At 44.0% G+C, this 288,358-nt stretch overlaps 1 protein-coding gene across 1 annotated transcript; it reads right to left on the bottom strand.

The window, feature by feature from the left end:
- Positions 1-12,164: 12,164 nt before the first annotated feature.
- On the bottom strand, positions 12,165-220,033 carry SPPL3 (signal peptide peptidase like 3). The gene is made up of 11 exons (XM_069215057.1): positions 219,696-220,033; positions 106,541-106,618; positions 75,915-76,003; positions 72,750-72,869; positions 70,974-71,052; positions 70,688-70,800; positions 45,792-45,898; positions 29,264-29,427; positions 28,918-29,108; positions 13,657-13,766; positions 12,165-12,844 (listed from the first exon to the last, which is right to left on the bottom strand). The coding sequence occupies exons 1-11, from the start codon at positions 219,728-219,730 to the stop codon at positions 12,773-12,775; spliced, it is 1,158 nt and encodes a 385-aa protein (XP_069071158.1). The 5' UTR covers positions 219,731-220,033; the 3' UTR covers positions 12,165-12,772.
- Between the last annotated feature and the right edge of the window lie 68,325 nt (positions 220,034-288,358).

Here is a 288,358-nt window from a genome sequence, read left to right on the forward strand (position 1 = left end):
TGATGAGGAGTACTGGTGTTTTCACTTTGTTTGTGCAGAAATACTTTACACGTTGCCTCCAAGATTAACCTGACTGCTCGTGCCAAGCTACCAAGGGTGTGAGCAGGGGTTAGCTTAACTGTGTGACTCCCTTACCCTGACTAGTCTGAGGGGTCCCTACTTGGACAGGGTGCAAACCACTGCCAACTAGAGACCCCATTTCTAACTGATGTAAAGGCCAAACCAGAGAGGTTAGCAGACAATGTCTTGACCTTGGCTTCTAAGTCAGCTATGTGTTTGGAATGGCAATAGTGAACACATCTTTTCCATTTATCAGCATAAGAGGCCCGAGTAGTAGGCCTGCATCCCTCTTTGAGAATGCCCATACACTGTTGTGGGAGATTGATGTAACCAAATTCTAGGATTTCAGGAGCCAGATCGCAAGGTTGAGGGATCTAAGGTCCGGTTTTCTGATTTCTCCATGGTTTTGCGTAAGAAGGTCCTGCCTGTTGGGTAGTGTTTTGTGGGGAACTACTGAGCTCACAGCGTGTGGTGAACCATGGTTATCATGCCCTTGTGGAAGCCAGGATTAGGGTGAGAGAGGTCTGTTAAAGTTTGTGAACTACAAACAGAAGCAGTGTGGAAAGTAGAAAAGTATAAGCAAATATCCCTGACCAACATATCCATAATGCAATGCACTTGGATTGTGGAAACCTGGAGGGGTTGTTTGGGCATTTTCTGCTGTGGCAAAGGTCTGTGTGGTCTTCCTCGAAACTGGAAGTATTGGAGGAGGACTTGTGAATAGAGTTCCCACTCATGGAATAGTTGTGGCCACCTGCTGAGGAGATCCGCAAATCCATTCTCCACTCCTGGTAGGTACTCCAGTAATAAGGTGAATGTTCTGTCAGAAAGACCACCTCCAAATGGTCAGGCCAAGCTAGAAAGCTTAGGGGATCTGGTGCCCCCTTGCTTTTGGAGATAATACAGGTCTGTCATGTTGTCCGTCTTGACGAGGAATACCTTGCCAATCAGGTGGGGAAGGAAGGCTTTCAGCACTAGGTATACAGCTAGTAGCTCTAGGTGATATGTGTGGAGATGTTGCTGATTTGGTGTCCAGTGGCCCTGGACAGTTAGACCTGCAGATACACTCCCCAACCCATTGTTATGGTCCTCTGCAGAAATGGGACTAGGAAAGGCCATCCTTTTAACAGGTTGTTGGTGTTCCACCATTGCAGGATGGCAAGCTGGACTAACACTAGATCTTCCCACTAACCCTTCCCTTGAATCTATTGGTGCGCTAAGCACTCCTGCAACTGGTGAATGATTAGTCTGGCATGAAGTTCTATTGCGATGCACAAAGCCATCATAACGAGGAGGTGCATGACTGTCCTCTCTTCTGCCGACATGGCTGAAATTGGGGAATGAGTGTCTGGAATGATGGCATCCTTGCAGTATTCAGGTAGGCTATTCCAGGTCCTGAGTTGAGGATTGCCCCTAGGTAAGGTTGAAAATGGAAGGTTGGAGGTGGGAATTTAAGGCGTTGTCAATTCTAATTTGTGAAGTAGGTTTATGGTGACCAGTGTGTTGGTGACATTTGTGTCCAGTCGCACTTTTGATGAGCCAGTCTTCTAGGAATAGTAAGACATGTATGCTCTGTCTGCACAGGTGAGCAGCTACTGCCGTGAGACATTTGGTAAAGTCCCTGGGTGCGTTAGTTACCCTGAAGGGGAGCACTTTGAACTGGTCTTGCTGCCCGTTTATTACAAACCTATACTGTTGAAGTGTGGGATGAATAGGACTATATGAGCAGGCATCCTCGAGGTAGAGTGCGGCTTTGAAGTCGCCTCGTTGTAATAATGGGATAACATCTTGAAGACCAACCATATCAAAGTGCTCTGAGAATCTACTCGTTAAGGGGTCTGAAATCCAATTTTAGTCTTGGGGAACCTGTTTGGGCAAGTTGTTAAGTCCAAAGCCTCTTCAAAAGACAGCTGCCTTTTGAAAGGTTGAGCACCAGTCTGTGGAGGTCGAGCAATTATCCGGCCCGTGTCTGGACAGATTATTGTAGGTTTCTGTCGAGTGCCGATTTCCCCCTGCAGTCTTTGAAGCAGGGGTTCAACAGACCCAAATCCATGGACGGTTTTGCTGGGTACAGATGCTTAGGGCTCCGCCACCAACGTTTTGGGCTCCGAAGATCTCGGCACAGATGGGGCAGTTTTCAGTGTAGACAATGGCCTGTGTTTCAATGCTTAAGTTTTCAGCTCCGAAGCAGGGATGGTTGGCTCTGAAGCAGGCAGCTTCAATAGCTTCCTTGAAGTTACGCTAGGGCTGGATGTTCTCAAAGGCAACGGTCAGTGCCGACCATGCCCAAAGGTAGTGGTAGCCTGGCAATCTGTTTGGATCGCCCTTGAATTGGTAGTTGACCATTTGTGATGGTCTGTTTGGGTCGATAGTGAGGTGGTGGGGCACAGTACTCACGGCTGGTTGAGCAGGAGGTAGATCTTGCATCTCAAGTTGGGAGCCGGAGCATGTCGCCAGGGGGAGAAGGTCCGCTCGTCTGCAGTCGACGCCTGTGCACGATGTTCTTCTTGAATGTCCTCTGGGCTGAACAGGTCTTGTGTATTGGCCAGAGCACTTTTAATGCGCAAATACATATATATAAAAAAACAAACTGTACAAAACCCAATTAGAAATGAATATTTTGTAAGCTTATTTACAGACTCTGAGCAATAATTTTGCTTCAGAAAAAAATTGCCAATGGGACAGAGAGAAAAAATAGCAGTATTGACCAGTACTCCAGTACTGATATTACTCCTTTAAGAAAGAACATTCTTCCACATTTGACAGATTTAGGTTCCTGCGCAGAACACAACTGCTTCCTTCTATTTCCTGGAGCAGAGGATGGGTTGCTTATGACTTTAATGAGGAATTCCTTGGCAGAACACTAGGATTACAAGTAACGTTACCGTCTCCTCAATTGGACCTTCGTTAATAGCCATAAGCAGTGAATAAGACAGCATGCTCGTCCTTTAACAAAGGTGGGGGAGGGTGAAGTGTAGAAGAGTTGTAGGTTTCTGCCTTGCATATCTCGCCAAAAGCATATCCTTCAACAAAGCAGTGGGCAAGGACTCATCGCTCGTGCAATGAGCCCTTGTCTCAGGATGAAGTTTTGTTAGCTTTTTTGAGAACAGAAGAATACAAGAAACTCCATCTTGAAATCAACAAATTAGTTAAACGGGTAATGTAATAAGAGGCTAAGAAGAAAGATGTTTTCTAAGGTCTTAAGTGATGTCCAAGTAACATTTTGAACATTCTTCTAGTGTCCCCTGGTGAAGGAGGATTCTGAATGAACAAAGGGCAAGTCATGGTATTATCATGGAACTCTGACACCACATTCGGGAGACAATAATTGTGTTCTCATCTCATCAGTTGTTCTTATGGCAGACTGTGTTCGATTCATGACAGCACAATGTAGTAAAAGTCTTCCAGCCGTAATAGATTCTTACGATGTTTATTGGTAATTTCAGGAAAATACAGCCCCAACATCTCAGACCATGAACCTTCCTTCTCTCCCTGCTTCTCGTCCAACAACCGTTCACCCCCACGCGCTTACATTCCTCTCTTCATAACATTCGTATCCACAACATTCTTACATTCCTAAGCATGAGGCCGCACACGCTATAAGCGCAAGGCCACACGTACAATACAACACATCTCCCCCCTTATAACAATGCAAATGAAAAAAATAAGCAATTGTATTATACCCCAACCATTTTCAAACAGAAAACAAAGAGAAGAAAAGAGATAAAAATATAAGATACTAGAATATAACATACTAATAATGCAAATATGCAGACATAACTGAAATAATCCAGAAAATGTTTAAATGTCACATTGATAATCATTCAACATTTTAGATAATTCAGAAAATATCTAAATGTCACATTGGTAATCATTCAACATTTTAGACCTCACTCTCACATATTTACTAACATCATTACCAGACTTTGCTTTTCTATCTGATTCCCCACCTTGAACTCGGCCAGTGGACACTTGTAAATTTTTGTTCTCTTGCGGTATCCCCTTTTCACTCAACCCTTGAGTATCTTGCGCACTCTGGTCTTCCATTACATCGTTTAACCAAAACTTGTTTTTTTTCCATATCAATATTTTCCCTCTTTTCCATGTCAATACCACCCCTATAAGGCGCAATTCTGCTAACATGCCATACACCTTTCCATCACTAAGTAGAACTGAATTGCACAAAACTTTTTCTACACGTAATGGTGGATAAAATCTTCCTGCTCCCTTTCTCTTAAACCCAGGTATTTTGACTCTAACCCAGTCACCTACCTATATCTCTACTGTTTTGCATTTATGTTTCCTGTCATACACAGCTTTAGCATTTTTCTGTTTTGCACTTATTTCTTTTAACCACTTCTAAAGACCAATCACTTCTTCTTGATTTTGCCATCCAACCAACATTATCCTTACCTAAAGGAATCCTTCCCCTCATAATTTCGAACGGACTACTACCTGTGATGTTACTAGGCGTTATTCTATAAGACCACAATGTCTTCCATACCTCTCTTTCCCATGATAACTTTGCATTGTTGGCTAATTGAATAGCATTCTTTAACACCCTGTTAAAACGTTCCACTCCACCATTTCCTGCAGGACAATATACTGAAGTAGTTTTGTGCACAATACCGTTCCTTTTCAAATAGTCCTTAAATTTCCCAGACAAGAATTGAGGACCATTATCAGTTAAGATAACCTTTGGCAATCCTTCTCTGATAAACACCTTATCCAAAAATTCCACTATGCCTGAAGCATCCATTTTTGTTGAAATCATTATCTATGGCCATTTCGCGAAATGATCCATTAACACTAAAATGAATTTTGCTTCACCATCATCATAAATTGGTCCAGTAACATCTAAACCAATTCTGTCCCATGGCATATCCGGACAAGATAACGGACATAAAGGAGGATTAAAGGTCAACACATTTTTTTCCCCGATTCATTACATAAAGCACACACTCTCACTTTCCTCTCAACAGCAACATCTATTCCGGGCGACCAGTATAGCTGTTTTACTCTGCTCTTCATTTTAGAAATACCTAAATGACCTTCATGACAAATAACAATTTGTCTCTAAGACATTCCGGTGCCACCAGTTTACCATTGCGTAATACCACATTGTCCTCCACAGACAATTCCTGTCTTAATTCCTAAAATATACGTAAACTACCATCCAAAATGTTTTTATTAGGCCAACCTTCTACAATCATTGAAAGTACTCTAGACAATACACTATCCTCCTTTGTTGCAGTTATCCATTCTTCATTTGAAATACCCTGAATTCCTTCTAAAATTTCAGCAACACAATCCTCCATCAACTCATCATCTTCTTCATTGCAAGGTGTTTCTAGGTTTTGCAAAGGAAAACGGCTTAAAAAATCTGCAGTTACATTCTTTACCCCTGGAACATATCGCACATCATACTTATAATCTATACGTTTTATGGACAATCTTGCTATCCGTGGAGATGCTTTAAACAATCCACTAGTTTTAAGTACATTAATAAGCGGTTTGTGATCACTACACAAAATTACTTTCATGCCCCAGATAAACTGCCTGAAGTGTTCCAAACCCCAGACGCACGCTAAATTTTCCCGCTCAATAAATGAATATCTCATTTCAATCTCTCTTAATGAGCGTGATGCAAATGCAATCACATTTTCATTTCCACATACATCCACTTGCCTAAGCACAGCTCCAAGCCCCTTATTGCTTGCATCTGTTGTAACAATAGTCTGTAAGTTATGATCAAAACCTTGTAACGCTGGTGCCTTTTTAATATTCTGCTTGATCATATCAAACGCAGCTTGGCACTCATTCGACCATTCAAACATCACCTTGTTTTTTAACAATTGTCTGATGGGATACGTCTTACTGGCAAAGCTTTTTTACATACTTGGCGTAAAATTCTGCCAAACCTAAAAATGCTCTCACTTCATCTTTGTTGGTAGGAATTGGTGCTTTTTTTATTGCTTCTACCAATTCAGATTTTGGTTCTACCCCCTTCACACTTATTTCATGTCCTAGATATGTAACCTTATTTTTCGCAACATTACACTTAGCCATATCGGCCGTAAGCCCCTTAACCGCAATTATATCTAACACTTTTTCCAATGTAGAATCCTGCTCCTTCCTTGTTTTCCCCCATGACCAAAATGTCATCCTGGAAAAACAACCTCTTGTAATCCTTGAAATAATTTGAACATAAGCCTCTGGAACATTGCAGATGCCAATCCAAATGGTGCCCTAGTAAACTGATAGAAACCAAAAGGTGTGACAAATGCAGTAAGTCTACGGCTTTCTGGATGTAACACAACCTGATGGTAAGCTGAGGTTAGATCAATCGTGGTGAACCAATTCATTCCTTTCGTACGTGCAATCATTTAATTAATTCTTGGTACCGGAAATTGATCTACCATAATGTTCTTATTTAAATCTCCCAGGTCAACACATAACCTCAACTTACCATTGGCTTTCCTTACCACAACCAAAGGCGAAATCCAATCCGAAGATTCCACTTGTTCAATAACACCTGCCTGCACTAATTTATCCAGCTCTTTGTACACCTCATCTCTGATACTCAAAGGTATGTTCCTAGCTTTGTGTGTAACTGGTACAGCATCAGGTTTCAAAACTATCTTGTGTTGGAAATCCGTGAGTTTACCGATACCTCCAGCAAACACCAAGGGATATTTATCTTTGATAGTATTTGTATCCAAACATTCCTCTTGCACAACAGACACTGGTTCAGAACTAGACGGATTAAGAATAATACCAAGCTTGCCTTGGTCCCACCATCCCAATACCGATGGCCCAGACTTTGACACATACAATTTACATTCAGCCTCTGTTTTTAAACATACAACACACAGTTCTATACCCTACTAGGTCTATAGGTTCTCCAGTAAAACTTCTTGGAAAAATACCCGAAGGTACTAGCTTGTTCCCCAACTTCGCTTCTAATTCATCTTTCCACACCGCTAAGCTGACAATAGTGTATGGGGAACCAGAATCAGCAACCACACTAACAATAATTCCCTCTATGGATAAATTACATTTTGTTTTTTTTTCCTTGACAATGGATTTGGTTTCTCATCCCATTGATCTCTCACATTAAATACACACATTTCAATTTTCATCCGCAGACGTAGATGAATCTGAAGGAGTCTTTCTCCAACAACTTAATGAATTTCTTTTTCTTCTTCCTACATACTCTTCCGAAATGTCCAAGAAAGCCACATTCTGAACATTTCTGGTTCCGCGCTGGACATTTCTTGTCATTAGCACAGTGACCTATAAATCCACATCTATAACACTTAATCATGGAATTGTCACTTTTAGCCTCAGTTTTCTTTAATTGTCCCTTGACCAGGTTATCTCTTGACTTGGGAGTTTCCCGCTCAAAATTTGAAGTTTTCCTTCCACTTTTAACTTTATTAATTTGTTCAATAGCTTCCTTCTCTCCTTCCTTTTCAGAAAGTACTGCTTTAGCACACCTTCCAGTTAGCTCTGCTTTCCTTACAATTTCCACCACCTCAGATAATGGTGCTTCTCCCTTTGCCCATAAACAGTCTTGTATAGAAGAATTGGCCACATGCATGACAATTTGATCTCTGATCACTTCATCGTGTAGTGTACCGAATCTACAGGTCAAAGCTAATTTTTTTAAAGCAGATACATATTCCTCAATGGATTCTTCTTTCAGTTGTTTTCTATGATATAATTTATATCTGTCAATACCAACACATACTGTGGGTGTATAATATCTGTCCAAATCTTCCAAAGCGTTAGAAAAAACATCACCTTGGCCATCTGGACGTTTTTTTTTTTCCAATGCGATTATACATTTTTAAACCTTGTGGACCCAAACAATGTAAGAGGATTTTCTTTTTCTTAGTAGGTGTGAACTCATTCTCTTCATCACAAGTAGCAAGGTAATTTAAGAAATATTCTTTCCATTCTTGCCACTTGCTTGTATTGTCACCTAGAAGGGGTTGAAATGGCTGAGGTAGATTTAATGAACCATTTGAAGCCATGGTAGTAAAACAAAAAATTAGTAGTGCAGAATAATCCACAAAACCACACAGTATCACTTTATAGAGCCGTTGAATATGGCATTGACTTCTCAATATGGCCACCAAATTAGCCACATAGGTTCAAGGTTAACGCTCTAGCAGTGCGATGGAGAAACGTGCACCGTAGTGCTAAACAGTGTGGTATGAGCGCATTAGAAGTCAAGCAATAGCAGCTGCAATTGTACGCGCTCCCACACGACTCCGACGCTCTGGTAACCGAGCAACAGCAACTGCGTATGTACGCGCTCCTAAATGGCATCGGCAACCATGGCAACAGGTTAAAACAGAAGTTTTAACCTTGTAGAGGATGTAGATAGAGAAGAAAAGGACAAAAAAAAAAAAAAAAAACGCTTGGTGAGCTTCCTGCAGGCAGCTGGAAACCAAGGAGGTCGCACGTCGAAGGTAAATCCCTTCTCCTGAAATGTAAATCGCAGGTTCATTGAAATACTGCTAAAGGTCGTAAACGACATTGTGGCTGATTGAAATGATTTCCCGCTCGTCGCCAAAATTGTAGTAAAAGTCTTCCAGCCGTAATAGATTCTTACGATGTTTATTGGTAATTTCAGGAAAATACAGCCCCAACATCTCCGACCATGAACCTTCCTTCTCTCCCCGCTTCTCGTCCAACAACCGTTCACCCCCACGCGCTTACATTCCACTCTTCATAACATTCGTATCCACAACATTCTTACATTCCTAAGCGCGAGGCCGCACACGCTATAAGCGCGAGGCCACACGCACAATACAACACACAAGTCTTGGATTTCACTAATTCTATGTGCCATGAAGATCACTAGCGGGAGAGCAGTTTTCCACATTTAACGCTGCAAAGAGGCTTTGTGAATAAGCACCCAGAGTAGCAATAGTGCTGACAATTTTTAAGAAAAAATAAATTAAAAACGGCCAATTTAAGAGTGTAGAAAGGCTTGCAAAAATATTCCTTAATTACAGTGAAGATTTTGATTTTCTTATTTTGCCAAACTACCTATTCTAACTGTTTTTATGTAGCTATGTAAAGTACTGTCATCACGCACTTGGGCGGGACCATTCAGTGGTTATGAGTATTCACGAAGATCCCCTAGAGGGGAATATAGCTAAGCACTAAATTATTAAATTAATAATTAGTTAGATTGCCGCCCAAGGCGTGACCAGGCTGGCATATACTATTTCAAACTAATCCTCATGTCTGCAATGAAGTCAGTAAGCTTGCAATGGCACAGTTAACACGCTCCGTTTTGCCAATATTTTATCTCAGGCTGGCCGAAGTACAATCACTCTTACACACTCCGCACTGGCCAGGATTAAACGGACCCAGACACACAATGTGTTGCTTTAGTGTTATCAGTGTGGCAATGGAAAATTATTAAACAGCACACTCACCTTGGCTTGCTCCAATAAGACAGTTGGATGTGGCATTAAAATCAAATTCACTCTGCTTCCTGTAATGCAATGAGGACGGCAGTTGCATACTGGCACACTCCCTGTTAGTTTGGTCTTTAAATGCCATTTTCACACAGGCTTACATATCGTACCCCCTTGATCTGGTCTTGCCCACAGTTGCATATTACAAAAACCCCTGAATTACAGAGCTACATCGTGTTCAGCGCTGAAGGGCAGAGGGCTCCATGTCATAATTAATAGGAAATAGCAATATATCAACCAGTCTGGTTAAGCATTTACTACATCAACGTCTCAAACTGTGGGTCATGAGTCGATTTTTGTTGGGTCCCAAAAGTCTTGGTATAAGTAATCAGATTTTTGAGCCCCTAGGGCTAGGGGCTTTTCTGTTACAATACAATAAAATAAAATACGAGCATAGTTTGCTTCTGACCTCGGTTTGCGAAGAAGCTGAAATCAAGCTGCCTTGAGAGATAATAACTGGATATTTCGCTCCTTGTCAAATTTGCACTATCTGCTTTTCTGTCTTTGCAGATGAATAGCCTTGGCCTGAGTGTGGGGCTACAGTTTGCAGTGTCTTGGTCTTGTCAGCACCACGCGGTGCAGCTGGGGACAAGGCTACAAAGCACAAAAAACACTTTCAGAGATTATTGATCTACAAAATCCAAAAAGCACATGCCGCATTGTTGGTCCAGGGCAGCAATATCTGTGTATCATCTCCCGAAGGAGCTCGATTTCAGCTTGTGCTAAAACAGGAGGCAGAAGGAAACTAACTGTAAAGAGAGGAGGGTCCCAAAAGTTTGTTGTTCTAAAAATTGGTTTGTGGTTTGGGAAGCACTGTGCTAAAGAAACGTGCTTGCTATTACTGCTTGCTGCAAATCCTTTACCCACAGTTTCCCTTCCTATGGAAATTCTATCCAATTATTATCGTTCCGCACTGTGCCACTGGTTATTAGCAGGCGCCGCAACAGGGTCAAGGGCTGGTGCATGTTTGCAAATGTGCAGGCTTTTCCTCCGAGGTAGATGCTGTTCCAGTGTGGCACAAGTACATTTTCCATGAAAGGCCTTCAAGCAGCCCACACTTCTTCAGCCTATCTATGCCATGAAATGGCAGCCAGTGCATACTGGATGTCAGAAGGAGCAGGGTGGGGGCAGGCAGCATAATATGGTTTGATGTCTGCGCCACCACACAGCAGGGACTGACTACATTCAGCCTTTACATTCTCTTGCTCCCGCCAAGGTTCCCTTCTTATCAAGAGCCGTCCCCACACTTGGGTACTAATTGTGTGACATGACATGATTCTATTTTGCTAATAAATCAGGGAGCATGGCATTTTAGAAGCTTCATTGTAGATACACTGGGCACAGCCACAGAAAATATTGAGAACCCAATTACAGACAGCAAAACATCTCACTGCTTCACTGTTTAAATGTCACCAAAACAGGAAGGCAGCCCACAGCCATCATTACTATAGCTGCAAGTACACACCAACGTGGGTGAGAAACCATTCGTAGTCCTGCGAACACTGAAATAATTACAACAGTAGGGACCAAGTCAGGTTGGTGCTTGTTTTAAAAGGAAAGAGGTTAAACTGAACGAAGAAATACATCACACAAAAAATAACAGAATGCCAAGAAATACAAAACAGAAAAAATGTATTTACAAGTAGTACATTACTATGATCAGGGAGCAGAAGGAGAACAGCAGCTAACAGGCATGCAATAGTCCATGAAAACTACTTTAAAAACCCACCAGGGACCAGTCTGGAAAAATAAAAATAAAAAAAGAAACCATGGTGGTTAAACGTTGTCTTCTTCCCTAGCTTTGCTACATTGATCAGAACCAAATACAGTCACTAAAGTTCATGAGCACATCAGTACAAACGAAGACTACATTGCTTCAAACTCGGGGTTCAGTGGAGGTGGGTGGATTGCAGCATGTCCAATTATTCATATAGAAGGAAAGCCATATTACAACGCTAGACATGCTAAGAATTACAGCAAGCCCTGTCTGCTACACAGCATGATCTCACCAGCTTTCCACCTGTGCGTCTGCATATATATTGGGATACACAACTTCAGGGAGTTAAATGCGTGTTTCGATTTCAAGAAATATGACTGCTCGTGAGTGGCGGAACTGGGAGCAAGGGTGAGGTCATTCACAAATGAAATCAAAACATGTATGTTAATACCTCGCAGTCATGAATTCCATTTATTTAACACGGGGCGCGTAGAGCTAATAAGACAGATAAAATGAGCCAGAAAGAATGTACATATTCAGACAAACTGAAAGACTGTGACTTGTTTACAATGAAGATTTTGCTTTCGGCTGCTTGGTGGCAGAGCGGACGCACACAGTATGTGCTCCCTCTACAGATCAGACGTACACCCTCTTTAGAGCCAATGTACAACATACGTCATCCAAACAAACATGTACATCCTGTGTGAAAAGAAATGAAATCTATGTGGTGTCATTTACGCTCCTCCGTGTTAAATAAATATATATATTTATATTATAGATATAAAATACATATTTATATATATATATAAAATCTCACAACAGTCCTGCCCTAGTTCACTTGAAATACAACATCTGAGTGGAAATGTTAATTTGTGACAACAAATTCATGTGTGAAAGGGCAAGAACTCACTCAGTGCCTGCAGGTTTTTTGTGTGTTTTTTTGTGTTTTTTTGTTGTTAAGAGTCACCTCACACCACAGGAATTTTGGGGGGGCTCCGAAGAGAGGATGGCGGAAGGGATGCGGTAGCGAGGAGCTCGTGAGATTTGATTCTGCCCACTTCCTGCAGATGGGATTCTGGTCCCAGAGTTCTTGAGGTTGCTGCAGAAGATTTGTTCTTCGTAATTCCGTTGGTTTTCTTTCTCCCTCATCGGTTTTAGTGTTAACAAGGTCCATAAGTTTTTTAACTCTCCTCTGGATTTCCCATGCCCTCCCGTGGTTAGAAGTCTGAGGGAAGGGTGAGAAGGAACGTCGCCACTGTAAGAGTTCCACAGATCTGGGAAGAGGAGGAGCCGGAAGTGCATTTCCAGAATCAGCTTTTTTTTTCCTAAAACAGTTAATTTATACCAGATCCCATGACCCGATCTCAATCCAAGTACCAAGTCAGCATTGGAGGGGAAGAAAACACGGGAGGAGAAAGGGGCCTGGGTGCACAACCCGCCACTGCATTCAACTCCATTGGTGCGCGTTGCGTGCCTTCATCCGTCCTTCCTCCCATCATACCTCCAGGAAACGGGAGCTGTTGCTCTTGGTGTGGAAAGGTTCAGACCACATGCGGCGTAAATCACCCTAAAAACACAGACAAAAGTTTGTGCATTGGATTAAAGAGGTAGTATAAGCTTAAATTTGCTCTAGACGAGTTTATCAATGGAGAATGCATCAAAATATTAACCCATAGCGCATTCCAAATTGTTTATTATTCATCATAAATACACATGAAATAATGTTGTATTTAAAGGCTGATCTACATATTGTTTCCAAGCTTAAACTTTCACTCATGCACTGGGATATTAAACCAAGAAAACACTTGTTTGCATGCATTAAAATTCCAAGAGGGAGTGATAAACAATAAAATGTATTCTGCAAATGTTAAGCTGTCATTGCCTATAGGAGTGGGATGCTGATCTACCAAGGCCTCCAAATGCCCGCAGATAGTGAGGCAGAAGACCGCTGAAGGTTGAGTGAGTCTGGGCAAACCCCTTCATCTCATTTGGCTGAAATTATAAATGTGTAAATCGCTTACATTTTTTTGTAATTTATAGAAAAAACCGTCATTGGACTGCACCATCCATGACCAACCATATCTGCCAATGACCTCTGTAATCATTCCTCTAGCTATGATCTAGTCTAACACCTTACTGCATTCACAGTTTCTGGGAGAAATGTTGCCTTTAAATGTAAGTAGATCTTAAAAACTGTTTTAACAGTAGGGCAGGAATCTTTCATACCAGCAATTACATACCTCTGACAAAAGATATGACTAACAGGTAATTTGCTCCAAAGATGCACGCAATCTACTTTTGCATTCAGAGTAACAAAGTGTGTCACATGATTGTAGCAAACTCACAAATGCTGATAAATGAATGTGCATGAGATCTCACCTTTAAGTAAGCCATGGTAAGGAGTGGGAGTAGGGTGAATGGTACCAGATAGAGAAGGGCCGGCTGTGCAGCCCTATGGATGCGAGATGCCACGGTTGCAGTAAGGAGTCCTGCCAGGAAGAAACAGAATACGCTGAAACTAAGTTCATTGGTTACCTTAACTCTTCATGAAGAAGCAATAGTTTCTTCAGGAAATAGGACATAGATATACATTGTTTGCTTTTCGGTGTGCGTACTTTATCTGTAACTAGACAATATACAAAGCATCCTACCAAAATAATACAATCATACGTAACAGTTAAGTCATGAGCTGCAGTCTCCTCTGAGGCACTGGAGTTAGAGGATGAACGAGGGAATGTAAAAAGGTACAAAACACAAAGCAAAACGTGTTAGCCTTTAAAGGAAGATACCCAACACTGGCAGCTCTCAAATTGCCCTTAGTTTTGAATATCCATATTCAAACGGAGGATCTTAATAGCTTAACAGCTGTATGTACAACAAAGAATTTAGTAGCAAATGAACCTTATTAGGAGCTATTTAACTCCGAGTCAATTAGCAGACACGCCTAAACTCTGGAAGAATCACGACCTTCTTGGAACTAAAAGATTGTTTACACTTAATAAAGAATAAGCTACTAGGGAGGAGGCAAGGTCATGCAAATCTTTGAAAGACACCATCTCTAAAGACGAAACTTATAGCTAAATAACCTTCTCCAGTACCGATGTACAACAGATCCACAGACTTTTGAACAGTATCCTAAGAAGGTGGGATCACCAAAATGTTAACTACACTTTTTGTTCCACTACAGATTTTACTTGTATAATATTTACTACTATGGTGCCTAGCAACGAGGCCACGTAGTTTATGGGTGGATTTCAAGCAACAAAAACTCCTTTTCTGATAATCATTTGAACTTAACTTTTTTATATCCTTTTTCCGACATTAACCTACATTCAATCGACACTTTTCAGTTTGTGGCTTTAATCTGCATTGCTCTTTGCATTGAAATTATTAAATTTAGCTTAGCAGTCGTGCTAATCTCATTTAACAACCACTTAGTAATGTCAGATTTGCATCCTGGAACAAGCAACCAACACTTACAATGTTAATCCTACAAAGTTGCTCCTTTAAAAGTTGGAGTAGCCATAACCACCGGTTTATGGTCACATAAGCATCTACCGAGACCATCAAAGATCTCTACTAAACGTAGTTTTACGCCTCCTATATCACAATGCCTCTCACTTACAATCCCTAACAAAGACATGTCCTTAAAGATGCAAGAACAGAAAAGGACAGTGTTTGTTGTAATATCAGACAGGCTGTGCTAATCAGAAATTAAACTGGCTGGCCAGAACAGTTTAATATGCATTAATAAAGCTGTGAATCTTCAAACTGATTATGCCTCCAACCAACTGTGCCTCAACTACGAGAAAGGTATCCGAAAAGATGTGTATGCAAATTCAAATAAATAAACACCGCCACCAATATAACATTATGTCCCAGGCCGCACTTATGTTTGGGGTGGTTATCGAGAGCCGCAGCGTGGGCCTCTTCGGGCATTTCCTTCACAGTAGGGCTCCACATGTCGCCATGGACACTCGCGGGCCCAGTGGTGGCACTCTGCTCTACTGACTAGTACCCACCACTGCGGAACCAGCCCATGGAAGCCTCATCTCAGCACAGCAAAGTATTATTACCACAGTATCATAATCCTGCAGCCCACACCTGCATGCTGCACTTCCTGATCATGTAAGTAAGCAGAGATAGTGGGAAAAAGCAGTATTCAAGTATCCCAAACCAGTTCATCTATGTGGCGCTACTTGCAGACTAAGGATGAGGGTACGTGGACAGGAAGCCAGAGCATTTTGTGCTCTTGCATGAGAAACGGGTAGATTGGTGGCATGCACTACACGCAAAAATAGTGCCTTAAAACGAGGATATCTCCCATTCATGCATTTGCTGGGGGTTCCTGGTGGTGAGATTTGCAAAAACATTATCTACTCCTCGATGTTCTGCCAACAGGTAGATTTGATAGAATATGGTCCAGTGGCACTGTGAACATGTGGGCAGTGACGGGTGCAATTTCTGCAGGCAGTACATAGCAGTAGTGCTAATTCACAAAGGTAACATGACGGTAATCAGCCTGCAGCAAGAAAGCCCCACGTTTTAACTGCTGCTAGACGTTTCAGGATATTGATTTAGAGGGGACTTTGCTACTTGGACGAAAGCCTTTGGAATGTGAGGTCTAACGTGTGAGCTCCCCAAGCCAGAAGGGAAGTACCCGTGCTGATGGTCACTTGCAGCTATGGGTCAAGAAATTATCTGGCCAGGTTCTTTGCAGTCCACCATTGCAGTTTGTGCTGAACACCGGGGACCACGAACACTAGACCCTCCTGATCTTCAGTTGCTCGTGCCAAGTGTCTGGATAGACACGAGTCAAACCATTATTCATAGCATTAACGTAAACTCACTCACTTTTAGGGGTTGACACATCTAGAAAAGGGGAATTGATTAGCACGTGCAAGGCCTTGACTTTGGGAAGGGACAGGCTTGGACTGATACTGCATTCATTGTCGCTCCTAGGAAAACTGGCGTTTGAAGGGGACAAGGGTGTGATTTTTTTTTTTTTTTCATTGATGATGGATCCTAACAGAGGGAGTTATACTGGTCTGCTGAGTGTGAGCATGGTAATGAACTGGACTTCCCCCATTTACCAGCAGGTGTCCAGGGATGGAAAACCATTAACGTGGCTGCACCTCAAGTGCGCTACCACAGCTGCTAGACACTTGATGAAGATCCTTGGCAGAACTCTGAATTGGTAACATATTCCACTCACCATATACCTCACACCTGCTAGTGGTAAGCAAGATGGATTTAACAAATGAATCCTTAGGATCGAGGACTGACATCTAATCCCTTTGAAATTATGTGATGCACCAATTTTGTGCTCCAAGATCAAGGACTGACTACAAAGTTCTGTCTATATTTAAAATGAGAAAGTATATCAGCATACTCCTTTGCCTTTCTGACTGGCCAGTACATTTCTAAGGCTCCTTTTTTAATTAAGGCCTCAACTTCCTCAAACTGAAGCCTTCGAAGCCGTAAAGGGTCAGGAGTCATTATGCATACTTGTGGTAATATATCTGGTAGGTGCGGCAGGGCCGACTTTAGGCACGTGGTAATGATTTTGGTGGGGCGGGCATTATGTTTGAAAATAAACTATCCAGCAATTTTCACACAACTAAAAATGTCAAGATAACTGGTGAATAATGTTCCAACTGGCAAGAGATCGGAATTTTGTCTAGTGGCAGTTTTCACTCATCAAGTAGCGTGGTGGGTTAATGTGCCTGCTGCATAGAACGTGTACCCTGCAGGTCGCAGAACTGACAGTGAGTGAACTATGAGTAGCGCTGTAAAAACATGAAATGCAAGTCGGAGAGAAGTTATGGAGCGATGAGGTGCACTGCTGAGTGGTAGTGAGGGAATTCATGGAGGTCATTTGGGGGTGGGGGTACCAAAAAAAAAGTGTCACACTAGGCGCCACCGGTGCGAAAGCCAGCCCTGTGGTGGGGGTGAAGAGAGGGTGCAGGGAGATCTATAGCAGCAACCATGGATATTATTACAAAGCACACACTTTTCCAAGGTTATAGTATACTAGGACACTGAGGCAGGCAGACCCTAGAATCACTACGGTCATGGGTTGGTGGCAGAATGAAAATGTCACTTACCCAGTGTACATCTGTTCGTGGCATCAGTCGCAGTAGATTCGCATGTTCTGCAATAGCTCGCCATCTGGTGTTGGGCCGGAGTGTTACAAGTTGTTTTTCTTCGAAGAAGTCTTTCGAGTCACGGGACCGAGTGACTCCTCCTTTTGTCTCCATTGCGCATGGGCGTCGACTCTATCCTCGATTGTTTTTCCCCGCAGAGGGTGAGGTAGGAGTTGAATTGTAGTAATAGTGCCCATGCAATGGAGTGACTAAGTATGCACCTATTTAAGGTTGAGATGATACATATATAAATAATTGAAGGTAACTTCTAAACTGCTACAGGCTCCCGGGGAGGCGGGTGGGCACATGCGAATCTACTGCGACTGATGCCACGAACAGATGTACACTGGGTAAGTGACATTTTCAGTTCGATGGCATCTGTCGCTGTAGATACGCATGTTCTGCATAGACTAGTAAGCAGTTATTTCCCCAAAAGCGGTGGATCAGCCTGTAGGAGTGGAAGTAGTCTGAAATAATGTCCTTAATACGGCTTGACCTACTGTGGCTTGTTGTGCGGATAACACGTCTACACAGTAGTGCTTGGTGAATGTGTGAGGCGTAGACCATGTGGCTGCCTTACATATTTCTTGCATTGGGATGTTTCCTAGAAAGGCCATGGTAGCACCTTTCTTTCTGGTTGAGTGTGCCCTTGGTGTAATGGGCAGCTGTCGTTTAGCTTTAAGGTAGCAGATTTGGATGCATTTAACTATCCATCTGGCTATACCTTGTTTTGAAATTGGGTTTCCTGCGTGAGGTTTTTGAAATGCAATAAAGAGTTGTTTAGTCTTTCTGATGTTTTTTGTTCTGTCAATGTAATACATTAATGCTCTTTTGACATCTAATGTATGTAGTGCCCTTTCAGCTACGGTATCTGGCTGTGGAAAGAACACTGGAAGTTCCACTGTTTGATTTAGATGGAACGGTGAAATAACCTTTGGCAAAAATTTAGGATTGGTTCTTAGGACGACTTTATTTTTGTGTAGTTGTATAAAAGGTTCCAGTATAGTAAACGCCTGAATCTCGCTTACTCTTCTTAGGGAAGTAATGGCGATGAGAAATGCCACCTTCCAGGTTAGGAACTGTATGTCGCAGGAGTGCATGGGTTCAAAAGGTGGACCCATAAGTCTAGTTAGGACAACATTTAGGTTCCATGAAGGAACAGGTGGTGTTCTTGGTGGTATAATTCTCCTAAGGCCCTCCATGAATGCTTTAATGACTGGTATCCTATATAGGGAAGTTGAATAGGTAGTTTGCAGGTATGCAGATATTGCTGCAAGGTGAATCTTAATGGAAGAGAAAGCTAGGTTAGATTTTTGTAAGTGAAGCAAGTAACCCACTACCTGTTCTGGAGTTGTGTGTAATGGTTGTATTTGATTAATATGGCAGTAGCAAACAAACCTCTTCCATTTACTTGCATAGCAGTGCCTGGTGGATGGCCTTCTGGCTTGTTTTATGACTTCCATACATTCTTGGGTAAGTTGTAAGTGCCCGAATTCTAGGATTTCAGGAGCCAGATTGCTAGATTCAGCGATGCTGGATCTGGGTGTCTGATCTTTTGGTTGTGCTGTGTCAACAGATCTGGCCTGTTGGGCAATTTGATGCAGGGTACCACTGATAGGTCTAGCAGCGTTGTGTACCAGGGTTGCCTTGCCCAAGTTGGTGCTATCAATATGAGTTTGAGTTTGCTTTGACTGAGTTTGTTTACCAGGTAAGGAAGGAGAGGGAGAGGAGGAAAAGCGTAAGCAAATATCCCTGACCAGTTCATCCATAGGGCATTGCCTTGGGATTGTTTGTGTGGGTATCTGGATGCGAAGTTTTGGCATTTTGCGTTCTCCCTTGTCGCAAACAAGTCTATCTGAGGTGTTCCCCAGAGTTTGAAATAAGTGTTCAGAATTTGGGGGTGAATTTCCCATTCGTGGACCTGTTGGTGATCTCGAGAGAGATTGTCTGCGAGTTGATTTTGTATCCCTGGTATAAACTGTGCAATTAGGCGAATTTGGTTGTGAATTGCCCAATGCCAAATTTTTTGTGCTAGCAGGCTTAACTGCGTGGAGTGCGTCCCCCCCTGCTTGTTTAGATAATACATTGTTGTCATGTTGTCTGTTTTGACGAGAATGTATTTGTGAACTATTATTGGTTGGAAAGCTTTTAGTGCTTGAAAAACTGCTAGAAGTTCTAGGTGATTGATATGCAGTTTTGTTTGATGTACGTTCCATTGTCCTTGTATGCTGTGTTGATCGAGGTGTGCTCCCCACCCTGTCATGGAAGCATCTGTTATTACGTATTGTGGCACTGGGTCTTGGAAAGGCCGCCCCTTGTTTAAATTTATGTTGTTCCACCACAGAAGCGAGAGGTAAGTTTGGCGGTCTATTAACACCAGATCTAGAAGGTGACCCTGTGCTTGAGACCACTGTGATGCTAGGCATTGTTGTAAGGGCCTCATGTGCAGTCTTGCGTTTGGGACAATGGCTATGCATGATGACATCATGCCTAGGAGTTGTAATACCATCTTTGCTTGTATCTTTTGTGTTGGATACATGCGTTGTATGATGGTGTTGAAATTTTGAATTCTTTGTGGACTTGGAGTGGCTACTCCTTTTGATGTGTCTATTATGGCTCCCAGGTATTGTTGTACCTTGCGTGGCAGAATTTTGGATTTTGTGAAATTGACGGTGAACCCTAGTTTGAAGAGGGTTTGTATGATATGATTTGTGTGATTTGAGCACTCTATTAACGAATGGGCCTTGATTAGCCAGTCGTCTAGATATGGGAACACATGTATCTGCTGCCTTCTTATGTGTGCTGCGACTACCGCTAGACATTTGGTAAAGACTCTTGGTGCGGTTGTTAATCCGAAAGGCAGTACCTTGAATTGGTAATGTATTCCTTTGAATACAAACCTTAGGTATTTCCTGTGCGATGGGTGTATTGGTATATGGAAATAAGCATCCTTGAGGTCTAAAGTTGCCATGTAGTCGTGCAGCTTTAGCAATGGCAATACTTCTTGTAGTGTGACCATGTGGAAGTGGTCTGACTTGATGAAAGTGTTCACTACTCTGAGGTCTAGGATTGGTCTCAGTGTTTTGTCCTTCTTTGGTATCAGAAAGTACAGTGAGTAAACTCCTGTGTTTATTTGTGTGTTTGGCACTAATTCGATTGCATTCTTTTGCAATAGTGCCTGCACTTCTATCTCCAGGAGATTGGAATGGTGTGTTGTTAAATTTTGTGCTTTTGGTGGTATGTTTGGAGGGAATTGTAGAAATTCTATGCAATAACCATGTTGGATAATTGCTAGAACCCAAGTGTCTGTAGTGATTTTCTCCCATGCTCTGTAATAATGACCTATTCGTCCCCCCACTGGTGTTGTGTGGAGGGGGTGAGTGACATGTGAGTCACTGTTTAGTAGTAGGGGTTTTGGGGCTTTGGAATCTTCCTCTATTTCTAGGGAATTGCCCTCCTCTATATTGTCCCCGAAAACCTCCTCTATACTGTCCTTGGTAACTGGACGGTGTGGCTTGTGAGGTGCTGGCTTGTGTGCTTTGACCCCGAAACCCCCCTTGAAAGGGCGTTTTACGGAATGAGCTGTAATTCCCTCTGCTCTGCGGGGAGTAGAGTGCGCCCATGGCTTTGGCAGTGTCCGTATCTTTTTTGAGTTTCTCAATCGCTGTGTCCACTTCTGGACCGAACAGTTCTTTTTCATTAAAAGGCATATTGAGAACTGCTTGTTGAATCTCTGGTTTAAATCCAGACGTTCGGAGCCATGCATGCCTTCTGATAGTTACAGATGTATTAATTGTCCGTGCAGCTGTATCTGCAGCGTCCATGGAGGAGCGGATCTGGTTGTTGGAGATGGCCTGTCCCTCCTCAACCACTTGTTTTGCCCTATTTTGTAAGTCCTTGGGCAGATGTTCAATGAGATGTTGCATCTCGTCCCAGTGGGCTCTGTCATAGCGCGCAAGTAGTGCCTGGGAGTTCGCGATGCGCCACTGGTTTGCAGCTTGTGCTGCGACTCTTTTACCAGCTGCATCAAACTTGCGGCTTTCTTTATCTGGGGGTGGTGCATCTCCAGATGTGTGAGAGTTGGCCCTTTTCCTAGCTGCTCCTACAACGACAGAGTCTGGTGGCAGCTGTGTAGTGATGAAAACCGGGTCCGTAGGAGGCGGCTTATACTTTTTTTCTACCCTTGGTGTGATTGCCCTACTTTTAACCGGCTCCTTAAAGATGTCTTTTGCGTGGCGGAGCATACCAGGGAGCATAGGCAGGCTTTGGTATGAGCTGTGGGTGGAGGAGAGTGTGTTGAATAAGAAATCATCCTCAACCTGTTCTGAGTGGAGGCTTACGTGGTGAAATTGTGCTGCTCTAGCCACCACTTGAGAGTACGCGGTGCTGTCTTCTGGTGGAGATGGCTTCGCAGGGTATGCCTCCGGACTGTTATCTGACACTGGGGCGTCGTATAGGTCCCATGCGTCCTGATCTTGGTCACCCTGGCTCATGGTGGTGTGAGCTGGGGAGTGTGATGGAGTTTGTGCTGGTGAAACGTCAATCACGGGCGGAGGTGAGGGTGGTGGTGTAACTCTTTTCACCACTTTTGGTTGTGGTGTCTGTTCCGTCTGGAACTCCAACCTTCTCTTTCTCCTAATGGGGGGAAGGGTGCTTATTTTTCCTGTCCCCTGCTGTATGAAGATACGCTTTTGCGTATGGTCCACATCAGTTGCTTGCAGCTCTTCCTCAAACCTATGCTTCTGCATTTGGGAGGTTAGCGAGTGCTCTTCTGTATAAGAGCCTGAAGCTGGGTCGCTTGCAGTTTGTTTCGGCATCGAAACCCTGTCTGCGTGTTTTTTCGGCTCCGAGGTGACTCTTTTCTTTTTCGGGGCCGAAACCTCTCGGCGTCGATCTGTTTCGGTGCCGCTGTCTCGGCGTCGAGCCGTGTCGGCACCGGCATCTCGGTGTCGAGGCTTGTCTCCAGCACTTTCTCGGTCCCGAGAAGGCTGCGTGCCGGTGTCTCGACCGGAGTCGGACGATCTCGGCACTGTTTGGGCCTTTTTCGGTGCCGATGGTCGGTCACCGAATTTATGGGTCGAGCCATGGCCTGGTGGCAGTGGCGTCCCCTGGGCCTTGTAAATGTGTCTCTGTGTGGTTTTCGACGTCTTACTCACGGTTTGTGTATCGTCGAATCCTTCGGAGTCGGAGTCTTGGATCGAGAAGGTACCTTCCTCTTCCTGTTCCTCGAACTCCCGTTGGGCTGTCGGTGCGGACGCCATCTGAAGTCTTCTGGCTCGACGGTCTCGGAGTGTTTTTCGGGACCGGAACGCACGACAGGCCTCGCAGGTGTCTTCGCTGTGCTCAGGTGACAGGCACAGGTTGCAGACCAAGTGTTGGTCTGTGTAGGGGTATTTATTGTGGCATTTGGGGCAGAAACGAAACGGGGTCCGTTCCATCGGCGTTCTTCAGCACGCGGTCGGGCCGACCAGGCCCCGACGGAGGATCGAAAAAACTACCCCGAAGGGCACCGGAGCTCTTCGATCTTCGATGCGGTGTTGAATGTAAGTACGCCGATCCCGAACGCAACAATACCGACGAAAATCTTCCGAAATTAGCTAATTGTCCGTTCCGAAACTCGGAGCGACAGGAACACGTCCGAACCCGATGGCGGAAAAAAAACAATCGAGGATAGAGTCGACGCCCATGCGCAATGGAGACAAAAGGAGGAGTCACTCGGTCCCGTGACTCGAAAGACTTCTTCGAAGAAAAACAACTTGTAACACTCCGGCCCAACACCAGATGGCGAGCTATTGCAGAACATGCGTATCTACAGCGACAGATGCCATCGAACAAGCCTTTACACCTTTGGCAACCAATCTCTCATTTCCATGAAATGCTCCCTATACGTGCTGCTCCTTTTTGGCTTGCTGACTTCCTTGAAAGGATAGTTATGGAGGCTAGTACTGTGGTCTTGGAGTGCTGGAGGCTGTTTAGGCACCTGCGCGAATCAGTGGCCAACTAAACCTTTCATGGTTTGGCTTTGCAATGCAGCCATCACTTAGGTTGTGTCGATGCCTTTAAGTTTGTTTGAACATCATGTCCACTTGAGGGCTGAACAGATGCTCCAAATCAAACGAGTAACCAATGAGGTGTTCTATCTTAGGTCAAAACAGAGAAACACTTAAGACGTGGCATTGGAGCAGGTGTTAACTGGTATTAAAGGGTGGTAAGACAATATCCACTGTATCTAAATCACATAGAATATTTGTGTTAGATGTAATATTTCTATCCTCAATTTCACTGCCTCTTTTCCAGTAAGGGTTAGGGAAACGCTTCAGCAGCTCTTCTATTTCAACTCTCTTCAATGTGAGGTACATCTCCACAGTCTTGCATAATGTTCTTCTTCCCACTGTGCACAACCAGGAGAATGGTGGTACAGATCTCTTGATAGCGAATGTGCTAGATGCACTCTAGCTTCGGAGATGTACTGTGTACATTAACGGGCTTGGAGCCCACTTATTGTTTACCATTCGTTGGCTTTGTTGTCACTCTTTCTTAACTCCTAATTGGCCTGCGCAGGCCAATCATCACTTCTGTTCCTTTCAGTGGAGCATGGACCAAGCACAGATTGATTCAACTCAATTAGTACCCATCTGCTGCTAGTGCTGTGATTCAGGTACTATTTTCTCTTCCCACTCCCCAAATTCCTTTCCCCTTACCATCCTTATCTACTTTGTTATTGCTGCTGCCTCTCCCTCATCCACTGTGTTGCTTTCTCCCCTCCTGCTTCTTCTCCCATCCTCCTCCCCTGTGCCTTCCTCTTGTTGCTTTCCCCCAGCTTTTTTTCCATGCTGCAAAGCAGTGCAGCTGCTGTGCAAAATGACATTAAAAAAAGCATTATGACGCACTCAATGCTGGCTGTCATCGTGCTTTTTTTTTGGTTAACTTAAAAAACACTGACAAAGCCAACAGAACCCACATTGGTGATATCTATTGGCTTTGCCAAAGCTTGTTTCTCTACCTTGGGTGCACCCAAACAAGACTTAACAGGTTCCTTAAAATGGTGTTTGGTTTTAAGCATAGCAATTTAAGAGAATGTTTAAACTAGGAAGTCATCTTCTTCTACATTCATATCTATTATATGAACCTACACTGCTCTGGCAGCAAAATTGGAACAAGGCCTTTACATGATATGGCTAACGATGCGCCACCCTGAAGATCCATTCTGTAATCCTGCCATGCACCTTCCTTGTAATCAGGAGCATTTACGTTTTTGATCGGCTAGCAATGTGTTGGGTTTTGGTCTCAAACTGCATCTACATCTGGTGACAACTATGGATGAGGGGCAGGCACCAATGTCTTTTTAGAATGGGGAAGCCCTACATTCTGAAACTGCCTCCTCAAGGTCAGTTTCCTCTTCTTTGTGAGACTTTCAGTTGAAGAAAGGAGTTGTCTACTACGTGGGGGATCAACGTGGATTGTGCATTGCATGGAATATTGTTATTCAGGGTCTTCTGTAAGAGGTGTCAGTGTGATGGGTACCAAAAGAGTGATTGACTTTAAAACCTGTTTTGGAATCAGAGACTCATCATCATCTTGGCTCCTGGCTGCTAGTTTTGGAGTGTTACCAACATCGTTTAAGTCTTTTAGTTAAGAACAGTCTCATCATTGTGGGTCGTGCCGATGGCCAATTATTTTTCAGGGCTGTTTCCGCTGTAAAAGGCATGATGCTTTGGATACCGCTCCTTGGCATGGAGCAAATGCTTTGCTCAAGGGCGAACCCCAAAAAGGGGTTCCTTGAAGGGGCATTGGTGTGTCTTTTTTTGTGTCTAGAGTGGAAATTCAAGAGGTTGCCTTCATCGTGGCTGTGGGTTTCAGGGAGGGCCCTGCAGACTGTTCCCCTGAGTTGGAGTCATGCATTTCATACAAGTAGAGCTCTGTATGGCTTTCAGATGACTCTACCATGTCAGCATCTACACATGTAATGACTTTGGCAAGTGTTGCTAATAGGGCCTAGTATTGCAATACTGCTGCATTTCAGTGTTATGTTACCAGTTTTAGTCTTGCTGGTCCTGGATGGTCTTTTCAAATCGAAAGGCATTACAGGTTGAAGACACTTCAGGACCTCAGTAAACAGGTTGCGGATCCAATGTTGGCACGACTACAAGAAATCCGGATTACAGGAAGGGCAGAATTTAGGTGCGTTCTCCATGCCCCTCTGTGCCAAAAGGGCCATGATTGTGAAACCTTCAGTTGATCACTGTAAAAGTAATTGACAATTGTGGGATGTACTCTGCAATTTTGCCCTTTGAGCGGTGATCTTCTCCAGCAGTGGCTTATTTCTGTACTTTCCAAACCCAATGAGAAAAATCTGTAACTTGTAATGTTACAAGCTCATTACTAGATGATAGCAGTGTGTAACATGTGATCTACAGTTACACATGCTGTAAACATTTATCTAATGTGGAGATATTAAAAACGTGCCCTGGAACTAGTTCTCGCATATCTATGTTGGGACTCACCTGTGTTAAGGAATACCTTCTCAGGTAAAGGTTTACCTTAATATACCTATACGATTGGAGGAAACGTTACTTATAGTCCTAGTTCTGCACTGTAGGAATCTTCATTGAATCACCAGAATAACTCACCACTGCTAGCGCTGACCACGGGGCACGTTTCACAGATGTATTGTCTATTGAATTATAAACACAGGGTGCTAGTACCCATATAATCAGCAGCACCCTTTTGAAGACTATTGGGGGCCTTACATTTGGGACAATGTACATACAAGCCATAGGGCATAGAAGAGTGATTTGCTTGGTTGTGGATTTTGGAAAGGAGATGATACACCTGAGCACAATAAGAGACTCTACAAAGGAGTGTGATCTGTTTGAGGAGTGAGTCATTTGCCTGGGTTATGTAAGTGTAAGTCACCCTTTGGCTGGGAGTGGAAATTAAATTGTGCAGGTTGATTTTCAGGTCCAACCTGTGGAATGGATTGGCTGTGTGTAATGAAGTCTTGTTTCACTTTCAACAGACTGTTCGCTTATAGCAACAAATCATCCAGGTAAGGACAGAAGATTCTCTTTTTTCGTAGAAAGGCTGCCACGACGTGAGAGATTACTTCAGCCCGAACTGCAGGATTCTGTACTTACTGACAGTGACTGTACCCTACAACAAATCAAGAATGTTCTGTGGTGAGTCGCTCTGCGTATGTAAAAGTACACATCTTGAAGATCTGTTGTGCACATAGGTTCTTGCCTTAGATGCAGGAAAATCTGGTGTAAATTTAATCGAGCATCTGGCAATTCCCTTCCTTGATAAACCTGTTTGTGAACCAAAGTACTAATATTGGTCTGCATTGCCTCTATGAACCCATCTTTTGGGCAAGGAAATATCTGGAGTGTACTCCTTGGACTTTGTGCTGGAATGGTACCAGCTCTATTGCACGTTCTGTTTGCAGAGTACACATTGTTTCTCAGGATAAATATCTGGTGCTTAGACAACAGTTTTGGAGGAGCTTGCAAGGGAATGGTTTTGAAACAGACAGGGCCATATAAGATACCACAAATATAAAGATTGCCACAAATCTGTATGTTGTGATTGATGTGCACCCTTCCAGATGCAAAGATACTGTGCCCCACTGGAGTACAAAACTGGGGAGAAAAGAGGAGCATTGCTTGCTGCCTCTGGGAGTGGACAGTTTTGGAGTTGTAGTATTATTGTGATTATAAACGACAGGGCCAAAGGGGATTGAACCCTCCGTTGAAAATATCTCCAACCTGTAGTAGTGCTGGAAAAGTGTTATCCTTTCCACTGGTTTTAACGTGGTGAAATGCAGCCATGAAGTTCCTCTGTTGCAAACCCAATAACAGCAACCAGTAGCAACTAATTTCACTGAGTCAATCTCAACATAGTGCTCATTATTTTTTCATTAGGCGTGGTACTGCAGCCTTTATGTTAATATGTGCAAGGAAGTTCTCATTTGAGATATTCAAAACGACTGGCACACAATGAAAGGAGTGGCTGTGAAACTGCATTTGGGTGCAAGTCTCTAAAATGACCGCAACAGTCGATTGTAGGGTCTCTAGAGGTATATTCAGTTTTGTAGTTCCTCTGGTCAAGACATCATGAAACATTGATATAGCAACAAGGGAGACAGGCAGAGTGGGTGCCGCTGGTGATGTAAGAGTATAAAAGGAGTAAGTCATCAGTATCTGTATAAGGTGTTCTAAAACTTGTGCCTTTTAAGTATACCTAGCATAAATGCTCTGCTCCCGGATGAAGTTGGAGGTCAAGGTAGATAAGAGGAGCTGTCCCCACACCTTCTTGTAGGTGAAACTGAAGTAGACTGCAACACCATCTTGGGTTGACAAATGTAAAGGATGTAAAGGATCTTGCCAAGGATGCTCAAATGAAATATGTTTTAATGGCCTCAATAGTAACGGACGACGATCCACAGTGATGGGTGTACAAGTTGCATGAGGCGGTCTCCAAATCCTTTTTAGAGCAATTCTCCTCTGTGGCACTGGCAAAAGTGATAAAGTGAAGAATGTTTGCATCACAGCTTGCTGAGACGATGGTTGCCTCAGCGAATGTACGTATGTAGTCAAGGCCACAGAAGCGATTTCTATTAAGTGACACCATCACATGTGTCGACAGGGACATCATCGATCCTTGACGTTGTGGAAGACTTCAATGAGACAATGTGACGTTTTCTTGACAGATTGATGAAGGTCTTGTTCACATTGACCAGAGATTTATTTTCGATGGTGAAGGGTACAATGCTGATGGTAAGCAATTTCTTGCCTTTGACATCAAACCCTTAGATAGTAGATGTCTTGCCTCCGAAACGTGGTCTCTATGATGCTGATATGTAGTTGATGTCAAGCCAGCCTTTGAGAGAGACTGGACATTGATCTGAACAAGGTTGATAATAGTTATGTCTGACTATTTTCCCCATTTGATTTTTTGTCTTTCGATCCCTCCCTACGGGAATCCTTTTCAGATGCCAACTTCTCAGATGGTGGATGAGAGGATGCTCTTTACAGTTTCTTATTTTTATCCTTCTCTACCTAAGGAGTTAGCCTATATTTTGGAAAATTTTTTCCTTTAATAGCCTTTTAAAATGTAATGCTCATCATATGGAGACTAGAACTCTTTGTTTATAATTCAATGACAATACATCTATGAAAATTGCTCCCTGGTCCACGCAAGCAGAGAGGAATTATTGTAAACTTTGTGACTTCAATGCAGCTCCTACAATGCAGAATGGGATTATAAAAAAACTATTTATAGCTCAATTTTATGGCATTCACAGAATAAAGAAGCTACTAATCTGGTCAGATGATATAGACATAGGAGATAAACAGATAGATCAGATTTATTGGCATATCACGATTTGCTGCATCAATGGACAGAACGTTCACCGTAGTAACGTCCCAGTAGCTCGGAAGAGCAGTGTTAGACAACACAAGAGGATAACTAAGTAAATCGCACTGCCACCACTTACCTACAAAGTATCCGATCAAAGTGCAATGGAAGTAGGACACCTTCTGCATGCGTCCAGAGGCATTAGCAGTTCCTTGTGGGTCACTGGTGGCTTGTTTCTTGTAGTTATCGTAGCGCAGGACAAAACAGAGCAGCAGGCCTGGCATCACAATGTCCCCGATTCCCAACATGGAGAAATGACTTCCTGTCGAACTAAATTCAAATAGGTTACTAACTCAGCCCAACAATCATCACACCTCAGCCCTACCTCGGTCATAGGACAGTTCAACTATTCTGTATATATTATGTAAAATACATCAAATGAAATCAACATACTCCTGTGTAATCACAAACTCTACAGCACTTACCTTGGAAATACCAGTTTGCCAGGGAGTGAAAGGCGGGGAACATCACGGCCAACGTTTGGTCCCAGGTGTAGCTTCCTGGAGAGCACATCCAGCGGGTTATCAGCCGGCTGCGTTGCCACTTTAACCATTACGTTACTGTTAAAGATGTATGCAGAAAAAAAAACCTGGAAGGCAGGATTGGAAATGTGAGATCCCCAGGGCCAGACATAGGATAGTGTTTCATAATCAAAGCACCAACTTGTCTTCTGTTCTGAGGGGTACTATATGCCACTAACATTCAGCCACATCACCACTCATCGCACAAAAATCTGCCATTGCAGTTTTTTTTACTCATACCTTAATTTATCACAAAATCACTTCCCAAACCACCAATCTGCCTGTCTTTCACTTTCATAGCCATCCTTCAGCAATCAAGCTCAAGCCGGCTTCACTTTGAAACCTAAATCCAACATAACATTTGTTTATGATTTACCGATGCCCTTCCAATCAGTCTACGCACTACCCATGAGCCACCTTTAAATTACCGGGCCAACCTCCTCTGGCTCTGCACCACTATTAATGCTACTGCTTCACTGCTATTTCAGCTTCTAGCCTGGCTACCCTCACTATTGCAGTTTCCCAACTCCCCTGCATCTTGAACACAACACAGAAAGAACCTGTTTCTTACCCAGTGTTGTGCACAATTAATGATGAACAATTAAATTCTATATCAGGACCGGAGGCGAGGATTATGCAGATCTTTCTTCACTTTTTATTATAGAGCAAGTTCAAAGTTAAACAAAGAATAAACAAAAAAACTACAAGTTCCATGAAGCCGCCGCCGCCATGGTAACCAGTGTCCAATGAGGATCCTTTCCCAATGCCGGTATAAATATCCCCTCTTTCTTCACTGCTTCAAGCCAGATAAGTGCCTTTCTGCCTCCCAGTTATTACGCGTATATCTTTTAACATTGTGTGTTTGCTTAAAACACGTTTCTCCTTAGCGTTACTCTGTGGTAGCAACAAGCGTTGCTACGAGCGTGTCTCCGGCACGGGAGGCGTTCCGCTCGAGTGCTTTTCTTTTGTCTTGGAGACACGTCGGGCCCGACAGAGGGCGCGCGCTTGTATTTCAACGTGCGTTGAGCGCTCGTGTGTTTTTTCAAACACTCGGCGCTCGGTTTTTTCAATTTCCTTTTGGGCATTTGTTTTCTAATTTTGTTCCCTACCCTGTGACACCAATTTTGGTACGAATTACCCCCTTTGGGAAGAATTTTTCTCAGCTTTTGCTTCCTATTTATTCTGACGGAGGGATAGGGAATACCCTTTGTATAATTTTTATAGGGTGTTCTCTGTCACATTAATTTGTTTGAACCTCAGGATGCAGTCCTCTCAGGACCATGAGCCTTTTGCTAACATGTCTCCAGGTGAGGGACCCTCTCACCGTACCCTCCCCCCTGGGGTGGACGCACTGTTCTCGCAGGCTATATCTCACACCCTGGCCCCTCTTAAAGCAAGCGTGGCTAAGCTCACAGAACTGGTGTCTAAAGGGACGGGCATGTTTGGCGTGACGGGAGCGGAGGGTGGAAACTCTACCTTATCGGCCCCCAAGAAACCACGCAAGCGCGACGTGGGGCACCTGGAAGATATTGAATTTTTGTCAAATACCTTATCCAAGAGTGCACGCGCGCATAAGCGTTTACCCTCCCGGGAGGGTCTGCTACCCGGTGCAAATGGTGACATGTTTCACCACCTATGGAACCCTGATATTGGGTCACCTAAAGGCATCACTGGAGGCTCAGACGATGATTCCTCATCTTTGGATGATGACTCAGGTCGCCCTTGGCGCCCCGGAGCTACCATACCAGATCCTTCTGATCAGGGAGATTCTGACTCTGATATGTTTGAACCGGGTGATATTTACCATCCGCGTTCCTCGGAGTGCCGTCCAGACCACAAGGTGGCTGAATATGTCGCCAGTAAAATTAGACAACCTCTTGACAAAGAGGTGCATGCACGTTTACGGGCAGAATGCCCATGCCCGTCTTTGTCGGATAAAGTCACTTTCACGCCTGATATAGACCCCAAAATGTGTACCTTTTTTGCCAAGTACACTAAAGAACCCAAGAAGGGAATTGACCGATCCTGGAGGGCATGCCAGGATAAACTCCTCGATGTGTTGGGACCCCTCACACAGATAATTCAATTGGCGGAACGTGCCAAGCAATCAAACACACCCCTTCAGACAGACATTGTAGCCGGATGGGCCCAGAGAGCTGTCTGTCTCCTGGGCAACGCAAACTGCGCCATTTCGGCTGAAAGGCGCAGGTCTTTGCTCATCAAAATAGACCCCAAATTAGGGGAGCTCTCTAACTCGGAGGCAGGGGCTATTGCCCAAGGCAATTTATTTGGTGACCCTTTTGTAAAAGAATTGGGAAAATTAGTTGCTACTTTTTCGGCTCTCGAGAAGGCCCAATCATCCATCAAAAAGATCTTCCCCAATAAGGTTTTTGGCGGGGCCGGACGAGGCAGGGGTTTGCTCTTCCGGCCGCCACTACCAGCAAGGCCCCGGCTCCTTCCGGAACAACGGTTGGCGAGATGGCCGACAGGGAACTTTCTTCCCCAACAGAAGCAGGGGGAAAGGCAGAACTAACAGGAATGCACGAGGAGCATCTAATGCCCCAGGAGAACCTTCTGGTAAGGCTTATCCCTTTTTCCCCTCAAAACTTCGGAGGGAGATTAAGTTTTTGCAGGAACAATTGGAATTGCATCACCTCCGACGCCTGGGTTCTGCAGACTGTTTCAGGTTTTCAGATAGAATTCTGGGGTACCCCATCCCAGGAGAAACTACCCGCGCCCATAGTATTTTCAGCAGCGGACTCCGAGCTCATAAACTTAGAAGTTCAGGCTCTCCTTCACACGGATGCCATATCCTTCGCGTATCTTCATCTTAGAGGTTTCGTAAGCAACATCTTCTTGGTAGAAAAGAAGGACAAGGGTTTTCGGCATGTTATCAATCTCCGTGCATTCAACGAATGGGTAGTTTACAGGCATTTCAAAATGGAGGGTATTCATATGCTCCGCGACCTCCTCTTACAAGGGGACTGGATGGTTCGTCTAGATCTCAAGGACGCATATCTCATCGTCCCTATTTTTCCTCCCCATCGCACATTCCTGCAATTCCTCTGGAACGATCAAGTATTCGAATTCACCACTCTCCCCTTCGGTCTCTCTTCAGCACCATGGTGCTTTACCAAACTCCTCAAACCAGTGATGGAAGTACTGCGGTTATAAGGCATACGTCTCATCTATCTGGACGATCTTCTAATGGATCAATCCAGGTCTCAACTCTTATCCAATATGAACACAACTATTGCTCTTTTGCAGGATCTGGGGTTCGTGATCAACCAACAAAAGTCGGAACTTACTCCGGCCCAATCGTTGGTCTTCCTGGGTTTCCTCATAGATTCCCGGTCAGCATCCCTCAGTCTTCCGACCCCAAAGATATCCAAGATAAAGAAGGAACTGAGGAAGGTCCTTTGGCGCGACAGGATTTCGCTACGTCAGTTAGCCAGAGTAGTCGGCCTGCTTTCCTCCTCAATTCAGGCCATTTTTCCAGGCCCCCTACACTACAGAGCCCTTCAACGTCTGAAGGCTTTTCACCTTTGTCTGGGGGTGACGTATTCCAAACTAATCTCCCCATCTCAGGAGGCAAGGACGGAATTACATTGGTGGCTGGACCACATGGAAGACAGGAATGGCAGGGCCATTTTCGGGGCCGCCCCGGACCTGGTGATAGAATCGGACGCCAGGGGTGGGGAGCACAATGCGGGGACATCTCGTTTGGGGGACGCTGGACCCCGCAGGAACTCACCATGCATATCAATTGTCTGGAACTCCTGGCGGGATCTTTTGCGATCAGATCTCATGTGTAGTGCTACTATGGATGGACAATGTGTCTGCGATGCAGTACATAAATCGTTGGGGGGGGGGGGGGGGAGGACACGATCAAGGGCCCTAGCGGAGCTAGCAAAGGACTTTTGGCATTTTTGCCTACAGCATCAGATCTGTCACGGCAGAGTATCTTCCGGGGTCCCAGAATACCTGGGCAGATTGGAATTCCCGGTTTCTCACGGATTCCAGCGACTGGCAACTACATCAATCAATTTTTCAGGCGATCATGGCTCGTTGGGGTCCTTGCTCAGTGGACCTTTTTGCGTCCAGGTGGAATGCTCATCTACCCCTATACTTCAGCTGGCGCCCGGATCCGGGAGCTGCGGCAGTAGATGCGTTTCTCCAGAACTGGAGGCAACTTCAAGGGTATGCTTTTCCCCCCTTCCTTCTTATCCCACGGGTTGCAGCCCAGGTTCGCCGTCAAGAAGCAACAGTGGTCCTGATAACCCCCTGGTGGAGGTCTCAGGCGTGGTTCCCGACTCTGCTGGAACTCTCTTGCGAGTGTCCTATTCGTCTCCCGGTCTTTCCCTCGATTCTCCGGGACCCGTCAGGTTTTTCTCACCCCCTGGTCCTTCAGGGCCATCTAACTCTCATGGCTTGGAAGATTTCAGGTCTCGTTGGCAAGACGGCCGACTTTCGAAAGAAGCTAAAAAGTTCATTGCACAGGCCTGGGCCCCTGGAACATGCAAACGATATAGATCCACGTGGAATAGATGGTCTCGTTGGTGTGTGGGCAAGCACTGCGATCCCATGGGGGCCAGTATTACCGAAATCATCAATTTCCTTGCAGAATTAGCGGAGTCCGGCCTGGCTTATTGTACGATCAATTCTTTTCGATCAGCTATTTCAGCGGGTCATCCCCCCTCTTAATAACCGCCCGATCGGCCAACATCCTTGGATATGTAAACTTCTTAAGGGTATTAGACTCTCCAGACCTCCACAACCTAGATATGCAGAGCTCTGGGATGTAAACATAGTTCTTAATCTTTTATCCTCGTGGCAGGATAATCAGCATCTGTCAAGGAAAGAGTTGTCAGCCAAACTAGCCATGCTTTTGTGCCTCATCTCATGTAAACGGGTGTCAGATATCAGAGCCCTAGATATATTGGCTCGAGTGTTTACTCCAGAAGGAGTCACTTTTACTATTTCAAGGAGAACGAAGAATAATACCAGGTCAGTATCCTATCCGGCTTTTCCTAATTCCCCAAAATTATGCGTGGTTAGATGTCTCAAAGTCTATGAAGAAGTGACAGTGGAACTTAGACCTCCAGGTGAAAATCAATTGTTGATTTCCCTAAAGAAACCGTTTAAGGCAGTTTCTTCTCCTTCCATTGCCAGGTGGGTCAGATGGATTTTATCCGAAGCAGGTATCAATATTCAGGTGTTTGGCGCTCACTCTACTCGGGGGCCATGGCTTCAAAAGCCATTCAGGTGGGGGGTAGATTAGAGGACATCATGCATGCGGCTGAGTGGTCTTCTGAATCTACTTTTAAAAGGTTTTATTTTAAACCAATTCATGAAGCAGCCTCATTGGTGGTGGGTAAGCTTTGAACTTGCAGAATCCTCGCCTCCGGTCCTGATATAGAATGCGAAATTTCCTAGCTATCGTGAAGGAAAGTTTCAATTCTATTAAGGACACGGAGGCGAGGATTATCCCACCCATTACTACTCAAGTTTTTTCCCCACCCGAACACTTGTAACTTCGTATTACGGTGGTATGCTTGCATTTATCCTCCTATTTATTGGTTTTCCTTGATCAAATTTCTAGTTAACATAAGCTGAGTTAGTTGCTATTATAACTGTATTTTCCGATTCAAGTATCTACGACTTGTATGAACTAGTCAATCTTGTGACTTGGATACGACATAGTCTTATCATTTTAGTTTCTAATTACAATTTTTTTCGTAGGATCCGAAACTACATTCAATTGAGTCTTCTAGGATTCCTTCTGCAGTGAAGTCGAGGAAGTATGACACAATCGGGGATATTTATACCGGCCTTGGGAAAGGATCCTCATTGGACACTGGTTACCATTGCAGCGGCTTCATGGAACTTGTCGTTTTTTTGTTTATTCTTTGTTTAACTTTGAACTTGCTCTATAATAAAAAGTGAAGAAAGATCTGCATAATCCTCGCCTCCGTGTCCTTAATAGAATTGAAACTTTCCTTCACGATAGCTAGGAAATTTCGCATCATGGCAGTTTGTCATGTTGTTGACCACATGCTTTGCACTATGCTGCCATCTGGTGGCGGGTTTGAAATATTACAAACTGTTCACTTCAAGAATTCTATTTTGGTAACTAGAATTTCTCAAGAGCACATAGTGGAAACAACAATGCATAAGCATTATGTCAGCTTACTTTCTATTTATCCACATCAGATTAGTTGTGTCTGTTTGCATACAAATTAACCATGAACTTTTTCTATGTAAAACCACCACAGAAAGGGGTCAAGGTACTCAATCATTACATCATATAGCATTACTGTTTCATTGAGTGAACATACACGGTCAGATAAATCCACCCACTAAGATTCCTGCAAATGTAATTCATCACATGAGAATACCTTCAGAATTATATGCCAGTGTGATACAACCATTCCCACATGTGTAGGATACAAGGAGAGCCGAAATAAGCAATAAACATGCCAAGTAGCTTATTTCAACACATGAACTGGGCTGATGTTCATAATTCATGTTACTTCCTTGACAGTCAAAAATATGAGCACTATTATGAGTATCTATATGAACAACTGATTCATTAAGATGTACACTACAAAATAGCACCATATTCTGAGTGTAGAGTCCCATGACTAAGCTCGAGCTGTCAGAAGATATTGGCCCCTGGTCATAAGTTAATTTACCATCGAGTCTGATCAAAAGAAATATACTATGTTTCTAATCGTGGTAAATTGCACGACCGTTATGAAACATTAATCACAGTCCACTGGCCTCTCCTAGTTCCTCATACCAGTCCACAGACTTCTCCAACTGGTGTTCTAAAGGGTCAGTGACCCCCTCCTCCCAAACTTCTTTCATGCCTGGCTGCTGAAAATAATGCTCTGGCAACAATCTGGCACCTGTGGGCACTGTCGACATCTGTATTGTGCGATGACTTTCCGGCTCTGGATCGTTTGGAATCAGAATGGAGCTGGCGGCGCTAGGAGTGTCAACGTTGTGACGTGTGTCAGTGAGGGTTGCGCAAGTACGGCTGGCGCTGGTCCAGATCTATGAGACCCCATCAGAGCCCAGGCCGAAGCCGTGAGCGTGGTACCCGATGGGGCCTCTTCTGACACCACAGGGCCCAAATGTACTCCCAGAGGGGTCGGCCCGCTCGAGTAAATGCTGCATGGCCTTGCATAAGCCTTTCATCTGAGCAGGAGTCACTCCGGCTCTCGGAAATGGAGGAAGCACAGAGTCTGACAAGGCATCACTTTTGTGGAGCCATGCCTGCAACGCCGATGTTCTGAACTAGTCCTGTCAGCCAACGGATAAGGCAAAGCTGAAGTCCATTTAGACTTCTTCTTATGCCACTATCTTGAATGCCCAGAGGGCCTTGAGTGGGAAGGAGAGGACTTGGGGCTCCTGGAGAGGTCTCGCAACCTTCTCCTTCACCGGGATCGTAACCTCCTAAGAGTCGCACCAGATGGTGTCGACTGTCAGGTAGCAGGCAGCTTTAGGGACTGCTCCCTCAAAGCCTTCCACACCATGGCCTGGCAGATCGAGCATGACTTCAAATTGTGGTTGTGCTTGAGATACCAAAGGCAGCCAAAGTGAGGGTCCGTAACCGACATAGCACGGTGACAGGAGCTACATGGCTCAAATCATACCTTCCTAGTTGTCATCTCGACACACTTTACAGAAAAATACTCAACATAACGTCGAAAAAAGCTTGTAAAAAAATAATAATACAACAAAAAAAAACATTGCGGTAGCTTTCTTTGGATCTGCGCTGACGTGTAATGAAAAGAACTGACGCCAGAGCGCCTGGATGGCACCTTTATAGGTGACACCAACACCACATCCAGTGCCAACAACGCCGACGTCACGTGGAACCAAACGGAGCATCCAACGGCTCAAGCAAAAGTTTCCAGATCCAGTCTGACACCTGGGAAATTCAAAGGTAAGGAATCTGCAGCTAGAAGTCTCTATCAGATCGACAACACAGTAAAGTTTTTCAAATGTATGAGCGCATGAACAGGTTGCTGCTTTGCCAATATATTGAAGTGGAAAATTGCCAAGGAAAGATATGCTGGTACATTTTTAGGTATTGCTGAGACAATGCATGCACTGTCTCTTGTAAGACCTTATCTTATCTTAAAGCTTAGAGGCTGTCCATTGCTTACAACAGGTTGGGGATTCATCGTCACTCTCTTGCTTGCTTCTTATTGACCAACTTCCTTAGGCTTCCTTCCTCTTGATGTGTTTGTCCTTTCAATGCACATTTTTTCCAGGCGCTACTTTTTTTTTGCACTGCGAGGTCTCACATGTACTTCTCTCCTCCTTCCACCCTTCTCCAAAGTTGCTTCTGCTAGCTGATGCAATGCACAGTGGAGGGTCTGAGAAGTGGCCTTCACACCAGGAAATCCTGCAGAACCGAGTGGCAAAGTGGTCCTCTGGGGTAATGATGGCCAGCACTGGAATACCCCTGGCCAAGGACATACTGCAAGTCCTAAATGTGAAAGAATGAGCATGAAGGCCCTAAGGAGGAACGTTTTTGGCAGAGACACTGTACATCTTTATGCAAAGAATGAGCCGTCTAGATAAGGTCTGTCCCTATACCGTCTTTTTCTTAGCACCAGAGAACCCCATAAAAATTGGTCATCCTTTAGGTGCTTTTGTGTTTGTTTGCTGTAAAAGCTATAGGACTTTGTGAGATCCAACCGGTGAATCGGCTCTTCCTAAGAGTTATGTGGCAGGGCGAAGGAATCAGGGAATGTGATGGACTGCCCCCACATGGAAAAGTGACATCACATTTGGCAGAAAAGAGTCCCATGTTTGAAGCATCACTCTGCCTGGAAACAAAGTGGTATAGGATGGTGGCATCAACAACAGTTGCAGTTTACTGACAGTACGCACATGTAAGCCCAATGATGAAGACAATTTTAGGACCAGTTACCTAAAAGCGAAGCTATGCATAGACTTTTAAGGAATGCATATCAGAAAGGTAAGAAATAAATTAAGGTCCCAATGCAGCATAACAAAAGGTGCAGGTGGAGACCATACGCAAGCCCATATTACAACTAGTGACTTAAATAAAGAAGGCTGATCCAGCAAACATAGAATTGCTGAAAGGGCTGACAAATAATCTTTAATAGTGCCCATGGCAAGACCATGCAGCGCAAAAGACAATACAGACAAGAGAACATCTGAAGGTTTAGGCTACAGCAAATAAACCAAACAGTTCTCATATAAGGCCATTAACTTTACTATTCTTCATTAATACAATGACTTTACTGATAGGAGGCAAACAGCCAAGATGACATCCAGTCCTCCTTTGGCCGATCAAATCCACTCAGCAGGTTCCACTCATTCTCCATGCAACAGGGTGGGGAGCCCGGCCCTGATACTGGGAAAGTGGCTAGGTAGTCTAAGCTGGGAACTGACTGCCTCAGGAGGTCAGTGTACCAAACCCTTGCAGCCCAGTCTGTAGGTAGGAAAATTAGCTGAACACAGTCCTCTTTGACCAGCGTTAAAATCTGAGGAAACAAGCTCAGAGATAGGAATCGCAAGGTACGTAAAACGTGTCTGCTAGGGAACACTGGGGTGGTAACTCTAGAGTGTAAAGAGATCGACTGAGCATTCTCTGAGATGGCAAAAAGATCTACCCAAGTCATGTCTTACTGAATCAATAAACCCAGAACCATCTCCAGATGCAAGCCCTGCTAGCGGTTAGCTGGATGGCAGCTACTGAGCTTATCTGCTCTGACATTTAGGTATCCCACCAGATACGAGGGCCAAGAAAGTCTATTGCAGTTTCTACCAGTGCCTTCTGGCACAGCGCACATGACCCCACACAGGTGTGTTGTTGATCAGCACTCGCAACATGATTCCCTCCCTCATACCACCAACACTTCCCCGACCCAAGTGGACGCATTCATCACCACTTTGAGCTCCAGAAAGGGTAGGGAGAACAGCCTACTGCAAATTTGGTTGCAATTCTTCATCCAAAACTGGAGGTCCAAGCAGCCTTGTTCGACACAGATGTATTACAGCAGAGCCCACAAGTGACAACGGGTATGGTGCACCAGCAGAATACAGGAGGCCAGAAAACCAAGGAGCCTCAGAACTATCTGGGCCAGGACTTGGAACCAATCCAGAAACAAAGGGATAGTATCATGAATGTTCGGACCTGTGAACTTCGGACAGTGAAAAAGACTTAAGACCACATTTTCCAGAACAGCACTACACAGGAAAACCTCTGCATGTTCGAAGGTGGTACTGCGACTTGTTGATGGGGGAACCCTAAGGAATATAGGCGCATGGTAGGCATCTGTAGGTGTCCACAACTGACTGTGACAAACTACTCTTCAACAGGAATGGGAATACATGCACTCCCAGCCAGAAAAGATGTGCCAGGACCACTACAATCAGCTTTGTAAACGTGCTGGGGACTTTAGTGAGGCAGAAGGGTAGGACAGTGCACTGAAAGTGGTCCTAACCTCCCACGATGTGGAGAAGCCACTGTGGGACTGCAGGACGGGTACGTAAGTGCGTGTCCTGCAGTTCCAAGGACACAATCCAATCCCCAGGATCCAAGGTGGTGAGACACAAGACCAGAGTCAGAATCTTGAACTTGTCTTGCCGAAGGAAGGTGTTCAAGAAACAAAGGTCCAAATTAGTAGCACCCGCTGCTCTCTCATTCCAGGGGTCTCCATTGCCCAGCAATGACAGAACCTCTTTGGCAAGGGTGGGGGCATGTTCTGCTGAAGTCTGAGTGAAAACCACGAGGATTGTGGGAGAGGTGGATGGAAAGATAAGGCCTACCCAAGACTGAATCTTTAGGAAGAACCGTAGAAACGATAACCAAGTCACATCTCCTGACACATTCCATAACCGTTTTTAATCGCACCCCTTGTACTCACTAAATAAAGAGAAAATCTTTGGATTACAGTGAGGCAGTTTTATTCCACACATCCAGAATTCAAAATCTGTTCTCCCTCACCTCTCCGCTGAGATCATCTTGGTAATAATATCTTACCAGGGTAGGGCTAAGGTTCCTATGATGAAGCACGTCACGGTTGTTTGGCGAAGGCTTCTCTGTCCAGATTTTACAGTAGCGTCGTTAGGCCACTGGCACTCTTCATGTAGACTGTGCTCATCTCATTACCATAATGCTGGTGTGTTTTATTGTTTGGAGAAGGTATAATAGGATTTTTTTCCTCTTTCTCTATCCTGGTTATAGTGAAGTGAATCTACAGCACTACAGCTACGAACCAATGGTTGAAGGGTAACATTTCCTATGTGTAGCATGTGCTGCATTAGAACCACATGATCTATATATTCTTTAAAGCAGTTGCAAGCAAGCAGATTAAACAAATGTTTGGCACAAAGTTCTTCAAACTGAGTGGCCAATCAAGGACTCCCCACGGTTCTGTATTTTACACAATTGTTGTTTGCTACACGTGTGTGGTGATGACCATGTGGCAGCTGCACAGATGTCTGCAATGGAACAATTTCATACGAAAACCATACTAGCTGCCTTCTTGCGAGGCGAATGCACTCAATGTACTACATGTAATGTATGCTTAGCCTTATAACTTGTGGATACATCCGTGGCACAACAAAGGCACGTGTGGTGGGGGGCCCCAAGCGCCAGGGGCCCCCCTCAGCTCAGTATCCTGGCATGAGAGCTCCTGCGTGAGTTTGAAGGAGGAGCTCTGCATTTACTCTGCAGGAGGGGCCTCTTCAAGTTTTGTTACGCCAGGGGGATACATCAAACAAGCCATCTAGCAAACCCCTCTTAGAAATAAGGTTTTCCACATGATGTTTTGCAAAGTAGTGGTTTAATTTAGTTATTGTTTTATCAATATGGTACATGAACGCTCTCTTGACATCAAGTGTTAGTAAGGCCCTCTCTGCCACAGTCTCTTGTTGCTAGAAGCTGGGCATAACCACTGTTTGTTTAAAACAGAATGGGGGAACCACCTTTGGAAGAAATGTGGGGTTTGTTCTCAAAAACATTACCCATGTGAACCGGAATTAAACAATTCACCTGCCCTCCTCAGAAAGGTGACAGCAACCAGGAAAGCGACCAAGACAAGAACAGCAGTGTCAGAACGGTGTAATGGTTCAAAATCAGACTATATATCTAACCAGACTTATGGCTACTCAGCCACATGGTTAGATATATAGTCTGATTTTAAGCTGGAAGTGCTCTTGGAGTAATAACTATTTAAGGCCCTCCATGATACATTGACCCAGGTATTTAAAAAAGTGATAAATGACCTAGATTCTGCAACTGAGTGGTCATTGCAGCTAAATGTAAAACAATAAAAAAATATGTCTATCTTGCTTTCTGCAAATACAATCATCAGCAGATAATGTCTTGGACAGCTACTTTAAGAGGACCTATGTGTTGTCCCAAACTGTAGCGACCGAATATTTCCACTATGCAGCATGGTATGCAGGCTTTCTTGGCTTGTGTGGCTCGCAAAGGATTTGCATTCATTGCTCAGGGAGTTTAAGATAAACTCCAAGATTTCAGGCGTGAAGTTGCTGGATTCTGCAGCCTGAGGTCCAGATGTATGAGCTGCTCTGATGCCGAGTCAGGAGAGCCTCAGCAGCAGTTTCTTGTGAGGATGAACTGACACTTTTCGCAGTCATAAGTACTAAGGTCATCTTGTCCACGTTGGTGGCAACAGAATGAGGGTCATAAATATGTAGGCCAATATTCATGGCCAACTCACCTATTGTATATTGCCCCTCGGCTGTAAGTATCTGGTGGCAAGGTTTTGGCTTTTTATGTGAGGTTAAAAGAGGGACTGATTAAGTGGGCCTCATATGCAAAAGTACTGCTGAAGCACTTGGGACTTCATATCCCATACATGGACTTGTTGATGTGGCATGCTTATCAAGCCCACAAAATCTTTGTCCACCTCTGGTAAATGCTCTACTAGAAGCAGAAAGTGATTCCAAATTGTGCAATACCAAATAAACTGAGCTAGCTGTGACAGCAGGGAGGAATGAGTCCTCCCTTACTTCAGTATGTAATACATCGCTGCCAAGTTGTTGGTCTTTATCATGTCTATCTGGCCTCAAATTAAAGAGTACACTGCTCCAAGTGCTAACTGGGACTGCGGTGAGCGCCAGGTATGTGACGTGATAATCCGGGTTTTGTCCAGAACAGTAATGTGCTTGAAATGAGTGGGAGATTCGGGGTGATAATCGCTCGCAGTTTAGGGTACAGAGAATATCTGCTCAGTACCTCATTTTGGTGTTCCACCAGAGAAGAGCGCACTGGATTCTGGGCCTATCAACACCACACCTTTCCACGGGCCCTCAATGTGTGACTACTGCCTCCTGCAGGCACTCACAGGAGAGAGCACTGGATTCCAGGCTCTACCAACAATACATCTTTCCATTCACCCTAATTTGTCACCACTGCCTCTAGTAGACACTACTGCGGTGCATGCATCTGCAATCTAGCATACGGCACTATTGCTTAACATGAAGCGTCTCTCATGTCTGCATGTCAGCTAACGTCAGACAGGAACTCTTCTCTGGAAAGTTTTCCAGATCTTGTCCAGTGCCTGGGAAAATTCCAACAGTGAATAATAGAACCAAATTGTGATGAATCTACAGTTAGAAGACATCAGAAAAAAAATTACTTACCTGTAATAAACTGTTTGCAGCTTATAGAGCTGTAGATGTGCTCTACTTAAAGGATTTGGTAGGTGAATGCTATTAATTTTAATAATTACCTAAAAAATGTGTCCTGGTGAAGAAACTTAACAGTGCTGTAATACAGCATCGCCCCAATTACATCACTGGCTGGCAAGGACACGGCAAACATCTGATTTGAGAGTACATGAGGGTTCTTTTGTCATCTTAATTCAGTCAAGACTCGGGGGATGAGTATGCTTGGTCCTTTTTGCTCAAAGTCTGTGTTCTGATCACCCCTCTTTCTACAGCATAGGTTTTAAAACCTCAAGTGGAGTCTTGATACCTTTGCAGTTTTGTTTTAACGTCAACATAATTTTTAGGTCAGACACGTCATACTAGTAGTATGAATCCTCCACCCTGAAGGAACCACTGAAGAACTAAGAGACCTTGTCAGCTTCAAATCTCCTTACACAGCCTGGGAGCAACATAGTCTGGATCTTTCAACTCCAAAGCAGCTTAGTAGGCCCATCAATGGTTTTGAATGGTCTATTTACAATTGATTTAGTAATAAGTTGAACAGCTTTGTTTGCCGTGATATTCAGGACACATTACAGATACCAGACCCAACCATACACCATACACCACTGAACCCGCTTCCCCGGACATCACCCTCAACAACTGGACCCACATCAACACGGAAGAAACCAAATCCATCATGAACTCTATCCACTCCGGCGCCCCTTCGGACCCCTGCCCGCACTTCATCTTTAACAAAGCCGACGACATCATCGCCCCGCACCTCCAGACCGTCATCAACTCTTCTTTTTCTTCTGCTACCTTCCCCGAATGCTGGAAGCACGCTGAAGTCAACGCCCTACTAAAGAAACCTACGGCTGACCCAAGCGACCTGAAAAACTTCCGCCCCATCTCTCTTCTACCTTTCCCAGCCAAGGTAATAGAAAAGACCGTCAACAAACAGCTGACCACCTTCCTGGAAGACAACAACCTGCTCGACCCTTCACAAACCGGATTCCGAACCAACCACAGCACGGAAACCGCCCTCATCTCAGTCACAGACGACATCAGAACCCTGATGGACAACGGTGAAACAGTCGCCCTCATTCTCCTCGACCTCTCGGCTGCCTTTGACACCGTCTGTCACCGCACCCTAATCACCCGCCTACGCTCCACCGGGATCCAAGGCCAGGCCCTGGACTGGATCGCCTCCTTCCTCGCTAACCGCTCCCAAAGAGTTTACCTCCCTCCGTTTCGCTCAGAACCCACCAAGATCATCTGCGGCGTACCTCAAGGCTCATCGCTCAGCCCGACACTCTTCAATGTCTACATGAGCCCCCTCGCCGACATCGTACGCAAGCACGACATCATCATCACCTCCTACGCCGACGACACCCAACTTGTACTCTCCCTCACCAAGGACCCCGCCAGCGCCAAGACCAACCTACAAGAGGGTATTAAGGACGTCGCAGATTGGATGAGGCTCAGCCGCCTAAAGCTGAACTCTGAAAAAACGGAAGTCCTCATCCTCGGCAACACCCCGTCCGCCTGGGACGACTCCTGGTGGCCCACGGCCCTCGGCACCGCACCGACCCCCGCAGACCACGCCCGCAACCTCGGCTTCATCTTGGACCCTCTTCTCACCATGACCAAGCAAGTCAACGCCGTGTCCTCCGCCTGCTTCCTCACTCTCCGCATGCTCCGCAAGATCTTCCGCTGGATCCCCGCCGACACCAGAAAAACCGTGACCCACGCCCTTGTCACGAGTCGCCTGGACTACGGCAACACCCTCTACGCCGGGACCACCGCCAAACTCCAAAACCGCCTGCAACGCATCCAAAACGCCTCGGCCCGCCTCATCCTCGACGTACCCCGCAACAGCCACATCTCCGCACACCTGAGACACCTGCATTGGCTCCCAGTCAGCAAAAGGATCACCTTCCGTCTTCTCACCCACGCACACAAAGCCCTCCACAACAAGGGACCGGAATACCTCAACAGACGCCTCAGCTTCTACGTCCCCACCCGCCACCTCCGCTCCGCTGGCCTCGCACTTGCTGCCGTCCCTCGCACCCGCCGCTCCACGGCGGGTGGGAGATCTTTCTCCTTCCTGGCGGCCAAGACCTGGAACTCCCTCCCCACCAGCCTCAGGACCACCCAGGACCACTCCGCTTTCCGGAGACTCCTAAAGACTTGGCTGTTCGAGCAGCGATAACCCCCCCTTTTTTTCCCCCCTAGCGCCTTGAGACCCGCACGGGTGAGTAGCGCGCTTTATAAATGTTAATGATTTGATTTGATTTGATTACACACAATACTGAACGTATGGTGCCAACTTGAGATGACATGGACTTAAAATAGCAAATGTTCCATCCCCAACCTCGCTAAAAGAATAATTCTCATGCGACTGGAATGCACACGCAGTAGTCAACAGTGGATGGTGGTCGACATGGTCTGTTCTCTGCATCAGTGCATGAAGTGCTGCTTCAAAGACTGAGCCCCCAACTTTAGCTAAAAACTCGATGGCAGAAAGAAAAAATTATCAACTCTGGTGCCTGGGTACTGATGCTTTCAGCTATGTGACCAGTTACAACACCTCATTTTAATTTCTGAAGTGAACTGATAATATTTTGAACTCCACACCAAAAGGTAGGATAGTGCACAGCATATGATCTACGCATGCAAACGTCATACATTTCACATATGAAAAAACATGCTTTATGCAACAAAGAGAGGAATGGGCAGCAAAAGAGAGATCACTTACCCAAAAGACATCATAAATAAGCAAACCGGAAAGCAGGAGACAGGATACTTTGAGGCTTGGTAACCTCACAAAGGCGATCATGGCAACACACAGACCCATGGCAAGAGCTGTAAAACAAGAAGGTCCACTGTAAGTGACAGTTAACGTAACCCCGAAATGAACACAATACAAACTAACTCCTGAAACGTGTGTTTTGGGGAAGGGGGGAGATAGAGAAAAAAGTGTTTCTGTTTAAATGAGGTTTAGACACTTTCCATTGAATTTTTTTTTTTTTATTTGCTCGCAAATTTTGACTCCACAGACGAATATGCACAAAAGTTAATCTACCAATCCAGTCAGCAAAGAGCTGGCATGCTAAGCATTGTTCACATTTTGATTTCCATCTGAAGTTTTGCAGAGTGCAAAAATCGCTGAGCGAATGTACACAAAACCTGGCAAGAAAGCAGATCTTTACTCCAAAATCATGCTTTTAAAATTTGGTGGTGTTGAGATATTTGTGTTTAAAAAGGTGCAGGTAGGATATAAAGGCTTAACACTTCTGTGAATCTTGTTAGCTAAAAAGCCATTTGTTAAGTTGCTTATCTCTTTGGCACAATTTTACGCATATGCTTCACATACTTAGTACGTTCAAACTACCACTGATATCCTCTAATTTATATAAATCCATATGGTGGACGTAGTTAAAAAGGGGGAGGGCAAAAAAGGGTTAATTTGCTAATATGTTTGGAATTGTGTGGCGAGTCTGCACCAAGTGGAAGCTAGGAAGAATACAGGGCCACATGTACATATGTTAGAAATTTCCATTTCCTAATTCCAATTCCACGCGAATCGCAATTAGGAAATCGCAATTCCAAATGCACAAAACACCAATGAGTTTCTTTTGCGATTATCCGTGGCTCGCAAATCGCCCTACCTCATGAACTTTAATAAGGTAGATCTAAATTTGCGACCCACTGGGAATCACAAATCACTGCTAGGGTTAGCAGACCACCATTGCCCGGTTGCTTTTAAATAAAGCATTTTTTTTTTTTTTTTTTTAAATAAAACGCAGTCCATTTTCCTTACAGCATGCATTTTGAAAGAAAAAAGAAAGTTTAAGTTTCAATTTTTAAGATCGGGCAGTGGTCTGTGGAACAACTGCCTGCTCTTAAATATTTTCCCAACCATTTTCAAAGGGGAAGAGGTTTTTACTTCCCAAACTGTTTTTTTCCCGTCGCAAATGGGCTGATTCACAGGGCCCATTTGCGGCTGGGAAAAAAAGCTTTGTACATGTGGGTCCAAGTTTTCTATTGGTGTGTTCAGTTAAAGGCAATTCATAACAAGCATTGACAAAACCAACAGATTTCGCCTTTGCAAAGTCAACTGGCTTTGTCAATGTGTTTTCTTTTTTTACATGCTGCACAGCAGTTGAGCTTCTGTGCATCATGGCTTAAAGTCAAAATAAAAATAAAGCTCTATGACGTGGCCAGCATTGACTGAGTCATAGTGCTTTAAAAAAAAAAAAGAAAAAAAAGTTGAGCCATGTTGCACAGACGCTCAACTAGTATGTCAATGTTTTTCACATGTTGCAAAGCCAAAAGATTCTGAATAGGTAAAACCTATGGGCTTTGCCAATGCTTGTTTTTGGCTGGTACAATTGTAGTGAATTACTCCGAAGTTTGATCTTTCGTGACTGTGGTCAGTGACACTAACCTTGCTTGGCTCCTTACTGAAGGCTCTACTCCGAGTACAGTCAGATGGTTGAATTGTGCTGATGGTGGTCAGTTCCATCCGATATTGCAACCAGGAGGCGGGGTTTGAAAACCACGTCTATGTCAACTCGAGAGAACCACGGGTTTATGGAGGCGCAGCCCCTCAGGACTAGCCCCTTTGTACATCCGATCTTGGGCAGTTTACTGAACTCAGGAAGAAGCACCTCACGTTCTTCATACCAAGCACATAGTTTGTCTCAATGCCACAGTTGTCCAGTGCTTGGAGGCCCCTTCTCTCAACAAAACCAAGAAACCTCCAGTGCTAGACACCAGCAGCAGATTGAGGCAAACTCTGATCTATCCACGTCATTTACGATGACAACGGTCACTCGGTGCATGCACTCACCGAGCTCGCACTTGTGTTGGGTCAAGGTCTTTAGACATTTACACAGCAGCGATCGCAGTGTGTGCAACATGGCTGTAAATGAAGGCAGTAATAGCGCTACGACGAGGTCAACGCTGACACATCGTGTCGAGCAGACTTGAACCTCGTTCACAGTTCCGGCACTTCTTGCGAGGGGTGAGGGAAGGAGACTCTGAGCTCCTGGAACAACACAAGATCACACATGCTATGGGAGGCAGGCGGCAAGCATAACTGCCCAGCACGTAACTGCTACTGGAGAGCCCACAACAGATGAGAGGCAACACGAGGGAGGGTGGGCTGCATCGTTGATAACCGGTGCATAGGTAAAGCGCTCCGAGTCGATTTTGCTCTAGAAAAAATAAAAGAGCCCCAAGCCCCTAAAATAAAGACAAAGCACAGGAAAGGCCGGGGGAGGCTGGGAGTTCAAGTCAGCCAGTGGCTGAAATAGGATTTACTGCCTTACACTGTAGCAGGAAGAGCCAAATGTGAACGACAAATGAACAGGCCGATGGACGAAGGCGGCAAAACCCTGATCCCTCCACAAATGTCTCTAGGTTACAGTTTAAAAAATCTTAGGTTTGTTTACATGTTCTAGGTTTTTTTATCAGCTTATAACTGTGAAGGGGTGTTGGGCTCCCCAGCACCAAACACCCCGCCCCCAAAATAGCTTTTTACAAACCAGGCAGTGGCAGCTTCTTCAGAAATAATTTCCGAAGCGGAAATTCAGAAACTAGGTACCGCGAAGAATGGGTTAATGGTCCTCGCAAAGGACTCTACAACCTAGGATTCAAATAAGCCACCTATGACGCTACCAATCACACCAGCTTCACTGCCGGCATGAGACAGGTGAACTGTTCATGCCCGCCGCGTACCTCCTTGTTGCAGTGGACATCAATACTTCGTCCACGGTACTGGCAAACAAAGTCGTTCTGGTGCAAGCATTTTTAAAATGAAATTTCGGAAAGAAAAAAAAAAAAAAGTATCCCTCGTGTTTAGAAATTATTTTTTTGTTTCTACTGTAACATGCAGCACACGTCACGGTAACAAGAGTGACAGCAGACAGTTCCATGGGGCCTGCTGTACTTTCACTAGTGCTCGGGGCATACCTCTGTGATGGAAGGAATGGTCTGGACCATATGGACCTCATCAGCCACTTTGGGGAAGAAGGTTATGCAGGTGCGAAGATCGAATGCAGTTCAGATGCTGAAGGGATGTAACTGCACGGCACGAAATGTCAGGGGTCTTGGTATCCCAGCCAAACAGGACAGGACAGAAGCCTACTTCAAGTGTAGACAACTGCCAGTAGCATCCCTTCAAGAAACATCTTACTGGGGTAGAGGAAGGCGGGTTACAGAGCAGAGGGCAGGACGAGGCCCCCACCTACTCTGCTTACTCAAGAGAAGCAATAATACGGATAACCACGGACCTCAACGCCAGATATGATACTAGAGGGCACCGAACCACCAACCACAGGGGGCATATGCACACCCAACTGTAACCAAATATTAACTGAACTGCGTACCCTCGAAATCAGCAAACACACGGTATGCGGCGCCTGTGTCCAGGACAGAGTTTGTACAGACAGAACCCGCCCCCTGCAAGGACTGCAATGGAGGACTCCCTCGCTTAATTGCATGAGCTAGCAAGAGTGCTTGATTTGAGCCGGTGGTTTCCGGTGTGGGCATAGGAACTTATTTTTGTGGGCCGGAAGTTATTTTTCTGCCTCAAGCATTTACTTCGAGCAAAAGCCACATATGGGAAAGATAGAGGAAGAGAACAACGAAAACGCGTCATCATGTGAGAAAGCTGCAAGAGTGAGCTGAAGCGGCAGGAGTGGCTGTAAATGGATTAAAGAGGACCGTGATGGCTTCAGGATTACGCTGCCTCAGTAGTACGTGTTCGCACATTTAATTGCAGCAGCCTCGTGCTCAAGAGGAGAGCTTTGGGCACCGGCACGTTTTTATTTACAAATTAAGCCCTGGGTAGCAGTGTAAGCTCCTAGACAAATGATGGGAAACGCATCCCAGGAGCAGTGAATACTCCTACTTCTTACCGAACAATATGCACACCAGAATAGACAAGTCGAGCACAGATGAACTGCGGCTTAAAATAATGGCAACAGCCAAATAGCCGAGCACTGAACCGGACCATGAGCCATGAATACTGACTGAGTGAGGCAGAAACACTTCCCGCCGAACCCACACGGCCTTAGCGACTGCGACAGACTGAGGAACCGAGCACTACTTACACAATAGCAACACGTGGACTATTTAAAGGCGTATCACCAGGGCCCTGCATTAAAACTAGGCGTGGCATTAAACACTCAGAAGGGGACTTATCACACCGGGAAATGCCATCGGACAAGCAGAGGACTATTCCAATCAACCACATCTGCACCGCACCCTGCTGGAGATAAAGCCAGACACGCCCCTCTACTGAAACCTTCAAGAAGTGTAGGCTACAAACAAATACACAAACATGCTGAGGGCTGCAGGTGACGCCCAGGGTTGTCTATATGCACAAATACTTGGACAGCAGTCAATTCTCAAGAGGAAATAAATGCTATCTTTAGCAACAGGAGCTACCAGAATCAAGTATGCACATGCTTTGGCTCTAGTCCTATACCAAGCATAATCCAAGAACAAAAAGATGCAAAGGAGGAGCCTCTGTTCCCATGAGAACAAGAAACAACCACTCACCAGTTCGGCGAAGGGAAGACACCAGAGTCAGGTGGCCTACCACGTGACCTGGAAGTAAAACGCAGCAGGGCTGAGGCGGCTAGCGGGTGTCTCTGGCAGTGAGTAACAGAGGAGACCTCATGCAGGCACGAAAAGCAGTAACAGTACGACTACCAAGGCAAGGCGGGGCTCCTTTGGACACTGGGTCACACCACCTACTGGTAGGTCTAAGCCTGGACTAAAGGGTCCAAAGGAAGGTCACAGCAAGCTTGTCACATCACGTTGGCCTGAACCTTTTGGACTGCTTACTAGAACGGGAGCAGGTTTGCTGAGGTGGATCGAAGTGATACCCCCTCCCAGCTGGACAGGGCTTGTACTGTACGTGCAATACCTGAGCAGCTCGCAGGCAGGGCCACAAAAAGGGTTGCCTAGTCTCAACCATTTTATTTGTGATTTCCGCTGAACCACTGGCTGGCATTGTCAGAGGACCACACTGGAAAAATCAGCTGTCAGGTTGGCAACATGCAGTATCTATCCCTTTAAACAGATGACACATTATCATATCCACGCAATGTCTGGGCTGGACCTTTACTTGGGCAAATCATGTATTCTTCCAATCAGAGTCACAAAACTAACAAGTTCCCATAGGTTGGGAAGAGTACAAATATACCACGAGGAGGACAGACTAGGAAGGGGGGAGGATCTCTGAAGAGCGCTCATACGACTGTCACTGGCATTTTGGTAAAAACGACCACTCTCCATGGGTATAATCGCCATTGCCAAAATAGTACCCCCAGAACACAGGCAAACCTTTGAGGCAATACCAATAAACAAATCGTGCATACTTCAAGGACTTAAACACTTGTCTGAATTGATGCGGCACAGACAGATAAAAGTGCCCAGTGCCAGGCTGATGGGCATTACTTTCACAAGGCAATTATGGGTGGTGAATAAAAACAAAAAGTGACCACCTTGCATCTGGGGTTAATAAAAATGGCCAGATGCAGTCGACAGATATCTATTAACACTGAACATGTGTGGCATTCACCGGACACTCGGCTATGGGGTCTCCTGAGATTTTGCCACGATCCGTTCTTGAGTTTCGGACAACAGGAATAGTCGCCCATGTGTAGCAGTGAGAGAAACACACAGCAGTGGGACCGGCCAGTTTATGGCTCGAGCACTGATAAAGGCCTCGTGGATAACTTGGGGAGAGGAAAGAATTCGCCACCCAAGACAAACACTGTAGCTCATATTGACATTTGGGCACAGTGGGCATGCACTAACGATACTGTACTCTAGATAGTAACACAAAATAATAAGTGGAAAGAAAAACTAGGCAGAAATCTTTACACACTGAATGAGCTAATAGTGTAAAAAAACCTGCGTGTTAAGTTATCGCAGTTTCGCTACCTTCGACAGCCCTACCTCCAAAAAGCAAAGTAGAACATACCCACGGACGATGAGCAAGTGCCTTAAATGCAACAAACCGCTTACGAACCTCTATCACATGCTGCGGTATTGAGCAGTGATAACAGTACTAGCAATCCATAATATCCCACTCACTCAAATGACCAGTAAAATGATGGAACTTACTTCAGCAGCATGCCAGAGAAAGGCAAAAGTCATCAGAAAATTAATTCATCTAATACTCACGCCGGCCGACGGAAACATACCCATGAAGAACCCATCACTTACCCTCGGTAACGCTTTTTCTGGTAGATACGTTACCGCAGATTTCTCACCTTTAGAATACTCTCCAAGTGGCAAACTGAATCCGGATATTTACATAGCAATTCTCCCATAAGGCGGCATTGTGAAGTTCCATACTGGACTCAATGCTCCCTGTGGGTGACAGAGCATCGCCTCAAATGAGCACAGTCCCTGCACGCCTAATAAGGAAAATGTCACTTACACAGTGTACATCTGTTCGTGGCATTAGTCGCTGCAGATTCACATGCTGTGCACATCCCGCCATCTGGTGTTGGGCTCGGAGTGTTACAAGTTGTTTTTCTTTGAAGAAGTCTTTTCGAGTCACGAGACCGAGGGACTCCTCCCATTTCAACTCCATTGCGCATGGGCGTGGACTCCATCTTAGATTGTTTTCCCCGCAAAGGGTGAGGTAGGAGTTGTGTATGCTAGTAATAGTGCCCATGCAATGGAGTGAATGCGTCTGTACATAATGAAGTTTAAAGTAATATATTTACAAATGTACAAATGTTTAAGATCTACTTCTGAACGGCTACAGGCTCCCGGGGAGGAGGGTGGGCGCAGGTGAATCTGCAGCGACTAATGCCACGAACAGATGTACACTGGGTAAGTGACATTTTCCATTCGATGGCATGTGTAGCTGCAGATACACATGCTGTGCATAGACTAATAAGCAGTTATCTCCCCAAAAGCGGTGGTTCAGCCTGTAGGAGTTGAAGTAGTTTGAAATAATGTTCTTAGTACAGCTTGACCTACTGTTGCTTGTTGTACAGTTAACACATCTACACAGTAGTGCTTGGTAAATGTATGAGGCGTAGACCATGTTGCTGCCTTACATATTTCGTTCATTGGAATATTTCCTAGAAAGGCCATGGTAGCACCTTTCTTTCTGGTTGAGTGTGCCTTTGGTGTAATAGGCAGTTCTATTTTAGCTTTAAGATAGCATGTTTGAATGCACTTAACTATCCATCTAGCAATGCCTTGTTTCAAAAATTGGATTTCCTGTATGAGGTTTTTGAAAGGCGATAAATAGTTGTTTTGTCTTTCGAATTAGTTTTGTTCTGTCAATGTAGTACATTAGTGCTCTTTTGATGTCTAATGTATGTAGTGCTCTTTCAGCTACAGAATCTGGCTGTGGGAAGAACACTGGTAATTCTACCGTTTGATTCAAGTGGAACGGTGAGATTACTTTTGGTAAAAATTTAGGATTGGTCCGTAGAACAACTTTATTTTTGTGTATTTGAATAAATGGTTCTTGAATGGTAAATGCTTGAATTTCACTCCCTCTTCTTAGAGATATGATGGCAATTAAAAATGCAACTTTCCACGTTAAGTATTGCATTTCACAAGAGTGCATGGGCTCAAAAGGTGGACCCATGAGTCGTGTTAAGACAATGTTGAGGTTCCATGAAGGAACCGGTGGTGTTCTTGGTGGTATAATTCTCTTTAGGCCTTCCATAAACGCTTTTATGACTGGTATCCTAAATAATGAAGTTGAGTGCGTAATTTGCAGGTAAGCTGAAATTGCCGTAAGATGTATTTTAATAGAAGAGAAAGCTAGTTTAGATTTCTGCAAATGTAGTAAGTATCCTACTATCTCTTTTGCAGATGCGTGTAAAGGTTGAATTTGATTATTATGGCAGTAATAAATCTTTTCCACTTATTTGCATAACAGTGTCTAGTGGTAGGTTTTCTAGCCTGTTTTATGACCTCCATACATTCCTGTGTGAGGTCTAAATGCTCGAATTCTAGGATTTCAGGAGCCAAATTGCTAGATTCAGCGATGCTGGATTTGGATGTCTGATCTGTTGTTTGTGTTCTGTTAACAGATCTGGTCTGTTTGGCAGTTTGATATGAGGTACTACTGAAAGGTCTAGTAGTGTTGTGTACCAAGGTTGCCTTGCCCATGTTAGTGCTATTAGTATGAGTTTGAGTTTGTTTTGACTCAACTTGTTTACTAGATATGGAAGAAGTGGGAGAGGGGGAAAAGCGTACGCAAATATCCCTGACCAGTTCATCCATAGTGCATTGCCCTGAGACTGATGTTGTGGGTACCTGGATGCGAAGTTTTGGCATTTTGAGTTTTCTTTTGTTGCAAATAGATCTATTTGTGGCGTTCCCCACATTCTGAAGTAAGTGTTCAGTATTTGGGGGTGAATTTCCCATTCGTGGATCTGTTGGTGATCCCGAGAGAGATTGTCTGCGAACTGATTCTGAATCCCTGGAATAAATTGTGCTATTAGGCGAATGTGGTTGTGAATCGCCCAATGCCATATTTTTTGTGTTAGGAGACACAACTGTGTCGAGTGTGTTCCTCCCGGTTTGTTTAGGTAATACATTGTTGTCATGTTGTCTGTTTTGACAAGAGTGTATTTGTGGGTTATTATGGGTTGAAATGCTTTCAGAGCTAGAAATACCGCTAACAGTTCTAAGTGGTTTATATGAAACTGTTTTTGCTGAATGTTCCATTGTCCTTGGATGCTGTGCTGATTGAGGTGTGCTCCCCACCCTGTCATGGATGCATCTGTTGTTATTACGTATTGTGGCACTGGGTCTTGAAAAGGCCGCCCTTGGTTTAAATTTATACTGTTCCACCATTGAAGCGAGATGTATGTTTGGCGGTCTATCAACACCAGATCTAGAAGTTGACCCTGTGCCTGCGACCACTGTGATGCTAGGCACTGTTGTAAGGGCCGCATGTGCAACCTTGCGTTTGGGACAATGGCTATGCATGAGGACATCATGCCTAGGAGTTTCATTACTAATTTGACCTGTATCTTTTGGTTTGGATACATGGCTTGTATGACATTTTGGAATGTTTGGACTCTTTGTGGACTTGGAGTGGCAATTCCTTTTACTGTGTTGATTGTTGCTCCTAGGTATTGCTGTGTTTGACAAGGCAGAAGGTGTGACTGAGTAATTGATTGAGAAACCTAGTTTGTGTAGGGTTTCTGTGACGTAATTTGTGTGTTGTGAACACTGTTTTTGCGTGTTGGTTTTGATTAACCAATCGTCTAGGTACGGGAACACATGTATTTGCTGCCTTCTGATATGTGCAGCTACTACTGCTAGACATTTTGTAAAAAAACTCTTGGCGCAGTTGTTATTCCGAATGGCAACACTTTGAATTGGTAATGTATCCCTTGGAATACAAACCTTAGGTACTTTCCTGTGTGAAGGATGTATTGGTATATGGGAATATGCATCCTTTAGATCCAGTGTTGTCATGTAGTCTTGTTGTTTGAGCAGTGGGATTACTTCTTGTAATGTAACCATGTGAAAATGGTCTGATTTGATGTATGTATTTAATATTCTGAGATCTAGTATAGGTCTTAGAGTTTTGTCTTTTTTGGGTATCAGAAAGTACAGTGAGTTAACTCCTGTGTTTAGTTCTTGTTTTGGTACTAATTCTATTGCTTCTTTTTGGAGTAATGCTTGAACTTCTAATCCTAGAAGATTTATATGTTGTTTCGACATACTGTGTGTTTTCAGTGGGACTGTTGGAGGGAATTCGCGAAATTCTATGCAATAACCATGCTGGATAATTGCTAGTACCCAAGTATCTGTTGTTATCTCCTCCCAATGTTTGTAAAATTGGCTTAATCTCCCCCCCACAGGTGTTATGTGATGGGGATGTGTGACTTGTGAGTCACTGCTTATTTTGAGGACTTTTGGGGCTTTGGAATTTTCCTCTACTTCTTTGGAATTGTCCCCCTCTATATTGTCCCCGAAAACTTCCCCGCTGATATTGGCTTTGGTAAGTGGGCCTTGTTTGTGATGTTGTGGTTTCTGTAGGTTGTCCTCGAAACCCTCCCCTAAAAGGTGTTTTGCGAAAGGTGCCTCTGCTCTGCGGGGAGTAGAGTGCGCCCATGGCTTTTGCCATATCAGTGTCTTTCTTGAGTTTTTCAATAGCAGTGTCGACTTCCGGCCCAAACAACTGCTGTTCATTAAATGGCATATTTAGCACGGCTTGTTGAATTTCCGGCTTGAAACCTGACGTGCGGAGCCATGCGTGCCTTCTTATTGTTATTGCAGTATTCACTGTCCTTGCAGCCGTATCTGCTGCATCCATTGAAGACCGTATCTGATTATTAGAGATACTTTGTCCTTCTTCCACCACCTGTTGTGCTCTTTTTTGGAACTCTTTGGGTAAGTGTTCTCTCAAATGTTGCATCTCATCCCAGTGAGCTCTGTCATATCTTGCCAAAAGCGCTTGTGAATTAGCAATGCGCCATTGGTTTGCTGCTTGTGCTGCAACCCTTTTGCCTGCAGCATCAAATTTGCGACTCTCTTTGTCTGGAGGTGGTGCGTCTCCCGAGGTATGAGAGTTTGCTCTCTTACGAGCTGCCCGACAACTACTGAGTCTGGAGTTAACTGGGTTGTAATATAAACAGGATCTGTTGGCGGTGGCTTGTACTTTTTCTCCACCCTTGGAGTTATGGCTCGGCCTTTAACAGGATCCTGAAAGATTTGTTTTGAATGTTTTAGCATTCCTGGGAGCATAGGTAGTCTTTGGTACTGGCTATGAGTGGAGGTTAGTGTGTTAAACAAGAAGTCATCCTCAATTGGTTCTGAATGCAAGGTGACGTTATGGAAAGCAGCTGCCCTTGCGATCACCTGTGTGTAAGATGTACTGTCCTCAGGAGGGGACGGCCTGGTAGGGTACGAGTCTGGGCTGTTGTCCGATACTGGAGCATCGTAAAGGTCCCATGCATCGGGATCATCTTGACTCATGGCAGTATGAGTCGGGGAGTGCATCAGTGGAGGAGTTGCTACTGGTGATGTGTGCACTGATGGTGGTGGAGAAGGTGGTGGAGTTGTTTTCTTTGCCACCTTTGCCTGTGGCTCCTTGTCCTTTTCGTTAAAGGCAATTTTTCTTTTCGTTTTAATTGGAGGAAGAGTGGTTATCTTCCCTGTGTCTTGATGAATGTGGAGCCTCCTTTGAGTATAGTCTGGCTCTACAGCTTGAAGTTCCTCTCCAAATCTATGTTTTTTCATTTGTGAGGTTAATCCTTGTTCCTCTGTATAGGAACTTGTTTTCGGCTCCGAGGCTGGATGTTTCGGAACCGAAACTTTTTCGGAGGTCTTTTTATGCTCCGAAGAAACCTTTGTAATTTTCGGCGTGGTGGTGTCTCAGTGCCGAATTTGTTCGGTGCCACTGTCACGGTGCCGAAATTTCTCAGAGCCGATGTCTCGGGTCCGAGATTGCTGTGTGGTGGTATCTCGACCGGAGTCGGATGACTTCGACACCAGCGTGCCCTTTTTCGGTGCCTTGGCTCGGTCACCGCTTTTTTGGGTTAAGCCATGGCCTGTTGGCAGTGGCGTCCCCTGGGCTCTTGTTTACTTCTCGTGAGTCTTATGTTTCGACGTCTTACTCACGGTTTTCGGCATTTCTTCGGCCTCGAGCTCTTCAGAGTCCGATTCGGGGATAGAGAAAGCTTCCTCTTCTTCCTCAAAACGCTCTTGTTCTGTTGGCGTCGACGCCATCTGCAGTCTTCTGGCTCCTCGGTCTCTTAACGTCTTTCTGGACCGAAACGCTCGACAGGCTTCACAAGTATCTTCCTTGTGCTCTGGGGACAAGCACAAGTTACAGACCAGATGCTGATCCGTATACGGATACTTGTTATGGCATTTTGGACAGAAGCGGAATGGGGTCCGTTCCATCAGCCTTGAATTCACACGTGGCCGGGCCGACCAGGCCCCGACAGGGGGATCGAAAAAACCCCGAAGGGCCACCGGAACTCTTCTAAATTCGGTGTCGATCTGTTGTAACTAACCCGATACCGAACGCAAACAATACCGACGATTTTTCGGAGATTCTAACTAACTTTCAGACCCGAAACACGGAGCGAAAAGGAACACGTCCGAACCTGATGGCGGAAAAAAAAACAAATCGAAGATGGAGTCGACGCCCAAGCGCAATGGAGTCGAAATGGGAGGAGTCCCTCGGTCTCGTGACTCGAAAAGACTTCTTCGAAGAAAAACAACTTGTAACACTCCGAGCCCAACACCAGATGGCGGGATGTGCACAGCATGTGTATCTGCAGCTACACATGCCATCGAACAGTATGTTTCTTACCAAACTTCTTCCAAGCCTTTGGACACAGCATAACCAAAAAAAAATCGAGTGCGCAGATGTCCAATTTGGGACCTTTTTTAGATGACAAAAAAGGTGACCACTCCACAGAACAGGAAGGTGAGAGGATAGTGAGGAATCTGCGGCTATAACACCAGAAAAAAAGCAGTACAGAAGGTAAATAACTTGTTCTTATGATGAAAACATTTAACTGCAGGATCCTCACTTTTAGGATAATAATAATAATTAAAAAAAACAAGTACCCTCCGAATGTGATGAGCCTGTAGAGAAGCCCAGACCAAACATTCCTGCTGTGTCAAACCAGTAAAATGCCCTTCCAAGTGAACCTGGTTCTCAAGGCAATAGTGCATTTGTGAAGATTTGCACAGGCACCTATGTAGTGGCCTGAGTGATTTCTGCGTGCCAATCCAGTGGTAGCTACTTTGGTCCAGGTGGAATAAGCCCCCAACCCTTCCAGAGGTTGCTTCTTTGCCAATGCTAAGCAGGTCTTAATGCTCAGCACTAACCACTGACAGAGTCCATTTCTTCACTACCTTGACTTTCTCCACTCCCAAGAGTCCTATAAAGTGATGATTGTCCACCTGAGTTTCTTATGCGATCAATATAAAAGCTCAGAGCTCTCTTGGAACCTCTCCTCTTTTGAGGGGCGAAGAGGAGCAAAGAATGCTTGCAGGATGATGGATTGGCCAGTATGCAAAGGTGTCAACGTTCAGTAAGAAAGTCCCCATGGTGCTCAACACCAGTTTGTCAGGGCAGAAGGTGGTGTAGAACAGCTGTACAGACAGAGCCTGGAGCTCACTCATGCAACAAGCAGAAATGATTGCAATGAGAAAGACTAACATGTGTATGAAACATAGTAAAGCATCATAATAGGTGAATTAGACATGTACTGTTGATTCAGCAAAAGCAAAAAGATTGAAAGGGCCACCAAGTAACCTATAAGAGCACCCACTGCAAAATCTTGGTGGCCTATGTACAAAAACAGTAATACCAGTTGGCTTGTAAGGGTTCAGTGTTACGGACTCCACACCAGGTCACAAATTTGTGCCAGCCTCCAATGTAGACTGAATTTGTAGACCGATGTCTGGATGCGAGAATTACATCCACAATCTCAGCTGGCAGACTGAACACACTCAACTGCAGCTGCTTGATCCTCCTGCATGGAGGTGCTGATTGTGCATGTTTGGTTGCAGAACCCCGTCCTACTGCTGGGACAGAAGATCCTCTCCTGCTCCTAGTGATCCGCCCAATGTCTGCCTGATCACAGCCTCAAAGGACTGGGTGACTGCTGCAGTGGTAGGGTCTAGTGATGCCTGTACGCCTGCTCCCTGGAGAAGTCGCAAATGTGCCTGGACTGGTGAGGAAACTACCAGATGTGGTAGAAAGGCCCAAGGAACGTGCTATTGCTCTGCTCTCCGACCACCGTTTAAGGGCAGAATCAGTCTTTCAGCCAAAGTGGAAAGATACATCAAAAAGCATGCTCATCAGAGACGTCCTTAGAAAAGCCAGTGGATCACATCAAGATGTGGCGGTGGAGCACACTCTAATGCCCATCGCACGCCCACGATTGCGGAGATACACATGAAGGGCCCTTCCCCATTGCAGAGACAGGCGATCATCCTGAACGGGAGCCAGACAGAAGGCAAATTGTAGGCACTCTGGATGTCACACTCTTCTGACCCAGTCCAGGGCTTTTAAGACTACGCTGGCCCTGTCTGTTGACTTTTGGCAGAACTAGAGACAGTGGTGGGAACATGTACAGAATACCAGTGAAGCACTGCAGAGGGAATGCATCTCTCAATGACTGCTTTGGAGGAAACTTCAATACACAGAAGCATCAACACTGGACATTCCATGGTAGCAAACAGATCTAGCCACAGTGCACCTGAGAGACAGAGAAAGCCCTGTGCCACAATGGGATGGTGATGCCCCTTATGGTCAGCCAGTCAACATCTTTTCAGCTTGTATGCTCTGGCATTCAGGGACTCGTTTAGGTGGCAGGCTACCAAAAGACTGTCTACTCATCCAGGTACCTCGAGAAATGGAGAGCCTCCTGGCACAGGATCAAGAACCCCACCCCAACCTCCTTACTACAGTACCACATAGCAGTAGTGTAGTCTGACGTGTAACCAGCACCTTACCTAGGAAGGGTTTAGGGTTGGGTGGATGCCTGAAGCTCCAAAAGGTTGATGTGAAACAGGCGCTCCTCTGGAGACCAGAAGCCCCTGAGCTCCATGTTCCACATTTGATTTTCCCCCCAAACCAGTAATGATGAATTCCATTACAACTGTGACATCAGGGTGGAGAAGGGAGACTTGCCTGATAATTGTCAGGTTGGTGCTCATCTGCCAAATGAGGTCCTGATCCACTTCTTGCGAGATCTGGCTCAGAGGTAGCTCCATTGCTGGGCCCACTGAAATCTTAGGTTTCATAGCAGGTCCAGCATATGCCATCTGGTGTGTGGGAATAAGAGGATGCACAAGGCCAGGAAACCAAGATGCCTCAGAACTCTCCTAACCAACATCCAGGACTGAGCCAGAAAACTCAATCATATCCTGATTGTTCCAGACTCACTGAAGTGATGGAAAGGCTTTGAGCACTTCGACGTCCAGGATAGCACCTATGAAGGAAATCCCCTGCGTATGTTTCAGGTGGGACTTTGGTTTGTTCATGGAAAACCACAAGGAGTTCAAGCACCTGGCCACTGTCCGAAGGTAGTCTGACTGACTGCAGCAAGGCCTCGTTGACCAGCCAGTCATCAAGGTATAGAAAGAGATCTATTCCAGACCTGCAAAAATGGGCTGCGACAACTGCCATTAGTTTCATAAAACACGATGGGAGGAGATAAGACCAAGGAGAAGAACGCTTGTGGGACTGCAAAGGTGGTATATGAAAATGCGTCCTGCAATCATAGGGACACAATACAGTCTTCTAGAACCAAGAATCACAGCAGAAACAATCTGAGATAGAGTATTTTTCATTTCTCCTTCAGTGGCTAGAAGTCCAGTGTCAGCCTGTGGCATCCGTCCTTCGGTATAAGGATGTAGTGCAAATGGCAGACCTCAAACCTCTCAGTCTAGTATCCTCTCAATGGCGATTTCTGGCCAACAGGTGATTGCCTTTTTAAATTAAGAAAGACATGGTATGGAGAAAAACGTTGTGGTGGGGAATGAGAGTAACACAAGGACGAGATGAAATGACAGGCAGGGTAACTTGTCTGATGATGGATTTTCAGCTGGGAGGGAAATACCATATTGTTCCCCCAACCAAATGATTTTGGGCCCGAGGGGTCAAATAAGGGACTAGGGAACTGCTGCCACAGAGTAATATGATTTGGAAGATTGCTACCCCTACTGGAGTGAATGGCCTCGACCGGCAGCTCAACTTATGTCCCAAAAGTGCGAAGCTTGAAGTAGCACCTGCAGGGAAGATGGATGCTGAAATAGCTCCTAAACATTCTATACTGCTAGTTAAAGTGCCAGTCTGGGGATAATAACCCCAAAGGCTCTAGCTGTGAAGCAACTATCTCTGAATCGCTTGAGCACAGAGAAACCCTGCTCTCTGAACCTGTCCAGAACCTGTCCAGATCCTTTGAAGAGCATGTCCTTAGCGATGCTTTGGCATCCCCTGAAAGACCCGTTTCGCACAGTCAAACTGGTCTTATAAGCACTATACTTGTGCCAAAACTTTGATGCATCCGGTCTTGGATAATCTGGGCCAGTGAGTTCCTCAGGTGCTCCAGAACAGCCAGCAATAATTTGCTGGCCCTGCCTCATTCAGCATGGGTGTACCTGCCCAGAAACGCACATTTGGAGTGCAAAGCCAATCTAGCCGAGGAAAACATCTTCTGGTGAAAGACATCAATACATCTAGACTACCTCTCTGAGGGGTTCAAAGGGAAAGCATTTAGAATGACTTCACGTATAGATGCCTGTATCACAGGGCTTTCAGGAGTTGGGTGTCATTAAAACAGATCTTGGGCCACCAGGGGCTGGCTTGTTCCACAAACTAGCTAACCAGAGGAGCTAATCATGGCTTAGAACAAATGGCCATGAGTGCTAACAATGCCTCAGATTAAGCTGAACCTGATTGAATTTCCAATGAATACATTTGCTTTAGTTTCCAGAGTAAGCAATTGCCAATCTTTTTCTCTTCTCACTACTACTGTGAAAGGGACAATTTCTTCTGCTGGAGTAGCAGGTGGCTAGCCCTTCTCTGGTAAGGATTATAGCCCACTTGCGTTTTAGAAGTGTAAATACAGCCCTCAGGGGAGGGAAGGAGTGTGAAGAATCATGTATGCCCTGGACTACATCGATGTTAGAGCCATCTGAAGCGTCAGATACCACTGGCATCGAGGAAGAGGTGGAGGCAGAAGGTCTGCATATACAATCACTAGCTTTGCCTTAGTTATTTTATGGCATAAAATGGACCTGGGCATGACTTAACACTGGTTTGAGGTTGAATGCAAGAACAGCAACTGGACCGGATACTGGCACCGCTGGCTTCAGACCTGGCAATGAAAGAGCTGGCATGGACTCAGGGGCCAGAGTGTATGTCTGGACAACATTCAGCAGGAGTCTGGGAAAATGCCCTGAGGGGGCAGTTGTAGTCTGAGGAGGGTTTCACCAGCGGAAACCCAACAGGTGGCCGTTGCAGCTCTGTGGGGACTAATGCAGCCAGAGGGCACCGGTAGAGTCTGGGAAATTTGTAGCATGGCATCCTGAAGGCTGCTATGTATTGTGGGGTCAATGGCAACCTGGGTGGGGATATGAGGAAGGGATCAATTTGGTATTTTTTCCAATGTGTGGGAATGAGACTGAGGCGCTGGACCATCCCCGTGAGAGGGAACAGGGCTGCGACGTGAAGCGGTACCTGCTTCCAATGAGACCTCTTATTATGTTTGGCAACATAAAGGTTCATCTCTCACTCCCAAAGTACATTCAGATGCACAAGGGTGCACTCATCATAAGACTGAGTGGTGAGCAGAGCCCAGGCACCATAAACACACCATGTGGGTCGGTGGTCGACATCTGCTTCCTGCAGTCATGGCATGACTTGAACCCTGTTGTTTCTGGGACATTATCTTCCCTGACACACTGTCTGTGAATAATTATTTGGAGTCTTCGGAAAACTGACAAAGTGGGAGCAGAGTTCTGGGTCTGCTTTAAGTACGTGGAAAGAAAGGAACATATGGCAGCATGTAGGGCTGGCACTTATATGCAGGTTCCAATCCATCACTTCAGGGTTGGTATGAAGTCAACACAGAGCCAAACAGCACGACCTACCAGTGTGCACGGAGCAATGCAAACAATTTTTTGTTTTGTGTGTGTTAATCACAGGATTTAGTCTGGCCTTTGGAATTTGTCTAAAAATAAGTAAAATTCAGTTAGAAGTATACATCAGAAATGGCCACCACTAAAGAAAATGCCATCAACCCCGCAGCTGGCAATGGTGGGGTAGCAGTTTCCCTTAAAGAGGTTGGACAGGGCGTTGCTGGTGAAGGGAAACTCTTGTGCTCAACCCTAACTGCACCAAGTAGGATTCCCTTTTCTTTGTTAGGGCAAGAGTTCTGCTCACAATTGAATCAAACTGCACCTTTGGGATTTGGAAGCATCTTAGTGGTGTAGCAAAACACTTATTACATACCATGGTGGGTGTATACACATATCTTCAGGGCTTACAGATCCAAACTTTACAGGCGTTAATAAAGCCTACCGAGTGAAACCTACTCAGTTTCACCAACAACACACAAAGGAAGTGCCAACAGGCACGTCTAACAAATGCTGCGAGCTGTACAATGCATACAGCCCTGTATCTCATACACAATAGACCAGTGCCCCTCAATTATTAATGCACAGGCTTTTCAAACTGATCGTAATATTGTGGTCTATCATGCAAGGCCTTAAAAAGGTAATAGGAAGCCTCCCCAGACATCCTGGAGACTCTAAAGGTAGCCAAGACTTTGTGGATTCCCCAGGAGGGGACCAAGACAGTAGCCAAAATACAGCCAAATTTTGTTTTTTTTTTGGGGGGGGGGGGGGGGGGGGGGGGGGGGGGGGGGGGAATGGGGAAAAAGTGCTGCAGAAGAAAGCGTCTTTTTTCCCCCTTGCAAACGGCATCAACAAAATATTTGTGGTGCTAAAATCACCATCTTCCCAGCTTTTATGATCACGCAAATGTGAATCACAAAACCACATTTTTCAACCCGGTTTTTGAATTTTACATGGAAATAGCCCATTTTTCCTATTTTTTGTGCTTTCAACCAGTCAGTGGTAAAAATGGGTGTGAAATCAATAGTGGATCCCGTAAAGCTATACATTTCTGAAAAGTAAGACAAAATTATGAATTCAGCAAGGGATCAATTGTGTGGATCCTTCAAGGTTTTCCTATAGAAAGTAACAGTTTAAATAAAAAAATATTTAAATTGAGTTGAAAAAAAGCAGCCATGCGTGTCTACGTTTTTCAGCACAAACTTCTAACTATGGCAAATTTTCAAAAGCAATATACTGTTACATCCCGCCTGACCCCTCTGTTTTCGGAGCAATATAGGGCTTGTAGGTATCAATGAGAACCAGAGGTACCCAGAGCCAATAACTGAGCTGCACCTTGCAGTAGTATTTCACTGTGTACCAGGTATACAGCAATTCATTTGGTAAAATATAAAGAGCGAAAAATAGCTATCAAGGAAACCTATGTATTTCCAAAATGGGCACAAGATATGGAGTTTGGAAGCAGTAGTTATTTGCACATCTCTGAATTTGGGGGTAGCCATAGTAGTGTGGGAATTAGAAGGCGTTGCTCAAAATGACTTCTTTCTTACACAATGTCTTACATTTGAAAGGCGCAAATGCAGAGAAAGACAACTGGTAATAACACTTGTTATACTATTCTGTGTTCCCCTGTCTCCAGATAAAAATGGTACCTCATTTGTGTGGGTAGGCCTAGTGCCCGCGACGGGAAACGGGCCAAAACGCAATGTGGACACACAACATTTTTCCACAAAAATTTACCACTTTTTGTGCCTAGTTGTGGATTTTGGGCTCTAGCTTAACCAACACATAGCGAAACCTAGCAAACCTGTACATTGTTTATAACTAGACACCTCAGGAAATCCAGGATGGGGTGACTTGTGTAGCTCTCACCAGGTTCTGTTACCCAGAATCACTTGTTAACCTCAAAATTTGTCTAAAAAGACATTTTCATCACATTTCTGTGATGGGAAGTTCTGGAATCTGAACGAGGGGCCACAAAGTACCTACCACCCAGCTTTCCCAGAGGTCTCCCGATAAAAATGCAACCTCACTTGTGTGGCTGGGCCAAGTGCCCATGACTGGGTAGGACCCCAAAGTATTGTGGAGACATCAAAATTATGTATCACAAAATGACTTGTTTTTGCAAGCGGGGCAGCCCCGTTTTTGGTTCTGGGTTCGGCAACCATGTAAGCAAACCTACCAAACCCAGGTATTTCTGAAAACTAGACACCCGTGGGAGTCCAAGGAGGTGGGGCTTGCATAGATCCCCCAACATTTTCTTACCAGAATCCCCTGCAAACCTCAAATTTAGCTAAAATTTCACATTTTCCTCACTTTGTTTTTGGGCTTACTGCACCAGTACACATTTTCTACCACCCAGCGTTCCTCTCGGTCCCTCGATAAAAATGATATCTCACTTGTCTAGCTGGGGGCCAACGGCCTCTGACACTGAAGGCACAAAACATGTAGAATTTGAGAGGGAACCAAAGAGGGTTTAAAATGGCAGTTTCTTTATTCATGTGTTTGAAGGCTGACTTCTTCCGGCACTCTCACTAGTGGGGCAGAATTTTTTATCGGTACATATGGGGAATATTGGGAGTAAGCCAAGCTCTCTTGGCCCATATTGGTGGGAGGCAGAAAGACTTACCTCCTTTCAGTTGGGGTGGGTGGCATAACCATGCCCATGGTGGTGGGCAGCCCCGCCCCCTTTTTTGTTGTTGTAATTCACTGGAGTCTAGTGGGCTGCCTAAACCCTTCGGGGGGTGGGGGACGAGAGGGGTGCAGGTCAGGAGTAATTACCCCATTTGTCCCAGAAAGACTTTGTCCCCATTCATTTGCAGTGGGGGTAGGGCAGGCAGATAGAGGGTAATAACCCCCATCTGCATCAATGCAGAGAAAGTGTGTGTGTGTGTGTGTGGGGGGGGGGGGGGGGGGGGGGAGACTTTGTCCCCATTCATTTGTGGTGGGGGTATGGCAGGCAGATAGAGGGTAATAGCCCCCATCTGCATCAATGCAGAGAAATTGAAATGAGCCGATCGGCTCACTTCATTTTTTGTTTTCAGAGAAAGGACGATTGGCGCATGGGGCACACTGATTGTCATTTCCCTGACAACCAACAATGGCATCGGGAGGTGGGGAAGCTTTTTCCCCACCTCCTGAGGCTGTTTTTAGCAGCTGGGAATCACTCTGTGCCCGCACCAGAGGGATTTCCTGGCTCGTGTGCGAGGATGGCTGGGGGATGTCCAACGCACACAAGCACTATAATGTCCGACGGCTCCCAGCTGGCCGACACACAGAAAAGGTTAAGGTAACCTACATAAGAAAACTCAGCGTTGCCTAATAACTACAGAAATCCTTTGGCAAATGTGACAAGCTCTGCCCTGAAAGCAGAAATAATGGCACACTTATCTTGCAAAAGGAGCAAATACTAATGCACCATCTACATAAATATAGTGGGGAACCTCAAACAGCACATCGCCAGACCAATTGCCAGAGTGGCTGAATGGGAGAAGAAAGGACAGCAATCATAATACAAATCCTACATGAAAGTAATAATGCAACTCCTAGACATCGTGTTTGGACTAGAATATCACAAAAGTACGTCTTTATTACCAACACATCAAATAAGGTGGAAAAATGATCTAAACAACTACTGGAGGACAAGCCCAACATGACCACATAGGTCAACACAGTCAGCTCCTCCTGCTTCCACATTCTCAGCAAGATTTTCAAAAGGCTACCTCTGGGCACCAGACGCAAAAGCCCTCATCACAAGCAGATTAAATAAGGCAACAGACACTACGTGGGGATTTCCAACCATTTCCTACACAGACCCCAAACCATCCAGAACACTGTAGCAAGATTCATCATTGACCTCCCACGACACACCCACATCTCACCACACCTCAGAGGGCTCCACTGGCTCCCCATCCACAAACGCAGCCAAATAAAACACCTCACGCACACATACAAGGCACTGCACAACATTAGACCAACATACTTGTAGAACCACACAACCAGACATCTGTGCTCAGTCGTACTAACCCCCTCTCCCCAAAAGTAGAATGGGAGGACAAGGATTCTCCTTAAATGCACCCAAGACCTGGAACAACCTCCCTCAATATTTCAGTGCCGCCTCCTCCCCCTTCCCGAATTCTGCAAGAAGCTGAAAAACCGACTCTTCGACTAACTCAGCAGAGCGCACACCGTACATCCTAGTCCTACACCTACATACCTGCTCAAGCACCTGGATAAACTCAAATGTGATTACCTGCACCATACAAATCCTAGCACCACTGCTTTCCTATTATTTGAAAAAAAAAAATAATACATAACCTGTAGGGTACTGTTACACCATGTCAAAGATCAAACATACAGCTAGTAATTGGATTAAGAAATCATTTTTGCAAATATGCTCTTTCCCACTGAATTTAACTGGCAATTAAATTATACGAAATCGGTTCAAAATTAGAAAGGTGTACCTGAACATACTGGAAAGTTGCTTTGTTTCCAGATCTGATTGTTACTTGATGCATGATGTGCCCAGATGTAAAACCTAATTCCATATTTGGATTATTTTAAATGGAACACAATCTATTCTTGTCCACAAGCGAAAGTTTAATATTGATCTATAATGTGTGCTGTGATGTGCCATGTACGTGGTTTTATTTAAAATCTAATGAAAAGAATGTTTTTAAAAATATTGCATTCTTGACAGAATCAATTCCTCCAAAATTAACAGAGTGGTTGGTGGAAAGCCAAAAAGTTTCTTACACAAATACTAAGTCACTACACAGTACCACAGAAGAAGGTTTAATATCTTATTGCAGACTTGTCATTTTTCAGGCCATCCCAAGGCAGCACACACTACGCCACATGTTGGTAGCATGGAACAGATGAGCAGGAAAGTGAAATCAAACTTTTAAGTAAGTAATGTATCCTATGGATTTATTCAGCTCATATAATATGATCCCACATTCTCCTCTTTGGGGATCATGTGGTCTGCAGCATCAGCCCTGCATCAACAAAGGCAACACCTTTTCCCACCCTACATAGCTCCCGGGTAACAAATGGAACAATACTCGTGTCAAAGGTTTAGCAAGTTTACTTTGACAAAATCATCAACACATCTGCTTCAATTAAAAAAGAAATTGTATTAATCACCATAAAAGAAGGGTTTTAAGCAAAGAGATTCAACACAACATGGCCAGTGGTCAAAGACACAGAACTTCAGAAAGAGGATTGTTCGTATGAACACATCTAGTCTGTGACTGCCTTGTGCTAAACTCATGACTAACAAGCAGTGATTAATTTGAAAAAGAATAAGTGGAACGTCCAAGTTTTTGCTCAGAAGCCCGCAACTGGTGCGGATGAATGGTGGGCCCCACCTACAACCACTGGCTTAAATTAAGTCCTACTAATAAGTAAGTGAATGAGCTCTGTCACTATTCATCATAGCGTGTGCAAACTAGTATCTGATCTCAATCTACAAAGCATGGCTGGAACGGAGAAGCAAAACCCTTAAAAGCATCCCTGGTCGCACAAGGCTAGGAAGATGAAACCTTTAGTTTTGATCCTTTGAAATGTGCGCTGTAGTTCAGAAAAACAGTCAACCTCAAGTCAAGAGGACGTTTAGCTAACAGATCAAACCACTGATTGCTGAATAGCTTAAAATGATAACTACCAAAGGTCCAATAATAGCAGAGGACTTGAAGAGTTTTTTTGCATGACCAAAATCTAGTGGCTTGATGGCATCTGTAGCGGTGTCACTGCACACAGTTTTCAATAGTTCATAAATTAATAAACTTAACTCGTTAATAAAAACTCGAGAGATTCACTAAAACTAGAGGCAATTCTTTTGTTAACAACTTTAATTTAAGCTCATGCTACATTTGCTGTAGTTAAATGCGCTGAATATGTTTTTCACAGTGATGCCATTACGGAGTTTGCTGCATTCAGAAAGGTCCATTAAGCCTTTTTTCCACCTGCTAGAATGTGTATCTTTTCGGAAAACACACACCTTCTAAAGTAAAATCACAGTAAATGAAGGCCACCACCGCTAGAGAAGGAAACGTTCCCAGCTTCATTCCTAAATCTAGACCCCAGAATAAGGAAATAATCCACACAATCCATCTACAAGATTTATTAAGTTCATGAAAACCTGCTCAACCTCCCCTAGCTGCTGATTTAGGACTGATTTCAGTCTTGCTTCATCTAGAAGACTTAGGGCCAGATGTACAAAGCTTTTTTCTTGTTGCAAATGGCCGACTCGTAGAATCGGGCCGATTGCAACAAGAAAAAAACATTTTGCAATGCAGACCCAATTGTTCGATTCGGTAATCTATTTATCGAATCGCACAAAGGGTCTGTGAGTCGCAATTAGGAAGGGGTGTTCCCTTCCTAATTGCGAGTCACAGTGCAATATATAATTGCTTTGTGACCATGAATACGGTCACAAAAAAATGCAGTTAGCACCAATTTCAAACTGGTGCTAACCCAGTCACAAATGGGAAGGGACACCACGGGGCTCCTTCCCCATTGTGAATGGATGCGAAAATATTTTTTCAGAGCAGGTAGTGCTCCCACGGACCACTGCCTGCTTTGAAAACAAATTAAAAGAAAACTAAAACGTTAACTTTAAGGAAACGGGCTGCATTAAAAAAACAAAAAAAAAAACTTTATTTAAAAGTAGACAGACATGGTGGAAGGTCACCATCCCTGTGAGTGAGACTATTCCCAATGGGGTAGCAAATTGCGAACTACTTCATGAATATTAATAAGGTAAGTCATTTGCAACCCCATTGGGAATCGCAAACAGTGTCATTGACACTGTTGTACATCAGGTTTTGTGAGTTGCAAATTGTGAGTCGCTAAGATTCACAATTTGCGAGTCGCAAAACCTGATGTTTGTACATGTGGCCATTAGTTTGCAAAGTACTCTACACATGTTTAATAAACCACCAGATACTTATGGGCTTTAATAAGCAATGCACACTAATTCAATAGAAACCAACAGTTTTAGGTTGTCTGTATTTCTGCACTCACCATCCATGAGTAGCCAATGACCAGTCAATACCCAAATGAGCACCAGCATAACAGAGAGAGAGAAGGAGAGCAGTTCAGCAACAGTGAAACGACCACAGCACCCAAAGGAAATCCTGGAATAAAAACACACCCAAAACAGGAATTGAATACATATGAAAATCCAACCAGTAAAAAGTTACAAAGAGTTTAATCACTTTATATATTTTAGACATCGTTTCATGGGTTCACGTATCCCATCAAAAGGTGAGACTGCCTCCTCTCTGCAAATTTATTTAAAGGAACTTACTTATTCTGAGTCGAACAGGGTCGTGTTAAATACTGGCACATTGGGAGCAGCAAAAAAGCAAATGCTATTGTTGCAAGAACTGTAATAAAAACAAGAAAAATGAAGGAATTAGCATCATGGTGTGTAAGCAGCAGCTAGATCATCAAAACAATGCAACTAGTAGCAGACATGTCAGATAAGTTAATACTCGGCAATGAGCCAAGTAAAGTACTAAAAAACAAATCATTATGTAACAAGAGGTTGCACATGCTATATTCACTTCACAAGAGAGCCAAGTGGAATCTTTAAAAAAAAGTTTTAACAGAAGCTGCAGTCCATGAAAAGTTCTGCGTTTGCTGCTCGCGTTAGAACCTCTTGGAGAACGCTTAAAGTGGGGAACTTATAAAAAAAAAAAAAAATACTGGCAAAATCAAGCCATCAATAAGATGCACTATTAAAGCTAAAACAGGTCAAGAGTGCACCATGCGTTTTATGTTAATTCAAAAGACATTGCCTGGATTCCAAATAACGTTAGGTGTGTTGTTTGCTCAATGTATAGAGAAATGCACAAATCCAACAAAACAAATAGACCACATGACTGGAGAGTGGACATTCTTCTCCCACTAGCACTAACCTCTCCAAAGATGTCTTCCTTACATTATAAGGCTACGGTGACAACAGTGGACAGTGCATGAGGATACATCGCATCAAGGACCAAGTGACCAATCCTATTATCAAGCAGCATTTTGGAAGAAAGGCGGCAGCAGAAGGTTGTGGGGGGAAAAACCCAGTAAAAAACACCCTAGGGTGGGAATGTACTTTCCGGGGTGGGAAGGTACTTTCAGGGGTGGGAAGGTACTTTCGGGTCGAGCTAAAGGCCAGTCCTGCACCCAGATACCAGTAGTTGGTTTGAGGACCATGTCCAAAGGAAGTCAGGAGTAAGGTGATGGCTGCGTGACTTCGGCACGGGCTTTCGCCAATGGCAGTGTGCTCTAGGAGTGGGAGGTTAGGAAGGCCCAGCTTGAGCTAGTTACCAGCAGACTGGACACCAAGTGCAGAAACCTTCCACACTCAGCTCAGGATTTGTGTGACTTCTTGCTCACAAGGTCTTTGTGGGTCAGCAAAAAGAAGGAATCTAATGGATCTCGGACGGCCAGTGGTCCAGTAATTGCATCAGTGATGACATCCATGCCATCTGGTTTATGAGATCATGTGCTTGGGGGTAATGGGGGTGCAATGAGTCATGCTTGTGCTGCTAAGCTTAATGGTGAATTTTAGTGGTTTTAGGTTTTGCATCATACCCATAACACCCCTTCAATTTTACAATTTCAACAGTTTTTTCATTTTAGAACAAATGTTATTTTTCAGAGTGAAGAAACAACTTCCTTTAATACAATTACATCAGAGAAAGAGGGAGAGGGTTTTTGTGTCAGGGTGTGTCTGAGTCCAAGAAAAGGTAAAATCCCTCGTTTAAGAGAGAGAGCCCTCAGTGCAGAAAGCAACTGATTCTGGAGCCCACGTCTGGGAATTACTTTCGCGTTTGACCAAGCAAGCTCATCCCTCTGCTTCCAAATAGAAGAGCATTATACACTGTAAGGTTTAAAATTAGTTAAATCAAGAACACATCTCTTCTATGCACATTACTTAATGATCCACCAGTACCTTCTTCAAGAGTTTGGATTCCCAATGCAAGTGCGCACCCAATAGCAAGCCTTTTCTGAGAACTGATAATTAGGTGCCATTAAATACAGTGAAATCTTACTGGTTAAAACAGTAACTTTATTTCAGATAGCTTACCTGCAGTGCAAATTGTAAAAACTACTTGAACTGAATCAAAGAAGAAAAACATGACTAGGAGAGACACTGATGCCCCTATGGGAAGAAAGAGAGCTTGCGTGGAATCGATGGTCTGGATACCTAGGAAAGAAAAATTATTTACTCATGATATGTCGGATTTTAACACCACAGGCTCTTTAGCCAAATGCAATCACAAGAAGCCCCCTGCCATACTAGTTCTGCATTAGCACACCTTTTCCACCACTCAATGTTCCCAGTAAATACTATTCCACCTCCACCACTTGCAACCAAACATGGTTCTAGCCATTTACAAGCATTAACACCCCAACACACTTTATGTGAACAAGCACTCAATGTTTCTTCTACAAATCTGAGAACAGTGGTACCCACCTCAAAATGTACATTTCCAAAGTAGCTTTTAGCTCTCTGCATGTCAACACACAAAGCACTACAACAAAAATCAGCTTTTAGCAGCCCAACAATATAAGCAATTCGGAAAAAAACTTCTACACAAGCATAAATATCTCAAGCAAAAAGCTAGATAAAAATGCACACTTCCAAAGGCATCCACCCCTGGACAGCATGAAATAACTAACTTAAACCACTGCAGCATCAGAGGATGCAATAGTCTCCAGGATGCCGATGCCATGGTTAAGTCTTTAAACCTCCACTTCATAAAGCAACAAGTAAGGCTTATCTAATTTTAAGACAAGCCTTACAAGAACGAAGAAGCTATGGTGTCACCGCATTTACATTTTGTGTAATCAGGCCAGATAAATTCTCTTGATAAATGGGTCTCTTTGGTCCAACAATCTTAACACAGGGTCCGGAAACACTAACAGCCCAGGTGATGAACCAGTACTTACTAACTGGTTGAAATGTTCAGAAATACTAATAGAATAGAGAGAATTTTTCATTTTATCTCAGCTTCCTTATATTGGGTCCCTGTTCTTAATATCTGTCATTTGCTTCTTCTGTCTGTAGGTAAATAGCATTCTGACTGCTCACGCTTATGTCCGACTTAGACTAGTCATTGGACTGCAATTACTGTTGACATGACACTTAACGACAAAGCTTTTCTTGTTATAGTCCAGTGAAAGAGGCATTGCTTATGCACTCCTATAGGATTTTCAAGTCCTCTTGAAGGAGACTAGCTTCTACGCCTTTAGCCTGTTGTTTTTCATGAGAAAAAGAATTAAAGCCTTTGTTTTTGCAGGAATTGTGGTTGAAAGGTGTTTGAACATACTGATGAGACTACACGCTAACCAGAGACTTAGACAGTGGCATGACAAATGTAACAAAACATTGGCAAAACCAATAGGCCTCGCCTACAAGAGCTACTGGCTTTGGCAATGTTTTGTAACCATGCTATACAGCAGTACAGATGCTTTGCCGTGTGCCTATAACTATTTTTTTAAAACGCTGTGACGCATCCAGGGGACATGCACTTTTTATTTTTATGTGGTGCTGGAGGTATCTTAGTCAGAGTCACTGGAATTATGCAGCAGGAGAGTGACAAATTATGCAGAAGGGGAAAGTAAATTGTGGAGCAAAAGAAATTATGGGGCATACTATGACACATTTTGTAATAGTATTACCTTATTTTGTCATTTTTTAAACTTGAAAACAATGGCTGAGCATTGGCTGCACCTCATTATTATTAGTTTAACACCCAAATATAGCAATAAGCAACAGAAAGGTGACCAGTCCAGCATTGCAAAGGACCTTCCGATGTGCAGTAACAGGTGTTCCTGCATTTTTGTAACTTTTGAACTGTCTGAGCTAGAATTTTTTTTTGGGGTGGTTTTTGTTAAAATCTGCCGATTATGCAGCAGATCATAGATTATGCGGCAGGTGATGGATTATGTGGCAAATGCAGAAAATCTATAATTATGCGAAAATCGCTCAAGCTCCACAACCGCACAATTCCTGTGGCCCTGATCATAGCCCTTTTAATTATTTTTAGCCATGCTGCACTGCAGCCACACTGCTTTATTGCATGGCTACAAATCAATGCCAAAGTTGGCAATGACCATGCTGTTAAGCAGGAAAAAAAGGCAAGGCAGAGCCAACAGTCTAAAAAACGAGACCTATTGGCTTTGACAATGTTTATTAGGCTTCAGCACAACACCCCTGTGATTCTCAGCATGTCAGTTAATCTCCCCATTTGGAAAAACAATCCTTTCACAAAGAAAGGAACTGCGTTCACATCCTAGTGAAACATTTGAAAGAGGATAACATCAGTTGTCACAATAAACATCTATTTCAAAGGAGAAAGGGCTTATTTGTATGTAGTGTGTGTGGCATAGCAAAAAGGCCTCACGTGGCAAGAGGTTCAACAAGGATGACAGAAGCAGAAAAAATAGTGCCTCAATCACAGCGCGATCGGCGAAAGGACAGCAATCCAGCCGAGGCAATTAGTACTAAGTCCATGCTCTAGCTGAAAGAAGAGGAAGTAAAGTCAGCATGCCCTGGCCAATTAGAAGGCAGCAAGCAAGTGACACTGAAGCTAACCAATGTTAAGCAATGGGCAGGCTTCAAGCCCCTTGTTGCACGTAATATTTCTCATAAGCGAGAACGCATATGATGTTGCAGACGAAACCTGAAAAAGGACTTTTCAGCACAGTTACTTTGGTGGTATGCTCACTGATAGTTTGAAGGGGGAGATACATACAAGATATTGCCTTAAGTTAAAAAAAAATATTTGTAAAAGGAAATTTCTCTTTAAAATAAAACTCAATTTTTTATTTTTTTTTATTGTTCCAAGATATTGCATATTGTTGGAAGAATGCTTTAGGTTTAGTATTTAAGTGACGTTCTCCCAATTAGCAGGTCACACAAAAGACCAGAGCTAGAGAAGCAGGACCATGACATTCTCGTGGAGCAATAAAGGGCATTCAAGGAAGTCGACAACAAAAACCAGTGTGAGATAAAGACAGGATTCAGAGAGATGCCAGAATGCTACTGCAAAATCTGACAAGCGTGGGATGAAAGCCCGCTGCAAACAAGGGGCAGACAAAAGTATACAGCAACTTTGTGAGCAACAATGAGCACAAAATTAGATGCAGTAAGCAAGGTAACGGCAGAGGAGTACTTTCACACTTCATAAATGAAGAGACAACACTGGAAGCATTAGTTACCCTGTCCAGAAAAAGGAATACTCACTGTTGTTGGTGTTGTTGCCATTAAATGTCCCAGGTGACCCATTACTGTCTTTCTCTTTGTCTTGATTTTCAAAGTCCATATTTAAAGACCTGCAGAAAAACACTTGGTTACCAAAGGCTTAGCAGATTGGACCAAATAAACTGTTCGGGTCCACAAAGGGTGCATATGTTAAGTTTACACGACAATTAAGGTTCATTAATGTATTCACACCAGGTGTCACTGACACAAAAACCTACTGCGATCACTGCTCAAGGATTCTAATTGGTCATTGATCCTGGATCCTTGGGATTGAGGAGTTATTCTTGCTTCCTGCTCATTTCTTGTGTTTGTTTTACAGCTAGTAGAGCTACGCAATTATCACACATTTTGTTAACAGATGTGTACTCTGCAGAAATTTATTTTTAAAATAAATTTAAAGATTATGGATTTTCATTAGAAATTACTTGTCTTCAGTCACACGTTCTCTGATGGAGAAATTCTATTGCAGCACATTGCTCAACTTGAAAGTATCTCACATTGTTAGACTAGATATATGTATTCCCAAACGGGCAATGGACTAGCGTCTCTGAAGTCCCATGGCTTAAACTTGGAAGTGACAAATCCGTTCCAAATAGCTACGACCTGACTCGGGCTTCTGTAGCCAGACGGATACAGGGGCACACAATGTTACAGGAGGAACATAAAAAATACGAAAGGTGTATGTTTTCCCTTTCTCCAGTGTGGCTTATGCTGAATGGTATGTTAAAGTTTGGACATTCCGCACATTTTTTTTTATTTTTTATTTTTAATTGGGCTACTTAATGTTGGAAGGAGGGGAAGCAAAGAAGGTGCTGTTCTGGAGGAATGAAGCTCCATGTATCCCATTGCAAATGTTCGATAGAAATATGGTCATGTTTTAGCCCATATTTCTTCTGCATTAAGGGCACAATTTCTGCAGATGGAAAGTGAAGTGGCTTGGACTGTTGTCTCTCTATCCTAGAACGTAAAGATCTGTGTCCTGCTTTCTTATGCTCCGGTTCCATTACCTCCTGTACCATGTTCTAGTATTATCCCCCTTTTGGAAGGATTGGGCTATCTGGTAGAGTGTTAAATCTTGGCTTCTAGTCTGTTTCTACAGGCCCTTCATTTGAGGAAACCAGTGAGGCAACGCAGAAGTATTCTTGCCCTCAGATGCTCAACCTAGTCTGAAATATGTAAAGTGTGTCATACTCTTCATCTTTAGCTAGCTCTCTCTGCCTGGTAAGCTAAGCAGCAGAACCCTTCCAAGCAACGGTCACCCTCAACAGTTGGCACCTTTGGAAAGTGAACACAAGTTAAGACGACATTAGGTGTCCGAGGTTGGATGATCATCCTAACGCATTACGATCACCATCTAGCTCCTCTGCATGCCAGTACATTCTATCTCTAGCATCCTGCACCAATTTCTCCTGTTGGCAAGACGCTTGAACTACTCAAACTAACTCCATGTACTCTTTACGCGTTCATCTAGCTCCTGTGGGAGACAGGTCAACACACACTGCGTCGTCTGTATCTTGGTGATTCCTAAAATATGTGTCTGCCCTATTTTAATCTCGAATGCCTCTGATTTCACAGGGGCAATGGATCGCAACGCTAAAGTTCTCTTCTCCAGTCAGCCATTTCTTGTACAACCTCTGAGATTCTCTTTAGAGCTGCTCAGACACTTCTTCACTAGTCACATGAAAGTTTCTTTCATGCAAACACTGTTCCGGATATCAACTCACTCTTACACCGCAGTAATTTCTGAGTATTACTACAATGACCACCTATTCAAAATGTCAATGGATAATGCTGAGACAACCAAGTAGGGAACTTGGGATTTTTGTTTCCTTTGCAATTTGTTAAAAACGCATTTCCAAACGAGGATAGACAGAAGCACCTCTACACCACTTACAGTGGCCAGAAAACACTTGGTGTAAAACTAAAACTCTTCCACATTCTCATCTAAGACCTGTTCATGGTGCACTTCAGCAAAGACTCACTGCTTCTTGGTTTGAATTGTTTTCATGCAGGGAAGACAGAAGAGACTGACAACTCTGTTCTGGAAAAAGTAAGGGAATACTCAGGCCACATTCTCCAGGACCCACTCGCCTCACAGGGAAAAGCCAGGAGGGGTTCCACAGCGGTATGCGTACAGTGCCTTGACACCCTAACGGGTGAGTAGTGCGCTATACAAGTGCGAAGTTTTACTGATCCAAGGCGATGCTCCTGTAACTCTACAGTAACCTCATCATCCTCTTCCCCGTACTAGAATAGTATGTATCAAGTAGCGAACTCCATTGAATGGGATTTCGCTGGCGCAGGAGACTGCCTTTACGGACTCCCATGACTTGGCACAATTATCCTGAGGTTTACTTGTGTATTGAAAAGTTGGGTTTATTGCATTCCTTTCATTTCATTTCCCTATTGATTACTTCAGGCTGATAGATCTGGTATTCCCTCATTTTTTTCAACCACTAAAGAGGTTTGCTCATCTTATTGTCAAAAATGTTTACTATCAAATGGACTTCACACGAAAAGCCTGCAAATGTTTGGAAACCCCTCTGGTATCATGAACACAGCAACAGTGGGCACTGTATTCAGGTACATCTTTAAGCCTTCAAACTGTCCGTGTGCAAATGGCCACAGCAGGTGTTCACGCATAAAGTTAGAAAAAGCTTAATATCTTTGGGTAGTAAGGAAGAAGCTAGTTAACTGTAACAAAATGTATGCATCACGCACAATGTACATACATATGACCACTCAAACAACCTGCAACTAGCGGACACAAACAACTTTAGGGCAATCTTGAACGGACCTTTCCTTGGAAAACTGAGGAAGACCAGCCTGCACTTAGATCCCCCACTCCCTTGAAAAGGCTGCTACTATTTGGCTAACTAACCGGCTTCTACCCAGAAAGAGGTTCTGAAAACACAGTGTTCTCTATCTGTGTTGATCTGAAAACCACTGCTAATAGAAAAAAGGTGGAATGATTACTTATAGTGGCTCAATCTGCCTTTCTGGCACTTCCTTCACTAGACTAAAAGACGAAAAGAAATCAGCACTGAAGGAAGCACCATCAAACAGATGCCCTATTACGTTAAGGAGAAATCTAGCATTATTTCAGGATTCTGATGTACTTTGCCACCATACAACATTAAGGCAGGTGTACTTCAAGGATCGATAATTTCAACACTCCTCAATGTGTACTTCAGCCCATTGCCAGGAATCATCAAATTCTTTAACCTTACACGTTCTAACTGTGCAGATGATACACAATGTTCTGAAACTGAAAAATCAGTTTTCTTGATTGCAAAAAACTAGATCTTGCCTTCGAGGCACTGAAAAGAAGATATATTAATAAATCACCTTAAGTTCAATTCATCCAAAACTGATTTTAATTTGAGACGGCTGTGAGAGAGAGAAAAAAAAAAAGAGACTGATAGCTTGTCTCCAGGGACTTCTGCTGCCACCAATCTTATCAAGATAAGCGAGACATTTAAGTTATCATGGACTCATCTCCATTGGCTCTCGTGTTAACTCAGCAAAAGTGCATTCCAAACGTGCAGGTACTACAATGCATCTTCCTGCATTGGGGATTCCCAAAGAAGATACAGGCAACTGCCTTCCTTGTTACATCATGAGAGGACTATGCAAAAGGACGGTACCACGGGGTCTCATAAGAATTTAGAACAGAGCAGAAATGCTACTCCTACATTTACGACTAGGGCTACATTTTTTCATACTTTAATTCTGTCCAATGGCTTTATATTGCTGGAAAATTAGGGTTCTGCCTTTTTTTTTTTTTTTGGCTGGCCCCCCCAATAGTTAAACACTGGCCAGGCCGGTAATAACCAGCTGAGGTAACCAGCTGAGGTAACAACCCGATACACGAGTGACTTGAGACCCTTTGCATTACTCATTGGACGATAAATGGCAAGGGTCCAGCTTTCTTGTAAGTAAATAATATGAGATAGTCTTAAAAAATAAAGGACATAAAAACGGCACTGCGATCCAGACTAAAACTACAGGTACTAATACTGCCATACAAGACTATTACAGGTGGCACCTCTGGAATTCGCGTCCAGCAAGGATGAGAGCCAGTGACGGCTGCCTGAAATTCTAGAGAATGGACAAGATTCAGCTTTTCCCTGCGCCAAAGGCCAGAAGAGGTGAGAGATCAGACCTAGGCAGGAAGAATAGGAGGGGTGCTTTTCTACAACTGTAGAGGCAAGAATTGTGCAACCCACAGAATAGAAGAGGCTGACATAAAGAGCTACCCTCAGAGCAGCAACAGGCGGGGCTGAAATCGTCTGAGTGTGTGTGGCCAGATGCAGTTGGGCAAACGTAGTGGCATCCCATAATGGCACTTTATTACAAGAAGAACGTTTTATCACTACTGGAATGTAATAGATGTATTCCAAAGCACCGAATACGTTCAACATTACACTGCATGAAACCACCTGAAAGACCACTACACTAAAGCACCAGTCTTCACTTGAATAACTGCACGAATGACTGAGCTCCTTCACCTCATCAGGACAAGCTGCACCACAGAGCTTGTGAATTTTACAGGTCACTTTCCAGTAGCCATTTAAATCAAGCTACGTGACAGTTTTGCAACATTCATGCGTAGCAAACTGTACAATGTACTCTTGACAAACTGCGAGACAACTGTGTGATCATCAGGACGACAAACTACTTCTTCAGGCATGCCTTAGTCTCTTCATGTTTTTGTATCTAACGAAGCATGCTACTCGCAGGCAAAGCTCCTCAGCGCCTTATCATGGGTAAACAACGCTATAAAAATGTAGACAACTTAGCAGACTGAAGCTCTTGCGTATTTTAAAGAACATTTCGGACTGAGGTAGCAGATGACGGCATAATGCAGATTCACGCTACAGAGTTTCCAAGGAAGCAGTTGTAAACGGTTTCTTTTTTCTGTAAGGAGGGTTCGAGAAACTATGGGGTTGAGAATACTACTTTTATAAGCTACAAGACTTTCCATCACAAGAGGCTCGCCTGTCTCTTTGGAAACTGCTCGCAGAGTGAATCTGCTAGCAAACCGTCACACTAAGTTTGGTTAGGGCTTAATGGAAGGGCAGCAAAGGCTGTGAAATGTATGGGGCAGGCGACAATATTTCCATCAGTTGTTCGTTTTTATCACTTCAGTGAAAGACAACTTCATAGCCTAAGCAGCCTTTCTCAAGCAAGCAGAAAAAAAGCATTCCATAGTTGGCACCACAAAAGGACACTTGTTTGTAAGTTTTCATCCAGAGGCCATTCTTAGGTTCAATAGGAAGAAAGTATCAGTACATAAGGAAGTTCAGAGGTTCATTCTGAGCCACAAGTAATCCTTTTTGTTGGGGGTCCCTGACGAGAATTTAGGAAAGGTACTTCTTGAAAACGCAAAAGAACATTGATAATTGAGCACCACTTGGAAATTCAGGAGTAAACAGCAATTCGCATCTGCACCCTATGAGAAAAGGTACTAATTTTGTCAACTATCGGAAGCAAACTTTTTGGGGTCAGATTGGCATGACAACAGTTTCCAATAAGGCTGCACACATACTGCTGCTATATTGGTGCCCACGAACTCCAGCCATTTTCAGTCCTTTATGAACCCAATTTGTCCCTGCAGTGAAGGTGGAAGGAAACCTCAGCCACCCTCCTCCTTGGTCACAGGGAACCTTTGCATGCACAAATCACAAGTTTCCGTTATGCACTGCAGAGCAACAGAGTGGGTCCAATATGATCCATCCATCGTAGGCCAGCGCAGGGCATGAAACTTAAGGCAAGCACAAGCACCACACTCCAAATGTTAAAATTAAATTGGGGTACATCTTTGGAAAAGGTGATAACAACTTTGGGAGAAAGACTCCAACTGTTGGCGGCATGGGAAAAACGGACAAAATAAAGTGCATGGGTGGCACCAAAAGAGACAATATACCACTTCTAGGGGTGAGAGATGTCAACTCTAAAGAAAGTTTGTGTTTGGCACAACTTAGCGCTCATCTGAGAGATTAAGCATTTTACAGATGGTGGCACTGATGAAGAACCTGAAAGAAGAATTATCAATCACTAATATGGTTCAGATACTTTTGGAGTTGCAAGTTTTTTTCTAGCGCATGACAGAACTATGTTCAGTATTACTTTATAAAAAATTCTTATTTGTGAACATTTGCAAAAATGGACTGCAGACTTGTCGGGAAGCAGAGGTGTGCGTGGATCATCCACATGAAAAAATCTTGCAACTGAGCAGAATACCAACATACTTGACCAGAGAAGGTGGATGCATTAGCCATCTATCTCCCAACATAAGAATATTGTTGATTCCGACTGGGAGGAGGTCATATCTCTGTATGCAGATGACATTCTGCTATACCTGGCAAACCTAGAATGCTCTATCCAGAGGCCCTTGCAAATCCTAGATATCTTTGGCAAGTACAAAACTGCATATCAACTGCCGCAAATCAATGGCATTCCCATTAACGAAGGAGGCTGCAAGGGCCTAGAAGTGCCCTCAAATGGGAAGAGGTGGGCTTTACATAGCTCAGCATCTAAGTCTCCACAGATCAGGCGTTATTCTCAAGTAAAAACTTAACCAGGATTCTAGAGAACCACAGGACCGATGTGTGCAGCCGGTGGAGTGTCCCACTGTTGCTGATGGGCAGAGCCACCTTTTAAGAAGTAATTTATTTGCCCAAGTTCCTATAAGCCCAGCAGAATGCACGTTGGAAGTCCTAGAGGCTTTGTTTCCGGTCCGTAGATGAGGTGGCAAGACTTACGGTGGGATGGGGAGAGGGGCACACCGGATAGCACTATCCACACTCGCGCGGAAGACTGTGGAAGGAGGCATCGTACTTCCAAACCTGCGGCTGTACTACTGGGCATCCAATCTACTAGTTATCAATGACTGTTTTTCAGGGCAGAAGAAACAGCGCTGATGGCAGACAGATGGACAATGGACCCGAGGGCTACATCCAAGAGCTATATGGGGGAGGCAATTCAGAATTGGGGAAAGGGCCACATGACTCCAGGGATAGAAGGAAAGCTGAAAATGAAGCCCTACTATGGGAGGCGGGAGCGCTTAAATGACTGCAGGACATGGAGTGATAATGGAAGTGAGACCTACTGGGCATCTCCAAGAAGCAAGGCATCTGAAGGGATGGGCAGATAATCCTGTTTTCGGAGCTGCAGAGCCAATATGAGCTTGCGGGGACAGTATTTCAGATACCAACACCTACATTTCTGATACGGAGGCACAACATCCACCACCAAGCTGTGTGACAGAGAATGAGCCCCCCCAAAGGAGTAAGGGTGCATGGGGACCCACTGCATGGACATGCCATCTTCCAAATCTACAATATGCTCCTAAGCAACAGTGTCCTTTTACTAGATAAGCTAAGAGACAGGTGGGTGCAGGACCTGAGCAGCTAGAAGATGACCCCTAGTGGGGTAGGGGAGGCAGGGGTAGAGGTATTGGAAGAGGGGGTGCAGATAACATTGAAAAGTGGCCCTCCAGGCGGGTTTCCAGCAAATGCAGTTGAACATCTTCTGTATGGCATACTGTACAAGAGCTAGATGATTCCATGTGCGTCAGTGCAAAAGCACCATATTCTGTAGCCAGAAGAACATACTATTGCACACTCTGGGGCTGGCTGTGGATGCAAACCTACTGGCACAACATTAGCGACACAATATCCGCAGTCATACATCTCCAGGTGGATCTTGCCACACAGGTGGTCGTGCTTGGGATATGGGGAAGTGCAGGCACTGGACAAATACTTGCACATTTTTTATTACAACATGGCACTTATTGAGGCATGACGAGGGATTGTTACATAATGGGGAGGACGGGGTGGAGGGTCAGGACAGTGCTAACTGTCCAAGAGCTGGAACACAATATGAACTGGTGCAAGAGGGCCGAGGGGCAGGTCTACCAGGCCTGGGGATGCACAAGTAAATGTAATAACGGATAGGGGCCCTAAGAGGGGTTTGAAGAACAGGAAAATAGCTGATGACGAGAGTCCTACAGCTGTAGACGGAGTCTGTGAGGGGAAGCCAGGGAGACACACCAGGGGGGCGCGGTTCTTATTATACAAGCCTTTTGAAGTGGACTTTCCAGTTTACACCTTTTTTCCAAATACGAGCTTTCATTTTTTAGGTTGAGCCTAAGCATTCAACCCTGTGTCTACTTTTAGTATACATCTTTTGGTTTAAAAGCAATTTTATTTGTTGGTTGCAGTGTCCTTTGAAAACTATTGCTTGCTAGTGGTCAGTTATGCCTCCCCCCCCCTCCTTTTTCTGTTTTAGAGCAGTGACCAACTACTGAGTTATTCCACTTTGGTTTCTTCTTCTGTTGCTGTGATGGACTATTTTTGTTATTTCTCTGTTGCTCCCCTTTCACTGTGGGTGTTTTAGGCTTGGAGCTGCCTACGTTTTATTGCAGTATTCCGTCCCGCCCATCTCCTCCCATGTAGCTGACATTTGTTTTGGCTCTATTCCAGTACTGTCCTATTTTACTTCTGGCTCCTAAAAGAAGCTTACTTTACAAAAGAAACATCCAGTCATTTAGCTCACTGCTCACAAAAGCCACAATATGCCCATTCTGGTAGAATGTAGCTACACCTAGAAGCAATGATGCGAAACTTGCGTGGCCTCAGTGAGTGTCTCTCTCCAGGGATCCTCCCTGCCAGCACGCAGGGCATTCTTATCCCCTTTATTGGAGCCATAAATCCTCTCAGGCTGCTCTGCTGGTTGAAATGTGAGACAAGAATGCTTGCAAGATTTTTCATTCTGTTAAAATAAAAAGAAAATACGTTTCCAGCCTTATTTTCCAATTTCTGTTCAGACGTTTACACAACACAAGGTAGTGCAGTCATCTTCTTGTCTCTCCTCAAGGGATTGTGATTTCTGATGTCAGTAGCTGCCAGTGACCATCAAAACATGGCAGGAAAAGACAAAATTATGAGACTGGGTTGACCGATTTATGTGGCAAGAAAAGTTCAGTTCTGAATTTACTATGCCAATAGCACTAACTCAAGAAAACGCGAGACCTACTGCATTGCAAAAGCTGGTTATTTTTGGTTTCTTCTTGTGATGTGCAGTTTGCTCACACCTGAGGTTTTTGCTACAAATTAAAAGACGATTAGAGTATTTTCTACAGGCTTTTCGCAAAATGCATTTAGATCGTCAAACACGAGAAAGAAACAATGAATTCCTTTGTAAACCGGGCCCTAAAGCAGCATAGGTGTATAGGCGTAATCTTTTAAGTGTTTTTCGGGGCTGTATTTTTTGGTTTAACCATATGAGGAAATTCCAGTGTTGTATAGCATTGAAACTTTGTGTTTCTCCTGGTGTAGAATTGTGCTGGTCCTGTTCTAGGCCCCAGCAAATGGCTTCAACTGTTGCTGGTTTCCTATGACAGAATTCATAGTAGTGCTTTAGTGGGCTTGTATACCTGTCATGACCATTGAGTCTTTAAAAGGACTGGCTTTTTTTTTTTTTTCTGCACTTGCCAGCGCAGGGTATTGCGTAGAAAGCATAAATATCTTTGTGTTGATGGTGCCAGTTTTAAAACTCCACTTTATTTCATCTCTAAGCCAGTGGTTCTTAACCTCTGGTCCGGTTGACACTTACTGTTTGCAAAGCCTACTAAGGGGGCCCGCGACTGCTTTGAAAATTATATATTAACAGATAGCTTCTTTATTTACACTTTAACTAACTGCACAACTGAAAACTTTAAAACTTTCGGTAAATGTAAAGGAATTTGAAATAAGAGGATAAAAATGAAGTTAGTTATGTTAACATAACATACCATAACAATGTAATAGTCAGATTGATTTTTTGAAGCAGTGAAAATACAGCCAATTTAATCCTGTATGGACAATGATTGGGCACAATTGAATTTAGAGAAGTTCCAACCTTTTCATAATTTTTTTTTTTTTTTTTAGTTTGTGAATTAAATAAAATATTTCATTATATCTGTATTGTTTGAATGCTTTTTTCCTCTAACTTATTTGTATACTGTTTTACGGTTCGAAAATCATTCAGCCGAGGTCCCCGCTTGTAATAACTCAGTAGAGGTCCCTGGATTCCAATGCTGATTCAGTTGGATGCCTTGGGCTCCTATGACCTATGACCTATGTGGGGGCCACAGACATTAAAAGGTTAAGAGCCCCTGCTTTAAGCCATAAAGAAAGAATGTGAACTAGTTTATGGTTCCATTTTCAGGTTTACCCTCCAGGACACCTTGCTTTACTAGTTTTCAAGCATGCCGAAGAGGAACATTCTTGTAGTGGGTACGGGGAAGGCTAGGTAATACATGTAAGCAGGTACTTTCTGGTCTGCATCAGACTTGAAGCAGTTAACCCTCGCAAATGAAAGACCTCCCAAGTCCACTGGCTCCATTATGACGTCTTGTTCTTCAGTGGTAGTGGTACTCCCATTCTGTTGTGTCAATCATCTTCAGCTCTCCCTTAAATGAGTCCAATGTGGCATTAAAGTAGTAATTTCAATATCTCCTCGAATCATGTATGTGACCATAAAGCTTCCCTACTTGAATATAACTCTGTGCTGCATCCCTTAAAAAAAGGGTCAGAGATGCATATCGGACTTAATGATCCACCACCCTGTGGAAAAGTGAGCCTAGCAGCCAGAGAACTGCTCTTGGTTGCTTTAGCATGTGCTTTTATTTCTCAATTCTTAAGTCTCCTCCCTGATCTTCCTCTTGGTTACAATTCCATTTTAACTTTAGTGGAATCTACACAGGTTTTAGAATTATTCTGATGGGCTCTTTCCATTTCCTCTAATTTGCAATTTTAGATTTTACCCAAGATCGAAAAATAAACTTCAGAAATATACTGTTAACTACACTTTTCTGTTCCGGCAGAGTAGTCGTGGACTTCTGGCGTATTGCCAAACATGATGCGTCGCTCTCATTTAGCAAAGAACTCTCTCAGCAACAGCATCCATATTCCAAAATAATTTCATGCCAAGATCCACTGCTGGATAGACATTATGCTCCAACAAGGTCTGTCTAAGATTTCGCCAAGTCTGGCGCTGGAAAGGGTTAGGTACAATTACCTTCCCATAGAAATACACAAGGTCACTATTCTATGCTTGTCTTGCAGCACAATACAAGCATGCACTGCCTTAAGGTGGTGTGTTTTTCCTAGCACTCCGAAATGTAACATGACAACACCCCCTAATCTCAGTTTGTATATACTAGAGATTTGGGCCGATTTAAAAGCAGATAGTATCTGTTTCAACAATGCAGGACAGAGGTTATCTTAGCTCATGGGAGCCATATCGTTTTCCTTTGCAAATCCCTAAAGTCGTCTACATTCTGCTGGTTCCCAGCATTGGGTGGCGTGTATACAGCCAACACAGGTCATGTATAGTATTGATATAGCGCTTACTGCAAGTAGCAAGCAACTCTGGAAACCAGGGTTAGTAGTAAATGTAGTGGTTATGATGATTAGTCACATGCACTCAAGAAAAGATTGCATGCATTTACTTCAGTTACTTTGTGACAGATGAACAAGTAACTTGCCTTCGGTAACGCTTTTTCTGGTGGATACAGTATCTACATGTGGATTCCTCACCTTTTAAATACCCCCAATGCACTAGCATTCAACTGAATTTTTTCTCTAGCCCTCCACGTCGACGAGGATGTCACAATGGAACGGCTCTGCACGTGACTCCGTCAGAGTCATAAGAAGTCCTCGCTGGAGTGCTGACATAAGTTTCACCCACTTTATTTTCATGCCTTTGAGGCGAACAAGTGAACACCAACATCACAAGCACAGTATGTGCATACCCAACTCAAAGATTTCTATACACTTAAATAACAAACACATATTCCATATTGACCAGTTTCAATACAAACAAAATGCAATACACTTTCCTTCTTGGTATATCCAGACAGACAACAAGGGAGAGGGGGGGGGGGGGGGGGGGGGGGGGGGGGGGGGGGGAGGGGAGCGATCCACCAGAAAAAGCGTTACCAAAAGGTAAGTAACTTGTTCTTCTGATGGATACGCTCATTGTAAATGCACTGGTGCTGTCCATGTAGCAGCTAAACCCTCTCTTTTGATCCAGACGATGCAGCCTTTCCTTCAGGGACGGAAGAGTGATGGACTCCCCCAAATGAGCTGGGTTGTCAAACGCAAGTGATGCTACACCAAATTTGGGGGTATTCAAAAGGTGAGGAATCAAAAAGTGAGGAATCCACAGGTAGATGTATCCATCAGAATATATTAATACTGGTTGGGTGTAATCATTGATTGGGGCTATGTGGTTTCTGGTGAATGACTGGTGAGATGAACAGTCTGGGGGAAATTAGATAATGTCAGGTTATGTGGATAGGGTTTGAAAGAGGAGAGCTTGTGGTTGTAATCTATGAAACGAGGTATCGGCTAATTGCAGAGTTACAATAAGAAATTAGGAAGATGGGAGTGAGAGGAGGCTAAACTTGGAAATAGACTGCATGCAGAGGATGAAACTTAAGAAGATGGTCCCTGTCAAGGAAGGAGAGGAATCGAGGGGCTATGAGTCAAGGTCAATTTCTCAAAAAGGAGGAGAGGAATCGACAAGCAGAAGTGAGTCAAGGTCAATTTATGCATGATTTTAAGAGTATAGTAGGAGAAGGCTTTCTGCGATAGCAAGCAATGTGAAGGATGTAATCTGTTGAAAAACAACCTTATACATAATGCACCATATATCAGAGTCAGCTTAAACATGCAATTCAAGTGTACACATTTAAACATTAAGAACCCAAGTCTGCTGCATGCCAAGCCCAGGGCAGACCTTTTGAACATGGTCTGGATTATCCCAACCTTGGTATAGGGTCTGTAACCAGAACAATGGGAGTTGGTGCCAAAAAAAAAGCAGGTCTCATTTAAAGATCTTTCCTTTCTATTCTGTAATTAGACTTTTTTCACTTGTTCAATACAATTAGTTATTTGACACTGACTAAGCACATCTCCCAATGTACGGTCAGATTTATACCGGGTCATCTAATCTCATCCAAGTGTATATCGTGTGTGTTTGTGCATGTAGAGACTGTAGTATCTGCATTGTATGTATAAATGAGGCAGAGTAATGGAGGCCCCAGGGATTCATTTTGAAAGCCCCCTGGTCTGTTCCTCTCACCAGTCAAAGTGGGTGTTGAAGCACTTCTCTTCCAGCCCAATATGCAGGGGAAGGCACACAATCTCGGTGGTAAAATACACAGGCTCCACATGCCACGTCAGCATTTCATCTGGTGCCAAAGAACCCCTGTCGTCCACAGCATTTCCCCCCCACTGCCATGCTGTCCACTCCACAGGAAGTCTCCGTCCACGTCCTGAACTCCACAGGGTTTGCTGCCTCTCCAGCATAGATGAGTGCAGGTTTCGCAAAGCTGCCAGGTGTCAGAGGTGCGGATGAAGAGCAGCGCAGGCTGCTGCTGTGATCTTCCCAATACGTCCAGGCCTACTCCTCACTGTCTAATGACCAGTGAAGAGGCCTCACAGTTGCAGGTTGGTGAGGGGTGTTGTGCCACCTCCCTACATCCTGGCAGCCCGAGAAACATCTCAAGGTATGCCGCTCATCCCTCACAGCATTTTCGTCCCCAGCTGAGACTGCATTGGCGAGAAAGGTGGCAGATGGTGTTGGATTGTGGTTCTCCCAGTGGGAGCGATTCTAGGTCGCGAACGCCATCTTGCTGTGGCTAGCCGCACTCCACCCACTTGCCTATTCTTGTGCACAGTATGGTAGTGATGTTGTTTTCCCGGACAGTGGATTACAAGTGATGCAAGAGGGAGCAGACCTTGACAGTGGAGTGAGGGAAAAGGAGACAAGGCACCTATATAAACTCAACTAGGACTTTTTGCTAAGAGTGGCTCCTGATTAGTCTTCTTGGAGCAGTGCCAGCTGGTGGATGGTGCAGGTGGAGAGGGGCTGCAGTCTGCTGTACAGAGTGAGAAGACACTTCGGTAAAAAACAACCTTTTGTCTCCTTCCAGGTCACTGTCTTTGTGGCTGCTCACACCCAGGTGAAGGTAGTTCACACCTCTTTGCGCCTCAGTTGTGGGCGCTCCAGGGTGGAGACTACTCTGCTGTCAGAAGCATCACCCCACCCTAAACCAGTTCTTCTGCCTGTGGATTTCAGAAAAAACAGCACATTCAACAACCCAGAGCTACAATGACTGACCCATGTTAGTGCCACTTCTTGAATATCATCTATTACGTTTGAAAGTGTACCCTGAAATTTGTTTTTTAATTATCTAAGGGTACCGTAATATACTTATAAGGGACATAATACACTGGCTTATTGATAGGAGTATAAAGAGTAGCAGCATCTATAGCCACCTCTGAATAAAACAGCTGTACATGACGGATCTGCCCATATAAAATGGAATACCTCCCCTTGCTAATGGAAATACTTTTCCTCTAAAGTGTGTAGCAAGGACAGGGCAACTATTCCGTGAAATTAATTCCTAAACACCCACTGCCTAAAAAGACTCGGCAAGATTAAGGTATCTTTTATGCCTATCAAACCTCTGTTTGACATGAGGTCAGATCGCCTATTCCAGAGGAGCATCTTAAAATACCCACGGACTTCTCCAGTCCGGTACTGGTGGGTAAGTTCGGGGCACTGGTTTTCCGAGGCCGAAGGAGAAGAGGCCCCACGTTGAGTGCCGCTGTCACGCAGCCTTTTCTCTTTAGTGGGAACGTTCAGGTAGTCGGAGGCCCCCAGAGGCGTGTACATAACCTGGGCATCTGATGAGCAAACAGAGGTATTTCCAACCCAGTGCTTTGGAGATATACTAAAGGGACTAATGGGGACACCAGAAAAGCAGCATACCTGCTAGAGAAGTTTAACTCGGCAACAGCAAATACTATAAATGAATGATGTCCCCAACCTGGTGTCTATCACCGGACCAATGACGAAAAAACCCGGGGGGGGGGGGGGGAATGTCCCTTGGTCAGAGGCAGACTCAACGGGACCACAAGTAAGCACGACTCTTTGTAGTGAATGAAGGGGAGATCGGAGACTGTAAGACAGTAATTTAAGTATGTTAAACCTACAGTTCCTGCTCATTCAATTAGTTGTATTTCACTGTATGTGTCTTGGTAAAATATCAAGTAGCAAAATCTAGCACCGAACGGACCATTTTGTTCTGGTAGTAGGCATCTCCTCTCACAATCTGTAAAGGTCCCACTGGGGATGCTGAAGCAGGCATTGTCTCAGATGACTGCAAAACAGCAGGTAGCTAGGCGTGCCCAGATTCGGTTCAGTATATACAATTTAAGTAATTACTACCGCATATACGCTTCATTTACACCCACTTATTGAATAGCACTATAACACTGCTGTTATTTAATGCAGTGGATTCATTCCAACTCAAAGACCCATGCTATGTTATGTTGTCTGTAATAATATAACTATCTTGCCTTAGCGACTTCTGTGGCCATCCTGTTTTGATGATTCCTCTTAATAGGAGAGTCAACCTTGCTCCCCTGCATTCTCAGTAGTAAAGAACTTTATATCTTGAAGTAATAAAATTCGGTAACAAGACACCAATCACCCTGCTACATACAGCTGCCACAGTACTCAATTACTTTCGCCCTCCATCTGCTTGGGTAACTGCAGGGTTTGCAAAATTGTTGTCTGAAAAAAATATTGCATGAAATATCCCTAAAAATAATCTAAGACCTCTTCTGCTTGCTCCCAGTTTCGAACCTGTTTATTAATCACCCTTTGATCACTACAATGGCCTCTCCCCTCTTTATCACCAAGACAGAACACGAGTATTCAAAAAACCGAAACTTTTTTTTTTTTTTTTTTTAACATATAGCTATGTTGGTTTTCAGCTACAGAACACTGGTAATGGGAAAACTATTCACCTAGGTCCGAGATAACTATCAGCAATAAACTCTGGCCCTGGGTGAACACACAGTGCCACGCATCAGAACATCTTACACATGATCTAGTTATCACTGAATGGTAATCTGATTTTAAAGCTGTAAACCTACACTATTGAACCATAACTCGTCATATCTTAGGGTTCGGGGGAAACACTCAACACAGCACACTCACCCACAAAAGGAAAAAGAGAAAAATGCAGCAATCTGGTTGGAGTTTTCTTAAACACTATCCATACTAACCAACATATAATATGTGAGTAAGGTAATAGTCACACTACACTGCGCACATTTGCAGAATATTTATCTCCTAATTTGGACTCGGGGTCCGAGAATTACTCAGATCGACCCGGACAACCAGTCCTGTGATACTAGGGGCATTTCATCTGATTAAGCCTCAAGTTTAGTGAAAATTAAACTCCAATCCTCATGAAGCATAGGACCACTTACACACTTCTAGTAAGCATTCTTATCTTCAGTGCCACTGCAGCCTCCACTGCAAGATGTCACCCTGAAACCCATTTTAGCAAGTGCCACAAAACAAATACGGGACAGGAGCATATCTAATGCCTTTTCCATTTCTAGAGATCCCACTGCGACTTTTATCTCCTCCCTCGGGACCACATACATGACACTGAAAAGGCTAGCGTCGCCTGGTAGGTGGCACACAATTTGAACAGTAAGCCATCCGGGCTCAGTGTCTTACCTGTGGATAAATGTTTATTATTCAATACGTCTTCTGGGGATACAGGATGTGCTACGGACAAAACTAAGCATGTTGTGCATCTGAAGGCCACTTTGGTGGTGTAAGTGCACTTTTCAAATCCCGCATGACAGACACTACATGCAGCTAAATAGCACTACACCCAGCTTAGTTTTAAAGTGTGACATATCAGTAAGGCATTTATTCGAACAAGTTATCTGATTTGATCAGTGCAGTGTCTGATTGGTAAGGTACTTTTGTGCTTAAAGTTTGACCTTAATGGTCATCTAGACATTCCTGCATTGAGAGGATGAAGTAAACAATGCTACAAGAAGTGCACCATGCCAGCATGCTGAACAGATTCTTTATATCTTCTCTTCAATAACTGGTATTAAAGGATCCTGATGAAGAAACAGACTAGTTCCCTGCAATGAGTAAGTCATTGTGCTTTCTGGCCTGTAACTGTCTGACAAATATTTACTGAGAAAAGCCCAGACTGTTGCTTTACAAGTTCACTATGAATTCTTAAGTGGGCAAGGTATGTTGATAAATAGGTTAAAAAAGCAGCACCGCTTTATAAGCGGACTACATTGGCTCACTCTGCTAAAGAAACACTTCCTATTGCAAAATCTCTTCTTCAGCAGGCCTGCCAACAACAGATTATTCATTCACAGTAACTATGATAATTTCGTGTTTTATCAGGAAAAAAAATGGTGAAATTTATAGTAATTCTGCCCTTAACACTTTTCTCAGTCCCTACTTTGAGCACTAGGGCCTGCTGTCCATGGATATTTAGGCAAGCCTTTCTGTTTGTTCCTCAGGTTCAGCAAATGGACCTTGTACACCACATATCTTGAAGCTAGGTCAGGTCACACTTCTTTTCTCTGCCAGCTTTTCAATCTCTAGCATCTGGTACAGTTCATACCAGCTCGGAACAAGCTAGAATTATATATTCCTTTGCTCAAATAAAAACATCTGCAGACCTTTTGGCCTTATCAAGCTCTAGACCAATTTTGTTGCTTTCAGCAATCTCCAAGATCCTGAAAAAATGTTGCTAACTAAACTCACAGGCTACCTGGAAGCCAAACGCATGCTGGATTATTCTCAGTGTGGATTTAGACCCTCCTACAGCACTGAAACAGACAGTGGCTGTCACCAAACATCTATGTTCCATTGTAGACAATGCTGGCCCAGCAGCACTGATTTTGTCACACCTATATGCAGCATTCAATAGAGTCTAACCCTCTTATTCTTCTAGGCCAACCTTTTAACTTGGAGATCTGTAACAACGAGTTACTTACCTTCGGTAACGCCTTTTCTGGTGGATACACTAGCTACCTGTGGATTCCTCACTCATTGAATTTCCCCCATGCGCCAGCATCCGACGGAAATTTTCTCCTAGTTTCTGCACGTCGACTAGGACGTCAAAATTGCCCGGCTACCACGTGACGCCGTCTGACGTCATACGGGCAAATAAGAGGTCCTCACCGGCGTGCTGACGTCAGTACCAACATTTTTTACGTGCCTTTGAGGCGAACAGGCAAATACTAACAAAATATATACATTTGAAACAAATACATCAAATAAAATCTTATATCATAAAATTTTATTAAATCAAAAAGAGAAAACATTCAAATATATATGCATATATATATATATATATATATATATATATACACATATAAATTTATATAATTATCACAAAAATAAATACATACATACATATATATAAACAACGCAAGCATGTATCACATCTGCATCAGAATAAATATATCAATTACAAACAGGAGCTCACCCAAGGAAATCTTGGTAAGACCAGACAGGCAACGGGGAGGCGGGTGGGACCGTGAGGAATCCACAGGTAGCTAGTGTATCCATCAGAAAAGGCGTTACCGAAGGTAAGTAACTCGTTCTTCTGATGGATACAACTACCTGTGGATTCCTCACTCATTGAATAGAGTCCCAAAGCAGTACCGCACTCGGTCAAACCAAGAAATCCTGCAGCACCGACCGTGCAAAAATGGCCATCCCTCCTAACCTCCGAATCCAAGAAATAATGTTTTGCAAAAGTGTGGTGGGATGACCAAGTTGCGGCCTTGCAGATGTCAACCACAGGAACACCCCTAGCCAAGGCCGAAGAAGCAGACTTCGCTCTGGTGGAATGAGCTCCTATTCCATCAGGGGGTTCCTTCTTTGCCAGAGAGTAACATAACTTAATGCAAAGAATGACCCACCTGGACAGCCTTTCCTCTCCTCTTTCCCACGTACCCGATGAAGAGTTGATCTTCCAATCTGAACTCCTTCGTTCTGTTGACGAAGCTCAGTGCTCTTCCCGGGTCCAAACGATGTAGTCTTTCTTCCTCTTTCGAAGGATGAGGTGGAGGATAAAAAGAGGAGAGTGTAATAGACTGAGCCATATGGAAGGGTGAAACAACCTTTGGCAAGAAAGCAGCCTTGGTCCTCAACACCACCTTATCCCCATAGAAGGATGTGTACGGGGGCTTAACAGAAAGAGCCTGTGGCTCACTCACCCTTCCAGCTGAAGTAATAGCAACAAGGAAAACAGTCTTTAGAACCAATAGCCTCAAGGGGCAAGAATGCATCGGCTCAAACGGTGAGCCCATAAGAAACGTTAAAACTAGGTTCAAATCCCACTGAGGCATAATGAAAGGAATGGGAGGATATCTATTAGTCAGGCCCTTTAAGAACCTCAACACTAAAGGAGATTTAAATAAAGAAGGTTGGTCAGGTAGACACAGAAAGGCTGACAGAGCCGACAAGTAACCCTTAACTGTCGCAACTGCACAACCCCTCTGTGCCAGGGACAACACAAAAGACAAAATATCCGATAAGTGGGCACGTAAGGGATCAATTTGCTTCTCTCCACACCAATTCACAAATTTAGCCCACCTGCTAGCGTAGATAGATTTAGTGGAGTGTCGCCTGGCCGATAAAACAACATCCACTACCTCAGGTGGGAGAGAAAAGGAACTCAGGTTGCCCCGTTCAATCTCCAGGCATGAAGGTGCAGGCTCTGGAGGTGGGGGTGTAAAACCTGCCCCTGCGATTGCGAGAGGAGGTCTGCCCTGTGAGGGAGACGGAGCGGTGGGCACAGAGAGAGTTGGAGAAGATCCGAATACCATACCCTTCTTGGCCAATCCGGAACTATTAAGATGACTTGGGCCCAGTCTTGGCGAATTTTCCTCAGAACCTGAGGAATTAAAGGTATTGGGGGGAGGGGGGGGGGGGGGGGACAACGCGTAAAGCAACTGGTCGCACCAGGACATCTGAAACGCATCACCCAACGATCCTTGCATCGGATACTGGAGGCTGCAGAACAACGGGCAGTGCGTGTTCTCCCGAGTGGCAAAAAGATCTACCCGAGGGAATGCCCACATCTGGAAGATATGCAGGGCTAGATCTGGATGAAGACGCCACTCGTGATTGGTCGAGAAAAGCCGACTGAGACTGTCCGCACGCACAAGACTCCGGCCAGATCGTTTGCTACCAAGCAAATCCGATGGTCCCTTGCCCAGGACCATAGCCGCAGAGCTTCTCTGCAGAGAAGGTACGACCCTACTCCTCCCTGCTTGATGTACCACATCGCGGTAGTGTTGTCCGTCAGGACCTGAACTGACTGACCGCGAAGGGAATGGAGGAAGGAAGGCCTTCAGAGCCAGACGTATCGCCCGCAATTCCAACAGATTTATGTGAAACATCTGTTCCACTGGAGACCAATGACCTTTGAGCTCCCCCACCCTAGAGTGGGAGCATCCGTTATCACTGTGACCACTGGAGGAGACAGCGAGAACGGCCTTCCTTGGGAAAGGTTGCCGTCTGCAGCCCACCATCGAAGATCCACTGTAGCGTCTCTGGAAATCTTCACCGATCCCTCGAGATCCCCTTTGTGCTGAGACCACTGCTTTCGGAGGCACCACTGAAGAGCCCTCATGTGCCAGCGAGCATGAGTGACCAACAGAATGCAAGAAGCGAACAGACCGAGCAGACGAAGGACCTTGAGGACTGGAATGACCACTCCACTTTGAAACATTGGAACAAACGCCTGAATGTCCTGAATCCGCTGAGGCGGAGGAAAGGCACGATTCAATGTTGTGTCCAGTACTGCCCCTATGAACAGGAAGCGCTGAGAGGGCTCCAGGTGAGATTTGGGCACGTTCACCGAAAAGCCCAGATCGAACAACAACTGGGTTGTCGACTGCAGGTGACGCAGCACGAGCTCCGGAGACTTGGCTTTGATCAATCAATCATCTAGGTAAGGAAATACCACTATCCCCTTCCTTCTGAGCTCTGCTGCAACCACCGCCATCAACTTCGTGAAGACTCGAGGTGCTGAAGTAAGACCAAACGCAAGGACCGCAAACTGATAGTGCTGCGATCCCACCACAAACTAGAGATACTTCCTGTGCGACTCGAGTATCGGGATATGAAAGCAAGCATCCTGCAAGTCGACAGACACCATCCAATCTCCTTCGTGCAACGCCAAAAGCACCTGAGCTAGGGTCAGCATCTTGAACTTTTCCTGTTTGAGGAACCAATTCAAAATCCTCAGGTCCAGGATTGGTCTCAACCGACCATCCTTCTTGGGGATCAGGAAATATCTCGAGTAACAACCCTGACCCTTCTCTCCTGCTCTGGAACCAACTCCACTGCACCATTTGAAAGGAGGACCAGAACCTCCTGTTCTAGTAACAGGAGATGTTCTTCTGAACAGAAGGATGGACGAGGCGGGATGGGGGTGGAAACTCCCGAAAGGGAAGGGCATAGCCTTTCCCCACAATACTGGTGACCCAGGAGTCCGATGTTATTGCCTCCCACATGTGGATAAAGTTCATTAACCTCCCCACTACAGGAGTGGTATTCAAAGGGATTGGTGGATGCCTAAGGCTGCTTCCCATGCTGCACCCCTCCAGAGGAAGAGGAAGAGGCAGAGTGCTGCTGGGTGGCCCCTCTGGTTCGAACCCTACCCCTCCCCCTGTATGATTCATGGGGGGGGGGGGGGGCAGAGGCGACTTGCTGCTGAAACCTGCCCCGAAAGGAGGAGCCACGACCAAACCCCATAAATCTCCTGAACAATCGAGACGAAACAGAAGAGGAGGCTTGCAAGCCTAACGATTTTGCTGTGGCTCTACTCTCTTTAAATCTTTCAAAGGCAGAGTCCGCCTTCGATCCAAAAAGTTTATCCCCATCAAAGGATAGATCCAGCAGGGCTGACTGAACATTGGATGAAAACCCTGAAGAACGAAGCTAGGCCTGTCTCCTCGTAGCAACAGTGGTGCCCATAGCCCTGGCCACAGAATCAGTTGTGTCCAGCCCTGACTGGATTACTTGGGTCGCCGCAGCCTGAGCATCAGATACCAGGCCCAACACCTCCTGCGGCAATTCAGAATGAGATGACTTGATCTCCTCCATAAGTGCATAGATGTATCTGCCCAAGATGCATGTGGCATTGGTGGACTTGAGGGCCATACTACAAGAGGAAAATGTATTTTTTGAAGACTGATCCATCTTTTTAGAGTCTCTGTCCTAAGGCACTCCCGGAAAAGAACCTGGAGCAGTGCGAGACTAACATGAAGCTTGTACAACCAGGCTTTCTGGAGTCGGTGCCTCGACTAAAAGCTCGGATCCGCAGGAGCCACACGATATCAGCGCGCCACTGTCCTATTAACAGCCGTAGATGAAACTGGCTTTTTCCAAATCTCTAGAATTGGATCCAGGAGAGCCTCATTAAAAGGCAAAAGTGGCTCTGCAACTGCTGAAGCCGGATGTAGCACTTCTGTTAGTATATTGGGTTTTGCCTCAGCCACTGGAAGGGGAAGGTCCAAAAAGTCAGCTGCTTTCCTTAAAACAGAGTGGAAAGAAGCAGCTTCCTCTGTATATTCCCCAGGAGATGTTAAATCCCACTCTGGAGAAGTGTCTAAGCCACTTGCTGTGCCCAAACCGTGGAGATCTACAAGAGGTTCTTCAATCTCACCCTCCTCTAAGGCCTGCTTGCTATATTCCTGTTCTTCAAGGAGGCAAAGAGCTAGCCTCCTTGAATGAAGCCTGGCCTCGATCCTTGGCGTCGAGGCAAGGCGTCCGCCGACGTCGATGACCTCGCCTGACGCCGATCCTCTGATCCATCCGACGCCGGATCCATCGGCGCCGACTGAGGTAGAGGATGAGAAGGCGAGGAACTCTCCGGCGCCGGGACAGCAGTCCTCATCGGAGTCGCAGGTCGTGTAGGCGACGCCAAAGGAACCAACACCGAGCCAGCACCTCCCATTGGAAGGAAGGGCATGAAAGGAGCCGGAGCACCCATATTAAAGGCCAAAGGCCCCGAAGGACCAGCCGGACCACCACCTGGAGCAATCTGCTGAAAAATGGCAAACATCGCATTTAAAAATGCGGAACTATCAGCACCTGGCGCCGGGAATGACTGATACTGCGGAGCCTGTGCTCAAGGTGATAACGGCGCCGGCCCCGGCATCTCTGAAGCAGGTGAAAACTCCGGTTCCTGCTGAGGTACGACCTCGAAGACAGATGGCGGAGTCATCGGGGAAGCGACTGCGGCTGAGGAGTGATGGTGGGACTAACCTCCCATGTCTTTAGGCGCCGAACCGAAGGCGACCTCGAGCGTGAACCCTCTCTACTCGACCGGCGCCGAGATTCACAACGGCGCCGGGAGTCACGGTGGCGCCGATGAGATTTAGGCGATGATGACCTGCGCCAACACCGCTTCTCTTTCTTTTTGGACTTCGCCAAAAACAGCTTCGCCTCCCGTTCCTTCAATGCCTTAGGATTCATGCGTTGACAGGATTCCCATTTCTCCACTTCATGGTCGGAGCTCAGACACCACAAGCAATCCACATGTGGGTCTGTCACTGACATCTTGCCTCCGCACTCTCTACAAGGCTTAAAGCCCGACTTTCGCTGAGACATCTTGAAAAAATAGTAACTGTAACTACGCAGAGCAGAAACAGTTTCTCCCTCGAAGAATAACCATCGCTTGAAGGCACGGAAAAAAGGGAACTGATGTCAGCACGCCGGCGAGGACCTCTTATTGCCCGTATGACGTCGGACGGGCAATTATGACGTCCTCGTCGACGTGCAGAAGGTAGGATAAAATTTCCGTTGGATGCTGCTGCATGGGGGAAAATTCAATGAGTGAGGAATCCACAGGTAGTTGTATCCATCAGAACAATGCTCTACCAGCTGGCCAAAAGCAGAAGATTTTACGACACACCCTTTCACATCTCTGACCTATCACCTCCACTATGGGGTCCCAGAGGGATTCTTCTTGAGACCCACACAGTTCCACACCTACAGGACCCCTACTAGTTCATCTGTTCCAAACCTATGGTGTCACCATTACAGTCTATGCAGGCAATACTAAACTAATAGTCTTGATCACAGGCAACAAAATGTTTATTTACCAGTAGTTTTACAGCTTGAATTTTCTGGATTCACATGCTGTACATTATTCTGCCATCTAGTGATTGGGTCGAGAACTCCCCTCATGTGGTAATCTCTTTTCTCTTTTTTTGTTTTGTTGTTGTGCGTCGACTGTCCTCACCATTTGGTGCTCGGTTCAGCCTTCTCATGATGTCAGACACCCGTCCCCATAAGCTCCTGTGCATAGTTGCCATCTTCAGATTCTTTTTTCTGGTGACTATCCATCCATTCCATGTTAAGTAGTTTTCCTTCTGATTTATACCTCATTAAGGTCTCATTTATGCCTTTATTCACTATGCCTGGACTAATTTCCTGGGTAGCCAGATGGGTCGCATGTGAAAAAATTCTTCAAGCTGCAAAACTACTCTTACCAGTAAGTAGCCATTTAGTAATGCAGCAGGAATCTTTTCTGTATTCACATGCACATGCTGTGCATCAATTTTTGTAACAGTTTCTTCACTGTGTTGGCTGGGTTGGAGATGAGTTTGTGCTTGCAAATAAATGCCCCAGTACTCTTTGCCACACTTATGCTTCCATGTTCACATGGATGTTGATGCAGTATGTTTTGCGAACGTGTGTACGGACTACCATGTTGGTTTTATGTCGCTCAGCAGAACATTTGCCAGGAGTACTAAAGTAGCTTCCTTCTTCCTTGTAGAGAGTGCTCTTTGTTTAATTACTAGGTGTATGCCAGATTTTTGTTGACACTTAGTTTATTTAGAAGTGCATAGTTAATTAAAACCATAACATTAAAATTCATATTAAAACAAATATTATAGAACCAAATGCAAACGTATTTGCACAACCTACAGTAGAACAGCTAAAAAGTACCTTTGTGTGTAGATAAGTGCTCAAATGCCTGTGCCTTTCTGCCCTTAACTCATGTTGACATACAGCATTTTGCACAAGCGATGTTACAGGACTAGGCAAGAGTCAACATTCTTAGCTACTAGTTACTCAATACCTATAATATAATACTCAAGAACTTAACCACAACCTATTTTATTACATGAAAAATATGCATCTAACCTTTTACTTACTCTTTTCTTGTATCAGCAGGCTGTACTAAGTTTAAAACACTTAATGTCTCGCCACACTAATAATCAAGAAGTTTTCACAATCATGCAGCTATTTGTTAAACAACTGTGAGCTTTAGAGTTTCAAATGGTGTCAGTTGTTTTAAATCAGCAATCACTGTCTGTGTACACATACGAATACCTCTAAGATTAAAAACTACCTTAGGCAAGGCCTTTCTCTCACTGAGGGCAGACCTCTACATAGACAGATCCCATTTGTAATATTTTCTTTCCCAAGACCACACAGCCTACACAATATCTTGTTTGAGTCCCGTAGCCAGGGTACCTCATGGGCCTGACCTGGTATGAGACCAAAATGATGTCTAATAAATAAATCATTTTCCGTCCTCACCCACCCGGTCTCCAGGTAGGGCTGAGATTTACAGATTGTATGCTTATTTATAACCATCCATGAGTGGGACCTAGCTGAAAAGGACCCCTTAACAGCTGTTAAAGAAATTGTCTTCATTGTGCGGTTAACAGCTTTTATGAAAGCAACATAAGGAATGCTGCTTTCCGAGTGTGGTCGAACACCCAAATCGTCCAATGCCTGATCCACATACTGCCTGTATGATGCAGATGTATTTGTCATAACTTCTTACCAAAGTGCTTGACAAAGTTGGTTTCCAGTGCTTACCTCCAAACTCGTCCAGACTTTAATATAACTCCCTTTTCTTGTGATAATTTGATTCAGATACCCAATCTCAAGCCTTATCTGTGCTTGGGAGGTATTACATAGGAGATGGAATAGGGACCTGAGAATTTTTGCAACAATACCATTCAAAATGTTCGCATTATCTTACTCATAGTGCTTCACTTCCATAATTTATACTCCGCACTAGTTTGGCTGCAATCACTTTTAACAAAGGCCAGTAGCTAGAACACACTAGTGATCTCTGCAAAGAGCAAAAAGCATCAGTGCATTTCCTTTCCTCTGACGGTCTTGCTTTTGGGCCCAAAAAAGGAGCCCCTTCCATCAAATAGGACTCCCAGATACCTACAGGATTTAACCAGTTTTAGTTCTTGCCCTTGCAGGTACAATTTATATGTTATCCATACTTTTTTACTTATTTCCATAACTTGTTTTTTTCTTGTTTATTAGCATTTCATTAAACTCTGTATACTCAAACAGCCAGTCAAGCTGTTGCAGACCTATTTTTGTTCACCTTAAAAGTATCACGTCATCTGCATCTAGGAGGTTTGAGACTAACATACCTCCCAATCTCGGAGGATAAGCATTCACTTCATCCATAACTGGAGACAGATCAGATAAAAAGAGGTAAAACATATATGGTGCAAGCAAGTAACCTTGAGAAGAAGAAAAACCACGGCACATTGCAGAATCGTAGTGATATCAATTTATTCCTCTGTGGTGTCTCAGGAAACAAGTCACCTGATCCAGTAAGACACAATGGGCATGATGTCAGAAAGCCAATACAGTTCTCATAGTTGAAAGGAAACAGCCGACACGTGTTTAGTCAGAATTGACTTTTTCAAGGCTCCAAAATTATGGAAGTATTCAGTTGTATTGAAAGGCTCCAATTCTCGATGATGTTTAAAAGTACCTTAGCATGAGTTATAGAAACGTCCAAAGACCATGATAAGTCTTCGTGTGGCAGGGAAAACATTTAGTCAGTCTGTAAGCGGCGTCGTGGTTTTTCCTGATTTTTCAGGTTGTGTCTATCACTAATAATTGGCAAAAATAAAATATTAGCTGCTGTCCCAGCCCCTTTAACAAAACCTGATTGAGTTGCAGGAATAATATGGTTTTCTGTTGCCCAGGTCAGAAGATCGGTTAAAAGAAGTCCTGCAAAGTACTTTGTCTCAGTAGCAGTTAGAGTGATTAATCAATAGTTTTCAGGACAGGAACGGGTTCCCCCCCTAAAAATGGATAATTACTGAGCTCTTCCACGAATTCGGAATCGTTTCAAGTTCAAGGGCACACTTGAATTGTTAGGGCTATCCATCTTTTGAGGATGTTCTTGGTGACTGACGTACCTTTTGTTATTGTCTGAATGATACAAAGAAACGTTTCCCTTTCCCCAATTGGCTTTGTTCTCGCTAGGAAGTACGTTATCGCATGGTGGGTTGTCCAGTGTATGCAGTGCTCTTTTGGCCTGAGTCTTTGGTTCTTGAAAGAAACTCAGTATTTGGGTTATTTTATTTATATGAAAATGGGATACGGCCTTTGGAAGAAAGTGTGGGTTGGTCCTCATGAATATCCTTTCCTTGTGATCCAAATCATGGATACTCTAGCAATCACATTTGCATAAAAAATAAACTGGCATTGAAGAAATACAAAACAGGTGGTAGGAGTGTGTTACAATGTGGCATGGACAATGAAAGAATCATCTGGGGACGTCATGGAATAGGAAGACGGCAATAAACAGTAAACAACAATCAACAGAGGGGGAGTTGTAGGGGATGACATGGGGTGGGATTTACATGCATTTTTGACCACTACTCAAAAAGTTGAGGTTGGAAATCAAAATGGGTCTCAAAACTTTCTGGCTACACTTTGGTCAACAGTGTCCTATGATCGCATTTTTCTTGACAAGTGTCCAGCTGATTCCAACTACAACTGTTGAACATCCAGTTTTTCCATGGTTTCCAGAATGGTGATGGGCACATTGGCTGCAAAACGGGCAGTGTTTTGTCTCCAGTATCTTACTTGAGTGCTTCTATTCTTTCACCTGGCCACTGATAAGTGTGCATCTTTTCTCCTCCGGGTATCCTCCACCTGTCATGAAGACTGCAGGTGTACACACAAGCCAATGGTTGACACTGCTATCAGGTTTGTTTATCCCAGGCAGAATCCCCATCAGGTTATGGAGTTGAAGGGAAGCCTGAAAGACAAAGGCACATCCTCTGTTGCCCCAAAGATCTTAGTGGGTTTGGAAGGTCTACATCACTAATATTCCAGCTTATTAAACCTCACCCTCGCTGTTGGGAACCTAGGTTTGAAGACAGCAGACAGCTACAAAGCTAGTCTCCATGACCTCTGGGGACTCCCTTGGTTCCCCCTGCCTCCAGTGTTTATTGCCACACTGTGGAGTCAGTGCCTCCAAGAAATCGAGACATCAACTAGAAAACTGGCCACCAAGGATTGGCATGAGAAGCTCCCTTCCCTTAGCTCCGCTTAACAGCTGGTCAACCAGACATATTGTCACAGAATTCTCTCTGCCAGCAGCTTGCTAACTTTGCTTCAGCTTCTGTATTAAGTAGTAATTTTTGATGCACTGGGTTCCACAAAAGTAGATGTGATTAAGATCTGAACAAAAATCCATATTCCAGCATCCACTTATTAAGGGTGGTAAGTGGAAAAAAATTAATAAAACAAAAAACACACCAAAACTCTCCAATATATTCAAGGGATAAGTGGTGTTAGGATTTCATCAAAGTAGCTTTTGTGCGTTTCATATTATGCAGTTATGATTTTCTGAAATGAAATCAAATAAAGCTTCTTTGAGTTGACTTGGTTAGAGTTGTGAAGACAAGTGTGCAAGTAAAGATGACTGAGCTGTTTTGCGTCAGGCAAACCTTCACCACTGATCTGCGATCACCCCAAAAGCATCTTAAAGACAAAAAAAAAACAAAAAAAACTCATAGTTAAATAACGTATCAACTATATTCGAAATTATGCCCATTTGGCCAAAAGCAGCCATGACTGGTGCACTGTGTTAGCAGAAACGTTTTTTTTACAATATTTTTTGCCTTGCGTTTTCCACGCTTTGTCTACAATGGGATCGCAGTAACCACAGGTGACTGAGCAGAAAGACTGCCAGAACAATTTAGATACTAAACACAAAATTCCATTTGGGGCTTAAGGTGGAAAAGACCTCATGCAGAGTCAATGTTTAACAAGGTTTACTGGATAAAAATGACTCCACCCCGGTCCGAAAGGAGCAAGAGAAAGCGTTGAAAACACATTAAGACGGCCGGGCTTAGATGACAATCTTCTAGAACCCAATAAGTTCAAACGCTATCAATATTCTGACAATTCTTATGTTTTGTAAGAGTAGGTTCAGCTAGCCCAAAAACAAACAAAATAAAAACTGGTAGGGCCAGGTTCATCTGCGCGTCGCGAACTAGAGCAGGACTCAACAAGCATGACTGCTGCAGCAGCAGGACCTTTAACAGTAATAGCATTTGGAACGACAGACTACAACAAAGACCTACGCATGCTCCCAAATTCAAACACTGACCTGCTGGATTTTCTTCACAGCAACAAAAAACTACAATGTGACTCAATTCAAATAGACCAGAATTAAGCACGGTATTAAGTTACAGGTACCAGTCATTTTGTGTGGCTGGTATTGGTGGTAACTTCAGAAACAGAAGCACCAGCAGGGCACTCTGAAATGCAACGCATCGCCTTGACCCAGCTCAGATTCAAGTCCTACACCGAACACCCTGTTGGAATCCAGCCCATTTCTGCCATTCTGGGAACTGGCATGTTTACTCCTCTATTTCTCAGAGGCTCATACAGGAAGACAAATTTCAATGAAGACAGATACTGGAGAAAGTAAAGTTCCCCAACAAATGCAAACAGTAGCTTGGTACCAATAAGTACCAACAGAAGGGGAAAAAGGGGCTGGGGAGGATTACTTGTAGACCAGGTGTAGCCAACCTTTTCTGTAACAAGAGCTACTTATGTTCAATGAAAATCATCCTGTGCTACTAATGTTAGTGATGTAGTAGTGACCACACCATCCAAGCGTGTCAGCAATGATCACATCAGTGCATTAGGTGGGGTTGCCAGCAATAAAAAAAAATAAAAAAATATATATATTGATATATATATATATATATATATCAATTTGTAATACATCTAAAGGGGTAGTACATAACAGACATAGCTGCAATACGTTCCTGGCAACAAGGCAATAATGTGAGTAATAAATCTCTTCAACTCAAATAATAGTTTAAAATACATTTTGAGTAGTCAACCATTTTTTCCCCAAACACCTTAGGAGTACTGAAAATACGCACATTTACATTTCAAATGTATACTTTTGAATTTTTTTTTTAATACATATAATACTTCTGCCAAGCAAAAGCTTCTATAGTGCCAGCCTGGGCTGCACACAGTAGGACTACTCACAGTGCACTGCAGAGCTACTGGTAGCTCACGAGCTACTTATTGGAGACGCCTGTTGTAGACTATGTAAAAGCGGAGTCAGGGTCCGCTACTCTGTAAACAGACCATTATTTATAAGGACCAGATAATCTACAAATCTATGTTCTTATGTTGTCTCGGAGAGTCTGGGCAAAACAGTCACATTTCTGTGTTTAGTGTCTTTTACATGACCAAAATGCAACTATAACATTAACTGGGATTATATAGGCAACCAAAGGAAAATGTCAAAGTATTCCCTTCTATTGAACACAGATATATACATATTTTCATTATCAAACAGTATAAAGTCAACAGGATACAGAAAAACCTTACTTTTTTCTTAAAATAAACTGGCAAAATGGTACCTGAAGCTGCCATATACTATTAAAAGTATGGAAATCAGGAACGTTGAGACTTGACTGGAATCCACCAGGGAGTAGGCCCTATGAAATGAAAAGTAGATGTTTGTTAATACACAAACACACAAGTAGGGAAGAGAAACTGCATACATTCAGTTAATAGCTACTGGGGACATTCAGATATCACCATGAAATTCACAAAAGTTAACATGCCTTTTATGAAGCTGCACAATTTAATATCTGAAATACAGCTCTGCCACTTAATTAACACTTTGCCCGCAACAACAAAACACAGAAAATAATTTATGTTTGTGGACTACTGGACCTTTTCCCATTCTGCTTTGTATGCCATTATCCACCCTTTCAACCTATACCCACTTAAGAGAAAAAAAAACTGCACGTTCTGTGGGAAAGCCAACACTGAATGTCATTTTGTATGTTACAAAGGCCAGTGCTAAAATAACGCCAATCTAAGAGTCTGTTTAGGTCAGCTCGAACTGGACGTGGGCAGGCAACCACACTGCTCTAGAGGCATCAAAAAAAGTCACACTGGGATTGGCAAAAGGTAATCCAGATACTAAGACCAGCCATCTGTGTGTGCTGAAGGCTGTTTTACTGCAGGTATGTACATCAAACCCTTCTGGATGAACAGATCTGTCAACATGAATTCTAAAACGCCCTCTTGTCTAATATAAAATGTTAGATGGGTACAAAGATGGGGAAATCCCCATTTTACTTTACAGTCCTACAAAGGAAAGCTGAAATCGATGATTTTGAATATATTTTGTGTATTTCTGGTTTCTGTGATAGGCAATATATCGAATCAAGTTTCATGACCACTTAGAAGTTAGCAGAACAGTCAACTGAGAGTACAGTTGTCAGGAATGAATAAAAACTGCTGGTCATATCTTTTTCATACAGCTTGTGGATAGGGCTCCTTTGCAAAGACCAACTACTGTGCAACCTCTGCCTTGGAAATAGCATGTCCTTTATAGGCCTTGAAGTAAGAAATCTGTTGAGCCTGAAGGGCTTTGTCCAGTCAATATAGCACATTAGCGCTCTCTTGAAGTTAACAGTGTGCAAAACTGCAATGGCAGTGGTTTTTCCAACAGAGGGCCTGCTCCCTCTTCCCGCCCTGCATAAAAATCAATGCAGTGTATATTCCTCAGAACCTTTACTTTGCTTTAATTACAGCAGAGTATGTAAGGGCATCGAGAGGTGTTCCTGCAGTAGCTGTTACTAGACAAGGCTGCAAGAGGGAAGAGTCCCTTTATGTTTTAAAAAAAAAAAAAAAACACTACAGATTAAACTTTATTCTGTAGTGATTGTTGACAATAGAAGGACTGCTTCCTCTTAGAAACAAATAATTACTGCAGATTAATGCTGCCGGTGGAGTACTGGAATTTAAAAGTAATTCTGCTTTACAAGAGTAACACAGAACTAACAAATTCCTCTGATTCCACTGGCGGAATTGATTATTCCACCCAGGCCTAATATTTATGTACCTAGAAAAATGGCTCTTCTAAGGTAAGAGTCTACTTTACCGACTCTTCTGAGAGAGGTGATGACTACAAGAAAGGCCAATTGCCAGGATAGGAACTGAAGAGGACAGGGCAACGTGGTTCAAAAGGGGGACACATCGGTCTCATGAGGACTATGAATGTTCCAGATGAGCAGAGGAAGACTGTGGTGGAAGAATGGTTTAAGGCCTTCCATGAACGATTTAATGAGTGAAATACTCAATAGTGAATTATGTTACCTATTCTGCAAGTAGGCAGCTACCGCAGCCACATGTAAAATGAATAGATATATAGATAAGACCTGACTTTTGCAGGTGAAGGTGATATATAATGTATTGCACAGACACTGAGTGGTTTGTCGTCTTTGGGAAAATAATAAAGCATGTACCATTTCCATTTGGCTTGAAGAACAGATATACACTTTTCTGGTAGATTAAGGTAACCAAATTCTAAGACCTCAGGAGCCAGATCACAAGGCTGAGCTGCTGAGGGTTAGGATGTCTAAGTGTTGTGGTTTAGTGTGAGACGATCTGGGCTGTTGGCAAGCTTCTTGTGTAGGACTAGATAGAGTTCTAGTAGTGTGGAGTACCATGGCTGACCTGTCCAGGGTGCTGCTACCAAAATGAGCTCAAGGGGTGTCTGCCTCCTGACCACAAACAGTAGGAGTGGAAGAGGTGGAAAAGCATAAGCAAATATCCAGGACCAACTCATCCATAGTGCTTTGCCCAGAGACTGTGGGTGGGGAATTTTGCATTTTCAGCATTGGCGAAAATATCCATTTGTGGTAGCCCCAAATGTTGAAAGTACATGTTTAGAACTTTGGGGCAGAGTTCTCTGATGTGGGCTTGCTGATGCATCCTGCTAAGCAGGTTAGCTAGATTGTTGTCCACTCCGGAAATGTGTTGGATAAGTATACAAACTCTATGATGGATTTCCCATCTTCACATGCTTTTGGGCCACACTGGAAAACAGTGGTGAACATGTGACCCCTTGTTTCTATGAGTAAAATATGGCAGTTGTGTTTGAGTATCAGGACTGTCTTGTTCTGAATGTGAGGGTGGAAGGCCCAGAGAGCAAGCCGGACAGCTACCAGATTCAGGTGATTGCTGGACAGGTGTCCACTGACCCTGAACAATAAAACTAATGAGATGCACTTCCTAACCTGTAAGGAATGTGTCTGTGATGATGGTCTCTTGTGGAACCTGGTCCAGGAAGACTGTCCCTGTAACAGGTTGCTTGAATTCAACCACTGCACACAGCGACTTGTGCAGCCTCACACCAACACTGGATCCTCTAGATGACCCTCCACTTGAGTCCACTGTGCCGCTAGAGACTCTTGTAACAGGTGCATATGGAGTCTGGCATGAGGGACTATAGCAATGCAAGACTATCATGCCCAGTAGACGCATCACATTTCTGACTGTTACATGTCAAGCAGGCTGAAAACAAGGCAGCATGTTTTGGAAGGCTTGTACTCTGGTTGGGCTAAGCTTTTCCCATGAAGGTATCTAGGACGGCCCAAGGAAGGGATGTATCTAAAGGGGTTGAAGGTGGGATTTGGTCAGACTGACAGTGAAATCCAGATTGTTCAAGGTGTGAACGTGGTATGGGTATGGGCTAGACGAACGAGTTACTTACCTTCGGTAACGATTTTTCTGGTGGATACATTAGCTACCTGTGGATTCCTCACCTAATGAATACTCCCATGGCGCCAGCATTCGACGGAAATCTTCTTACTAGTCTCTGCACGTCGACGAGGACGTCACTCTAGCCCACGCGACGCCGTCTGACGTCATACAGGCAATAAGAGGTCCTCGCCGACGTGCCGATGACAGTACCAACATTTTTTACGTGCATGAGAATAATAATAACCCAATGTAATGAAAGAGCAAAGCAACATCTCTTAATATTGTAAATCACACAACATTGCAATAAAATAGCTGTAGATTTAATATAACCTTTTTTTTTTTTTTAAACAAATAAATATATTTATACACACGAATCATGTATATACACAATATATATAGATTTATATATAAATATACACATATATACAAATATCATATATGCAAAATGTATTGCAACTTTGAAGACCAAAAGGAGCACACTCAAGGATTGCTTGGAGAGACCAAAAAGGCAACGGGGAGGCGGGTGGGACCGTGAGGAATCCACAGGTAGCTAATGTATCCACCAGAAAAATCGTTACCGAAGGTAAGTAACTCGTTCTTCTGATGGATACAACTACCTGTGGATTCCTCACCTAATGAATAGAGTCCCAAAGCAGTACCACGCCCGGCGGTGGGTGCCTAAATGGTCAAACCAAGAAATCCTGCAGCACTGACCGTGCAAAATTACCGTCCCTTCTGACCTCAGAGTCCAAACAGTAATGTTTCACAAAAGTGTGAAGGGACGACCAAGTTGCGGCCTTGCAGATGTCAACCACAGGAACACCCCTGGCCAAGGCCGAAGAGGCCGACTTAGCTCTGGTGGAGTGAGCTCTAATGCCCTCAGGCGGATCCTTCTTTGCCAAAGAGTAACAGATTTTAATGCAAAGAACAACCCACCTGGAGAGTGTTCTCTTGTGGACTGCCTTTCCTCTCCTCTTGCCCACGTATCCGACAAACAGCTGATCCTCCAGCCTGATATCCTTCATTCTGTCGATATAGAAGCTCAACGCCCTTTTTGGGTCCAGGCGATGTAGTCTTTCTTCCTCCTTTGAAGGATGAGGCGGAGGATAAAACGTGGACAAAGTGATTGTCTGAGCCAAATGGAAGGGTGAAACAACCTTCGGAAGGAAAGCAGCCTTGGTCCTCAACACCACCTTATCCCCATAAAACGTTATATAAGGGGGTTTAACCGATAAGGCCTGCAACTCACTCACTCTCCTTGCAGATGTTATAGCTACCAGGAATACTGTTTTAATAACCAAATACCTTAAGGGGCAAGAATGCATAGGCTCAAAAGGGGACCCCATAAGGAAAGTCAGGACCAAGGACAAATCCCATTGAGGCATAACGAATGGTTTTGGAGGATATTGATTCAGAAGACCTTTCAAGAATCTGAGAACAATAGGGGATTTAAATAACGATGGTTGGTCTGGAAGACAAATGAAGGCTGACAAGGCCGACAAATAACCCTTAATGGTAGCCACTGCACAACCTTTCTGCGCTAGAGACAGTGCAAAAGACAAAACATGTGACAGATGAGCATGTAAGGGATCAATCTGTCTCTCTCCACACCACATAACAAATTTAGACCACCTATTAGCGTAGATAGATTTAGTGGAGTGTCGCCTGGCCGCTAAGATAACATCCACTACATCAGGCGGGAGAGAGAAGGAACTCAGGTTGCCCCGTTCAATCTCCAAGCATGTAGGTGCAGACTCTGGAGGTTGGGGTGTAAAACCTGCCCCTGCGACTGCGAGAGGAGGTCTGCCCTGAGAGGGAGACGGAGCGGAGGGCACAGTGAGAGTTGGAGAAGGTCGGAGTACCATACCCTCCTTGGCCAATCCGGAGCTATTAAGATGACTTGGGCCCGGTCTTGGCGAATTTTCCTCAACACTCGAGGAATCAAGGGCATGGGGGGAAACGCGTAAAGCAACTGGTCGCACCAGGTTATCTGAAACGCGTCCCCCAACGCTCCCTGCATCGGATACTGGAGGCTGCAGAATAACGGGCAATGCGCGTTCTCTAGAGTGGCAAACAGATCTATCCGAGGAAACCCCCATATCTGGAAGATTAGACAGACCTGATCTGGATGGAGACGCCACTCGTGGTCTGCCGAGAATTGGCGACTGAGACTGTCCGCACGTACATTCAAGACCCCGGCCAGATGATTTGCCACCAAGCAAATCGGATGGTCCTTTGCCCAGGACCATAGCCGAAGAACTTCTCTGCAGAGAAGGTACGACCCTACTCCTCCCTGTTTGTTTATGTACCACATCGTGGTAGTATTGTCCGTCAGGACCTGTACCGACTGACCACGAAGGGATGGGAGGAAGGCCTTGAGAGCCAGACGTACAGCCCGTAACTCCAACAGATTGATATGAAACACCTGTTACTCTGGAGACCAAAGCCCTTTGATCTCCAGATCCCCCAGATGAGCTCCCCATCCTAGGGTGGAAGCATCCGTTATGACCGTGGCCACTGGTGGCGACTGCGCGAACGGCTTTCCCTGTGAAAGATTGTTGCCCGCAATCCACCACTTCAATTCCACAGCAGCATCTCTGGAGATCTTGACAGTACCTTCTAAATCTCCCTTGTGTTGAGACCACTGCCTTCGGAGGCACCACTGAAGAGCCCTCATGTGCCAGCGAGCATGCGTGACCAACAGAATGCAGGAGGCGAACAGACCGAGCAGACGAAGGACCTTGAGGACTGGAACTACCGCTCCATTTCGAAACATTGGAACCAATTCCTGAATATCTTGAATCCGCTGAGGCGGAGGAAAGGCTCGACTCAATGTTGTATCCAGTACTGCCCCTATGAACAGGAGGCGCTGAGAGGGCACGTTCACCGAAAAGCCCAGGTCGAACAAAAACTGGGTTGTTGACTGCAGATGATGCGACACAAGCTCCGGGGACTTGGCTTTGATCAACCAGTCGTCCAAGTAAGGGAATACTGCTATCCCCTTCCTTCTGAGCTCCGCCGCAACCACTGACATCACCTTTGTGAAGACTCGAGGTGCTGAAGTAAGACCAAACGGGAGGACCGCAAACTGATAGTGCTGCGACCCTACCACAAACCGGAGATACTTCCTGTGCGACTTGAGTATCGGGATATGAAAGTAAGCATCCTGCAAGTCGACAGACACCATCCAATCTTCCTTGTTCAACGCCAAAAGCACCTGTGCTAGGGTCAGCATCTTGAACTTTTCCTGTTTGAGGAACCAATTCAAGATCCTCAGATCCAGGATTGGTCTCAACTGACCATCCTTTTTGGGAATCAGGAAGTATCTTGAGTAACAACCTTGACCCTTTTCCTGCTCTGGGACCAACTCTACCGCGCCCTTTGAAAGGAGGACTTGAACCTCCTGTTCTAGCAACAGGAGGTGTTCTTCTGAACACTAAGATGGGCGGGGCGGGATGAGGGGCGGGAACTCCCGAAAGGGAAGGGCGTAGCCTTTCCCCACAATGCCGAGAACCCAAGTGTCCGTTGTGATAGACTTCCACTTGTGGAGAAAATGCTGTAATCTTCCCCCTACAGGAGAGGAGTGAGTGGGAAACCGTGGAAGCCTAAGGCTGCTTCCCCTGCTGCACCCCTCCAGAGGACGAGGAAGAGGCAGAGTGCTGTTGAGAGGCTCCTCTGGTACGGGCCCCACCCCTCCCCCTCCCTCTAAATGACCTATAGGGGAGGGAAGAGGCGGGTTGCTGGAACCTCCCCCGAAAGGAAGAGGAAGAAGAGCCACGCCCAAATCCCCGAAACCTCCTGAAAAATCTAGAAGAGGCAGAGGAAGAAGGAGCTTGCAGTCCTAACGATTTGGCTGTGGCTCTGCTCTCCTTAAATCGTTCCAAGGCCGAATCTGCCTTGGCTCCAAACAGTCTGTCCCCATCAAACGGGAGGTCCAGCAGGGTCGACTGCACATCCGCAGAAAACCCTGAGTTTCGGAGCCAGGCCTGTCTTCTTGCCACCACAGCCGTGCCCATCGCCCTGGCCACCGAGTCGGTCGTGTCCAGCCCAGACTGGATAATCTGGGTCGCGGCAGCCTGGGCGTCCGAGACCACATCCAAGAGACCCTGGGGGAGCTCCGTAAATGAAGACGAAATATCATCCATCAGAGCATGGATGTACCTCCCCAGAATGCACGTTGCGTTGGTGGCCTTCAACGCCAAACTGCATGACGAAAATATTTTCTTGGACTGCGCATCCAGTTTCTTGGAGTCTCTGTCTCCAGGCACCGTCGGGAAGGAACCAGGCGCTGACTTTGAGGAACAGGAGGCTTGCACCACCAAGCTCTCCGGCGTAGGGTGTCTAGAGAGAAAGCCAGGGTCAGATGGTGCAGCTCGATACCTCCTGGCCACAGCCCTATGAACGGCCGAGGAAGACACCGGCTTCTTCCACACCTCCAACACCGGATCCAGCAAAGCCTCATTAAATGGCAAGAGAGGCTCAGCTGCAGCAGAGGCCGGATGCAATACCTCTGTCAGCAAATTCTGCTTCGCCTCTGCCACCGGCAAAGGCAGGTCCAAAAAGCTCGCTGCCTTCCTCACCACAGCATGAAAGGAAGCAGCCTCCTCCGTATATTCCCCTGGAGATGAAAGGTCCCACTCAGGGGAAGTGTCCAGCCCACTGGCTGTATCCAGACCATGTAGTCTGTCTCCAGAGTCCTCAATCTCTCCCTCCTCTAAGACTCGCTGGTACTCCTGCTCTTCTAAAAGACGGAGAGCACGCCTCCTCGAATGAAGTCTCTCCTCGATACGCGGAGTCGACATGGCCTCCGCCGACGTCGAAGAACGGCGCCGATCTCCAGAAGCATCTGACGCCGCGTCCGGCGCCACAGGCAGCTTCGGCGCCGAGGTAGGAGCCGGAGGACGAGGTCTTGGAGCCGATGGACCAACCGGAGTCACAGGGCAAAATCCTGACTTCGACGGAAGGGCAACCTCCGGGGCCGAAACATCCGAAGCCACCGGAGCGGCCACCGGCGCCGAGCCCACATTCCCAAAAGGGAGAAAGGGCATAAAGGGTGCCGGCCGAAGAGGCGCAGGATCACCCAACGAAAAGGCCAAGGGCCCTGAAGGACCAGCCGGAGCAGCTCCTGGAGCCATCTGCTGAAAGATGGTATACATCGCATTAAGAAACGCGGTACTATCGGCTCCTGGAGTGGGAAAAGCCGGATACTGGGGTGCCTGGATCGAGGGCGACCCCGACGCCGGCCTCGACGTCTGCGACGCCGGAGAAAACACAAGAGGCTGCACCACCTCAATCACCGACCCCTGACCAGGCGAAGTCGGTGACGTCGGAGAGGGCAACGGCGTCGATGGATGCGGCGTGACCGTGGGGCTGACCTCCCAAGTCCTCCGACGCCGAGCCGAAGGTGACCTCGAACAAGACTCCTTGCTGGAATGACGTTGTGAGTCTCTACGGCGCCGGGAGTCTCGATGACGCCGGTGAGACCTTGGCGAAGAAGACTTCTTAGGATGTTTCTCCTTCTTTGACTTTGCCATGAATAACTTGGCCTCACGCTCTTTGAGGGCCTTCGGATTCATGTGTTGACATGAATCGCAAGTCGAGACGTCGTGGTCGGAGCTCAAACACCATAGACAGTCGGAGTGAGGATCTGTAACTGACATCTTGCCCCCACACTCTCGACAGGGCTTGAAATCCGACTTCCTCTGAGACATTATTACCGCAGAGAAGACTACGCAGCAGACAATACACTGTAACCACGAAGGTAACAGTAGCTCCCTCGAAGATAACCGTTTCGAATGTACGCAAAAAAGGGAACTGTCATCGGCACGTCGGCGAGGACCTCTTATTGCCTGTATGACGTCAGACGGCGTCGCGTGGGCTAGAGTGACGTCCTCGTCGACGTGCAGAGACTAGTAAGAAGATTTCCGTCGAATGCTGGCGCCATGGGAGTATTCATTAGGTGAGGAATCCACAGGTAGTTGTATCCATCAGAAAGCATGGTGCTCTTGATCAGCCAGTTGAAGAGATAAGAGATGGATGCCACTCCTCCTGAGATGAACAGCCACCACAGCCAGACATTTGATATGGACCAATCTATGTTGGCCAGAGTGATGTTTGGCAGTGTTGGTGAGCTCCAGACAACATCCCAACTGTATTATGTTTAGAACCTAGCGGTCCAAGGTGACTTCTGACCAATGGGCAGAAACTCCTGCAGTCTTGCACTGGCAGGTAGTTTGTGATGGGCAGTGGGTGGAGCCGAAGGGCGTCACTGCTTTGAGGGGGTAGTTCCTTTCAGGGCTGCACCCTTACCTCTACATTTGCCATAGTTGCCCCAGTATCTACCCATGTAAGGGTGATTGGTGTGGTGGACTGGTAAAGGTGGATGAGGATTGCGGTGCATCTAAGACACCCACTCCAGAAAACTGTGAGCTCTAAAAGGAGCCTCTAGTCTAGTGGATTTGGAGGACACCCACCACTTTTGCTTTATCTATGTCTTTTTTATTTTTTCGAGCATCTCAGACATGAAGGCAAACGAGATGCTGAGCATCAAAAGGCACATTTGGTAACTAAAATCAGAAACCCTCAGGCTGGCATGGCACCGCAAGAGAATGCCGGAACTAATGCAGCAAGCTGCTGTATCTTAGGAGTCTAGAAGCACAGTAAATATTAGTATTCGAGATAATCTTCCCCTTTGCCATTAACTGCTGACCATTTTTGCGGTACTGTTCTGAGAGATGTTCTACCAAATCTGTCATTTGGTCCCAGTGGGCACACTCAATATTGAGAAGTATGCTAATGGAATTGGCTATTCGCCAATGAGTAGCGACCTGAGCCGCCATCTTCCTACCAACAGCATCTATCTTTGTGCTCACTCGATCAGGGGATCGGGGTGCCTCACCAGTTTTCGGGGTGTTTGTGCGCTTTGTAACTCTATGTACCACGATGGAACCAGGGTAACTGTCCACAAATGTATGAAGGGTCTCTAGGGGAAGATTTATACTTACAACACATTTTAGGAGTGATAACTCTCGCCTTGACAGGCTCTTTGGAGAGATGGGAGGGAGCATTGAGTGGAGAGGGTTGCTATAAGAAAACCATCTTCTTGCGGCACATGGAGCTCGACACTGTGGGATGTGGCAGCCCTGTGTAGGACCTCATGATATGCAGTGATGCCGTCTGGTGAGAAGTGCTTGGTATGGTGGGTCTGTATCTGTAGGGGGTTCAACATTATAAAAATCCTAAGGGTCCGGGCACTGTGTGACATGAATTGGGTCAAAAGGGGGGGTTTAGGACTCTCCCTGCTCCCTGAGTATGAGGAACCCTAAGTGAGTATAGTGGTGACTAAAGGCATCAAAGGAGGTACTAGAGGAGGGAAAGGCGGAGGAAGGAAAGGTGGAGGATAGGAGGTAGAAAAGAGGTAACCCTGTTGTGTTTTAGGCCTTTTGGGAGGGGTAAGTACTGGTGCCTCCTCAAAGGTGAACTCTCTCTTATGAGAAATAAGTCTTCAGCACATGCCTGACTGGATCTGTATCTGCTGTTGCAGAGCATCCAGATGTTCCTGAAGCCACTCAAGAATTGGCTGCCCCAAGTCTTCTGGAGCCTCAGAGGAGGCAGCCATGGAAGAGGACCTTGATGGGATAGCTGATCGCCACCCGAGGGTGTTGAGCTCAATCTTGGTGCCGACTGCTTCTGGTCAGCGTGTTTTGATGCCAACCTTGACTTTGGTTCAGTGTTTCGGTGCAAGTTGTTCCGGTTCTGAAATCTTTGGCTCCACCTCTTTCAACTCAGAGGGTGTTTGAGGGTGCACCTTCTGTTCCAGCCCAAATGAGACATTGCTTGGAGGAGGACTTTGTCGCAGAATGTGGAATGGGCATAAGGTACATTTTGGAATGTCTGTTGACAACAGCTGGAATGCAGTGGCGCACCAGAGACTTCAGGGGCATGGGAGCCTAAGGCTCATGCCTCCTGGTGGTAAGTGGAGAATCAGTACTCACTGGGATCTTTTGCAGCTGGGCAGATAGAGGTTGTCAGGCCTCGATATTCATCTCAAAGTAGATGCTTTCTGGGAAGAAAACTGGTTCTATTTCGATGCCCAGGGCATCCACCTCTTCAATATCAGACTCTCCATGCTCTCCAAAGATGTCTAGAGCGTCTTCGCCTCTCGCCTGTATGCCATGGTAGCCGAGGCAAGGCAACTACTGCATCAGTTCCCTTAGAGTCTTTTTTTAATGGAACACATGACACGCCAACAAGGACTTCTCAGTGGTCGGGAGACAGACATTACAAACTCTGTGAAGGTCAGACCTTGGGTACTTGGCATGGCAAGTAGAACATAAGGGCTCCCATTTTGATTTTTATCATAGGGAGATCATCAACTCGGACAGTGGGAGTCGAGAAGAATGTAGCGCACAGTAGAATGGAACCCAACAGTTGAAAACCAGTAGTATTGCTTTGTAGAATCAGCGAGGGGATGGATCTCATCAAGAACACCGCAGAGCATCAAACCAGAGATGATAACTTGTCTGAACCTTACAGTAGAGAGAGAAAAAAAAAAAATAATCAAACTGATGGCCATACGTAACAGGTGGAATAACTAGGTCTTGTGACTCGAAAACACTTAATTAGAAGAAAAACAGGTTGTATACGTCAGAGCCCAACTCTACATGGCGGAAGAATGCACAGCATGTGTATCTAAAGATAAACAAGCCACAAACAGCGAACCTTCTTTGGATTTCAGCCTAATCTGAAACACCGAAATACAACAAAATATGTTTCTGTGCCTCTGGCTGGAAGTCTGCATATATACTGCTAGTAGGAAATGGCAGCACGTGCTGAAGTGAAGCTTAAGTGGACTGGAGGCTTAAAATGTTAAGTTCAGTAGCTATGTAGATGAGGTGGGAAAAGTAGGCACAAAGATGGTAAATGTTTGCTTGATCCTTTTTCCATCTCCTTGGATTGGCCTCTATTTGAAGCATGTGCGGTCATACTGTCCAACAATATAAAGTAATAACAAAGAGACAGCAATTAAATCTGTGGCAGTGCTAGGCCCAAGACCTAAACATGCATACAATGCCAATTGCAGACATTTACTTTTCTGCAGACGGCATGGATGCTGTGTAGACAAAAAGGCAGCAGTACAACACTTAACAATGCAACAGAGATATGGTTAGCAAGAAGTGCCATTGGTTAAAAACACAGAGCGGGAGAGAAAATAAAATAAGAAGGGGGAAGGGGTGAGAGGAAGAAGGCTGTCAAACAGCCACTACCAACTGATCTTCTGTGAAAGGGTTACAAGAGGGAAAGGTCTGATACACTTTGAATAATATCTAAAATTAGAAAATAAAGAACAAGTTCAATAGGTCGATTCAAGAACAGGTTTTAATTAAATGGAGAGGCCTTTGGAGAAATGAACAATACACGCAAAAAAATAAGGGGGAATTAAATATCTTGAAATCAGGTGTCAGGATAAAGAGTGTAAAATTCAAATGGCTCTAAAGCCCTTGGTACTGTGAAGGTGAAAATGGGCAGCTTTACAGGGCACATCACTGAACAGGTAAACAAATCGTAGCAAAATGTATTTTAATATGCAGGGCAATATTGATTGAGATCTAGACGTTTATGTACATGTGGGGTGGTCCGTTTCTCTGGAAAGGCAGAGTATGATGCAATTGTTACAAATCGATGTAGATCATTAAATCGTACTTAAGTACATCAGGAGTAAATCGGTTGTGGCCACTACATTGGGAGTACGTTTACATCGCAGCTCCACAGGTACGACTACACACACACACACACACACAAACATATTCATACATACAAACTTGTTAGATGTTTTAACTACAAACGTCTAAAGCTATATTTTAGCTATGTTTGGAAGTTTACTTCTACACAATTAAATGTGCATTTTTTAACATGTATTTAATTCTTATTTTGAATATATAGTCAAAAAATAATTGAATTAAAAAGTAAACAAAATATGTAAATTTACTTATGCAGAAACTAAAATAGATATAGGTATAAATATACATACAAGTATATATACATATACACACACACGCACATATACACCCACAAATACACGTACACCAAATTCCCTTTTCCAAATAAAAGGGACTGGGAAGGAGAATATACATATTCCCCATAAAAAAAATATTTCTCTCAAATTAAATTTTGGACAATATGCCTACTTTTCTTTTTATTTAAAAAAATGTATTTTATAAAAATAATATACGCTAATAGAATTCTATTAGTACTATATTATTCATATTATCCTTGTATTACTTTTTAATATAATTGTAGGCTATTAAACATACTTCACCTTTCTGCTATATATATATATATATATATATATATATATATATAAACATTTTTTTCCCAATCTATAGGTATAAGTTAAGTACATTTAACAAAAAATATTTACTAGTACTTGTGACTGTTCTAGGATATAGCGACTCTAAACGTAGCAAAACGTTATCACTAGTTTCAATTTAGACAAACATACAATGTGTAATGATAAATTGTTCTGAAACTTTGCACATACAGAGGGCATTAAATTAAGCCAGTTCAAAGTACATGTCTGTAGCATACACAGCAGAGGTTGCAGCTGGTTATTTTTTGGAAGCCCTCCACTAGGCCACCTCTGGACTATGGCCCATCGCACCCTTACCACACCAACACAAGCATGGGGGCACCTCAAACACCTTCTCATTTGAAGAGTCAGGGGGTGCAAGTACATCCTTGTTCACACAATTTAAGGGCACATAGACAGTTCCACAAAACTCAGTGCACTGTAAATGTAACTGTAGCTTACACCACCAGCTCCACTATGGTACCTCACAACACCTCAGCACCATTCTCTGCGCTCGATGTCAGGGCCAGGTATGCCTGGTAGGGTCTCCTTATGTCCCTCGGCCAGCTGCCACTAGGCATTAATTCATGGTGTGCATAAGATTGGGTGTTACAATATGCCATGTTAAGGTGCCTCTCGCACTGTCTGGAGCTGCCTCTTTGCCATCACACTGCTATTCTGTGCTTTGCTAGCAGCAGTCCCAACGCCACCAGACACCTAACAGACTTTGGGAGGTCCTTATTGTAGCCAGCAACAGTATCAGGGGAACTATGCTATGAGCTCTCCAGTTATCCCTCTCAATTTTCCCAATACTGCATCCCAATAGTGCCATATCCAGTGCAGAACCATGCTCGAGGACAAATGCTGCCCCCTTCATCCCCACATCCGGAGCAGCTTGAACTATCTTGTAAATAGGCAGGAGGATAGTACAGTCTTAAGCTACATAAAGTGTATCAGACTAGGTCTGCAGTTCAGAGCCACCGTTTTGCTAATGGAACTGCAATAAAACCAATGCCCATCACCGATCGGTTCACCTAAATCTTCTTGCCATTCCAGCATGACCATAGCTGTTCCCGCCCAACAAGCATATAATTTTGAGACAATACGATGAGGGATTGCAGTCTGTAGCAAACGTGTTAGTGTTGGCAACTCAAGATGTTCCTGCATGCCCTTCCCTAAGAGGCCACGCATTGTATCGTACCCTGAAATACTGAAACATAGCCAACACTGTAGGAGTTTCTGCTCCCAACTGCACAGCAACCCCGCCCTGAAACATGTCACCCATGCATCTCAAGTGTAAAACCTACAGTACTGCCACTTCCCCCTCATGTCCCAAAGGAAACCATATGCACCAGTCCATTTGTATCAGTGACGAGAAGAGGCAGAGTCTGGAGTTCAGCAAGCTTCTTTCAAGAGTATGCCAGATCTATAATGTTATAATGCCTTCATGGTATGTCAAAGTGCTTATGTGGAATCGAAAGCAGAGAGGTTGCATACTTTTTTTGGCCATAAGCGTGGGAGGTTACCCGGGACATGCAGTCAATAATGGGCATACATACATTGTGTGGCCGTATAGGACAAGTTACTTATCTTCGGTAATGCCTTATCTGGCAAAGACAAGATCTAGTTGCCGATTCCTTACCTTAGAATTTCCCTCAGGGGTCAGTCTGAATCTGGAGATTTTTATCGAGCAGAACACCTGCAAGCCTTTAGGTGGCGACGATCGGCTCCACGTCAGTTGTCCGTGCCGGATAGGACGTCTGAGGTCCTATAGAAGCGCCACCTCGACGCACTGTCATTTTCTTTTAATGATTTTCCACACCAGAAGCACAGGGCCAAGACGAACACTTACCACTGGTGTGTCAAAATTAAGGCCCTGAAAAAGGAAACCCCTATCCCTAGAAATCAGTTAACACAGTGGGAAGGATGAGTGGGTCAGTAAGGAATCTGCAACTAGATATTGGCTCTACCAGATAAGGTGTTACCGAAGGTAAGTAACTTGTCCATCTGATAGAGACATCTAGTTGCAGATTCCTTATCTTAGAACAGAAACCCAAACAATGTCATTCCTGGAGGTGGGTCTGCAAACCAAGATCACACCAGACAGTCCTGCAGGGCCTAACAGGTAATGTGCCCATCCCTATGGACCTGACTGTCCAGGCAGTGGTGTTTGGTATCATGTGCAGAGATGCCCATGTTGCCGCCTGACAGATATCCAGGACCAAAACTCTGCATGCTAAAGCAGTGGTTGCAGCATCTCCGGTAGAATGAGCATGCATTCTTAGCCAATGCGTAGCACATTTTAATGCAGAGTAGGACCCTTCTACAGATGGTTCTCTTCTGCACTGCCTGACCTTTCTTTGCACCCACATAGCCAATATAGAGCTGATCATCCACTCAGAACTCTTTGGTACGGTCAAGGTAGAACCCAAATGCTCTTTTTTTGGGTCCAGGTGGCGGTGTCTCCTCTTCATTGGAAGGATGTGGGGATGGGTAAAAAGTAGGCTAGGTGATGGCCTGGCCTACATTGAGAGGCATAACAACCTTTGAAAGAAAGGAGGCCCATGTGCAAAGCACCACTTTGTCAGGATAGATGGAAAGCTAGCTTAGATGACACTGCCTGCAGCTCACTCACCCTGCGGACTGATGTAATGGCCATAAGGAAAGCTGTTTTCAAAATGAGAAGCCTTTAGAGGACAATTACAGAGAGGCTGGAAAGCAGCACACATCAGGAATGTCGGAACAAAATTCAAGTCCCATAGGGGCATAATGAACGGGGAAGCAGGAAACATTAGTAAGGCCTTTAAGAACCCATTTACAATACGAGATTTAAACAAAGGCTGGCTGATCAGGCAGTCATAAGAAAGCAGATACTGCAAATAACCTTTCAGAGTGCCGAAAGAAGAGCACTGCAGGGCTAACAAAAAGTATAAACAACAGAACCTCAGAGAGAGGGGCACGGTGTCAGACCTGCCTGTGCACCATGCCACAAATTTCTTCCAATGACAGCCGTATACCGTTTAGGCAGAGGGACACCTGGCTGCCAAGATAACATTACTGACTTTGGGCGGAAGGTCAAAATCTGTCAACTGCTGCCGCCCAATCTCCACGCAAGGCTGAGGAGACTGGACAGGTTCAGGTGGAGAACCCTCCCATGGTGCTGCGACAGAAGATCCTCTGAAAGGGTAGTCTGACCGGAGGGCTTATGCCCATGCTCAATAGCTTGGGATAACAGACTCTTCGTGCCCAGTCCAGTGACTCAGATTACTTGGGCCCGGTCGTTCTTGATCTTTTTGAGAACTCTGGACAGAAAGGCTTATAGGAGGCCAGAGCTCCACTTTGAGACAAAACGTGTGTCGAGTGAGTGCTGACTTAGAAACTCAAACATGCAAAACTGTTGCCATAGAGCATTCTCTGTGGAGGCGAAAAAAATCTAACCGAGGATCTACCCACTGCTGAAAGAAACCTGTCTCCACCTCCGGACAATGATGCCATTTGTGATCGACTAAGCATTGTCGGCTGAGTTTGTCTGCTCTGATGTTCAATGAGCCTGCCAGATGTTGAACTAACAGCGATATGCCCTGCTGTTCCAGCCACGTCCAGAGGTGCAGACACTCTTGATAAAAGGGTCCATGGCCCCACTTTCACCCTGCTGGTAGCTGTACCACAGGACGGTTGTTTTGTCTGTGAACACCTGCACTACTACCTTTCCTTAGAGAGAGGGAAGAAATGCTTTCACTGCTAGTCTGGTCGCCCGGACCTCCAACAGGTTCATATGGAGTCTGGACTCTGCCGGAGACCAGATGCCTCTGATCTCCGCCTCTCCCAGATGGTTGCCACATCCCAGTAGTGATGCAACTGTCACTACCGTTGGACAGTGAAGCAGAGCTTTTATCTGTACAAGCGGGGCAACGCTGGGTGGTAGGAATTTTGTGGATTCCTACAGATTTCGCAAGGTTCCATCAAAGAAATGTAGTGAAAATGTGTGACTTCAGACATAGTTAAAGTTTTGCAGGGAACTGTGTGTAGGAAAATGGTGGTGTGGGATGCATTTGAAGCACACCACCCTTGACTGCTCCAGATGTCTACGTTTCAGAAGTGACTGGGTCTAGTAGGTTTTTCCAGGTAGCAGACTACTCAAGCCCAAAAAGTGCAGCTGCTCACCATTCCAAGTGGGACGATATGGGGAGTTAGTCAAGCTCTTCTGGCCCATATCAACACCCAAAAGAGTCACATTTCCTGTTCCTTGCCATTAGGATGAGATGCTTTAGTCAGCCGGGGAGTGTGGCAAAAAGTCTGTGCCCAATTTGAGGGTGGGGCATTGACAGGGCCATCATGGCCAACCCCCACCCATATCCTAATAAACAAATATATATATTCCTTGGTGTCCTAGAGGCCTTTCTGCCCCCCCCCCCCCCCCCCCCCAATTACAATAATGGGGGAGCAAAAGCCCTTGCCCAAGGGACTGCTCCTCCTCCATGGGGTCAAGTGGGTGGGTCCCTGCTTGGGAATCGGCCTCCTTGGGGCTAGAGGCAGTAGGCTAATGAATCCTAAAAACATCCATGCATGTCACTTTTCATCCAGCATACACACAAGGAGAGGTCTACATTATTTCAAATTGGAGGACTGGAGTAGAGAATGCCAGGCATATCAAAGCAACAAAACCAGGGGAAAATGTACCCACTGCTGATGACGTTAGAAAACACAGTAGGGGATTTACAGATTTTTTTTTTTTTTTTAAAGTAAGTACAAAAGTAGAACAAACACGAAAAAGCTCCATAGGTTGTCTGTATCCAGCTCTATGACACATTAAAAACGGCAAGGACAAAAGATCTGGCATTTGTAGTGAGCCCAAAAAAAAAAACAATATAAAAATAAAAAGGTAAGGTCCATTAGCCCAGGCACACAACCATAGATGGCACTGACCAGCACTAAGTTTTTCTGGTGGTTGCGCACACATGATCAGAAAAAAAGGCAATCAGTTACAGTGCAAGAAACTCAATTGTTTACATCACATAGTGAAAAACAGCTAATGGATGAGCTGTATCCTCTGGTGGGTTGGAAATGCAAAGACACTAAGATGCAAATGGGTCCCAAAACGCAACTTACCTATTACATTTTCTATTAGAAAATTGAACAGCGATCCCAAGAAAACGGTTGAACTTAATTACATAAATCTGCCCACGATCTGACTGGGTGAGATGGCTTATTTTTCTGGCTGCCGCCACGCTCCCATCCCATGAACTACTTATGACTTCATAAAATACAACACTGATGACATCAGTAATGTTATCAATGATATCACAGGGCATGACAAGTGATCTCAGATCATTGACAATACTGTGCACGACAGGTGCGATTTATAGCGACTTGAAATAAATTTGAAAAAGAGCTGGAGGGACTCTGTATTACACAGTTTGAAGAACATTCACCTAAGTATATAGCTATGTGCATTTATTGTATTACGACTGATTAAGAAACTGCCATCACTCATAATTGATGCCAGTTTACCAAAAGCCAAGTGTATTTAAACACCCAAGCCAACACGTAATTAGCAGTATCCAAGAAAACCTATCTACACACCTACACTATGTTAACAAGTCCTACAGAAAAGTGGATTCAATCATTGCTCCATTAGTTATCACAAACCCTGCTACTGTTAAGCAGAGCTGAAGACACCACCGAAGAACACAACATTACATAGTCCACTTCCACTCTCAAAACCCAGTATTCTACCCAAACACATTTGCTGTCATTGCCTGAGCCTTGTGCAGTGGTCTGCTGCCATTGGGCTAGGTTTGTGCTACATAATACCACATATTAATGCAGGAAAAAAATATCACTGCAATCTATGAACATGTTGCCTTGTTTTAGCCATCTTTAATGCATGAACCAAATCAACTTGACATGCTGCATTAGTGTGTACACCACCACATTTTTCAAAACCTATTCTAGGATTTCTAATTTCTGGGCTGGGGCCAACATAACAGGGGGTTACCCGTGTGCGCTCCAAGTCAATCCCTGGGGCGAGCAGGTTACATTGATGGTCACTTTCCATCCACCACATTTGCAAGCAGTTGAGCAAAACGTGCCACATATTGAATTACTTTATTCCTCATAAAACAGACCATCCTTACATTAAATAATATGTGCTTTGTTTGCAACCCTTAAGGAAAATCATTGTTTGCGTAATTCGATTCAAGCCAAATCCACAATGAACTACTGCGCAATACAACAAGTGTGCCTTGTTTTAAACAACTTGCTGTATGTAACTTTGCCATAACTTGAAAAGTAGCTGTATAACAAAACAGGATTCAACGTTTAAGAAATGTGTGGTGAATCTGGTACCTTGAGCAAATACTGACTTAGCAGGTCTACTACTTATAGGGGGTTGGCTGCAGGCCAGGCGCTGCGGCCAACTCCTGCCACCCACAGTGGCACAGGGTGTGGTGCTTACAGGGGGTTGCCCGCAGGGCCTGGCCTGCGCCAAGTAGATTCACAAATTAAAATGGCAATGTTAAAAAAAAAAAAAAAAATTATAACACACACACACACACACACACACACACACACACACACACACACACACACAGAGATATAGATAGATACATGTCTATGGCCATATACATACATATGGCCATCTACATACGTATGGCCATCTATGTATGTCTATATCCATACACAACTATATTACCTACTGGCAGTCGCCAGTAAGTATTTATAGTTAGGACCATGTTTCTATAGAAAAATCGTTTTTTGGGTTGCCTATATCTTTGGCACAGTTTGACGAATCTTCAAGAAATTTTCCAAAAAGAGTGGCCCGGTGATTTTTGGTGCGCACAAGATGTTTCTGGGTGATCGGTCAAGTGGGGACAGAGAAAAGGGGGCTCTTTTCCACGTTAATTCCTATAGGACCTGTCAAAATGTCTACAGCCCGAACCACTAGACGAAATTACACCAAATTTGGCAGAAAGCTTGCTGCCAGTACGCAATTTGTGCTTTTTATTTGGTGAAATCCATGCAGTAATTTAGGAGATATTTAAGGACAAATAGATTTGTATATCTCTGGTAGTGATTTATCGCATATATGCATGCGAAAAGAAGCATTCCAATTTGCTGACCGCAGCCTGACTAGAAAGTTGCGATCGCCATTTTATTTCACGGAACACAGTGCCCGGGGATGAAAATTGAAAGTTGCATAAGGGGTCAGGGAGAAGGTACCCTGACCCCAGAGGTGTGATATAGGTGTGTTTTAGGGGCAAATTATTGATTTAATATAATTTTGTATCACGGCATGCGGTATTTGAGAAAATTTGGGAATTTTGACAAATTTCTACTATTTATTTACAAAACACTTGTGATTAAGTAAAATTTTGAAAGAAAAACTATAGACTCATTCACACACTAATTCACTCACTCATACACTTTCTCAAAGGCTCACGTGCCCACTCACACACCCACTCAGACACTCATGCACCCACTCAAACATCCAGAGACAGGCCTTGTGGCCAACCTGTGCTGCGCACAGCCAAAGGCAATGTGCAGCGGGGGTGTTGGAATAACAAAGTAATATGAATTACTTTGTGCTAAAAAAAAAAAAAAACACCATAGAAATTCACTGAAACACACAAAGATTAACAGGGACCTTATAATTAGGTTCTGAATTAACTCACAGAAAACCATAGAAATTCCCCTTTAATGGTTAGAGTAAACTCAACTAACTATAAGCTACTGGTATGAACTTGTGTACAGAAATGCAGGAGGAACCAGAACCGTCTTCTGTAGTACAAAAGGGGCCTCAAGTCAAAGCCCTGGACATCAGATTTGATCTAAATGTGTTCAGAAAGGATAAGCTAGCAAACGCTCCCAACTTTACTTGGCACATGTACCTGCCTCAAGCCAAGGTGCCCTCAAGGAAGTTGAGCTGTCCAGATAAGTACAAAACCAAGGGATTCCTATACTAAAAGGGCTCAAAGAAAATGGATCACAGCCCTGAAAAGGCCCTGAACACCTTCTGCCCCGAATGAAGTAAGCTGTGAACACCCAGGATCTAGTGTGGTATGGGTGAAGTGGGGCCTGCATTCATTAACCACTTCGCTGCCAGGCCTTTTCCCCCTCCTGTGCCAGGCCTTTTTTTGCCTATTTGGGGCAGTTCGCGCTTAGGCCCGCGTAACTTTTTGTCCACATAAGCTAACCAAGCCAAATTTGCGTCCTTTTTTTCCAACATCCTAGGGATTCTGGAGGTACCCAGACTTTGTGGGTTCCCCTGAAAGAGGCCAAGAAATTGGCCAAAATACAGGGAAAATTTTGTTTTTTTCAAAAAAATTGGAAAAAGTGGCTGCAGAAGAAGGCTTGTGGTTTTTCCCCTAAAAATGGCATCAACAAAGGGTTTGCGGTGCTAAACTCAGCAGCTTCCCAGCTTTCAGGAACAGGCAGACTTGAATCCGAAAACCCAATTTTTCAACACAATTTTGGCATTTTACTGGGGCATACCCCATTTGTGCAATTTTTTGTGCTTTCAGCCTCCTTCCAGTCAGTGACAGGAATGGTCATGAAACCAATGCTGGATCCCAGAAACCTAAACATTTCTGAAAAGTAGACAAAATTCTGAATCCAGCAAGGGGTCATTTGTGTAGATCCTACAAGGGTTTCCTACAGAAAATAACAGCTGAAAAAGAAAAATATTGAAATTGAGGTGAAAAAAACATCAATTTTTCTCTACTTTTTACTCTGTAACTTTTCCCTGCAATGTCAGATTATCGAAAGCAATATACCGTTACGTCTGCTGGACTCCTCTGGTTGCGGGGATATATAGGGTTTGTAGGTTCATCAAGAACCCGAGGAACCCAGAGCCAATAAATGAGCTGCACCCTGCAGTGCGTTTTCATTCTATACCGGGTATACAGTAATTCATTTGCTGAAATATAAGGAGTAAAAAATAGCTATCAAGAAAACCTTTGCATTTCCAAAAAGGGCACAAGATAAGGTGTTGAGGAGCAGTGGTTATTTGCACATCTCTGAATTCCGGGGTGACCATAGTAGCACGTGAATTACATGGAATTTCTCAAATAGATGTCTTTTTTACACACACCCCTATATTTGGAAGGAATAAATGTAGAGAAAGACAAGGGGCAATAACACTTGTTTTGCTATTCTATGTTCCCCCAAGTCTCCCGATAAAAATGATACCTCACTTGTTTGGGTAGGCCTAGCGCCCGCGACAGGATATGCCCCAAAACACAACGTGGACACATCACAGAAAACAGAGCTGTTTTTAGCAAAGTGACTACCTGTAGATTTTGGCCTCTAGCTCAGCCGCCACCTAGGGAAACCTACCAAACCTGTGCATTTCTGAAAACTAGAGACCTAGGGGAATCCAAGGAGGGGTGACTTGTGTGGCTCGGACCAGGTTCGGTTACCCAGAATCCTTTGCAAACCTCAAAATTTGGCTAAAAAAACACATGTTCCTCACATTTCTGTGGCAGAAAGTTCTGGAATCTGAGAGGAGCCACAAATTTCCTTCCACCTAGCGTTCCCCCACGTCTCCCGATAAAAAGGATACCTCACTTGTGTGGGTAGGCCTAGCGCCCGCGACAGGATATGCCCCAAAACACAACGTGGACATATCACAGAAAACAGAGCTGTTTTTAGCAAAGTGACTACCTGTAGATTTTGGCCTCTAGCTCAGCCACCACCTAGGGAAACCTACCAAACCTGTGCATTTCTGAAAACTAGAGACCTAGGGGAATCCAAGGAGGGGTGACTTGCGGGGCTCGGACCAGGTTCTGTTACCCAGAATCCTTTGCAAACCTCAAAATTTGGCTAAAAAAACACATGTCCCTCACATTTCTGTGGCAGAAAGTTCTGGAATCGGAGAGGTGCTACAAATTTCCTTCCACCCAGCGTTCCCCCAAGTCTCCCGATAAAAATGATACCTCACTTGCGTGGGTAGGCCTAGCGCCGGCGACAGGAAACACCCCAAAGCGCAACGTGGACACATCCTAAATTTTGGAAAAAAACAGAGGTGTTTTTTGCGAAGTGCCTACCTGTAGATTTTGGCCTCTAGCTCAGCCGGCACCTAGGGAAACCTACCAAACCTGTGCATTTCTGAAAACTAGAGACCTAGGGGAATCCAAGGAGGGGTGACTTGCGGGGCTCGGACCAGGTTCTGTTACCCAGAATCCTTTGCAAACCTCAAAATGTGGCTAAAAAAACACATGTCACTCACATTTCTGTGGCAGAAAGTTCTGGAATCTGAGAGAAGCTACAAATTTCCTTCCACCCAGCGTTCCCCCAAGTCTCCCGATAAAAATGATACCTCACTTGCGTGGGTAGGCCTAGCGCCGGCGACAGGAAACACCCCAAAGTGCAACGTGGACACATCCTAAATTTTGGAAAAAAACAGGTGTTTTTTGCGAAGTGCCTACCTGTAGATTTTGGCCTCTAGCTCAGCCGGCACCTAGGGAAAGCTACCAAACCTGTGCATTTCTGAAAACTAGAGACCTAGGGGAATCCAAGGAGGGGTGACTTGCGGGGCTCGGACCAGGTTCTGTTACCCAGAATCCTTGGCAAACCTCAAAATTTGGCTAAAAATACACATGTTACATTTCTGTGGCAGAAAGTTCTGGAATCTGAGAGGAGCCACAAATTTCCTTCCACCTAGCGTTCCCCCACGTCTCCCGATAAAAATGATACCTCACTTGTGTGGGTAGGCCTAGCGCCCGCGACAGGATATGCCCCAAAACACAACGTGGACATATCACAGAAAACAGAGCTGTTTTTAGCAAAGTGACTACCTGTAGATTTTGGCCTCTAGCTCAGCCGCCACCTAGGGAAACCTACCAAACCTATGCATTTCTGAAAACTAGAGACCTAGGGGGATCCAAGGAGGGGTGACTTGCGGGGCTCGGACCAGGTTCTGTTACCCAGAATCCTTTGCAAACCTCAAAATTTGGCTAAAAAAAACACATGTCCCTCACATTTCTGTGGCAGAAAGTTCTGGAATCTGAGAGGAGCCACAAATTTCCTTCCACCCAGCGTTCCCCCACGTCCCCCGATAAAAATGATACCTCACTTGTGTGGGTAGGCCTAGCGCCCGCGACAGGATATGCCCCAAAACACAACGTGGACATATCACAGAAAACAGAGCTGTTTTTAGCAAAGTGACTACCTGTAGATTTTGGCCTCTAGCTCAGCCGCCACCTAGGGAAACCTACCAAACCTATGCATTTCTGAAAACTAGAGACCTAGGGGAATCCAAGGAGGGGTGACTTGTGTGGCTCGGACCAGGTTCTGTTACCCAGAATCCTTTGCAAACCTCAAAATTTGGCTAAAAATACACATGTTACTCACATTTCTGTGGCAGAAAGTTCTGGAATCTGAGAGGAGCTACAAATTTCCTTCCACCCAGCGTTCCCCCAAGTCTCCCGATAAAAATGATACCTCACTTGCGTGGGTAGGCCTAGCGCCGGCGACAGGAAACACCCCAAAGCGCAACGTGGACACATCCTAAATTTTGGAAAAAAACAGAGGTGTTTTTTGCGAAGTGCCTACCTGTAGATTTTGGCCTCTAGCTCAGCCGGCACCTAGGGAAACCTACCAAACCTGTGCATTTTTGAAAACTAGAGACCTAGGGGAATCCAAGGAGGGGTGACTTGCGGGGCTCGGACCAGGTTCTGTTACCCAGAATCCTTTGCAAACCTCAAAATTTGGCTAAAAATACACATGTTACTCACATTTCTGTGGCAGAAAGTTCTGGAATCTGAGAGGAGCCACAAATTTCCTTCTACCCAGCGTTCCCCCAAGTCTCCCGATAAAAATGATACATCACTTGTGTGGGTAGGACTAGCGCCCACGAAAGGAAAGGGCCCAAAACACAACGTGGACACATCACATTTTTTTATAAAAAGCAGTGCCTACCTGTGGATTTTGGCCTGTAGCTCAGCCGACACCTGAGGAAACCTAGCAAACCAGTGCATTTTTGAAAACTAGAAACCCAGGGGAATCCAAGATGGGGTGACTTGCGGGGCTCAGACCAGGTTATGTTACCCAGAATCCTTTGCAAACATCAAAATTTGGCCCAAAAAACACTTTTTCCTCTCATTTCGGTGACAGAAAGTTCTGGAATCTGAGAGGAGCCACAAATTTCCTTCCACCCAGCGTTCCCCTAAGTCTCTCGATAAAAATGGTACATCACTTCTGTGGGTAGGCCTAGCGCCCACAAAAGGAAATGGCCCAAAACACAACGTGGACACAACATATTTTTTCACAGAAAACAGAGGTGTTTTTTGCAAGGTGCCTACCTGTGGTGTTTGGCCTGTAGCTCAGCCGGCCCCAGGGGGGGGGGGGGGGGGGGGCAGAAATGGCCTAAAATAAATTTGCCCCCCCAACCCCCACCCTCCCCCGCCGGGAGCGACCCTTGCCTACGGGGTCGCTCCCCCTGCGTGACATTGGCACCAAAAAACAAATCCCCGGTGCCTAGTGGTTTCGGCCCCCTTGGGGGCAGGTTGAGATCTGCCCCCAAGGGGGGCAGAAATGGCCTAAATACAATTTGTCCCCCAGGGGAGCGACTTTTGCCTGATGGGTCGCTCCCCATCTCTAAAAAAAAAAAAAACAAAGAAAAAAAAGAAAAATTCCCCTGGCGCCTAGAGGTTTCTGCCCCCCCCCCCCCCCGGGGGCAGAAATGGCCTAAAATAAATTTGCCCCCCCAACACCCACCCCCCCCCCGGGAGCGACCCTTGCCTACGGGGTCGCTCCCCCTGCGTCACATTGGCGCCAAAAAACAAATCCCCGGTGCCTAGTGGTTTCTGCCCCCTTGGGGGCAGATTGACCTAAAATTGGCCAATCTGCCCCCAGGGGGGCAGAAATGGTCTAAATACAATTTGCCCCCCCAGGGGAGCGACCCTTGCCTGATGGGTCGCTCCCCATCTCTAAAAAAAGAAACAACAACAAAAAAAAACACAAAAAAAAAAATTGCCCTGGCGCCTAGAGTGTTCTGCCCCCACCCCCCCCCCCCCCGGGGGGCAGAAATGGCCTAAAACAAATTTGCCCCCTCAACCCCCACCCCCCCCCCCCGGGAGCGACCCTTGCCTACGGGGTCGCTCCCCCTGCGTGACATTGGCGCCAAAAAACAAATCCCCGGTGCCTAGTGGTTTCTGCCCCCTTGGGGGCAGATTGACCTAAAATTGGCCAATCTGCCCCCAGGGGGGCAGAAATGGTCTAAATACAATTTGCCCCCCCAGGGGAGCAACCCTTGCCTGATGGGTCGCTCCCCATCTCTAAAAAAAAGAAACAACAACAAAAAAAACACACACAAAAAAAATTGCCCTGGCGCCTAGAGTGTTCTGCTCCCCCCCCCGGGGGCAGTTCGGCCTAATAATAGGCCGATCTGTCCCCCGGGGGGCCAGAAATGGCCTAAAATAAATTTGCCCCCCCAACCCCCACCCCCCGCGAGCGACCCTTGCCTACGGGGTCGCTCCCCCTGCGTGACATTGGCGCCAAAAAACAAATCCCCGGTGCCTAGTGGTTTCTGCCCCCTTGGGGGCAGATTGACCTAAAATCGGCCAATCTGCCCCCAGGGGGGCAGAAATGGTCTAAATACAATTTGCCCCCCAGGGGAGCGACCCTTGCCTGATGGGTCGCTCCCCATCTCTAAAAAAAAGAAAGAACAAAAAAATGGCCTAAAATAAATTGCCCTCCCCCCCCAGGGAGCGACCCTTGCCTAAGGGGTCGCTCCCTTTGCGTGAAATTCACGCAAAGAAAAAACTCCCTGGTGTCTAGTGGTTTCTACCCCCCTTGGGGGCAGATTGGCCTCATCAAAATAGGCCAATCTGCCCCCAAGGGAGGCAGAAATGGCCAAAATATAATTTTCCCCCAAGGGGAGCGACCCTTGCCTAAGGGGTCGCTCCCCACCAAAAAAAAAAAAAATGAAAAAAAAAAAAAAAAAAAAAAAAAGGTCCCTGGTGCCTAGAGGTTTCTGCCCCCCCTGGGGGCAGATCGGCCTAATAGTAGGCCGATCTGCCCCCAGGGGGGGCAGAAAAGGCCTTCCCGAAAATATGCCCCCCCTGGGAGCGACCCTTGCCCAAGGGGTCGCTCCCTTTTGTCAATAACAATAATAAAAATAAAAAAAACCCTGGTGTCTAGTGGTTTCTACCCCCCTTGGGGGCAGATTGGCCTCATCAAAATAGGCCAATCTGCCCCCAAGGGGGGCAGAAATGGCCAAAATATAATTTTCCCCCAAGGGGAGCGACCCTTGCCTAAGGGGTCGCTCCCCACCTCAATAAAAAAAAATGAACCAAAAAAAAAAAGGGGTCGCTCCCTTTTGTCAATTTCAATGAAGAAAAAAAAAAATCCCTGGTGTCTAGTGGCAATCCGGCTTTTGAAACCCTCGGAGGGACTTCAAAGGGAAGGAAATACTTTTCCTTCCCTTTGAAGCCCCTCCGGGCCTCCCAAGTGATTGAAAAAGAAATGCTTTTGCATTTCTTTTTCAATCGCGCTGGAAGCAGAGCTGGAAGCGCGACTAGGGAGGCCCCTGTGACAAATCAGCGCGCGCTGACGTCACAGGGGGGGGTGGGGGGGGTCGGGGGTGGAAGGGGAAGGGATTCCCCGGTCAGCCCTGACCTGGGGGGGTGGGGGGGCGTCCCTCGGGAGGAGCGCTAGCGCTTCTCCCGAGGGAAGCATTCAGGACGTAATGGTTACGTCCGGGGAAGGGGTTAAGTAGAAAAGTTCAGATCCCAGATAGACAGGAGAGCAGATAATCTCTGATAATGCTAATTCAAGTGCCATCAATACCTACTATTCTCTGCCTTTATCCCCCATGTACAGGTAAACTAAGGGGCACTTCTGGGATAACTTAACCCTGCACTCTGTTTTTGCTTCCTGCAACGAGTCTCCTAAATCACCAATTTAGCAGACGTATTTCACTTGTGAGGAGAAAGCCACTGAGGAGGAGTCCGGAACATTGAAAATCTGGTCATTTTCTCATTTGTCCAACATGCACCCACACAAAGCTATCTGGACTCCTGAATGTAACAGCAATACTAAATCCCACATAACGCACTCAGAATGAAAAGATGTGCCATGCCTCAATGCGATACCAATGTAAACTGAAGCATGATCAGATTTTCGTATGGGACACAATCGGCAAACTGACTAGGTAACCGCGCACAAGGTAACAGCTTGCGTGCATGTATAAGAAGATCAGGGTTCCAACTCTGAAGCCATATTTTCATTGACGTTCTAAGAACTACACCAAAACCCTGTGGAGTTGCCATCTAGGGTCTAGCACTGAAAAAAGACAAACTTTTAGAGGTGTGCTCTCAACTAAGTATTTTATGCAACTACATTATCTTCACTAGGTTTCAATTTATGACCGTGCATTAGTAACAACATTTTGAATAGCCAATGCTCTTCTCGCTCCTCCCATAGGTTTCATATGGTAAAGCCACTCTTAACATGACCACTTGTTATGCACTTCTTACGTTTCCTTAACGTTTGATCTACTCACTGTTTCAAAATAGCTTTGAATCGTCTTTAATAGAACACTTGCTGCTAATAAAATGTTTAATTTTACTCCTCGTGTCTAACAGAATAATGCTCGAGAAGAATGCTTGAATTTGCAGTTCAATGATTATGAGAGTCATCACAACCCCCAGGGTCTTTAGGCATTTCGAAGATAATATCTGGTGGGTGATTCATCAGATGTTGGATCACAGGTAGGGCATCCAAAGCCTTTTCAAACTTGGAACACGATCTCTGGCACAGCCTACGTAAAAGCAATATTAGACCTCCAACTGCTGACAGCATCTTGCTGAGTGGGTGAACACAAATTGATCACCACAGCAGATCTAACTATGCTACATGTCATTTAATCTGCACAATGCATGTAGGATTTATGACCGCTTAGAGATAATGTGTATACGTTTCGAGCTTTATTTGTGTGGCAGTTTGCGAGAACTCAAACAAGCTTTTTCAATTAAGCAGTATTGTTTTATTTATTTCAAATAAGTTGCACTTTGTGCTTAAAATCCGTATTTTTCATATGCATCTGATTTATGCATATTATGCGCTTCCTAAGAGTGACAACCATCCACCTAAAGCCAATATTCCCTCTCGACAGTATATTGCTTCACGTCTAAATACCACTGATCGAATTAAAACGTTTACGTTTTGCTATTTACAACGTTAAAATACCCAACTGGCCTAAATAGCAGGGAAAAATATAAAAAACATGCATCTATCTGAAAAGACCTATACATGACGAGAAATGTGTGTCAACTAAAATGAAGATTATTGCTACCAATAAATTCCATCTTTAACATAAGTAAAATAGAAGTCTGGAACATTAGAGTAATTTCCATCGTCAAGTCCAGCATTGCCCTATGTCTGAAGCCCTCTAGTTATTGAACTCCAAACACAAAAAACGTTCTAATCCAACATCAACTACAAGATTTGTCACTCCAAATCTTACTGAGAAGCACGTCGAGAACTCAGGTCATCTCTGAAAAGCAGCGCATGCGCCAGATTACCCTTGGGATTGACTCCGCTAACTGTGCATACAGGAGGACAGATTAACAGGTTTCAGGGTAGTCTAGGATAGCGGTTCTTCACCATTTAACTTCCGTGGACCCACAGTGTATCATTACTGGATTACCCATAATGCAGCATCTTCCTGCCCTAAAATATTCTGGTGGTTGGTAAGGCACAAACTGCGTGACCTCTTAGCACAGTCTTGAAGGACAGGACCTGGATCATGGTAGAAGCTTTAAGAGAGGCATGTTATCATACCTTTGTGAGGGGCTCAGCCTTTCAAAACTGGTATCGGGTGCATGTGCTTGCAAGTACATATACCTATGTATGGGTGTTGAAAAGTAAATAAATAAAATGCCTATAATTCTGACTGTACGTCTCTTTTTATCCCATAAAGGGGCATCCATTATGTACCTACAACAAAATGTTTTAAAGTTATGCTGTCTAGTTAGATGCCACTCCGCTGTAAGCTGTTCAATAAAGCCATAATGTTTTTGTGTAATCATTAACAGATCAGAAAAGGAGTTTTGGCACGTTTGCCATAATCTGGAGAAACCAAAGTAACATCACAAACTGATCAACTAGATAAATCCACTGTGTTCCAATGTCCGGTGCCAGGAGAACAACGCCAAAGTTCAATAGCGTTTTACATTTGGTAGGACTTTTGCAAACTTAACCATATGAAGTACAAACAGCACAAAGGCCGGTCCTTAATCTAAAGTTTAAATTGTCATAAAAAGTAACAACTTTTGATTTTAAAATATGTTGATGGCTTTCAATACTAGGCACTGAATCACTGATTACAAGCTGCATTACGATTTTTTAAGCACACGAATTAAACCAACAAATGTAGGTTTAAAAGACATCTTTGATGCAGCAAAAAGACAGCTCCTTGGAGCGCTCGATGTCCTGCTCAAAAGTGCTCGAGTAACTCACTGATGCGAATCCTAGTGATCCAAGGTGAGAAGGTCCCTCAACTCAGATTCAAGACTGGACTACTCGGAACAGACTGAAAAGGGGAGCGTAAAGCTTGTACCAATTGTGACACTAGTTTTGTTGGAAAAATTAAATAGGGAAGTAATCCTAAAAACTGCAGTTAAGAAGGGGAACAAATTGCGCTATGGCAGTTTTGTTTTAAAACAATTTAGCTTTCGCCATATTAAAAAAAAAAATAAAGAACACAAAATTTAAATACGTTAAACAAGTAAACAACGCAGAAGAGCTAAAGACTGGAGTAAAGACAAAGGAGACCCAAGTAACTAAATCAAATGTCAGATGCGCCTTTCTGCATTAATCTGTGAGAAGTATGTAAAACAGACAAATTTTCAATACCATTCATTTTTCATTCACATTTTACGGAGTTAAAATGACAGCACACAAGCATAACGAAAGTTATAATCCTAATGCCATCCAGTGAATAGACATGAGCACAAACATTATTGCACCCATAATTTTGCAATTAAAAAAAAAAAAACACTACAAATGCAGGCACCAAAAATGTGTATTGGAGGGGGGGGGGGGAAGCCAAATTGATTTTAGGCCATTTCTGCCCCCCCCCTGGGGCCTGCTGAGCTAGAGGCCAAAATCCACAGATAGGCACTTTGCAAAAAACACCTCTGTTTTCTGTGAAAAAATTTGATGTGTCCACGATGTGTTTTGGGCTATTTTCTTTCGTGGGCGCTAGGCCCAACCACACAAGTGAGGTACCATTTTTATCTGGAGACTTGGGGGAACGCTGGGTGGAAGGACATTTGTGGCTCCTCTCAGATTCCAGAACTTTGTAACCGAAATGAGAGGAAAAGTGTTTTTTTGGACAAATTTTGAGGTTTGCAAAGGATTCTGGGTAACAGAACCTGGTCAGAGCCCCACAAGTCACCCCATCTTGGGTTCCCCTAGGTCTCTAGTTTTCAGAAATGTGCTGGTTTGCTAGGTTTCCCCAGGTGCCGGCTGAGCTAGAGGCCAAAATCCACAGGTAGGCACTGTTTTCTGTCAAAAAATGGGATGTGTCCACGTTGTGTTTTGGGGCATTTCCCGTCACAGGCGCCAGGCCTACCCACACAAGTGAGGTATCATTTTTATCGGGAGACTTGGGGGAACGCTGGGGGGAATTTGTGGCTCCTCTCAGATTCCAGAACTTTGTCACCAAAATGTGAGGAAAATGTGTTTTTTTAGCCATATTTTGAGGTTTGCAAAGGATTCTGGGTAACAGAACTGGGTCAGAGCCCCACAAGTCACCGCATCTTTGATTCCCCTAGGTCTCTAGTTTCCAAAAATGCACAGGTTTGGTATGTTTCCCTAGGTGCCGGCTGAGCTAGGGGCCAAAATCTACAGGTAGGCACTTTGCAAAAAACACCTGTTTTCTGTAAAAAAAAAAAAATTGGGATGTGTCCACGTTGTGTTTTGGGGCATTTCCTGTCACGGGCTCTAGGCCTACCCACATAAGTGAGGTATAATTTTTATCGGGAGACTTGGGGGAACATAGAGTAGCAAAACAAGTGTTATTGCCCCTTGTCTTTCTCTACATGTTTTCCTTCCAAATATAAGCGTGTGTAAAAAAGACGTCTATTTGAGAAATGCCTTGCAATTCACATGCTAGTATGGGCACCCCGGAATTCAGAGATGTGCAAATAACCCCTGCTCCTCAACACCTTATCTTGTGCCCATTTTGGAAATACAAAGGTTTTCTTGATAGCTATTTTTTACTCTTTATATTTCAGCAAATGAATTGCTGTATACGCAGTATAGAATGAAAACCCAAGGCAGGGTTTAGGTCATTTATTGGCTCTGGGTACCTAGAGTTCTTGATGAACCTACAAGCCCTATATATCCCCGAAACCAGAAGAGTCCAGCAGACGTAACAGTATATTTCTTTAAAAAAATCTGACATTGCAGGAAAAAGTTAGAGTAAAACGTAGAGAAAAATTGCAGATTTTTTCAACTCAATTTCAATATTTATTTTTTTCAGTTATTTTCGGTAGGAAACCCTTGTAGGTTCTACACAAATTACCCCTTGCTGAATTCAGAATGTTGTCTACTTTTTAGAAATGTTTCGATTTCTGGGATCCAGCATTGGTTTCATGCCCATTTCTGTCACTGACTGGAAGGAGGCTGAAAGCACAAACAAATCGTAAAAATGGGGTATGTCCCAGTAAAATGGCAAAATTGTGTTGAAAAATTGGGTTTTCGGATTCAAGTCTGCCTGTTCCTGAAAGCTGGTGATTTTAGCACCGCAAACCCTTTGTTGATGCCATTTTCAGGGGAAAAAACACAAGCCTTCTTCTGCAGCCCCTTTTTCCCATTTTTTTTTTTAAAAAACGAACTTTTCACTGTATTTTGGCTAATTTCTTAGCCTCCTTCTGGGGAACCCACAATGTCTGGGTACCTCTAGAATCCCTAGGATGTTGGAAAAAAAGGACGCACATTTGGCGTGGGTAGCTTATGTGAACAAAAAGTTATGAAGGCCTAAGCGCGAACTGCCCCAAATAGCCAAAAAAAGGCTCGGCACAGGAGGGGGAAAAGGCCTGGCAGCGAAGGGGTTAAATCATTATCATTTTTACAGGTTTAACAGAGGAACTGCAAAACGTGAGTTTTTAATGTGCACCATTTGTGAATACGTATGACTGTCGTTAAGAATGCATGGGATACCAAACTCCATAATACACCAGGCCCTAACTAATGCCAGAGACCACTAGAGGCCATTGAGTAAAACATGCAACCAGAGTGATGTAGGAGTGATTATCCTCCTACGCATCATACATTATTTTTAATACTCACTACAGTAAAAGTACACTTGAGATACTACCTAGGTGATTTTTATTTCGTGTTTGTATGACACCCCTCCCCCGCACATTTCCTGCGATGTGCTACCTACTAATTAGCAAGCCTATGTGTCATCCTAGAATTTCTTGACAAACGAGAACGTCCGAAGATAAAACATGACACCCGGGGAGGCGACCGAGGCCCTTCTTTAGAATGTTTTGAATTTCCTCTCATGTTGGGCATATATACTGGATACTATATAGTGCAACTAAAGTTTCTCTGGTACATTAGATTTTTTCTCACCGTGACTGCAATATGTTTTAAGTAATTTGTCAAATAAGCCAATCTTACTAGTAACCAAAAATAAATCAAACCACTGCACACGAAAATAAACAACTTCTCCAGATTAAACAGTGTGGATATTACTACTTTCATGTAATATAATTATGTTGGCGGTGTCAATATTAAGAGGTCGAGTCCAACAAGCGGAGGACAAAAATTGCCTCTAAGTGGAACACAGAACTATGGAGTAATTAAATCATGGCACAATGCAACACAAAACTGCACATTTACCCATTTCATTCCCAAGTGATGTTATTTCTAAAATCTGATCCTTCATTGGGGTGGTTTAAAATGGTAACAAGGCACTATAATATATTCCATCCAACGCGCTTCCATTCGACCTTTTATCCAAACAGAACCGAACAGAGGCGTCACGATCAAGAAATGGCACGTTAGCAGTGACAGATTTGGATAATGGATCCCCTGCATAAAAGGAAAGCGTAGTTTAATACAAGACAAATTAAAAATAATGCTGCAGCTCAGAATTTGTAGGTACATGCAGATTTTCTTTCTTGTAATGACGTACGGCACAGAAAAAAAATAAGATGTCTTTAATATCATGTTCCTGTTGATCACCATGCACAGAAAACTCATAAAAAGAAAGACAATGCAGCTCCCGTTTCTCTCAACCTGCAGCCCAAACTACGACCCGCGTTTCATCCCGGCCGCTAACAGGGAGCATTGTGGTGTGAAAACTCAATCTTATTACAGCAACTTATTATACTTGAGAAGATTCTCATTTTCATATTGCAGGCGACGAGAGAAATCACAACTCGACTGTAATAAGTAAACTGGAAACTTGCTTTTATAGGAGGATAGCAGGCTCCTGGGCATTGTTAGGGGGGTTATTTGCCGCTTTGCAGTTGCAGACATCTCTGGGCAAGTACGTCCAACACCAGGACGTGCTCCAGTCCTGCAAAGCGAGAAACACAACCAACACTGTTCCAGAGAATGCTTGGTGTCAGCCTTCCAACAACACAATGCAGCATTCTTGGATACACAACAATTAGAAGCGATCAGGGATCTCTCTAAACTTGAATATGGAAGCCGTATACCCCTAGCATCTCTCTCCATGTGCGGTCAACAATGCACAACACATAGAAAGCACACTTTATTAGAGCCTGAACTGGGCTTCACACACTAACAAGTGTGCTTAATGTGTCCACAAGATGGGGAGGAAAAGAAGCTAGCACAAGCCAGCCAATGTTCACAAAGAGCAACAAACGGCATTCAGCAGCTGAAAGGACTGCTGGTAGTGCCAGAGAGAGACTGGCAGCTAGGCGAGGCAGAATTTTAAAGAGGTTGGAGGCCTAGGAGTGTGATGGGCTAAGGAGAGGACAAATGGCCATCAAAACCACATCTCTTATAGTAAAGGCTGACTTTGAGCATCCTTCCGAAGGAGTGCTGCTGGTACATTACCCTCTTAGCAGTCACTATTGTAAACTCAAACCCTTCCCTTACAAAAGGCACTTGGAACCCTGTAAGCTAAACAAAGAAGTGGCGTTTTTGTTCCAACCTTGAGTTTGCAGCCTCTTTCCATCCAGAATGGTGGACCACAATTGTGGCTCAAGCATGCAACTCTCAGGGCCTGTAACAGTGGGTATGGAACAGTGTGAGGCAGGGGAGCCATAAAAACATCAAACTAGAAAAAATAAACAGAAAGAGGATGTTGGAAACCATGATATGGTCACAACATCTGTTCCAGTCGCGAGCCATCCATGCATGCAGTGCACGTGCACAGGAAGCGGCTTAGAACCACTAAGAGTGGAGCAGAGTGGTGCAGAGTAGAACAGAGTGGGGAGTGTGCAAGGAGGGGAGAGGGGATAGTGGGGAAGGGGCAGAGCGGGGAAGGGGCAGAGCAGAGCGCAGAGTTGGGAGGGGAGAGGGCAGAGTAGTAGAGTAGGAGGGCAGAGCTGGGAAGGGGCAGGACAGAGTGGGGGCAGAGCAGAGAGTACTGGTGGGAGGTAATAGAAGCTACACCGAAGGGTATATGGAAGAAAGACTGAAAACACATGCACTCCTATGAAGTGCTGAACACGCAAAAGAAACGTAGCTCCAAAAACACAAGCAGTGGTTTCATACAAGTACTCTGTCCATGCTCCATGGGAGGATGGAAACAAGAGGACATGACACCTTCATGCCATGACAAACCAGAGCTAAGCAAATGAAAGCGACGCTATGGGCGGGCTGTAAGCCCACTGCATATAAACAAAAGTCTTGCAGAGACAGTGCATAAACAGTCTTTAAGAAACCCAAGAAATAACTCATGCAAAGGGATTATATTTACCTTTAACTACATCCTCTGTCTGACATTCACATGCACCAGAGACGCCCAAGGGAGCAGATGGGAGTTCCATGCACAGAGTGCGGCCTCATCAGAAAGTACACTGTGAGCCTGGCGGAGAGGTGAAAGACAAATCCACCACTTTGGTCTGCTCGCTGAGGCTCACATGTACGACAGACGCCTGAGGGACTCCACTGCCCACAGCACAGCCTCCTTGCTGCAAAATGCCTTGAGACAACCCCTCACAGCAGCTCACTATATGCACCGCGCCCTCTATGCAGGTGCGAACAAGCATGATGGAAAAGGATTGACAGGGTCACGACTGTCACCAGGCACACATGAAAGTGCATCACCTGGCCTTCCAGAGGAACCTGAGGAGCAGGCTTCTTTGGAAACCATGCAACTTAGCAGTAGAAAGATAAAATTAGAAGGAGATGGGTGGGAAAAAAGGCTATTATAATAACTAACTCCAGGATGTTATTTTTAACTGCTTTTAACACTGCTTCTTGGTCCAAGTGATGCGCTAGCTTTGAAATCAGGTCCAACATCTGGGTCAGACTAAATCTTGGATGTAGCGTAAAATTCTACTCAGGCCAAGTTTTTTTTTTTTTTATCCCAGTAACCTCATCCAAAAACATCTAGATAAAACTGTGCAGGCACAACATTGGAGTAGTAGGCTTACACCCATGCAAAACCTGCTGTTAACAGCGCTGCTGCCTGTTATACCGCATTAGCGTGAGGGGAAACTGACGCAGATGTTAAAACTGACAGGTACTGTTCAACAATGCGTTTGCACCATTACAGCGCTGGACTCATGATGAGGCAAACTGGGACAACAGATTGAAGAGGAGAAACGATCACGGTAGAAAGTAAGGATTCAGAAAAGGTACAACACTGAAGTGAAAAGTGAGTGAGGAAAACAAGGGGGAACTGAGGAGATGAGAGCCTATTAGGCATTGTAAGGACCGCATCCATTAGCGCATCAACATACAGGGGGAAAACAAAACACCACAGTCCCTAGATGGAAAACTGAATGAACAACAAAATTATTGAGACACTATAAACAAGGTTTACAGAAGAAAGTCATGTGTCCAGGCAGTCCGACTAATAGCCAGTAGTCTTGCTAAATGCAGGATGCCACACTACAATTAAGTTGAACCAGAGAAGAAAGGCCTTCGATGCAAGTTTCCACTATTAGTGCAATACATTTTTTCCCATTGAATACTCTCCACACATGCCTGTTGGGCTACTGGATGTTTCTCCAGTCCAAAACGATGCTGGCCTGGCCTGGACAGTCGTATGCTGGATATGTAGCAATCTAAGGACAGCGCTCTTCTATGGTACACATATTGATAAACGTTTATATAAAGTAAACTGCTTCAGTAGTCACATGAACACAGCTTCTGTAACAGTGTAAAGATGGAACAATTAAGGCTATTCTAAAGTAAAAAATAATAAAACTACCGAGCACAGAAGCCTTGGACAATCTGTGGGAAAACTGAGGCAAGGAGGTCATGTAACTGAGGTAACACCAACAAAGTGCCTAGGTTAAGTTGGGGTATCTTGGTTGAATGAAGTCGAGACTATCCAGTGGTTCCTTATTATCAAATGGCATTGTTGTGGAAGACACTTGTCCATGCAGACTTCACTGGTCGCACAGCTGCTTTACATCAGTGGATGCCACTGTTTTTTTGTTTGTTTTGTTTTTAAATGTTTTATTGGTTTTATATTTCAGATACATATTGCACAGTGGATGCCACTGCTGACACCTTTCGGGTAGCCTTCCCCAGACCCTCCCATCCAAGGCTTGTTGCTGTCCTGCAGCAGGCTCTCCGCAGCCCCAACCCTTCTCCCTCAGCTGCACCAGCTCTTCGGCAGTGAAGGCAGCTGGATTGGGGCTCGTGGTGTTACCAATGCAGCTCTCCAACTCTGCTCCGGACTACCACTGATCCAATGGAATGTGCTGTGGTGGACTTGGGCTACATATTTGTAGAAATAGGATTATGAACTCCTTGGTACTTTATCCAACAGTAATAGCATTTCATTTTCATCATGCCTGGTCTACTCCAGAAAATACCTATTTAAATTCTAGTTTGTGTAAGGAATCTAGTTCTGGTCCTGCATTTCTCCAGTAACTTACTGCACATACTAATGTTTTTGCGTTATGGCCTACAAACCCACACGATACCTGCATTATAAAGTCTCCAGGGATCTTAACAGTGAAAAAGCTACCATTATTTTACTAAGTGACACTTTCATTATGTACTGTAATTTTGACTCCAATATTGACTTGGCTCTTCCCTTTGGTTTGTCAGGGTTCTTATTCCTAACCACTATTTCAGTCTTCTATGCATTCATTTTTAGGTAGTTATTCCTCATCCAGCCACAAATGAATTGCACTGAATCTTGAAATGTGTGTTGGGCGGCATTGCTGCCATCGAGGAATCAACTGCATAGTTGCACAACCAATACTGTGGACCCTGGACGGAGAGAGGGAGGGGGAGTTTCAGGCACAGGCAGCGAATGTAGCGGCCTTTGCAAGAATTCAACACATACCCTTCCCCAATATTTAGCGCTACAGAAACGATTTGTCCATCATTCATCTCAGAGTGAATGCTGTGAAACATGTGGCCTACAACCCCAATATAGTCCTCTACAACAAGGAAATAGGTTTGTGTTTTCCAGGACTTGTTAGAATCCATTTTGAATTGCTTCGTTTCTTTTACACGTGTAAGTTTGAGCTTTTGTTGTCTCTGAACGCACTGTCTATCACATATGTTATCTTATGTATATTTGTTTAAGTAAAATAAGCCTGGTTCCACACCATAGGCTTGCAGCTGGTTTCTTTCCCTAACTGGGGCACTGTACTCATTATAATTGTGTGTTCAAAATAACTAACTGACCTCGGCTGTGGTATTTTGGAGAGGGAAAGGCTGATATCTATACCTTTGAACCACGTAATCCTTTGAAGGGTCTCAAGAATGTGGGGAGTCAGGCAGCTGCAGAGGGGAGGCAAGGACAAAGCTGGGAATGGAACCGGTGTGTGGAAACTGATTAACTCCTTAAAATATCTGTATGACGTATATCATTATTTACACATTTTATGTATCCTTTGATGTATGAGTATAAATATCACTGTTAAACGCTTCATGCTAGCACACTTTACTTCGGGCCTGGGATGCCAGTGGTAAACCTGTCCTCTTTGCTGCAGCAAAAATAAACAGACCTTTGGTCATTGATTTTTCACTCCGGCTCTCCGTGTCAAAAACTCCTTTGTAAATGCATTTGTAAGTATCTGCAAATATGACCATTTGACAGACTGCCATTATGTTTATTTGTATTCAGTTTTGGTTCAGTAAGAGATATCATAAATACTGCTTTTTACTGATCAGCATCCGCAGGTCTTCAGGAGAACGGATGTGTGGGTAAAACACCAGATACTTGAAACATTCCATTTCTGTTTCTCTCTCAGAGCCCTTACTGTCTAAAATGCTGCTGATAGCCAAAGAATGTTACTCTACCACCATCTCTACAAGGTAGCATGAAAGGGAACGGGAGGGAGAATCCTTCCTTTAGGAGTACAAGGGAACACAACTAAGGCCTGGCTTAAGGAAGGCGCGATATCCGGGTTGGAGAAGAACCACCAATGGCTAAGTGCAGAGCTCGCAGGGTTACAGAAAAGGGAGAGCAAAGGGTCGCAATGAGGCATTTAAATGGTCAATCGATCGTCCTGCTCAAACTTTAGTGAACGTTTTAACCGCAAGACTGCTCGTCAGTTGTTTTGGTTGGTATCCTAGTTTGATGAATCTGTTAATGTCTTCTAGGCATGCTGAAGTGAATTCTCTAGAACCGTTAGTAACTGTGCTCTTAGGATTGTGTGCTTCACCTTACAGCTCTAGAGGATGGCACATAGTAGCTGTAGAAAAGCCACGCTCTGTATGCGTGGCGTCTCCTCTCTCCTCTGAGCAAGAGGTATTCGTGTGTTCTCCCTAGAACAAGCATTGGCAAAGCAAAATGGTCTCCCTTTTTTGAAAATTAGATTTTATCGAAGTCTTTTGCAGATGGTGAACATGATTAGCAAAAGGATGTTTTTTCTGATGATGTGGAGCATCTGTATAAAAAAAATTAGATGACTTGTACACACATGTGCAACAACACTTAAATATGTGCATGTATGTGCAAATTCCTTGCACATACATCATGTGGTCACCTTTTCTTTCTTATTTACTGTTCCAAAATGGTAGACGCCAATCCTGGAGCAGTAAAACAAGAACAATTTTTTAAACATGCACAAAAGCCCAAATAAAAAACAAAGCGGTCTGGCAGCACATTACGGATGCAGAGCCCTTCTAGAAATGTAAAAACATTTCATTTTAAGTAATGCACCAGTGCAGCTGTAGGGAGCAGTGAAGAGTGATTAGCAGAAAATTTAGACGATTTTCAAATAGCTACAATTTAAGAATAACCAAGATTAATTAAAATACATTGCATTTAGAATCAGGAATTCAATTGTCAACTACTCAAACAATATAAAAAATCCAAAATATGGCCCACTAACCCATCTGGTTTTATTTTATAAATCAGTCAGAATATTTTGCAAACACAAACATAGCAATTTAGCTGCATGCATTTCTATTGTGAATTAGTTTATTATTTATTGAAGTTAAAGGGGAACTACAGACTATTTAAATAGTCTTAGCCTCAGAGGTTATCCCACTGAAGTTCAAGGCGTTTGGTCGATGCAGCACATAGGTTTCGGTGGCATTCCCTCACACACTTCTTGAACTATGCAGTGCAGACTAATCAGGAAGTCTCAGCTCTCCATCTGATCAAAAGATAAAGATCAAAGAATATCATATCTAGTATTACAGCATAAAAAAAAAAAACTTGCAGACACATGCAGGTGTACTAGGTTGAATGACCAATTACCAGATATAGCGTTGGTGGGTAGCTCAGGACTGGAGCGAGCCGCACATAGGAAGTAACAAAAAGCATTGCAGACCCTGCAACACCCTGTCATGATTCTTGCAAAAGCCCAGATCTTCAAAATTCTTAAAGCCATACTTTAAGAAACTGTATCTTCCAGCAGGCACACTTCCCCTCCCTGAAAACGAAAACAAAATCAATCCGCAGAATGATCTGTGCCACCAAGGGGACAAGATTTGAGTCTACCTCGCTAGCCTCTATCACATAGAGCTGTACCATCCATTACATTAGACGTTCAGGAAGCAACCAGTTAACTCTCCAAAAAGGTTAAAAGTGACCTCTCACAAGGCCTACAGTGCTCCTGAAGAATATTCTACAAAAGCCATCTTCTCCATACAAGACAGCAAATTACCCAGACTGAGGGTCATTGTCTAATGTACTTCTATTCCTAGAACTTGTCAATCAGTACCCACAGACAGCCTATCAATCAAATACACAAGAAACACCTGAATACACATTGTGCACAGTGGCTCATGTAAAGACAAGGGTTACTGCTGAAACCAATTCATCCCGTGTCTCTACAATGATTACGTTTCATCAGAATGCTGCTGCCTATGTTTCTTCGCTATTAATTTTTCAGCACTCTAAAAAATGAGGAACTGAGTGATACTGGTGGCCATTATTTGGACATAAAGAATGGAATGTACAGTGGGTTAGAAAATGTTAGTGTATGTGTGTATATATATATATATATATATATATATATATATATATATATATATATATATATATATATATATATATATATATATATATTAAAAAAAATAAAGCAGCATATAAAGCAATAATAAAGCCTTCGAAACCTGGCAGAGCCACCCAAACAAGGACATAGTTGTAAATGAGACAAAACTCACATATGCAGGTATGAGGTGTATATCTATTGCATAAACCTAGCCAAACTGCAGCAGAGTGCTGTACAAGGTCCAGGGCAAGTCAATGTGTGAGGGGAGGGGTATGTAGGTAAGTACATTTTATTAGCATAGTTAATTAAAACCACTACCAATTTAAAACTCATCACGTTGTCGAACTAATAAACGCTCATAAGCAACTTTAGTACTGGTTAAAAACATGCGATTACAAAAAAACAACAACAAAAAAAACAGTAAAAGCAGACCCCAGTAGTATTTAACGTGCCTCTAAGACTACTCAATCCCGGTGGATTGGCCCACGTCTAGTAGTCATGACGCTTGAAACCTGTCATTAAAAATAGCCCAAAAGCAGAGTCTTGAAGACAAGACCTCGCTTCTAACCATGTTTATACAATAACAGTACAATTTAATTAGCAATCCTAGAGTGCCCACCAAATCAAAATATCTGGGGGCATAGTTTCCTTGCTCCTGAATCTTAAGTTTAAAATTAAAAAAATACTTGATTACACCACATGGTAGATACTAACCCTAAAACTAGACTTTAATATGTCTCCACCTGCTCAGTTTCCTATGATTAGCCAAATAGCTACCCATCCGCAAACACCCGAGGGCATTAGAAACAGCAGCAACCCTATCAATCCTCGCTTTACACTACCATTTCAGCAATATGAAATTTTTTTAATTATTTTTTTTAAAGTCTTCACCATAAACATAGTCCTCCGACAGGCAAGAGGAACTGAAGAGCCACTTAACCAGCTAATAACAGCTGGCCTACATGATCGTATACCTAGGGCCATGAAAATGCTTTTAATGTATGTTTTCCTTTGTTCAGCCAACGCCAGGCATGCACATAAACATGAACAAGTGACTCTTGTTTGAACCCACAGAGGCGAAAAGATTGAGCTCTGAACTGCTGCTTCCAGGAAGAGGCCCGGTCTTTAGTTTTATTCGTCCCAAAGTGCAGAAGCATGAATTGATATTTCAGCGATTGCGTGAAAAATGCTGATAAATATTCCTGTGCTCGGAGTGCTTTATATGATGATAGTACAGTCCAGGCATGTCGTCTTTTGGCAAGCATGTTCTTGTCTGTAGTAAGCGACAGTAACCGAGTTGCAGTGTTTACCATCTGGTAGAACTTCACTTTGCTCAAACGCATGCCACAGACGTTTTGCAGGCCCAGTTCCTCCTTAGAGTTGTTTACATGGTTTCCCCAAGAGCCTATAGTGTTACAGTGCTGTTGCTCCACGATTTCACACCATCATAAATTGCTTAGTGTTCCTGTCTCTGCAGCTCGCAGTCTCCAGCAGAGTTTCACATACGTGTTTTTACTCTAAAATCTGTAGTTTTTTTCAATCCAAATTCTAGGCATACCTGAGCTGGTGAAGCTGATTTTGGAATCGGGAACACTTTTTTTTTTTTTTTTTTTTTTTTTTTTTTTAAAGGCCTTCGTTTGTATTCAATTTAAGACTGCTATTTCTTTGCCCAACATTGTTTCAGCCCCTTATGTAATTGTTGCCATTAGCCGTGCTGACATTACAGAGAGCAGATGGTTGTAAGATGGACAACTCATTTTTTGTTTTAATATCTTAAACCCATAGGTCAAGGATTGTACCTATGCTTGAGCAGCAACAAGCTAAGGTTTAAAGGTCAGGTTTTGATCCACTATATAACCCAAGTATTTATATGCGGGGACGACCTCCACCTGGGCTCCAGTGATGAACAATGAGAAAGATTTAAATTTAGAGTTCACCAGTCTGACCACTTTAGTTTTATTCAAGTTCAATTTCAAACCTTGCTTGGAGTTTGACTAAGTAATACTATGTCGTCTGCGTACTGTAACCATGCAAATGCTTCCTGGGCCAAAACGGGCAGGTGATTGTTTACCGGAGAAAGAGCATTGGCTAGGTCTGCTAGATATAAATTAAAAAGCATAGGGGCTAAGACACATCATTGCTTTAGACCATTTAGAGTTTGAATTCTATTGGTAACCTGGCCACCTTCTCCAATTTTAACTTGCGCACACATACCTGAAAATAGTTCCATCATTGCGTTGCACAGGTTACTGGGGAGACCCCAGTTTTTCAATTTTTCCCTATAGGCGAGCTCTTGGGACACGATCAAACGCAGACTTTTCCTGTGCCTGGACTTTATGCCTAGCAAAGCCAAGGCAGTCAAATTGGTTGAAGTCCCCATGCATACTCTGAAGTCATTCTGACTTTGTGGTAGGAGTTGTCTCTCGTGTATCCAAACCGATAATTGTAACTGCAGAAAGGATGCATGAAGCTTTGCTGCGACATCAAATCAAGGCTATTAGCCTGTGATTTATCGGAAAGGCAGGATTGCGGGTCTTATAAATTGGATGGAAGATGTTACCTTTTCAGGCATCTGGAAGCAGCTTAGTGCCGTGGAGATCGTTAAAAAGGAGCGCCAAGTAATAGGCCCAGTAAGTTGCGTCACCTTTAAATAGGGTGTTAGGGATACTGCTGGGTCCTGCGGCTCCTTCTGTTTTTAGCTTTTCAATGTCTATGTCCGTGATAGCGTTGTCTTGACCAGAGTCGGGAAGGGAAGCGTCTATTTTCAACTTTACTTTAAAGCCAAAGTCAGTCAAACTTAAGGTACTACGAGTTGAGGGGAGAGGGTCCCCTCCCATCACCTTTTGGTCTGAGGACAAATACAACGCTGAGACATGGGCTTCCCAGGAGGCAGCATCAATGCCTGCATCGGAATGACGTTTTTTCCCCCATGAACCAGCCCATTCACCAGTTGCCAGAACTTTGTTGTTCTTGAGTTTATTAGACACCAGGAGCTTTGACCACAGATCTTCATAGTGCTGCCTTTATTTTTTTCATCCAGTAGTCTTTCTTATATCGTGACCTCAATTTAAGGAGCTTTGTTTTCTTTTGGTTCTTATTCCTTCGTGCCTCCTTTTCCACTTTTTGTCGCATGAGAGACTTGATTTAATGGACGCAGAGATCTGTTATACCATGGATGCTCTTCGGTGACACCTTTCAGATTTTTATTTGCAGCAACTACAGAGCTTGCAATAGGATTTTATTAGGAACTTTGTTCAGTAATGAATCACAAAGGTGCTTCCATGCCTTCACCCGTGCTCCTGAACACAATGCAGTTTGTTCCTGATTCTCAAATTCTCTCTTAACCTCTTCGAGTGACCCTGCACAGCAATACACTTCTTCCATCACTTTCTCAATGCCATGCCCCTGCCATTTTAACTTCTTATAGTTCATCGGAGCGGCAATGATGTTTGCGGTTGGTAGTCTCTTCCATACCGGTCTTAAATCGGTCTTAAATGTATGACTTGTGGAAAATGATTGCTCTCTAGGTGTGCATAAATATTGCAGGAGGTGACTAGTGGCAGGGCTGCTTCATTTATCAACGTAAAGTCAATTGTTGATTTCATTGAGCCACTTGAAAAAGTTACTGGTGAAGGAGAGTCTCCCCCTAACTGGGTCATCAAGCGACAGAGGCCAAGATTTTTAAATCTGTTGTTCAGGCGCAAGCCATGGTGTTTTTGTCCCTGTTTTGTATAGCCTTTGCTCAAGTCACAGGACAGAATATGAATGGCCTTCCTGCAATGCCTCATCAACATTTTGAGGATGTTTAACAGTGTTGCCATGTTTACTCTGTTTTGCTCCGTGTTCGGGTGAATGTACACATTGGTTAAATGCAGTGGTGTATTAGCAACCGTTCAGCTCCTAAGGTTCCAACTTAATTGGCAGCAGCCACTATTCAGAAATCAATTTGTTTGATGGACCAATTAGTTTTGGTTGAACATAATGTAGTGAGGCCACCTTTAGGATGCCCATATTTTTGGATTTGATTTTTATTTTTTTTGTTTTTTTTTGTTTTGAGTCGTCATCTACAACAGAAGACAGGAGAGGTCTTACCATGTCTCAGCCCTTGTCAGGTCCCAGCACTGAGGGTGGACACCTGAGGCGCTGCCTCCAACATAAATTGTGGAGATACAAGGGAGGGAATTAAAAAAAAAAAAAAAATAAGAACCAATCCACCGCCCCTCCTCCTCTCTGTTGCGTCTAAATCAATCATCGGACTCTTACCATGATCAGATGGAGAGAAATGATCCCCTACCTATCTACTCAGGAAAATTGATTCTATAAAAAAGGTTAAAATAACGTTCCCCACATTCTCTGACGTTTAGGCTGTGCTTTACTACAGTCGAGGTCAGAAACTTTCTTCACCGACAATAACCACTCAATATGAGTGGGGGGAGAACTGGATATCCACTTGGAATGTTTTCCCTGCCGTGCTAACAATATTAGGTAGAAAAAAAAAAAGATGTGCCAAAGGTTTTGTCAATTTATCATGTATCTTTTCCCCCAAAACCCTCATATAGTCGAAATATAATCATTGGTAAACTAATTTCTGCTCGACCGTTTATAATGGATAGAATTGTCTTACCCACATTTTCCTAAAAATTCTTTATTCTCGGGCACCGCCACCAAAAATGTATATCATCTGCACCCTCTAGACCGCACTTCGGGCAATCACTCCTCTTTTGAAAGCCTATTTTAGCTAACCTTCTGGGAGTCCAATAAGCCCTATACAAGGTGAACAAATGATTCCTCCTCAAAGAGGCGGGTTTCACCACGGACCAAAGTGTCTTCAAAGATGTTTGCCAGAAGTGAGAAAAGTCAGATGTTGTAAAGTCAGATTGCCACCCCTCTACGGGTGGTGGCAGAGAGGCATCCTCTGTCTGTATTTGTACCCAATACTATCTTGAGAATTCTTTCTTTAACCTCTGGGTGTCTATATTTTCACTTTCCCAATCCGTAACAAGCTCAGCCTCTCCTTGTACCCAAGATTTAATTTGTATATATTTAAATCTGGACAATTTAGCATGTCAAATTTTTGGATCTTGACTGCAGGAATATGCCAGCCGACATAGCCTGAGATTTGGACAGGCTCCGTGCACGGTTTCCTGAAGCATAATGATATCAAATTTCTGTAGGAACATCAACGCCTCAGCGTCTGTTACCATTTGTTTCAGATCATGGCAATTCCAAGGTCCATATGAGGAGGCTATCCTCCATGGCAGTATACCGTCTAGATCTTACATCGGAACCAATTGCTGCTGTCAACCATAATGGATTGCCGCTCTGCCTGATTCCAAATTGGAAGCCTGCCAATAAATACTTGGTTTCTTCCCTGATGATGCGATCTGATTCCTTATTATTGTTAAATTTTCTTGTCTGCTTGGGGTCGCCTCACCTCCAACTGCTACTTTCAACACAGAGGCCCCCCTCACAATTCCCGGGAGCAGGGCTAGTATATCGACATGGTTATTGTCTTCATAACAAAATGCCCCATGAACTGAAGGTGTCCTGGTATGCTAGAATTTGGACGGCAGTGGCTGGAGAAGCCCAGGATGTAAGTGTTGCCTCTTTGTACCTGTTATTCGGGTGTGGAACAAACTCCACTGTCTGCAGCTCAGTCAGAGATATGGGATGGGGATGAATTTCATTTATGAGCTTCATGACTGTACCTCTATTTAAGATATCAAATGCACCTTCTGAATTGTACTGGGGGATGAAGAGTTTGTAATCACTCAAAGCTGCAGTTTGTTGTAAGGTCTGACCACCTGAAGGGCTTATTGGTGTCAGCAGTTTAGGATTAATATAATTTCTTGTGTATTGTTTCTTGCCAGTATTCAGCATGAGGTTTGCCTGTAGAAGATGTTGTGAGGCCTGACAATGCTCGATTACTGCAGGAGTTTGGTTGTTTCGCCTATAATCAAAAGCTTCCCACCCAGCATTACCCCTTTGGCTCCCTTGAGCAGTGATCTGATCGATATTAGGATCCACTTCCGGGGGGTTGTTTTTCATGATCTCCCGCTGAACTTGTTTTCCACCCCGGCAGCTGTGCGATGATCTGGTATCCTTAAGTGACTGGTCTCAATGAGATGGTTGACTTCTGCATGCAGAAGTGGCTTGTGTTGGGTTATCCTGGTTAACCTTTTGCATAGTCGTCTGCTGCATGAGGAATATGCTGCTGTCTTCCAAGTCTCCCTCATCTTTCCCCCTCAGGATCTTTGCCCCGCATGCCAATGGACTTTGCGACTGACTACCTGATACTATTATGCTGAGCCACCTTGGCCTTCTTCAGAGCTTTCCTTTGTCGTTTCTTTTCCCTTTTAGTAAGGGAGACCTCATTTGCTGCTGAGGTGTTTGAAGCTTCTTCTACAATCCCTTACTTGACGGGACTAGTTGCTGGAGTCTTTGCTGCATCCAGATGAACTCTGGTTTTCCTTCTGCTGGGAAAAGCAAGTAGCCACTGGATTTCTGTTTCACTGTCAGCGCCATTCTTTAAGGTAATTATCATGCATAGACCCTTCCCTCCTACAAAGCCCGACAAGATGTAATTTAGAATTTCAATGGTCTTGGTTGAGTTCTCTCCTGTAGAATCACATTGACATAACACTTGCTGAGCATAAGAATGGGTCTGAGCCCTGACAACCATTGAAGCTTCTTGTCAATACTCACAATATGCACTACCAAGACGTTGAGTAAGTCCACCTTAGTTTCCTGTTTGCTTCATAATATAATTGCTGCCAACACTGCATCCATGGTCGATAGGTGGCCTGCCAAGAGGCCCCACCCTCCCCGGAAACTGACCGGTGTGCCTCGAGTTTAGCTTCCAAGGAAGGATCAGCCAGGACTTTTGCCTCTTTTAGACAGCCAAACACAGTGCCCGTTGCCTGATCCTGCTTGGCTAGGACACTAGGGCACCATGGATTGGAGGAAGGGTATGCCTCCATCTCCGCCAATGAGCTGCTGCCACTGGTAATACACGGTTTCAGAATGGCTGTTGAATTTTCCAAATGCTCCTCCCCTCCTCGCGTAGTGTTGGATGGTTGAGTCGCATTGGTGGATCCCTCAAGCCACCGGCTGAGTTGAAGAAACAGTGGCACAAGTGTCAAAGATCAATTAGAGGTGGATTGTGCATTATTAAGTAATTGCTAAAACCGGCTGCTTCCGTGCAAAATGGTGGCTGCGGCCTAAGCCCTGAAGTAGCTTGCACCGTCAATAAATACCCTTGGTTGTGAGGTATGATACTCTGCAGTTGCTCGCTGTTGATTGCAACACCTCCTAGTATGTGTTAGGCCTATGCTATGCCGTGCCACACTGGTGCGAATAAATGCTTGGCACTTGACTCACTCACTTCTACCTGGGTGGTCTGATGAAGTTCCTGGACGCCTAGATCTGTGAACTCAAGCCTCTGCGTCCAGGAAAGAGAAGGGCACCGTCAGCTCCACGACATCCAAGCAACTGGGGTCTCAATGTTGACCCGCAAGCCCCCTACCTTCCTGCTTACTCCATGTGTCCCACTGGCCCACTAGCCGGGGTGTGGTCAGTGACTGATTGAGGGCGAGTGGGGGCTTGAGCACCTGCACACCATGCTCCCCAACCCCCAAATCCCTGCCACCTCACCTTCAACTCCCCTCAATGAGCTCGGTGCGGGGCCTCGGGGCACAAGCTCCTCTTGTTGCCTGCCCCCTTCACAGTAGCACCAGACCGGACCAGGTTGAAACTGGATGCTGTCGGATGCTGGTGCACGGCTCGATGAACTGAATGGGCTGGGCTGGGCGAGGGGGGCCAAGTCGACCGGGAACGAGGCGGGATGAAGCAGGCAGCACCATGCAACCAGTTCCACCCCCCCCCCCCCCCACACACCTCACCTGGCGTGTCCTTCGTCACTCCATCACTGACAACCACCAACTCAACTAGACACAGCGTGTTTATGTCTATGCCTCTGAATATCAAGAACGCTATCCAAGCAAAGTCCGGTCCCATGTGCATACGCAGAACATCAATGAGGGACTCCCGCCGCACGTTCAATGTTCAGGGGTAGCTAGTTTCCAAGGGAAAAAATAGGCTTCAGGTCACACACAAATTACAGTACTATTGAGTAAAGGTTCAACCTGGGCAAGACCTGATGTCTTTCTGATTCACGTGCAGAGAGCAGAAAAACATTTAGTATATAAACTCTCCATTTTGGGAAGTCCCCATTACACCACTGATCAGTTTCCTGGTGACTTCAGAGCAACTTATTCAACATGAACATGCTTTAACCGTACTTGGGGCTTAAAAAGAAAAACACAATAATAGCAAGCACTGGAATCAAATGGTGAGGTGCACTCAATGCTGCATAAAGACGAACACCGCTTACAGTCCTTTACCTCAATTTGTCTCTTTAATATTACTGTGAAACGCTGGACACGCCCACACTGCTGTGTATTGGCCCTTGTGGTAAAATACACATTGAATGTGCCGGTCACTGAGCAACTGAAGTTTCCTGTGATCTTTAACCCTCATGCCTACCATTTGTTTGTCTTTAGACCTGGTAAAGACACATATGGTTGCCTCAGTCATTTTATTGTTCTCAAGCAATTTCAGACTAGAACATTCTTATGCTGAATACTACAATACGGGTTGTGTGTGTATTCTGGTATTCTATGAATGCTTGAAGAAAAAAATTAATTGTTTATTTTGATCAATCACTATTTTCTTCGCTTGAAAGACGGAAATCATTAGATTTAGATAGTCAGTCCCACTTTGTCAGAGCATTGTGCAGCAAGTCATTTTTAGGTCGAGTGTGCAAGCGCTTTGACCACTTCTAAGTATTGTGGTCTTTTAACCACACTCACCCACCCCCATCACTTTCACTCATTTGTGGCCTTGCCTTTCAAAAATCCTTTGTTATCATGGATAAATGTTTTACGTTTGTCCCTCCTTGGGGCGGTTTTGATATTGCATTGGAGGCTGCCCTTCTTACATGGATAATTGCACGATTGCCGATATGTTCGGCTGCAAGCAAACTTTTTTCTTTTTGGGTCTCTCCTTCGAGCTCATGCTGATGGCGGACATGGCGCTTTAAATTGGATCGCTTTTGCAAACTGTTTCACTTTTCATTTTCAATTTAAGTGGCAAGAGAAGTCCAGTTAAGAAATTATTATTCTAATAGCTTTAACTCGAGCAAATGCGAGACCCATTGCATTGCAAATGCTTGTTTATCATCTACCGCAGTGGTTTTCAAACTTTATAATGCTGCGCACCCCCCAGTGGTAAATAAAATAAATTAAAAAAACACCCCCCTCAAAAAATATCATAATTATTCTTTTAAGTTGGCAATATTAAAATATGTCTAGACTTAAACATTGCAGTCCGTTACCTTTTTAAACACGCAATAAATGTTTTAGCTTAAAACAAAAGCTGCATAATGCTTCTTCTGGCCAGAGAGCCGCCCCCACGTCATCTCTCCCCCCCCCCCCCCCCAACGGGATCTCTTGAGGCCCCATAAGGTGCCCGCCCTCCAGTTTGAAGACCCCTCATCTACAGTGATCTGTAGTGATCTGCCTGATTTGTTTTCCCATTAGCGAGACCCACAATTATTTTTAATGACATCAATGAGATCCTGTGTTCTACATATAACCATGCACCTCACCATGCAGGGACTCCTTCAAGGCTCATGTCTCCTTCCATAAGCATTTTTTTTAAAAACATTTTTTTTGTTTTTTTGTTAAATGAAAGCCCAATGGTCCGTAGAACACAAGCAAGTGTTCTCGGTCAGGGAGGCTACTCAAAGAAAATAGGAACATCAGTGCTTATTTTGGGCCAGTGATAGTCAGTGGGCACCTCCTGCATTTTCTTTTGAGGAGCGGCACTTGTTTTTCCTAAACAGCCTTTGATCAAGAGAAAAGGAAAAGGGGGGGGGGGGGGGGGGAGAGAAACGACACACACAGGGGAAATAAAGCAGAAAATGACAGAAAAACTGTGACAAAGATAGAAAGCAGGGACCTGCAAGATTGAGAGGAACCAAGATGGAGCTCCTGGTGATTAAATGGGCAGGGGGAGCTTAACAAGACTACAAAGCCCTGGCATTTGGTGCTTCAACATTCAATTGCACTTAGTCACAGGCTTCTGGGCAAAACTTTGTGCCTCGAAACTCCAACAGCACAGCAAGGTAATACAAATAATAGAATGCATACTGAACACATCTCTATAACACAACTGCCGCAGCTCCACATACTTTTCTTTAATTTGTCTGTAGGTTTGGATTGTAGGCTTTTCCATGCCCAAGGAATAGTTACAATATCTGCACACTGGTGCAAGACGCACATTTGAAACTTTCACTATATAGTAAACATTATTAGTAATTGTTGGAAATGGCCCTTTCTACAGGGTCATTCACAGACTTTTTGCCTTCCTCCTCCTTGTTTTCTGACCTTGCTTTTGTTGGCTTTGGGAACTCTACACTGCTAACCAGTGCTTAAGTGGGTCATAGCGGTATCAAAAACATTATCTCAGAATTCACCCAACAGACTGTGACCTTTGTGAGCCACATCGTGCAAGAACTCCTACTGTCAAGTGTATGGAGGGTAGGTTAAGATTAAGACTGTGCAACAGATGTCCATTATCGGTAAAGCCTGATCCATGGCAGGCTGTAATTTCCAGGGGATTCTCGAACTAGCTTTAAAAGAAACCCTGGTGGCTCTCCAGGCCCATCTATCCCTCAACACCCTGCCAGTGCCTAAAACACCCTGCAACAAGGGTGATGTATCGTAGCTTTATGCAGTACTTTTTAGGAGGAGCAGTGCCTTGATGTTTTGCTAGTAGCACGGTCAAGGATTTCATATACATGCTCATGGACCTTAGGACTGAGCTCTTTTGACTGAGACATTGAGGGAGCACTCTGATTAGGGCCCAGGAGGAACATTATCGGTGTCCCCAACATGACCTTGTGGCTGACTCGGGGAAAAAAAATGCTTTTTCAGACAATGTCTGTTTCCAAACGAATTTAAATCTATGGGAGATCCGACCATAGACACTGGCCACATCAGAGGGTAGAACGAAAATTACTTGGAAACAAGTACAGAAAGAAGTGGAAGTAAGTATTGAAAGCACAGCTGATTATGGTCGCAAACCTAAAAGGTATCACTGTAAGAACACTTATCCGAAGGGATTAGGGCGCTCCATGAAGAAGCTCAGCTTTTCTAATGTTCTTACTGATGTGACAAGTGGTGCCAGATGCATTTGAAGTATACTGAAAGGTAGTCGGCGAGGGAATTCACACGAACTACACAAAAGTACAGCTCATACCGGAAGTTAAAGAGGATAAAGAAGGCTTACTGATGGGGTAGGTGAGTCAGCAGCAATGTCAGCCTTCATCAAATACCTCTATTTATGACAAATATAATGCAATAGCTCCGTTCGATTTATATTTCCATTATACAACAGTCAAGTTATTATTTATTCTGTGATCTCAAAACCAACACTATTTTTAAGTGCACTAAGCAAAAACCGGCGGCAAAACAATATCACACTTTTTTGCCCAGCAACACTGTTCCTTGAAACAGCCAACGTTATGCTAAGTTTAGCACACTATCATGTTGCATAAAGCAATTTTCAACATTATGTGCGGTCTCAAAGAACTCGAGCTCTCTGAATCATTTTGGGATTACTCAATTACTGGAGTCATGGTGGTCACAGACATAAAGATTGGTGTGTTTATGGTTTACGTTATGCCATAAACAGAAGAAAGGAATGAGTGGTGTCAAAGAACTGTGAAAATAGTCATCTACTAATTGGTCTTTTGAACATGAGGCTACAATAAACAAGAAGATTCAACAAAATATGAAGTCCAAAGCAGAAAGAAATTAAATCAAAACAGGCAACAATCTCTTGTGGACAAAAGTCATGATTCTTCTTAATCTGGATTTTAGGACAGCAAATACTGGTATGTTTTTTATTAGTACAATGTGATGAGAAAGAATGCAGAAGTTTGCTCTCCAACTAGCACTGCTCAGCTATGTCATCACGCATGATCGGACCGTGACTTAATAAGGGGCACAGTTTAAGGCATTAGGATAGATACTGCATGTAATTATGCAGAGCAGAATAAATGCAAGACCACTTTTAGTCGTTCTCAAAAAGGTCAAGACAGCAGAATGTGGCACCATACAAAGGATTTCTAGGCAAATCGGAGACAATCTCACTCAGACTCATTGACAAAACTGCCAGTCTGCACATAAAAGGCAATTAATTCATCCTGCTTCCAAGAGCAGGTAGGTGTAACACCAACGCCTCATTGCATTAACTCATTTGATGCATTGTCTCACATCCACAAACTCGTTAATCAAACACAGGATCAATGCTGGACTTGCCTGACCTCTTAGCACTGCTGAAGGGGCAGGATCAAGACTGGCATGCATTATGTGGAGCGGCTGGCATCAGACAAAATATGCTCAAGACCACAAAGCACATCCATTCACCTTAAGCCTCTACAATGCCTTTGAAAACTTACAATTCTACAAACCAATATATGTAAAGGAAAACCAGGTTTACAGATGATTATTTAAGAGTGGATGACAATGGCAAACAAGCATTAGCAAATTCAAAAGCCAATGCCTGTTGCAGTGGAAAAACAACAAGCATTTGCAATGTCGAGCAGGACTTTTCTTGACACAAATTGAAAATGTAAAGTAAAACAGTTGACATAGAGTCGATTCAAAGCACCATGACCACCATAAGCGCAAAGGAGACACACAAATGGAAAAAGAAGTTCGCTCAGTCAAACATATGGGCAATCATCCATGTAAAAGGGTCAGTCTGCAAGATGGTAACAAAACCTCCCCAAGGCAGGACAAACGTAAAGCATTTACCAATGATTACAAAGGATTTTTAAAAAGGCAAGCCCACAAACAAGTAAAAGTGATGGGCGTGGTTAAAAGCCCACAAGACATATCAGGTCAAAGCGCTAGCGCGGTTGACCTAAAAATTTAGTTCTGCATACAATGCATAAATGAGAAAGAATTAAATATGATAATTCAGTGTACGTTTGAGCTGTTAAATAGCCCTTTATGAATTTATATACAAATACCACATAAGTGCTGGAATTATATCCCGAATAGCAAGAGTTGAAATAGCATGAGATGAGAGAGTAATAAGCCAAGACAAAGCCATCGCAACGCATATTTTGAAGAATCATTAATAGGTTTATGCTGTAAAGCCAGGCCTCAAAATCATGATTTTGTTTTGAAGCACAATAAACTGTACAATTATGGTCAGAACAACCTATTAGATCTATTAGCGTGTTTGTCACAGACATAGCCAGCAGGAAAAATCATGCCATTTAGGTTATGTGCATTTTTATAGTACAATCCCAGTTGACAGTTGTTTGGTAATCGATAATGGTGAATAGAAGCAGCTAGATACGATAATCTGTGTGAGCACTGTGTGCATGAATGGGTGCACAGAAGAATATTGCCATTAGCTTTACTTTAGTGGGGTTGACTGTTGCCCACAGGTTATAGTTTGAGACATATTTGCCCATTAGGTGGCAATAAATGGCAGACATCCAGCATCTGAAAGATTTCAAAGCCTCAGGGTTTGGATTAAAAGACATAATAGCTCCGATATTCGAGAGAAAACCAACAGTACAGCATTTTGTTCCGCTTTCAATTTAGGCAATTTGGTGCCTTAAGTAATCTGAACCTGTAAAACACTGCTTCATATCAAAGCTTTTCGGTGGGCAATCGTTTTCGTTCTTCTAAAAAACAAAGTGATACTGATGCAGTGAATGGACTCTGTACATACCAAAAACAGACTGGATTACTTCAACCTCTCCCTCATCTTCCACCTTTCTTCTTAATTTTTACTTGTAAGGCCACACCAGCACACTTCTCAAAATTAGGATTACGTACCCATAATGACAGCTGCCAGAAAGTACATATCTGCTACAGCAGGGTGTAATGCTGGAATGGTGGCAGAGGCTGGGTAACTTAACTCCTCAAACTTCAATTACTGGTACTACAACCAGATGAACGAGATTAACGTGTTTAAAGACTAAAGTTAAGCAGGGCAAATTTAAAATATTTTCACAAACTGTTGCTCAGTGCCATTTAACAAGCCAATCAGGACAATGATACAAGGATCACACCAGAGAGCAAGCACACAATAAATTAGCTCAGATGTTTATCAATGCACTTTCCTATCCCATGTGATTGCCAGCTTGCTGGTTCAGATGAATCAACTAGAGTCCTTTAATATTGATCAATTGCACAACACTTTTTGGATAAACATACGAGAAAGATGCCTTTTTGAGTAACAAAGCAATGGTGGAAGATTTGCAACAAACCCTTTCAAAGATTAGTTGGTGTTGCTGCCACAGACCCATGGCATCTGCACCAATCACTACATTAAGGGCTCTAGCAGATCTCCAGTGGTGGTATTAACAAATTTGCCTTTTGCAACCATCGTTGGACCCTGGCCTCAGAAAAGGTTGTATGCAATTTCAAAGAAAGAAAATATCGAAACCACTTCAGAACTGCTATGTAAGCCCTCGTACTCTCACATCAGGAAGGCGGGGTCCCCTGCTGAGTGACCTCCAAGACTCCACACTGACCTGCCCGTTAAGGGGGTATTTTAAAGATTGCAGCACGTCTCAACCTGGGCCTGAAGAAATATCATATCACCCCCATCCTGATGGAACTCCAATTGGCTCATTTTGCCAAACCGCACCATATTCAAAACCAGCTACATCATTCTCAAAGCCATCATAAGCTGCACCCACGCCTATCTGGCTAATGAGCTCACCAGCTCCGTTGATCTCTGCATACCCTCCATCCGCTCTAGGCATACCCACCGCCAGAAAACTATTAGACTGGAGGCAGAAAGGTAAACAAGAAAAAAAAAAAAAGTCACGGCAACAGTCTTTTTTCATCTGTGCTCTCAAGATTTGGAACATGCTGAATCAGTCAGGGCTGACAACAATACTCAATTTAAAAAAAAAAAAAAAAAAAAAAAAAAAAAAAAAGAGTTGAATATGCACCTCGTTAAACATACATAACATGATGCCGTACAAGTACACAAATTAGATGTCTCTCCGATCATTTATGCCAGTATCCTTGGCTTTGAGTGCACACAGCACTTCACTGTCTTTGGCTAGGTATCCACTATACAAACAACACAAATACAAACATTGGTTTACTATTTGACAGAAACAAATTCATACAATGTATTAGTTTCGAAATTGTCTTTTACATGCTGCATACAACCCAAATGTGTTAACGCCAATCTCTACAGCAGTGGTTCCTAATGTTTTCACTTCTGTGTACCCACACTTAATCATTACTAGACCCGGGGAACCCCTAAGACTTTAATGGAGATGAAGGACCCACAGTGAGTCATTACTGGAGACTGTGAACCGTGGTATAAGTATTCTTTAGGTGTCGAGCCGCAAACTAATACACAAAAATACAGAAACCAGCATTTATCAAGCAAATACGTTAATGACGAAAAAAAAAAAAAATTACCAAGTATTTTTAAAAAAAGAATGTTATTTTAATGGAAAAGTTGGAGCTTTTCTAAAATTCAATATAGGCCACTCAGTGTCCATACTACATTCTGTTTGACGCACGTCCAGTGCTCACACAAATAATTCTGAATATACAAACTTAATTCTTGCTTCAAATTTCAAACTCCTTCACATTTACAGAATGTTCTCATTTTCAACTTTAAATTTTGCTTCTTCATTTATATACACATTAGTAATCTGTTACTTCATTTTCTAAGCAATCGCGACCCTCCCCCGATTAGGCTTTGCAGACCCTCCTCTGGGGTCCCCACACAGAGGCTGAGAACCACTGCTCTACAGTGTTCACATGGATCTCCTTCACCTTCTTCCCTTCTCATTTCCTGTCACTGGGTCATTCTTTTTGTTATTTGCTCTTTCCGAGGTTACAGCAAACCTTCATTCCTGCGTTCTGCTGTTCCCAGCCTGAGTGCAGTCTCCCTACTCTGATTTTTTTGGGGTGAGGGGACCGTTAAGTTCCCATTTGGTATGCAATTGTAAAAATTACTATACATCTCCCTTCCAAACCTGCTTCATTTTCTTTTTGCTTATTTTGTGGGGTCAATGTTCTGTACCCTCATTCCTCCTCCTAACACTTTCTCTTTTATGCCATCCTTACCTTTGTTCCCTTACCTTATTTAATCCTTTAAAACTATGTGCTCTCAGCTGGATTTTCTATAGGGTCCACACAATCCACACATTAATTTATTTTACAATATTTGATGTTTCCTGTTCTTATGACGTTTCCTCATTTTGAAGAAACTAATCCAATTAAATAATGGATTTTCAAATAACTGAGTTCTCTGAAAAAGGTTTCTATTTGATTTTCTATAAGTGTACACAGATCACTTTGAAACATTGTGAAAACCAGATGGTCTATTAATACCTGGAGTCGAGGGATTCATCCCCCCCCCCAAATCCCACCCTTCTTACCCAAAATAAGCTCTTTTGACCGATCTCTACTTTGTCTTCCTGATCTCTTTTTAAAAGATTACGTTTCCGTCTGCTCAAATCTCTCTACAGATTCTGGCACGACCTCAATGCGTGTGAAAAAATTGATATTAGAGATCCATTTCTTGGAGGGTGTGTCCTTTCAGTGGTACAGCACTCATAGCCCTTTCCAAAATTGTTTACTAGCCTTTGTTCTTGGCTGACATCCAATATCAATGCCTTAAGGCACTTATTCGTCTTTTCTAATATTCTGTGCACACACTCATGGACGTGTAGACAGCGAAATTCCATACAGATAGAGAATATTTTCAAGTAGTTAAAATGTTCAGTCTGCAAATAATTAAAACACAGGCCTCATTAGGAAATCTGTTTTCCAAAAGAAAATTCTGCACCGAGATTTTGACTGTCGCAAGTCCTGGCCCACTAAAACAAATGGTTCATGAAACATGAGCGCGGCACATGTAAATGGTAATTATGTACAGTGCGTGGGTATCAGTACATCTTACTGTAAACCTAGTGACTGGCCCGCTATTAAAGCATCAACCTATATGCCTTGCTCCAATGTAGAAGAACAAAGTGGTGAGGGGTGGGGTCGCTATAGAGTCCAAGATGTAGAATTAAACACATTGGCCAATCTTCAAAATCCGCTCTGGTGAGAACCAATCTCCGTTACAGCAGTGACAGACAACTAGCTCATGCCTACATAAATATGTACATACAACTTGCATTACACATAAGAAGCTCCAAACAGTAAAATATCACTAATCAGAGATACTATACGTGAGGTCAGTAAAATGTGCGCTGCTTAGATAAAAGCCTGGTTGTTGGGACTAAATAAACCACCTTTTTTTCCTGAAGCACAGATCGTGTATATTACGCATCAGGTACAGCAGTACTCAACGCCTGCATATCTTCAGGGGTGACAAGGAGCACTGTACAAATCTACTTTAGATTACACCCAGTACTCTCTATGTACTTTGGTACTGTGGCACCAGGCCCCAACTACTGTCAGATGAGCAGCTGCACAACGCAACAGCATCAGGTCACATCTCCAGTCATCTGCTCTTTACCCAGTCACAACTGTAGACAGATAGGAGCTGTATAGTACAGGTGAATGTATATAATATATATAGTACAGGTGAGAGCACAGGGACTGGAGATGGAGGAGGTACTGAGTATCCCTTCAAAAATCTAACCTTTCAACCCCCCTCCCCTTCACCTCTAGTGAAAAAAAGAAGATACTAGCTGGTAACAGTATACATAGATTGAGCCAAACTTCAAAGAAACATTTGGTGCATAAAAGGTTAGCCAATCTTTGCATGTCTGGAAGGGAAATCAAGAAAGCAGTGAATATTAAATACTGCACGTGGCTTGTCCAATCTTGGGGCCTGTTCTTGGAAAACAGATTGCAGCAAAGAAAGAAAGAATATGGAAGTCCTCATCCTCGGAAACACCCCGTCCGCCTGGGACGACTCTTGGTGGCCCACGGCCCTAGGCACCGCACCAACCCCCTCAGACCACGCACGCAACCTCGGATTCATCCTGGACCCACTTCTCACCATGACCAAACAAGTCAACGCCGTATCATCTTCCTGCTTCCTCACCCTCTGCATACTCTGAAAGATCTTCCGCTGGATCCCCGCCGACACCAGAAAGACTGTGACCCACGCCCTCGTCACGAGCCGCCTGTACTACGGAAACACCCTATACAGGAACCACCCCTAAACTCCAGAAACGTCTGCAGCGAATACAAAACGCCTCCGTCCGCCTCGTCCTCGACATACCCCGCAACAGCCACATCTCCGCCCACCTGAGACACCTGCACTGGCTTCCAGTCAACAAAAGGATCACCTTCCGGCTCCTCACCCACGCACACAAAGCCCTCCACAACAAGGGAGCCGAATACCTCAACCGTCGCCTCAGCTTCTACACGCCCACCCGTCAACTTCGCTCCGCCAACCTCGCACTCGCATCCGCCGCACCAAGGCAGGTGGGAAATCCTTCTCCTACCTGGCGGCCAAGACATGGAACTCCCTCCCCACCAACCTCAGAACCACCCAGGACCACCTCGCATTCCGGAGGCAGCTCAAGACCTGGCTCTTAGAGCAGCAGTAACCCCCTCCCCCTAGCGCCTTGAGACCCTCACGGGTGAGTAGCTCACTTTCTAAATGTTTTTTTATTTGATTTGCACGAGATGGAAGCTTGTGTTCAGATTTACCTGGGTAGTAGCTATCAAAACGCCACACAAAAATCTCCATGGTTTCACAGTGCTTTGAGACAGGAGCATGAAAGTAAAAACTTGTATTGGATACACTGCCACCGCACAGCTGTGCATAACAAAACCAAACTCAGTGGCTTTAGGACCATCGTTGCCAGCAATTGAAAGATGTGCATCTTTCCAGTGTTGACAAAGGCATTACTAATAAAAACAGCTCTTAGCTAATTAGAAGGATTAAATCTTATGAAAAACAGTGTTATCATCCCACACTCACGTTTTTTGGGGACTTCGTGTTGAGTTATTGAGCTGACTAGCTCATTGCTGTGCTTGTGCACTCTGAGTCGTACAGAAAACTGCGAGGACTGAGTAGGATTTCCAGCACCCCAAAATATAAGTGTTATTCTCTGCTGCGCGTCGAAAAACCTGAAACATGTGCCCAGAGATACTCGGTAGTGGCTGCACCAACAGTGGTGAATACAGCAAAGCCTTTCAACTAAAGTTAGTGCCACCATGCCCTGCATTTACAAAGCACTTGGGTGAATCGTGTGCTGGTATGCCAGGCAAGGTGCTCAGCAGTGTCATTTATCTCCCACTCGAGCCCCTCCTAACCCCCCCCTACCCCCAAACCCACCCATGTTTGGCTCAAACTGCGACAGGCACAATATCAGCTGGAGATGTGCTAATATAATTGTTCTGTGCATCATGCAAAATGTATTCATATGCTGCTTTAACATATGATCTGCATAAACTATCATGGTGTTCTGCCATGTTAATGTCTACCTTTCCTGGACACAAAGGATTCCTTTATTTTAACATACTTCACAGAAATATGAAAGGAAATATCAGTTGCATATTGGGACATTAAAGTAATGCATGAAAAAGTTGCTATCTTTGGAAGCACAGCCGTTTTTGTACAGATATGGCAGGTATTAAAGAAGAGACAAGCTTTGTTTTAGGTCTCTTTCTATTCTGGCACAGCTGTCTTCCAAGCACAAACTTTCTTTAAACGTGTCTACAAAAACACATGAATGAGATCAAGTTTGATAGTCAAGGGACTCAACTACCTTGCAAAAGGAGAAAATATCAGAATATGCAGGAGACCTGGATGGTGAGGTGATGCATACCTGACTATACAAGACACGCCCAGATTAAAGCATAATAGGTAGAGGACGCGGTCGTATCAGCAAGAGAGTAACCATGGTACTACTGCCCAATAATCTCATAATCACAGGGCAGCAGATGCATCTATACACACTTTAAAAGTAACTCAGCACTTGGACAAAAGCGGACTTTTAATTTTCAAGCTGCCTAAAAAATATTGCCATTCCAAATAACACAACATCACTGGTAAAAGGCGGTGCTGCCAATCTACATTTAGACTGTAACCGACAGACATATTTAGATTTGTGCCATCAAGAGCAAAAACGGGTATGAGAAGCATGATTAGACGACTTATGACGATAAGAACATACTTCTGAAGAAGAACGTTATCATCACACAACCACAGACATGTAAATTACCCCAATGCAATCCACACCCAGGTATTCAAGTCAATACAGTTATTAAACCTATTTTATTAAACGAATGTGTCCAATGACACAGCAATATATAGCCCTAAACACACATCAGGAGAGGACATGACCAACTCCGAAGATGAAACCTGTGACATGCACATAAACATGGGCATTTAAATAAACAAGTTATAGATTTTACAGAAATAACAGAGCTGAACGTAGAAATAGGGCAAAAACATGTATGCTGCAGGCACATCTGAAATATTGAAGTAGGCAAAAGACCCTACATAAATATAACAAATGTCAGGGGTTTTCAAACAAAATCGGTCTACATCAATAGAACAAAACGTCAATACTGTAGTTGCTAACTATTAAATTAGCAATAAATATTAACATATGGCAGAGCTATTGGTTCTGACCAAGTGAGGGCAGCCATTCACGGGTTTTTGCATACCTTATTATTGGTTTATCTTTCTAAGGTGACCACCGCATTTAGAAGAAATGCACTGGCCATCTTGGAACAGTGAATTAATAATACAAGCGTGCCAATACCATTCAAAGATGGCTAACCGTTCAAGACGTTCTTGTACAGCATGCGGCACACTGCATCTGGGAGTAGAGGGGTGAGCGGCATGATAGCAGGTCACTGCCTCCTCAAAAATTAAAACGAAAAACCACTGGCAATGCTAAACATTAAGTAAATACATTTCTGAAAGGAGACATAGGTGCAGGTGCGCTGGTACTGAAGTACACTATTTTGTAGGTACCTGTGTACATGTCCACAGGGTAAAATGTCACCACTCACAGTGAGCAGTCTCTATGGTTGATGATATGACTGACCTACTGCCCACATGCTGCAGGCTGTGATGGGCAGAAGCAAAATGCTAAACAATTTCTAGGCCAAATCTAAAGAGGAAAATAAAACAAGACATTTAAAGCACACATATGCCATAATAGAAAACTGTAAATTACGAAGGAATTGTGGCTGAATCAGCACACTAATGTAACTGATTATGCAAACCTGTACAGAGAGAAAGTAGTGAAAGTCCTACACAGCAAGAGGGCCCAAGGTGGGTTTGGAGTCACATTTTATGCTAATTTGAAGAATGACTCTACAACTAAGCTTCTTAATCCGAACACATTAATCACTACTGAACGAACATGGTACTACAGCCAAAACTGTCATTCTGAAAACCCCAGGATAAACCCCTCTATTGAATACTAATACAAAGTACATATCACGGGATCTAGACTGCACAATACAAACAGAAATACGTCCTTGAACACTTGCAGCCCCTGCAAAATTGGCTTCCTTAAAGCTTCTCTGGCAAGCGTCAACATAAGTCTGTTTGTACAGCTATCTGAAGTAGTAAATAAGCAGTGGGCCCTGCTGCTGCCTTGATGCTGAGTATTTAATGAAAGTGCTGTTGTGGTTTGTTAAAATACTGAAGAGGTTTGAATCGTAAAGCAAAGTTATGAGCGCTGTATTTTCAACAAATCTATTTTTCTGGTCAGAAGGAAAAGGAACTACTGTCTACTCTCATCCCTGTTTTTCTAATGGCCTCTGTACATGCTAAGTCAAATACACAATATTAAAGGCAAACAGGGTTGACAGTGGAGTCAAAAACAGCCACCGATGTGGATAACCCTGCTGTTCACCAAATCTGAATTATCAATTTCAGACTACAAATTCAGAATACAAAAGTAATTATATGCTGAATCACCACATTAAATACTAAAACAAAATCTCAAATAATACTTCTGAGCAACCCACGCTGCAAATACACAAAACACTGAGCTTGGAGCAGCAGACAGAACCCTTGAAATACCGTTTGCTGAAGACCCAAATAAAGCAGACGTTTTAGTGGAAGAGCTAAATAGTTTTAGAACGATAACCTCTGACAAAGTACATACTCAGTACGCCACCTGCCTTCCTTCCTGCAAATACAAGGCTAAAGTGGAATTTTTGTGGTACAACAGAGACCTAGAAGTGGGATGCAGAAACCAATACTAGGCAAAACTAGGTTGGATCAATTTCCTCATTATTATTGATATTATCAAGTATCACCACTATAAGGTGCAATACAGTGACTCGCGTACAGCCTGCATCAGGTATAACCAATGGTCATTCACAGGATAGAGAGCGATGCCCAATACCGAAGCTATCCATACGGTACAAGTCTACAAACCAGTTTAAACTGAATCATTCACATAGTCTGTGGTTATCCTTAAAATCTGGAAAGACTCAAGTTCATGGTGCGTTACGCTGGACATCCCTGATAGGTAATGGGGATTAACCATTCAAGAGATATGGAAATAAAAAGACTAGACCACCACAGATCTAAAATACCATCATGGTTTAGGATGTACTAATTCCCTTACACAGAGCAAGGAAAGCATCGGATTGTTTTAAATGTAAACAGTGTCACCCGTTGTGTCGCACAAACAGTAAAATAACCCTGTCCAACTGGCAGTAAGTGGGCATGCATCTCGAAAATAGGTATCAAAATAGCAGGGGAGGAACTAGTGTGTTCCATGACCTGTAAAATCAGGGATGTGAAATTACTATTGCCAAACGCTCAGAACATACTGTTCAGGGGCAACAAGTTTTCAAGTTTATTTCGTCCTTAGGACAAGGAGGCCCAACCCCCGCAGCATAAACCCTTTGGCGGACAGTTTACACAGAAGGGAACTGTCTGCAGTTGAGATAATGTGTGTCCATGTGTTAATGCTGATCGAGCTTGTATTTATGGTTCATTAATAAGCCTTCATTATTAGGGTGAGTGCTGCAAATAAACGTTTTGAGATCACAGTGCACTACTGACAGTGGTTCCAGAAAAAAAAAAAGGGTACATATGTTTAACAATATGAGGCCGAGTATAATGCTCCGAGAATGCTCTCTGATTAGATGCAAGTGTTTGCAGAAGCTTCTAAGCAAGAGTGATAATTCTTCGGTTTCAAAATAAAATGTTCAGAAAAAAATGCAAGTAGGGAAAAAAAAAAAAAACGTTTAGCTTCTACAAACTTTTAGGTGCTTTTTTTTTTTTTAAGCGTCATTTAGTAAAATGTGTTGCTACATGCAATTCCCAAAAATATTCCTAATGGAAAATCAGTGTAACCATTTTCAACAAAATTATGGGAAGCATGAAAATAAACAAGCGCTGGCAAAGCCAACTGATCCGACATTTTTTTTTTTAGTCTTTTGGTTTCGTCAATGCATGTCTTGTTTTGACATGGCTTTTGTAACACTTTCTTGTTGTGGGAGCTGCCAGGCCCCCATCAGTATAACAAACACTGACAAGAAGAAAAAAACGTTTTTGGACTCAAAAAGCACACTTTGCCACCAGTGGCGTAATAAAGGCCCAGCAGCCTCCCTCCAGAGGGACTTCTCAGCACAGCAACTGCCCAGGTGAGTCTGGAGGGGGGTGGGGCCCTCCACATGTGTGTGTTTGGGGGGGCGGGGGCTCCAGTTTCGTTACGTCACTGATTGCCACAGTAGTTCTTGGCACTGAACAAAACAATATGCTCCTTGTGGAAGAGCAAAACGTGATCAACCACAGAAAAAACAGCTGATAGAGAAATAGAAGTTTGATAAAAAAAAAACAAGCTGTCTTTGTTAACGACAGACCTAATTAGGGACTCAATTCTTAAAGAAAGTCACAAAAGTGCACCCCTGGTATAGGTCTTTGAATTTGTGGCTTTCGTGAGTTCACAAGAACTTAAAGAAGTACACCAGGAAATCGTACACCTAGAAAATACTTGTGAACTGTATTTTAGCATGAGCACATAAGGATGAGTAGGTTCGCTCATGTGAAAATCTATTGAGCGTTTACAGGTTCACTTTCCCTCCAACCACTTTTTTCCCAACGCTGGAAGAACTTCTAGTTCTGCCATTGTCAGGAGTAAATTTCCAACCTTTCGCATTATGGGAAAAGATTAGAGAAAAGCTGGTGAAAATCCATAAAACATGCAAGTTAGGTTTGCAGACTGAAAGGCATTCCAGCCCTGGAACTACTGCTTACTGCTTCCCCCAGCCCCAGTATGTAGATCTGCAGAAATGTGTCAAAATAAGGAAACTGCTATAGTAGTGATTGACATGGTAAGTATTCAAGCCCTACTATTGTAGTAGCCATGGCATAATCAGAGAGGCTATTATCAGAGCTTTTACATAATGAGATTGCAGCCATAATTTGTTGCCGCACTACATGGCATCAAAGGGACAAGTACGCTTTTTTTTTTTTTTACAGGACAAGTAGATTTAAGAAGCAAACTGCCCCATAATGATGAAATTCCACACCCCTGAAAATGAAAACAAAAATACCAAAAACAATTTCCCTTTAAGATTAAGAAATTGCATGGCCCATAACTTCAACAACATGTATTAGTTGTTCTCCCTTCAGAAATATCTGAACATTGGGCCAATTGCACAGACCCTAGGCTAATTCTGAGCAATGGTGGTGTGTTCTAATAATGCAAAACATACACTTCAACACACTAAGTAATCAACGTTTTTGGCCCTCATCTAGCCCCAAAGTGAAGCAAGAATATAACGTTTAACTAGTATTGCTTTTCAGCAGCTGTTGTTCCACACCACTGATGTAAAAAAATAAAATAAAATACATATGTGATATTGAGTAACGGTATGGGTGGAAGTGGGCACAAACGTTTAACCACTGACAATAATAAACAGCCGTCTTTGCTTCAAACAGCTATGGAACCAAAACCACAGGAAGTCTAAGCCTACAATGATGGAAACCACAAAAGTGTTCTGGCTAAGATCATAGGTGTGTAGGAGACCAATTAAAAAAAGTTAAATCAAGCTAAACTTGGACTTGAACAGAAAGTCAACTGCCCCGACACAGACCAATACATGAACTGTAATTCCTCCGAACATTGCTAAACCCTCATCATTGACTTGTTGACCACACTGATCTTCCACCCATAGGACAAAAAATACACATTTGAACAACAGTAATGGATATTCTGAGTAACCCGGAATCAAACTCCACATTTCATGTGACTCTGGTCCGTCTACTGCAAAGAAAACAAGCATTTGAAAATGCAATGGGTCTTGCATTTGCTCGAGTTAGAGCTATTGGCGCTGTAATTTCCTAACTGGATGTTTCTTGCCACATAAATTGAAAACGAAAAGAAAAGTAAAACAGTTGACATAAGTGAGCCGATTCAAAGCACCACAGCCGCCATGAGCATTAGCACGAAGGAGAGACACAAAAGATGTAAGTTCTCTCACAGTCCAACATATCGGCAATCGTGCAATTATCCATGTAATAGGGTCGGTGTCCAAGGGGTAACAAAACCGCTCCAAGGAAGGACAAACAAAGCATTTACCAATGATAAAGGATTTTTGAAAGGCAAGCCGACGAATGAGTGAAAGTGATGGGCGTGTGCGGTGAGCGTGGTTAAAAGCCCACAATACCTACAAGAGGTCAAAGCGCTTGCGCGTACACCTTAAAAAGCCCTCATACTGCTTCAATAGTTGCTAAGAAAAACACTCTAAACGTCTGGAAATGTAAGGCAGTACCAACATTGGAGGACTGGGTTTTAGAATTAATTGATCAAGCAAAAGGTAATTTTACAAGCTGAGAAAAGGTACATATTAAAACAGAAATCACATGCATGATTTGTGGCAATTATTATTGCTCCTCCACTGTTCGTTTTGCACTCATTGTGTTTAACTGGAATATATGGTTTAGTAAAAGCAATTAGACATTAGGAGGTGTTGTCAATTATTACATAAATGTACTGTTGCACACACTAACGACCATTTTGAAAACTATAAGGCATCAAAATGCACTATTTCACATGAAATGTAACTCCTTAAGCTATACATTTAAAACTAGATATACATTTCGCCTAAGAATATCAGTGGTTAATATTTATTTTTAGGGTTCTTATTTTGCAATCATATCGATTAGCTGAAGGCAATGACAAGAGACATGTGAGATAGGTGGAAAGTGTACAGGACAATGTGCAGACTTCTGTATTCGCAAATCCACAACTGTTCATATTGCTCCTATAAACCATAAACTCAAAAGAAGGTGACCCCAATCCAAATAATTATACCCCACACTTCCTACAATAATCCAATTTCAAACTGATGCAACCTATTCATCAATGCTTGTAAGCATCACTGTACACAACATGAGATTTCAGCTTTGTGTCCAGCTACAGCACAATAGACAAACCAGTTCGACCTTTAAACACTTCTTTATTTGAAGATTTTCACACATGTTCAACCTACACCAATGCCTGTGAAAGAGCACTCGCTTTAGGAAGAACATCCTGAAGGGCCCTGTTGTGGAGCTTGTTTACTAGCTCTTTTAGTACTAATGCATTAAAACATTCCTGGGTTTGCGATTGTAAGTGATGTTGTACACGCCCATAGAATTATGTGACTCTCATAAGAGAGTAACTATCCAATGGATTTGTTAGCAGAGACCATACAACAATTCTCCAGTAAACCCACCCCTTTTAACTGACGCACAGAATCAACATAAAGCAAGCACTTGGCTTAAACAGGCCCATCACAAGGTTGAGGGCGTCTGTTTTTGGTCAGAATATCGGAACAATTTAGTCAGTTCAAGAATTTTTCTAAGAACTGCAGCTGATGTAACTTTCTTTTAGCCACAGGCTCGTTTTGCTCACCGTTCACACTTTTCATTCAATTTATCAGTTATTACATTAAGGCTACAAGATTATGTATCGTGGTTGACTGCCACTCGCATGCTACCCATCTACATCACGCAATAGCCAGACATGACTGTGGCTGCAGAAACAATCAAAAACACAACATCTGCTTACCTTAATCACCATTTACGAATGGAATGTTACGTTTTGAACCAATTATAGTTTTAACTGAGCTTTGCATGCTTGCTGTCCCAGTTTGAAACCACATATTTGTGGCTCTGTAGAAAAACGAAATACGGCTACAAACTACATAGCATCATACATCAATGGAGGTACGAAACATCAGACCTTTGGGTTCTACAGACAGTTGAAACTGGGTATAATCTATCCTTCCTACAAATCCCTCCCCACTCTGTCCTCCTTAATTATACACTCTACCCCATGACCAACTACAGCCAAGCCAACAGGAAGTCCAATCCCTAGTTCTAAAGGGTGCAGTGGATTTGTTTCCAGAACAGGAACAGGATCAGGGATGCTACACTCTATTTCCTGATTCCCCCAAAAATGATTGAGGTTTGTGCCCAATTTTAGACCTCAGGATTTTGAACATGTTCCTAAAACAGGAAAAGATTAAAACAAGAGTCTAGCTCAGCTCTGTTTTGCACTGGAAAAAGAAGACTAGATGGAATAAATCAACCTGCAGAATGCCTACTTCCATATTCCTACCCTGCAATCATACAGAAGTAGTTTCGCTTCATGGTAGGATTGGCGCACTATTAGTCTGCAATCCTTCCATTAGGCCTTATTTCTGCTCCCGGAGTCTTCACAAAGGTGATGGCAGTGGTAGTAACCCATATCATAAGGCGGGAATGTAAGTATTGCTTAAACTGGACAAATCAAAAGCAAAATCTCCTGAGTTGGTGTTGCACCACATGCTGGTGACAAATCAGCTGTTTGACCAGGGCTTTTCCACTAACCAGCACAATTCCGGTGCTCTCTCAGTGACTCCGGTTTATAGGGGCAGTACTGGACACTACTTTGAATCAGGCATTTCCTCCGCCATAGAGGATTCCCAACATTCACGCTAGGATTCTTAGGTTTCAGGATGAAGCGATTATTCCAGTCCTGAAGGTCTTAGGTCTGCAAGCCTCCTGCATTCTGTTGGTCAGTTATGCATGCTGGCGCATGAGGGTTCCCTCTAGAGGAGACTCCACAGACAACGGTTCCAACACGATGGAGATCTTCAAGCTCTCATCAATATCTCCAAGGACACGGCAGTGGAATTTCTATAGTGGGCAGTGAACAAAACTATTATTCAAGGAAAACTGTTTTACCCTCCTACTCCAGTGATCACGGATGTCTGCATGCTATTGTAGGGAGTTCACATAGAAAAACTGGCACTCCAGTCGCCAGTAGAACAGATTTTGCACATCAATCTGTTAGAATTATGGACGATAGGTCTAACTCTCACATTTCTCCCTTTCCTTTGCGGTCAGTCTGTTCAGATTTTGATGGACAACATGACTGTGATGTGGTATATCAATAAGCAAGGGGGAGAAGGGGCATCTCTTCTCTGCAGAGAAGCTCTACCACTCTTGTACTGGATTAAGGACCATCAGATCTGTGCAACAGCAAATCACCTGGCAAGAGTGCTCAACGAATGGTAAGAGTCTCAGTCGGCGTCATCTAGCCAATCATGAGTTGTTTCTCCATCCGGAAGTAGTGCAATATATCTTCCAACTTTGGCTGGCTCCTCAAGCAGACTTGTTTGCCACTCAAGACTACACTTGCTGACTCACATTCTGTACTCTCCAGTATCCAATGCAGGAAGCACTGGAGGACACATTTCAATTGAGCTGAAGCTCTCAGCTTTAGGCATTTCCTGCCATACCCTTAATTCCTGTGTTGAGGAAGAGTCACCTCAACTGGGCTCGAGTGATCTTTATTACCCTGGACTGGCCACAAAGGGTGTGGTACACAGACAGCATTCACCTCTCCTTGTCCCCTCTGCTCTGTCCCCATGAGGGGACAGCCAGACCACCACTCACAAATGCAAGGGCAGGTGCGACACCCCCACTTTCAGAACCTCCACATCCATGCCTGGAGACAGAACAGGGCAGCCAGAGTTCGTTTTCACTTAAGCCTGAAGTGGTTTTGTCATACAGAAGACATCACCAAGTCTATTCATTTACCTGTCTGGGATTAAAATTACCACAGTGATAAGGTATTTTATCAGCCTTTTCGGTTTTTATATGTTTACACCAGATCACAATCTTTGATTAAAATCTCACATTGTTTTGAGATTTCTAAAAGGCCTTACTAACGACTTTCCTCACACTCCTTATATTATGCCTCAGTGTGATATTAATTTAGTTCTCACATCTCTTATTTGTTCACGTTTGAATCCTTACACAGTTTCCCTTTGAGGTTGCTTACATATAAGACCATTTTCTTAGCTACCCTCACATCTGAAAGGAGGGATTAAGAATTCCAAGCCTTGAGCTTAAAACCTTCTTTCACCTCCTTTCTCAAGTTGGAGATGAGAGCCAGGGCTGCCTTCCCGTTTAAAGCGATCACTCCCTTCCACTTAGGCCAATCCATCACTCGTTCCACATTTTATCATCCTCCCCATCCAACTAAAGAGGAGGAAAGACTTAATCGCCTTAACCTTAAAAAAGAGGTCAGCATCTACGTAGATAGAGTGCCTGAGTTCAGATGGGATGACCAGCTCTTGCTAGGACATACTGGGAAGGTGAAAGGCAAGGTAGTCCACAAGTTATCTCTGTAATAGATCATTTTGTGGATCATGATCTGATATTCTATTGCACTGAAGGAACCGCCAGAAGTTATTTGCGCTCTTTCTGACAAGTAAAAAATCTTCTACTTCCACTCTTGCTAGAGGAGTGACTGACATTTGTAGAGTAGCAACTTGATAATCTCTTCACACTTTCACAACATATTGCTTAGATTCTGAAGTGGGGAGGGATGGTCATTTTGCTTGCTATGTTTTGCAGGATTTTTGGTACAGACAGAAATGCACCCATCTCCGGGAATGGGACTACTTGGGGATTCTCTTCAAAAGGTTAGGAACCTGCAGGTAGATATATCCATCAGATGAACACATTACTCAACATCAGTAAAGCTTTTTTTCTGGTGAAAAAGGCATCTACCTGCAGATTCCACACCAACCCACCCTCTTTTCCACTGCATGTCTGGATATACCAAAAGATCTACTCTTTTGTCAATTTTTATATTGATGAAAACTGCACCTATAAATTTTGATTTTAGTTTCATCCGTTTGCCTCCATGACACATCAAAATATGTCAGTGCACTGGTGGGGGTGCTTTAAGGCTTCAGTGACGTCACACAGCGCCGCGTCCGGAGGCATGCTGAAGCAGATGACCCCTAACAGCGTGAATGAGATAACGAAAAGTTTCAGGTCCAAGTTGGAGCATGGGATATTCAAAATAAGAGGAATCTACAGGCACATACTTTATCTACCAGAAAGGTCTAACAGAAGGTAAGTATCTTGTATGCCAATCAATGTCAAGCAGGATTTTAGAAATATTGCAGGAGCAGCCTTTTGAGAATGTATGCAATCTGAGGGTAGAGAAAACTGAAGAAAACAGCAAATGGTGGTCACGTGAGCTCTGTGGTTGCATTCTTTAATGTTCTTTTTCGCTGTCAATGGTGCTGAATTTGTCCTTTGATAAGAGTCTTTAATAGTTATGAAAATTCCAATTTTTTTTATTTACTTTGTACTCTCCTCTTTCTAATGGGACGTGTTGTGTTATTTGGAATGGCTACATATGTGATCCTTTGGGTAATTTTAATTACTTTAATTTTTGTATTATTTGTACCTTATTATTTTAATTGTTCTTTTTACTTCAAAAGATTCTTTTATATATTTTCAAATTACGTATCTTGCAGCCGCTGCAGACATCTCAAGAACCTGCAGATTACAATTTTAAATCCCAGAACTAGGCCTCAATTTATCATCCTATCATCCTGGTGTAGACAAAATAAATGCTATTGAGTTGGGCAACTGTAGCACCCATTGTCTTAAATATATATATATATTTTATATGTACAAGTCTAGTGTGTGATCCCGAAAATGCACTGTTTACATCCTGACATGAGACTGTATTGGCACTACATAAAATGTACATGTTAATATGCTCGTGCTACTTCAACTCCCAATGAAGGGTTAATGCTGCATATAAAAAAAGTTATACGAATTGGTAATTGCAGCTAGTCAGTTAATGGTGCAATTCATATCTCTGATGGAACATTATATTTATCTAATTAGAGTATGCATAAAGCGCTACGTGCCACTCTTCACCCCCTAAAAACACTTTGGGATGTTATGAGGAAGAGGCACACTGGAAGCTTGCAAAAAGGGCTCGTTTGGGTGTAGCCAGAGCCCTCAGGCTACCATACTGACAGATGTCTTGCTTCTAGGCACTCTTTTTGTTTGTACCTTATTTTTTTTTAGAAACCAATATAAATCTTGGTTACTGAAGTCAGGGCATGGCTGCCAGTAGTGCAGCGCCACCATCACAGGATTATAGGGAAACTCATGTTTCCCAATAATAGAGATCTTCTCATATCCAACTACAGGTGAGGTAATTATTTTCCTGGCATTACAGCCCATTGCACCCTGGACACATAACTGGCAAAATGTTTCCTTTTTTGACTATTATAATATGCAGAAATCATTTATGACAACATAAAATTTTAAACGGGCAGTAACAGCAGATTACTACCAGAGAGCTTTAAAATGTGTCTCAAAATAAGGTTGTGCCCGTGAAGGCATCACATTCAAAGTCGTTTTTATGTCTCACAGCTTTTAGCCATCTCTTATTCAAGATCTATTGTTTACTACACTAAAACTATTGTTTAAACAGGTTTTTGGTTATTATTCCCCATAATACAACTGCCAGTTTGAACAAAGCTTCCACTTTAATATCCCTAAGGGCAAACCCTTGTCACACGTACGTCTTTGCCGCACTATAGTTGGTTACTTCAGGTACAGGTCAAAATCTATGCAGTTATTAATACAACGAGCTCTCAACCTTCAAATTCTGCAGCAGCTGCATCCCCGGTTCTCGCAATATTAACATTGCATCTTATGACCTCATTTTACCCTAGTTTGGTAATGCAATAATTTTTACTTTGTTGCCAAAACGCCCGTGTATTAGTCTAATACTCACACAGTTGGTTTTGGTCAGCCTATTGCCTACAAATGGTTGGCTCTCTTATCAACCTCTTTTGCGCATTTCTTATTTGATGGTTCTCATTATGTTTGTTCCCCTCATGGAGCAAAAATTCATAACTACAGTTGTTTGCTTCTTTTCTTCCTTGAGTGACCAACGCCCAAACCCCTGACTCTGTAGCATCGATTCACTCCTTACGAACTCCCCACCAACCTGCTCCTCCGTCGGTCCCTAACCATTTGCTACTGCCCCGCCCGACCCCACCCCCTTTTTTTCACGTTTTTTTGGAGAGTCCTTTTTCTTTGATGCTCTATATATACACATTTGATACTCCAAGCCTGGGATTCACCACCTTGAGACCGTAAATCAAAAGTTTAAAAAATGTTTGCAGATGCTGTTTCACACTGGTAAACAAGCATGTTTCTTTTTGCCGATGCAGAAGAGCGTGAGCAAAAAAGGAAAAGGCTGGGTAACTCCAGTCGAAGGTGTGACCTATTGGTTTTAACAAAGCTTTTTTAATATGCCACACGCTTAATTTCATAGCGGATAAAATAGGCACTGGCAAGACCAATATACACATTTCTATCTGCAAATGCAATACTCATGTCTAGTCAATTGCCTGCACCATGCTTCGGCCTTTTTAAGGCAAAATTTAATTTCTGCAGGCAGCAGAGGACATTTAAAAAAAGAAAAAGGGATGCATGAAAGCTGGTCAGTTAAAAAAAAAAAAAAAAAAACACACAATCAAAACACAGTCTTCTAGAATGAATACTAAAAACTACTGAGCTGTGTTTTATTGAAAAAAAAGATAACAAGATTTGGCGGTCAAATTTTAGGTCAACAAGATTACACACAATCTCGCCATATGGAAGAAACCTGAAGCCCTAAACCACGACCAACCGTTTCCTAAATAACTTGGAACGGCATGCACGAAAAGTGAAGAAAGTTAAAAATCTACATCAACAGGGCACGACTAGGCCTTCGGCCTCCGATTAAGGATCTCACCTTCCCTAAAGTAGTGATCAAACCTGAGGCCTTTTGGCGTTACAGCTGTTTTCTAAAATGCATAGATAAATACTTAACGCTCCTCATAAGATGTCATCTCACTTTTTTAATGAGTAGGTACTTTATCACAAGGGCGAGAAAGACACTTAAGCAAGAGCAAACAGTACATGGCAGGCCTTAGGCACTTAGTTCAAATCCCTTCGGGAAAATACAATTTAGGCAATCAATTTTCAATTATGAATCTGAGATTTCTGCAGCTCTGCAGTATGGGGTGGAATGTTTATTGCACAAAGTGTGGTCCGTTTTCAAACAAATACAGGGAAACATTTTACACTCCAGTTTTATGGTAACCACATCAGTACCAATACAAGTCTTATGGTTAGAATTTGGTATGCCTCTCCAGTGTTTACTCCTTTTCAACCTCAGCAGCGGTGCGCAGGGGCTATACATTGTTGAAGTCCAATGAACGATCAATGAAATGGCACTTGAATGAATTACTACTAAACTCTGGTTTTCACAGGGTCTTTCAGCAGAATGTTAGACACGTATTATAAATCCTTTAAAATAAACTGGATTATTTCCAAACACTGGTCATATAGTTACTATGGACGAATGACCCTTAATAATTACGAATGGCTGGGATTAAATCAACCAACCATTCTACCAATTACTTTTGTGTACCTCAGTGCCACACTCTACATGCCACAGAGGTATGCTCAGGTGTGGGTCCTGTGCTCACTAGGTCATAGGGCTCAAGCTAGACCGGACTGAAGAGGCAAATAAATAAGCAGAAACCGGTCTTGAGTTGCTTGTGTTCAGCTCAAAGGCTGCCTAGACTGGAAGTTCCTACTGAACTTATCCTATTAGAACAGGATGAAGACTGATTTGCATATATCTAGTTCCGGTATGAGGTGGCATGATGGTCAAAATAATTTTGGACTGGAATCTGCCCCAGAGTAATATATCCAAATTAAGACCAGTTCCAACAAAGAGCGACTTCTGTGACAAGTTAGAATAGCTCACGCTATCAACATTTGAAAGGTTACACTGATATTGCTAATTCAGCCCCAATAAGTAAGAGACAACCGCAGTTTAGCCTCTCCCTTGAACACAATATTAGAACTCGATTTAAGATCAGACAGATTACTAGCCAAAGTGGCACTATGCCACCCCCGTTATTAAGGGATTCAGAACCTGATTCATACTTTTATTCTTCTCTGCAGAGCTCTTGGTGTACAACAAAGGTTTTCAAAACTTTTATTTAGGAAATGGAAAAGCTTTCTTCAGAAGTAAAATCATACAACCCCTCCTATTATCCAGATCCAGACGAGCATACTTGCTAATACATTTTTAGATTTCTCAAAAGCCTTTAAAAAAAAAAAAAAAAAAAAAAAAAGTATATGTGAACAGAGATTCACACACTGCATTTCTCAACTTGCACTGTAGTTCAATGAAGTAGTTACAGTACTCAATTGTTTTGCACTGTTCTTTATACAAAACCCTTTGGCGTCGTCCTACTGCAAGGCCACGGGTCCCTCCACATGACTACACTGAGCACACAGACAGCTAGCCACCCTCCGACTGTGGCCAATATTTGTTTCTTATTAGCAGGACTTCAAAAGTCAGAAAAAAATGTACGACACTGCGTCAGCTAGCACACAAAGCAGAGATGTAAGAACCCGTCAAGACTGCACAGTTCAACACTGCAATATACAATAATACAATACCATCCTAGCCTTGGACACACAAGATTTCAGATAACTTCATTACAGAAGAATGTTTTACTACAATGCCTCATCCCTTGGGTCTTCTTGCTACGTTGAGTACAGAAACAAATCATTGTTATCTTGTCTTCCAGGAAACGATCCGTGACCAAGTAAGCGCTAAAAACTGCCCCCCAGCTCTGAATGGCCTTTCAGCAACACCTGGATTCCTCTTTCTACTCCTAAGGAAGTTTCTGGAATTCTCGGTGGTCAGTCATGACTCACATGGCAATTAAAGACCAACATTAAAATATTCACCAGGAAAATGCCACCTACTACCAAGATCGCACGTTACCCTAAAATGACACCACTAAGCAGGATTACACCGCTTAATGCACACCGTCTTAAAACCAGTAGCAGGGCTTGTGCCGCAGAACCTTAGTCCCAAACTCGACCCTTGGTTGAAAACTGCCATTCGATTTATATATATTATTTTTTTGCTTAGCAAATAATACATCTCACTTGGCGCTTAAAATAGACAGTGGCCACAAAAAATATATTTAAGTGCGTCGTTCCAAACACGTGTCAGCTGTACACTGTCTGGACAACAGGTCAAAGATCGGGGTGTTAACCTAAAGGATCCTCTTAATTTAAAGTCTTAGCTGAAGCAATCCCTTATCAGAGTTCTTCAACAGCTGGCTTCTCAGGTGGTCACCTCTACAGCCCCCTCCATGCCACCCTCCTCCACTGCCACTGCTACCCTAACCACGCTCAGTGGTCAGACTGTTAGGCTATGTTTTCCTGGATGGCTAGTGAGTGAGTGTCACTTGCCTAATTCTAAGTTTTCCATGCTTTCAGCCCATCACAAAAATACATATACTGTTCACATTAAAAATCACAAAACCCGGAGTTCACTCTGTGTTACATACATCAATGACCTCTCGAGTTACTCTTGCCAGTCTCAATCACTGCCATACCCCCATAAGAATCTTTGGCATTCCAACAAACTTATCACTGACCGCTCATCCCAACATAATGAGTACAACCCTGCATTTCCCCAGAAGATAAGCTTGCCTACTTTCTGTCCAACAGGAGGCTTTGAAGATAGGACTATCTTACTTGTACTACTGATGCACTTCAAATCTAAAAATTGCTCAGAATGCGAATCAAAGGTATCGATCATCTTCAAAACCAGGTGCATCGTTTACGCACTGATCTAGTGAACACGTTCGCCATCTCTGGTGGCTCGTGGCGCTCTAGCACAAGCCAATATCAAACTGGAGTCTGCCAAGTGTAAGAAAGAAAAACACAGGACAACAAGCCAAACAACGTAAGTGTTCGCAAGGTCCTCTGGGTCGTCGCTCTAATTTAGAGTTGATGACACACCTGTTTAAAGAACAATGCATCACAAAACAATGCATAATGTAGAACTTGCCTACTTCCATCTGAACCACGGATAATAAAACTCTGCCCCTGTAGCAGCAACTTCAGTTCGGAATCTGGGGGTGCAAATGAACTGCCAACTCTTGTTCTAGTCTCTCATGTCAACAAACTCTGTGTCTCGTTTTTCCGTGATGAGGACTTTACTCAAAATCTTCTTACCTCTACTCCTTAGTCACTAGCACCCAATATTAGTGCAAAGTGCCATTCTAAGTAGACAAATTGGAGTGGTAAAAGAAATGGAGCTGTGTATCAGCGCTGCACAAAAGAGATTGGAATTAGTTCATCAGAATGGGTGTACAGTGCGGTTTGTGAGGCTCCCAAAATGTCCTTGTGACTTTTCAGGCGGACTTTCACTTATTCCAAGAGCCTCCAGAATGATTAGGATTCTCTACATTCGTAAGTTTATAAACTGTACCAAAAAAACAGCCAGATTGCCGTATAAAGGCACTGAGAGATCGGTGAAGAAAGGCGATAAAGCGAAAAGGAATGATGGAGACTATAGTCCAAATTAATATCTGTGTAAAACATGACGACAGCCAGGTGCATTTACTGTGGGACACGCAGTTACCTTAAATTATCTGCGTGGAGTGTACTCTGACACCACACTGCCTACTGCCAGAAGCAGCAGCTGAAGGTCAGGTGACAGAGCATAATTAAAGCAAATGTTTAAAAAAAGAAAAATAAATGTTTTCCTTTCTCCTGCTGTGTTTTTCTAGCTCTACAGTGAGTAGAAAAAATATATTTATAGCAACATGTTTATTTCTGCACTCCTTAAGTAATTATAGAAAAGTTAGAAACCGTCTGCATGTTTTGACTTTTTTTTTTTTAATAATCTTAACTTGTATTAAACCGTTTCTAATATCTTTTTGCAACAAATACCCAACAGCTTTAGGTTTAATTTTTCACTAGAGATTCTGGTTTTATTCTTCATGTTTGCAAAAATACTCTTTCATATGATAGTGTGATGCACCAAGGACTTGAGTGGTTTGTGAGAAAGGTGACATTGTGACCACCTACTATAAGGATTTCCATTACCTTATAAAGGAAATCAGCCTTCTGCCTCTTTCCTCTATATACTGATTTAACTCCTCCGTGACCTGCAATATCCTTATAACGTGCAGCAGGGGTACTCTATCCCACATATAATTGGCAACTTGTGATGCACCCAGTCCTCGATCATAAAGGAATGACTTCAGAAAACATCTGTACTAAATTACAGTTGTACTGAGGTCACAATGCCTGCTGCCTGAGCCAGAAGACAAGAGGAAGGAACTGCAGGTCCTGTCGGGGAGCATAATTAAAGCAGCTGTTTAAAGAATGAAAACAAAATGTTGCTTTTCTTTCTTCTAATATGGGCCTCGGCTTCACCCTTCCATTGGGCCATGAAACTCCTGGGTGACTTGCAAAATCCTTGTAGTGTATGCCAGGGAGTACTTTTTCCCATATATATATTTTTTTCTCCAGATGGCAGGCAATCAGATTTCACCCCCATATCAAATTATCCAAAAGGTGCTGGATTAGCGCAAACAATATCCACTTACAGATCTGTAAGGCCAGATTGTTTCTCAATCAACCATGGTCCTCAGGAAAGCAAAAACATCCATACTCTGAACACAACATCTAAAATTAAAAGCAAGCTGCTTCACTGGATTAAAGGACGATATACTAAATCAGTTTTCTATTTACGATAAAAAGAAAGAAAATACAGTTTGGAGACTATTACTTTCAATAGTAGTCACAACAACAGAGTACAATAAACGTTGGCATTAGCCATACAAGTGCAAGCCTTGATCACAGTACAAAAGGCTTGTACTTTTACCACAGTTTTAGACCTCTAGAATTTCAGGACCTCATACCCCAGACTCCACAGTGAGTTCTTTCGAAACTGTGGGTGGGTTATGCTTTTTGGCCATGAGGCAATAGTACCGATTGCAACTGCATTTCTTCCCGCCCTCAGGCAGAATATAAGCTACAGCATTTGGTTCAACTACGGTAGAGTTACTAGTCACTAACTTTCATAAACATGGAGGGACAACTCCGGGCATGGACTAAAGAGTGCGACAGATGGGGTCTGTAAACCTCCAACAAGTGGAACGCCTCCGAGAGAAGCTAAGACATCTCCTGAGGAGCTCTGTAAATTCAGACACAAGCTCTTTTGTCACTGCAGGGTGAAAACGAATAATACTGTGAAAGGCCGAATACAAACAGACTAGCGTTTACACGGACAGCATATACCTCTAGTTCCCAAACCAGCCACTTGTACTGAAAGAATAAGTATGGCGCCTAAATGCCCAATTTCTGGGCACTTTTTGGAACTTGTTAAGCTTTGCTCAGTAGAAGTGAAGTACTCCAGGGCAACAAGACAACATGACTACCGTAATCAGAGGGGTGTTAAGTCCTCTCAAACCTTAGCAGTTTGATGATAAGGTCAATAGGCAAAAACCCTTGCTGAAAGATGAACTACTATACTGCATCATTTATATAGGGCTTACTATCCCTATGTAGGGCACTAAATCAATTAACTACATGGGCAGCAAGCTACGCTGGTTGATGGAAGGATGCTTTCCGAACCTACCTGGAAAGTGTTTCCAAGTTGTGTGTGATGAACACTGAGGTATGGTTATTGTGTTCTGGGGTGCAAAGCTTAGCATTCTGACAGATGAGGTATGAGAAACAGACATGCTGTTTGTGGCTTTCAGTAAGCTGGTCGCTTTGAGCACCTCCTCAGATCCCTTTATGGTATTTCTTATGATCATAGTCTATGTAGCTAATCATAATACTGGGATTTCCAACCTGAAAATGTTGTTTATAGTTTTGGTCATGAGCAGGCAAGGTTGTGGGTGGGGAGGAAGGGGGGGAGAAGGAGGAAATATCAGATGGGATGGACTCTTACTTTCTTCCCATATCTGAGAATCACTGTGAGATGTGAAGAAGTGATTATAGTGTGCAAGTATTTGGGATCTGCAGTACTTGGATAGAATAAAGTTCTCAAATTGACCAGGAGTAGGATACAGATCTCTTCAATTATTCCAAGTCTTTCAGTTAGTGATGGGCAGGTTACTGGCTGATACAGTGATGGTCAAGACCGATAACATATGTCGTATATGAGTGTAAGAGGGTACGTTACAGTTGGCCGCTGACCACCAAGTGTTATGATATTATTATGGACTATGAATACAATATATAAATTGAGATAACTATAGAAAACCCACACAAACCACAGGTCAGTTTTGTTTTCTGCTTACTTTCACATAGAATGTAATTTGCTGATTGGGAACAACTCAATGTGTGGGTTGAAAGCTGAAGATGCAATTGTCTTTCTAGGATGATGTAGTTATCTTGAAAATATTCACCTGTTGAACTGTGTTCTGATGTGCATAGGCTCTTGGATGCTTCGAATTCTGGCTGGTAGCAAGTTTCAGAGCTTGTCTTGTTTTGTCTGTATTGCTTGTATTTTATTTGTAGGTATAGTGATCCCTTTCCTTCGGGTGTTCAGTGGAAAATGCAGAGTGCCTTGAACATTGTCCTTCCAGCTAGAAGTAACCAGTGGAGTGATTGCAGGACTGTAGTCATGTGTTCTCTTGGGTGACTATGCGAATGTTGGTGTACTGGTATAGGCTAAAGGCACAATCAGGGTTGGAGGTTACAGTTGTCAGTGTGGCTTTCAATTTCTGTTGATATCCAAGCTATGGGATGGCATGATGCAGATCTTTCATTGTGTAGAAGGCATTCTTTGTGATGCTGTTAACATGGAATATGCCAGAATCCATAGAAACCCCTAGGTTTCTGACTTCTCTTGATATTGTTGGAGGGGCCTCAGTTTTCTTGGGCCATATGGCAAAAGCTGGTATTTTTAAAATTATCTGCAGGTCTTGATCTCGGTCTTTGTGGAACTGAGCTATAGATGGTTATCTATCATCCATTTTTTATACCATGAAGGTAGTCATCAAGTTTTGGAGTCTAGAGGTCTTCCAGGCCATCCATCTTAGGAATAATTTGGATGTCAGCTACATGTTTGTAATAGGTGAGGTTGAGCGATTCAATGAGGATTGGTAAAGGAGTTAGGTAGTCAGTGAATAATAGAGGGGATATGATGGACCCTAGAGGGAAGCCAGTGTTTTGCGCAAGACGGTATTGTGAAAGGTGGTATGTAAACTACTTTGTTTTTTAAATAAGCAATCCATTTACGGCATTTTCACATACTTCAAGATGGAGTCTTTGTAGTAGTGTGTGGTAGTGCGCAGTGCTAAATGCAGCTAACATATACAGAAGTTAGTCACTCCATTCTTACCCACTAGGAGTTTTAGGTGATCCCACATGGATATTATGGCCAACTCTGTGTCCTTGCCTGGTCTGAAGCTGAACTATTGGTCTGACAAAGTTAGTATCTTCACTACAACGTGAAAGTTGAGTAAATGCTGTCTTTTCAAATATTTTGTCTAAGAAAGATCCATTTGATGTAGTCCTGTAGGTGGCTGGGTTGAATGGTTTATTTTATTTTTTGGGAAAGGAGGAGGGGTGGGATGGTGGGCCTAACTTTGGAAGAATTCAGCTCAGTGGTAATTAGCTTAGTTCCAGAGACTTGTTGAGTAAGTATCTAGCTACCTCTTATACACAGGTTGTGCAAAAGATATCTTAAAAGATTGAGTACTGAACATAGTAATGATGAAACATTGCGTTCTTCTCTTTCAGTGCCGGCTGGGTAATATGTTGTTGTGGTATGTCCCATTCTTCAGTGTAATTTTTTATCTTTTTGATTTGTGAAAAATTCCATGGAGATTTTATTAAAGTGTCACAGAAGTCTTGCAATTGTACCGATTCTATGTTTTGGCACTCTTGATTGCGAAATTCTAACAGAATCTTGTGGAGTTTTCTAATGTCAGTCAGCTTCAAGTATGCTGTGGTGTAGTTATTCCTTTTTGTGGTTCCGATTGCTCTTCTGTAGGCTCCGTTATAGTGACACATAGTGGGCTTTTGTCCGTTTCATGTCTTGATTTTTCTCTGCTTGTGTTGTAGTATACTGGCTTATGTTTTCACCATTTTGATTTTGTCATTAATCCATGTGATTTTCTTTAACTGGTCAACTCTGGATGTGGCTTTTGTAAGCATCTGTTTTCCCAGTGTCTGGTGGTTGGAATGGTGTGTTGGGGTCTCTTGGAGAAAAGGCCAGTCATCATACGTTTGCACCTTCCCTTAATGTTTTTTGTTTGCTTCTGGCAAGAGTGCGAGTAAGTACGTTGGGATGTGTTTTCAGAGTTGGTGTGTTTTTTTGGACAGGTTATGCGGCATATGGGTAGTGGTTTGCTTTGGTGCTGAAGAGGTTAAGTGGTCACTGGAGGGTAGTTTACTAGTTATGGTCACTCAATGAATATAGAGGGAAAGTGCATTTAGTATATGTAGTATTTAAGGATTAATTACAAATATTTTGTAAATTAGTGAAATTTTATAAATGAGTTAAGATGCAGAGTTCCAGCCTTAGGCCCCAATAGACAGCACATTTAACATGGCATCCTTTACCGGGACAACCAGGCTGGCCACGTTAATCCCCAGGTTTAAATAGCCCAAGTGATCAGGTGACGTTTGGCCAATGGGAAGCCTAATCAGTGGAATCCTAGCCCTAGGAACCTGGCAGAACGTAAGGCCTAGAGCCAATATGACCCATAGCCTTAGAAACAATCAGAGCCATAGCCCTATGAGTCAATCAAACCCAAAACCCTAGAGTCAATACCAACCTAGCCATAGGTGCTAATCAGAACCCACCCCAGTCAACACAAACACTAGCTCTAGAGATAATGCAACCTTAAAGTTGAGGGGATGTGCGTAGTGGGAAGGTAGGAGGGTGGCTTGCTCAGGTGACTCTGGGCCCAGGGACATGCACTCAGCCTGAAAATGGTGTTCAGAGGTGGAAGGGGGCTGTTACTCCGCTCACAATCTCCTTGGTTGCAGACTGGCTCAATACACACTTTCCAGTTCCTGTCCAACACTGCATGTAAGGCCCACTTTAAAGCCACCCCAAAAGAGGGATAAGCAAACTCTCAAACGATTTAGCACACAAAATAGATTAAACAATCTCTGCACACTCAAGTGAGGCTTTGGATTAACGTTTTTGGATTTTTTGGTTTGGTTTCAGGGGAGGGAGAGAAATGTGGTCCATTGCCAAGTTAGAATAGTTTTGAAAAAATGTAAAGTAAAATTAAACAGGTGCGCACACACATACAGAGTAGATTTAATGTGAAATTGCAGCTTGCTGCCATAGGTGCAAGTCAGGCAAAAAAGGAATGTCATACTCCCAACACAGATTAAGAGTGTGGGAGGATTTACCAATGAAGTAACAGGTAATGCAAAAACAAACAAATATATGACCCAAAGTGAAGGATTCTGCTCATTCTGGACCCCATAGGACTCCTCAAATGAAGACTAAAGGAGAGGCATAGGAAGGATAATACCATGCTATTACTTTCATTTAGGATGCAAGTAATTGATTGAACTGAGTCCTGGGTAGTTTCAGATCATTTAGTGAAAAGTCACACTGGGAATAATGTGATCCAGCTAGCACCACTCAAACTGACCCAGACATCACGTGGACCATAATGTAAATATCCATGTACCATTGTCACACTATTTATTGAAGGTGGTGTTATTTACAGGGAAGACCAGAGATAATCAAACCATCACACACATAAATGAGGAACACTTAACTACAAGCCTTCTCAGGGGTGTGAAATTCCTAATGCCCAGTGTATACTGTTAGGGGTCAAAAACAATAAGCCTGCATGCTTATTCGTCCACATGATAAGTAGGTGCAACCGCTGCAGCACAAACCAAATAGCAGCCATTTTGAAGTGTCACACTAAGGTAAAGCGAAAGAGGATGATCTGTGAAGGCAAGATAATCATCCATATTTATAAAGTGGTAAAAATGCAACATATGGCTCATTAACGCACAGCCTCTGGTGTTAGTAGGAGTGCTGTAAGGAAATACAGTGAGCTCAGCTTGCTTAATGACAGTGGTTCCAATATACATTTGTACATGTTGGCAATATTTATCAGTTTATGCCTATTTATAAATCTCCTACAATGCTCCTTCATTATTCGCAAATGCATGCAGAGGAAAGTGAACTACCAGCAAATTCAGTGCGTTTCATTTCAGCATGATTAAATATACATGTGTACATAAAGGTGTGCCAAGCAAGTGAAGATTCACTTGTCAAAACTTTTTTCATGCAAGGAGAAAAACTGTGATAGCCACTCAATTGTTCCCCCGATCCTCCAGAGAAGAAACTCCCATCTCACCAAGAAAAACATCTTACTCCTGCCCTTGTCAGGAATGAACATTCATATTTTTTGCAGGGTGGTAAAAAGGCTGGAGGGGAGTTGATATACACGCTTACAATTAAAGCGTGAGCTGCAAACGCGTTTCAAAAATTGTGAACTACAAAAATACAATTATTTAAAAAAAAAAAAAGGAAGTTTGAAAAAAGTGCAAGCAATTGAACGTAAATCACAGAAGCAGGGCACTAGCAAGGTGACACTAAGTTTCCGGTTCTAATCAAAGGGATACAATTGGTCCTCTTTCTTCCTGAAACTAAGAATGTCATCCCCCCTCTAAAATTAGTAGCTGAACTCCATCATCCTAGGCTTGTGCCCTGTAGATTGGTCTGTTAGTAATCCCAGGCATCCCAAAGACAATTTACAAATAAATTTACCAGATTACATCATGTGGGCATTTTTTAAGGTCAATGACTATTTTATTCCCAATTGAGTACTGATCAAACCATTAAGCGCTGGTCACTAGCAATTAAAATAGCCTTAGTCTGTAGTAATGTACAGACAATACACCAGTCAATTTCTAGCAGTCAGGCTGAACAAGAAGATTAGTCATCTGTAGGCCTTCCCGACGATTGCCAAGTTTTAATCAGACAAAAAATTAGGTTATCTTTGCTCGATACCACTGAGGCGTGCTCTCCCGACTCAGACGGCGCCAGCCAGGCTTCGAAAAGCCCAGACTCAGAGCACACAGTGGCTGCTGCTCTGCTGCTTAAGTCCCAAATTTACCTATGTGCATCCTTGCCCTCATCTACAAGCCTGCTGATAGTGTCATCTTTGCACTTCACCACCATTATCAGTTACAAGGTCTCTAGAAGCTGATTACATTAATCAATGAAGAAAAGGACTCCACCTAAAGGAGAGGGGAAAACGTTCAAAGGCAAACAGGTTGCTAGAACTATGATAAGAAAAAAGAAGGTGTGATCAGGGAGTTGAATAAAAAGCTGGGATTGGATCTTTCTTCCAAACCCAACTTTCTTGCTAATTCAAGTCAACTCTAGGCAAAAAATGCAGCGCAAAGAAAAAAAAAAAATTAACCTAGTCATAATGACTACAGAGCAAAAATGTTAGAAAACGTCACTGCAAACAGAAATATTAACTGTCAAGTGTCGTAGGCTATTCCATAAATATGCTTGTTTTGATATGAAAAAGTTTATGTTCAAGAAATAAGTTTGCCACCAGCTGATAGCATTAGCAAAAAATGACAATTCTTTCATTCGCATTGGTTGTTTTTTTTTACATTAGATCTCCCTTTGCAGGGAAAAAAAATGTTTCCTTGCTGTTTACCTTATGCTATTCTACTATATGTATTTCTCTCCTCTTACAGCTGCTTAGATTATTGAAAAGGTAGATCGAAGAAAAAAAAAAGCTATTTCAACAGTAGAACTCTTCTTAGAAAACTATTGCCACAGCCAAAGTCTTTACTTCATGCTGTGAAGCTTCAAATCAGATTGTGTAAGCATGAGGGAGAGCGCACGAAAACAGTGCTCTCTCCCATGGAGTGCTTCAACCAAAAGAAAAACGTGGCTCCCAAAACATGAGGAGCGGAAGGACAAGTACTTCCACCGTCCACTATGCTCCAAGGAAGGGGCAAAAACAAGAAGATGAAGTGAAACAGGTACTCCATAAGAAACAAAACGCACATGCGCAACAATGAAGCCAAGCGATGGTAAGCTACGGGTGGGCCCACTTAAGGCAACAAAGAGAGCGCACGCACTGCCTGAGCCGAGATCTGCATAATGAACATGGGACGCTAGTGATCCAGCACTGCATGGATGCTTTGCAGTCACCTTTAATAACAGACAACTGCAAAGGCCTACCAAAAATCTTTAGGTTTCAGTGAAATCCAAAAATATATTCAACAAAACTAAAAAAAAAAAAAAAAAAAAAAAAAAAGTGACAAATTTTGCTTCTGTACTGCCAATTTAGCTGCGGCTAGTTTCTACATCGTAAAATACACAATATCTATCTGGGTGCACTGGGAAACCGACTCCCGCCACAACTGTGGTCACGTTTCCCTTCTATGAATGTGTGGTGCATCTTTACCAGCAAACAGCATCGCCCCCTCCCCCCCATTTCAATGGCTGAATACATCCGGGAGAATAAACTTGGTCTGGCATGTCAGAACGTGGGCCTTTGGAACAAAAATAGCCACGTCCAAGGGAGAATGTTAATGGGAAAGGGGTAGTTCAGCTGCTGAATCGCATCTCTTTAGTAATTAAATGTTAGACCTTTGCAAAACGCCATACTATAATCATCACCGTGCTCTGGTTGGATCTTTCACACGTTGTTTATTTCAGACAAGCCAAGTGCATCAAACAAACATTTAAAGTCCTTAATTTGCCATCAAAGCACTTAACGACTTTCAAGGAACCAGCTTACCTAGAGAAATACAAGTTGATAACAGGCTTCAACTACCGCTCATTTTGTCACAATGCCGCCAATATGTGAGGTTGCCCTTGGTGTGTACGTTTTAGGGCGGTTACGAAGCTTGTCAATCTTGGACATCAGATGTTCTGTCTGGTGTAAGTTTACAAAGCTGTATTCTTGCACTGCTGCCCCTGCAAGGGACAATACTCGCACTGCCTGGACCTCTTGTGCGGGTTTCACAGATTTGTGCATCAAGTGTACACAGAGATGACCCTGTGCTAAAAGAGTTTCTCCTTTTCAAAACACACAAATGCACTATAATTCACAATTACAACTTCATAAACTAAACACGACTTGCAGATATCTGCACAGAAAACAAGAGACTTGTAATGCTGTTTTCCTATTTGGTTAAGTACTTAGGTGTGTAGTGACACACAGCATGGTACCGATGGTAACCGTGTCACAACAGATAAGCCTGCTTGAGGATAAGTCTTCTGAGAATAGCATTTACCAACACAAGTTTTTGGGATCTCATACAACGTAGAGATAAAATTGATTTGTGTTGTAAACAATTACATTTTATTTAAAAAATAAAAAAAAGTTCTATGCAGTGTCAAAATTTAAAGACTAAAATGTTGATGCAATGAACACTTTAGTGCATGTTTATAACTTTGTATGGATGGGGCTGATCTCCTGCCAGGGACTCCCTATCTGGAGGAAGCGAAAATGGAGCATTCACCTCCATTCCTACAGCTTACCAGACAATGGGTTGGGAAAGAATAGAGAAAGGGCTCCCATTCTAAGTCCAAAGACGATCTAGTTGGGGAGGGGGCTGCTGATTACTTGTTCTTCATGGGCAATGCAGGGTTTGGAGATGGGAATTGTGAATGACCTGGCTGCAGTTTCTATTGCTCAGGTGAGGACATTTCTAAGCAGGGCTTTTCCTTTTGTATGTCTGAATACTGCTACGGGGAGGGTTAATGGCAGCCAGGAGCAGGATCTCACACTTCATTACGACTATGATGAGGTGTTTCGGACTGGGGACATCCCAATGATACCTCTCCCAAGAAGCATTACTTTCACACAATTCACTAAAACACACTTATCCTTCATCACACCCTGATCACCAGATGGAAATGGGAAGAGCACCTCACTCACAAATATGTGAAGTAAACACCCCTGGAGTATGGTTTTCAATCTTCAGTTTTATGGACAAACGAAACCATACTTAACTGTATTTACCTAATGGGTAATGGTGACGTGCATGAGCACTGGGGTCCTCATGGCATACAGTGATAGTGAAACACATTAATGTTTCTTCTACAGGTTTTGCATGCGTATCTCAGACCCTCCATAACATTCCTAAAAACCCTGCATGAAAAAAGGACAGTGACTTAAAAATTCAGATTGTTGACTTTGTTCCTTCAAATGACCATCTACATGGTTTTCATCTTCTGCAGGTCTCTTCTCTCTGAGCACAGCCTACTCTAAGTCACATGCATAGTTGTCTTACCCCCTTTATTGGACCACTACAATTTGCCCACACCTTATTTCAAAGATCACAACCTCGCCTTTCAAAACCATATCTCTGCACCCTTACATTACCTAATCTCCTGTAGCACTTGTCTTTCAATACCACCAACCAATGCATACAATTCCCATAAACACCCTCGGCAATAAATATCAAAGCTAATTTACTAATAGCATAATATATACAATAAGACACTGTAGTAAAGGCATATAATAGCTCTGGTAGACCATAAGACTAATTCCAATAACGAACAACTACAAAACTCTAATCGTGGGACCCCAAGCAAAATGCTGCACAGCGCTAATCAGAACCGTGCATCGTCAGGGGGTAGTAAGTGCTATATTATGCAATCACAATCCACTATATAAACCCAAAATAAAAATAAAACCATAACACAACAATCAAACAAACAATCGCTGTAGTCGATTCAGGCTGCCTAATACCCTTTACTGCTTGATTCTTCCACTCAAGACAAAACTGCTAAGGACCATATCGATCACACGGTAGTGTGCGAGTCCAGAGCAATAAACCATCCATTACCATCTGAAATAGCATAGAATGGCTGAGATTTTTGCACATACCACTGGCCAACAGAGAATTTGAATTTACTCCACCACTGAGAGGTCCAACTAACTACATACAACAGCCACTTCTTGGCATCTCACAATGAGTCATATTTGGGATGATATTAACAAAGTCCACCCTAGGAGATTGTTCCGCCAGCTCCCCCTAAAACATGTGCCAGCCCAGGAACCTTAACTGTAAACAAAATATCTCAGAATGGAGAACCACGTGCAGTGGACCATGAACATAAATACCATGAAGGGACCTGCACAGCTGCTCAAAACTGCCAGCTTTCTGAAAACCATAAACTGCTCATCCATCTCACTGATAAGTGACCACACATCCTACGTGGAGTAGCATGCTATCCATACAAGCAGGTGCTTAAGGGTTGTTAGCACCATATAAATGTTGCAACACACGGTACCCTATGCATGTGAAGATAGGATTGCAATATATGTATACACACACAGACAGACAGACAGACAGACAGTTCAGGCCACCATTATTCCAGGCAAATAACATTAGCTGGACCAGAGCAATGCCACTGTTCTGTATGTTTTAGTAGCTTAAGTACAGGGAGATCAAATGGTTCGACCCACAGTAACACTAGGAGACTTGATACCTTGTGCACTCAACAAGACGTCAGAGGGAAGAGAGCGTCCTGCCCTCTATCAACCTATTTCTGGCAACAAACCAGATGCTTAAGAGTACACTTTTCCCACCGCTGACAGACTAAGGGGTCAAACAAGACATCGCCACTCTTATACCGCTTAATGAGGCGCATAGCAGCACAGAACCCACGTGGGGGGTTGTTAGCTTCGAAAATTAGCACCAGATTGTTGCAAAGCAAAAATGAATATGCTAATCATTTAAATGGTTCATAGTGCAAAACTGTGACATATATTCATGTATTATTTCTATAGCGTAAAACTATTCAAAAGGCAGGGGATCACCGTGCCTGCTGTACCTGCTTGCCTTTCTGGTATACAAGGCAAATACCCATCACATTCCATAATGGAGCAGGTGGAAGAATAAGCAGTCGTCATTGTGCGTATATGAAATGGATTAAATGCAACATTGGATTGACTGAAGGATTAGAACCTTTTCAGTGGTCTTTAATGTTGAACTGCTGAAGGATTTCTGGCCCTATGGATTCCTAGTAAGGTCCTATTCTTCAGGGACACTGAGTTCAGACTGAGGGACAGAAGGCTGCCGTGGCACTAACACCGGACATATTGACAGTGCTCTTGGTAGAAAGGATTACCTTTGGCGCCTCCAAGACTCTTCGATGAAGGCGACAGACGGGGCTTGTCGTGAAAATCACTAGAGCGGCCGCTAATCAGAACGATTCTGCTCCAAACGTTCCTAACACCCAAAACAGGATTAAACTACAGGCACGTGGAATCTAAGCCTGAAAGCATCCTCGGTTCACCCCAGCACAGAATGCAAAGGAAGCAAGTGGGCCCATCAGGCACTGTGACCCTTTAGTAGTTCGATCTTGTTAGGTGAGCATGTGCCAAAAAAAAAAAAACACACCCACAGCACAAAGGGGACTTGAGCATCATGTCATAAACTGAAGTAAAGCCTAACAGGCAGATAAGCACAGAGGTACGGCGCCCAAGCTTGCAGCTACAGAAACCAGAAGAGGCCCTGTTCACAGGAAGAGATTTACGATGTTTGGTAGCTGCCCCTGTGCTACTCGCACTAAACAGAGACACTGGAAGTCAAACAACTAGAATAAGCAGCACTAGCAAAGTCAATACGTCTGGACTTTGCAGTGTGCTGGGTTTAAATAATTGTAAGTATTATAAAATTCTATGCATTCATTCCACGACAGGAACATCTACACCAACAGCCAGACCTAGCACTAAGTACTCAAGTGAAATGGACTTTAGAGCAATCTGAGGAGACAGACGACAGTCACTCAAAGTTGGGAGAGTCACTCGAAGTGTGCTGACCCATACACCGTAGCCAATGGAGGCAAAACGTGAACGACAAATCAACAGCGCAATCAATGAAGAGCACAGAACAAAAGCCCCTCTCTGTGTATATGTTACCTATGATTGTTTGGGGCAAGTACAAAAGCCTGGCGAGACAGCAGCCTAAAAACAAAAACACACACCCATAGTGCTAGACAGCATGAAAACCGAACAGCCTAGGAAATTAGTTTAACCCAAATTAAGAGGTTAGAATTCCTGTGAATTTGGGTATTCTGTAAGGACCATGCTTGTGAATTAACAAATGTTACAATGGCCAATCTCTAAATGTTCAGGTCACTCAATAACGCAATCGTTTGTAATGAGAATCATCCTCCATCGTATTGGTGTTGTCGGATTTGCTCTTGCCTTGTAGGCACTTTCTAAGCATCTCGGCTCGCTTCCAAGACAGGCAGATTTTCCCCTCTGCTCTAGAGGGACCTTGGGTACACAAATTGTGAGGTTCTGCACTTTCAACCGAGCTGTAAATAGCAAGGGAAAAAGCGGTCACACAAAATGTTGTTTGGGAAGGAGATTTCGCGGCACATATTACCATGACAATAACACGAGAGACAAGTTTAGACCTAGAGCAGAAAACCACCTCTGGCCATAAGGTTCACTGTGACCACGAGAGGTTGTTTATGTGCGTCACCAGGACCTCCGGATTGGTGATGCTTTTCACCCACCAAAGCAATGGTCACAAGGAGGCGGTAAACATTGCATAAACCTTCCCAGAACTAGATCGTATTAAGCAGACTTTACCTGCGTGCCCGGGGTTCTACAGTTGTCTGGGGGGGTTAGGCGGGGATTTAAAGGGGGTGGGGAGAGAAAGAGGGGCTTCTAGTTCAGCCGGCAAAGAAATCTGACCATCGATTAAATATTAACAGGGGTGTGGGTTTTCTTTCCAATCCTAGAACTCCCCATCATCTGTGTGCAGGAGGGACACGCATATGCCCGCACAATCCTTGAAAACACACAAGTGTGGGCTAACTGGTGGAGAACGGCCCATGGCCCATTTCGTTCCAGCACTAAACTGAGCCGATTAACAAACCATTGCAGCACATGGGGTGGGAAGAGCTTGTGTACTTCAGTTAGTCAAGCAACTCCACGGCCAACCGTTTGTGCCCGAGACCATCAGTGCAACAATAGGTTCCCTTTAATGAGACGTTCCTTTCCCATTATAACACTGCAATCACTGGAAGGACACCTCCTACTACCCAGGACGAGGTGTTCCACTGCATGTATGCAAACCATCGGGTTTCTGATTGCATGGAGATACAGCACATCCTAAGTAAACGTTGTTAGCTTTCTAACTAAGGCGCCTTTGAAACAGCCTCGTAAATGTACTCTTTTGGAAGGACTGCACATTTAGATTGTGATCTTTCAGACATCACCAGGCTTACCAATGTTAACTACTAGAATTCAAGTCTGGGCGAACCATATCGGTTGACTGATAGCACCGCGCGGTCCCCTCCCACGTGGGTGCCGCCTTCAGTCCCACGCTATCTGATGCTGCAGCACACAGCGCTGCGATTCCTAGATAAGACTTCTAAACGTTGTTTAATTTACAGACCTGCTGGATTCTATGTCAGGAGAGGGAGGCTTCGGATTATGCTTTCTCTTTACTGTCAAAACGGCAGCCAATAAAATACAACAAAACTTTAAACTACAAATCCCACGAGCACTGAGTCAACCAATTATGGCTCTACACTGCCAACATATATAGCCTGAACGCTGCAGTCCATCCTCTTTCTCTACTGCTCTAGCAGCCAGATAAGTGATGCGCTTAAAACAATCGCAATGTATTTCAAGCATATAATCGTGTGTGTGTGTGTTTTTTCTTCATATTCATTTGTGTGCGTTTATAAGCCTTGCGCTGTCGCATTTATTGTATCTTTTGTACGGGGACCTACGATGCCTTGTCATATTTAGCCGGCATTGAGCGGGAGCAGGCCGCAAGTGAGATAGTCTCTCACTCGAGAGGACGTAGTCCTCTGTCTGTTTCGCGCGCCGTGCACGAGCACTGAACCGGATAAGAATTTTTTTTCCGATTGGCTTATAGCGTGTGTGTCAGACATGACACAGCCTGTTTCTTCAAGTTTATCGGTCACATTTCGCCCAACGGGGCTGCAAAAATATGCATTGGGCTTGGCCCTGGGGGGAGTGATTATTTCTTTAATCTTGCTATTTTCAAGAGTGTATTTTCAAAAGGCAAGAGGCTCCCTCCACTACAATTATTGCTGGCTAAACAGCTTAAAGCTGTTTCTTTCTGACTAATTCACCTGCTTCAGCCCCCCGCTAACTCCATCACTCCTACCCATTACTATGGCGTAGAACTGCAGGAAGTGCCTACTGAGCACCAAATGGAAGAACAACTTGTTGAGGCACTTGGGGATCATGTGCAAGACTCTGAACTAGACCCTGATTCGGGCCTTAAAACCTTTTACCCAACCACTGGCCAATTTTGGCAGAAGAGAATTTTTGGGCGCAGGTAGTCAACTGCCTCGCTTGCAAGGTGGAGAATCTAGGGAGGTGTCTGGCCTCTCTCTGCAATGCTCTGGGGGTTCATCCTCGGTGGAAATTCTGGCACAGATGGCAGCTTCAGTGCTGCGTGATCATGAATACGGGGGCTTCCTCCCTCAAGAAACACCTAACATTTTTCCAAAGTCCTCCTTTTCACAATCAAGCTTGCATGAACCATCTTCTAAGTCAGAGTCAGATAACTCGCAGAACGATTCAGTTACACACAAAAAGCTACGCAAATCACGTCATGTTATGCCGGAAGCTCCAACTCCAGCTGGTAAGTTCCCACAACTGAGGTAGCTCATTGCGTGCAGGATAGGCTGCGCAAAAGCTTTGAGAAGGAAGTGCGCAACACTCAGGTCTGAATGCCTACGGCCTTCTTTACTCAGCAAAGGAGCGGAGACTCCCGATTTGTATCCCAGTATGGTGACCTTTTTGCGAAAATTTGCTAAAGACCCCAAAAAAGGTATGGGCCGCGCTTGGCGTGGATGCCAAGATAAGTTATTGGACTTGTCAAGCCCTTTGACAAAAATCTTAGATCTTGCTATCTAGTCTAAGGAAACCAATACTCCTCTGGGTCCAGAAGTTGTGCTGGAATGGGCATAGCGAGCTATCTGTCTTTTGGGCAACGCCAACTGCCCAATGTCGACAGAACGCAGGTTTTTTTTTTCTAATACGTCTAGATCCCAAATTGGCAGAATTAGCAACTAATGAGGCTTTTACTTTAGCCAATGGTATGCGTTTTGGCGATAAATTTGTTAAAGATTTGGGCAAATGTGTCACAACCTTCACAGCTTTGGATAAAGCTCAATCCAATATAAAGAAAGTATTCAACAATGCTCTTTTTGCCCGGGCTGGGCACTTTAGAGGCAGAGCACCAGGCCGTAGATTCCAGGCTTCCAGATTCACCACCCAGAGGTGGTTTAGCAGAAAATCAAACTTTCTACCCCAATCGTTACAGAGGACGTGGTTCCAATCAAGAAACCAATAACCCAGATAAGGATTATCCCCTTCTCTGAAATAATTTTGGGGGGCAGGGTGCATATTACTCAAAATCCTAGGGTTCTTGAAACAGTCCATGGTTTCCACCTAGAGTTTTACGCCTCCCCGGCTCAGAAGGCTCTTCCACTTCTATTGCACCTCGCAGACAGCGCTATCATCGAAGAGGAGAGATTTTTGCACTCATTCAGAAAGGGGCAGTAGTGCAGACCACGACGCACCCTCACGGGTTAGTCAGACCGATTTTCTTAGAGCAAAAGAAAGGAGGCAGTTCCCGATTAGTTCTAAATCTCAAGCATTTCAATTCTTGTATGGTATACCACCATTTCAAGATGGAAGGAATACACCTTCACCAAGATATATTAAGAGACGGAGATTTGATGGTGCGATTGGATCTCTAAGATGCTTACCTTTCAATTCCGATTTTTGCCCCCCACAGGCGTTTTCTTAAATTCCAATGGAGGTTGCCATTGGTTCAAATTCAACACCCTTCCCTTTGGGCTGTCCTCAGCTCCTTGGTGTTTCACCAAACTCCTTCGACCAGTGGTCTAGGAGTGAAACTGATTATATCTCTCAAAAACATTCTTATTATGGCTCAAGACAAAGATAAGATTCTTTTTCACCTCAATTGGACAATCCAATTGTTGCAATATCTCGGGTTTGTCCTCAGTTCCGAGAAATCCAGTATGGTGCCAACACAGAGTATAACATTTTTATGTTTTTGAATTTTAAGGTTTTCAGCTTTATTACTACTCCCTTTAAGCAAACGGAATTCTATCAAAGAGTTGAGAGCCTTTGTCTCTCCGAGTAAATCATTGAGGATGCTAGCACACCTAGTCGGCCTTCCTGCATCATCGATTCAGGCGAGTTTTCCTGGGGCCGCCTCATTACAGGGCCCTCCAGAGGCTGAAAATACTTAATCTTCGAAGGGGTCTTCAGTATTCAGAGTTGATTCCACTATTGGAGGATGCCAAGTTGGCAATACCTTCGTGTCTCTCCCACATGGATGCCTGCAATAGCAGAGCAATTTTCACAACCAGTCCAGAAGTGATAATAGAGTTGTATGCCAGCCAGTGGGGCTGGGGAGCTTGCTGCAGCTCAGTGGAGACGGGGGGAAGGAGGGGGGTCGTTGGTCCCCAGGGGAACTGAATTATCACAAATTGTCTGGAACTCTTAGCGGAAGAGTTTGCAATCAGATCCCTTTCCCTTCGCAAAGCCCATTGTTGCATCCTTTTTCAGAAGGACAATGTGTCCAATGTCAGGTATATCAATCGTCTAGGGGGGGGGGACCAGAACGCGACTATTAGCGGAGATCACGAAGGATTTTTAGCATTATTGCCTCCATCACCAGATATCTGAATCCATTCTGGGTCATGCCAATACGACAGCGGACTGGAATTCACGTTTTCTTCAGGATGGCAGCGACTGGAAGCTCAAACTGCAGATTTTCCATGCTCTCCAACTGCGGTGGGGGGGGATTTGTCCGATAGATTTGTTTGCTTCCCGGTTGAACAATCAAGTTCCGTGTTATTTCAGCTGGAAGCCAGATCCTCAGTCGATGGGGACGGATGCCTTTCTTCAACCATGGCTGGGGGGGGGGGGGGGGAGATCTGCTTTATGCATTTCCTCCTTTCGCGATGATTCTGCGTGTCCTGGCCCAAGTTTGGCGCTACCAAACAGAGGTTATATTGGTGACTCAGTTCTGGAGAGCACAGCCTTGGTTCCCAACTGCAATGATCCTTTCGTGCGACTTTCCAGTGATGTTACCAGTGAGCGAGGATCTTGTCAAGGATCCGATAGGCACCTCACATCCTGATTCTACAGGGATGGTTGTCTCTGATGGCTTGGAGACTTTCAGGCGACGATGGCAAGTGCCTGGAGTTTCAGAATCAGCACAATTTTTCTTATCCCAGTCTTGGGCACCCTCCACTCATAAAAGATATGAGCAAGCCTGGAGGAAGTGGTTGTGTTGGTGCAGTACAAGGGGTTTGGATCCTGTGGGGTCAGAGATTCATGTTATAGCCAATTTTCTATCCGATTTAGCTTCACAAGGTTTGGCTTATAGGACAATTAATTGTCGTTCCGCTCAATCAGCTGGTCATCCTCATATTCAGGGTAAGCCCTGTTTGGGGGAGGTGGGGGTCACGGAGAAACACCCTCAACCAAAATATACATCTTTATGGGATGTTAATATTGTCCTGCGTTTTCTTAGGAACTGGCCTGATAATGACAGACTATCCCGTAAACAATTATCAGCGAAACTGATGATCTTGTTATGTTTACTATCTTGTAGAAGAGTCTTGAATGTTAAAGCTTTGGATTTACTAGGTAGAGTAAATATTTCCATTACCAGACATACTAAGACTTCATCAAAATGTATTTCTTATCCGTCATTTCCACATAATAAAACAACTTTGTGTTGTTCAATGTGTAAAAGCTTATGAAGACTGTACACGTGAATTTAGACAGGATGTTTTGGGTCAACTGTTAATTTCCTTGCAGAAGCTTTTTCGTTCGGTCACTGCAGCAACTTTGGCTTGTTGGATCAAATGGTTATTGGCAGAGGCAGGCATAAATATAAACATATTTGGAGCTCATTCTGTTAGAGGAGCTATGGCTTCTAAAGCTTTTTCAACAGGAGCTAGATTAGAAGATAGTATGGCAGCAGCAGACTGGTCAAATGATTCTACTTTCGAAGTTTTTTGTCATAAATCTATTGTTGGTGTTGTATCTGATGTGGTGAATAGACTCTGAACTAGCATATTCCGAAGTCTCCGGTCCCGACATAGAAATACAATTTTTATAGCTATCACGTCAAGAATTTTAGATTCTATTAAGGACACGGAGGCGAGGATTATCCCACTCGTTGTAAATATTTGTTTTACATGCTTTGCATAATATGTCTGTTAACAGAATATGCATATTAACAATAGCTAATAAAGACCAACATGATGTTTTATGTAGATATTAGTTCTTTATTAGTCTTCTACAGGGGCGAATAACATTGTTTGTGAGCTCTTCGGTTTCCGTTTGGATCAAGTGGAAGTTCTGTTTTGGTCGAAGTAACCAGATGAAGTGGTTGAGACAGCTCCAGGTTTGCAGGAGAGACTTCGGAAGACCAGTGTTCTGCAAGTTCTTATGCATCTTAATGATTGGATTTCACAAAGAAAGAGGACGGACGGACTGTGGCATTCAGGCTGTACATGCTGGCAGTGTACAGCCACGATTGGTTGACTCAGTGCTCATGAGATTTGTCATTTAAAGTTTTGTGGCATTTTAGTGGCTGCTATTTAAACAGTAAAAAGAAAGCATAATCCTTGCCTCTGTGTCCTTAATAGAATCTAAAATTTTTGATGCGATAGCTAGAATTTTTTTTTTTTTTTTTTTTAACTCAGCGTTACCTTGCACTCTGGACACTGTCATCTGATCGGTGTCTGATATAGGAGGTAGGCAACGCCGGTGTTGGGCAAACCGGTAAAACTGCAAACACAGTGGTCATGCCTTTCTTTAACTTTCTTTCCAAAACACAGGCCAAAAATAAACCTCACAATCTCTTAACCCCGGGCTGTGGCCCAAAGTGCATTTTCCTAGCGAGATCACACAAACCCTGACACACCGCCTAAGCACCTTTACTCAAGGATCCACGAGGCTCTTAAAAGAAGACCACCCACTGAGTCATGCAGAACAAGCACACCCAGTACAAAGTTAACTGCCATGTTTGTACTCATCTGGGAAAGTGGCACAAAATATTTTGATGGAAGAAAACATATGCATCTTGTGTTGACACTTTTTCATTGTTGAAGGTCATAAAAAAATGCAGATGCACCTGTACACTCCACTGCGATCACTCAACTACCAACAGAAACCAGCAACTCAGATCCAAGTACAGATGGATACATCAACGTAATGCATCCCAATAAACCTTACCCACATATTTACAGCAGGAGTAAATGGGCTGAGGGGTGTTTTCTAAGGAGCAGCATATAAGATTGAAAATGCATTGATGTCTCGTTTGGCTCACAACACAGTAAATCAGATATGTAAAGGTTCTTCCCCAAAACTTCATAGTTTCAAAAGTGTTAAGAATTTTCCTTTCAGTAGTTTACAGGTCTTAACGTCTGGAGTTTTGCAGAAGTGAGGTGTTGAGTAAGCGGCAGCAATCTAAATGACAGAAGCTATATTTCATTGGAGGTGCGACTTAAACTAAAGTGTTCTCGTTTGACAATGAGAACCCGCATGGACTGCACAATGAGATAAAACCAGCCTCTGAACACTGGTAGATCACCCTGCACAAGCATTCTATTAGGGAAATAGACTGCAGGGATGTGGAATTCCTTTAACCCAAAGCCCAGGACATATTGACTGAAGTCAATGACAACACCTTTTCATGTTTATTTTGGCCTTGGGACAAGCAGGCCCAACTCCCTGCAGCAAAACCCATTTGGTTGCCAGTTTACAGTGCTACATTATGGAGCAGGGAATTGTATGCAATTGAGGTAATATTTGTTTCCATATGTTAATGCTGGTTGAGCTTGTATTTATGGTTCACTAGTGCAAAGCCTTCATTGTTAGGACGAGGACAGCGCTTAATTTGTAAATAAAAACGCACTGGTGCCCAAAGCCCTCCTCCTAAATAGAAGGCTTCAATTAAATGTGCAAACACAGAATACTGAAGCAGCGTAATCCTGAAGCCATCTCGGGCCTCTTCAATCAATTTAAAGCCACGTCCTGCCCCTACAGCTCACTCTTGCATCTTTCTGCTTTCTCCCATTGTGACACTTTTTCGTTTGTCTCTTCCTCCATCATTCCCAAATTTGTCTTTTGCTCGCAGTAAATGTTTGAGACAAAAATAAATAAATAAGTGCAGTCTCAAAAATAATGGACTGGGTGTGCGCTCTAAATACATGCTGTAAGCTCGGCTACGTGTAATGCTCCCAAAACGCTCTGATTAGATGCAAATATTTGCAGGAGCTTGAAATCAAGATTGACAATTCTTTGCTTTCAAAATAAAATGTCTGCAAAAAAAATGCATCTAGGAAAATAAATGTTTTGCTAAATTACTGTGAAAATGTAGGTACCATTTCTTTGAAGTATCAGTCAGAGAAATGTGTTGATGCATGGTAGTATTACCAAAGAATAGCCATAACAGAAAATCAGTGAAACCAATTTCAACATGGATTATGAGAAACTTGAAAATAAACAAGCACTGGCAAAGCCAACTGGACCGACATTGGTGGTCAATCTTTTGGTTTTGTCAATGTGTCTTATTTTGATATGGCTTTTGTAAAACTTTGATGTGGGAGCTGCTGGACCCTGACCATTGGCAAAAAGTAAGAATATTTTTGGTTTCAAAGCGCACACATTGCATTGGTAGTTTGCGGCACCAAACAAGAATACTATGTGTGCCAATATGTTCTTTGTGAAAGAGCAGAATGCTAATACTCACAGTGAAGCCAGCCGACAGACAGATGGATATAGAGGAAGATAGTATTTGTAAATAAAAAATAAAAGGGTTTCGTAAATGCCAGACCTAATTAGAGGGCCAATTGGTAATGAAAGTCACAAAAGTGCACCCATGGCATAGGTCTTTACATTAGTGCAGATTTACATATTTCACAAATTCAAGTAAACCAGGAGATTGTACTCCTAGAAAAAGTTCACTTTCCATCTAGCCACTTTTCTCCCCAGCCCTGGAAGAGGTTGTACTTCTGCCCTTGTCAGCAGTAAACTTCAAATCTTTACCAGTATGGGAAAAAGATTGGGGAAGAGCTTGTGAAAACCCATAAAACATGCAAGTTAATAGGTTTGCACAGACTCAAAAGGGCATTCCAACACTGGAACCTTTGCTTACCACTGCCCATAGCCCCAGTATATGTAGATCTGCAGAAAGATGGCGAAATAAGGAAGTTGCTAGTATTCAAGCCCTACTATAGTATTAGTCCCGGCATAATCAGGGAGGCTATTATCAGAGCTCTTATATAATGAGATTGCTGCCATAATGTGACACATTCTACATGACACCAAATGGACATGTAGATTTTTTTTTGTATCAACAGGACAAGCAGGTTCGTGAAGGAACATATCTTTTGGACAGGTGGATATGTTAATAAATTTCACACCCCTGAATAGACGATAATTTTATTCTTATATTAATACAATTCTGTGACGTGAAAAACAAACATACCTACAGGCTTCATAAAAATAAGAGACACAATGATAATTGCTTTTATAAAGAACTTAATACTTCGCATTATTTAGGTGTTTTCCTAGTTCCAAAAAGACCCAAAGGAGCAGCAAACATCGCTTTACGCATGCATCACAAACAAAACCAGCACAGTATAACAGGACGATAGAAAGATCAAGCTATAGTTCAACATCTATGAACAGTTAGTATTGACCCCAGAATAAGGGTTTATTGCCATCCACCTGGCACATAAAAGCATCTAAAAATATACTATTCAATGTGTGGATCTTGTGGAAAAAGAACTACTTTTATTTAGGTCTGCCTATCCAGTGGTCTCCAAACTTTTTAATGCTGCGCCCCCCCCCCAGTGAAAAATAATTCTTGCCCCCCCCCCCCCAGAATTCCTCGCAATTATTTTATAAAGATTGCAATGTTTAAATATGGCTAGACCTATTTAAACATTGCAGTTAAGTACTGTTACCTTTATAACGATGCAATAACATGCGTCGGCTTAAAACAAAGCCCTGTTATCTGTATGTTTATTTTGGCCAGAGTCTGCCCCCCCCCCTCCCCCCTAGGATTACTTAAGGGCTCCCGCCCCCAGTTTGAAGACCTCTGGCCTATACAGTTTAAGCGGTAACAAAGATATAGATATACATCTACCAAAAAGGTAAATGTGATTGACAGAGACCAATGGATAAAGAAGTCTGTCCACAGCAACACATTTTTTTGGAGGGGCCTCTTTATCCACTGGTCGGTTTAACTGTCATGCACTTTTAGCTTCTGTCCATGACAGCATAAATCAATTGCAATGGGCCACTCACTTCAGCCACGGTCTCTCTTCAATACTCACCTAACAAGTAACCCCCTTCGGAGCTGGGCTAACTAACCTCTGGTTTTACTCCAAGTACTACATTGAGCTAATAATTGGTTTCACTTGGCAACTGTTTCATAGGTAGATGCAGGTGGAGATCTGAATCTAGCAAAATTCCAAGAACTCTGAACGGTAGGATAAAATGTACTACGACCCTATGCAAGACATGCTTTCTATTCATTTGTGAACAGAAATACGGGTTATTCAACTGGAATAGAAATTCTCTTGTGGGCACTATGAAATACGTTAGCCATCCATATTAACTGCATGAATGCAGTTGAGCAAGCATCAAATTTTAATCCTTCAATTGACATGAACATAATTAAATACGTGCTAGCGGAGCTAGAAGCCCATGGATAGGATCCCCCAGTGGCCCATGCTAGGCCTCACAGATGACGGTGAACCAATGGCTCACCTTATGGTGCACCACTGCAGCTGCAGACATCGAATTGCATGTGCTGACAGATGCCATCAAATGTTTAAAAAGAAATAGAATCCATCAAACACCATGCCCCTGAAATCACGTCAAGATTCTCGTGGTCGTAGTGAGAATCATGCAACAGTTGTAGACACAAAACTGCCAGAAGACCGGGACATTGACACCTGTACGTGGAAAGCACCAAAAGAGGAGCTAACATGAGATGGGTGTGGAGAATGTAAAGAAGTGAGGTGTTTAACCATTCCAGGGATGGGAAGAGTGCAATTAATGTAAAGGATGCAGCTCAGGCATTAGTGACCAACCTTCAACTGTTGGATACTGCTATAATAGCTGTGTTCTGGCCACTAGCTAGCTAGCCACCAGGACCCATACTCAGAAAATAAAGTCTTAATAATTGGCATGTCTTAAGGGAGATGGTAGTCAGCATTTGGGATGGCCATTTTAACAATGCTTGGTCATTGCACGTGGGGATTAAGGAAGGTACCCAAGATATCCAAAGTATATTTAGTGAAGAGAGGCATCTCAAACATTGACAAACCTCGCCGAGAGCAATAATTAACATTGTAACTTGAAAATATTACACTGGTAGGATATTACAAGACAACCTATCTCTTGGTAGCTCTATAGCTTAAACTGTACTATTCTCAATATTTTGCGGACTAGAACAGTTACTTCTTGTACAGATTATGTACAATAGCAATGTTCCCCACACCAACAACTAACATGATTATAGGGTAATTACAGTAAATCGGGCATTTAAGAATGCCTAACTATTGGGCGTCTACAATTGGCCCACACCTTATTTCAAAGATCACAACCTCGCCTTTAAAAATCAAATCGCTGCACCCTAACGTTACCTAATCTCCTGTAGCACTTTTCTTTCAATACCACCAACAAATGCATACAATTCCTATAAACAACCCCGGCAGTAAATATCAAAGCTAATTTACTAATAGCATAATATACCCAATAAGACACTGCAGTAAAGGCATAGAATAGCTCTGGTAGAGCATAAGACTAATTCTAAGAACCAACAACTACAACTCTCTAATCCTGGGACCTCATGCAAAGTGCTGCACAGTGTAAATCAGAACCGTGCATCGTCAGGGGGTAGTAAGTGCTATATTATGCAATCACAATACACTATATAACCCAAAATAAAACCATAAACACAGCAGTCAAACAATCGCTGTAGTTGATACAGGCTGCCTAATACCCTTTACTGCTTGATTCTTCCACCCAAGACTAAACTGCTAAGGACCATATCGATCACACGGTAGTGTGAGAGTCCAGAGCAATAAACCATCCATTACCATCTGAAATAGCAAAGAATGGCTGAGATGTTTGCACATACCGCTGCCCAACAGAGAATTTGAATTTACTCCACCACTGAGAGGTCCAACTAACTACATACTACAGCCACTTCTTGGCATCTCACAATGAGTCATATCTGGGATGAGAATAACAAAGTCCATCCTAGGAGATCGTTCTACCAGCTCTCCCTAAAACATGTGCCAGCCCAGGACCCTTAACTTTAAACAAAATACCTCAGAATGGACAACTGCGTGCAGTAAACTGCTAAGTGGACCATGAACATAAATACCATGAAGGGACCTGCACAGCTGCTCAAAGCTGCCAGCTTTCTGAAAACCATAAACTGCGCATCCATCTCTCAATCTTCATCCATCACACTGATAAGTGACCACACATCCTACGTGGAGTAGCATGCTATCTATACAAGCAGGTGCTTAGGGGTTGTTAGCACCATATAAATGTTGCAACACAATGTACCCTATGCATGTGAAGATAGGATTGCAAGATATATACACACACACACACACCGTTCAGGCCACCATTATTCCAGGCAAATAACATTAGCTGGACCAGAGCAATGCCACTGGTCTGTATATTTTAGTAGCTTAAGTACAGGGAGATCAAATGGTTCGACCCACAGTAACACTAGGAGACTTGATACCTTGTGCACTCAACAAGACGTCAGAGGGAAGAGAGCGTCCTGCCCTCTATCAACCTATTTCTGGCAACAAACCAGATGCTTAAGAGTACACTTTTCCCACCGCTGACAGACTAAGGGGTCAAACAAGACATCGCCACTCTTATACCGCTTAATGAGGCGCATAGCAGCACAGAACCCACGTGGGGGGTTGTTAGCTTCGAAAATTAGCACCAGATTGTTGCAAAGCAAAAATGAATATGCTAATCATTTAAATGGTTCATAGTGCAAAACTGTGACATATATTCATGTATTATTTCTATAGCGTAAAACTATTCAAAAGGCAGGGGATCACCGTGCCTGCTGTACCTGCTTGCCTTTCTGGTATACAAGGCAAATACCCATCACATTCCATAATGGAGCAGGTGGAAGAATAAGCAGTCGTCATTGTGCGTATATGAAATGGATTAAATGCAACATTGGATTGACTGAAGGATTAGAACCTTTTCAGTGGTCTTTAATGTTGAACTGCTGAAGGATTTCTGGCCCTATGGATTCCTAGTAAGGTCCTATTCTTCAGGGACACTGAGTTCAGACTGAGGGACAGAAGGCTGCCGTGGCACTAACACCGGACATATTGACAGTGCTCTTGGTAGAAAGGATTACCTTTGGCGCCTCCAAGACTCTTCGATGAAGGCGACAGACGGGGCTTGTCGTGAAAATCACTAGAGCGGCCGCTAATCAGAACGATTCTGCTCCAAACGTTCCTAACACCCAAAACAGGATTAAACTACAGGCACGTGGAATCTAAGCCTGAAAGCATCCTCGGTTCACCCCAGCACAGAATGCAAAGGAAGCAAGTGGGCCCATCAGGCACTGTGACCCTTTAGTAGTTCGATCTTGTTAGGTGAGCATGTGCCAAACAAAAAAAAACACACCCACAGCACAAAGGGGACTTGAGCATCATGTCATAAACTGAAGTAAAGCCTAACAGGCAGATAAGCACAGAGGTACGGCGCCCAAGCTTGCAGCTACAGAAACCAGAAGAGGCCCTGTTCACAGGAAGAGATTTACGATGTTTGGTAGCTGCCCCTGTGCTACTCGCACTAAACAGAGACACTGGAAGTCAAACAACTAGAATAAGCAGCACTAGCAAAGTCAATACGTCTGGACTTTGCAGTGTGCTGGGTTTAAATAATTGTAAGTATTATAAAATTCTATGCATTCATTCCACGACAGGAACATCTACACCAACAGCCAGACCTAGCACTAAGTACTCAAGTGAAATGGACTTTAGAGCAATCTGAGGAGACAGACGACAGTCACTCAAAGTTGGGAGAGTCACTCGAAGTGTGCTGACCCATACACCGTAGCCAATGGAGGCAAAACGTGAACGACAAATCAACAGCGCAATCAATGAAGAGCACAGAACAAAAGCCCCTCTCTGTGTATATGTTACCTATGATTGTTTGGGGCAAGTACAAAAGCCTGGCGAGACAGCAGCCTAAAAACAAAAACACACACCCATAGTGCTAGACAGCATGAAAACCGAACAGCCTAGGAAATTAGTTTAACCCAAATTAAGAGGTTAGAATTCCTGTGAATTTGGGTATTCTGTAAGGACCATGCTTGTGAATTAACAAATGTTACAATGGCCAATCTCTAAATGTTCAGGTCACTCAATAACGCAATCGTTTGTAATGAGAATCATCCTCCATCGTATTGGTGTTGTCGGATTTGCTCTTGCCTTGTAGGCACTTTCTAAGCATCTCGGCTCGCTTCCAAGACAGGCAGGTTTTCCCCTCTGCTCTAGAGGGACCTTGGGTACACAAATTGTGAGGTTCTGCACTTTCAACCGAGCTGTAAATAGCAAGGGAAAAAGCGGTCACACAAAATGTTGTTTGGGAAGGAGATTTCGCGGCACATATTACCATGACAATAACACGAGAGACAAGTTTAGACCTAGAGCAGAAAACCACCTCTGGCCATAAGGTTCACTGTGACCACGAGAGGTTGTTTATGTGCGTCACCAGGACCTCCGGATTGGTGATGCTTTTCACCCACCAAAGCAATGGTCACAAGGAGGCGGTAAACATTGCATAAACCTTCCCAGAACTAGATCGTATTAAGCAGACTTTACCTGCGTGCCCGGGGTTCTACAGTTGTCTGGGGGGGTTAGGCGGGGATTTAAAGGGGGTGGGGAGAGAAAGAGGGGCTTCTAGTTCAGCCGGCAAAGAAATCTGACCATCGATTAAATATTAACAGGGGTGTGGGTTTTCTTTCCAATCCTAGAACTCCCCATCATCTGTGTGCAGGAGGGACACGCATATGCCCGCACAATCCTTGAAAACACACAAGTGTGGGCTAACTGGTGGAGAACGGCCCATGGCCCATTTCGTTCCAGCACTAAACTGAGCCGATTAACAAACCATTGCAGCACATGGGGTGGGAAGAGCTTGTGTACTTCAGTTAGTCAAGCAACTCCACGGCCAACCGTTTGTGCCCGAGACCATCAGTGCAACAATAGGTTCCCTTTAATGAGACGTTCCTTTCCCATTATAACACTGCAATCACTGGAAGGACACCTCCTACTACCCAGGACGAGGTGTTCCACTGCATGTATGCAAACCATCGGGTTTCTGATTGCATGGAGATACAGCACATCCTAAGTAAACGTTGTTAGCTTTCTAACTAAGGCGCCTTTGAAACAGCCTCGTAAATGTACTCTTTTGGAAGGACTGCACAATTTGATTGTGATCTTTCAGACATCACCAGGCTTACCAATGTTAACTACTAGAATTCAAGTCTGGGCGAACCATATCGGTTGACTGATAGCACCGCGCGGTCCCCTCCCACGTGGGTGCCGCCTTCAGTCCCACGCTATCTGATGCTGCAGCACACAGCGCTGCGATTCCTAGATAAGACTTCTAAACGTTGTTTAACTAACAGACCCGTTGGACTCAGCGCTCCTTGCACTCTAGACACTGTCACCTGATCGGTGTCTGATATATGGGGGAAGGCAACGCCGGCGTTAGGCAAACCGGTAAAACTGCAAACACAGTGGTCATTCCTTTCTTTAAGTTTCTTTCCAACACACAGGCAAAAAATAACCCTCGCAATCTCCTAGCTCCGGGCTGTGGCCCGAAGTGCACTTACCTAACGACATCACGCGAATCCAGACACACCGCCTAAGCACCTTTATTTAAGGATCAGCGAGGCTCCCGGGGCACTTAAAAGAAGACCACCCGCCTCCGAGTCACGCAGAACAAGCACACCCAGTACAAAGGTAACTGCCCTGTTTGTACTCATCTGGGAAAGTGGCACAAAATATCTGACGAAAGAAAAAACATATGCATTTTGTGTAGACAATTTTTTATTGTTGAAGGTCATAAAAAAATGCAGATGCACCTGTACACTCAACTACCAAAAGAAACCAGCAACTCAGATCCAAGTACAGATGGATACATCAACGCGATGCATCTCCATAAACATTGCCCACGCACTTACAGCAGGAGTCAATGGGCTAAGAGGTGCTTTGTAAGGAGCAACATATATATCAGTGAAAAGACACTGAACCTGTTTAGATGTTTCGTTTGGCTCACAACACGGTAATTCAGATATATGTAAATGTTCTTCCCCAAAACTTCATAGTTTCAAAAGTGTTAAGAATTTTTCTTTCAGTAGTTTACAGGTCTTAAGGTCTGGAGTTTTGCAGCAGTGAGGTGTTAAGTAAGCAGCAGTTATCTAAGTGAAAGAAGATATATTTAAATGGAGGTGCAACTTAAACTAAAGTGTTCTCGTTTGACAATGAGATAAAACCAGCCTCTGAACACTGGTAGATCACCCTGCACAAGAATTCCATTTGGTAAATAGACTGTGGGGATGTGGAATTCCTATAACCCAAAGCCCAGGGCACAACGACACCCGTCATCTTTATTTTGGCCTTGGGACAAGCAGGCCCAAGTCCCTGCAGCACAACCCCTTTGGTTGCCAGTTTACAGTGCCACATTATGGAGCAGGGAATTCTATGCAGTTGAGGTAATAACTTGTTTCCATATGTTGATGCTGGTCCCGCTTGTATTTATGGTTCACTAATGCAAAGCCTTTATTATTAGGACAAGGACAGTGCTTAATTTGTAAATATTAACACACCAGCGCCCAAAGCCCTCCTCTTAAACATGCGGCTGCAATTAAATGTGCAAACAGGGAATACTGAAGCAGTGTAATGCTGAAGCCATCTCGGGCATCTTCAATCAATTTAAAGCCACTTCCTGCCCCTTCAGCTCACTCCTGCGTCTTTCTGCTTTCTCCCATTGTGAAGCTTTTTTGTTGGTCTCTTCCTCCGTCTTTCCTACATGTGTCTTTTGCTCGCAGTAAATGTTTGAGACAGAAAAATAAGTGCAGTCTCAAAAATTATGCACTGGAGAGCGCTCTAAATACACGTTGTAAGCTCAGACTGCAGTACTGAGAGTGGTTGCAGTCATAAAAAAAAAAAAAAAAAAAAAAAAAGAAAGAAAAAGTGCACACACGTATGCGAAGTTTAACAACATGGAGCGACGTGTAATGCTCCCAGGACGTTCTCTGATTAGATGCAAATATTTGCAGACGCTTGAATTGAAGATTGACAATTTTTTTGCTTTCAAAATAAATTGTCTGCAAAAAAATGCAACTAGGAAAATAAACATTTTGCTAAATTACTTTCAAATGTGAGGTACCATTTCTTTGAAGTATCATTCAGAGAAATGTTTTGATGCATGGTAGTATTACTAAAGAATATTCATAACAGAAAACCAGTAAAAAACAATTTTAACATGGATTATGAGAAACTTGAATATAAACAAGCACCGGCAAAGCAAATTGGACCGACATTGGTAGTAAGTCTTTTGGTTTTGTCAATGTGTTATTTTGACATGGCTTTTGTAAAACTTTATTGATGTGGTAGCTGCTGGACCCTGACCATTGGCAAAAAGTATGAATATTTTTGGTCTCAAAAAGCACACAATGCGTTGGTGGTTTGCCGCACCAAACAAAACTACTTTGTGTGCAGATATGCTCTTTGTGAAAGAGCAGATTGCTATTACTCACAGAGAAGCCAGCCAACAGACTGATAGAGAGACGGATAGAGAGAAAGATAGAATTTTTTAATAAAATAAACTGGTTTGGTAAATGCCAAACCTAATTAGAGGGCCAATTGTTAAAGAAAGTCACAAAAGTGCACCCAGGGCATATGTTTTTACACTAGTGCAGATTTACATATTTCATGAATTCACAAAAGTAAACCAGGAAATCGTACTCCTAGAAAATATTGTGATTTGCATGTGCAAATATGCTCATGTGAAAATATGTTGTGTTTACAAGTTCATGAGTGTTTTCAAGTTAACTTTCCCTTCAACCACCAACCCCCCCCCCCCCCCCCCCCCCCACCAAGCCCTGGAAGACATTTTATTTATGCCCTTGTCAGCAGTTAATTTCCAACCTTTACCAGTATGGGAAAAAGATTGGGGACGAGCTTGTGGAAATCCATACAACATGCAAGTTAACTGGAACCTTTGCTTACCACTGCCCATAGCCCCAGTATATGTAGATCTGCAGAAAGATGGCGAAATAAGGAAGTTGCTAGTATTCAAGCCCTACTATAGTATTAGTCCCGGCATAATCAGGGAGCCTATTATCAGAGCGCTTATATAATGAGATTGCTGCCATAATGTGACACATTCTACATAGCACCAAATGGACATGTAGAATTTTTTTTTTTTTTTTTTTTAAACAGGACAAGCAGATTTATGAACGAATATATCCTATGGAAAAGTAGATATGTTATTAAATTTCACATCCCTGAACAGGTGATAAATTTTATTCTTATATTAATACAATTCTGTAACGTGAAAACAAACATACCTACAGGCTTCATAAAAATAAAAGCAGACACAATGATAATTGCTTTTACAAAGAACTTAATACTTAGCACCACTTAGGTGTTTTGTTAGTTCAAACAAGACCCAAAAGGAGCAGCAAATATCGCTTTACATACGCATAACAAACAAAACCCGCACTTTATAACAGGCCAATAGAAAGATCAAGCTATAGTTTAACACCTATGAACAGTTAGTATTGGCCCCCAGAATAAGAGTTTAGTGCCATGCAGCTGGCAAATAAAAGCATCTAAAAATATAATATTCAATGTGTGGAACTTGTGGAAAAATAACTGCTTTTATTTAGGTCTGTCTCTACAGTTTAAGCGGTAGCGACCTACTTATTTCCCTGAAGAAGAAAATGTATGTATGTAGAGACCAATGGATAAAGAAGTCTGTCCACAGCAACACATCCTTCAGGAGGGGCCTCTTTATCCACTGGTCGATTTAACTATCATTCACTTTTAGCTTCTGCCCATGCCAGCATAAAGCAACTGCAATGGGCCACTCACTTCAGCCACTGGCTCTCTTCAATACGAGTAATGGCATCTGTTTGTACACAAATGCACACTCACCTAACAAGTAATTCCCTTCGGAGCTGGGCTAACTAAACTTTGGTTTAACACCAAGTACATCACTGAGCTAATTGGTATCACTTGGCAACTGTTTCCTATGTAGATGCAGGTGGAGAGCTGAATCTAGCAAAATCCCAAGAACTCTGAATGGTAGGATAAAATGTAGTGCGACCCTATGCAAGACATGCTTTCTATACATATGTGAACAGAAAAAGCGGGTATTCAACTGTAAAATAAATTCTCTTGTGGGCACTATGAAATACGTTAGCCATCCATATTAACTGCATGAATGCAGTTAAGCAAGCATCAAATGGTAATCCTTCAATTGACCTGAAAGTAATTATACGTGCTAGTGGAGCTAGAAGCCCATGGATAAGATCCCCTAGTGGCCCATGCTAGGCCACACGGAATACTTGATGAACCAATGGCTCACCTTATGGTGCACCACTGCAGACATCGAATTGCATGTGCCGACCAGATGCCAACAAATGTTTAAAAAGAAAGAGAATCCATCAAACAACATGCCCTGAAATCACGTCAAGATTCTCGTGGTCGTAGTGAGAATCCTGCAACGGTTGGAGACACAAAACTGCCAGAAGACCGGGACATTGACACGTCCGTGGAAAGCACCAAAAGAGGATCTAACATGAGATGGGTGTGGAGATTGTAAAGAAGTGAGGTGTTTAACAATTTCCGGGATTGGAAAAGTGCAATTAATGTAAGAATGATGTAGCTCAGGCATTACTGGCCAGCCTTCAATCGTTGACTACTGTTACTAGCTGTGCTCTGATAGCTAGGACTCAAAGAACCACTATGTTTAATATTCTAAGAAGTAGAACCTGGTAAAGAGTTGCTTTCAGATTTTCAGTCAAATTATCCATTTGGTTAGACACCCTTTGAGGGGTTATTTTCCAGGCTGTTCTTGCTCTCCTGCAAGTGGCACAGCACACCGCACGATTGAGTCCTCTCGAGCCCATAAGATGCTGCCGGTACACTTGAAATGGCAAAAGTGATCACTACCACACAGGTTCCTGGCATACCAGAGCCAGCCCTATGCACTTGAAAGGCCCGTTTCCACAGGTCCACATGCGCCTGCCATACTTGGATTACCCTTTCTCGGAGGCCGACATGGAGTAGACGTGCACTTTTGTACTCTAACCCACTTGCATTTGGCCTTTCCGTACACACAGGCCCACCTTCACATGCCATGCCCCAGTCCTCAGTGGCACTCCAGCATTTGGCATGCTGAAGCATTCAAACCTTCACCTGCGCTTGAACAGCCCTTGGACCGGAGGGGGAGTCCAATGAGCTAGATGCCCCCCAAAATACGCAGGATCACCAAGATGCCACAGGCCCACCTTTACTTTGCATGCTCAAGGCTCAGGTGCACCTTGCATTATCAGTTTACTGCAAGTAACTGCGGATTTAGTATAAGCAACGTAAACAGAGGCTCAATGGAGCTACCTGACCAGATCCAGCCTCATAGGCCCCTGACAGCATCCCCTCTGTGCAAGTTGGTCACTGTGCACCTTGCATAACTGGCCCTTGGCAGCGCTCAGCCCACCACCTCCACTCTCCGGAGCACTTACCAGGAGTAGTTCTGCTCGGCCATAGCGGCTGCCATGAGTGCTGCCCCTCCGCGGGCCGCGGCTCGCTGCGCTTCGGCCTGTCACTGGTGGAGCTGCAGCTCGGGTCCAAACATGGCGGCTTCGAGGAGAACAACAAGAGGCTGCGGGGCCCGGTCTGCGGGCAGGCAGAGCACGATGAGACTCACTCCAGCGCCGCTCTGCTCCACACTGGGGCCATGCCGTCCAGGATCTGCGGGAGGCCAGCCGGGTAGGGGAAGTCGGGGCGCGCGGTCGGGTAGCTCGGCTTTAGCTCTCCCTAACCGAGGCCGCGCGTTGTTTCTCCTCTGTGAGCGCGCGACGGGAGGTTTACTTGCGCATCCCGAACTGCGCATGTGGGCGGGTCCGTGTCTGCGCGCGGGTGCCATCTTTGAATTGGGCAAAATGGCTTTGATTATCCCGTTTTCCCAACCTCTTGAGGGACTAATACTAGGGGCAGTGACGTCTTGCCCAATACCAAAATGGCTCTGGAGGTGGCCCCGCCCATATGCGCTTAGACTCTTTTGGTGTGAAAGAAAAGAGACCCCGACTCGCGGCGGCGCGCTATCGGCCGGGTACGCGCCCCTTGCAGAGAATTTGGGGGTGGGGCTACAGGCGCGCGCCCGGTCGATTATCAAACTGGTCGGCCGCGCGCATTTTTCGTTTGGTTCCAGACGTTCTCCAGACTTTGCTATATTTTGTTTTGTATTTCGTATCGAAACAAAATAATCTGAGTAAACCGCAATGAGGAGGCCGGTATGGTTAGCTTCGTCCATTGCATATACGGGGAGAGGACCGCAAAATATTATAACACAAAGGTAAACCCAGTGCCTGAAGTGGTGTGATGTGAAAACACTGCCCCACTCTACATCATCTAGGGTTGCACCTGGCCAGCTTTGTACCGGCTTGACCGGTATTTTAATGTCTCTACTGGGAAAAAATACACTGATGCTGCAACAATGTTAAGGGTGGGTGTGCTGCCAACAGTGTTACCTCCCTGAACTCATAGGGAGTCTGAAAAATTCAAGCGTCACGCAATGAACAATTATAGAAAATGAGTAATGCCCAATGAGCAGGAGCGTGGTAAGAGTGGCATGTACCCAATGTTTGGAGCACACATTTGGAAATAAATTACTAAAGCATTGCATTGTTGCCCGTCGTCATGTGCAACGGCTCATTTTCCATTTAAATAGCCACAAACTTGGCTTTCAGATACAGTTTTACTGACACAGCTGTACAGCACTCAAGCGATAGTGTGTGGAAATCGATTCTAAATATTTAGCAATTCCACAATCACCAAGTGTCTTGATTTGTTTTGACCACATTAAAATATTTGTTTTCATTAGACTTCAGAACTCCAAAAAATGTGGTTAATTTGTGATTTCCTAATTGCTGATATATTTTGATGGGATTCTACAGGTATTTTACATATATTTAAATGTTGTGTATTAAGAAAAAGCTGACAGCCTCTACTTTCAGGCTTCCTTCAGTGGCTTAACATAAGCCACCGCTACCCCTGTGGTGCGGGCGCAATCTACAGAGGGGCTCCCTCATCGAAATTGGTAGGTATTGAGCTGGAGAGGGGACCTCCTTCATGTACTTTGCAGGGGTGCCTCCTCACGTTTCCTAACACCACTAAATCCCTGTACACCAGCAACTTTGTCAGATAGTTCACTTTACAAAATCCTCTAACATTACAGTCAGAGAAAGAAAAGTAGACACTAATCAGAAGACATATCCAGACATTTGACCCCTGTCTTTCAACACACAGAAAATGTGCCAAGATAAAAGCAAAATGTAAAGGCATCCTTATTTCTTATTCTTCAGCATGGTTATTTTAGGGGTGCTGCAGCACCCTCCACCAGGTGCGCAATGCCCACTGGGTCGAAAGGGCTTTAGCCACCAGCCCCCATAAGGGTCCGTGCGCTGGACTGGCTGGGCTGGAGCTGAGGGCCTCTAGGCCTCGTAATGACATTTACAAACTTTATAAAACTCTCTTTGTTTCTAAGTCTGTGAATACCTCTGCTCAGCTCTGTAAACCTAATCTTTTCAGCTCAGCGTTAACAAGCAGGGAAGTGCTGTATTTAAACTGAGTGGGGTGCAGGTGTGAAATCACAGCAGGGATGTATTTGCTGTTATAGCATCCTTCCTCATTTACAAATAAGCAATAGGTGTACCCAGCAACAATTCCATGAAAAGAAAGGATCAAAGGCAATTGAAATATAGAGCAAGGGATCTGTCAAGAAGATGTCGCCCGTTGCTCTTGAACATACATTCGAATATGGGTTTTTGTTTTTTTGACATGTAAGAGCAATTATATTGTGCAGCGCGATTTTAAAAAAAATATTGAGCAAAAGAAACATTACATTCTCACATCTGGTAAAAACTAAACTATCATTCATTCTATTTCATGCATATGATATTCAGTTTTAAGTAGATGGGCAAATGTGCCACTACTGACACCCTTGCAGACTTATGTGAAACTGCAGCAGTTTTGAATTCCAGCAGGTTTATCGTTTCCATTTTATCAGCCTAAGAAGGATGAAAGTCTGTCACTGAGTTGATATCTGTACACTTGCCATTTACTGTCCTAAGAAACAGATCAATCTGTTGTAAGAAGCACTTCCTGCGCTAAAGAATTATATAGTCGTTAAATGAAAAAAAAAAAAGTTTCATCAAATGTATGGCTCAAATGGCCACTTACTAAAACACCTAAAAAGTCTCTAAAGTACCTAAGGTGCGTTCATATAAAAAACAATTCATAGCACTGGAAAAGAATAATGCACAATTGGGTTGGGGAGTAATTGTAGGCAGTCAGAATTAGCGATTTAGGAGGAGTGTTTTTTCATTAAAGCACACTTCAACAGATGTATTTCAGTATGCTTGCAAAATATTTTTAAAATGTTGAAGTCTATACCAATTGCATCCTTTGACACCTCTTGAACACTTTGTGTTTCCTGAATGATAGTGATCAAGTGCAATTATGTAGCGCACAGTAAAGTTTACTCCTTTCTGAGTATGAATCCTTTCCATGTTTGTCTAGTAAAGTGCGTGTGCATGCCAGATTGGGGTCGATTCACAAAGATAATAGTAAATCTACCCTCATAGGTTTACATCTACATCCAAGTGTAGAGATACTACTTTCTGAAATACACAAATTCCACATGGAATCCACATGGCAAGGTACACCTGGCACAGCTTTTCATAACGGGGTACTTGGAAAGACATGTAATTTCCAATTTTAGATCCTGTTTTCTCTATATACAAATTTCCATGATGGAGAACTTAACACAGAAGGAATGGAATCCCCTGTGCAAATGCATTTGTTCTTTCTCCATGGAAAAAACATTTTATCCATGGACAAATCCACTGCTTTACCTTCCACCTACCACCATATTTGGGAGTGATCCATTTCCCTTCCCACCCTGGAAAGGGATTTACGTCAGCCATTGGTTGGGGTTAAAAATCTAACCCTTTCTAGGCTTTAAAGGGAAATGTGAGAGGTTTGTGAATGCTCACAAACCAGGCTAACCATGCCCTGGAATGTCCAAAAACGCCCTATGGCCCACCCTTGAGTGGGATTTACGGGTGCTATGATCTCCACATTAATGGAGGAGATCTCTGCATCCATAAAAGAGCTTAAGACTGCGAGAAATCTCTTTGTGGAATTGGCTGTAAACTTACATAAAAAAAAAAAATCACTGTGTTGCTTCTTTGGTGGGCCGTGTTATTCATACATGTGTACTTGCTGTAGGAAAGTACCATCTTTTTGGCATGGTTATCCCCCCTTTTTGCCTGATGTCAGTATGTTTTGACTGTGTTCACTGGGAACCTGCCAACCCGGACCCCAGTGACTGTGCTCTCACCATCTAAATTTGGTTGCTTGGGACTTCACACACCCCACATTTGGCATACTGGTGTCCCCATAGAAGTCCCTAGTATATGGTACCTAGGTTCCCAGGGCATTTAGGCACAGGTGTTCCCTATGGGCTGCAGTATGTATTGTGCCACCCATGGGAGCCCATGTAAAATGTGTCTGCAGGCTTGCCATTGTAGCCTGTGTGAAAAGGTGCATGCACCCTTTCACTACAGGTCACTGCACCAGGTCAATGTAAGTCACCCCCGTGGCAGGCCCTCCTAGCCCAGAGGGCAGGGTGCAAGTGCCTGTGTGTGAGGGCACCCCTGCATGAGCAGAGGTGGCTCTAGTAACTCCAGCTCCATTTTCCTGGACTTAAGTGCGTGGAAGCCATTTAACCGTGTACTGGACACAGGTCACTACCTATGTCCAGCTACATAATGGTAACTCTGAACCTGGGCATGTTTGGTATCAAACATGTTGGAATCATACCCCAATACTGTTGCTGGTATTGGTGTATGATTCCATGCACTCTGGGGGCTCCTTAGAGGACCCCCAGCTTTGCTCCTACCAGTTTGCAGGATTTTACCTGGCAGCCCAAGCTGCTGCCATCCTACAGACAGGTTTCTGCCCTCCTGCTGCTTGACCAGCTCATGCCCAGGAAGGCAGAACAAAGGATTTCCTTTGGGAGAGGGAGGCAACACCCTCTCCGTTTGGAAGTAGGTGTTACATGGCTTGGGAGGGGTAGCTTCCCCAAGCCACTGGTATGCTTTGAAGGGCACATTTGGTGCCCTCCTTGCATAAACTGGTTTGCACCAGTCCAGGGATCCCCGGTCTCTGCTCTGGCACGAAACTGGACAATGGTAAGGAGAGTAACCACTCCCCTGTCCATCACCCCCCTAGGGGTGGTGCCTGGAGCTCATCCAGGTGGCCACTTGATTCTGCCATCTTGAATCCAAGATGGGCAGAGGCCTCTGGGAGCATCTGAGTGGCCAGGGCAGGCAGGTGACATCACAGCCCCTTCCTGATAGGTGTTCACCCAACTAGGTGACCAATTCCCCTTCCTGGGCTACTTAGGCTCTCCCTTTTGGGTGGGTCATTAGATTCGACGTGCAAGATTCCAGCAGGACTCCTCCTCATTGCTTACTTCACCTTCTGGCCACTGGAACTGCAACTGGACCCTCCAAAAAATAACAATCTGCAACTACAGCTACGACTCTGCTGTGCAACATTATTTCTCCAGCTCCTTCCAGCAACTGTAACATTTCCCCAGCTGTGCATCCTCTGAGGGCGACGTGTCTTCAGTCTGCACAAGAAGCAAGAAGGAATCTCCCTTGGAGTGAAGGAGTCACTCCCCTGCATCTGTAGGCACCAACTGCAACGACGACCAGCTGCATGGATCTCCTGTCCTCCAGAGCTGCATGGATCCTGCATTACGGGTGGTGGTCCGGAGTAGTCCCCTTGGTCCTCTCTACCGGCTGTCCAACTTGAGAGACGGTAAGACCTTGCCTCTCTGTGCAGGAGAATACCCTCATGCACCGCGTCTCTTGCAGCTATCAAGGCTTTTTGGCATCTCTGCAAGGGATCTTCAGGCTTCTTGTAGCTCCAGCACCCAGCACTCTGCCCTGTGGCGCACAGCCCTCTGAGTGCTTTTCCGGCGACCTGGGACTCCTTTCTATGTGTGCTGTGTGGGCCCTAGGACCTTCAGTACTTGCTATTGTTTTCACTGTTTTCAATTGCGTTTTATGCTAATCACTGACTCCTAATTTGTACATAATAATGTGTTTGCTATCCTCCAGTTGGGGTATTGCCTATACAGTATTTTGGTATTTGTGTTACCATAATAAAGTACCTTTATTTTTGTAACACTGTGTGGTTCTTTCATGTGTGTAAGTGCTGTGTGACTGCAGTGGTACTGCATAAGCTTTGCATGTCTCCTGGATAAGTCTTGGCTGCTCATCTACAGCTACTACTTGAGAGCCCTGGCTTCCTAGACACTGACTACACCTCACTAATAGGGGATACCTGGACCTGGTATACGGTGATAACACCATAGGTGCTCACCATATACTAGTCCGGCTTCCTACACTTGCCTTTTTAAATCTGTTGTTGTGAAGCTACTCAATGAACATACATTTCTTGCAGTGGTAATGTCTTTCTGCAGTACTGCACGATTCATGTTTTTTGGATGATAACCAAACATAAGGTTTTTTTACTGAAACACACCCACAACGTGGGTAAGTGTTCAATTTGTGTAACATGTTTCCTGAAATACATGAGGCAATCTTACCATTGTATTTGAGCTATGTAGATCATATGTCCTTGTGGATGGAGGAGGCATCATGGCAGCAAGGGGGGTTTTCTGGCTGCCGCAGCAGTGCAGAATGAACTGCTCAAAGCAGTGATTGTCCTTGCAGCTCCTCCGCCCTTTGAAATTGCAGTGTCTTTTTCACAATTTTTTCCCTTCGAGCACACAAGGAAAGAATGGGCTTAGCGTTTGGTACCTCTAGACCAAGGGTCTCCAACAGGTTGATCTCTGGTTACTAGTAGCTTGTTGGCTGTTTTGGAGTAGCTTGCGTGTCAGTGCAGTTCATGAGTATGTATCTACTCTCCCTCTCATGATGCACCTTAAAAAACCTGCACCTGGGTATGTGAGGCTTCCAAAAGGTACAGTGCATGGGCAGCATGCAACACAACCTCTTCTAAAAGGTAAGAAGCCTGAAAACAAACAAATGCTTCCCAGCAGAATCTTTGCTGTCTTGTTTCTATGTTGTCTTTGCCTCTTTTTCATTCTTTCTTCCTCTCTTTATCTCTTCCCTCCTTTCTGTTCCTTTTTTCTATTATTTGTCTCTATTTTCTTTTTCATTAATTCCCTTTCTTTCTTTCTATTTTTTTACCCCTCTTGTGGTATTAGTGCCTTGTGCCAGTTTCATCAGGACTGAGTACACTGAAAGGGCAGATGTTAGATTGCGTGTTCTTTACTTACCCTTATCTAATCCATATTAGGGTGTAGCTCAGAATGCTTTTCATTGATCAGAAGTAGCTCTCATTGCAGAAAAGGTTGGAGGCTTTTATTCTACACTGCCCCACCACTTGGCTGCAGGCACCAGGCCCTGGAATGGCGTCATGTGATGTACAGGTGACACCTCAACATAAACCTGCCTCATGAACCCAAATCTCAACTGTATTGTGGGGCCATGCATCCCCTGCATCTTTGCCAGCGCCACCTGCTATTGCACGTGCAGTAGCTAAGTATTTAGTGCCTGTTTGGACATGATATGGCAGCATCTTAGCGGACTGTGTACCAGTGCTTGATTGAGCTGGTGGTTGCCGGTGCGGCCCACCAGCACTTATTTCTGGGCACCGGCACTTATTTTTTCCTCATTAACCATTGAACCAGAGTATGAGAATGACAAATACAAAAAGGGGAAATAAAAAGGAAGAAAAAAGTGACATAGGGAGAAAGCAGGGGAGAAAAGGAACGTGCAGTAGATAGTTTGAGGAGCAGGGAGTGTCCGATGATGGATTAAAGTTGCATGAGGGGGAATCAAGACCCCGAAGCCTTGGTATTCAGTACCACATCCCTCTTCAGCACAGGCAGCATCTTCTGAGCAAAAGTTTGGGCCCCAACACGTATTATTTTACAGTGCTGTGTACCATCTTTTGTGGGGTCCTTGTGCCAAATTATTTGTTGACACCAAATTTCCATCGTCTTCATTTTATTGTCTTCTTTGTGCAGTTTGTTTTTGGTGCTTCTGTAACTGTGCCTGAGACATTGCTGAGTCTTTATGGAGCTGATTATGTGGCCCAAATGGTTGCTTGTTGCTGGAGTACAGGCCCCTTGGCTGCCTTATAAATTAGGGACTCCATTGACTTCCCTGTCTTTTACATCTTCTGGCATCTAGTTACACTCCTAGTACTGATTTTAGAGCACTTACCATCTGCTACTGTTGGAGCGCAAACATTACCAATAAAAATTGTGACACTAAAACAAAATGAAATAACATGTTTAAACTGTGAAATACTGAAACCGTGTGTTTTGGAAAACATTACCACTTTGGTGGCGGCCATGATCTAGTTTGACAATAATAATAAATAACTGTCTAAAGAAATGTTTTTTGTGTATTAATAATTAAATGTACTGAAAAGGGAGTTTAAATATTATAAAATGTTTTACGCTGCACATTTTTGCACTGGTTTTAAAAGGCCTCATGCTAGTAAAATAACTCAGCAATGTTTCAAATGCTAACACTGTGAAAATGTTTTTCTAAGCGTCCTATGTGACTTGCTCACTGTGGAAAAGTTATGTTCTTATGTTGTAACATTTGTTTGTCTTTCTGTGAGATAGTGTGTGCCTAGGAACAATAGTCTTACGTGCAGTCTGCAACAAATGTATTCTGCTGCGGAAACTGGTGACTGCAGTGAGAGAAGATGGGCCAGTGGTGAATGCAGAAAATAAAGAAAATATACTTTTGAAATATGGAGAAAATATAATAGGCTCTGACCTAAACCCCATAGCCTGAACAATAGAGTTTTAGCTAGTTGCTTTCTAGGAGTTTAATATAACAGAATTAGGTGATGTAAGTTCAGAGGTTTTCTTCTGTTCCTGTGTGCCTTGCAGCTCTCAGCCGTTGGCAGATTTCTTTACTCTGCTAGAGTAATAATGTGCTGTGTCTTTAGCATTCTGCCACTGACAGTTCAGATGCATTAAGACCAACCATTATTGAACTGTTCCATATTATGTCACTGCCCAATGAAGAAGACTAGAATATGCTTCAGTGATGAAGACATCAATGCCTGCTAAACCATTTAGGAGAGGTATAACCAAAATGTGCATTTGTCTTTCTTGCAGATTTTTATGTTTTCTCTCTTTTAGAAACCCAACCGCTATTTTTGGTTAGTGCCATAGTCAAATGTTTTCCAAATTAATTTTTGTCTTCCTTTCTTTTGCATGAAGCCCAAACATGCTTATCAGACTAGAGTAATAGTTAATGATGCCACAATCTAATTTTGACTGTGCCATACAAATTGATTGTAAACAATTCATGTTTGATAAATAAATGTATTCTGTCTCTATAATTCATTTGTTATTGATGTTATTCTGCATGGCGGTTCTTGAATGTTTAATGATAAATATTCTGTATAGATTAAGATTCTTCCATAGACTTGGTCAGCCTGTGTTATTCCTGTAGTTATATCATTTGGTATTGCATTTGGTCTATACCTAATACAATGACTTCAGTGCCGGTTCACACTATGCCGAGGTACACACCTGTAACAATATCACAGTCGTATTCTTCAATGTTGTTAGGTCATAATTCAAGAGTAATATACTTGAGAAATCAGAATGTTCAATTAAGTCCCGAAGCAATAACAGTACCTGTTACGGTTGGTCCTGTTGTTCCATTGTTTGCCTGGGTAAATAATGAGAGCAATGTACAGAACATTTTTTATTCAAATGTAGAGATGGAGAGACTCAATGTTACTGCGGGAGCATGCCTCCAATGAATCAGACTTTTGACAAAACAAGTCCACCAATTGACTTAAGTTATTCCTGGACTTCACAGAATTTGGGAAAGTCAGATTTGAATTCAGATTTGTTGCTGATGACTCAGAAACTCCATGTATTACTCCACAGGGTGTGCCCAATGTAAAGAACAATGTTTCATTACAAGATCAGACAGCTCAGCAATTAACAGACTGGTTAGAAAAAATGAGTGGAGCAAAATCAAATGCTGAAGAGGGAAATTAATTGAACCTGGCAAGACTTAAATTAGAATGAAACAAAATGATTGAAGGAACACAAGTTACATAGGAGAAGAAGTTACAGTTTGGAATTTGATTCAAAGGATATTGAGAACATGAGAATAACGGGAATGAAAATTCATATTAAGGAATTGATTCAGAATATTCAAACATGGGGAGCATTAGATAAATGGGCAAGCAGATGGGTAAAGAAAAGAGATCAGAAGAAAAGGGAGTCTGCAAATTCAAATACTAGTGTGCAGCAGACTGATAATACAGTAAAGCTATTACCAATGAGAGAAATTCCTGGAGAGAATTATGTACATGTCCCTTAAAGCAGGAGTGATATTTTGTAATTTACAAAGATTTGAATACCCTGTTAGAAACAGGGGTTCCAGCTGATTTGTGGGTTGAATGCGAAAGGAGTGTTGACTAGCTAAAAAGAGAGCCTCCGCGAGATCCAGTTACAGGTGCACCGTCTCCTGATGTAATAAAATATAATTACAAAGTGTTTGAATTTTTTAAAACTAGAATTTCACCTAAAAGTATTGATTGGCAGGGAATTGATAGGACAGCACAGGAAGCGAAAGAGTCAATACATTCATAATATGAGAGATTGCTGCAAGCATTTAAACATTACAGTGGTACAGGAACAATTGAGCCCAATGACATGATTCCTTTTGTGTTCAGATATGTTGAAGGGTTGAGACCCGAAATTAGCCAGATGCTTAAGAGTCATTTGATTTGCTGGCAAGCAAAACTGGTTGATGAAGTATTACAGTTTGCTAAATACTGTAGTGATGAGATTGAAATGAAGCAGAAGAAATTGAAGGAAAAGGCAATGGTGATGCAGTTTAAGGGCCTCATTATGACATTGGTGGCAAATGCTGCCTACCTCCACGGCGACGGCCGTCGACATACCGCCGCCGTGGCTACCAGCCGCCAAACGCATTATGACTGTCAGCGGAATTCCGCCAGAAGGCTAGCGGAATTCCGTCCACAGTCATGGCGGCGGACGGCGGTAAGGTGGCGCTGCTGCCAGGAGCAGCACCATGCCAGCAAAACACCACCTACCGTATCATGTTCCATGATACGGCCTGGCGGTGTTTTGCTGGCGGACGCTGCTGCTGGCAGCAGCGCCTCGTCCCGTCTCCTGCCGGAGGACCCCCTGCAAGCAGGTAAGTTGGGTTCTCCGACAGGAGAGGTGGGTTGGGGATGTTTTGTGTGTGTGTGTGTGGGTGTGAGTGTGTCTGTTTTTGTGTCTGTTTTTGTATGCGTGCATGCGGGTGTGAGTCATGTGGAATGAGTGTGTGAATGAATGAATGTGAGTGTACGTGTATGTATGTGTTGTGAATGTGCATGTGCTTCAATGTCTGTTAGTGTGTTTTGCGGTGTGTGAGTATGTATGTGTGCATGCGTAGGTGGATGTGGGTATGCGTGTGTGTGCGTGTGGGTGTGTGGATGTCGGGGTGTGTGGAGAGGGAGGGGGAAAGTGGGGGAGGGTCCTTGGGAGAGGGAGGGGGTGGGGGAGACCTCTATCAGTTCCAGGGAAAGAATTCCCTGGCACTGATAGTGCCTACCGCCATGGTTTTTGTGGCGGTATGATTGCCACGAAAACCATGGCGGTAGGCGGGGTCATAATCCAGAGGGTGGGATTATGACGGCCGCCTGGCTGGAGACCGAAGTCTCCAGCCCGGCGGCTGTTACCACCCTGGCGGACGGAGTGGTACATTGGCGATTTGGCTTGAGCCAAACGGCCAATGTCATAATTTAGGGAAAGGTACTGCCAGCATGTTGGCAGTACCTTTCGCCAAATTACGCCGTCCGCCAGGGTCGTAATGACCCCCTCTATCGGCACAATCAGGAATGCAATTTTTCCACAGCAGCAGGGAAACATGCAAGTATTTCAAAATCAGGGCCAGGCAAGAGGTAGAGGTCATGGGAAATCGTGGTGCTGATTTGAATACTGTTGTTAACTCAGGTGATATGCAGACAGTGCAAAGGATGTTACCTTGCTACGCTTGCTGGGGCTTCGAGCATTGAAAACAGGAGTGTCCAATGATGGTACAGGAAGGTGTTGTTACGCAGGTGAATGAAAACAATCTTCTTCCAAATTTGAGAGGATCGGGATTGAGAGGTCCTAATTTAAATGTCCAAAAAATGGTAATCAGATGCAGATTCCTCAGCAAATGCAAAGTCCCCAACCGATGCAACAGATACAGGCGCCACATTTTAGGTGCCACACTCATAGAAAATACAGCCCCAAGTGCAAATGATACCAAAGCAACAAATGCAGATACCTCAAGCTTCAATGGTACAGAGGCAGATCATGCTTCCTCAGCAGAACACAGGTTAAAAGTTAAATAAAAGTAATCACATGGTGCAGCAGTTCACACTCCATACTGAGGATGAATTGAATGATGAAGTGATGAGTGATGAAGTGATGAATGAGAGTTTGGATGAAGAGGAATGTGTGTTAGCAGCTTCATTAGAAGTGGATCAAAAGGGTCCTTATGTAAATGGAAAAGTAATGGGTCATGATGTTTCATTCCTAGTTGATACAGAAGCTACACGCTCTACAGTAAGAACTGCAGAAGTTCCTAATATGCCACTTTCTGGGAAAACAGTGCAGATTATAGGAACTGCAAATCAATTCCTGACAAACTTGATTACTAAACCAGTTTTATATAAAAAAATGGCAATTTTGAAGGTTTGCACAAATTTGTAGTCTGTGACTCAAGTCCAGTTTCCCTACTTGGAAGAGATATGTTGTGCAAAACAAAATGTTTGATTACCTGTACAAATCATGGTATTGCTATTTAGACGAATAGCGATGATGATTCATCTATGCAAATTGAATGTGATTCAGTTAATGAAGAATTTTCACAGATTAGTTTCTATCCTTCATTAACGGGACAAAACCCGCAAACTGATTTACAGCGTACAGTTACTTTAAAAGTTTGGGATCTTTTTGGGAAAGACATTGGTCTGATCAAAGGAGTTGAACCAGTTAAAGTCACAGTCAAACCTAATGCAGTTTTTCAGCAAATTCCATAGTATCATATGGCACCAGATTTTGTGAAGCAGGAAGTTCTAAAAGAAGTGCTGAGCAGCCCCTGTAATTCTCCTATTATGGGTTTGTGAAAACAAAGTGGGAAACTTAGAACTGTTCAAGATTTGAGGAAAATTAATGATATAGTGGTCAAATGTTGTCCAATGGTACTAAATCCAGCAGTGATTTTGTTTCAAATCCCATGTGATGCAGAATGGTTTACGGTGGTGGACCTATCATAAGCATTTTTCTCTGTGCCTCTTCATGAGGATAGCCAATTTCTCTTTTGTTTTAAATTTTGCAGTCGGGTATATTGTTGGTGTAGAATCTCACAAGGTTTTTCAGAGGCTCCGTCCATATTTAATCAGGTGTTGGAAAAGAATCTGGTAGCATTGGAAATGATTTTCCAATCAGCATTAGTCCAGTACATTGATGATCTCTTGATAGCTTCAAAGACGAGGGAAGGATGCAGGCAAGACACTGTTGCCTTATTGAATCATTTGGGTGAGAATGGACATACAGGGGGTCATTATGACCCCGGCTGACGGCGGTAAAATGGAGAAAAGTACTGCCAACAGGCTGGCGGTACTTTTCCCCATATTAAGACATTGGCGGTTTGGCTCAAGCCAAACTGTCAATGTACCACACCGTCCACTACAGCAGTAACGTCCGCCACAGCAGTAACGGCCGCCAGGCTGGACACTTCAGTCTCCAGCCCGGCAGCCGCCACTAGCCTGCCTGTGGGATTATGATCCCGCCTACCGCCATGGATTTCGTGGCTTCCTTAGCGCCACGAAAACTATGGCGGTAGGCACGATCAGTGACAGGGAATTCCCTCCCTGTCACTGATATGGGTCTTGACCCGCCCCATCCCTCCTCCCCTGGTTCACCCCCACCTCACCTCCCTCTCCAGACCCCCCCTTCATTCATGCACCTTCATTCACACACGCATTCACACACTTAATCTCATATTCAAGCATGCATGCAGACATCCATTCACACACACTTACATACATAAAGGCACACATGCATACACACAACACAACATACACGCACTCACATATCCTTACATGCACTCACACAACACGCAACACACACCCGCGTTCAAGCACACACAGACATACAAACACCCCCCCCACACACACACAACACCCCCACCCCCTCCCCTGTCAGAGCACCCGACTTACCTTTTGTGAGGGGGTCCTCTGACAGGAGACGGAATGGGGCGCTGCTGCCAGCAGCCGCGTCCGCCAGCAGAACACCACTAGGCCAAATCATGTGTCATGATACGGTCTGCGGCGGTCAACTGGCGTGGCGCTGCTGCTGGCAGCAGCGCCACCTTACCGCCATCCGCCGGCATGGCCACAGCCGAATTTCCGCCATCCTTCTGGCGGAAATCCGTCTGTGTTCATAACCTGGCTGACGGCTGGTAGCCGCGGTGACGGTCTTTTGGCGGCCGCCGCCGCGGTAGGTGGTATATACCGCCAATGTTATAATGAGGCCCACAGTATCCCCTGTGAAATTACAGTACTGTCGGAAAGAAGTGAAATATTTGGGCCACCAGATAGAGAAAGTTGCAAGGAAAGTTTCCAGAGAGAATGTTACAGCTATTTTGCAAATGAATCCTCCAGTCACACAAAGAGAAGTCCGGATGGTTTTTGGAATGGTGAATTACTGTCACCAGTGGATTCCTAGTTTTTCTGTTATTTCAAAGCCATTGCAGACACTGACCTACAAAGATATTTCTGATCCTGTGAGTTTTGATGAAGCTTGTATGAAAGCTTTTACTGAGCTTAGAGAGAGTTTGTGCAGAGCACCGGCTTTGGGAATGCCTGACTACACGTAACCATTCATGTTGTTTTGTCATGAATACGATTTTGTGCTCATTCTGTTCTTACCCAGGTACATGGTGTTGTAAATCGCCCAGTGGCATATTTTTCTGCTACTTTGGATCCAGTCGCAGCAGCCTTACCTGGCTGTTTGCGAGCTGTAGCAGTGGTTGGTTTGCTACTCACTGAATGTGAGAGTATTGTGATGGGACATTCATTAACTGTCCTGGTCCCTCACTCTGTTGAAGGTTTTGCTAACTAGAACAAAAACCCAGTATTTAACACATCCCAGGCTTACAAAATATGAGCTTCTGATTTTAGGATCTTCAAATGTTACCTTGAAAGGTGTACAGTGCTTAACCCAGCAACCTTGCTTCCAGTAGAAAATGTTGAAATTGAGAAACTGAATAAAGTTGAACATGATTGTCTGGAGGTTACTGAATTGTGCACAAAACCCAGACCTGATCTTCAGGATACTCCATTAGAAGAAAATGATCAAATTGTTTTTGTTGATGGTTCCTGTTTAAGAGATAATGTGGGAACATTGAAATCTGGATACGCTGTGTGCACAATTTCTTGTATACTTGAAGCTTCATGGCTTCAAAGAGTATTTAGTGCACAAGTGGCTAAATTGGTGGCTCTTACTAGAGCGTGCTGTATTTGTGCACAGCTTAAAGTTACAATATTTACGGACAGTCAGCATGGATTTGGAGTTGTCCATGACTTTGGTCAGCTCTGGTCACAGAGAGATTTTATGACCTCTTCTGGCTCACCAATTAGAAATGTCGATAGAATTTGTGATTTGTTACAAGCCCTACAATTACCTAAGAGGACTGTTGTGGTTAAATACAGTGCATACTAGAAATCAAATTATTTTGTTTCAATGGGAAATGCTTACGCGGATCAAGTCGCAAGGTTTTAGTTGAACTGCATTTCTTTTAATGAGAACTGGAAAGAATTAAAAGAGGATGACGTAAATGCAAATTACATTTTAACAGTGATTGATATATGGGAGTAATTCAAACGTCTGCAAGAAAATGTTTCTGAATATGAAAAGAAAGGATGGATAAAATTTAAATGTTTTCAAAGGGATGCTGATGACCTCTGGGTTTCAAATGAAGGCCAGGTGGTGTTGCCAAACTACCTACTGACGCAAATGACAAGATACTATCATGTTCAAGCACACATTGGGAGAAATGCAATGATTCAGACATTTAAACAGTCCTAGTTCGATCCAAAGTTTAGACAGGTTGCTGAAGCAATCTGTCACAGATGTGTTACATATCAACAAATGAATGTGGGGGAAAAAACTGTTGTCAATTTGAGTCACAATGGAAGAGCAGGAAGTCCATTCAACAAAATGCAAATGGATTTTATTGAGATGCATGAGTGTGGTGGTCTGAGATACGTGCTCATGCATTTTTTGTCACTGGATTGAAGCTTACCTTACAGTAGGAATGATAGTCTCACAGTAGCAAAGTTTTTACTTAGGGAGGTAATACCTCGTTTTGGGTTTCCGGCCTCTTTGGAATCAGATAGAGGAAGTCACTTCAATAACGAGGTGATAAAATGACTATGTTTAGCCTTAAATATTGAGCAAAAGTTGCACTGTAGCTATCACCCTGAAGGATCTGGATTAGTAGAGCAAATGAATGGTACACTGAAGGCTCGACTTGCAAAAATGTGTGCATCTAATAATCTGAAATGGCCAGATGCGTTGTCTTTGGTTTTGATGAGCATGAGAAACACACCAGACAGAAAGACTGGACTTTCTCCACATGAAATTCTCATGGGTAGAGCAATGAGGTTGCCAGCTGTTCCTGCAAATGCTCTTGTAAATATAACAGATGATATGGTGCTGGATTACTGCAAGAGTCTGGTTGGTGTGGTTCGCTCTTTCTCTCACCAGGTGGAAGCTACAACCGTGCAGCCATCCCAAGACCAGTGTCATAGTGTGCAAACTGGTGATTGGGTGGTCATCAAAAAGCACATGGGAAAACTAGCCTGGGACCTAGGTAGAAAGGCCCGTATCAAGTTGTTCTGATTACTACAACTGCTGTGAAGTGTGCCGGAATTCTGAACTGGATTCACGCCAGCCACACTCGAAAAGTGCCCTATCCTCTTCAAGATGAAGAAGAGTTGTTGAGAGTACCAACAACTGCTGTACAGTCACAAGGGGCAAGAAGAGAGACTGTGGAAACAGAAACAGAGACAGTCCAAACTGGTGAAGATCTAGGTACTCCTCTAAGAGACAAGGCAAACACACCACTAAGAGATGAAATAGAGGTGCCTGAAGTTGCTCAAGCATCAGCAAATGTAGCAGGAGAGTTAAGTCAGAGGAGAACTCTCCCAGAAATAGACGATTGGGAAGATCAGTTGAAACAAATCACATTTCCTGAAGCAGCTGTGGATGGAGCTGAGTTGAATCAAAATCATGCAGATTTGACTCCTCCTGAATTAGCTGATGGTGCAGGTACATCAAGTCAAAGTCAAAATCCTGCAGAATCAAGAAGAGTTGTAAGTCCAGTTTTGCAAACGACACTGTCAAAGAAAACTGTAGAAGAAAAGTGGCGCAAACTGCAGACAAGTGAAAAGGTTCCAGATGTATTGTCAACTATAAATGAAGAGCCAGGCCCAACAAGAGCAGATGCAGATAAAGATCTGAGTCAAGCAGAAATAAGAGTTGTTAGAAATGGGGGTCTCTCGATGGCAGTCGTTTTACACCCTGTCCAAGTAGGGACCCTCACTCCAGTCAGGATAAGGGAGATACCTGCTCAGATAACCCCTGCTCACCCCCTTGGTAGCTTGGCATGAGCAGTCAGGCTTATCTCAGGAGCAATGTGTAAAGCATTTGCACATAACACACAGTAATAAGTGAAAACACTACAAAAGGACACCACACCAGTTTTAGAAAAATAGCCAATATTTATCTATATAAAACAAGACCAAATACGATAAAAAATCCAACATACAGTAATAAAAATATGAATGCTGCAAGATGTACTTATCAATACAGTTCCTTGAAGTCGAAAACTCCACCTGGGGCTATCACGGCATCATGAACAACAAAACCAAAAGTTCGTGGCTGGCCTCGGCGTCGCGGGCCAGCTGCAGTGTCGGGAAGACCCACAAACAGTACCGTGGATTCGCAGGGTGTCGTGATCCTCGCGGTGAGCGGCGTCGCTGGCGTCGGTTCCAGAGTTGGTGCAGGAGTCGTCGGGCCCTTGAAGTCACGCACCTCGGGGATCGAACTCCGGGCTGATGAAATCAGGTGCGCTGGCGGGGATGGCGTCGGGGCTGCGGTGCGAAGCGGGACGATGCGACGTGCGGTGCCCACAGGTCACGGTGCAGGCAACGGCTCGGTGACGGCGTCCAGCAGCGTCGGTGAGACCAGGGCTGTGGTGTGAAGCGGGGCGATGCAATGTGCGGTGTCCACAGGTCACGGTGCAGGCAGCGTCGTCGTCATTGCGGAAGCGCTCTCGTCTGTAGACCCAAGCCAGCAGTGCAGGACGTGATGGTGCTTCATGACCCTCATGAGCGGTGTCCACTGGCCACGGTGCAGGCAAGGATGCCTGGTGACGACACTGGAACCGATGGTGCTGGCATCGGTGGACCGGGGCTGCGGCGCAGCGCGGGATGGGACAGTGCTTTGTGCTGCTCATGAGTGGTGTCCACAGGCCACTGTGCAGGCAGCGGCGCCGGTGTTAGCAGGAGCGACGTCGTCGGGGATACCCAGGCTGTGGTGTGAGCAGGTGACGCCGGAGTGCGGGCCCAGAGGTCGTGGTGCGAGCAGCAGCTCGGTGAAGTCGTCCGATGACAGCGTCGGTGAGACCAGTGTCGCGGTGTGAAGTGGGGCAATGTGACTCCGTGCGGCGTCGGCAGGTCACGGTGCAGGCCAGCGGCATCGTTGGCGGCGTCGCAGTGGTTTCTTCTCTTGGACAGCACAAAACACACAGTTCCCAGTGCTGCAGGTCGAGGAAACTGAAGTCTTTGGTGTCCCTGAGACTTCCAACAGGAGGCAAGCTGTACTCCAAGCCCTTGGAGAATTTTCTCAAGCAGGACCCACAGCAAAGTTCACCCTTTGCACTCTTTTCAGGCAGAAGCAACAACTGCAGGCAAGTCCAGCAAAGCAACACAGCAAAGGGACAGCACTCCTCCTTCAGCTCTTCTCCTAGGCAGAGGTTCCTTTTGATTCACAAAAGATTCTAAAAGTCTGGGGTTTTGGGTCTGCTTCTTATACCCAGTTCTGCCTTTGAAGATTGCAAACTTCAAAGCAAAGTCTCAAGTGTTTGCAAGATCCTTCCTTGTCCAGGCCAGGCCCCAGACACTCACCAGGGGGTCGGAGACGGCATTGTGTGAGGGCAGGCACAGTCCTTTCAGGTGTGAGTGACCACTCCTCCCCCTCCCTCCAGCACAGATGGCTAATCAAGATATGCAGGCTACACCCCAGCCCCCTTTGTGTCACTGTCTAGAGGAGAGGTGTGAGCAGCCCAACTGTTAAACTGACCCAGACAGGGAATCCACAAACAGGCAGAGTCACAGAATGGATTAAGCAAGAAAATGGCTACTTTCTAAAAGTGGCATTTTCAAACGCACAATCTTAAAATCAACTTTACTAAAAGATGTATTTTTAAATTGTGAGCTCAGAGACCCCAAACTCCACATGTCCGTCCGCTCCCAAAGGGAATCTGCACTTTAATCAGATTTAAAGGTAGCCCCCATGTTAACCTATGAGAGGGACAGGCCTTGCAACAGTGAAAAACGAATTTTGCAATATTTCACTGTCAGGACATATAAAACACATTACTATGGGGGTCATTTTGACCCCGGCCGGCGGCGGTAGCCGCCAGCCTGGCTGGGACCGCCAGAAGACCGTCCCGCGGTCAAAAGACCGCAGCGGTCATTCTGGGTTTCCCACTGGGCTGGCGGGCGACCGCCAAAAGGCCGCCCGCCAGCCCAGTGGGAAACACCCTTCCACGAGGAAGCTGGCTCCGAATGGAGCCGGCGGAGTGGAAGGTGTGCGTTGGGTGCAGTAGTACCCGTCGCGAATTTCAGTGTCTGCTAAGCAGACACTGAAATTCAAAGTGGGGCCCTCTTACGGGGGCCCCTGCAGTGCCCATGCCATTGGCATGGGCACTGCAGGGGCCCCCAGGGGCCCAAAGACACCCCTCACCGCCATCCTGTTCCTGGCGGTCGAAACCGCCAGGAACAGGATGGCGGTGAGGGGGTCGGAATCCCCCATGGCGGCGCAGCAAGCTGCGCCGCCATGGGGGATTCCTCAGGGCAGCGGAAAACCGGCGGGACACCGCCGGTTTTCCGGTTCTGACCGCGGCCATACCGCCGCGGTCAGAATGCCCTCAGGAGCACCGCCAGCCTGTTGGCGGTGCTCCCGCCGACCCCGGCCCCGGCGGTCAAGGACCGCCGGGGTCGGAATGACCCCCTATATGTCCTACCTTAACCATACACTGCACCCTGCCCTTGGGGCTACCTACGGCCTACCTTAGGGGTGCCTTACATGTGAGAAAAGGGAAGGTTTAGGCCTGGCAAGTGGGAACACTTGCCAAGTCGAAGTTACAGTCAAACCTGCACACACAGACAATGCAGTGGAAGGTCTGAGACATGATTACAGAGCTACTTATGTGGGTGTCACCACCAGTGCTGCAGGCCCACTAGTAGCATTTGATTTACAGGCCCTGGGCACCTCTAGTGCACTTCACTAGGGACTTACCAGTAAATCAAATATGCCAATCATGGATAAATCAATCAACAGTACAATTTCTATAGGGAGCAGTTGCACTTTAGCACTGATCAGCAGTGGTAAAGTGCGCAGAGACAATAAACCAGCAAAAACAGACCTGAAAAAATAGGAGGAAGGAGGCAAAAAGTTTGGGGATAACCCTGCAAAAAGGGCCATTTCCAACAAGAGTAAATCGGAGATCAAAGAGAAAAAGAGTCGCAAGTCGAAGATACTCAGGTCCTGAATGGGTGTATTTGACAACAGATGAGTGGCAACATGAATTATTGTCTTTTTGTTTTGAGCGTGAATTTCCATATCAATATTTTGGAACTTGAAATTGCTTTTTATTTGAAATTACAGTGTCAGTTGAACAAGAGAGACATTACATGCTACAAGTGATCATCACTGTCCAATAAATTATGATTTAATGAAAGAGACCTTAAAAAATGATTTTGATAAGCTGCTAAATCAGATTTTTGACAAATTCTGGAGAAAAGTCTGAACGCTGTTGTAAGTAACCGCAATGAAGATTGAAGATTCATTTTGTTTTTTTGTCTGCATAGTTAAATATTTTTCTTCTACTGTCTGATTCTTTATAGGTCAAGGATAATCATCACAATCGTGTTAAAAACAATAGGCGTTGCAAGTGTATGTGTATTATTTTAGGAATTGTGTGTGTGTTAGTAAGTTTTTTGTTGAAAGTGAGTTTGAGTATTCATTATGCACCTGAAAATAGTTATACTAGTTCTTTAGGGACTACTATACTTTCGAAGTTAGATAAGTGTAACAGGGATGAGAAATACTTACACTTAGACAACTCACAGGGAGATCTTTTTTCTAATGTTTTCTATCACTTGTTGTATGAATATGTTGAGACGATGAATGTGAGAGAATGTTATGCTTGTTCGCAGATTCCGTCACCAGTGCAGGAAGGAGTTACTTATCATAGCTGTAGGAAGTTGGCTCTGTATGTGCTATTTCAAAGTAAGGAATAGCATGCACAGAGTCCAAGGGTTCCCCTTAGAGGTAAAATAGTGGTAAAAATAGATAATACTAATGCTCTATTTTGTGGTAGTGTGGTCGAGCAATAGGCTTATCCAAGGAGTAGTGTTAAGCATTTGTTGTACATACACATAGACAATAAATGAGGTACACACACTCAGAGACAAATCCAGCCAATAGGTTTTTATATAGAAAAATATCTTTTCTTAGTTTATTTTAAGAACCACAGGTTCAAATTCTACATGTAATATCTCATTCGAAAGGTATTGCAGGTAAGTACTTTAGGAACTTCAAATCATCAAAATTGCATGTATACTTTTCAAGTTATTCACAAATAGCTGTTTTAAAAGTGGACACAGTGCAATTTTCACAGTTCCTAGGGGAGGTAAGTATTTGTTAGGTTAACCAGGTAAGTAAGACACTTACAGGGCTTAGTTCTTGGTCCAAGGTAGCCCACCGTTGGGGGTTCAGAGCAACCCCAAAGTCACCACACCAGCAGCTCAGGGCCGGTCAGGTGCAGAGTTCAAAGTGGTGCCCAAAACACATAGGCTAGAATGGAGAGAAGGGGGTGCCCCGGTTCCGGTCTGCTTGCAGGTAAGTACCCGCGTCTTCGGAGGGCAGACCTGGGGGGTTTTGTAGGGCACCGGGGGGGACACAAGTCCACGCAGAAATTTCACCCTCAGCAGCGCGGGGCGGCCGGGTGCAGTGTAGAAACAAGCGTCGGGTTTTCAATGTTAGTCTATGAGAGATCTCGGGATCTCTTCAGCGCTGCAGGCAGGCAAGGGGGGGATTCCTCGGGGAAACCTCCACTTGGGCAAGGGAGAGGGACTCCTGGGGGTCACTTCTCCAGTGAAAGTCCGGTCCTTCAGGTCCTGGGGGCTGCGGGTGCAGGGTCTCTCCCAGGCGTCGGGACTTTAGGTTCAAAGAGTCGCGGTCAGGGGAAGCCTCGGGATTCCCTCTGCAGGCGGCGCTGTGGGGGCTCAGGGGGGACAGGTTTTGGTACTCACAGTATCAGAGTAGTCCTGGGGTCCCTCCTGAGGTGTTGGATCGCCACCAGCCGAGTCGGGGTCGCCGGGTGCAGTGTTGCAAGTCTCACGCTTCTTGCAGGGAGCTTGCAGGGTTCTTTAAAGTTGCTGGAAACAAAGTTGCAGCTTTTCTTGGAGCAGGTCCGCTGTCCTCGGGAGTTTCTTGGCTTTTCGAAGCAGGGGCAGTCCTCAGAGGATGTCGAGGTCGCTGGTCCCTTTGGAAGGCGTCGCTGGAGCAGGATCTTTGGAAGGCAGGAGACAGGCCGGTGAGTTTCTGGAGCCAAGGCAGTTGTCGTCTTCTGGTCTTCCGCTGCAGGGGTTTTCAGCTGGGCAGTCCTTCTTCTTGTAGTTGCAGGAATCTAATTTTCTAGGGTTCAGGGTAGCCCTTAAATACTAAATTTAAGGGCGTGTTTAGGTCTGGGGGGTTAGTAGCCAATGGCTACTAGCCCTGGGGGTGGGTACACCCTCTTTGTGCCTCCTCCCAAGGGGAGGGGGTCACAATCCTAACCCTATTGGGGGAATCCTCCATCTGCAAGATGGAGGATTTCTAAAAGTTAGAGTCACCTCAGCTCAGGACACCTTAGGGGCTGTCCTGACTGGCCAGTGACTCCTCCTTGTTATTCTCATTATTTTCTCCGGCCTTGCCGCCAAAAGTGGGGCCTGGCCGGAGGGGGCAGGCAACTCCACTAGCTGGAGTGTCCTGCTGGGTTGGCACAAAGGAGGTGAGCCTTTGAGGCTCACTGCCAGGTGTGATAATTCCTGCCTGGGGGAGGTGTTAGCATCTCCACCCAGTGCAGGCTTTGTTACTGGCCTCAGAGTGACAAAGGCACTCTCCCCATGGGGCCAGCAACATGTCTCGGTTTGTGGCAGGCTGCTAGAACTAGTCAGCCTACACAGATAGTCGGTTAAGTTTCAGGGGGCACCTCTAAGGTGCCCTCTGGGGTGTATTTTACAATAAAATGTACACTGGCATCAGTGTGCATTTATTGTGCTGAGAAGTTTGATACCAAACTTCCCAGTTTTCAGTGTAGCCATTATGGTGCTGTGGAGTTCGTGTTTGACAGACTCCCAGACCATATACTCTTATGGCTACCCTGCACTTACAATGTCTAAGGTTTTGTTTAGACACTGTAGGGGTACCATGCTCATGCACTGGTACCCTCACCTATGGTATAGTGCACCCTGCCTTAGGGCTGTAAGGCCTGCTAGAGGGGTGTCTTACCTATACTGCATAGGCAGTGAGAGGCTGGCATGGCACCCTGAGGGGAGTGCCATGTCGACTTACTCATTTTGTTCTCACTAGCACACACAGGCTTGTAAGCAGTGTGTCTGTGCTGAGTGAGGGGTCTCTAGGGTGGCATAAGACATGCTGCAGCCCTTAGAGACCTTCCTTGGCATCAGGGCCCTTGGTACTAGAAGTACCAGTTACAAGGGACTTATCTGAATGCCAGGGTGTGCCAATTGTGGATACAATGGTACATTTTAGGTGAAGGAACACTGGTGCTGGGGCCTGGTTAGCAGGGTCCCAGCACTCTTCTCAGTCAAGTCAGCATCAGTATCAGGCAAAAAGTGGGGGGGTAACTGCAACAGGGAGCCATTTCTTTACACAAGCCCCCCCCAGCCCACAGGCCAGGAGACTCAGCCCAAGCTGGGAGAGTCTTCCTAGTCTGTCAGGCGAGGAAGAGTAGGAGAAATAGGCTGGTTAGTTGCAGGGCCTACTCTGCCTTACATCCTTCTGTTCAGGTCACTCCCTTTGGGGAACTGACCCACTTCCACAGTGATAGGACCTAGTCTGAATTGCCTCTTGTCTGCCTCTTCAATGTCTCCACCCATTCTTTTTATTTTGGTCTTAGAGGTATCCACCTCTGCTAACCTTATCTTGGCCAGGGTTACCCCTAGCTTACCCAGAGAGGTTACCCAGAGCTGGAGTAACCCCACCATGACCAATAGGGTCAGGGGGCCTAACTTGCTATTTGGCATGGGGTCAGACCACCATGCTAAGGATAGTGCAGCCATAAAGGCTAACACCCAGCAGAGGCCACTGACAGCTGTCAGTGCCCAGAACCACACCTTTAGCTCTTCACCTAAAAGGGAAGGGGCTAAGTTACAGGCCTCTTTGGGTTCAGGTTGCCTGTCTGCTGTATTAGAGTGGGGGGTTACCACATCTTGTAGTAAACACCCTTCTTCCACTCTTTCTTCTGTTAGCTGAGGAGCCACCCACTCAGGTTTAACAGTTGCCTGACTAGCCAGGACTTCTTGTGGGTCAGGTTGGACTTTATCAGGGCCATTTTTGGAGTTCTCCCCTACTGGAGCAGAATCTCCTTGGCTTGCTGTAACCTTGGCTAAAGGTTGTTCACCCTTCCTACTCTGTTTTCTTGTCTTCTTCTTCTGGGGCCTGCTTGCATTTACTGCAGAGGTAGGACTTCCAGAATCCTTGGGAGAGGACTGGCACTGGACCAGTTCCTCTCTTGGGCTCTGACTAACCTCTGGGTAGTCATTTCCAAGGAGACAATCAAGGGGGAGGTCTGTACTGACTACTACCCTTCTCCAGCTAAGAGTGCCACCCACTTCTATGGGTACTAAAGCCACAGGCCTCTTAGTGACCCTGTCTAGGCTAACTCTTACCCTGGCAGTCTCACCTGGGATGTACTGGTTTGAGAGCACCAGCCTGTCATGCACAATAGTGTGACTGGCACAAGTGTCTCTCAGGGCAGTGGTTGGGATTCCATTCACCAGTAGGTGGTGGAAGTGTCTACTTCCCTCTGGAATCTCCAACTCACCTGTTGGGCCCTGTTTCCAGTTGAAGGCTATGAAGACCTCCTCATCTGAGGAGTCATCTCCCATGGCTACACTGGTTACCCCTGGAATTTTGTTCTGGGGTTTGTTTTTGGGACAAGAAGTGTCCTTGGTGTGGTGCCCAGACTGTTTACAGTTGTGGCACCATGCCTTAGTGGCATCCCAGTTCTTACCCTGGTACCCACCTTTGTTTTGGGTTGTGTCTTGGGGCCCACCCACCTGTTCTGGTTTTTGGGGGCCTACAGAGGACTCTTTTTCTTTGTTTCTAGTGTTACCCACTTTCTCCTGGGGAGTTTTTGTAACCCCTTTCTTTTGGTCACCCCCAGTGGAAGTTTTGGTTACTCTAGTCTTGACCCAGTGGTCTGCCTTCTTTCCCAATTCTTGGGGAGAAATTGGACCTAGGTCTACCAGATACTGATGCAACTTTTCATTGAAGCAGTTACTTAAAATGTGTTCTTTCATAAACAAATTATAAAGCCCAACATAGTCACACACTTCATTTCCAGTTAACCAACCATCTAGTGTTTTTACTGAGTAGTCTACAAAATCAACCCAGGTCTGGCTCGAGGATTTTTGAGCCCCCCTGAATCTAATTCTATACTCCTCAGTGGAGAATCCAAAGCCCTCAATCAGGGTACCCTTCATGAGGTCATAGGATTCTGCATCTTTTCCAGAGAGTGTGAGGAGTCTATCCCTACACTTTCCAGTGAACATTTCCCAAAGGAGAGCACCCCAGTGAGATCTGTTCACTTTTCTGGTTACACAAGCCCTCTCAAAAGCTGTGAACCATTTGGTGATGTCATCACCATCTTCATATTTTGTTACAATCCCTTTGGGGATTTTTAGGATGTCAGGAGAATCTCTGACCCTATTTAAGTTGCTGCCACCATTGATGGGTCCTAGGCCCATCTCTTGTCTTTCCCTCTCTATGGCTAGGATCTGTCTTTCCAAAGCCAATCTTTTGGCCATCCTGGCTAACTGGATGTCCTCTTCACTGGGGTTATCCTCAGTGATTTCAGAGGTGTTGGTCTCTCCTGTGAGGGAACCAGCATCTCTGACTATTATTTTTGGAGTCAGGGTTTGAGAGACCCTGTTCTCCCTAGATAGGACTGGTAGGGGGGAATTGTCCTCCAAGTCACTATCCTCTTCCTCTGAGTTGCCACCCTCAGAGGGGTTGGCCTTTTCAAACTCTGCCAAAAGCTCCTGGAGCTGTATTTTGGTAGGTTTGGGGCCCATTGTTATTTTCTTTATTTTACAGAGTGACCTTAGCTCCCTCATCTTAAGATGGAGGTAAGGTGTGGTGTCGAGTTCCACCACAGTCACATCTGTGCTAGACATTTTGCTTCTAAAAGTTGGAATACTTTTTAAGAATCTACAACTGGTTCTAGAATCTAATTCAAACTTTTACAAACTTTTAAACTCTAAAAAGAAATGCTAAACAGGATCTAACACAAGGCCCTAGCAGGTCTTTTAAGAATTTAGAAAACTTTTCAAATTGCAAAAATCAATTTCTAATGACAATTTTGGAATTTGTCGTGTGATCAGGTATTGGCTGAGTAGTCCAGCAAATGCAAAGTCTTGTACCCCACCGCTGATCCACCAATGTAGGAAGTTGGCTCTGTATGTGCTATTTCAAAGTAAGGAATAGCATGCACAGAGTCCAAGGGTTCCCCTTAGAGGTAAAATAGTGGTAAAAATAGATAATACTAATGCTCTATTTTGTGGTAGTGTGGTCGAGCAATAGGCTTATCCAAGGAGTAGTGTTAAGCATTTGTTGTACATACACATAGACAATAAATGAGGTACACACACTCAGAGACAAATCCAGCCAATAGGTTTTTATATAGAAAAATATATTTTCTTAGTTTATTTTAAGAACCACAGGTTCAAATTCTACATGTAATATCTCATTAGAAAGGTATTGCAGGTAAGTACTTTAGGAACTTCAAATCATCAAAATTGCATGTATACTTTTCAAGTTATTCACAAATAGCTGTTTTAAAAGTGGACACAGTGCAATTTTCACAGTTCCTAGGGGAGGTAAGTATTTGTTAGGTTAACCAGGTAAGTAAGACACTTACAGGGCTTAGTTCTTGGTCCAAGGTAGCCCACCGTTGGGGGTTCAGAGCAACCCCAAAGTCACCACACCAGCAGCTCAGGGCCGGTCAGGTGCAGAGTTCAAAGTGGTGCCCAAAACACATAGGCTAGAATGGAGAGAAGGGGGTGCCCCGGTTCCGGTCTGCTTGCAGGTAAGTACCCGCGTCTTCGGAGGGCAGACCAGGGGGGTTTTGTAGGGCACCGGGGGGGACACAAGTCCACGCAGAAATTTCACCCTCAGCAGCGCGGGGGCGGCCGGGTGCAGTGTAGAAACAAGCGTCGGGTTTTCAATGTTAGTCTATGAGAGATCTCGGGATCTCTTCAGCGCTGCAGGCAGGCAAGGGGGGGATTCCTCGGGGAAACCTCCACTTGGGCAAGGGAGAGGGACTCCTGGGGGTCACTTCTCCAGTGAAAGTCCGGTCCTTCAGGTCCTGGGGGCTGCGGGTGCAGGGTCTCTCCCAGGCGTCGGGACTTTAGGTTCAAAGAGTCGCGGTCAGGGGAAGCCTCGGGATTCCCTCTGCAGGCGGCGCTGTGGGGGCTCAGGGGGGACAGGTTTTGGTACTCACAGTATCAGAGTAGTCCTGGGGTCCCTCCTGAGGTGTTGGATCGCCACCAGCCGAGTCGGGGTCGCCGGGTGCAGTGTTGCAAGTCTCACGCTTCTTGCGGGGAGCTTGCAGGGTTCTTTAAAGTTGCTGGAAACAAAGTTGCAGCTTTTCTTGGAGCAGGTCCGCTGTCCTCGGGAGTTTCTTGGCTTTTCGAAGCAGGGGCAGTCCTCAGAGGATGTCGAGGTCGCTGGTCCCTTTGGAAGGCGTCGCTGGAGCAGGATCTTTGGAAGGCAGGAGACAGGCCGGTGAGTTTCTGGAGCCAAGGCAGTTGTCGTCTTCTGGTCTTCCGCTGCAGGGGTTTTCAGCTGGGCAGTCCTTCTTCTTGTAGTTGCAGGAATCTAATTTTCTAGGGTTCAGGGTAGCCCTTAAATACTAAATTTAAGGGCGTGTTTAGGTCTGGGGGGTTAGTAGCCAATGGCTACTAGCCCTGGGGGTGGGTACACCCTCTTTGTGCCTCCTCCCAAGGGGAGGGGGTCACAATCCTAACCCTATTGGGGGAATCCTCCATCTGCAAGATGGAGGATTTCTAAAAGTTAGAGTCACCTCAGCTCAGGACACCTTAGGGGCTGTCCTGACTGGCCAGTGACTCCTCCTTGTTATTCTCATTATTTTCTCCGGCCTTGCCGCCAAAAGTGGGGCCTGGCCGGAGGGGGCGGGCAACTCCACTAGCTGGAGTGTCCTGCTGGGTTGGCACAAAGGAGGTGAGCCTTTGAGGCTCACTGCCAGGTGTGACAATTCCTGCCTGGGGGAGGTGTTAGCATCTCCACCCAGTGCAGGCTTTGTTACTGGCCTCAGAGTGACAAAGGCACTCTCCCCATGGGGCCAGCAACATGTCTCGGTTTGTGGCAGGCTGCTAGAACTAGTCAGCCTACACAGATAGTCGGTTAAGTTTCAGGGGGCACCTCTAAGGTGCCCTCTGGGGTGTATTTTACAATAAAATGTACACTGGCATCAGTGTGCATTTATTGTGCTGAGAAGTTTGATACCAAACTTCCCAGTTTTCAGTGTAGCCATTATGGTGCTGTGGAGTTCGTGTTTGACAGACTCCCAGACCATATACTCTTATGGCTACCCTGCACTTACAATGTCTAAGGTTTTGTTTAGACACTGTAGGGGTACCATGCTCATGCACTGGTACCCTCACCTATGGTATAGTGCACCCTGCCTTAGGGCTGTAAGGCCTGCTAGAGGGGTGTCTTACCTATACTGCATAGGCAGTGAGAGGCTGGCATGGCACCCTGAGGGGAGTGCCATGTCGACTTACTCATTTTGTTCTCACTAGCACACACAGGCTTGTAAGCAGTGTGTCTGTGCTGAGTGAGGGGTCTCTAGGGTGGCATAAGACATGCTGCAGCCCTTAGAGACCTTCCTTGGCATCAGGGCCCTTGGTACTAGAAGTACCAGTTACAAGGGACTTATCTGAATGCCAGGGTGTGCCAATTGTGGATACAATGGTACATTTTAGGTGAAGGAACACTGGTGCTGGGGCCTGGTTAGCAGGGTCCCAGCACTCTTCTCAGTCAAGTCAGCATCAGTATCAGGCAAAAAGTGGGGGGGTAACTGCAACAGGGAGCCATTTCTTTACAATAGCTTGCCATTTACGTATGGAATTAGTTGTAGTCTTTTATTAACAAGGCTCTATAACCAAGAGTACATGCAGTATTTCTGTTCCAATCTTGATTCAGTGTTTTCTTTTGTTCCGATTAACCAACTTTTGAATAACATAGCCAAAGAGAGAAATATTGATATTGTAGGAGGTTTCTTATAGCCTACACTAACATTTGGCACAATTTATGCTAACCACAATAATTTGAGGTTTGCTTTAGCCAGTAGAAAAATCTTTTCTAGATCAAACTGATGACAGGATAAAGGCATTGAAGGAGGAAATAGAGAAAAGGTTAGTTAAGAGGCCATTTGGAAATGACTATGCATTTAGTGAAACTAAAACACAAGGGAAGCTTGCTTTATATTTTCAACATGTAGGAAAACTTTGATTTTTAGACCTCAATCCAGAACTGATACAAATTTTGTGGGAACGAGTGAGTGCGGATCTGTATTTCTTTTTAAGAATACATTGGACTTTATGTTGAATGGACAAGATCCTGTGATTCCTGGGGTATACTACAACTGTGGAAGAAATGCTTATTGCCATCTCTCAAGGGGATGGTATGGGACTTGTTATTTGGGAGTTGTATTCCTGAAGATTTATCAAATTCACAATATAGATGAAACATATAACTCAAATGAATTGCAGAGACCAAGATCAAAAAGAGAAACATATTCTGAAATAATTGGGGTTATATTTGGAGAAATTCTTCCTTCTGTAGAAGTTGTTCTGAATGCTGTGAAAATTAGAAAGTTGTCTATTATTGTGGATAACATGTTAACTGATTTTTCTGGAGCTGTAATTTTAATGGACACTAAAATGACCTTTCAGTGGTTCTGCAGAAAAGACTTATGTTAGACATCCTTTTAGCAAAGGAGGGTAGAGTCTGCCGGATGCTGAAAACAAAACATTGTTGTACTTATATACCTGACAATAGTAAAGGAATTAGAAATTTTGTTAAGAACCTGACAGATTCAAATTCAGACTTAAAAGATCTGAAAGAGCTACGGGTATGGGAAAATGTAGACAAAGGTGTTACAAAAGTGATAAATTGGCTGGGTAATCTTGGTAAGGATATTGTGGGAAAAATATTGAAACCATTATTAATTGTAGTTGTATGTGTCATCTGTGTGATTGGATTTTACAAATTGTACATACTGCTTAAAACACAAAGGATGAAAAATGAACAGAGGAGAGAAGAAATTAAACTAGAGAAAAGGAGAAGCAGATACTTTCATGATTTGAGACAAACTGAAAATTGGAGAAAACCAATAAACAATAGATATTGTAGACAGACTAAACTTTGAACTGACATAAGTATTAATACAAGTCTTAATAAGTATATTTTGTGACAACAGATATAGTTGTCAGAGGAGGGATTGTTGGAGTGCAAACATTTATGATAAAAATTGTAACATTAAAACAAAATGAAATAACATGTTTAAAATGTGAAACACTGAAACTGCATGTTTTGGAAAAAAGTGTGTTTTGGAAACATAACCACTCTGGTGGCAGCCGTAATCTAGTTCGACAATAATAATAAATAACTGTCTAATGCAATGTATTTTGTGTATTCATAATTAAATGTACTGAAAAAACGAATATTAATATGTACTAAAAGGATTAATAGTTTAAATATTATGAAATGTTTTATGCTGCACGTTTTAGCACTGGTTTTAACCCCTTTGCTGCCAGGCCTTTTCCCCCTCCTGTGCCAGGCCTTTTTTTGCCTATTTGGGGCAGTTCGCGCTTAGGCCCTCATAACTTTTTGTCCACATAAGCTAACCAAGCCAAATTTGCGTCCTTTTTTTCCAACATCCTAGGGATTCTAGAGGTACCCAGACTTTGTGGGTTCCCCTGAAGGAGGCCAAGAAATTGGCCAAAATACAGGAAAAAAATCGTTTTTTTTCAAAAAAATTGGAAAAAGTGGCTGCAGAAGAAGGCTTGTGCTTTTTCCCCTGAAAATGGCATCAACAAAGGGTTTGCGGTGCTAAACTCAGCAGCTTCCCAGCTTTCAGGAACAGGCAGACTTGAATCAGAAAACCCAATTTTTCAACACAATTTTGGCATTTTACTGGGACATACCCCATCTTTGCAATTTTTTGTGCTTTCAGCCTCCTTCCAGTCAGTGACAGAAATGGGCATGAAACCAATGCTGGATCCCAGAAACCTAAACATTTCTGAAAAGTAGACAGAATTCTGAATATAGCAAGGGGTCATTTGTGTAGATCCTACAAGGGTTTCCTACAGAAAATAAAAACTGAATACGAAAAATATTGAAATTGAGGTGAAAAAAACATAAATGTTTCTCTACGTTTTACTCTGTAACTTTTCCCTGCAATGTCAGATTATCGAAAGCAATATACCGTTACGTCTGCTGGACTCCTCTGGTTGCGGGGATATATAGGGCTTGTAGGTTCATCAAGAACCCAAGGAACCCAGAGCCAATAAATGAGCTGCACCCTGCAGTGCGTTTTCATTCTATACCGGGTATACAGCAATTCATTTGCTGAAATATAAAGAGTAAAAAATTGCTATCAAGAAAACCTTTGTATTTCCAAAAAGGGCACAAGATAAGGTGTTGAGGAGCAGTGGTTATTTGCACATCTCTGAATTCAGGGGTGACCATACTAGCATGTGAATTACAGGGCATTTCTCAAATAGATGTCTTTTTTACACACTCTCCTATATTTGGAAGGAAAAAATGTAGAGAAAGACAAGGGGCAATAACACTTGTTTTGCTAATCTATGTTCCCCCAAGTCTCCCGATAAAAATGATACCTCACTTGTGTGGGTAGGCCTAGCGCCCGCGACAGGAAACGCCCCAAAGCACAACGTGGACACATCCAATTTTTTGAAAGAAAACAGAGGTGTTTTTTGCGAAGTGCCTACCTGTAGATTTTGGCCTCTAGCTCAGCCGGCACCTAGGGAAACCTACCAAACCTGTGCATTTCTGAAAACTAGAGACCTAGGGGAATCCAAGGAGGGGTGACTTGCGGGGCTCGGACCAGGTTCTGTTACCCAGAATCCTTTGCAAACCTCAAAATTTGGCTAAAAAAACACATGTTCCTCACATTTCTGTGGCAGAAAGTTCTGGAATCTGAGAGGAGCCACAAATTTCCTTCCACCCAGCGTTCCCCCAAGTCTCCCGATAAAAATGATACCTCACTTGTGTGGGTAGGCCTAGCGCCCGCGACAGGAAACGCCCCAAAGCGCAACGTGGACACATCTAAATTTTTGGAAGAAAACAGAGGTGTTTTTTGCGAAGTGCCTACCTGTAGATTTTGGCCTCTAGCTCAGCCGGCACCTAGGGAAACCTACCAAACCTGTGCATTTCTGAAAACTAGAGACCTAGGGGAATCCAAGATGGGGTGACTTGCGGGGCTCGGACCAGGTTCTGTTACCCAGAATCCTTTGCAAACCTCAAAATTTGGCTAAAAAAACACATGTTCCTCACATTTCTGTGGCAGAAAGTTCTGGAATCTGAGAGGAGCCACAAATTTCCTTCCACCCAGCGTTCCCCCAAGTCTCCCGATAAAAATGATACCTCACTTGTGTGGATAGGCCTAGCGCCCGCGACAGGAAACGCCCCAAAGCGCAACGTGGACACATCCAAATTTTTTGAAGAAATCAGAGGTGTTTTTTGCGAAGTGCCTACCTGTAGATTTTGGCCTCTAGCTCAGCCGGCACCTAGGGAAACCTACCAAACCTGTGCATTTCTGAAAACTAGAGACCTAGGGGAATCCAAGGAGGGGTGACTTGCGGGGCTCGGACCAGGTTCTGTTACCCAGAATCCTTTGCAAACCTCAAAATTTGGCTAAAAAAACACATGTTCCTCACATTTCTGTGGCAGAAAGTTCTGGAATCTGAGAGGAGCCACAAATTTCCTTCCACCCAGCGTTCCCCCAAGTCTCCCAATAAAAATGATACCTCACTTGTGTGGGTAGGCCTAGCGCCGGCGACAGGAAACGCCCCAAAGCGCAACGTGGACACATCCAAATTTTTGAAAAAAACCAGTGCCTACCTGTGGATTTTGGCCTGTAGCTCAGCCGGCACCTAGGGAAACCTACCAACCCTGTGCATTTTTGAAAACTAATGACCTAGGGGAAACCAAGATGGGGTGACTTGTGGGGCTCGGACCAGGTTCTGTTACCCAGAATCCTTTGCAAACCTCAAAATTTGGCTAAAAAAACACATGTTCCTCACATTTCTGTGGCAGAAAGTTCTGGAATCTGAGAGGAGCCACAAATTTCCTTCCACCCAGCGTTCCCCTAAGTCTCTCGATAAAAATGGTACCTCACTTCTGTGGGTAGGCCTAGCGCCCACGAAAGGAAATGACCCAAAACACAACGTGGACACAACATATTTTTTCACAGAAAACAGAGGTGTTTTTTGCAAAGTGCCTACCTGTGGAGTTTGGCCTCTAACTCAGCCGGACCCGGGAGGGGGGGAGGGGGAATGCCCTAAAATAAATTTGACCCCCCCCACCCTCCCCAAACCCCCCCTGCCCGGGAACGACCCTTGCCTACGGGGTCGCTCCCCCTGCGTGACATTGGCGCCAAAAAACAAATCCCCGGTGCCTAGTGGTTTCTGCCCCCAGGGGGGCAGAAATGGCCTAAATACAATTTGCCCCCCAGGGGAGCGACCCTTGCCTGATGGGTCGCTCCCCATCTCTAAAAAAACAAACAAAAAACAACAAAAAAAAAAATTTGCCCTGGCACCTAGAGGTTTCTGCCCCCCCTGGGGGCAGATAAGGCCTTCCCGAAAACATACCCCCCCTGGGAGCGACCCTTGCCGAAGGGGTCGCTCCCTTATGACAATCTAAAAAAAAATAAAAAATCCCTGGTGTCTAGTGGGGTTTCAAAAGCCGGATTGCAAGCAATCCGGCTTTTGAAACCCTCGGAGAGACTTCAAAGGGAAGGAAATACATTTCCTTCCCTTTGAAGCCCCTCCGGGCCTCCCCCACGTGATTGAAAGAGAAATGCTTAGCACTTAGCATTTCTCTTTCAATCGCGCTGGAAGCTCTGCTTCCAGCGCGATGGGGGAGGCCCCTGTGACTAATCAGCGCGTGCTCGCGCGCTGACTTCACAGGGGGGGGTGGGGGGGTTGGGGGTGGAAGGGGAATCCCCGGCTTGGGGGGGGAGAGGGGTGCACGGGGGGCGCACTAGCGCTCCCCCAAGTTCCCCTGTGCCATGGACGAGATGATCTCGTCCAAGGCACAGGGGAACTGTAGCCTTGGACGAGATCATGTCGTCCAAGGCACAGAACAGGTTAAAAAGTCCTCATGCTACTAAAATAACGCAGCAATGTTTAAAATGCTAACACTGTGAAAATGTTTTTCTAAGCATCCTGTGTGACTTGCTCACTATGGAAACGTTACGTTCTGATGTTGTAACATTTGTTTGTCTTTCTGTGAGATAGTGTGTGCCTAGGAACAATAGTTTTACGTGCAGTCTGCAACAAATGTATTCTGCTGCAGAAACTGGTGACTGCAGTGAGAGAAGATGGGCCAATGTTAAATGCAGAAAATGAAGAAAAGATGCTTTTGAAACGTGGAGAAAATGTAATCGGCTTGACTTAAACCCCATTGGCTAGTTGCTTTTTAGGAGTTTAATATAACAGAATTAGATGATGTAAGTTCAGAGTTTTTCTTCTGTTCCTCAGCTGTTGGCAGATTTCTTTACTCTGCTAGTATAATAATGTGCCGTATCTTTAGCTTTCTGCCACTGACAGTTCAGATGCATTAAGGCCAAACATTACTGAGCTGTTCCCTATTATGTCACTGACCAATGAAGAAGACCAGAAGATGATGCAGTGATGAAGACATCGCTTCCTGCTGAACCATTTAGGAGAGGTATAACCAAAATGTGCATTTGTATTTCTTGCACATTTTTATGTTTTCTGTCTTTTAGAAACCCAACCGCTGTTTTTGGTTAGTGCCATAGTCAGATGTTTTCCAAATTAATGTTTGTCTTCTTTTCTTTTGCGTGAAGCCCAAACATGCTTATCAGATTAGAGTAATAGTTAAGGATGCCACATTCTAAATTTGACTGTTTCATATAAATTGATTGTAAACAATTCATTGGTGATAACTAAATGTAGTCTGTCTCTATCATTCATTTGTTATTGATGTTATTCTGCATGGTGGTTCTTGAATGCTTAGTGATAAATATTCCGTCTAGATTAAGATTCTTCCATAGATTTGGTCAGCCTGTGTTATTCCTGTACTTATATCATTTGGTCTTGCGTTTGGTCTACGTGATCTTAGCATTGTTAATTTAAAGGGCAATAAAAGTTTGAACTTTACTAAACTGGTGTGGTGATTCATGGCCACATAGGTCATGTTGGGTATAAGATACTGGCTCCAATATTGAAAGTGATGTTTATTTAATTGATCTTATCGTTGATGACCCTCTCACTCCTTCCTATCTGAGTCCAAAGATTTGTGTCGGGCTATAAAGGTAATTGATGGTTACCCTATATGTGTCACCTTGAAATAAATTATCAAAAGAAATATAAGGATGGACACGCCCACACTACCACCAGACTGCTTCTTCTGCTCTTATTTCTCTCTCTCAGACCTGCTGCCTTTGGCCAATGACTGTTTTTAACACCTTGACTGTGTAGCATCTGGTCTACAAATAGATATCCTGCGTTCTCATCTGCAGGATTTGCCTCTCCTTCAGTGCGAAAATGAGTTGAACAGTAGAGCCCTGGGCAGGCTCTAGCTGATGTATTTGAGACTCTATGAAACGTCCATAAAGTTTGTTGCCATAAATCTATACAAATCTCTATCACATGTCCACCCCGTCCCACATGAGTGCTCTCATGTTGGAAGTGACGTGTTTTGGTAAGTCTTCTCAAGTCTGAGTTCCAAACAGATATTAAGTATTTAACTATGTCCATTTGTGGTGGCACTCCCAAAATAGCTGGCATTTGTGCGCAGACTTCAGAAGAAAATATATGTTAAGAACGCAAAAGAAAAATCTCTATTCTGTCACTTGATACAATGCCATTATATTTATCCTCGAGCTATTGACTCAATCATTAACCTCAATGTTATCAACATAGGAAGTTAAATGAAACCCTTTGTGACTAATAAATCCCATTAAAGACCTTATCTAAACATTAGAGTAAAGGAACAACACACCAAATCTTGAGTAACACCACATGTGATAGGCAGGGATACTGAGATAAAGGAACAAAGCTTTACTCACTGTGTTCTGCCTGTCAAAAGGAGCAGAAGTGACAACACACCATTTGACTGGAAGTGGCATCACACACCATTTGACCATCACTTTCATCATACAAGTGACTGTGTGATGCATCCTTAACCATTCAAGAACCTCCTATTCACTACTCAAAGGCTAGCTAGAGACAACAAAGTATATATAAAGAAAGATATCTGGGCTTTTAGAGCTGCATTTACTTTCCTATCCTGGAAATGCCTTTATGAACCCTGAAACCAGTAGTAGCAATGCCAGTGCTAGGGGTATCACAGTGCAAGCCAGTTGTAGCAGCTTCTTCTACTGGTTGCCGATGATCAAGTTAAATGTGTGCTGTGAATGCACCATGGGTATTTACATCTGGCCAGTTTTTGGATTCTTGTGTCACTAGTACCAAAATATTTCCAAATGTGGGTTACAGTTCAGGCTGTGGTAGTGACCAAGCAAATCAAAACCATGAATATTTTGATGGGAGATTATTAACATAAGGGTTTTCATATAGCACCACAGAGCACTGCCTCAGCAGTCTATGTGGAATGGAGCACGGGCATGAAAGATACTTCCTGCTGCCATCAAGAGAGTTTTCTCTGGTAATAAAATCCTATCCTGCAAACATTTGAAAAGTATTCTCTGTTGCCAAATGCAGTACGATCAAAACAATACTTAAAGGAATATTCCTGTACTGCATTATTTGCTATTGATTTTCCAAAATATTCTTTTGGGGTAGATGCCTAAATATCTTATAAAAGTTGTTTTTGAAGGTTGAGACTATGCAATTTGCTTAGTGTATTTAATCATGCACCAATGATTGTCCCTGACACACGAACCTCAAATTTCAAATCCTACACAGTCTGCTGGCCCCATGTGTACAAAACGCAGCATTTTCCTTTGCAACTCCTTCAGGAAAACCCTTAACCTCTGTAAAGATTGCATAACTCACACCATTGTTAGTGGTCGTTAGTGCATAATTGATGAAATATTGGCCCGAAAAGGGCCACCCTCATTATGCAGTGTGCCACTAGAGTGAAAGGAGCTCCCACAAGTGGCTTTCACTCTAGTTCCGAAGATGGCTCCCCCACCCGTTCGAAGTGTAAACCTCCCCCTCCCCTCCGAAGTTTGGGTCTAGTTGTGCCCCTGCCCTCCTCACCCCTACTTCCAAAGTCTATGGAAAAATTAGAGGAATCACTTTGGTATTTTTTCCCCTGATCAGCACAAACAGTAAACATTATATAAAAACACTTTACAATTTGTTCTACTGCTGCCTTAATGATACACGGCTGATAATTAAAGTTAACAAAGGAAGGAAGGCAATGTTAAAAATGAATACAGGTATTTAATATAAAGTTTTACATAAGAATTTTCAGTTCTAGCGGCCCTGCCAAGTGCCACTTTTGACCGGTGACACTAACACATCTTAAAGCTCTTTACAGCATATCAGCTAGCCTAGGAGTATATCACACGTTAACACGTTTTAAGCATGAGTGATAAATAACTTTAGCCTAGTTGATGTGCATGCTTTAAGAGATGTTTTCCTTTTTGGCTGTTGCTACTGTATTGTCTGCCACTCTGACTCTGCACAGCACATGTCTGTAGCCAGGCAGCCAAGGAGTTATTTCACTCTTTATAGCTAGAGTGTCGTCTTCTATGCTTTAGTTATCAGGATGATTCTACCCAGGACCCTCCTTTCTAGTGCCTATACATAGGATGTTCAAAGCTGCCTGCTTGGGGAGCAAACCTTTGACTCTCAAGCCTGGACTGTGAGACAAAGAGTTGAGGGTACAATGGACTATAGAAGGATATGCTGTGGAAAGGAGAAGTGGGATCGGGGATGCTTGTTTGAAGAACCGGAAAAATGAACACACTGAAGAGGAGGATGAGAGGACACTGGGTGAAGAGGGAGAGAAAACTAAAGCTGGAGGATGGGAGGTTGCAAGAGGTAATGGAGGAGAGAGGGTGACTGGAGAAATGTGGAAAGAAATAACTGCTACATGATTGAGAAGTAAGGGACTCAAACTGGAGAGAGTTGAGAGGGAAAGACACTAAGAGACAGACTTTATACAGATTCATATTTATACAGTGATTTTCTTAAACAATTTGATGGAGTAAGGATGGGAGGGGTGAATGACAGTAAGAATGAAGGTAAGTGAGGACGAAGAACACTAAAGGGAGATGAATCAAAGCCTGGCATTGGGACAATGAAGAAATAAACACGTTGGATAGAGGAATAAAAGTAGCAAAAGAACAGAGAGAAGAAAACTCGAGAGAGATGGAGAGACAGGAGAAAAGAGAAGACCATTAAACCAGACAGAGAAGAAAGGTGCTACAGATAAAAAAGAGGAAGAAAGGGAAACAGATGCTTTCGAGAGAGAGCAGAGAGGTGAGAAAAAGTGGGCAGGATCAGATAACTAAAATCACCCTGGGAAGAGGAGGAGGATTAGGCCAGCAAGACTAAACCTAGAAGGATCAATGTCTGAGTGGGAAGAGGTATTGTAGAGAGGTAGACAAGAACCATCAGGTAAAAGAAGAGAATAAACACCCCACATGCACAGTTTGTTAGCTGAGTATAAGATGGGCTTCTGTGTGTATGGGGTCTTGCATGATCACTCATCCCTAATATTATGCCTTTTCTGCTAAGTGCATAGAGCCAGCAAACTTCACAGACAGTTGCCAGACATTTATGCCTAAGCAAGGGGGTTCCAAATTGTGTCATTTATATGCAATATTTAAACAGTGTTGATTTGTTACAACATTTAGACAGTTATACTTCAAAACTAGGGTGGCTTCTAAAATAAACATATGGCTATGTCTCAATTTGTTAGAAAGGTTCACTCATAGGATCATACATGAGACATGGAAATGTCACACATATTCAAACTGAAAGCATAAAAATGTCATTCCTAAGCAAACTGGCAACTTGGTAGTTCTGTATTAATGACACGAGGGAGAGTTATGCATTCTCCTTCCTGCTTTAATTAAACATCAGCCACATGTGACAGTAAACATAGAAACTCAAAGAACTATAACTAAATCACACATAGTTCTTAGCATAAATACAACTCCCAACATATGAGATCAGGCACCAATCATAGACCTCTGTAGACAGTTCTGGTAGCCAAAGTCCTTCCATTTGTTGCTGCAAGGAAATCATGATGCATCTCACAAGACATTCATTCTTGTTTCTCATCTGCGGCTAAAGAAAAATAATAATTACTGGACTATTCTGTAAATCTTCCACAGTGGAAGGGAAAAAATGAATAAATACAGTGACATTGATGGAATGTGAGCCATGACATTATTCACTGTAAAGTTTAGAGTGAGCTAATCCCCACATCCATGGTTTCATAACAGAATTGAAAATTCTTGTTTACAAGTGCTAGAAAGTATTCAATTCTATGTCAGAACCAAAGACTTCAGATAATACAAACTCAACATACATATATTAAAGTATTCAAAAAAGTATTACCTACTGGTTGATAACAGAATTGTTTAAAGGTAGAGTCTGATGACCAATACGTCATGAGCATGGTATCCTGGCAGTTGGCGCTTAATGAAAAAGATTTGAAGGCCATAGCACCTCTAAATGAATGAATTCTGAAAACAGAGACACCAATGCCTGCCTGTAACAAAATCCAACTAACCCACTTTGCCAACGTGGGAACTAAAACTGGGTTGCAAGGCATAAGAAGTGAAATAAAAAGTTGACCAAAATTGAAAATCTGAGATTTTGAGTGGCAGTTTCATACGAGTGTAGAAAATTCATAACACAAAGCTTAGGATCTGTAGGAAAGGAGAGGTGCAACATTTCTTTTCAATCAGCTTTAGTTCCACTGGTGGTGATGAAGGTGACTCCTTCTTGGGTAAAGTGCCCACTTGCTTGGTCCAATGCCTTGACATGCAAGACTCTCCAGTAGGAAGCCAGGGACACCAGCACAGTGGAATTTAGCTGAGAAGTATTTACTGGACAGATGATCCTTATCCGGTAACACCTGAAGAAAGCAAAGGACGACAGTAACATCCTAAAGGATTGAGTAGTTGATTGCGGGAGGAGACGCTGATTGGTAACATTTGTGTGGAGGGTCTTGACAGGCTTTAAGGATTTAGAAGAGAGTCTGGTTCAAAGGTAATGGCACTTGTCAGAAATATGTGAAATAATCCAATCCACTAGATGGAGTTTGTTAAACACTGGGTTTCAAGTTGGCAGAGGTAAATCAGAAACATACTAAAAGTTTAACTGTGCTCACCCTCTGGTTGCTTGGCACAGAGCAGTCAGGCTTAACTTCAGAGGCAATGTGTAAATTATTTGTGCAACACTTCAAATAGTAAAAACACCACACAAAAGACACAGTTAGAATAACAGAGCTTAATTTTATGAGTAACACAAGCCCAAAATGACAAAAATCAAATAAGTAGAAGCCAAGATATGAATTTTTAAAGAATAAAATGCAATATAGTGCTTAAAAGCAGAAAGCGCCAACCGGGGATATCTGGTCGTGGTAGACCTGGGTAAATCAAAAAAGTTCAGGCCAACCACGATGGAGCATGCCTTTTATATAGTCCTAGGTAAGTCCCACTGAAGTTTTACCTTCTCAGAATTGAGCCAAAAGTCCAGTTTGTGGGAAAGAAGTTCATTGGGAGCAAGGAGAGAATCACTGGCAGTGGTCCACGGGTGAGAAGAGTCAGCCGGGCATCACGGACAGGCTGACTGGATCCTCATGGTCATAAGCGGTGATGCTTACTGCGTAAAGAGACAAACTTGCAGTGGCTTCTGCTTATTCTTCATGCGAGCGGTGCTATTCCTTTGTGAGCAAGCCCGTTCACAGTCACGAAAGGCCCAAAAGCTGGCTTTCAGGAGCCACAAAACCACTTTAAGGTCCGAGGATTGGAGGCACACTTCTTGGAGGTCAGGAGCTGGTTGAAGACAGGTCAAGGAGCTGTAGCAGGAGTGTGGGAATTCTTTTGTGTCTCTGAAACTTCAGAAAACAGGAGGCAGGCCAGCAAGCACTTGGAGTCACTTTGGTTCTGGGATGGAGAGATGCAAGTCCAGTTCTTCTTACTCCCAGGCAAGAGGGCAGCAGGTCATCTCAGAAAAGCAGGAGTCCAGCAGGATCTACCAGAGTCCAACAGAGTGACGGTCCTTGTAGCAGCACAGCAGCTCTACTTCCTAGCACAGTATCCACAGGTCCAGAAGTGTACTGAGTTGGTGGTGTCAGGGGTCTATTACTTATACCCAGTTTTCCTTTGAAGTGGGGGCGGGGAACACAAGCTCCCTGCCCATCCTGCCCTGGCTCCAGACTCACTATGGGGGTGGGGGGGTGCAGATCTTTGTGTGGGAACAGACCCAGCCCTTTCAGGTGCAAGTTACAGCCCAGGAAGATCTATCGGCCCAGTGATGGGCTATCAGGAAGTGAATGGCCCATCAGGCACACCTAAGCTCTCTTTGTGTGTGCCTGTCTGGAGGGAATGCACAAAGCCGAGCAGAAGGCACAGAATTGTCTAAGTAAGGAAAATCACCACTTTCTAAAAGTGGCACTTTTAGACTTACAAGTTAAAATCCAACTTCACCATAAGTTGTAATTTTAAATTGGGAGTCTAGAGACACAAAACTCGAAATATCTATCTTTCTCAAGGAAATTACACTTATAAATGTAATAAGATAATCCCAAAGTTAGCCTATGGGAGAGATAGGCCTTGCAGTAGTAAAAAAGGAAATTTAGAGTTTTTCCTCCACCAAGACATGTAAAGTTTAAAAGTACATGTCCTGCCTTTTAAAAACACTGCACCCTGTCCTGTGGGTGATGCAGGGCCTACCTTAGGGGTGACTTATATGTACAAAAGGGGAAGGTTTAGGACTGGCAAGAGCCTTTACTTGCCAGATCAACATGGCAGTGTGACACTGCAAACACAGGCTCTGCTTTGGTGGGCCTGAGACATGGTTGAGGGGCTACTTATGTGGGTTGCCCAGTCAGTGCTGCAGGCCCACCAGTAGCATTTAATTTACAAGCCCTGGGCACATGTAATGCACTTTACTAGGGACTTATAAGTAATTTAAATATGGCAGTTGGGGTTAGCCCAATGTTACCATTGTTAGCGCGTCGGTCCTTAATAAGTAAACTTACAAGGGGACGCGTATAGGTCGATGACCCATTTGACTAATTTAAGATGTTCTTACCATAACTCCAGAACAGAAAACAATAATCAATACACAATAATCATTAGTCAAAACAATAATCAATGGAGTCGGTAATTGTCACACACCATGACTTTTCAGCCATGAATAACCACACCTTTAGTAAAAGTTTAGTACTCTTATTTCCCTTATATTAACAATGCTAAAGTCAAGTAGATTAATCTCAAAATCAAATGAAACACATATAAAAACAACACTGGTTGACCAAGGCGACGGAAGAAACGCAATCTAATCAAGGCTTGAATCACAACACATGCTAAAGCAAAGGTGCAGAATAATAACAAAGTCAGTTGTGATGAACTAATCACATACATCGAATTCAGCAAGATAGCTCGTCAAACATTTGTCCCTGCAATTTGTCAGTCGTCATGTGGATAGCCTCAACTAACCCAGATTAGCATCAGCATGTGGGGCTTCATGCATAAAGAATGTAGAGCACGTAATTTAGAAAAACATCTAGCTAGAAAACTATAAGAACAGCACAGTTGGTACCTAGAAAGAAAAGCCATAAAAATGCAATTCAGTCACCTTTTCATATCTACCTATCCACAGTATGGGTCAGCAAGCAGAATCAGTCTTCGTCCTCAGGTCATCAGTCGATCAGCAAAACATCAGCTTCTCAGTCAGAGAGTATGAGCCCAGTGTCAGAATCTCAAATCTTTTCTAAAGTCTCTTCTTCTCTCAAAATCTGCGTAAGTCTGAATAATTCTCTTCTGTTGCGTATCAAAGTCACCCAAACTATCCCCTATTGGTCAATTAATCGTACGTTATTACTCTACCCAATAATTTTTCTATACCAAATCTATGAATTCTAATATTTCTTTCTTCACACAACATTGATTGGTCCGCCTTACGATGTCCTCATCATCCAGCTCGTCGGGTATCGAATTTGTTGCATCTTCGTCTCCAGTCAGTTTCTTCATTGTTCGCGTCCTGGGAAGGAACCTCTTGCACACATTACACATAGCTTGTTACATTTTAAGGACACTGTCTCCTGTTAGTCAGTTCTCATGGAAAGCTTCTGCTAGGCACTTTTAAAAAGAAAATGAACATTTCACAGTTAGTTCACTCTGTCAGCATTTTTTATTAAACGCTAAGAAATACAGTTTCTGCATGAGGCCTGGCAACTAGGCCAAAACACTCGCTAAGTTAAGGCCTACAATTAATAAGCTAGAACACACTTCATAACCCTCAATATGACATATTACTACATTAATCTAATACATTTTCAATATTTTATAAGTATTAATAATTATTTAGTACATTTCATGAACACTAGTGGCCACTCTTCGAGGTCACATTTTCAAACTTGCGCATTATTTTTCTCTACGTTATTCATTTTCTATCCAAGTCATTATTCAGAATACATAAACACTCATTAATAATTTCTAATTAAGTCATCTGCTTCAGCAATCCCTCCTATGATGACTAAAAGTGTCAGCACACTAATTAACCCACACAATTTAATAATTCTATTTCTTCAACATTTCATCTTCTCCTTGAATTTTCCCTGTACATTCTTTCCCTTTTCTTTTCTTCCCTCCTCTGATTATTCTTAGACCTTTTCACTTTAATTCTTTTGCATAATTTTCATAATCCCCATATGCCTAATAGACAACCCACAACAATTAGTATCCCCTGTATTATTTTCAATAGTACCCCATTCCAAATACTACTAAGCCAATTTCCCACTGAAGCAAACCCCTCACCAACTTTTTCCAAACACCTGGTTCTTTATTTCCTTCAAATCACTACTTGCAGTAGTCGGATTAGTAAGTAAGTCTCTTATCTCTTTACTGTTGTTAGGGATATGTGAGCAACAATGCCTAGAGGTAATCATTTTACAGACTCAGCCATCCTTCGCTGAAAGAATGTCTAAAGAAAGACGATTTTGCTCTATCCGCAGCTAATTCAGTATCTATCAGGAGTATAGCCCCTGAAAAATTTGTCAACATGTTATCCACAATAGTAGACAACTTTCTAATCTTGATCGAATTCAGGATGACTCCCACTGAAGGAATCACCGCACCAAATATATCTCCCACTATCGCAGAAGAGGACTCCCTCCTCTGTCTCTTATGATGTAATTCAGTCACTTTCGGAAACTTTTTCAAATCCTCCATCTGGTAAATCTTTGGGAAAACTATTCCCAAATAACGTGTCCCATACCATCCTCTTGGAAGACTGTAGTAAGCATTAAGTCCACAAATACAATATATCCCCAGAATCGCAGGGTCCTGCTCATTCAACATAAATGTCCATTTACTCTGAAACAGAAACACATGCCTACGCTCACTCGTACCCACAAATAAATTGTCAGTGCGCGATTTTGGACTATATATACAAAGCTTCCCTACGTGTAATGCATCTAAAGCTAATTTCCCTTGCGTCTTAATTGCAGTGTAAGCATAATCATTCTTGTAAGTTCTCTTCTCTAAACCTTTTTGTAATTTCTCCTTCAGAGTCTTTCTTCTGTCATCAGTATGATCTAAGAAGCTCTTCTCTAAAGATGTAAGCAAGCATGTCGGGTTATTTTTGTGCGCATAAGCTGTGCCAAACATCAAATTAGGTTCAAAGAATCCTCTAACTAATACTATGTCATTATCCTTAGCTATTCTACTCAAATACCTAATGAAAGGAACAAACAAAAACACAACATCCTGATTGGAGTAAAAATACTGAATATACTCCTGGTTATAGAACCTTGTTAGTAACAGACTACAACGTATTCCGTAAGTTAGTGGAAGACTATGATAGGTGACTCCTTCCTCGACTGATGAAGGAATCTGCGCACACACAAAACAATCCTTTGCATCCATCGTTTCAACATACTCACTCAACAAGCGATAGAAAACGTTAGAAGAAAGTTCTCCTTGCACATTAATACAATCATGCAAATACTTCTCATCTAACTTAAACCTCTCGACAGCCGTTAGTGCAGTAGTCTCAAAAGCAGAAGTATGATTGGCTCATTTAGCACCAAGAATAGACATACCCACAATCAATACTTTACACAATATTCCACACATAACTGCCAAACCAATGCTCATATATTTACAGCGCCTAGCATCTCTAACCTGCTTATCTACATCTGCCATGATCTGTAAAGAATCAGAAAGCAGAAGTAACTTAAAAAAACTTGCAGCAAAAATCAAAAATAGACAACTCTTCTTTCAGCAGTTCAGTTTCGCTTCCAGGGAGCCATTCTCCTTTTCGAAATCAGTTAGCTTTGTCAAATCAGGTTTCAAAAAGTCAAATCAGGTTATCAGTGTCTTTTCTGGTTATTTTCAACAGTCTCTTTCTCAAAAAAAAATTCTCAGATTGTTTCAACAGTTCAGCTCCTTGATTTTCTTCAAGTCACCTCAAAATATTGACTTGGATTTCCCTATCAAAACAAAAAGACATAAACTCGTGTTGCCATTTGTTTGTAGTTGCATATGCCCATTCAGGACCTGCATATCTTCGACTTGCTGTTCTCTTTCTTTTCAACTTTCGATCACTATTCAGCTCTCCTTCACTTAGTTCTTCTTTTCTCATAGTGCCTACTCCTTCCTCTATTGTTGGTTTGACTACCACCTCCTTCCTTTTTTCCACTTGCGATTTCGGCCACTTATCTCCTTTCAACGAACCTTCTGTCAGTATTCTCTTCAGGACTGAACTCAAATCCTTTTCTTTCTCTGTGGTGTTTTCTCTTGACGGACCTGCAACTGGTTCAGGAGGAGTCGGATCACTTTGACTTTGATCCACCTCAACTCCTTCCCCTTCTGAGTCTGGTAATTGCTCTGTTTGTCTCTCGGAATCGTCTGCTCCTGGGAGAGCCCCCCCTTTACATTAGGATCTCCTGCTGTTTCAGTTGCAATAGGTTCCTCAGCACCCTCCTGGAGGTCTCCACCTTCGTCTCTCACAGGAGTGATGGAACCGTCTTCAACGAGCTCAGGTTCAGCTTCAGTTCTTCCTTGCTTCTGTCCTGGTGCTGTAATTTGTCTCACTGTTGTTGGTACTCTCAACAACGCTTCTTCATGATCCAGTGGACACGCCACTTTCTTCGAATGACTTGCATGAATCCAGTTTGGGATCTTAGCACACTTCACAGCTGTCATAGTCGTTAGTCCTGTCTTCCTGTCAGGTGAATTTCTCATTGATATCAACACCAAAGGCAATGGATCGGGCCTTTTCAAATTCGTAGCTGCACACATTTTTGCAATTCTTGACTTCAAGGTACCATTCATCTGCTCCACTAGTCCTGATGCTTCAGGGTGGTAACTACAATGCAACTTCTGCTCAATGTTCAATGCTGCACACAATAGTTTAATCACCTCATTATTGAAGTGAGTTCTCCTATCTGATTCTAAAGAGATCGGAAATCCGAAGCGTGGTATCAGTTCCCTAAGCAACATTTCGCTACTATGAGACTATCATTTCTCCATGTAGGGTACGCTTCAATCCAGTGACCAAAGATGCAAACAATCACCAACACATATCTCAGACCTCCACACACAGGCATCTCAATAAAGTCCAATTGCATTCTGCCGAATGGACCTCCTGCTCTTCCAATGTGGCTCAAATTAACCGCTGTCCCTTTCCCCGCATTTAATTACTGACAAATAACACAGCGAAGGCACACTGCTTCAGCTGCTTGTCTAAACATGGGGGTGAACCAGTCAATTTTGAACAGAAGTACCATGGCATCCCTCCCAATGTGTGCCTGACCATGATAATACCTTGCCATCTGGGACAACAGGCTGTTTGCCCCTCTTCTGAAATCCACAACTCATCCTGTCTTTGAACACATTTCATTTTGCTCCATGAACCTTTCTCCTCCTTGTCAACATTACTCTGTAAAGATTTTAACTCTTCTAAAGTGTCAATTAATTTTAATGCAAAACTCGTACATATTGCGTCTTCTTCGGGTAACAATTGCCACTTGTCTTTGAACGATGTACAGTTCAATGCACAAACCCTTGCGACTTGATCCACATATCCATTTCCCAAGGACACGTAGTCCTATGACTTTAGATGTGCACTGCATTTCACCAAGGCAATTTCTTCAGGCAGTTGAATTGCATGTAACAACTCCTTTATTCTCTCACCATTTCTCACTGGTGATCCAGTAGAGGTCAGAAAACCTCTCTGCGACCACAGTTGACCAAAATCATGAACTATTCCGGATCCGTATTGACTATATGTGTAGATAGTGACTCTCAATCGAGCAGAAACATGGCATGCCCTTTTAAGAGCAACCAATTCCGCTACCTGGGCAGAATACACTCCTCAAAGCCAGGAAGCTTCTAAGGTACCTGTAATCGTGCACACAGCATATCCTACTCTCAATGTCCCTGTGTTGTCTCTCAAACAAGAACCATCTACAAAGACAATTTGGTCATTTTCTTCCAATCGAGTATCTCTAATGTCAGGTCTTGGTTTTGTGCACAACTCAGTTACTTTGAGACAATCATGTTCAACATCTTCCTCTTTCTCAATTTCAGTAGTATCACTTGGAAGTAAAGTTGCCGGGTTCAGCTCTGTACATCTTTTCAGTGTCATGTTTGGAGCACCAAAAATACTCATCTCATACCTAGTCAACCTAGCACCAGTCAACTATTGTGTTTTCGTTCTTGTCAGCAAAATTTCAATCAAGTGAGGGACCATTACAGTTAGGGGATATCCCATCACCACGCCTTCACACTGTGAAAGACTTTGAGCATCTGTGACCACTGCACCAAACAACATGGTAAGGCTGCTGCAACTGGGTCCAAGGTAGCTGAAAAATATGCTACTGGGGGATGAGCACCTCCATGGACCTGAGTCAGGACAGACAATTAACATGCATCACGCTCATGACAAAACAATGTAAAAGGTTTTGTGTAGTCAGGCATACCCAATGCTGGAGCTCTGCACAAACTCTCTCTCAACTCAGTGAATGCTCCCATCTCAACCTGACGTAGCACTATGTGATCGGTGACATCCTTATGAGTCAACTTCTGCAATGGTTTTGAAATTTCTGAAAAATTCGGGATCTATTGGCGACAATAGCCCACCAACCCCAGGAAGATCCTGACATCTCTCTGTGTGGTCGGGGGACTTATCTGCAGTATCATTGTAATCCTTTCCCTGGATATATTCCTCGACCCTTTCTCAATTTGGTGACCCAAATATTTCACTACCTTCTGACAGTACTGCAACTTCAGTGGTGACACTTTATGACCATACTTTCCCAAATGATTCAGCAGGGCAATCGAGTCATACTTACACTCGTCCCTTGTCTTGGATGCAATCAATAGGTCATCAATGTACTCTACCAAAGTCAACTGAAAAGGTAACTCTAATGATTCCAAATTCTTTTTCAAGATCTGGTTGAACAAGGAAGGTGACTCTGTGTGCCCCTGAGGAAGTCTACACCAGCAGTAGACTCGATCCAGGAATTTGAAACAAAAGAGAAATTGACTATCCTCACGAAGCGGCACAGAAAAGAACACTTGTGACAGATCAACAACTGTGAACCATTCTGCATCACATGGAATCTGGAACATTATTACAGCTGGGTTGGGCACTATGGGACAACACTTGGACCACAACCTCATTTATCTTTCTCAAATCCTGAACAATTCGGACCTTTCCACATGGCTTCTTCAAACCCATTATTGGTGAATTACATAGCTGCTCAACACTTCTTTCAAAACTCCCTGCTTCATGAAATTTGTGATTATCTGAGCCACTTTCACCAGGACATCTTGTGTCATGTTGTACTGTGGAATTTCTGGAAACACTGCATTTGGCTTCAAAGTAACCTTAATCGGCTCCACTCCTTTAACCAAACCCACTTCTTTCCCTGTCAAATCCCACACATTCTCTTGTACTGTTCCCTGCAAATCAGAATGAAGCTCTTTCACTGTGAACATGGGGAAAAACTCAATCAAGGGGTACTCCTCATTTGTAGTTTTACACTCTGTTTCTGGGGCTGCATCCCCCTCATCATAACTATTTGTGTGAATCTCAATTCCATCATTTGAGCAAGTAAGCAGACACCGTGTTTTACACAATAAGTCCCTTCCCAGTAGGAATACCGGACTCGCAGACCACAAACCTATGCAGTCCCTGGAAATTGCCAATCTCTACATGCACTGGATCTGTAATCGGGTTTGTCCAAAACTGATTTGTTACTCCCACAACCTGAACTGTTCTTCCTGAAAGAGGCAGATTCTGAAATTCTGCACTTCTCACTGTGGAGCGTGGAGCTCCCGTGTCCACCAAATGAAACTCTGTGGCCCATTACCTTTCCCCTCACATAGGGTCCCCTTTGACCTACTTCTAAAGAAGTTGCAAGCACACACGGCTCCTCATCCGAACTGTCACTCATCCAGTCACCATTTATATAATTCTCACTGTGTAACGGGAATTGATGCACTGTGTTACTACTTCTGTCTAGGTACCATGGGAACCTACTGCTGCATCAGCTGCAACTTTGACACGTGTGCATGGGGCATTTGCACCTGCTTCGTGGGCTGGAAATTCTGCACTTGATTCACATTATTCTGGAAATTTGGATTTCGACCTCTCATTCTTGGTCCTCTCACATTTTGAAATGTATTGATGTCGTTACCTTGCTGAACAACACCCTCCTGCACCATCATCGGACACTCCTGCTTCCAGTGTCCCACTGATCTGCAAATGTGACACAGTATTAGCTTCTTCATTCCCTGCACATCGTTCTGAACTACAACAGTATTCATATCCAGACCACGATTCATATTGCCTCCACGACCCCTACCTCTCATCTGAGGCTGAAACAAGACATTTCCCTGCTGCTGCGGCATCTGCTGCAGAAAATTCCTTTGCCCTCCTGTTTGAGCTGCCTTGATCTGCATCACCATCGCCTTCTCTTTCAACTTTTTCTGCTTCAACTCAATCTCATTACTACAGTATTTTGCATACTGCAAAACCTCATCAATCAGCTTTGCTTGCCAGCAAATCAGATGACTCTTAATCATCTGACCTAGCTCAGGTCTCAATCCTTCCACAAACCTGAACACAAAATGCAGCATGTCTTTCGGCTCAATTGCTTCTTTGCCACTGTACTCCTTGAACGCCTTCAACAATCTCTCATAGTACGCATGTATCGACTCCTTTACTTCCTGCACTGTCCTATCAATCCTCTGCCAATCAACATTCTTGGGTGAAATCCTTGTCTGCAGGAACTCAATCACCTTATATTAAAATGTCATTACCTCAGGAGACGGTGCACCTGTACTCTTATATCTCTCCGGTTCACTTGTTGGCCAATCTACAGTCCTCTTACATTCGACCCATAAGTCAGCTGGAACCACTATCTCCAGTAATGTGCTCAAGTCCTCCCACAAACACTTCGCAAGCTTCACAAACCTGTCAGTCTGCTGATACCACTCTCCTGGCTTCTTTCTCAATTTTGGATAATCATTTGTAAATGACAAACTATCACTCCCCTGGAATTTCTCTCATTGGTAACATTGTTACCGGATCCTTGTCCTGTTGTACATTCTCAGTCACCTCTAGAGAATCTCTTTTCCTCTTGTCTCTTTTCTTTACCCATCTGCCTTCCCACTTCTCTAGTGCTCCCCAAACCTGGACACTCTACAGTAATTCTTTAAGGTGCACCTTCATTCCGGCTGACCTCATGTGTTCAAAATCTTTTGCCCCAAAATCTAATCTGTAACTTCTCTTCAATGCTTTGTTTTCTCGATTTCTATGCCATGCTTTTCTGCCAAATCTGCCAATCTCTGATGCACTTTGCCCACCTCTCTTGTAATCATTGGGCATAAGTATCTCAACTCTGCTTCTGTGTAGGACTCTAATCTATTCACCCCCATTGGCCCTTCAACTAATTCACCCGCTTACATGCTCAATCTGATACAATGTATCTGCTCTTCTCCCTTGGACGTATTCTGTGGGGTATTCAGCTTGTCTAACCATTCAGTCAACTGCTGAGCTGTCAGTCCCTGTAACAAAATGTTACTCGCTTGAACCAGTGGCACCTACTGTACCACTTCACTCGGTGTCTGCGGTGTCAATAATTTCACGCTCTGACCTGCATTTGGTCCATTCATAGCACCTGGAAGTGCAACATGTGGACTGAGATCTAACAATGATCTAGATTCATCAGAAGTCTGACCCATGGAAGAGACTACCTGAACTTGTTCCCCTGATCCCCTCCTCATTAAACTCTGAGACATTGCTCCTTGTTCACTCATAAGTAGTTTCTTTTGTGCAAATAATGGTACCGCTGGACCAACAGTAATCAGCAGCGATATTGCATCTGGGGCTGTCCTGGCACCTGTACTCTGTGGGAGAGTAACTCCGATGCTTTGATTCATTACCGGAATCAAGTCTGACTTTATCCCTGTCATTGGCGTAAATCTAGGCAATACCTGCAGTTGCACTTGGGGCAAAAGAATCGGAGTCAGCTCAGTCTGGACTAACATTGGTCTCTGAACCACTTGCTGTAAAAAAACTGTAAACTTTGCACTTGTATAGCGCACTACTCACCCTTTACGGTCTCAAGGTGCTGTACGCATACCACTGTGGAACCCCTCCTGGCTTTTCCCTGTGAGGCACCCACTCCTGGACAGCCCCAGGGTGAAGCCAGGCATCCAAGCACTGTTGTGGAGATTAAGCAAGCTATTGCCCAGAGTTACAGAGTGGGACCCATTAATTAGATTAGGCACCAAGGCGAGAATTATCTGGTCCAAGGGAATTGAGCCGAAGAGCCGCTGAGGTGGGAATTGAACTCTGGTTCCAGGCCAGATCTCTGTATCAGGGTCTGCCACTCTAACCATTGTGCCACACTTCTCCACTTGATCTGTAGGTACAACTAAATTCTAAGTTGTTTCTAGAATAGGCACATCAGGATAAATTCTCTGTATCGGTGGCGGCTGCATCTGTGCCGGAACTACTGGAGTAGTCAGCACATTAGGTTTACCTTGCACCACACCCTGTGTCAGGTTAGCATTAACCTGCACCGGACTCACTGTCCCCATCACCTGTGCCGGGGCTGTTAGATCAGCACTAGTACTCGGACCACTCTCATGCGTCAGTGGTCGGTCTCTCAATATCTGTGTAACGAGAGCCTCAGCATCTGATTCCTCCTCTACTATGGAAGACTTTCTTGCTTCCTTACTCTTGGAAATCGTTTATTAGTCTTTCTAGTTGCTTTCTTTCCTTCCGTCTCATCTCCCTGTGTAATCGCTGGAAACAACTTAACATCCTAGAATGTCACTGATCTCCATTTCTTCTGTTCCCAATCCTATCTCGCTTCCACTAAAGACTTTTCTACCCTTCTCATTCTTTTCTCAAATTTCATCTGCTGTTGCTGTCTAGCTACCAGCTCCAACACTGCTAACGCCTCAAACTGTGCTGGTCTCGGAAGGGGCTTCGATTCATATAGCACCATCCGCAATTGCTCCAAAATTCTCAAATTAAACCTCCCATTCTCAGGAAATGCTAAGCTTCCATTTTTCTCTGTCAACTTGCACCATTGTTTTAACCAAAGACATGGCGTGACACCTCTCTCCTCCATTACAATGTAAGCCAGTGTATTTTCTGGCGGGGTAGGCTCTCCTACACTCGCTCTAATGTATGTATCTCCCGTTAGGGCACTTTTCAACACCTTGAGAAACTTAATCTTTTCTATTTTTGTTTATTTGAATCAGATCAGGAAATTACTTTTACTCCCAAGATTCCTTTCACCCACGTTCTCAACCAATTGCCTCTCACAGACAGCTGCCTATCCGTGTGCGACCCTTCTCACTAACCAGCCTATCCCAGCGCTACTCCAATGACGTCACACTCACATGGCTACGGCTGACAAAGTCTTGCGGCTCATACTCCTAAACTCCAAACCACACAAAACGAAATGCAAAATATTGCGAGCACTAGTCGAAAACCAAAAACCAAAAACAAACCTGCTTGTTTACTACAGGAAGGTAACACAATCGCTTCAGAAAACTTACGGATATTCACTGATGGCCCTTTCGCTCATGCAGCTATTCCTCTTTCTCGGTTTCCCAGATTCGCAAGCAAAATTCAGATAGTTTATATTTTACCAGGTCTATGATTAGTGTCGGACCCTTTATAATCGGAGTTCTAGTTTTTCCGCTTGGAACTGTGAGTAGTGTAGTTCTTCTCATTTCTCTGTTTACATTCATATGTGGCTGTTGTTTAATAGAAGCAAGAAGGATAATGCATAATCTGAAGCCTCCGGTCCTGACATAGAATACCTTTTGCCAAGTAGTAAATTTCTCTGTGTGCCTGGAAGGTGCACTGCGGTCATGGTCAGTTCAGTTTAGTAAACAGAGATAAATTATGTGAAAACAAAAAATTACAAAAGGAAAGTACAGGACTAGAAATTACTTTGGTGACATGGGGCCAATCTGCAATCAAAATGGCTGCCTATTGCGGAGGTCTGCTATCAGACCCATTATTTCTAAGCAAGATCGGGGTCCCCACTGTCTCCTGCCTACTGATTTAGATTTCTGAGTGACCTGTGGAGTGGTTGTGGTCAGGTGGTTGTGCCAGTTGGGTGCATCAGCCGGTGCCGTATGCCACACTCTGTGTTGCTTAAATCTACACCTGTGGACTTCGGAGGCCCAATGGCGGCAGGGGCTGCTGAACTGCCGGAGGGTGTGACAGTGGGTCCCTCGCTGTGACAAGGGCAGCAGACACCCACTGGATCCTGATGCCAATCCTCTACCATATTCAGAGTGAGACCCAGAGGCAAACTGTGCCAGGAACTATGTGCATTCTGGCATGATACACTTACCGTCTGCTGATGGTGGTGATCTCTGGCCTGTCTTGTCTGGTGGAGACGGCAAGTCTCTTGAGGTGTTGTGAGTGCATGTGAGGCTTGGGTTTGTTTTGCACAAATGTGTTTATTTGCTGGGGCATGTACTCGTAAACCATCAATGGACTAATGAAGTATGTACATTTCTTAGATTTTTAGGTCTGGCTTGGCAGGTTTCCTGTCGCCTAACTTTATATGATCAACATAAAAAACACTTTAAGAGGTACTGCTGCAAGATGGGCTTTGGCTCCAACCTCATGTTGGTATCATTAGGTGCAGCATTTGATTAGGCAGAAGTAGAGTGCTTGTATTGTAGTTCTTATACTGCAGTTTGTGCCTTATGGAAAGCTTATGTTCCATATAGAAGACCTTAGTGTCATGAGGACCCTTTTAGAACCAGGGTTGGTCATCCCTGTTTTAGCTTAGTTTTACAGCTTATGTCTCTATACACGTTTTATATACATTTTATTTGTGCTAGCAAGACTGCTTTTAGGGAAGGCTTTTACATGGTTTATCAATTTGGTTTTATTCTTGGAAAGCAGGGAACATGATGCTCGTTTAGCTTAGACTTTGCACAACATATATATTCAGTACGTTCTGTCCAAGGCTATGGAAGGCAGTACACAATATGATAGCTTGTGTTGCCCGTACAGGAGACAGCTTCTATCGCCAAGACACAGCTTTACATCAGAACTGCAGTTCAAATGTGTTATGGGTTTATTATGTAAACGAGGGTTGGTAATATTAACCTGAAATATTAACCAGAAAGACAGGCAGCTGTTCTGTTCCTCGCTGAAGGAGACACTTTACCAGAGTTCTCCTGTCAAGATTGCTAAGAAAGATATTGCTAATGAGAGGCTGATACCTAGACTTGTAGGCTCCAAGCCCTCATTCAAGTTTAGACGAGATCAGGATTGGCGTAAATGGAGAATGAGATCCTGGAGATTAGCTGACAGAGATTTGCTAAATCCTCTTGTGTTCTCTGCTGTACTGCAGGTCCTGCCGCCCTGCATCCTGATAGCCTCTCCGTTGGTGTGTTACATCTTTCAGCAACTACATGGACATCTGCTTGCTCTTTCAAAGAGCTGCCTTCTTGAATGTCCGTGGTCCCACCGCCTCTCCTCTGCTATGGGCCTGATACAGGACATTACTGGGGCTAGGCACAGTCTTTCTCTGCTGAAGAAGAGATAAGTCTTATGAAACCACTGGAGTTGCCTCCACTACAAATTGTAGGTTTTGAATTACATAATTCTTATGGTATTTGTGCTTCTTTATCTCAAGGTACCTGATCAATGGTTCTGAGACTATCTTGGTTGCTGGGGGTTACATTTGGAACCATCGTCTTTGGTGTCATTTCCCTTCTCCTACTATCCCTTGGATTCCTAACCTACATATTTGTATTGAGTACCAGGGTTGGAATATATGGAGAATTGGGATGGTCAGCAATACCTCTCTTGGGAAATACATATTAGCTTTAATTCCTGACTATCCTCCTCATTGGGAAGTCAGTGGAGAGTCAGTTACAAGTAATGGTACAAGCCATTTCGAAGATTCAAAATGAGCATGGCAAGAATAAGCTTTTCTTGGGGGGAGTGGGGTGGCTGGGAGTGGGAACCTCCAGCCAATGTGACCACTGAACCCTCTTGCTCCTGCCCATATCACCACTATGGTGGTCATTATGAACTTGGCGGTCCTTCCCCGCTGCACCGGCGGTCGCGGCCAGACTGCCGACAGCGTGGCAGTACAGGACCGCCAAATTATGACATTGCAAGTGAACTGGCTGCATCACAGACAGTTTACCACCTGTACCGCCAGGGGGTGGGATCACCTTGCCGAAGGTTGACCACATTTGACCCAGTGGTCCACCTAACACCGCCCGCGGTATTTTGAGTATCCTTACCGCCATGGATTCTGTGGTGAAAGCCTTGCCACAAAATCCCTGGCGGTAAGGATACTGGTGACAGGAATACTCATTCCTGACCCCACAACAGGACTCCCCAACTTTCCCCTCCATGTAGGAGCCCCCCCACCCCAACCCCTTCAGAAGCCCCCATCCCCCAAACAGCAGTACCCCCCATCCCCTGGTCCCTGTTCTGACCCCAATCCCTGTTCTGACCCCGCCCCCATCCACACATGCACACACCACACTTACATACATGCACACATCCACACTCACTCATTCACACACACATGCACACACGACCACAACCCCCTCCCCGCATACAAGCATTCACACAAGCACACATACACTTGCACAGATGCACACACACACAAAAACCCCTCCACCCCCTCCATTCATGCACACAACACTCAACAGCCCCTCTCACCTTACCTGGTGGTTGAGGTGGTAGTCTGGGAGGTATTGGGGTCCATGGAGCTTGCTCTGCTGCCAGCGTGTCACCAACACAACACCACCACGCCTTTTACAATGTTGTAATACAGCAAGCGGTGTTGTGGTGATGTGGCGTGGTGGCGGAGCAAGCTCCACTAGACTGCCAACTGCCAGTATGGCTGCTGGCGGCTTCCCCGCCAAATAGTGGCGGAGAGCAGCTAGCAGCCATAATATGGCGGTCTGAAGACAGCCAACACTGGCGGTCATATGGCGGCGGTGACTTTGGTGGTCTACAGAATAGATTGCTGAAGTCATAATGAGGGCCAATATGTCTTAAAATCCTTGCAATGTGGAAGCATCAAGCAGCATATTTCTCTCCCTGATAGCAGAGTCCACCAATGCAGCTGTCTGGGAACTGATACTTGGGTATCACAACTCTGGGGACAGGAGAACGGGTACTGTCTGTTTGACCTGCTGCCTTCTCTGATAGATCTGATGAATTAATGTGCCCTGGCCCTGTGACTCTTGACTCTGTCCTTCTCAGCTGTCCCCTGACAGCCATGGGTGCAGTTGAGGGTGGGACGGTGCACCAGGAGCTGGGCGTAATTAGAGCTGTAGCCACCAATTTCCTCTGCTTCGGTGGCCACAACCTGGCCGGGTCTCTGACTTGGCTCCCCCGGGCAGTGGACTGCGCTTTCAACCACTGGAGTAGGTGGAACTGACATCTATTTACTTTGACTGTGGCGTGGACCCCTGTGGGTTGGACCTGCATGTGTCTTGGCACCCTGTAGGCAAAGGAACACCCCAGGTCAAGATAGGCCCATGCGGGCAGAGGGGCACCCCATGTCAAGATGACCTTCATTAGCCTAAACTGAGAGTACACTTGCTGCACCCCCTAAAACTGTTTACCAACATTCTTGAGATCCAACGTGAAAAATATTGCTGAACTCATGCAGGCATTGGTGATTGTAAAAGATGTTGGGCACTCCAGGTAATGACCTGTGTTATCTGTAGACGGTCTATACTTCCTTGAGCTGCGAACTGCACATCTTATGCCAGTACATTGCACCCATTGCTGAAAAGTCTTTACTGGACCTTCTTGTCTGTATCAAATTTTAAAACATGGGCAAATCTGACGCCAAGTAGACGTAACGCATGTTGGAGGGCATAAAATCATTAAAGGCAGTGGAACTCAAGTTAATGTTTGATAATGCCGTTACTCTAGAACACACCCATTTGTCGAGGAAATGACACTTGTATTGCTAGAATTGAAACAAGAAAGGAGATTGATCAGAAGGTGCAAAATGTGACTCTGCTTGGACCAGAAGAAAGGGCGCCTTGACAGGCAAGCCACCTGACTTGAAGAAGAGGAGCCTCGTATCTTTGATCTTGAAGATGATGCAAACTATACAAGTGTTTCATTTACTCGAACTGAAAAATTGGTGGCAGTATCCAGCACAAAATGTGAGTACCTGGAGGTGTCCTCAGAGTGCAAGGACATTTGTATTGGTGTTGCTGAGTCTACAGACTTTGTCAAAATGGGACATTTTGTGGAAATGCTTCTTTCCGACACTTTTAGCAGAGAGAAAGTCTCGCAGTGTTTCATTGCGGAGACTGAACACACAGCCCTGGCTCCAAAACCACCACTGGTGGCCCCCAGGGGCCCTATTATTGACTGCCTTCTTAATTTCAAGGATCAAGATCGTGTCCTGCGAATGGCCAGGGAGAAGAAAATCATTGGATTTCAGGGGGCTTGAATCTCATTTTTCCCAGATTTCAAGCTCGCTGTTCTGTAAACAAAATTGCCAAGAAAAAGAACAATGCACATTCCTCTTCTGAAGTACAGACTCTCAGTCCCCAAACAAGAACCAATAAAAGATGACTCAGGCTCTCTCTGCTCAGATAATATGTTAACATGTTAACCCCAGGGTGGTGGAATGAAGAAGGGATTTTAGAGGTGCTGGAGGGCGGTGGGCGGCTCATCAGACAGTCTGCATACGTTTCTAACATGTTTTCTATCACAGTTCTCATTGACATTTGTGTGGACATGTGCGGGTGGCTGGGGTGGCTACTTACCCTAGTGTAACCCACACTCACGAGGCTATTCACAAACTTACACTTGTGAGCAACATATATCTGTAACTTACGCTTTCATCTTTGCGTAAATTTACTAGGTTGTACTTCAACTTTCACAAATCACCTGTGGGTTTGGCGTGCCCCCATATTATTACTGACATCATTATATTCTTTAGGGGGGTGTGGAGTCCTCACTTTTTTAGCATCCCATGCTTGCACCGAGGTGTGGCAGCCTGTACCTGGTGACGGGAGGTACAGAGCTCTCCAGTGTGTTTGGGAATGCAGTGTGGCGTGACACTGCACAGGTGAACACTAGAGGTGTATTGCCCCCCTCAGGTGCAGGTGAAGTAGGGATGCTGATGATGCAGATATGGCAGGCAGAAGGACGAGCATCACAGCAATTACTGGGGTCGAACTGACAATGTGCATATTTGATGCTAAGAGCTTTCAGGGTGACCTGTTGTGGGCCTGCGCTTTGATAATGTGGGTATAGCGTACATGCTGAACTACCTTTCATGTGACCATGCTGGATATCTGGTCCAGACTTCAAGAAGGTCTGAAGGACCTCTTGGCCTCCAGTTTCATGATGTACATATCCCTGTCCCCTTCATTTCTGTTCATCGTGAGGATATCTGTTTCCGCATTAGGCCACTTGGAGCAGAGCACTTGATGTACTAGCTGCACTAGCTTTCCATGACATAGCACTAAAGACCTGCTAAGATATTTATATTTAGATCTGAGAATTAAGCCCAACAAGCATGCCTCCGGACTTAGGGGGTCATTACAACTTTGCCGCCCGCCAAGCTTTAACCGCCGGGTGGCCGCCAATGCGGCCGCACTCCTGTGGTGCCCATTTTGACATCCCCGCTGGGCCGGCGGGGATGTGGGCCGCAACATGGCAGCCGGCTCCAAATGGAGCCGGCGGTGTTGCGGCCGGGCGGCCGTGCGACGGGTGCAGTTGCACCCGTTGCGCTTTTCACTGTCTGCATAGCAGTGTGTGTTGCACAGCTGTGTCTGTCAAGAATTGGAAGCCTATTTGTGTCGCACATGTCCTGGAAGGTGAGTGCAGTGACATGCGACTATAGATCACCCACCTCCATCCATGTATGTATATCATGTCTCTGCCATACTGCTTGTAACTCACATACCTCCCAGAACGGAAGCTGTGGAAACAACAACATTTTTGCAATTGCCACGCGACCGAGTGCCGCTAGCTCTGGTGAACTCCAGAAGGAGAAGGATCCGCCGTCCGATGCCAGCTCTTTACCTAGGTTGTCTTCGATGAAGTCTTTCTCATTGTGGTAGACGTTCACTCCCAGGTAATGGAGGGCACTAAATTGCCACTCCAATCTTGTTATCATCCTGGAGCTCCTATGGTCGGTTGCCACCTTAATCAACGGGAACAAACAGGACTTAGCCCAGTTTATGCGTAGGGCTGACAGCTTTCCAACACCCTTCGGCATTTCTGTTAATGCAGGTACAGATTCCTTGCACAGATATAGTAGGGCTTCATCCACATATAACGAGACAGCATGCCATCTGCCGAAGGCGTGAATACCCCAATCCAGGGCTCTCTGACGCAAACTATATGCCAGGGCTTCTATAGCGAGGACAAAGATAAGTGGAGAGAGAGGGCATCCCTGTCTATTACCTATGAAGTTGGAGCCAATCCCCGTTCCCTGTAAGACTGCCATGAGATAGGACCAGCATAAAGTGTCAAATGCTTTTTCAACGTTCAAGGACATCGCCAGACATTCAACATGGAAGCCTGCAGCAGCCCGCATCAGACTCAGGAGGTGATATTCAGAAAGGTGTTCATTTCTAGTATAAACCCGTTTTGATCAGTGTGTACTAAATTCCGACCAATGGCAGCAGCCTATTCTCCAGTACTTTTCCCAATATCTTGTAATCTAGGTTAAGCAATGACTGTGGCTCACAGAAGCAAACGTTCAGAAGGTGACATCCCTGTTTGGGCAGCACCACTATCAGTGCCTCTCACACTGACTCCCGGAGCTGGCCGGCCCTTGTTACCTCTTTCTATACTTGCACCAATTTTGGCAAACCTGTGCGCCATGTGTGTCATATGTCTTATTTCTTGCCATCTGAGGTATGGCCGTAGTAACTTCTGCTTGTTGTGGCTCCTCTAAGTCACTACATTGTAAAGGGTTGAGGCAGGGGAGGGGCATTACCTGGCTATATTCATGTAGTTGTTGCACTGTAGGCTGTGGGCCCATCGCATATAGTGCACTACAGTAATCTACAAATACTGCGTTAATACTCTCTTGGGTCTTGAGTATGGTGCCCAAGACAGATCTGATCTCTATCAGTGCGCTCTCCATTTCACCGTTCAACACTTACGCCAGCAGTCTATGGTCCGGATGTACAAAAGTTAGTGTTTGGGATTACCAAATAGCGAATATTTGCACTTTGCTATTTCGTAATTGCAAACACATATGGACATAAATGAGTTTCACACTTTTTGTGATTCCGAGTGGATCGCAAATAGACCTACCTCTTTAATATTCATGATGTAGGTCTTGGTTTGCGGCCCCTTGGTAATGGCAAAAATCACAGGGAAGGTGGCCTGCTGGGGTCAGCAGACCACCATGTCTGTGTTTGCTTTTCAATAAAGCAAACATTGTTTTTAAATGCACCCCATTTTCCTTAAAGGAAAGGGGGAGGCGTTTCAAAAAGAAAAAAAATTAAGTTTTCATTTTTTAAGAGTAGGACTTGGTCAATGGGACCACTGCCTGCACTTGAAAAATAGTTTTACATCCATTCTCAAAGGGGAAAGGGACTCCTTGCCATTTACAAATGGGTTACCACCTACCTGAAGTAGGCAGTAAAATGTGAATGTTTTGCAACTGCATTTCAGTCACAAAACATTCACACATACCAGTGCGATTCGGTATTAGGAAGGATGCCGTAAAAACACCTCTTCCTAATACTGAATCGTAAGCCCTAGTTGTGATTTGGCAATACGTTACTGCAAATAGGGCCTTTGTGCATACGCAAATGGCCAAATGGCCCAATTCTGTGAATCATATAGTTTGCGACTGCTAAAAAGCTTTGTGCATCTGGCCCCATCTATCCTCGTGCTGGTGTGCTACATATTCCTTGTTGTCAAGCCTACCTAACTTGTTCTGTGTGTGCCTTACAGATACCACATAGCCAGCCGAGCATTTCAGGTTTTGTTAGAGTCTGCGTTTCTATCCGTTGCATATTGTGTTCAATATCAGATAGGATACAGACCAGTGTATTTTTAATTCCCAATGCAGTTGTTATGCGTTGGCCCTGTGTGACCATTTTGAAGGCCTCCCATTCCATGGTCCTGGTGGAGGCTGAGCCCTTTTTATCGAAAAAATATTGTGTTATGCATGTCTTTATGGTTTCACAGAAAGGTGCATCGTGTAACTCCTCTGTCCAGAGCCTCCAAGAAGGAATCTTTACTCACCCTCTGCCTCACTGGAGCATTATTTCACGTGGACAATGATCAGAGATGGTGCGTGGTAAGTATTCTGAGTCTTTTACATGTGGGCATAGAGTGCCAATACAGAAGTACAAGTCCAACGGCATATGGATATCATGCTCTGGAGGATAGAATGGATATTCTGTAAGGGTGGAATACTTCCACCACCATGCATCATAGGATTTTCCTGCTCTCAATCCAGCTTTGAAAGGGCTGTGCCATTCTGCGGGATGCAGCTCTTATGAGGGGGACTAATCTGTCTAGTTCAGCGGTTCCCAACCTGTGGTCCGCAGCCCTCCAGAGGTCCGTGACACATTCCCAGGGGGTCTGTAGGCCTGGGCCGGCAGGAAGGCACATTTACAGCTGGGACCTCTGACAGGAACACATACGTGTTTTTATACGTATTACTTCCTTAGTGCAGCAATTTTAAAAGCACTGCAAATTTCCTTGTACATCCAGCAGCTTTTGGCCAAAAATAAAAGTGTCAAGATAACTCTGGTGATTAATGTACCTACTGGAGAGAGATGGGAGTTTTGTCTAGTGACAGTCTTGACTCATCTAAGGTAGCGCAGATGGTTAATATGTCTGCTGCAAAGAACGTGTATCATGTAAAGAACAGCATTTTGTGTGCATAGCACAGTGAGTTATTGCTTTTGTCACAGAGATTCTTTGGTTACTCTGCAGTTCATAAGTTACAATTGTACTCTAGCACAGTGAACTATAAACTGCCATAAAAGAGCTGCATGCAAACTGCATGGCACAAATGAGAAAGTTATGTTTTTTTCCCAGTCCTTAATGTTCCTTCTGCTGCTAAAAAGATTTGCTTGCATAGAAATACATTCTTATTATTAAAATAAATGCTAACCACTGTGTTATGGTCTGAATTCTGAGTTTGTGCTTCTCCAGGCCAAGCACTCTTAGAAAATCCCTACCTGTGTGGATCACATGTGAATCCTACACCTTCTAGTCACCTGTAGAATGCTCCGACACCCTACACTGGTGTGAGAGGTGCTATAAAACAAAATTAATTTCATATGACAGAGAGGCTATGGAGAGATGAGAGGCCCTTATGGTTTTACTTCCTTTCCTCACAACATATTTATGTGAAAAAGCTTTTTCAGATCTAATGTACGTAAACAATAAACAGAGAAATCACTTGGGAAATGTTGAATCTGACCTGAGGATTCAGCTTTTCTAAATAAAACTAAACATTGAAAAATTAGCCACAAAAATGCAGCGAAAATGTTCGATTTTTGCATTTTTTAAATATAAAATAAAGATATTGTTAGTAATTAGAGTATTTGTTTGGTGTGTACTTGTTTGTGTAATTTTTGGCAATTACTGTTTTAATGTTTGAAATTTGAATCGTACAAATTGCTTGGGGGTCCCCGGCTTCCAGTAATGATTCAGTGGGGGTCCTCAGAGTCAAAAGGTTGGGAACCACTGGTTTAGTTCAACATCTGGGAACAGATTAAAATTGCCACCTCACATACACAGCATCTGCGGGTTGCACAGGAGTGCAGGGGTTATCCTATGTAGACAGTCAGCATGATTGGTGTTTGGGGCATAGGGTGCCTGTAACACCAGTGGTCCTCCATCCATGCTTTCTTTAGTTACCACATACTGGCCCTCTTGGTGTGCCCTGTGGGATTCAACCACAAACGGGACCCCAGTACTAACCAGACCAGCACACCTTGTGCAAGCACCAAGAAGCACCAAGAAAGATGTGCCATTTAACTGCCCCTCAATCTTCTACACACTTTTTGAAGCTCAGAAAGCATTAAGGATGTTTCTTGTAAATATGCTATTTGAATGATTCAACATTTGAGGTACATGTATGATTTGTGCTCTTTCCTAGGTGTAGCCATGGCCCAAATGTTCCAGGTCAACACGGTGTACACGGTGAATAAGCATTTATCTGCAACACCAGCGAAATTATGATCAACAAAGCAAGCGGATAATTTTCCCTGAAGAAGGGCTTTGGCCCGAAATGCACCTGGATGGTTGAATGTTCTTTCATGTACATGGTTAATAATTCAACTGTGACATGAGGATGTGTGATTACCTAATACACGTGAAATAAACATACGCATTACACGTGAACACTGAAGGAATGTGGTGATCCGCCAACGTGGATAATGCAACGCATTGTTTTGATAGTATCAAAAGAATGGTGAGTCTTTGCTTTTAGACTTCAGTGTAGTGCACAGAGGGTACATTGCTCAGTGCAGTAGTAGTGCAGCCAATCACTACGCACATCTCTGTCTTGTAATACTGCTAACCAGTCTACCAACCACCATTGTGACGTCAAAGCCACACTACTGGTGTCTCTCGTCGCTGAGTTTTTTGCCTTCCACTCCCACATCGCACTCAGCGCAGGCCCTCTTTCAGGGCCAGGTTGTTGTCCCTGTGTGTGCCACCACCCACTGATTAACATGAGCCACAGCTAATGTTCAAACAATATTCCTAGGTCCTCTCCCCTGGTAGTGTGCCCAACAGCACCACTGCCAAATAAATTTGCAGCATGAATGCATGAATATTCAACTGACAGTAACTAAACATTAGCCATCTTGGAAAGGTGTTGAGGGGTGGTAGGTTAGCCTTCTGATGCCCTGGGAAAGGATGTGCCTCTGTGCAGTCCAGCAGCGCCATGACCCCACCAGGACCCCACCAGCCCCCCACGTTCAGGGCAACTTTATTGACATACTCCATATAGCACCCACATATATGATGGCTTGGATACCTCATCAGACAAGATTGTCCACCGATTGCGACATCAGTACCAATCCCTCCCTGTTCAACACACAAGAGCCATGGGACTTGGTGGAGCCCAAATTGAACTCCAAGATGAAAGCTGAGACCAGGGCCTCGAAAGAGTTAAGTCTAACAACATCTGACGCCACCTGCACTCTCTCCATGGCTGCCTGAGTGTTCGATCTAGTGTGCCAATTTTTTGGTTGCCTGTGTGCCCAACCTCCTCAAGCAGTGTCACCTTCTGTTGCGGCCTCCATTCCCTTTGACTGCAACCAAGCATCCACATCCGCCTCCTCTGGTACCTAGAAGAAGTGTGTGTTATCTCCCTCCAACACATAGAGCCAGGCAGGGAAAAGCAGGTATATTTCAGCCCAGGAGGCACAGTTGTTGCTTGATCTTGGCATAAGAATTTGTGGCATCGTTGCACCTCTGCTGTGTAGTCCAGGTAAGTCATTACTGTGGTCCCCTCAAACTGCCAAGGGCTTTGGACCTAAATAATTGTAAAATTTGATCCCTGTCCCTAAAGTTGAGCAGCCCTGCGATGCCTGGGAGTGGCCCCAGAACACGGTGCACCTTTGTATTGAAAATAACTTTGGGGCCTTGTCTAAAGAAACCATGTTCAGCAACCAGTATTCCAGAAAGAGTTCCATATTCTGTCCCTCTGCATGTTCAGGAAAGCCAAGAAGTTGGATATTATTGTGCCTGGAGCACCCTTTATTATCCACTGCTTGCCTCTGCATCTCAGGTGTGTCAGTGTTTGACAGTGCACCTCCTTCAACGTTGGCTGCGTTGATGTGAGAGCCAACTCTGTGCCATCCACCTGCTCCACAAGTTTTCTGTGATCATGACGAAGGAAGTTCACCTCAACAGTGACTGTATCGCTTTTAGATTCCAATGCTGGTCCACCTCACCTCAACTGCCACCTCCACTTTGACCACTCCTATGCTCTGCCTCACTCTCTCACACACCCCTCACATATGCAAATGCAAAACAGGAGGCCTAGGCTTCTCCTTCCTCATACCCAGAAATCATTCTACAGAGGAGGGCCTCCTTCTCGCTTCTGGAATCCTGCAAGAAGCTGAAGGCCTGGCTTTTCAACTAACACTTTGCATATGACCTGCACACCTGCTACAGCACTTGGATACTCTTCAGGTGATAAGTTGCGCTTTAGAAATCCAAATAACAATATAACATAACATGCCTTGCTGTCTAGCACAGTTTTCAGAATCTTCTTGAACTGCTATGAGTGTTTGTCTAGCATCAATTCTAATTGGTCAAGAGTTCCCTCGCCTGCATAGAATCACTGGGATGGTCAAGGCATCCTTGGTGGGGGAGGGGCAGGCAGTGCTTGTACCCTCTGGGCTTAACCATCACTAGGCAGTAGGTACCAGGATTGAGTGGCTGTTCTGGGCATTCACCCTGGGTGCACGGAGAATCCACCCTGACACCCCCCTCATCCTGTGCACCAGTCATGTATCCTCCCTCTGGCAATGGAGGCCTGACGCCTACACCTCTGCAGCATGGTTGTGGATCACACAAAACAACTTTAAGAACACCAGCATAGAAGATGACAGCATCAGAAGGCCATGCACACCAGAGTTCATAGACTTGTGGTGGGTGGGAAGTAGGATCTGTGTCCACTAATACTCCTCAAAGCAGAAAGTCACGTGCAACAGGGCTCAGATGTCAGCAGAGAGTGGGACAGAGCCCTGGTCCTATGCCCCACCACTTCTATGCAAGGTATCCAGGTCCTGTGCCCCTTCAGCACTGTGCATAGGTAAAGGCCATGGGTAGGGGGGTTAGATGCCTCTGGGAGTGGGAGGGATGTGTGAACTGGAGTTCAGATGCTCATGGAGGATGGGATGCAGAACCGTGCCCCATGCTGGGTCCTCTGGTCCAGACCTTGGGGATGGAAGCCTGCAGAGGGGTGGTGTGCAGGATCTGTATCCCACCTCTGCTGTGCACAGCTGAGGGCCATATGCTGCAGAGGTAAGATGTTTGAAAGATCTTCAGGCCCTATGCCACACTCCTACTGCACAAGGGCTGTGCGCAGCTGGCTTCAGCTGCCTGCTGAAGGTCAGGTGCAGTGCATGGCAAGACAACAGGCCCTCCACCCAATGCCCGCTATGCATGGTGTCAGCTTCTTGTGCTTCACCCCCAATGTGCATAGCAAATGGCCATGCACAGTAGGGGTAGGACGCCTGCAGATGGCTGACAGAGGGCCAAGCTGCAGAACATGTGCTGCACCCCCACTTCACAAAGCCAAATTCCTTGTGCAGTGTGGGTTGCCCACCCATGGGGGGTGAGAAATAAGGCCAGACAATAGGGCAGGCTCTGAGACTGATTCAAACTGTGCACATCAAAACAAAATTACTTGGCTAGCAAAAACAAAGTTCTTGAGCCCCACTTCCTAACCAAGGCAGTCTGCTATCACATCACACTGCCAATTGGGACAATTAATCTACACCAGCAATTATTAACCTGTGATTTGGGGACCCCTGGGGGTCCTGCAACATGTTTTCAGCTAGTCTGGGACTGCTTAGAAATGTAAATACTATGAACAGGATAATAAAGTGTATATAAATAAAGAAGCAACATTTAAAACTAAGCATTTAAATACCTTGTAAATCTGAAGCTACTTCAAATTGGAGGCTAAAACGTAAGTTGGTATCCTCTGACTGATTTATGGGAGCAGCACAAGTGCATCAAACAGATGGTGGGTGTCCTTAAATTAATTCATAAAAGCTCTAATAATTTGATGTTTTTTTTGGGGGGGGCATGGCTAATGCCCGAGCATGATGGCCACTTAGTGCTGTCCCTCCTCATGACCGAGCTCTCCATGCAGCAAATTACTTGATCATATCGGCTGCTAATGCTCTATATGGCATGGCATGTGAACCTCTGCTGTGCTCTCCAATACCTCAAACAGGGCCTTAGATGTGTCTGAAGCATCGTATTTTACTCTTTATGCCGACATGCTGAAGACAGAGAGCGCAACATAAAATGGCACCCGCTTCTCTCAAGAGGTAATTGGACGCTGTCAATTTAGCAGTTAACAAACTAAGCAGCAGACCCTTATCTGGCTCCTAACCACCATCAAGTCCTTCTTCTTCCTCAACGCTTCTCCTCTCTCCTTAATCTCCTGCTGTTTGTGGTCTGCTCAGCGCTGTCTAATATATTGTGCTGCCTGACCCCAACGTGGCTGCAGTGGAGGCACCCTTTAACCATGAAGGCTTTACCCAATGCTTCTCGCTCCTGGTGCATCAAATGTTTTTCTAAGAACCTTCTGTGAACAATTACCTGATGTTGGGTTTTCCTCATTGTAGGGTACTTTTTTTATGCCATCTACACGCCCTCAATGAAGGTAATATCTGCATTAATAGTGCTGTTCTCTCTCTCTCTCTCTCTCTCTCTTGCTCTCTTTCCGATTGATATCCAGTAA

Source organism: Pleurodeles waltl, chromosome 11, assembly GCF_031143425.1.
Source record: "Pleurodeles waltl isolate 20211129_DDA chromosome 11, aPleWal1.hap1.20221129, whole genome shotgun sequence".
Classification (NCBI taxonomy): Eukaryota; Metazoa; Chordata; class Amphibia; order Caudata; family Salamandridae; genus Pleurodeles; species Pleurodeles waltl.

Coding starts and splice junctions, on each gene's coding strand:
- SPPL3 (XM_069215057.1), bottom strand. CDS start 219,730: ATGGCAGCCGCTATGGCCGAGCAGAACTACTCCTG. Junction 70,801..70,973: donor CCCTGTTCGACTCAGAATAA/GTAAGTTCCTTT, acceptor TTTTTATTCCAG/GATTTCCTTTGGGTGCTGTG. Junction 45,899..70,687: donor TCATTGGCTACTCATGGATG/GTGAGTGCAGAA, acceptor CTTGTTTTACAG/CTCTTGCCATGGGTCTGTGT.